Below are 246,464 nucleotides of genomic sequence, written 5' to 3'. Positions count from 1 at the left end.
CCCCGTTTGTGGAGGAGCTGGAGGGGTGCACGCGTGTGCGTGCACGGTGTGCCTGACAGCTGCTCCGTGCCCCTTACAGCTTGGAGAGACCAATATTCAAGAGGCAGCTTTGGAAGATTCCAGAAGCGGACTACATCCTCAAACAGAGGAGGCGTGCCCCACCGGGCCTTTGCACATGCAGGCGCTGCAGCTTCGACTTTCCCTTCCTCTCCACATCCACACGGCGGCTCCCCACTTCACCCCACCCCACCATGCGACTCAAGTTTATGAATTTGAACGGGGCTTGCTTACCTCTCTTACCCTCACCGGCTCCATGGAGGGCCCGAGGATCCAAACCAAAGCCAGGCTGGTGGCCCCATCACGCCTGGAGAGGACCGAGGCTGCGCTATGAGGGCTAGCAAAGAAGCTTTCTGTATCTGCTCCCTTTGCCAAGCCGGAGCTGAGGGTTCTTACCCCACCAGGAAGAGAGTTGAGGCCGAGGCCATATGAGATGAGGTCAATAAAGCGAAAACAGACCTTTGTGTTACTAATTTATGCCAATTCAACGATTTTTAAAGCACACTGGGTCTTCAAGAACTTCAACACAAGCAATAAATGTTACAATGACGACATGTGAAAAAGAGAAAGAGAACAGAAATGAAAGATACAAGACAGTCTTGACAAACAACACTCAGCTTCCTGGATACAGCCAGACCTGAACTCTACTCAATTCAATCTTGGACTTTCATGTCAACCATAAAAACTTGGATGATTAGTTGAGCACCAGTGGCTCACACCTGTCATCCTAGCTACTCAGGAGGCTGAGATCTGAGGATCATGGTTCAAAGCCAGCCTGGGCAGGAAAATCCATGAGACTCTTATCTCCAATAAACCACTAGAAAACTAGAAATGGTGCTGTAGCTCAAGTGGTAGAGCACTCGCCTTGAGCTGAAGAGCTGAGAGATAGCGCACGAGCCCAGAGTTCAAGCCCCACGACTGACCAAAAAAAAAAAAAAAAGACTGGGAGATTTTTGTTGTTGTTGTTGTTGTTGGTCATGGGGCTAGAACTCTGGGCTTGGGTGCTGTCCGTGGAGGATTGTGGGGTGTGAGACAACTGGAGGCGGGAATTAGAAACAGAGGCAGGGGAAGCAGTGTTTTCTTAGTGCTGCTCAGGGTTGAGGGGACACTGAAGAATGGGGATGGTTGATAACCCAGTCAGGAGAGTTCTAGAGGGTGTGTTGGAAGAATTTGTGGCAAGAAGGATCAGAAGAGTGACTCACTGGAAAGTATGCATTGGTAGTGGGACAAGAAAGTCAACCTGAGGGTGTCCTGGTGCCCAAGAAAAACATACTTGTTACATGTTGAAATAGAAGAAAACCTTATATAAATGGACACATCAGAAGTCCATGATGTCAGCAAGCATTCAACTTTACAGAAGAGTTTCCTGGCAGCTAAGGCAATAAGGGAAATGCGTTTGTTAAAATGATTTCCAGCTGCGGGTGTGGCTCAAGTGGTAGAATGCTCGCTGAGCAAGGACAAGACCCTGGGTTCAATCCTCAATGCTAAAAAAGAAAAAGGTTGGCCAGGCACCGGTGGCTCACACCTGTCATCCTAGCCACTGAGGAGGCTGAGATCTGAGGATCTTGGTTCAAAATCAGCCTGGGCTAGAAAAGGTTTTGAGCCTTTCCTGATCTCTAGTTAACCAGCAAAGAGCCAGAGCCCTGCTAGGCAAGAGCTCAACCACTGAGCTACCATCTCAGCTCAAAGACCCCTGACGGGTGTGGGCACAGCAGCTGTTGTGCCAGCTGGCTTCGGTCTTGGGCATCCCGGGCTCTTCACCATGATTTAGGTGCTGGTGGTGGAATAGGCCCAGTGGAGACCAAGGCTCAGGATCCAGCTCCATTCCCAGCGCACCAGCGCCCCCTGGTGGAAAGCTCCCTTCATAGCACACCATCACCACCTGGTAGACAATCTGTCAACTACACTCTAGGTGTCTTAAAGGGCCCCTCCCTGGCACCTTGCACCCCCAACTACTGCATGGGCGTGTCTCCTGTCTGGCGGCATGACCATCCTGCCTTTGGCAAACAAAGCTTCTTTCAGACAACAGAGGTGGTGCACCTCTAAATTCTCATGAGGTGGTCCCAGCTATCAAGTGAGCCAGAAGTAAGAAGCCTTTGGTCTGCATAGCTGATATTCTCCAACTTATTCCTACCTCAGCCCCGGGAGGGGCTAGCAAAAGCCAGGTGAGAATCACAGCCACATGGGAACAAGAGGAAGTGACCCTGTCATTCCTGTGAGGGAAGGGCTATGTAAAGGCTTGAATCAGGAGCTTCATATTCACTCAGCTCCCTTGCATGACTGGTGCTCTGCCGCTTGAAGCATGCCTCCAGTCTGGAATTTTGCTGGTTAACTGCAAAAAGAGCCTCATAGACTTTCCTGGCTGGCTGGATTTGAGCTGCAATTCTTAGATCTCAGTATCCTGAGTAGCTAAGATTACAAGCTAGTATGCTCAGGAATAGGCCACACCCCTTCTTCCTATATGAAGAGATACAGGTCCCACCAATAAAATCCCCATACTTATTTTATGAGGGAAGTGACTGACTTTAGAAATATTCCCATGCTCTCCTTAATTAACTGGAGGCAATGTTTTTTTCCCTCTACGATTTTTTTTGGGGGGTACAGGTTCTAGGTCTTGAATTCAGGACCTGGTTACTATCCCTGAGCTATTGTACTAAAGGCTGGTGCTCTACCACTTGAACCAAAACTCCACTTCCAGCTTTTTTTGTCAGTCATGGGACTTGAACTCAGGGCCTGGGCACAATCCCTGAGCTTTTCTCCGCTCAAGACTAGCACTCTGCCACTTTGAGCCACTGTGCCACTTCTGGTTTTCCAGTGTTTAATTGAGATAAAAGTCTTAGGGACTTTTATCCTAGGCTGGCTTTCAACTTTGATCCTCAGATCTTAGCCTCCTGAGTAGCTGGGATGACAGGCACCAGTGTGTGGCTTCTCCAATCTTTTGTTTCTTGGCAATTCTTGTTTTTCTTTCTCTACCCACGATATAAACAGAGAGGGCCGAGATTCAATGGCCCTGACCTGCATTCATATCATACTCCCCACAAAAGGACATATGTCAGCGGGGCACTAGTGGCTCACCGCTGTAATCCTAGCTACTCAGGAGGCTGAGATCTGAGGATCGTGGTTCATTGCCAGCCCAGACTAGAAAGTCCAGGAGACCCTTATCTTGAATTAACTTTGAGAAAACCAGAAGTGGCGCTGTGGTTCAATGTGGTAGAGGGCTAATATTGAGCTGATGAACTCAGGGACCGAGCCCAGGCACAGAGTTCAAGCCCCACCCCCCACCACTGCCCACACACAAACTTGTAATAGGAGGATGGGGGGCTGGGGACACCTGGGAGCAGCCCAGGTGAGGACAGGAGAGGACCCTAGAAGTGCCTGGGTGGGGGAGATGGAGAGGGACAGGAAGGCAGGCCCCTTGCTCAATACAAAGCCAGGAAACTTGCTGTTTCTATTAGGGCATTTCTCAAATTGCTGGGGAGAGAGTAGAGAGGGAGGTGCAGGATATTAAAATATGGGGTGCTCAGTGCATCCACAAAAACTGACCCCGTTCCCCAACCCCTTGTACTTGGGTGAAAAAGAAACCCATTCTGAAATGGCAGCGCTGCCCACATTTATTTGGGGGTGATGGGACATCTGGGACACATCTGGGCCAGCATAGTCACCCCAGCTCCTCCTTTCCCCTCCAGCATCCTGGATTGTACAATGCCATACCTTATCACCCTCCACAGACTGCATTGTAAAGCAGGAAAGGTATTAACTGAAATTACACGGGGAAATTTAAGACTGTGGTTGGTGACAAATCTGAACAGGAAATGGGGCCGGGAAAGCAAATAGAGGAATTGTTTTCTCCTCTAGTGTAAGCTGGCAGAAAGAAGGTGTCACCTTGAGAATGCAACAAGTCGGGTGAGGAATTCCCCTGTCATCCCAGCTACTCAGGAGGCTGAGATCTGAGGATCACAGTTCAAAACCAGCCTGGGGCAGGAAAATCGGTGAGACTCTTTTTTTTTTTTTTTTTTTTGGGTCCAGTCGTGGGGCCTTGAACTCTGGGCCTGGGCGCTGTCCCTGAGCTCTTCAGCTCAAGGCTAGCGCTCTACCACTAGAGTCACAGCGCCACTTCCGGCTTCTTTTTTGCTTATGCGGTGCTGAGGAATCGAACCCAGGGCCTCATGCATGCAAGGCAAGCGCTCAACCGCTGAGCCACCCTCCCAGCCTCTCGGTGAGACTCTTATCTCCAATGAACCTTCAAAAATCAATCTGGAAGTAGAACTGTGCCTCAAGTGTTAGAGCACTAACCTTGAGCAAGAAAAAAACCAAAACCAAAACTGCAGGGACAGCCCCTAAGTCCTGACACACACACAAGCCTCAGGACGGGCACACACATGCACACACACACACACACACACACACACAAAAGCAGAAGGAAAACCAAGACACTCTTACCTCTTACATAAGGTAAGGGAAGTGGTCAGCAGAGTCCAATGCTACCCAGTTGCTCAAGGTCATGGAGCAGCTAGTATGGGGCAGGATAGAAACTGAAGACCAAGTAACTGTATGATTCATGACACTGAGGTAAAGAGGCACTTGGGAACTCAGTGAGACCCCTGCATCACACGACACACAGTTGTAATGTTAGAGATAGGGTAAAGGTCTGAAACAAAGTAACACCATCTACTATTATTTATTTTTTTTGGTCAGGTCATGGGGCCTGAACTCTGGGCTTGGGCGCTGTCCCTCAGCTCTTCAGCTCAAGGCTAGTGCTCTACCACTTGAGCCACAGTGCCACTTCCGGCTTTTTTCTTTTTGCTTATGTGGTGCTGAAGAATCGAACCAAGGGCCTCATGCATGCAAGGCAAGCGCTCTACCACTGAGCCACCTTCCCAGACCCACCATCTATTACTATTATTACTATTATTTATCATCTGCCATGGGGCTTGAACTTTGGGCCTGGGTGCTGTCCCTCAGCTCTTCAGCTCAAGGCGAGTGCTCTACTACTTGAACCACAGCATCACTTCTGGTTTCCTAGTGGTTTATTGGAGATAGCAGTCTCACGGACTTTCCTGCATGGGCTGGCTTTGAACCACAATCCTCAGATCTCAGCCTCCTGATTAGTTAGGATTACAGGCATGAGCCACCAGCACCTGGCAATCCATTATTATTATTTTTTTAATATTTTATTTTATTTTATTTGAGAACATACTGTACAGAGGGGTTACAATTACATGGGCAGGATAATGCGTACATTTCTTACCAAGCATTGCAGCCTCCTCCTTTGTTTACCCTTCACCTCCCTCCATTATTATTATTATCACTATCATTATTTTGTTGGTTGTAGATCTTGAACTCAGGGTCTGGGCACTGTCCTTGAGCTCTTTTGCTCAAGGCTCTACCACTTTGAGCAACAGCGCCACTTCTGCTTTTCTGGTGGTTGATTGGAGATTAGAGTCTGATGGACTTTCCTGCGCCTCGCTGGCCTTGAATTGTGGTCCTCAAACCTCAGCCTCCTAAAATTAGGATTATAGGCATGAGCTACCAGCACCCAGCAGCCTTTTTTATTATTTTTAATTTTTTTTGGTGGGTTTTGGGGCTTGAAATCAGCTTTCATGCTCAAGGCTGGTGTTTGCCCACTTGAGCCACAGCTCCACTTCCAACTTTCTGATAATTCATTGGAGATAAGATTATCACAGGGGCTGGGAAGGTGGCTCAGTGGTAGAATGCTTGCCTTGCATGCATGAGGCCCTGGGTTCCATTCCTCAGCACCACATAAGCAGAAAAAAAACAGAAGTGGCCTGTGGCTCAAGTGGTAGAGCGCTAGCTTTGAGCTGAAGAGCTGAGGGACAGGACCTAGGCCAAGAGTTCAGGCTCCACGACCAAAAAAAAAAAAGCATTATAGACTTTCCTGCCTGGGCTGGCTTTAAACCACTTGCCATCCTAAGATCTCAGCCTCCTGAGTAGCAGGAGCTGCCAGTACCTAGTTTCTGTTTTTTTGTTTTTGTCGGTCGTGGGGCTTGAACTCTGGGCCTGGGCGCTGTCCTTCAGCTCTTCAGCTCAAGGCTAGCGCTCTACCACTTGAACCACAGTGCCACTTCTTTTTCTGCATATGTGGTGCTGAGGAATTGAACCCAGGGCCTCATGCATGCAAGGCAAGTGCTCTACCACTGAGCCACCTTCCAAGCTCATTATTCTTTTTTTTTTTTTTAATGGACCCATACTATAAAGAAAAATAATTTACTGCCAGGCGCTGGTGGCTCATGCCTCTAATCCTAGCTTCTCAGGAGTCTGAGATTTGAGAATTGCAGTTCATAGTCAGCTCGGGCAGGAAAAGTCATGAGACTCTCATCTCCAATAAACCACCAGAAAACCAGAAGCAGCGCTGTGGCTCAAGTAGTAGAGCGCTCACCTTGAGCTGAAGAGCCCAGGGACAGTGCCCAGGGTTAGAGTTCAAGCCCCTTGACTGACAAACAAAAAAAACTACTTGATTGTTATTGTAGAGGTGATGTACTGCAGTATTATAATTACACAAGTTAGGTAACAAGTACTTTTCCTTTCCCACAATGTCTTTTTTTTTTTTTTTTTGGCTGGTCCTGGGTCTTGAACTCAGGGCCTGGGTACTGTCTCTGTGCTTTTTTGCTCAAGGCTAGTGTTCTACCACTTGGGCCACAGCACGACTTCTGGCATTTTCAGAGTAGTTTATTGGAAATAAGAGTCTCACAAGCCGGGTCCCAGTGGCTCATGCCAGAAATCCTAGCTACTCAGGAGGCTGAGATCTGAGGATCGTGGTTCAAAGCCAGCTCAGACAGGTGAGACTCTTATCTCCAATAAACCACTAGAAAACCGGAAATGGTGCTTTGGCTCAAGTGGTAGAGCGCTCACCTTGAGCTAAAGAGCTAAGGGACAGCGCCCAAGCTTTGAGTTCAAGCCCCAGGACACACACACACACACACACACACACACACACACACACACACACACACACACACACACACACAAAAGCAGAAGGAAAACCAAGACACTCTTACCTCTTACACAAGGTAAGGGAAGCAGTCAGCAGAGTCCAATGCTACCCAGTTGCTCAAGGTCATGGAGCAGCTAGTATGGGGCAGGATAGAAACTGAAGACCAAGTAACTGTATGATACATGACACAGAGGTAAAGAGCCATTTGGGAACTCAGTGAGACCTCCACATTACATGACCCACAGTTATAATGTGAGCGATAGGGTAAAGGTCTAAAAGTACAAAAAAAAATAGTATATTTTATTGTTGTTGTTATTATCATTATTTTGTTAGCTGTGGGGCTTGAACTCTGGGCCTGGGCACTGTCCCTCAGCTCTTCAGCTCAAGGCTGAGTTCTACCACTTGAGCCACAGTGCCACTTCTGTTTTTTTTTTTTTTCCTGGTGGTTCATTGGAGGTAAGAGTCTCATAGAGGGGCTGGGAAGGTGGCTCAGTGGTAGAGTGCTTGCCTTGCATGCTTGAGGCCCTGGGTTCGATTCCTCAGTGCCACATAAGCAAAAAGAAAAAAGCCGTAAGTGGCGCTGTGTCTCAAGTGGTAGAGCGCTAGCCTTGAGCTGAAGAGCTGAGGGACAGTGCCCAGGCCCAGAGTTCAGGCCCCATGACCGGACCCTCCCCCCCCCCAAAAAAAAGAGTCTCATAGACTTTCCTGCCCTGGCTGGCCTTGAATGGTGATCCTCAGGTCTTAGCCTCCACAGTAGCTGGGATTATAGGCATAAGCCACCAGCCTACACGCCTTCTCTGGGCTTTTGTGCTCAGGACTGGTGCCTACCCACAGCTCCCCTTCTGCCCCACGACCGACCAAAAAAAAAAAAGCAGCTGAGGGACAGTGCCCAGGCCCTGAATTCAAGTCCCAGGACTGGCAAAAAAGAAAAATAAATAAAAAGAAAAACAGGAGGGCAGCAGCAAGCAGCAGCCAGGCACTCTGCCCTGGAATTCCCCAGGAAGCCCTGGGAATGGGGATCCTACGTGGGTCAAATGCCCCAGTTAAGTCCCAAAGGGTGAACTTTGTCCCCAGCCCTCCCACAGTGTGTTCCCAGAGATAAGGGCCTCCCTCCTGGCCCTTATGGAACACCTGGGATCTAGGAACCTTCTGTTATCACCTCCATGTTGCCAGTGGGGAAACTGAGGCACACAAAGGCTGTGGTGTACTGGCATTCACATACCAGAAAGCCATTAGAATCAAGGCAGCAGGCTGGCCCCGGCTTTCACTAAGTGATTTCCCCTGTGCCCCCACTTGATCTTACCCAGCTGGCACCGGGCGGGGGGGTGGGGGGGAGGGTCCCAACACCCATCTGCTATGGCACTGCAAGGGTTAAATGCCCTCAGCCTCTGGCCTAGTTGTTCAAAATGGGAGTCTTTTGTTAGTTCAGTTCCTGGGGAAAAGGAGGAAGTGAGCTAAAGCCCTGGGGCTCCCTGTTCCTGAGTGTGTGTGTGTGTGTGTCCATATTCCAAAGCCCTGGGGCTCCCTGCTCCTGGTGTGTGTGTGTGTGTGTGTGTGTGTGTGTGTTCCTGGGGAAAAGGAGGAAGTGAGCTAAAGCCCTGGGGCTCCCTGTTCCTGAGTGTGTGTGTGTGTCCATATTCCAAAGCCCTGGGGCTCCCTGCTCCTGGTGTGTGTGTGTGTGTGTGTGTGTGTGTGTGTGTGTGTGTGTGTGTGTGTGTGTGTGTGTGTGTGTGTGTGTGTGTGTGTGTGTGTGTGTGTGTGTGTGTGTGTGTGTGTGTGTGTGTGTTCAGAAGACACAAAGCAGGGCCCAAATTCTGGCTGGGGTTCTGGAAAACTCATGCCAAAGTACTTCAGGGCATGGTCAGGCCACCCTCCACCCTTTCCTACCTAGACTGTGCCTCAACCCAGCCCTGCCCAGGAGGAAGCTGAACTTGGGGACCCCTGTGCCAAGCCCAGGAAGTTCCCTTAGGATGTGAAGCAAGCTCTGCCCTGCCCCCAGTGCCCCAGCAGATAAAAGGCAGCCAGGCCCTGGGCACACACACACTCCTACAAAACCCGCTGTGCTCTACTAGCCATGCCCAGCTCCTACATGCTGTTGGCCTGTGCCCTCCTTGCCCTCCTGGGCCTGGGAAGCAGCTGTGGCCCCATTGTCCCCCGAGGGGAGTGGGGGGCCCTGGTGTCCAAGTGTGTCGATCCCCTGCAACTGCCTGCCCGCCTTGTGGTGATCTCCCACACCGCCGGCAGCACCTGCGCCAGCCCAGCCCTGTGCGAGCAACAGGTCCAGAACGTCCAGAGCTACCACATGCGGACCAAAGACTGGTGTGATGTGTCCTACAAGTGAGTGAGTGAGGCCTGCAGGAACGGGGTGCTCAAGGCGCGTCCTGAGGTTTGATGGTGCTAGGCAGGTGCTCTGCCACCCATTCTACACTCCACCCCTGCCCTTCGGGGTTCTAGACTTGCCCTGCTGCACCCCACGCAGCTTGCTCAACTTGGGGAGGAGATCTTGGCTTCTTCTCCAGGGCCCTCTTAAGCTCCATAAAGAGATCCTTTCTAAAGGCTGGGCTTTTTGGGGACCAGCACACGGTGCTGAGTCCTGGGGCCAGTGTCAGGCCTTGGAGGTGGCTCTGTGGGGGACACAGGGCCCTGGTCCTGAAGGATGGGGGAAAGAGGTGAGCAGGGTTGGAGGGGACAGGGCCTCAGGGGGTGCAGGGAGAACCTTTTTTTGCTAGGGAGGGGAGGCTCCAACTTTCTTCTCAGCATAACAGGTGGGGTTCCAGGAAAGAGGGAACATTTGAACTTGGGCCAAGGTAAGTTTGGGAATGGCCTGGAGAACTTACTGGAAATGCAGGTTACCAGGCCCCACCCTAGATTGCCTCAGTATAGCCAACTCAGAAAAACCTAGAAGCTACAGGGCTTTCCCTAGCCCTTCCAGCTCCAGAGTTGACCGTTCATTCATCCGATCTAGGCCCCAGGCTCCAGGCTCGGACACTCCCATCCTCCATGGAGACCGAGGAACCTGGTACCCCAGGCCAGGTGCAGTAGGGCACACCTGTAATCCCAGCGCTCAAAAGGCAGAGGCAGGTGGATACCAAGTTCACCACCAAGTCAGGCTGTGTCATGAGACCCTATCCCCAACCACAAGAAAAAGTCAATGAATTGCTTTATGGAAAAGTGGATTCCCCTTCTCGGCTTCGGGGTGTGAGGCCGGCAGCTGCAGTGCCCTGCTGGCTTGGGTGCTGGGGCGTGGGGGGTGCTGGGAAATGGGGGGGAGCCTCCCCCCCCCAGCCCTCAGGCGCTCACCGGCCGGGCCTCCCGCCCAGCTTCCTGATCGGAGAAGATGGCCTGGTGTACGAGGGCCGCGGCTGGCGCACCAAGGGCGCCCACTCTGGTCCTGCCTGGAACTCCCTCGCCATCGGCATCACCTTCATGGGCAACTACATGGGTGCGTGGCGCGGGGGAGGGGGGGCAGGGGTCTTGTGAGTGGCGCCTGGTGCAAGGGGGGTAAGTTGGAGTTCCCAGCCCCACCTCCCCCTGGGCTAGTGGGGGGCTAGAGAAGGTCCTGGTGAGCCCTGCGGGCAGACTCTGAGGCCTGGGGGGAGACCAGTGCCCAGCGCGGGACCAGGGTGCTTGCCGAGGGCACCCCTGGGTCCCACACAGTGGCCGTCTCCCCGCCAGCCAGCCCTATGGGAGCCGGCACTGTTCTCACCGTTGGGAGGGGGGAGGGAGGCGGGGCAGAGGGAGGGGGGCAGAGGAGGAGGGAGGCGGGGCAGAGGGAGGGGGCAGAGGAGGAGGGAGGCGGGGCAGAGGGAGGGGGGCAGAGGAGGAGGGAGGCGGGGCAGAGGGAGGGGGGCAGAGGAGGAGGGAGGCGGGCAGAGGGAGGGGGTAAAGGGGGAAGGAGGTGGGGCAAAAAAGAGGGGGGGGGGAGGGCTGGGAAGGTGGCTCAGTGGTAGAGCGCTTGCCTTGCATGCCTGAGGCCCTGGGTTCCATTCCTCAGCACCACATAAGCAAACAGAAAAAAGCCGGAAGTGGCGCTGTGGCTCAAGTGGTAGAGAGCGGGATGGAGGGGAGGGGGAGGCGGGACGGAGGAAAGGGGGGAGACAGCATGGAGGGGAGAGGGAGGCAGCGTGGAGGGCGGAGGGCGGGGTCCGATCAGACCCCCCCACCCTGTGTGCCCCACAGAGCGCGCGCCCCCACCGCGCTCCATCCGGGCACTGCGGAGCCTGCTGGACTGCGCTGTGGCCAGCGGCTACCTGACCTCCAACTACCAGCTCAAAGGCCACCGGGACGTGCAGCAGACGCAGTCCCCGGGCGATCAGCTCTACAACATCCTCCAGAGCCTGCCGCACTACCACAAGTGAGGGCACCGGAGCCCCGCCGCCCCTTCCCCAATAAACATGCAGCTCGGGAGTGATGAGCAGGTCCCGTCCATGCGTACCGCCCCCTCTCCCGGGCCCTCCCCCCACCCTGATCGCAGACCCTGAGACCCCAGCCCGGATTGCAACATAGCTCAGACCCCCAAGGCCTCAGGTCACAAGCCGGGGATCCACACCAAGCAGGTCTGGATGACAGCAGCCCCACGGGGAGCATGCAGGACCCCCACCCAGCAAACCCCACTCACTCCCCAGGAACCAACCACAAACCAGGGGGCTCAGGCCCCATTAACCACCCCAAGGGGTCCCAGGACCAACGTTTATTTACAAAATGCACAAGCCCCGCCCCCCAGCAGGCGGGTGGGGCTTGGGGGGACGGGGCGCAGCCCCACCCCGCCCGTCAGGACCGCGTGTCCAGCCGGTTCATGTACTCCTGCAGGGCCTTCAGGCGCGCGTCTATCTCAGCCATGTCCACGGCCTGGTGGTCCGAGCTGTACTCTGTGGGCGCAGGCGTGGGGGTGTGAAGCGGACCCCTCATGGTCAGCCCTATGGTCACACCCATGGGTGTGACTGGGAGGGCCCGGCCGGGGTCCCATGCTCACCTTTGATGGGGACCCAGCCCCCCGAGTTGGCCAGGCGTTTCTGATGACCGCTGCGCTCCCGGGGGCTGGGCTTCTGGTGTGGAGGAGAGGGAGAGTCAGGGAGGCACCTGCCCCACACGAGAACCCCAAACCCAGGGCCCAAGTAGCATACATATTAAGTTACATGTGGGGTATCACGGGGGCGGGCAGGGGAACGAGGCCCCGGGTCACACAGGCCTGGAAGGAGGGGCTGGCCTTTCCAATTGAGGAAGACCCACAAACAGCCTCCCCCACCCCCACCCTCCACCCAAGAGCCCCAGTGACATTCCCGGGAGGCACGGAGGTCACTCACAACGTCCTGCCCACTCCAGGGTGTGGGGCTGGCTGGCTTCCTTCGGGCTCGAGAGTGGATGCTGGGAAGATGGAGAATCGAGGCACGTGGAGGGGGTGGAGGGCGGGGCCCGGCCCCTGGCCACTCCCACCTGGCCCCTGTTCAGAGGATCCCGCCCCCAAGCTGGGCAAGAAGACCAATCAATGCAGAAGCCCTGCCCCCTCCAGGAGGGTGGCCCCGCCCTGGGCAGCCAGGGTTACCCTCTGGTGAGGGACTCGGAGAAGTCCTCCAGCTCGCTGGCGGAGCTGGCCGAGGAATAGCGGCTGCGGAAGCTGTCCACTGCGGGGAGAGGAGACCGGGGTGAGCCGGTGGGCCTGGGCCGCCGCCCAGGCCCGCGCCCCCCGTCGGGCCCGTGGTTACCCGAGGAGCTGCGGTGCCGGGAGCGGTTGGCGGCGTCCCCTCGGCCCCTCTCGGTAGCAGGGGGCCGCGTCGGCCGAGACCACGAGACCGAGGGTCCGTCTCCGCTTCCTCCACTGCCTCGGCGGTTCCGCTGCTGCTGCTGCTGCTGCCTGGGAAGCGGGGAGGAGAGGGCCCGGCTGGGCACGGGGCACGGGGGGGGGGGGGGCCGGCAGGGGCGCGGACAGCGGCCGCGGCCACTCACTTCATCCGGATCTCCCTCTGCTTCTTCTCCTTGGCTTTCACGAAGGCCGTGGGGTCGAAGCGTGGCGCGCGACTACCTAGGGCAGAACGGGCTGTGCGGAGGCGGGGGTCACGCGCAGGGCCCCCCGGGCCGGGCAGGACCGCACGGGCACCGACCTGTGGGAGAGGGCGAGGAGCGGGCGGGCCGGCCTCGGCCGCGGGCCCCGCGGCTGCTCTCTCGGGATGAGGAACGGGTGACCCCGCGACCCCGAGACGTGGAGCGCTCCCGGGACAGCGAGGCCCGCTCTTCGCGGGACGCGGGCGGCACCACCGGCGGAGTGCGTCTCCTGAGAGCAAAGGACCTTGGTCACTTTCCCGCCCGCCCGAGCCCACGCCTCAGGGACGCCTTTTTGTCCTTGAACCCCAATCATTCCCGCTGGGTTCCGGTGACCCCAACGGTGAGGAAACATCACCTGATCACCTGGCTCCCGGAGACTCAAGAAAACCTCAGACCCCGCCCACAATTAGTAGCCCAATTCCCATGCCTCAGCAGTTCATCAGGCCCCGCCCACCCCGAGCCCGCCCACCCAAGAAGCCTACCGCAGCCCCCTCCGGTCCCCGCCCATCTCATCTCCCTGTCCCCGCCCACCCCGAGCCCGCCCACCCAAGAAGCCTACCGCAGCCCCCTCCGGTCCCCGCCCATCTCATCTCCCTGTCCCCGCCCACCCCGAGCCCGCCCACCCAAGAAGCCTACCGCAGCCCCCTCCGGTCCCGCCCATCTCATCTCCCTGTCTCCGCCCACACCAAGCCCGCCCACCCACAGAGCCTACCACAGCCCGCCCTCCTCCAGTCCCCGCCCATCTCATCTCCCTGTCTCCGCCCACGCCAAGCCCGCCCACCCACGGAGCCTACCACAGCCCGCCCTCCTCCAGTCCCCGCCCATCTAATCTCCCTGTCTCCGCCCACCCTGAGCCCACCCTTACCCCCTCTTGTACGAGGCCAGCTCCGCGTGGAGCGTCTTTAGCCGGGCTCTCAGGCTCCGCTCCGATGCCTTCACCTCCTCGAGCTGTGAGGATGGAGGAGGAGATCAGGGGCTCCGTTCCAGGCCCAAGTCCACGCCCCTCGCAAGGTGGAGCCCAGGGATGAGAATCCAAGCTAGGGCCCCATCCGCCCATCAGCCCGCCCGCCCCTCACCTCCTTGGCCAGGCGGTGGCAGTCCTGGCTGCGGCGGGTCGAGGTCTGGTGCACGAAGCCCCGCTCCTGCCGTAGCTCCAGCTCCAGGCCCCGCACCACCCCGCGTAGCGCCTCGGCCTCTTGGCGCGCGGCCCGGGCCGCCAGCGCCTCCTCCCGGGAGCGGCCCAGCTGGGCCTCCAGCTCTCGCTTCTCTGCGGCCAGGCGTGACACCCTAGGAGGAGGGAGGAGGGAGGAGGGAGGAGGGAGGAGAGAGGAGGGAGGAGGGAGGGCTGGAATGGTGCCGCATCCCCATTCCCTGCCAGGAGTGGGCAAGGCTCCTGTCTCCTCCCGACCAGGGGGGAACAAGGTCTCCCCACACCTGGTAGAGGGCGATCAAGGTCTTACCATCCCTTCTGTGGGAGGAGGGGTGCGACACATCCCCACCCCACCCCACCCACCAGGTGGAGGAGAGCCCGCCTCACACACAAACCCTACCCCTTTGCAGAGGGGAGGGGAGAAACACAGCTGTGCTCAGCCTGGATCAAACAGATCTCATCAACCTCGGCAGCAGCGCTGGGGTCCATCCTCCCCCCGCCCTCAGCCAGGTCTGTCTTCCACTCACTATTGGACTCTATTAAATTCAAGTCTGACCAATTCACTATCATGTTCCAAACACTTAATTAGCTGCTTAATTAGCTGTTTTGTTTTTTGAGCCAGGGTCTCAATGTAGATAGATCCTCCTGCCTCCAGCCCACGAGTACTGGGATTGCAGTGTGCACCAACACACCCAGCTGCGCCAGCTCTATTTATGATAGCAAAAAAAGTTTAAGAAAACCATCATCAGAACCCAAGGAAGCCAGGCACTTGTGGCTCAGGCCTGTCATCCTATCTACTCAGGAAGCTGAGATATGAGTATCAAGGTTCAAAGCCAGCCTAGACAGGAAAGTCTATGAGACTCCAATAAACTATTCCCCAAAAAACTGGAAGTAGAACTGTGGCTCCAGTAGTAGAGTGCTAGCCTTGAGCACAAAAACTGAAGGACAATGCCCTGGCTCTGAGTTTAAGCTCTAAGACTTTCACTTAAAAAAAAAGACATGGGGCTGGGAAGGTGGCTCAGTGGTAGGGCACTTACACTTGCCTTGCATGCCTGAGGCCCTGGGTTTGATTCCTCAGCACCACATAAGCAAAAAGAAAAAAGAAAAAAGCCGGAAGTGGCGCTGTGGCTCAAGTGGTAGAGCACTAGCCTTGAGCTGAAGAGCTGAGGGACAGCACCCTGGCCCAGAGTTCAGGTCCCACGACCGGACCCCCCCCCCCAAAAAAAAGACAAGAATGGAGGATTAATCAGTGATGTCAAACAATGATTACAAACACTAAAAAAATTAAAAAGGATCTAATTAGATGAATATGTAATAATATAAAATCAATCATGCAAATATCAATGTAATGCATATTTATTTAAAGAACACACAAAAGTCCACCAAGCCCAGCACTGGTGATTCACCCCTGTAATACTAGCTACTGAGGAGGCTGAGATCTAAGGATCACAGTTCAAAGCCAGCCAGGGCAGGAAAGTCCGTGAGACTCTTATCTCCAATAAACCACTCAAAAACCGGAAGTGGCATTGTGACTCACGCAGTAGAGCACTCACCTTGAGCTGAAGAGCGCAGGGACAGTGCCCAAGCCCAGAGTTCAAGCCCCACGACTGACAAAAAAAAAAAAAAAAGTCCACCAAGATGGGTAAAATCTACAAAAAGTGTGACAGAATATTACTGAGTCATTAAATAAAACCCAAATAAACAGAGATACTCTCTTTATAGTCTGGAATACTCACTATTTATAAAGATGCCATCTGTTCTCAAGCTGTTCTATTAAAAAATTATTACAACCTAGCTGGGCAGCAGTGACTCACACCTACAATGCTAGCTAGCTACTCAGGAGGCTGAGATCTGAGGACTATGGTTCAAAGCCAGCCAGAACAAGAAAGTCCAAGAAACTCATCTCTAATTAACCACCAAAAAGCCAGAAATGGAGCTCTATATATAGCTCAAGTGGTAGAGCATCAGCCTTGCGTGCAATACCTAAGGGACAATACCCAGGCCCTGAGTTCAAGCCCCAAGTCTAGCACATTCACACACAAAAAAGGCAGGCCCAGAACCAGAGAGCTAAGGAGGGGCAGCCAGAGTAGGTGCACGTGGAGTCTCCGCAGTGCATGATGGGACATGCCCCTCCCAGACTCACTGCTCCCGCAGGTGCCAGATCTCCGTCTCCCTCGTCTCCCTCGAGTCCCTCGTGTCCCGGGTGTTCTGGCCATCCAGCCCTCGAAGGCGGCTCAGCTCCTCCTTCAGTGAGCGGATGATGCCCTGGAGAACCACAGGGTCTGGCTTGCCCTGGTACGGGAGGGGCAGCGGGTAGTGAATCCTGAGGAGGGGGATTAAAATCGTGGCATCTCAGAGACTAAGAATCTACCCCAGGAAAATAGCAGGGTGCAGAGAATACCAGTGAGCAGGACAACACAGGCCCCAACTCCCATTCTAATGCTGTCCTGGTGGACATCCTTGCCCGCCCCTTACTCCATCTGTGCTTCACCCCAAAAGTCTCTAATGTATGCAGCCTGAGGGCACTGGGACAGGGATCCCAGGTGTAGTAGCAAGCAATGTCCTTGTCACCTGCTGGAGTAGACTGGCATTGTGTCCCCTGTAGAAAACACCAGAGCTCTGTGAGAGAATGGGCTTGGCTTGCCCTGACACCCCTTGGCTGGGAGGAGGGGTGTAATATTTAAATACCCCACCGAAGTTCTGGGTTCTTTTTTTTTTTTTTTTTTGGGTCCGGTCATGGGGCCTGAACTCTGGGCCTGGGCGCTGTCCCTCAGCTCTTCAGCTCAAGGCTAGCACTCTACTACTTGAGCTACAGCACTACTTCCACTTTTTTCTTTTTGCTTATGTGGTGCTGAGGAATCGAACCCAGGGCCTCAGGCATGCAAGGCAAGCGCTCTACCACTGAGCTACCTTCCCAGCCCCCTCTTAGTTCTTTTCAGGCATACTCAACCACCTACAATTCACTCAGGCCAGGGAACTTCCCACCTGATAACCCAGGAGCTACTTATTAGCAGATACTCCAGCCACTCCCTGCTGCCTGCCAGATCCTTTTCCCAGCATCCTTTTCACTTGAACTCTTCTAGCCAAATACTGTGGGAACATTTTTTTTTTTTTTTTGGTCAGTCGTGGGCCTGAACTCTGGGCATGGGCACTGTCCCTCAGCTCTTCAGCTTAAGGCTAGCGCTCTACCACTTGAGCCACAGCACCACTTTTGGCTTTTTCTGTTTATGTGGTGCTGAGGAATTGAACCCAGGGCCTCATGCATGCATGGTAAGCACTATACCACTGAGCCACCATCCCAGCCCCCAAACATTTTGGTTTCCCTGATAAAAATCAGCAGATTCAGCCAGGTACTGATGGCTCATGCCTTTCATCCTAGCTACTTGGGAGGCTGAGATCTCAGGATCTCTGTTCAAAGCCAGCTCTGGTAGGCAAGTGCTGTGAGACTATTAGCTCCAATGAACCACCAGAAAAACTGTAAGTGGTGCTATGGCTCAAGTGGTAGAGCACTAGGCTTAAGCAAAAGAGCTCAGGGAAAATGCCCAGGCCCTGAATTCAAGTCCCAAGACTGACCAAAAAAAAAAAAAATCAGATTCATTCAATTAGCAAACACAGCTTGAGCCTCTTCTGGCTGCGTTGCTACAGGTGCAATAGCTGGATGTCCAATAGAAGACAAATACAGGCTCACAAAATCAACATGTTAGGAGTGATATAGGAAATTAAAAGCAAAAAGAAGAGTCTGAATCCCTAAGGGAAATGTTGAAGAACTGCCAGCTCATCTAGATGTGGTCAAGTATATTTGTTTAAATTAACTGGTAATGCTTATTTTACTACTTGTACTCCCACAGCAAGGACTCCAAAGGCATGGCTGGTGGCCCCTGCCCACCTGTCAAACTCCACGGAGTAGATGAGGATGAGGTAGCGCTTGGAGTTGAGCTGGGCTGATCTGGGGGCCAGCGTGCTGGGGCGGCCCCCCAGCTTGCGACTCCGAAGGGTCTCCAGGTCTGTGTAGGTCAGCAGGTCCAGGGTGACCGACTCGCTGCTCTGTTGAGGATAGGGAGGAATGAACTGTCCCCATCCAATCTCTGGGGGGTGGAGGGTCCCCAAGACCCTCTCCGGAGTCCATAAGGCCCAAAATGATTCTAACACAGACACAGATATGTGCCCTTTTCATTGGGGGTGGGGATGGGGGAAAGGTGATAGCAAACCTGCAGGTGACAATGCTGCCCCCTGGTGGGAACCAAGCCAGCTGCACCCAAGAGGGTGCAGTTAACTACAATGTTCAATATTACAGTTCTCCTTTTACTTCCCTCACATGGGTGTAAAGCAGTATTTTCCTATATATTTTTCAACCAAAGCATATCACAACAGACCGAACACAAGAAAAGTACATGCAAGCTGGGTGCCAGGGGCTCACACCTGTTATCCTAGCTACTCAGGAAGCTGAGATCTGAAGATCACAGTTCAAAGCTAGCTTGGGCAGGAAAGGCTGTGAGACTCTTTATCTCCAATGAGCCACTGGAAAACTGGAATTGGCACTGTGGCTCAAGTGTAGAGCACTCGCCTTCAGCTGAAGAGCTGAGGGAGAGCACTCAGGCCCAGAGTTCAAGCCCCATGACCGACCAAAAAAAAAAAAATTACATGCAAATCCAATGGCGTTCTATTTTTTTTTTTTTTTTGTCGGTCGTGGGGCTTGAACTCTGGGCCTGGGCGCTGTCCCTCAGCTCTTCAGCTCAAGGCGAGTGCTCTACCACTTGAGCCACAGCGCCACTTCTGGTTTTCTGGTGGTTTATTGGAGATAGGAGTCTCATGGTCTTTCTTGCCAGGGCTGGCTTTGAACCACGATCCTCAGATCTCAGCCTCCTGAGTAGCTAGGATTACAGGCGTGAGCCACCAGCGCCTGGCTGGCGTTCTATTTTAAAGCAAAGACTTTTGTATTCTTCTTTAGTACTGAGGCTTGAACTCAAGGGTCTATACTTAGTCAACTGGTATTCTATCATTTGAGCACACTTTCAGCCTGGCATTTTGATGAGGATTTTGAAGAAAGAGTCTCAACAGCTTTTCTGTCCAGGCTGGCCTTACACTGTGATCCTCTGATCTCAGCCTCATGAGAAGTTAGGATTATAGGGGTAAGCCACTGGCATTCAGCTAAACCAGAAAATAAAAAGACTTGGAAGGGCTGAGGCATCAGATTCCAACCTGAGCAGCCAACAAAAATGTAAAATGAGCCAGAGACTGGCAGCTCACGTCTATCATCCTAGCTACCTGGAAGACTGAGATTTGAGTACTGAGGTTCAAAGCCAGCAGGAAAGTCTATGAAACTCTTATCTACAATTAAACCACCAGAAAACTGCAAGTGGAGTTGTAGCTCAAAGTGGTAGAGCACTAGCCTTGAGCAAAAAAGAGCTCAGGGACAAGCCCAGGCCCTGAGGTCAAGTCCCACGACCCACAACAACTCAAATGTGAAATGATGATACATCTCCAAGTTTTGGTTTTGGAAAATATATTATGCATTAAAATGTTAGCCAGGCACAAGTAAGTGCCCCATGCCTGTAATCTAGCTACTTAGGAGGCTGAGATCTGAGGATCACGGTTTGAAGCCAGCCCAGGCAGAAAAGTCCATGAGATTCTTATCTTCAATAAAAACTACTCAGAAGAAGCTGGAAGTGGCACTGTGATTTAAATGGTAGAGCACTAGCCTTGAGCAAAAAAGAAGCTTCAGGACAGGGCCCAGGCCCAGGTTTCAAGCCCCAGGATGGGCAAAAAATCAAAAAATAAAAATGTTTAGGGCTGGGAAGGTGGCTCAGGGTAGAGCGCTTGCCTTGCATGCATGAGGCCCTAGGTTCGATCCCTCAGCACCACATAAGCAAAAAGAAAAAAGCCGGAAGTGGTGCTGTGGCTCAAGTGGTAGAGCGCTAGCCTTGAGCTGAAGAGCTGAGGGACAGCGCCCAGGCCCAGAGTTCAGGTCCCATGACCGGACCCAAAAAAAAAAAAAGTTTAGATTTACATTTTCTCTCTCTCTCTCTTTTTGCCGGTCATGGGGCCTGAACTCTGGGCCTGGGCACTATCCCTCAGCCCTTCAGCTCAAGGCTAGTGCTCTACCACTTGAGCTGCAACGCCACTTCCGGCTTTTTCTTATTTGGTGCTAAGGAATCAAACCCAGGGCTTCATGCTTGCAAGGCAAGCACTCTACCACTGAGCCACCTTCCTAGCCTCGCCCTTCCCCCCTCCCCCATTTTTTTGTCAGTTATGGGGCTTGCACAGTGGGCCTGGGCACTGTCCCTGAGTTCTTCAGCTCAGGGTGAGTGTTCTACCAATTAAGCCACAGCACCACTTCCAGTCTCTGAGTGGTTTATTAGAGATAAAAGTTTCATGGACTTCTCTGCCTGGGCTAGCTTTGAACTGGGATCCTTAGAGCTCAGACTCCTGAGTAGCTAGGATTTCAGGTATGAGCCACTGGCACCTGGCTTTTTTTTTTGTGCCAGTCTTGGGGCTTGAACTCAGGTCCTGGGCACAGTCCCTGAGCTCCTTTTGCTTAAGACTAACTCTCTACTACTTGAGCTAAAGTGCCACTTCCAGCTTTTTGGGGATAGTTTATTGGAGATAAGAGTCTCATGGACTTTTCTGCCCAGGCTGGCTTTGAAGGTGGTCTTCAGATCTCAGCCTCCAGAGTAGCTAGGGTTACAGGTGTGAGCCACCAGAGCCTGGCTCTGAATATTCTATATAAGAGTAATCATCATCCAACTCATAATAAACCATTTGTATTTGAGAAAGATGAGAAAGCCTGGTCTCTTCATGAAACAGAAGACATCTCCCCCAGGAGTCTGGTCAAGAGAGCCCTCCCCTAGCATCACCAAGCACTCTGGGGACCAGCATCCTCCCTCTCCCTCCCCCAGCTCCTTACGTGGGTGAGAGCCGACTCCATCATGTTACAGAAGATACTGAACTGCTTGAAGTTCCCTGTCTTGTGAGTCAGGTCTTCAATGACTAGGTGGGAAGAAAAGTCTCTCTAAGCCAGGCACCCGCAGTTCACACCTGTCATCCTAGCTACTCAGGAGGCTGAGATCTGAGGATCATGGTTCAAAGCCAGCCCGGGCAGGAAAGTCTGTGAAACTCTTATTTCCGATTAACCACCAGAAAACTGGAAGTGGTCCTCTGGCTCAAGTAGTAGCGCGCTTGCCTTGAGCCGAAGAGCTCAGGGACTGGGCTCAGGCCCCCAATTCAAGCCCCACAACCGACAAAAAGAAAAAGAAAAAAAAATCTCTCTTGAAGTCTGACCATTTGCCCCGGCTAAGGGCCAAGCATCCAAGGTCTTCCTCATTCCCCACCTTTGGTTCTTGTGGCCTGAGGAAATAGGGCCTCCACCCCTCCCCACCTTGGAAAGGCGAGAGGAGGGACTATCATCTGTCTCATTGGTTGGCTTCATCTTCCGGGGAGCAGCTGATCCCAGTGGGGGGAGAGGTAAGCCCACCCCACAGTGCCATACTCACAGCTGGCATCGAACTCGCCCCGCCACTGGTCAGCCGTCATGCGGTCCTCCACCTCCAGCTCCAGTACCTGCCCAGAAACCACCATGCGCACTGCATGCTCCACACCACGGAAGACATAGTCCACCTGCAGGCCAGCTGGCTGGTCCATGGGCCCCGTCACTGGAGAAGGCAAGGGGGTGGAGGGACTGAGGACCCAGACTCTGGAGCTGACAGGCCCAGGATGCACCTCCTCATCCACCACATGTCATCCATCACTCATCAGCCAAGGCACTTTGGGAGAAGGACTTGAGGGCAAACTGGAAAGGGGGGACCATCAGTGCTGGGGCTCAGAGGGGACATCTGAGCAGAGCTGAAGGGGGTGAGTGAGGGAACTGGGTAGTCATCTGGATGGAGAAAGAACTCCAGATCCAAAAAGCTGGAAGTGGTGGCTCAAGTGGTAGAGCACTAGCCTTGAGCTGAAGAGCTGAGGGACAGTGCCCAGGCCCAGAGTTCGGGCCCCATGACCGGACCCAAAAAAAAAAAAAAAAGTTTTGGGGCTGGGAAGGTGGCTCAGTGGTAGAGCACTTGCCTTGCATGCCTGAGGCCCTGGGTTCGATTCCTCAGCACCACATAAGCAAAAAGAAAAAAGCCGGAAGTGGCACTGTGGCTCAAGTGGTAGAGTGCTAGCCTTGAGCTGAAGAGCTGAGGGATAGCGCCCAGGCCCAGAGTTCAGGCCCCACGACCGGACCCAAAAAAAAAAAAAAAAAAAAAAGAACTCCAGATCCAGCAACCGATGATACCCTGAGCTCATTTGCACTGAATTAAGCAGTGATTCCTCAGTCCTGTGAGTATAAACACCCAACCTTAATAGCAAGAGTTACAATTGTGAAGAAACCCATTACAAACGGCTGGGCTGGGGGAGGATCAGACCTCTGCCCTCCCCCCAGGATTGTAGATGGCGGTTCACAACAAGGTCCCTGGCTGCCTGGGTTTCCATCCTTACTTAACCTCTCCATGGGCCAGAGTTCCTAGCCATAATTGGGTGACAGCCTAGGGCTGGGAGAGTGCTGAGAGAAACCACATTATACCTTTAACATACTCAGTCTCCAGGATATGAATGGGGAATCTGAGGCTGCGCAAGAAAAGGAGGCTGCAACCTGGGCACTGGTGGCTTACACCTCTAACCCTAGCTACTCAGGAGGCTGAGATCTGAGGATCACAGTTCAAAGCCAGCCTGGGCAGGAAAGTCCATGAGACTCTTATCTCCAATAAACCACCAGAAAACTGGAAGTGGTACTGTGGCTCAAGAGGTAGAGCGCTCACCTTGAGCTGAAGAGCTGAGGAACAGTGCCCAGGCCCAGAGTTCAAGCCCCATGACCAACCAAAACCAAAACAAACCAACAACAACAACAACAAAAGGAGCCCGCAGCTTCATCAAAAATAGACCCTCCATAATTCACACTGCCAGCACTGTCCCATGGACAGCAAAGAGAAGCACCACAACTCAAGGTCTGTGATTTTTTTTAACCTGTCCAAAGTACTTCAGTATTTGAATATCTAACAAGGTTTTTGGACTCTTCCAAAATAAACAGACCTACAGGATTTTTGTTTTTGTTTTTGTCAGTCTTGGGGCCTAAACTCAGGGCCTAGGCGCTGTCCCTCAGCTATTCAGCTCAAGGCAAGGGAGGGCTTTACTGCTTGAGTCACAGAGCCACTTCCGGTTTTCTGGTGGTTAATTGGAGATACGAGTCTCATGGACTTTCCTGCTCAGGCTGGCTTTGAACTGTGATCCTCAGATCTCAGCCTCCTGAGTAGCTAGGATTACAGGCATGAGCCATTGGTGCCAGGCTTAGACCTACAAGCTTTTGCAAATAATATTAGGGGCTCCTAGGATACCAGTCCCTAAATCCATCCACAGATCCCCTTTGTCAGAGGTCCAAGGACCTTTGCTTGAGCCCACAGGTCCCAGGTACCTCTCTGTGTCTACATCAGAGCTCTTAACTTTGAGGGGTGAGTCTAAGGTGCTTTTTGAAAGGCTACATGAAATCTAGGGGCCCCTAACAATTATGCCTTCATGTTCTGGGAGTTCTGCGGTATCAATTGGTAATCCCAGATCTTGTTGCTAACATTTCAATGTGTCCTTCATTCTCTGACCGCTGGGCAGTCCAGGCCCCGCCCCTCACACTTCATGGGCCAATCAGCTACCCCACAATCCAGGTTACCAAAACATTACAGGTTACTAAGACATTGGAAAAGCCCTGCGGAGGTTAACTGAAGCAGGATCCCCACACACCCCAATCCCCAACTGGGCCCTCCCTTTCCTACCTTATCAAGGTAGGAAGGAGCCCCATTCTGAGGTGCCAAGTGTCCCTACAGCTCCCACATGGCCACCTCCACCTCCCCTTTGTGCTGTTTCCCAGAAACCAGCCCCTCTACCCACAAAGTCATCCCCTCTCCAACCTACTCTCCCACACTGTGGGGGACAGAGAATGTTGGTCATGTGTCATCTGTATGTGTGTGTGTGTGTGTGTGTGTGTGTGTGTGCATGTGTGTGTCTCTCTTTCTCTCTCTCTCTCTCACACACACACACACTACTGGTCAGGACTCTGCCACACACACATTTGCCCAGTTCTAATCCATGCATATCCCACTCCCCTTTTTTTTTTTTGTCAGTCGTGGGGCTTGAACTCTGGGCCTGGGTGCTGTCCCTTAGCTCTTCAGCTCAAGGCGAATGTTCTACTGCTTGAGCCACAGCGCCACTTCTGGTTTTCTGGTGGTTTATTGGAGATAAGAGTTTCACGGACTTTCATGCCCGGGCTGGCTTTGAACCATAATCCTCAGAGCTCAGCCTCCTGAGTAGCTAGGATTATAGGCATGAGCCACGGGCACCGGCTCTGCATATCCCACTTTTGATCATCCTCAAATTTCCAGTGTCTCCTCCAAATTGTATGCAAAGCCCCACCCCCTTGCAAACACACATTTCCCACCTCTCCTCCTGAGCCCCCTCCCCCATCCCAGCCCTGGCCCTCTACCTGCATCCTCCCTCCTCGCTCTGTGACTTGTGGCCCATCCTGGTAGCTGACTTCATTCCAGTTCCAGGGCTCTGCTGGGTCCTCTTCTTCACCTCAGCCTCCTAACTCCAAATCCCAGCCATGCCTTCAAGGCTCACTCTTGCCAGTCATTCAGTCTGATGACATCACTCCCAGCCAGCCAGCAGGCAAGCATCCTCTCTGGTCTATCCACTGACCCCAGTGATTCCCAACGCTACACACAGGCACTCAATCTCCATCTTTCATGAAGGAGGGCAGTTCTGCTGTGCTGGCTCTTCCCCTGCCCTCACTCAGGGCCACAGCTGAGAGGCCTCCATGTTGGGCTCTTCCAAGACCACACCACTGATTCCCACACCCCTATAGGCAAATCGCCATCCCAACCACCTCCTCCTGCTGGTCATTTGCCCCCCACCACATATTCCAGCCCAGCAACATCCCAGGGGCACTGTCACGCAGGATACCCTCCCACCCCACACACACAGGGCATGGCATGGGTGTCCCTCTGCACCCTCACTCTGAGCACCCCTACCCACAGCCCAGGCAGATCGGAGCACTACCCAGGGATGCTTCCATTGAGCCATACCATCAGCCCAGCTTTTTTTTTGCCGATCACCCAGAGATAAAGAGTGTCTCACAATTTTCTGCCCCCACTGGCTATAAACTTGAATCTTCAGATCTCAGCCTCCTGAGTATCTAGAATTAGAGGTGTGATCTGCCATTAACTGGGTTTGGGGTGGAAGCTGATCTGAATCCTCTGCTCTCGGCCTCTTGAGTATCTAGGATTACAGATCTAATTGGCTATCAGCTGGGTTTGGAGTGGACGCTGAGTGGGGAAACCACAAGTTTAAGATTGAATGTCAGGGGCTGGGAAGGTGGCTCAGTGGTAGAGCACTTGCCTTGCATGCATGAGGCCCTGGGTTCGATTCCTCAGCACCACATAAGCAAAAAGAAAAAAAGCTGTAAGTGGCGCTGTGGCTCAAGTGATAGAGCGCTAGCCTTGAGCTGAAGAGCTGAGGGGCAGCGCCCAGGCCCAGAGTTCAGGCCCTACGACTGGACCCCCCCCCAAAAAAAGACTGAATGTCAGTTGAACTCCCAATAAGAGAAGAGTGGGGTGGGCGGGAATGTGGCTTAGTGGTAGAGTGATTGCCTAGCATTCATGAAACCCTGGGTTCCTTTCCTCAATACCACATAACCGGAAGTGGCACTGTGGTTCAAGTGGTAGAGAGCTAGCCTTGAGCTGAAGAGCTGAGGGACAGGGACCATGTTCAGAGTTCAAGCCTCAGGTCCGGCAAAAAAAGGGAAAAAAAATAAAGAGAAAAGTGGGCCATTGGATACAGGAGTATGGAATTCAGGGCAGAGATCAGGGCAGAAAGAGACAAAGGTAAAGAGTGTGAAGCAGGCCGAACACTGGTGGCTCACACCTGTAATCCCTACCTATTCCGGAGGCTGAGATCTGTGGATGGAGGTTCAAAGCCAAGCCGGGCAGAAATGTCTATAAGACTCTTATCTCCAATTAACCACCAGAAAACCGGAAATGGAACTGTGGCTCTAAGTAGTAGAGTGCCAGCCTTGAGCCAAACAGCTCAGGGACAGTGCCCAAGCCCTGAGTTCAAACTCCATGACAGAAGAGAGAAAAAAAGTGACGTTTCAAATTGAATGATCTAGAAAGACAAACAATGAGGTCAACTCCATCAACGATGAAACTCCAAACTCAGGCACGGGTTTAAATTCACCAACAGCTCCTACAGAAGCAGGGCCAGGGACAGAACCAAGATCCAAACTAGAGCAATCTGAGGTCAGAACTCAACACATTTTCCCCCCTCTATCTCTCGGTGTAGCCCAGGCTGTCCTCAAACTCAGGATTCCCCAACCTTCATCTCCTGAGTGCTGGGATTACACACTTGCCACCACCATGCCAAGCCAGAACCCACCAAATGGTAGATGATGAAGAGTTAGCAGTTGGGAATGTGTGGCTCAAGTGGTGGAGCGCCCTGCCTAGCTAGTGCCAGGCCCTAAATCCAACCTCCACCCCCAAAACACACACACGTTAAACGCAGCTCTGGACTGATTACAAGAGGGGCTCTCGCTATTCTGCGATCTCCTGAATTACAACTTCACCCCCCCCCCCACCATTCAAGACCCTTCTTACAACTCCCCCCCCCATTACATACTCACCCTCGGCCCCCTGACCTCTCATTCGAGCTCCTATCCGTGTTACTGGGAACCCCTCTCCCTACGCCCACACTGCCGGGCCAGGTGCCCTCCATAGCCCACTCTTCACCTAGGAGCCCCCTGCCCGGAGCTCCACGGTCCCCGGCCGCCTCTCACCTTCTCCCGGGACTCCTCTCCTCGCGAGCGGTTCAACTGCCGAAGCTCCAGCCCCGCCCCAGGATCCGGCTTTCTCACTCTTGATTGGCCTTCGCTAACCAGCAACCACGTTTTCATTCGTTGGTAAAGATGCCAGTCACTATATCCCGCCCATCCCCTCCAAGAGAATCCGCCTCCCGAAGCTTTCCATTGGCCAATTTGGAAGAGGTGTTCCTGAGTAGGTTTTGGGAAATTCCCTGTCTTCCTTCTCGCTCTTTCTCTCCTCCAATCACAACTAGCTAATGCAACTGTCAGTCACAGAAAAGGTTAGTGTGGAATGTCCCAGAAGTATCTCTTGACCCCGCCCACCACCCCCTGCGGCAAGTAGACCACGCCCACGAGGGGCGGGGCTGGAGAGGGGAGTCCGGTGTGTGAATTCACCAAAAGCTGCGGGAACTTTTCTCCACCGAAAAGGCCGGCTGAGCTTTCTTTTTGCCTCCCGTGCATTTCAAGCTCGAACTAAAACCCTGTGCGGTCAGTCGTTGGTCATATGTAAAGTTTACACCTGCTCTCTAGCTTGGACCTCCCTTCCAAATTCAGGTTCCTGAATTCACTTTTCTCTAGCTGTTTTCCACCGGAATCTAATGGACAGCTCCATACTTTTTGTGCACAGCTGAACTTCTGGCTTCTCGCCTCCCCCAACCCCCTTGCGATCCATTTCATCACTTAAATAGAAACTTCATCCCAGCAGCTGTTCTCAGATCAAAAACTTCTGGAAATGATTTTGATTCCTTCCCTCCCTTCCTCCTTCCTTCCCTCCCTCTGACACCCAATCCATCAGCAAAGTCTGTCAGTTCTGCCTTCGGAATATATGCAGATTCTAAGCCCTCCTCCACTCTTCCGTGCTGTCACCTCTCATTCAAAGTATTTTTAAACCTTTCACTAAAAAGCTCTCTGGCAAGCCGGGGGCCTGGGTTCAGTTCCCAACCTGAAGGTGAGAATGGGGTGAAGAGTCTTGGGTGGAAATTAAGATATAGCCAACTTCTGCAAAGAGACACCTGCTATCTATCATGCATTCGCACCGCACTAATCGCATGGTGAGTTGAGCTGTCCACCAGCAGATGAATGGATACAGAAAATATACATCACTGGAATATTATTCAGTGATTTTATTTGATTTGATTTTTTTTTTTTTTGTCGGTCGTGGGGCTTGAACTCTGGGCCTGAGTGCTGTCCCTCAGCTCTTCAGCTCAAGGCGAGCGCTCTACCACTTGAGCTACAGCGCCACTTCCGGTTTTCTGGAGGTTTATTGGAGATAGGAGTCTCACGGTCTCTCCTGCCCGGGCTGGCTTTGAACCTCGATCCTCAGATCTCAGCCTCCTGAGTAGCTAGGATTACAGGCGTGAGCCACCAGCGCCCAGCTTGATTTGATTTTTTATATCCAGTGATTTTTAAAAATCAAAGAAGCCCTGCGCTGGTGGCTGACACCTGTAATCATAGCTACTCAGGAGGCTGAGATCTGACTGAGGATCATAGTTTGAACCAACCTGGAAAGTTTGTGAGTCTCTAACCTCCAATTAACCAGAAACAAAAATTTGAAGTGGAGCTGTGGGTCAAGTGGTAGAGCACCAGCCTTGAGTGCAAGAGCTAAGGGAGAGCACTCTGGCCCTGAGTTCAAGCCCCAGGCCTGGCACTATGACAAAACAAAACAAAAACGGAAAGAGAGCAACCTAGATTGGTTCTTTATGTTCTCAGAAAAAAACTCCACTTTAGTTTCTTTGGGACACAAAGCAACGAATGACCTAACCTCCCTTATACAAGGTGACTGTGTTTGCTAGGTAGAAAGGGTAGGTCAGGGTGAAAGTGCCCCTTTGGGGGTAGGAAGAATTTGGAACTTGAAGGTGCTCAGCAGAAAGCATTTGCTGATGGATTGGCTGTGAGTTTAAAAGGGGTGTCAGGGGCAACGGTATGGTTTCTGGCCTGAACAACTGAGAGAGTTTGGAATTTATCCCAGAGGCTGTAGGGAGTCCAGGAAGATGAGGCTGGGGTGGGGGTGGGGACTCGCTTAGTTGCCAGAACTACCAAGGTGGCAGCCAGCTCCGGGAACACAAGCCTGAGACAGAAAAGGGTGGATTTGGGGCCTGGCTCAGCTCCATCTCCCTCTGGCCTCCTGGGCAAATGAAACAGTCTGGGGACCTTAATTTTCCCACCCTACCAAGAGACTGTTAGGATTAAAAGAAATCCGCAGGCTCTCAGTGCTAAGACATTTTTGTTCCAAGTTTCTGTGATTAAAATGTCCTCAGGATCAGATGGACATGAAGTCAGCCTTCAGTCTCCTCCTCAAAGTCTACACTTACAGCTCTAGACAGGTACTGATGGCTTTGTTTGTTTTTGAAGGTACTGGAATTTGAACTCAGGACCTTTTCCTTGATAGGCAAACTCCTCTACTACTTGAACCAGGGACCCCAGCCCATTTGCATCTCTCCATCTCCTGAGCCCCTGCAGGATGTATAGACAAAGAAATCTCATCCCTGGAATCTTCTCTGGTTGTAGCTGTAACCTCCTCAGTCTGACTCTTCCCCTCCATCCACTACCCAGGTCTGATTAAAATCTCCTGGTAAAGTAGGTACCTATGGCTCACACCTGTAATCCCAGACTGAAATCTGAGGATTATAGTTCAAAGCCAGCCTGACAGGAAAATCCACGAGACTCCTATCTCCAATGAATCCCCAAGAAAGCCAGAGGTTGAGTTGTGGCTCAAGTGGTAGAGGAAAATAGCTAATCAAGAGCTAGAGACTCTGGGCTGGGAATGTAGCATAGTGATAGAGTGCTTGTCTAGCATGCATGAAGCCCTGGGTTCTATTCCTCAATACCACATAAACAGAAGAAGCCAGAAGTGGCACTGTGGCTCAAGTGGTAGAGTGCTAGTTTTGACCAAAAGAAGCTTAGGGACAGAGCCCAGGCCTTTAGTTCAAGCCCCAGGACTGGCAAAAAAAAAAAAAAAAGTGCTAGAAGCTCTCAGTTCAAGTCCCAGTACTGGCTGGTACACAAACACAAAAAATTCTAGAACTTTACCTCTAAACCTGACACTAGGACAGAGTGTGGTCACAATTAGTAATGGGCTGAGAGATCTGAGCTTGGGTTCATAGCATAAAGGAGTTATGGTGTTATGGCTCTTGATTCTGTTTTACAATCACTGAGTTGTGATGGAAATGTTTCTTTTTGTTTGTTTCTGGTCGGTTGTGGGGCTTAAACTCAGGGCCTGGGTGCTGTCCCTGAGCTCTGCTACTTTGATCCACAGCTCCACTGGCACTTTTCTTTTCTTTTTTTTTTTCGGGGGGGGGGGGTCCGGTCATAGGGCCTGAACTCTGGGCCTGGGCGCTGTCCCTCAGCTCTTCAGCTCAAGGCTAGCACTCTACCACTTGAGCCACAGCGCCACTAACGGCTTTTTTCTGTTTGCTTATGTGGTGCTGAGGAATCGAACCCAGGGCCTCAGGCATGCAAGGCAAGCGCTCTACCACTGAGCCACCTTCCCAGCCCCACACTGGCACTTTTCTGATGGTTGATTGGAGATAAGAATCTCATGGCCATTCCTGCCTGGGCTGGCTTTGAACCTTGATCCTCAGATCTCAGCCTCCTGAATAGCTAGGATTACAGGTATGAGCCTCCAGCGCCTGGCTGGAAATATATTTCTTACTGTGAGTCCAAAACGTGTGAAAAGCCCTGCCCCTATGCTGCTGCCTGTCCCGAGCCAAGGATGACATTAAGAGCGGCTCACATTTAGCTCTGTGCTGAGACTATGGCCCTCAGGGTCTTCACCACATCCACAGCCATTGTGCTACTCTGCCGTCCCTCCCGCCCTGTCCCCAGATCAGGAGAGACAGTTCCAAATCTGAGGTTACCAGACCGGAAGTGAGAGGAACAGGGCTGCTCTCCCCCCTGAAAGCTGCTCAGGTGACAACTCCCACAATGACCAGCTGGCCTTACCTCTCCTGATCCCTCCCCCACCTCTTGGGAGATGGGGTTCCACCCACCCTCAGAGACTCCTCACAGCTACCTCCTAGGCCCTCTGGGAAGTACCATTGGAACCTGCATTTTACAGGCTAGAAAACTGAGGTCTTTCATACCAGAGGAACAAAAGCATTTCCAAGAATTCACCAGGTGTTGGTGGCTCACCCCTGTAATTCTAGCTACTCAGGAGGGTGAGATCTGAGGATCAAGATTCAAAATCAGCCCAGGCAGGGAAGTTCATGAGACTTCCCCCCCACACTACATCCTGGGGCTTGAACTCAGGTCCTGGGCACTGTTCCTGAACCTCTTTGTGCTCAAGGCTAGTGCTCTACCACTTGAGCCATTGTACCACTTCCAGCTTTTTCTGAGTAGTTTATTGGAGATAAGAGTCTCATGGACATTCCTTCCTGGGCTTGCTTCAAACCTCCATCCTCAGATCTCAGCTTCCTGAGTACTTTGGATTACAGGTGTGAGTCACTAGCACCCAGCTTGTGAGACTCTTATCTCCAATTAATCACCAGAGAACTAGATGTGGAGCTGTGGCTCAAAGTGGTAGAGGGCTAGCCTTGAGCAAAAGAGCTCAGGGGCAGTGCCCAGGCCCAGTTCAAGCCCAACATCTGACAAAAGAAAGAAAAGAATTCATCATTTTATCACCCTTTTCCACACTCCCTCCTTTACAATGGCTAAGAATGGGTCTTCTACTGGACACCCTCACCAACTCATGTAGTTTCTGAGTCTTGAACTCAGAACCCTGTGTTCTTGCTTAAACTTCTTTTCTCAAGTCTGGCACTCTACCACTTGAGTCACACCTCCACTTGGTCCTGCTTTTTGGTGTTTCCTTGGAAGTAACATGCTTCTGGACTTCCCTGCTGGGAGCTGGCTTTGAACTGTGATCCTCAAATCTCAGCCTCCTGAGTAGCTAGGATGACAGGTATGAGCCACCAGAGCCCAGCAACAGGCCACACTTAAAAATTCCATAGCACTATGATCCTAGACACACTTTCCAAGCATCAGTTTCCTTTTCTGAAATATGGTGCTAATAATAGTTACCTACCCAAGGCCACGTATAAGACTTAAGTTAGAAGACATAGAGCGTTCTTAGAGCAGTGGCCACACCCCTCAGCAGAGAATTTCCCAGCAGTCCGTGCAATTGAACCATCTGTCCTCCTTGACTTGGTCATAGGGAAGTCCTTTGCTAGGAAGAAAAGAAAAAGCCAGGCTCTGGTGGCTTACACCTGTCATCTTAGCAACTCAGGAGGCTGAGATCTGAGGATTGTAGTTCAAAGCCAATGGGGGCAGGAAAGTCCATCAGACTCTCATCTCCAATTAATCACCAGCAAACTGGAAGTGGATCTGTGGCTGACAAAAGTCAGGGACAGCACCTAGGCCCTGAGTTCAATCCCCAGGACTGAGAAATAAAAGGAAGTAAGAAGCTGGGCGCCGGTGGCTCACGCCTGTACTCCTAGCTACTCAGGAGGCTGAGATCTGAGGATTGTGGTTCAAAGCCAGCCCAGGCAGGAAAGTCTATGAGACTCTTATCTCCAATAAACCACCAGAAAACTGGAAGTGGGGCTGTGACTCGAGCAGTAGAGTGCTTGCTTTGAGCTGAAGAGCCCAGGGATAGCGCCCAGGCCCAGAGTTCAAACCCCACGACCGACAAAAAAAAAAGAAAGAAAAAGAAAGGAAGGAAGGAAGGAAGGAATGAAGAAAGAAAGAAAGAAAGAAAGAAAGACAGAAAGAAAGAAAGTAAGAAAGAAAGAAAGGAAATTAGAATTTGACAGTAGATCTGCCTGTACTTAAAAAAAAAAACTCTGAATCACAATGGTCCCTTAAGAGAGATCAGTGTCCAAGAACACTGGTTCTCCAAATGAAGGAGTCTGATGCTCAGAGAGGGTGAGCAGGTGCCCAGGTCACACAGTAGGTAAGTGACAGAGCCAGGATTCCAACTCAGATTCTTCTATGTCCAGGTTCAGGTTACCCTGCACTCCAGTGAGCCCCTCCATCAGGGTTCTGATAAGCAGGAGGAAAAAGAGGGGCTGCCTCTGAGTCAGCTGATCCTGGTCTGTGGTGTCCCTGGTCCTTGGTCTCTATTCAGTCTAGCATGTCTGCTCCCCGAAAATCTCTGAGGTGGGGGGTTACAATGGGATGCACAGATGATGGGAAAGGGTGCAGCCCCCTCTGCCTTCCTCTGATTGGGGCCGTGCAATCCCCCAGGATTTGGTGCTTGGAAAGCTGACGTTGGGTTGCTATGGTGATGGGTTTGGGGCGGTTGCCATGGTAGCAGAACTAGCCTTGGTTTAAAAATATCTAGGAGGAGGTTTGTGTTTGTGTGTGAGTGTGAGTGCGTGACCGACCGGGCTGTTGTGTGCGTCCAAACGGGAAGATTGGGTGGATTTGGGGCTGCAGGCATGGGGAGGGGAGAAGTAAGCAGTACAGCACCCCAAGTGTGTTGTAACAATGAGTGTCATTGTGTGTGCTAGACTCTGGGCCCTGTATCTAGATGTGTGTGTGTGTGTGTGTGTGTGTGTGTGTGTGTGTGTGTGTGTGTGTGTGTTGATACCCAGTTTACATGCAAGCTATAATCCAGGCTGGTTTTCAGTGTCTACGTCTTACGTAATGAGGGCTGTTCATGTGTCTTGTTGGTCTTGTCTGTGCATGTCTAACTTTTCTGGGTGTGTGGGAACCACGTATGAAGTATTCACACCTGAGACATGCTTGGATGTTAGCTGTGGCTGGCTGGCTAGTAGATGGTTGGCTGTGTTGTACCACTGGCTGTTCATGACTGAATGTGTGTTAGCAGTGTGTGTGTGTGTGTGTGTGTGTGTGTCCATTCCATAGCACACCTGTGTGGACCAGTACTGAGACCGTACACTTGTGTATCCCAGTGTGCCTCTGTGTGTACTGTGTACCTGAGGGGGGAAACTTCACACCCAACTCCATGGTTGCTCAAATATGTACCTGTGTTTGTGTGTGTCTATGGAACTCAGAAGGCCTAAGGTATGGCTCTCAGCCTGACCTCCGCATCTCTCTGCATCCCTCCTGCCTCTTCCCTGTCTCCATGGCAACCAGCTCCTCGGCTCCCTCCAGGAAAATGGAGGGGGAGGATCCAGACTGCAGTGGACCACAAGCCCCTCCTTCCCTCCCCCTTGGCTCCAGGGACAATGAAAGGGGGAGGGGACAGATGGGCGGCCACCCCATCCACCCCAGGCCATCTGCTTCCCCCTTCGTCCTGAGGACCTTTGAGCATACCAAGTGGAGCAGATCTCAGTGTGTACAGACGCTCCCAACCTGCCACAATTCCCCCTTCCCAGACACCCCTTAGAACCTAATCTTGCTCTGGTCAAACTAGAAAGGAAAGAAATCCTTAGAGATCAGGGAATCTTGGGAGACAAAAATGCATGTACCAGAAGACATGACTATTACCAATGATCCATTCCAAGGAAGAGCCCCTGCCTCTTCCAGGGAGAGTTCTGAAATTAAGCTCATCCTCTACTGAAACTCCAGTTTTCCCTCTGTCTAGCTGTGTTCCTGGACAAGCTCCATTCCAGGTTCCCAAGCCTAAGTTTTGTTCTCTGAAAAATCAGAATTCCCTAAGGATCTCACGGCAATCCTAAACCAAGAGGGCCAACACCATCTTGTTTCCTGTAATGACCCAACATCTGGGCAAGAACCTGACACTTAGGCAGGATGACCAGGAGTACAGGTGATAGTACATCAACTTCTGAGCTCATGTTTTATTGAATTCATCCCTCTGAGTTCCTGTGGTAGCCTTGTAACTATTGTGTGTGTGTGTGTGTGTGTGTGTGTGTGAGAGAGAGAGAGAGAGATAGATAGATAGATAGAGAGAGAGAGAGAGAGAGAGAGAGAGAGAGAGAAAGAGAGAGAAAGAGAAAGAGAGAGAGTGTCAGAGTCAGAGTCAGAGTCCTGGGGCTTGAACTCAAGGATACTGTCCCTGAGCCTCTTTTGCTCAAGGCTAGCACTCTACTACTTGAGCCACAGCTCCACTTCTAGTTTCTTTAGTGGTTCATTGGAAATAAGAATCTCACAGACTTTTCTGCCTGCCTTGGCTTCAAACAGGAATGCTTAGATCTCAGCCTCCTGAGCAGCTAGGACTGTATTTCTTGATGGACTACCTGACCAGGATTTCCCTGCTTCTTCGGGGGGGGGGGAGCCGAGGAGCAGGGGTTAGAAGACAAGAAGAAGCAAAAGATGGAGTGATGTCAAGTCTCTCAGGCTCCTTTTCCTCGTTTATAAAATGAGGATAAGAAAAGTGCCTGGAAAAATTAACTTTCCCCCCCCGTGGCTAAACGCGATCACTTCTATGAAGCACTTACTTAGTACCAGCCCTGGCACCAAAGTAAAGTTCTCAAGAAAAGCTCCTTAAAGGTGAGGGGTGGGAAAGGAAGGGCGAGGGATGAACCTGTGGTCCTCAGGATGGATGCCGAGAGCTCGGGTCCCTTCTCCTCAACTCCGGGAGGGGCGTGGCCAACCCGGAGGGACGCGGCCCAGGTTTCAAAGATGGACCAATGGGAGCGCGGAGAGGGCGTGGCCTCGCCTGACATGGGCGGGGCCCCGGCGGGTGGGCGGGGCCAGGCCGCTGTGGGAGCCTCCGGGAAGAAGATGCTCGGGCCAGCCGCCACCGCCAGCCTTGTCGCCGCTGCCGCCCGTGCCCGCCGCTGCCCCCCGGGCCCCCACTAGCGGCCGCCTGCTCCTCCTCCTCCTCTTCCTCCTCTCATCTCCAGCCCCCCGCCCCGAGCAGGGCCTGGGCGGGGGGGAGGGGGGGCTCGGCCCTCCTCCCTGGGGACCAAAGAAAGGGGGGAGGTCCCGTCCCCTGACCACTCAGATCTTGAGAGAGACCCCACCTCTCTGTTCTCTGGGGTACGTGTGTGTGGGGGCTCCATCCGAGAACCCCCCTCTCACCCTCTCCCCACCCGGCTCGCGTCCGCTCTCTGGGCTCTGTCAGCACCCCCCCTTCCCACAGCCGGAGCCGGGCTCCCCCCCCATCGCGGGGTCCCCCTCCCCCTTCGCCGCCCCCTCCCCCTCCTCCCCTCCCCCTCCCCCCCCCACCATGAGGATGATGGCCGCCGGCGCGGTGCACGGCCTCTTCACGGCCTCCGCGGCCCCGCAGCCGCCGCCGCCCCCGCCGCCGCCGCCGCAGCCCCAGCCTCCCCAGCAGCCGTCGCCGCCGCCACAGCAGCCGCCGCCGCAGCCGCAGCCGCCGCAGCAGCAGCCGCCGCCCCAGGCCCCCCCCATGGAGCCCGAGGCCCCGGATTCCCGCAAGCGGCCCCTCGAGACGCCCCCCGAGGTGGTCTGTACCAAGCGCAGCAACACGGGAGGTGAGGGAGGCGCCCCGCGAGGGGAGAGGCTGGGGGGGGGGCTCGCCTTCCTCCACCCCCCCCACAGCCCTGGCAGGTGCAAGAGCTCTGGATGGGGGAGAGGAGGGGCGCCCCTCCCGAAGCCGGCGGGGGGAGCGGGGGAGCTGGGGAGGGGGTCGGGACCCTCTCCTCTCGCCGCCCGCCGCAGGCCCCGGGGCCTAGAGCTTTGTTTGAATCAGAGGGGCTGGGGGGGTGGTGGTAAGTGTCCTTGGTGGGGGGTGGGGGGATCCGAGGATGGGGACTCGGGTCCCTCCGGGCCCCTAGTGCCTGTGTCCTTGAGGGGTGTGTGACGTGACCCTTTCTCGGGGCTGGGGTGTTCCCCCAGCTTGCGTGTCCCGGCGGGGGGAGGGGAGGGAGTAGAGGCGGCCTGTGGACCCAGAGCTTCCCCTGTCCTCACTCCCGTCCCTGGGGATGTCCTGAGCAAAGGTTGTCCCCGGGGGACCCTGGGCTGGGCTGGGTGGGTGTGTTGGGTGACCGGGAGGAAAAGGTGGGCGTGTAAAGTCGGGTGGGTGACTAGGACAGGTGCGTGTGTGAGCATGTGTGTGTGTGTGTGTGTGTCCATAAGGACCCTGGGAGAGCTGGGTGTGTGACAGAGAGGCTGGATCTGACAGGATCCAGAGAGGACATGTGAGTTGTGTGTGGAAGAGTCAGGGCTAGGTGAGAGGAGTCGGGTTCTGTGTCTGAGATCTTCCGTGGGGGGACAAGGGAAGCTGTGTGCAGGCCACCCACCCCAGGGAGGCCGCTGTGGCGGTGGCACAGGAGTGAGGGGGGTGTGTGACACGCAAGGGGGTGTGTAGGGAGTGCTGACTAGGCTGGCCCTGTGTGCGTTGGGGACAGAGGTTCCCTGTGTGTGACACAGGCATGGAGGGGGAGGGCCTGGGGGGACCTGGAGAAAGCTGGTGACAAGAAAAGGGTGTGGGTGTGACTCCAGAGAGGCTGTGGCTGGGCGTGACACCTGGAGGTGGGCAACCGTGATGTCACAGGGGGGGGTGTGACGAGCCAGAGGCTGGGGATTGGGGATGAAATGCATCAGGGTAGATAACAGGGGTAGGTACCCTAAATGGCAGGGGCTTGCACGCATGACAACCCAGGGAGTGGAGCGTGTGGGTGTGTAACAAGCTATGAAGAGGCTGAGTGTGTGTGGCCAGAGATGGATGAGATGAGATGGGTGACAAGTGTGTGTGTGTACGTGTGTGTCTGTGTGATACCATGAGGTGTGCGTGTGACCTGGGGAACTGTGTACACCAAAAAAGCAAAACCAGGCTGCGGAGGGGGGGTGTTATAGGGGAGAGGTAGAGCTTCTCTGGGGGTCCTCAGAGCCCAGCCCCTGAGGAGGAGGGAGACCCTAGATCAGAAAAACTCCCCCCCCCAACCCCCATTAGGTCACCTTGGCCAAAAAGCTCCACTTCCTCTGGCCTTTTTCTCCCGATGGGAGAGGGGTGGCCTGAGGCCCAGTGCACCCTTTCTTTCTCTGATATGTTGGGGTGCAGGCCAGGTTCCTACCCCGTCTGTGGAGATAAACACAGCTCCCTCGCTTTTTCCCATCGCAGCCCCCTCAACCTCCAGTTAGGTGGGACAGAAATCAGGGACCCCTTCCCCCTTGGATGCCTGAGAAGGTGGCCAGTGGAAAGCAAAGGAAAGGGAAGTGGGGGGGAGGGGTGGGAGGGAGTTTCCTGTCCTTCTTCCTGCACCCCCTCCACCCCCCAGCACACACATGAAAATGTCCCAGCCGACTTCCTTCCCTCCTTCCTGTCCCACTGCCATTCCCAGTGCTGGAGAGAATGGGGACCCAGGAGGCGCCTGAGCTCAGCCTGCCTATCCTTCTCTCCTGCTGGGGCAGGAGTCTGGAAGGGAGGAGGGTCCCCCACCCTTGTCTTAAAGGCACTGAGGTGCTCCAAAGCTCCAAAGGGGCTCCAGGCAGCAGTAACAATGAGCTGCTGCTAATGACTGTCACCTCCGCCTACTTGGCACCTACTATGAGAAGTGGGGGGCATTTCTCATACAACCCTCCAATGGAGATGATGGGAGCTGCTTTTTGACAGATGAGGACAACCAAGGCTCAAGGGTAGGAAACTATTTACAAAGGTCACATAGCTTCTTTGGGAGGAGGGAGATCTCGTGCAGGATTTAGGGAGTCCTGGACCACCGGGACCACCTCCCCTCTGTGTTATCTATTGGCCTGTCTTCCACAGTGGCCAAACTAGCGCCTCTGGGAACCATCTTCCCTCAGACTTTCCCCTGTCCCCTCTCCAAGGTACCCTGGGGGAAACTGAGGCAAGGGGAACAATTCTCTATGGACAGACAGACTCAGGGGCAAGTTGGGGCAAGGACCTGGGCTTCGATCTTAAAAACTGAAAGCTCATTTTAATAATGAACCATCATGGCGGTGGGGTACTGAATCAACCACTCCCTCCCCTTCCTACCCCGGCCTTTTCTGACCTTCAGGAACTTAACAGTACTGCAATGACAATGTACTAATAGGCACCACGATGATTGTTGAATGCCTTTACACTCACTTTAACAATAATAATAAATTGCAATAATGGCTAACATTTTATGGTGCTGCGATGTGCAAAGTATTATGGGAACTTCTCCGCATGGCTCATTTAAATCCTTATATCAGTTCTGTTACATTGGCCATCTGATCAATGAAAAATCTGAGGCGCAGAGAGGTGAAGCAAGTTGTCCAAGGTCAGCCAGCTACCAACAGACAGAGCTGTGTGTGGTTCAGATCCAGGAGGCTGGCTCCGTTGTGTGGGCAGACACTCTAAGGAACCCTGTGTTGAGGCTCAGGGATAGAGCCTCACAGGAAGTAGTATGGGGCCAGACAGGAGCAGTTCTTCGCAGTTCTTCTTCTCAACCGCTGTCCTTTCTGCTTGTTTCTGGGACATGTGGGAGGAAATGGAAGTTGTTCAGGCTGATTTTCACATACCAGCCTTGTTGGCAGATACCTTTGGGCAGAAGAAAAGGGACACAGGGTAGAACGAGTGGGGTGAAAAGGTCAGAGGGCAACTCCAGGCAGGTGACATGAAAGGATCCCCTCCAAATCTGGTGATACAGTAATAGCAACCCCTGGAGAACAAATATTCTTTCTGGTGGTGGTGGTGGTGGTGGTGGTGGTGGTGGTGGTGGTGGTGGTGGTGGTGGTGGTGGTGGTGGTGGTGGTGGTGGTGGTGGTGGTGGTGTGTGTGTGTGTGTGTGTGTGTGTGTGTGTGTGTGATCAGTGATCCTGGGATTTGAACTCATGGCTTCAAGCTTATTAGTCAGATAGTGCTTGCCTCCCCTTGAGCCACGTGTCCAGCCTTCTGTTGCTTTCAATTATTTTTTCAGAGAGTGTCTCATGCATTTTGCTCAGAGTTGGCCTCAGCCTTGGATCCTCCTACCTATGTCTCCCAGTGAAGCTGGGATTATAGGCATGTATTATCTGGCTCAGCAAGATAATTATTGTGTTTTGTTTGCTAATCCTGGGGCTTGAACTTGAGGCCTGGGCACTGTCCCTGAGCTGCTTTTTTTTTTGTTGTTGTTGGTCATGGGGCTTGAACTCTGGGCCTGGGCGCTGTCCCTCAGTTCTTCAGCTCAAGGCTAGCGCTCTACCACTTGAGCCACAGTGCCACTTCCGGTTTTCTGAATGGTTTGTTGTAGATAAGAGTCTCACAGTTTTGAACCTTGATCTTAGATCTCAGCCTCCTGAATAGTTAGGATTACAGGTGTGAGCCACGGGCGTGCGGCGCAAGATAATTCTGAAGCTACGATTGTAATGCTTCTCATTATCCTGTCTATATTCTACCTCTGATGCCCCCACAAATACAGAAAAAGCACACTAAAAGGAGCCATATACAGGCACACACACATCTCACATCCCAAAGAGCCCATGCAGCCACTCTCAGTCCCTAACACAAGCACAGTGTCACCAAGGCACGAGCCCCAGAATGGAACCTTTCAAGGTTTGTAGCTCATCGTGATCAGATGCTTGGTGTAGAACCCTCGGGCTCTCTGAGCCTGTTTCCTGCCTGGAAAAAGGGGATGTGAAGATTTACCGCTGCGGGTGGCTGACCTGTTGGGGTGGATCTATGATGTGATGTGAGATCTTGGATGTGAGGCATAGAGCTCACAGTTGGGCGGGTGGTGAGTGCTTCATAAGAGCTATTGCCGCCATTCCTGCGAGTGCCACCAAGAATGTAGTAATACTCATTTTGTGCCAGCCAATCAGGATCCCTACCCCTGTCCCTTCCTCCGTGTCTGGATTGCACCTGAGGCATCCGAGGCCTGCAGGAGCCAGCTCCTCCTTCCACTACACCCTCAGCATCTCTGGTTTTCCCCCAGCCACCTCTCCCACACTCTTTCTGATGGCAATGCCAGCCTCGTGCCCAGCCCCCTTACCCCTCCACAGGACACACCATCCCACCAGCTCTGCTATTCCCAGCCCCCACCCCAGCTTCCATTCCCTGCACACATGCTATCATCCCCCAAACCACTAAAGGACCAGCCGCAGTGGTACACACGTATAATTCCAGCTACTCAAGAGGTGGAGATAGGAGTATCATCGCTTGAGGCTGGCAGGGCAAAAGTAAGAGACTCCATCCAGAAAACAAATTAAAAGCAAAAAGGCTGGGGGTGTGGCTGCCGTGATAGATCACTTGAATTCAATCCTGAGTATTGCTCTCTGGCTCTCAACAAAACACTGTTGCCAGGTGCCAGTGGTGCACAGCTGTAATCCCAGCTACTCAGGAGGCTGAGATCTGAGGATCATGGTTCAAAGCCAGCCCAGGCAGGAACGTCCATGAGACTCTTATCTCCAATTAACCACTCAGAAAACTAGAAGTGGCGCTGTGATTCACGTGGTAGAGCGCTAGCTTTGAGCTGAAGAGCTCTGGAGCAGCGCCCAGGCCGACAGTTCTAGCCCCATGACCGCCAAAACAAAAAAACAAAACCACTGTATCATGTGCAACCTCTGACTCTATTTTTTGGGGGGGGGAGGGGAGTAGTACCAAAATCAAAATTTGAACTCAGGGCCTTCAAGTACCTTGATATGCATTTTGCTGGTTATTTTGGAGATAGACTCCATGACTTTTCTACTCTGACTGGCCTTGAACCTCAGTCCTCCAGATCTCAGCCTCCTGAGTAGCTAGAATGACAGGTGTGAGCCACCCAGGGAGACTTGGCTGAAACTGTAACACCAAGGCCACGTGCACCACGTGCATGGAGTGTGTCCTTTCCTTTTTTGTTTGTGGTTTCATTGGGTGGAGAGAGCCATCTACACCCCAAGAAAGGAGCTCAGATGAGGCTGGGTGGGTAAGTTTGGGCATCTAGACTCTACTTCCATAGAAAGAGCTTTCTCACAAGCAGAGAATGTTCAAAGCTAGCTGCTTCAACTGACTCAAGAGTTTGTGATTTCTGGGATTCCAAGCTTAGCCGGGGCGGGGGGGGGGGGGGATGGGGGGGTGTCACATCTATGTCCTGGGAGCAAGGCTAGGAAATACAGGACTGGCTTTTTCCTGGGGCAAACAGGAAGGATGTGGAGTAGATTCTAGAAAGGACCAAAACCTGATTTTTAGTTGTTGTTGTTCTGGTGATACTGGGGATTTTGAGCTTAGAGCCTTGCATTTTCTAGGCAGGCACTTTACCACTTGAGTAATTTACCCAGTCATTTCTGATTTGGGTTATTTTTCATATACAGTCTCACATTTTTGCTACCCTGTAGCCTTCCATGTAGCTGGCATCACAGTGTAACCTGCCACACCTAGCTTCTTGATCCAGGTAACTTTTTCCCCTAAACTAGCCTCAAACCAAGATCCTCCCTGCCTCTGCCTCCCCAGTCTATGGGATTACAAATATAAACCACTTTGTCTGAGCTAAGAATTCTGTCTTTCTACAGCGCCTAGTCTGAAATAGGGATTACCAAGCACCTACAAGAAAGGTTGGGAGGCTGGGAAGGTGGCTCAGTGGTAGAGTGCTTGCCTAGCATGCATGAAGCCCTGGGTTCGATTCCTTAATACCACATAAACAGAAAAAGCTGGAAGTAGTGCTGTGGCTCAAGTAGAAGAGTGCTAGCCTTGAGCACAGAGAGGCTCAGGCCCAGGCCCTGAGTTCAAGCTCAGGGACCAGAAATAAAAAGAGGGGTTGAGGAGGTATGGCAACAAAACTTTTTTTCTTTTTCTTTTTTTTTTTTTGGGTCCAGTCGTGGGGCCTGAACTCTGGGCCTGGGCGCTGTCCCTCAGCTTTTCAGCTCAAGGCCAGCGCTCTACCACTTGAGCCACAGCGTCACTTCCGGCTTTTTTCTTTTTGCTTATGTGGTGCTGAGGAATCGAACCCAGGGCCTCATGCATGCAAGGCAAGCACCTTCCCAGTCCCCAAAACTTTTTTTCTTAATGTATTTTGACATGTTAATGTGTATTAGGGGAAAAAATTTAACCAAGTCTTTCAAACTTCAATAATACTGTTTTCAAACTTTCTCTTTATTTTTACTTATTATTATTTTTACTTATTATTATTATTATTGTTATTGGATTTGAACTTGGGGCCTTGGCACTGTCCTTTAGCTATTCAGCTCAAGGCAAGTGCTCTACCACTTTGAGCCACAGTGCCATTTCTGGTTTTCTGGTGGTTAATTGGAGATAAGAGTCTCAGAATTTTCCTGCCCATGCTGGCTTTGAACTGCGATCTTCAGATCTCAGCCTCCTGAGTTGCTAGGCATAATGCTAACTACTTAGGAGCTGAGATTTTGAGGATCTGTTTGATGGCAGCATAGGCCAATTTTTTTTTTTTTGACAGTTGTGGGGATTGATCTAAGTAAGCCTGGGTGCTGTCCCTCAGCTCTTCAGCTCAAGGCTAGTGCTCTACCACTTGAGCCACAGCACCACTTCCAGTTTTTTAAATGTGGTGCTGAGGAATCAAACCCAGGGCCACATGCATGCAAGGCAAGCACTCTACCACTGAGACACCTTCCCAGCCCCGCCCCCCCCAATTTTTTAAAAAACATCATGAGACCCCATTTGAACCAATAAAAAGCTAGGTATAGTGGTTCTTACCTTTCATCTCAGCAACAAAGTCTAAATAAGAGGATCAAGGTCTAGGGCAGCCCAGGTAAAAAGCAAAACTCAAGGCTGGGAAGGTGGCTCAATGGTAGAATGCTTGCCTTGTATGCATGAGGCCCTGGGTTTGATTCCTCAGTACCACATAAACAGAAAAAGCCAAAAGTGGCGCTGTGGCTCAAGTGGTATAGCTGAAGGGACAGCACTCAGGCTCAGAGTTCAGGCCCCAGGACCGGCAAAAAAAAAAAAAAAAAAGCAAGACTCATAGGTGAGGAAACTGAGGTTCACAGAGATTGGGGGCCCTAACCCCAAGTTATAGAACGGGTCAATGGCAAAACACCCACATCACTTATCTAGAGTTGTTTGGGTTAGTCCGTAGAGAAAAAAAAAATTCCCAGCTCCTGATTGAGGGCATATAGGAGAGAGGAGGCAGAGAATGGGGAGTGGTCGCCCCCTACCCCTATTTCAGAGATGACACCGAGTACTTCTACTCTCAAGGGTTCACCGGGAGTGAAGGTGAAAGTGGGGAGAGACAAAATGGTGTCCTCAGGATTCCTGAGAATTCCTTCCAGCCTTTCCCAGCCTCCCAGAGCCCGTGTGTCTGTGGGACAGGCTGAAGGGTGAAGGCAAAAGGGATGTAGGCCAATCCTGGAGGGATCCCAGTGTGAGAGGACCAATGGGAAGGCACATGGGTAACTACCTAATAGGCTTAAAGGATCCCATTAGGCCATTTTAAGAGGATTGCCCTTGGGTTGGGGGGGGAAACCCTTTATTTGGGACCCTTCCCCATGTGAGCCAGGCCACACCAACCCCTCTTCGCCATACTCCATCTTAAACTTACCAGGGAACCCTGAACCTCCTTATTTATTTGTTGATCTATTTTGTGCTGGTACTTGGGCTTGAACTCAACATTGTACTCTTACTTGGATTTTTTTCTTTCCTTTTTTCCTTGGGAAACCGGGACTTGAACTTGATATCTGATGTTCATCGCTTAATGGCTGGTGCTCTACCAACTGAGCCTCGCCTCCAGCTCAATCCGTTGGCTTTTTTTTTTTTGTAGGTCATGGGGCTTGAACTCTGGGCTTAGGCACTGTCCCTGAGCTCTTCAGCTCAAAGCAAGTGCTCTACTGCTTGAGCCACAGCGCCACTTCCAGTTTTCCAGTGGTTTATTGGAGAGTCTCACAGACTTCCTGCCCAGGCTGGCTTTGAACTGTGATCCTCAGATCTCAGTCTTCTGAGTACTAGGATTACAGGCATGAGCCACCAATGCCTGGCTATTGTTTTTGCTTTTGTTGTTGGTTGTGAGGCTTGAACTCAGGGCCTGGGCACTGAGCTCATTTAATCAAGGCTAGTGTTCTAACACTTTGAGCCACAGCGCCACTTCTGGTTTTGGGGTGGTTCATTGGAGATAAAAGTCTCATGGTCTTTCCTGCCCAGGCTGGCTTCAAACCATGATCCTCAGATCTCAGCCTCTTAAGTAGCTAGGATTACAGGTGTGAGCCACTGGCACCCAGCATCACTTAGCTTTTTTATTCAAGGTTGATGCTCTACCATTTGAACCAGTTCGGCTTCTAGCTTTATGGTGGTACATTAGAGAGATGAAAGTCTCTTAGATTTGTCTGCCTGGACTGGCTTCAAACCAGGATCTTCAGATCTCTACTTCCTGAGAAGCTAGGATGAAAGGCATAAACCTAGCTTTGTTTATTCATTTGGTACTGAGGTTTGAACCCAGGGCCTTCTATTATGCAAGGCAAGCACTCTGCCACTGAGCTATATCCATATTCCTGTTTTGTTTTTGTTTTTGTTTTGTATATTGTTCTATGACAGGGTCTTGCTATGTAACCTAGGCTTGAACTCCTTAGTCTCCTAAGTAGCTGGAATTACAGGTGTGCATCAGCTCACTGGAAAACCTTCATACTAAGATGGACGGGATTGTCAGTGAGCACCCTTTTTTTTTTTGGTCAGTCGTGGGGCTTGAACTCTGGGCCTGGGCACTGTCCCTCAGCTCTTCAGCTCAAAGCGAGCGCTCTACCACTTGAGCCACAGTGCCACTTGGGTTTTTCTCATGGACTTTCCTGCCCAGGCTGGCTTTGAATCGTGATCCTCAGATCTCAGCCTCCTGAGTAGCTAGGATTACAGGCCTGAGCCACTGGTACCCGGCTGAGCACCTTTTCTTGGAGCTGTTCTGTTTTGTTTTTCCTACATACTGGGAGTTGAACCCAGAGCCTGGAGCATGTGGGGCAAATACACTGCCATGGAGCCACAGCCACGGCCCCTAGAACAGCAATATTTTACTTGCTCTGTGCATTGGCTTTCATGTGAGACGATGAAAATAGTTCTCCTTTGCTTAATAGAAAAGGTTGAAGCTCATACTTGTAATCTTAGCTGCTTGGGACACTGAGGCAGGAGGATCTTAAGTTCAAGAGCAGCCTAGCCCAAAGTTAGATTCTGTCTCAAAAACAAAATAAAAGCCAGGCACTAGTGGTTTATACCTGCAATCTTAGCTACTCAGGAGTCTGAGGGTATGGGTGTGGAGCCAGAGATTTCTGTTTTGTTAAGTTTGTTTGTTTGTGGATGAGATTTTAATAGTGCCTCCCTCATAGAACCAGTATAAAAGTAATAAGAACTGGTGTTTGCAAAATCTGATGTGATGAGATGCTATAGATGATGAATAATGATGTGTGTTTAGCCTGATGTCGCCTATGGCTCATGCCTGTAATCCCAGCTACTCAGAAGACTGAGATCTAAGGGTCAAGATTCGAAGCCAGCTGAGGCAGAAAAGTCTTTTTTTTTTTTTTTTTTGTCGGTGGTGGGGCTTGAACTCTGGGCCTGGGCGCTGTCCCTCAGCCCTTCTGCTCAAGGCGAGCGCTCTACCACTTGAGCTACAGCGCCACTTCCGGTTTTCTGGTGGTTTATTGGAGATAAGAGGCTCACGATCTCTCCTGCCTGGGCTGGCTTTGAACCGAGATCCTTAGATCTCAGCCTCCTGAGTAGCTAGGATTACAGGCGTGAGCCACCAGCGCTCGGCTAGAGGCAGAAAAGTCTTATCTCCAATTCACCAGCAAAGCTGGAAGTGGGGCTGTGGATCAAGAAGTCCATGATGTGGGGATTTTTGTTTGTTTGTTTGTTTGTTGTGCCAGTCTTGGGGCTTGAACTCAAAGCCTGGTTCAGTGGCCTCTACCACTTGAGCCACAGCTCCACTTCCGGCTTTGTTAGTGATGAATTGGAGGTAAGTCTCATGGACTTTCCTGCCCTTCAAACCACAGTCCTTAGACATCAGCCTCTTGAATAGCCGGGATTACAGGCATGAGCCACCAGTGCCCACCCTTATGTTACATTATTTTATACGAGTTTCCCTGGCCCCTGCATCTGCCATTGTCTGTGCTCCCCTGTTCCCTTCCCTGCCTCTTGGTGTTTTGTTAGTTTGTACTTGCATCTGACATGGAATAGACTCTCTCTCACTCTCTAGAAAAACAGAGCTATGTAAGCTGAAGTTCTTTTGGTCTTATTTGCCTTATCTACTCACAAAATCAGGTAGCTTTTACTATTTCAGTCATGGCTGTTTCTCCAAATGCATAGAGGGGGCTCCTTGCTGTTTGTTGAATGAATGAATGAATGAATGAACGAATGAATGGAGGAAAATCATATTCTCTTGCTGATAGTGATTTTCATAGTCCTATCTGCCTACCCCTGCCACACCCTTCCCGGGAGCTGCCCGATCCTTACTGACTCCCCTCTGCCCTGCATGTCCTACAGAGGAAGGCGAATACTTCCTGAAGGTGCTCATCCCCAGCTACGCGGCCGGCTCCATCATCGGCAAGGGCGGCCAGACGATTGTGCAGCTGCAGAAGGAGACGGGAGCCACTATCAAATTGTCCAAGTCCAAAGATTTCTACCCTGGTGAGCGCCAGCCTGGGTCTCCGCCCCCGGCCTCCCCCTCTTCCTCCTGCCCTCACATCTGGACCCTGCCCGAGGAGGAAGGGGCTGCCTTTAGGAACACTGAGAATGGAGGGAGGGAACCTCCCCTCCCCCCTAAGGGACAGAGCTGCCCCCAGCCCAGGGGGCCTGTCCTGAGCAGATGGGGCTGGGGGCAGGGCCAGACAATGGGACTGATGCATATTCATAGCTCATTTGCATGAGGCTAGCAGATGTGTCCCTTCCCACACACCTGCCCCCTCAGGTCAGTTAGAGGAGCCAGGATGGAAGGGGAAGCAGGTGTCAGAGTGTCCCTCGGGGCCTGGGGAGGCCAGCCATCCACGTGACACATACCCCACGCTCTTTCCTTTGGATCTCTGTCACCTCATTTGCTCTGTGTCAGTCGAGGTGTCTCTCAGTCTGATTTTTTTTTTTTTTAAATTTTTGGTGATACCCAGGACCTCACACTTGAGAACAATCATACCCTCAAGCCTTTTTCTTAGTTTTTTTTTTCTTTTCTTTTCTTTTTTTGTAAGTTAGGGGCCTGAACTCTGGGCCTGGACGCTGTCCCTCAGCTCTTTTTTTTTTTTTTGGGTCCAGTTGTGGGGCCTGAACTCTGGGCCTGGGCGCTGTCCCTCAGCTCTTCAGCTCAAGGCTAGTGCTCTACCACTTAAGCCACAGCGCCACTTCTGGCTTTTTCTGCTTATGTGGTGCTGAAGAATCAAACCCATGGCCTTATGCATGTAAGGTAAGTGCTCTACCACTGAGCCACCTTCCCAGCCTCTTTTTTCTTTTCTTTTTCTTTCTTTCTTTCTTTTTCTTTTCTTTTTTTTTTTTTTTTGTCATTCATGAGTCTCGGCTCTGTCCCTGAGCTGTTTTGCTCCAGGCTAGTGCTCTACCAATTTGAGCCACAGCTCCACTTTCTAGGCTTTTCTGATTAGTTGGAGATAAGAATTTCACAGACTTTCTTGCCGTGGCTGGCTTTGATCCATGATCCTCAGATCTCAGCCTCCTGAGTAGCTAGGATTATAGGCGTGAGCCACTGGAGCCCGACTTGGGTCATTCTTGAGCCTCCCCCCCCCATTCCTTCTGTTTCTTCATTTCCCACCCTTTGTTTCTCCCTCCCCATCTCTGTCCCCTTCAGCTCACTTTCTGCTTCTGTTTAGATAACCTCCTCCCGTCTGTCCTGTCTGACCTCCTCTGTCAGTCCATCCTTACATGATCTCCCAGCCTCCTTCCGCATTTCCTTTCCTCCCCTGACTCTCACCTTGTTCTTCCTTTCAGAACTCTGTTCTGCCATCCACTTAGCCACTTCACAGTGGCTAGTAAGCTCCTTCTCTGAGGGCCAACCATCTGCCTTCTAGCTTCTTCCTGCAGTGCTCCCCGCGCCCCCTGCCCCCGGCCCCAGCTGTCCAGTCCCCCAGCTTCTTTTCTCAGCTTCTCATAGCTAGTTTTCCCACTCCCTGTAAACCCAGTCTCTTGTCTGCCTCTGCTCAAGCTCCATCTCTTCTTTAACTACACAGTTTTCAAGGCTGCTCTGCTCTAACCACGCCCCCCAGGCCTCTTTACACACCCTCCTCCCAGTGTCTTTCCCTCCTCCCCTGTCCCCCCACAAAACACCCAGAAATCCAGGAAAGGCCTGGTGAACTGCATCTTCCATCCTCAGATGATTCTAGTTCATCCTTAATCTCCCCTTGCAGTTTTTTTTAGGTCAAACATCAGAGATGGAGCTCAGGGTCAGGACACATTTCTCTCTCTCTCTCTCTCTCTCTCTCTCTCTCTCTCTCTCTCTCTCTCTCTCTCTCTCTCTGCCCCCCTCCCATCTCACTAAGCAGCTCTGGCAGAGTTTCCAGAAAAATCCAGTGACCCACTGGACACCTCCTCCCTCTCTCTTCCGCCCTGGCCCAGTTTCCCCGCACCCCTTAGTCTACACGAGGTGGACAAGTCCTCTGCCTGGGACGCTCATCTGAGGACACTTGGCTCCTGGTCTCCAGATCACATTCTGTGCCGTGAGATGTGTCATCCCCTTCCCAACCCAGTGGCCCGCCCCACAGGCCAGGCTGCTGAGGATGGGGCTGGCTGTCCTTATTTCTTCTAGAGATGAGTCGTGAGAGCCACCATCTCTCCCCAGCCTGAGACACAGGGCCCTGGAGAGGTGACCAACACCCCCCCAACACACACCCCACCCCACTCCCCATCAGAGAACTTCCAGATTCATTCAGCAGGGGCCAACTCCTAATTCAGAGATGCAGGAGCCAGCTCCCTGCCCCCTTGTTGTGGCCTTTGGAGGAGGTTCCTGGAAACACAGGACCCCAGGATACATTTCTCCCCATTCCTGCCTGGCCTCTTCCTCTTTCCCTCCCTCCCTCCCTCCCTCCCTCCCTCCCTCCCTCCCTCCCTTCCTTCCTTCCTTCCTTCCTTCCTTCCTGCCTCCCTCCTCTCTTTTTTTTCTTTCTTTCTGTTCAGTGGCACTTGGGGCCTCTTACTGGCTAGACAGGTATCCTCACACACACACACACCCCACCAGCCTCTTTTGTTTCTTTTACTCTTTTTCCAAATAGGATCTTGCATTTTTGCCCAGGGCCAGCCTTGCACCTTGATCCTCCCTCCTGCATAGCTGGAACGCCAGGTGCATGCCATCATGACTGGTTTGTTGGTTGAGATGGGGGTCTCACTCACTTTGCCACACTTAACCCTAAATTAGTGTCTTCCCCGGCTCCACCTCCTGAATAGCCTGGATTACAAGTGTCAATCACTGCACTTAGCTGGACGCTCTTTCACTCAGTCAACATGTTTTCGAAGTGTGTTGGGTGTTCTGAGCGTGGGCTACACATAGAGGAGGACCTAGTGACTGAGGTAGCCTTGCTTTGCTGTCTTCCATCTCACACCCTGGTCAGGGAGATGGAACCCATAACAATGCTGACCTGGAATGGCCAGGTTTCGAACAGCAAAGTACAAAGGATGGTGGCAATTCACCTCAGGGAGGTCAGGAATGGCTGCCACAGGCGGAAGCCCCAGCAGTAAGTGAAAAAGAGCTAGGGAAGGGGCAGAAAAAGGCTCTCCAGCAAGAAGTCCCACAGCCCAAGGTTGAGAAGTAGCCTGTTGTTGCCTCCCTATTGGCTGGGAATATAGGCATGCACCGCCATGCCTGGCAACTCACCTCATTCCCTTGCTAACTTTTCCTGGGCTTGATTGGGACCAAGGCAAAGTTAACAAAAGGCCCTGCATGAAAAATGAAGCTCTAGCCAGGCACCAGTGCCTCACATCTGTAATCTTAGCTACTCAAGAGGCTAAGATCTGAAGATTATGGTTCAAAGCCAGCCCAGGCAGGAAAGTCCATGAGGCTCTAACCTCCAGTTAAGCATCAAAAAGCTGAGAGTAGAGCTGTGCTTGAGTATTAAAGCTCAGAGACAGCACCGAGGCCCTGAGTTCAAGCCCCAGGACCAGCACAAAAAAATAAACTTCTGAAATTGAAAGTGCTGGAGGGGTGGGAGCTTGACTCAAAAAAAAAAAAAAGAAGAAGAAGAAGAAGAAGAAAAGAGATGAGACATGATAATAAACCCAGACATGGTGGGGCAGCGAAGGTGGCTCAGTAGAGTGCTTGTCTTGCATACATGAGGCCCTGAGTTCAATTCCTCAGCACCACTACTTCCAGAAAAAGCTGGAAGTAGTGCTGTGACTCTAGTGGTAGAGGGCTAGCCTTGAGCTGAAGAGCTCAGGGACAGCGCCCAGGCCCAGAGTTCAAGCCCCATGATGGACAAAAAAAAAAAAAAAAAAAAAATGCCAGACATGGTAATCCCCACCTGTAATCCAGCTATTGGGAGGCACAAATAGGAGACTGGCCCCAGGCAAAAATTTGAGATCCTATCTGAAATATAACTTAAAAAAAAATGCTGGGGTGCCAGTGGCTCACGCCTGTAATCCTAGCCACTCAGGAGGCTGAGATCTGAGGATCATGGTTCAAAGCCAGCCCGGGCATGAAAGGCAGTGAGACTCTTATCTCCAATAAAAACCACTAGAAAACCAGAAGTGGCACTGTGGCTCAAGCGGTAGAGTGCTTGCCTTGAGCTGAAGAGCTGAGGGACAGCGCCCAAGCCCCACAACCAAGAAACAAAAAAACAAAAACAAAAAACACTGGGTCCTGGTGGCTCATACCAGTAATCCTAGTTACTCAGGAGGCTGAGATCTGAGGATTGAGGTTCAAAGCCAGCCTGGAGAGAAAATTACCTGTGAAACTCTTATCTTCAATAAACCACTCAAAAAACCAGAAGTGGCACTGTGGCTCAAGTGGTAGAGGGCTAGCATTGAGCACAAAGAGGCTCAGAGACAGTGTCGAAGCCCCAAGTTCAAGCCCCATGACCAACCAAAAAAAAAAAAGTAGAGGAAAAAAAAATGCACAGACTCTGAAAGTCAGACAGATGGATTCAAAAATCGGATCATTCTCTGTTAATGAATGAACTGGGACAACACTGGGACCTTCTGGATCTTTAGTAAATTGAGGGACTAAGGTTCTCACCTCTTAGTTACCATGACTAGACACAGCACATAGAAAAGGCCCTGCTGAAGGGCTCTGTGTGGTGCCTGGTGCTTGACATTACATAACCACCAGCTGTTAATATGGGATATGTTCCCCTAGTTTAACTTCCCTTCCCAATGAAACACCCTCCCCTGTGACTGCCAGGTTAAGAACTACAAAGACTGGATTGTCCCAAGTCCCCACAGAGATGACGAACCTGGCCACTTCAGGCAGATCTCCTGGGGGGGGGGGGAGGTGACTCCCCCCCTCCCTCACCCTGCCTCATTCCACAGCCTGACCCACACCCTTTCCTATTTACACCCAGACAGAGGCAGCCTGCTGACTGACTCACCCTTGGCACTGACCTAGCCATTGTTCAGAGATGGGGAGGAGGTGTAAAAGTGAGGATCTTGTCCAAGCTGACATGGGGGCCCTCAACTCTACTTAGGTGGCGCCCAGACAGTCATCCCCACCCCCAGACACATGGCAGAGCTGGTGTGCCACGCTCACTGGATAATGATCCTGCCGTGACCCAGACACACCGCCATTAAGGTTGGCACGCATTCAGGATGTTTTACACACCCAGAGAGCATCCTTCTGGAGGTGGATGGTACACTTACACTGAACACACAGAACACACACGCAGGCTCACCCAGACACTCAACCTGCGCACTCAGGCCATCACAATACAGTCATCTTTGTCTTGTTGTGACACATTCACTGACACAACCTGCGTAGTCTCACAGCTATCATCTCTGCTTTGTACATCATTGAGTGTGGCTCCTCAGAGGGGTGTGACAACGCCCCTTGTTCACAAGTGTGCACACGCATACACACACACGGCATGCACACTGCCAGTGAACTGCATGTCCTTCTACAGCCTCTCTACTTCTTGAGTCTTTCATGCTCTCAAACTCACACCCTGCTCAGCCTTGCAAATAGTATACACAACAAAGTCACCAGGACACCAGTCCTCCCCACAAACCTCCCTGAAGGAAACATGAGTCTCATAGCTGTTACTTTTTGTCTTTTTCTCTTATGCAGGAAATACAAATTAAGGCAATCTAACTAGCTAGTCCTGCCAAGACACACACACACACACACACACACACACACACACACACACACACACACACACACACACACACACACACACACACACACACACACACACACACGGGTCAGATCTGTAGCTAAGACCCTGAAGGGTCTGGAGCAAAAGCAGCTCAAGCCCCCTCTCCTTTCTCAGTCTATCTCCATCCTCCAAGAGTTGCCTTTGACCTGTCCTGCTCTCCCCTGTCCACCCACACCCCTGCCCTCTCCCCACCTCTCAGCCCTTCTTCCATCTGGTGGGTCCAGGCAGGCACTCAGCCTCTCTCCCATCCCCCACTCCTTCCCCATCCTCTCCAAAAGCCCAGAGGCCAACGCTGCAGGCTTTGAGGAGTTACTATGGCAACCCAGCCTCATCCCTCATCCCCCTTGGGGGTGGGCTGAGGACCAGGCCAGCCAGACCGATAAGGGGGTTCCAGTTACTGTGGCAACCGTTACAGGCCTGAGCACTCAGCTTCTAGAAGAAGGGAGGGCCACGGTGAGTGAATGGTTGCCAAAGCAACTAGGGGGAGCCCGAAAGAACTAGGAAGAGGCAGCTGAGGCCGGTCGTCCCAATCATTACTGCTGTGGGCACCGCTAAGCACTTAAGCATCATTCTCTTGTGCCCTAGGGCTGTTTTAGAGGAGGGAGATAAAGTGCAGATTATAAAACAGGGATTCCATTCATTCCTTCCTTCCTTCCTTCCTTCATTCATTCTCTCAGTTCTCTCCCCATCACTGCCTGGGCACTCACAGCAGCTTGATCAAACCAACCATTCAGCCATGAAACAGCCAAGTCCACTCCTGCCTCAGTTTCCCCTTCTGCCAAATGGGGCTTATCTCTCAGGAATGTCCCCATTCCTGTCTGATGAGTGTACCCTCTCTCTCCCTTGCTCAACAGGAACCACAGAGCGGGTGTGCCTAGTACAGGGCACAGCAGAGGCCTTGAACGCTGTGCACAGCTTTATTGCCGAGAAAGTCCGAGAAATCCCTCAAGCAATGACCAAGCCTGAGGTGGTCAACATCCTTCAACCCCAAACCACGATGAATCCCGACAGAGCCAAGCAGGTCAGCTGGGCCAGAGAGTGGGTTGCTGTTAATGCTTGTGAGGTTCAGGAGGGGATCTCACCTCCCAAATGCCTGCATGGGGGTTCGGTGGGACGATGAGTCTATCACCTAATACCTGCCACTGATTATGATTTTATTGCTAATTATTATTAGGAAGTCAGGTGTTGGAGGCATGGTTCAGGTAGTAGACTATCAGACAGTGAGTCAAAGCAAGCACCAGATAGATAGCAAGCTTGAGTCCCAATCTTAGACACCCCCCCCCTCAAAAGAAAAGGCAGTCAGTCTGGAAAGAACTCAGTCCACCTGGAGTGGGTCCCATCCAGATAGTGAACATCCAGGCCCAGATCTTGATCCATCCAGGTTTCTTGAGATTCCCTAAGTTCCTCATCTCCCCTCCACCTCATCCCATTGTCTTTCTGAACAACCTGCTTCCCACTTCCTGTATGCAACCGGAAGTGGCTTCAGCGACAGCTCAGCCTCTCCAAGATTTATACGTGGTCTCCTCCATAATTACGGTCTCTTTGGGAGGGTAGAGATAGTATTTCATTAGAGAGAGAGGGGGCGGGCAATCCTACTCAGCCCTCTCTTAGTGAGGGAGGGATGGGGGAGGAGGGCAGCATCTCTTTGGTTGCCTTAGTTACCCGGGGAAGCGGTAGCATTAGGGGGTGTGGCAAGGAGCGAGCCAATCGCATCCCGGGCCTCCTCGGTTGCCATGACGACGGCGCGCACACGCTCGGGGCAGGTGGTCCCTAGGCAACGCCTCTATGTGTGATGTGGTCCTTTCCCCGGTCGTGGGAGGGGGAAGGAGTGCGCGGAAACGGCTGCGCTCGATGCTGAGCGCGCAGAGAGAGGGTCTCGGTAGGTGGACTCTGGCATTTTGGGGCCCAGAGATGAGAACCTCAGTTCGGCTAAGCTCGTGAGGGACACGGTGGGCGGACAGACCTGGAAGAACGTGGCCGGAGATGGATAGATCTCGCTCCCCCAAAAAGACAGAGGGGGGCTGTGGGGCCTGGAACATAGCCGCTGTCCTTGGTGCTGAAGCGGCCCGGCTCCTCCCTCCCTGCCAGGCCGGCCTCTCCCAAATTCCTGTCTCAGGAGCAGGGCACGGTTTACACACAGCTTACCGGAAAGCCAGGACGTTGCCTCTTCCCTCCACTTTGATGGTGGCCTCAAGGGACTCAGGGTTCATCCAGAGTGTGTGTATGTTGCAGGGAAATGGGGTCAGAGCCATCTGTGTCTGAGTCGCCTTCCACAGCCTGCCTCTAATCCACAGGAACTCCAGCACAGAACCAGGCTTTTAGCCTCTGCCTTATATTACTCGAGGACTCGAAAGAATCAGAGGAGATCACAGTTACAGGCTCAGGCTCTGGAACTGGATGTCGAATTACATCTAGCTTTGTTGTTAGTTCCTACCTGGGTGACCTTAAGCAAGTGACTTGATTTCTCCAGGCCTTTCATTTGTAAAGTCAGATTCAAAGCTGGGAGCTGGTGGCTCATGCCTGTAATCCTAGCTACTCAGGAGGCTGAGATCTGAGGATCACTGTTCAAAGCCAACCCTGGGGAAGGAAAAGTCTGAGACTCTTATCTCCAATGAACCACTCAGAAAACCAGAAGTGGTGCTGTGGCTCAAGTGGTAGAGCACTAGCCTTGAGTTGTAGAGATGAGGGACAGCGCTCAGGCCTGGAGTTCAAGCCCCACAACTGACAAAAAAAAAATAGTAGATGTTTAGTGGAGTTTGAAAAGCATTAGTGAGTACAGTGATATACTGGGCACTGTCCTCTGGCTTTTTCACTTAAGGTTGGCATTTATCACTTGAACCACAGTTCCAATTTATGGCTTTTCATTGGTTAATTGGAGATGAGTCTCTTGGTCTTTCCCATCCTGAGCTAGCTTGGAACTGTGATCCTCAGATCTCAGCCTCTTAAGTGGCTGGGATTACAGGCTTGTGCCACCAGTGCCCTGTATAATTCAATTATTGTGTGTGTGTGTGTGTGTGTGTGTGTGTGTGTGTGTGTGTGTGTGTGTGTGTGTGTGTTGGTACTGGGGCTTGAACTCAGGACCTGGGCACTATTCCTGAGCTTTTGGATTCAAACCTAGTGGTCTACCACTTGAGCGACAGCTCCATTTCTAGCAGACTTGCAGACTTTCCTGCCTTGGAACCGAGATCCTCAGATCTCAGCCTCCTGAGTAGCTGGGATTACAGGCGTGAGCCACCCGGTGCCCTGCATAGGTTGGTTGGTCTATCTATCTAGCTAGCTAGCTATCTTTTTTTTCTTTTCTTTTTTTTTTTTTTGCTGCAAGGTCAGAATTTTAAATTATTTGCCAATCAGGCTGCTTTTGTAGAGATTCAAATTTTTCTTTTTATTCTAAAAACATCTGTACTGTAGATCTATCTATCTATTTATCTATCTATCTATCTATCTATCTATCTATCTATCTATCTATCTATCTTCCCCCACAATCATTAAGGCCTATCCGTGGGCCTGGTCTTGGGTTCTGTACGGTCCCCCCTCCAAGAGCCTCCCCATCACCTCGGGCGCCAATCCCACCTCTCTCTGTCTCCCCCCCACACACACACATTGATGCCCTCCCCCCTCCCTCCACAGGCCAAGCTGATCGTCCCCAACAGCACAGCCGGGCTGATCATCGGCAAGGGCGGCGCCACGGTGAAGGCGGTGATGGAGCAGTCCGGCGCGTGGGTACAGCTGTCGCAGAAGCCGGAGGGCATCAACCTGCAGGAGCGCGTGGTGACGGTCAGCGGCGAGCCCGAGCAGGTGCACAAGGCCGTGAGCGCCATCGTGCAGAAGGTACAGGAAGACCCCCAGAGCAGCAGCTGCCTCAACATCAGCTACGCCAACGTGGCGGGGCCCGTGGCCAACTCCAACCCCACCGGCTCGCCCTACGCCAGCCCCGCCGACGTGCTGCCCGCCGCGGCCGCCGCCGCCGCCTCGGCCGCCGCGGCGTCGGGGCTGCTGGGCCCCGCGGGGCTGGCGGGCGTGGGCGCCTTCCCCGCCGCGCTGCCCGCCTTCTCGGGCACCGACCTGCTGGCCATCAGCACGGCGCTCAACACGCTGGCCAGCTACGGCTACAACACCAACTCGCTGGGGCTGGGGCTCAACTCGGCCGCCGCGTCGGGCGTGCTGGCCGCCGTGGCCGCGGGCGCCAACCCCGCCGCCGCCGCCGCCGCCAACCTGCTGGCGTCGTACGCGGGCGAGGCCGGGGCGGGGCCGGCCGCGGGCGCCGCCCCGCCGCCGCCGCCGCCGCCGCCGCCGCCGCCCGGCGCGCTCGGCTCCTTCGCGCTGGCCGCCGCCGCCAACGGCTACCTGGGCGGCGCGGGGCCCGGGGCCGCGGCGGGCGCGGGGGGCGGCCCGCTGGTGGCCGCGGCCGCCGCCGCCGCCGCCGCCGCCGGGGCGGCCGCCGGGGGCTTCCTGACGGCGGAGAAGCTGGCGGCCGAGAGCGCCAAGGAGCTGGTGGAGATCGCCGTCCCCGAGAACCTAGTGGGCGCCATCCTGGGCAAGGGGGGCAAGACGCTGGTGGAGTACCAGGAGCTGACGGGCGCCCGCATCCAGATCTCCAAGAAGGGCGAGTTCCTCCCCGGCACGCGGAACCGGAGGGTCACCATCACGGGCAGCCCCGCGGCCACACAAGCCGCTCAATACCTCATCAGCCAGCGGGTCACCTACGAGCAGGGGGTGCGCGCCTCCAACCCCCAGAAAGTGGGATGAGGCCTGGGGCGGAGGGGGCGCGCGCGCCTCCGCCCCATCCTCCCCCCTGCGCCTCCTCCTCCTGGACCTCCTCCCTCCTTCTCCTCCTCCTCCTCCTCTCGCTCTTCCTCCTCCTCCTCCTCTTCCTCCTCCGCTCCTTCAGCTTGGGGTGCTCCTGCTCGCTCTCCGGGGTGGGGGCTGGGGGAGGTCTGACTGCACCCCTCCCCCCTCCGGTAGTCCTAGGCAGGCTTGAGTTGGTGTTGGGGGAAGGGGCTCAGAAGCCCCCTCCCCAGCTCTGAATTGGCCCCCTCCTCCCTCCCTCCCTCCTTCCCTCCCTCCCTGTGCTTTGGCTGGGCCTTACCCTCCTACCCAGGGCCCAGGTCTGTGTGATATCTGTATATATGGCATTTTGCTCATTTTAATAGAAAACAAAGCGTTATTTTCTCTTTCTTTCCCTCTTTTTTTTCTCTCCTCCCCTCCCACTTACTCTTTTTTCTTATTTTTTTTTCTTCCTTTTGCTCTTCTCCACCTCCACCCCCAACCTCCAAAACGATTTTTCTTTTTTCTTTTTTTTCCTCCTCCCTGTATAAGTTTTAGTTTGTATTTGGGAGGAAGGGAGGGAACCTCTGGGTCACCAGGAATGAGGGGCCTCCCCGAAACACAACATTCCCACCCACCCCCTGCCTTTCTGCTTCCAGTTCCAAATTCCTGGGAAGGGACAAGCCCTCCAAGTAGCCCAGGAGTCTGAGCTGAAATGGGGGCCTTTGGAGCAGGGACCCCGAGTGCCCAGATTTCCTCAGCTCCTCTGCCTGCCCTCCTCCACTGGAGTAGCCCCGTCTGGGTGGAATGTTCACTCTTCTGTTGAATGGGGGCAGGGACACAGGCCCCTTGGGAATGAGGCCAGCTCTGGGATCAGGCCAGTCCTGCGAGCAGGACTCTTGTGACAGTGGCTAGAACAAGGAGCTATGGCATCTCTGTGGCTTTTGCTAGAGTAGTGAGAATGTGTGGGAGGGGTCTCTGTTGTGATGTCGCTGAACCAAGTAGTTTTCTTGGGGGGTGCTTAGGGCACTCCTTATGATGTCATAGGAGCTACTTCCCTGGAGGCCACTTCCTGGGAAAAAAAATGAGAGACTAGCACTTCCGGTGGGGTCTCGATGAGTACTTCCTTGAAAGTCACTGAAGTGAACCCAGGGGGTATGTACTTCCTGTGGAGTCTTGAGGTCACTTCCTGTGATGTCATGGGGGGAAAATGAAGCATGCACTTCCGGTATTGGACAGTGGTCAGTCCCTACCCTTCTCCGCCCACACTCCTCTTGAGTGGGTGTGGCCCTGGGACTTTTCCTAGGAAGCGAGTAAGTGGGATTTGGGTCTTATCTAAGGATGCTAAGTTAAAAACAAACCCCAAACTGTCAAGGTCATCTCCATGCAAACATGCCAAGACTGTGAACTGGCTCCGGCCGGCAGGGGTGGGAGCTGGAGCTGGTGGAAACCATTGTTACGGGCTGCCCTCCGTTCCCACCCCACCCGCCTGTGTATGTGCATGCCTGTGTCTGTGTGGCTTTGTGTCATTGCCTTTGAGGAGCCTGGTGTGTGTGGCTCTGTTAGGCCTGTGTGAGCCCGTCTCGAGTTAAGTGTGCCCTGGGAGGCTCTCTGGGGCTGGAATGTGGTCTGCTGGATTACAGTGGCTTGGCTTGGTGATGCCCAGTGAGCTGGCATACTTTGGTGGTATCTGATGGCTCCAAATGTTTTGGCATAGTCACCTTGAGGAACGAGAATATTCTGATGGAGTCTTGACAAGCCAGGTGGCCTTGAGGGTAGGTTCGGAAATGGCTCCCTTGGGAACCAAGGCTGTGGTCAGCACTAAGGACTGTGGGTCCACCAAGATGATGTCTGGGCCTACATCCCTGTAGACTAGGATAGCCGAGACCCACCTCCTCACCCTTCATCTCCCCCTTCCCCTGTGAGACCACCCGCCCTTTCTCCAACCCAAAGCAGGGTACTCAGTGCCCTGGTTGTGTCATCAGGATCTCTGGGGGAAGGGCGCCCATGCCCACCCTCTCTCCCAATTGTCTCCCTTCTAGGTCTTCCGGACCCTTTTCTCCATGGCTTGGGGAATATCTGGCCTCCTGTATCTCTTCTTTAAAAAAAAAAAAAAAAAAAAGGAGGGAAGAAAAGCGCCTAACCCTAAAGCTTGGGAGGCCCCAACTTCTAGCTGGAGAGCCACCCCCAAATCAAAATGTGAAAACCCCTAGAAAGCAATAGCCCTTGTACCTTGCACTGAATTATCCACTCGGGCCTGTTATCTGTAGGGTGAGGGGCAGGCCCCATTTCCATCACCCCCATCTCCCAACTCTTATTGCTGCTGCCCCCACCCCAATCTCCAGACTGAGCCTAGATGGAGATCTGAGTGCCAAAATAATTCTTGATATAACCTTGTACATATCTTACACAGCTGGGGGGGGGGCTGTTGGGGTAGGAGGTGGGGGTGTCTCGGTGGGCTATTGCTCCTTTCCACCTCTCCTGACACCTTACAGTGTTTCATAGCATCTCCCCTTGCATGTGGTATCACAGAATCCTGCTGGACTATCTCCCTCCAGCTTGCCTCAGGCCCCAGGAGCCAAGGAGAGGTCTGAGAGCTGGGAGGTGGGATTTAAGGAGCTCAATTGCATATCATTTGCATCCTCCGCTTGGCATCCTGCTTTCTCTAAGTCCATTCCTTGGATCCCAGTCTGTTGGGTCCAGAATTCCTGTCACACAGACACAGCTCTGGAGGCTGGGCCTCCTAGAAAGTGTTCCCGAGGAGGTCTGTGTGACAGTCTCCTCCTTATTCACATTTCTTGGGGACCTGTTACCCCACCAGCCAGGACTATCTGAAAGGTAGTTTGCTAGCTTAGTGAGCTAGCTCACTCACCACAAACCTTTCCCCATTTCTGCCCTGGGAAACTACTCTACCATCATCCCTACCATTCCTTCAAAGTCCTTTCTGCAATCTGACCTCAATCTTTTGTGCTGCAGTTTGTCCAGAGGGGACACAGCTGTGTCTCAAGGATGGGACAATTGAAAAAAAAAAAAATCAACCCATCGCCTCTCTCTTGCCCGCTCTCCTGCTAGCCAATCAGGTCTCAAAGGCTCTGAAAAGGCTTCTTCTACCTTGCCCTTCAGCACACCCAGTAGGTGTTTAATAAGTGTTTGCTGCATTAAATTGTTTCCCTCTTCCTTCTCATTTGCCCCTGTTTCTAGTCCCTTCCCTCTTTCTTTTGTTCTTCTCCTCCCCAGTCACCCCCCCCCTTTCTCTGCCCTGTCTCTTTGTCATTGTCTGTCTTCTTCCTCCCAACATCCAACTCTTCTCTCCCACATTTCCCTACTTAAAAAAAAAAGTGCCAAACTTCCTTGGAACTGAGCCGATCTAGGGGGATAGGACCTTAGATAGAGAGGAAGAAGGGGAGCGGTCTCACTTTGAGGGTGCCCCTAAGGTGCACTGAGAAAGTCTGTGAATACTGAGCTAAGTTGGGTCCCCCCCTTCCTCATCCCTCCGAGTTTTTCTTAGACTCTTTATAAGAAAAGAAAAAGAAAAATAGGAAAAAAAAAAAAGCCTCCTTTTCACAGATAACCCCTTACCTTTTTTTCGATCCCTCCCCTTCCACAAATTCCACCAGCCGGGGAAAGCCCCATTTGTCCCCTTTTCGGGCAAACCTATAGAAATTGGGGAGAGGGGAAGAGAAAAAGCTCAGCCCTTCTCCCGGTGGTACCAAGTGGGGTGGGAGAAGCTCAAAGCACTTATGAGAACAAGAGGGTTCAATGTGCCAAAATTCACCTCCCTTCATCCCCCGACTGAGGGGACTCTGAGCCAACCTGCCCAGCCATCTTCTGCCCTATCCCTGCCATCTCTACCTGGGCAAGGAGGCTTCACTGCAATAATTAGTTGGGCCGGTATCAGAGGGCAGTGATTTTTTTGCCTAAAGCCCTGGACGTGTAGGTGGGAATAAGGGTATCTCATTGGAGTTTCCCAAGAGTCGACTGACTTCTAGATGGTTGGGATCCTATACTTGGAACATTACTGTACCAGTTGTCTCTGGACCACCAACACCTACAACATATCCCCCCTCCCTTTTTTTTTTTAAATATCCGGCCAATACCTCCATCCCACCGTAACTTTGTTTCTCATTGGTCGCCGCCAACTGTTTTAGGAAATGAGGAAGGAATCCCTTGCATGGAATAACTGGTATTTAAAAAGCAAAAACAAAAATGAGGGTTGGAGGTCGTGAGAGACTTGAGGGTCTGCAAAAGTGTTAGCCAGAGTGGCGATGAGGATGGCGATGTGGGGCGCTTCCAGGTGCCGGTGCGGTGCGGTGCGGTGCGCACGTGGCGCGCGTCAGCCTAGCAGGCCTTCGCTGAGCGCGTGCTGCACAGACCCGCACCTCCCCGCACGCATGCGCGTGCGCGTCCTGCACTCCGGGTCCGGTCTGAATTGGATGTTACGATGGGGACAGGGTGGAGGGGGGGTGGGGAAGAACGGGATCGCCATACCCAAGTTGGGGTACGACGGGGCCTAAGGACCCCGGTCTGCGCGCTCGCTCGGCGGGAGTCTGCACGCTCAGGCCGGGCATCTGGTGGGCTCAGGCCCTGTGGGTGGCAAGAAGGGAAACAGAGACGGTCAGGTTGGTGGTGGCCAAGGATGCTGGTTTATTTTAACGCCTTCTCAGCCAGTCCAGGACATTTGTCTCCCAGATTTCACGTGGGGAGACTGCCTAACCACCCCTTCCCCTCACCTTCTTTACCAACCCTCCCCTCTCTCCCCTAAAACCCGCCAAACCACTCATCTTCTAAGTGACTCCATCACCACCACCGGCCACCGGAATCTGCGGCCTCATTGCTCCAGCCCGCCCCACTCGACCGTCAGACTCGCTCATCGAACTCTTTGATTAACCCTTTCTGTGTTCATCCCACGGAAAACTGTGTGTCCGGCAGGGGGAGGGGAGGAGGGAGGCGAGAGGCAGTTACTTACCTCTCCTCCATCTCCTCCCACCGCCCATGCCTCCCACCCGCACCCCCATCCCATTGCCCCTCACCCCCACCCCTCCACCCACACACCCGCCCCCCCCGCCCTGGGTGGGGAGGGGTAGAGATCCTCTAGAAATTACCATTGCTGTTTGGCTTTGGCCCTTTAAAAGGCGGGGCTGGGGGCGTGGCCTCCCGCCAGGGCCCGGCCCCGCCCCGCTCCGGCCCCGCCCCTCGGCTCCCCACGCCTTCATTGTAAATAGACACTTTTGTACTGGGTTTGAGCCAGGGGACGTGGGGAGTCTTTTTTGTTTTTTTTTTTCTCCCCCATTATGTTGGCATCTCAGGCCACTGGAGGCATGGCCCACGCAAGGTGTGTCCCCCTTTACCTGTCCCCAGCGCTGAGAATTTCAGACATCAGTATTACCCCTGGAGGGCTGCGTGTGGGGGGCCGGGGGGGGGGTGAGCGGGAGCTGGGCGCGGCGGGGCGCGGGAGCGGGGTCGCCCTCCCGGCTCAGCCGGGCTCGGGTCTGGGTCCTCCCTCCCTGTGTTGGGCCAGCGCGGTCAGAGGAGAGGCGAGCAGGAGTTGGGCTGTCTTTGGATGGCTCAGTCCTTCCCGAGACGCCCCGAAGCTAGCCTCTGCCTCCCCCCTGGGACTGCGGCCATGCCTCCAAGGCCTTCGTCATTCACCCCCCACACACACACCCCTCCTCTAACCGATTCCTTCCATCCTCCGAGACCGGCGCCGCCGCCCACCTCCCCCTGCCACCTCCGGAAGCTCTCGGCTGGGGCCACCGCCCTCTCCTCCTCTCCCCCTCCTCCCCGCCATCGCCATGCCTGGGCCACGCCCACCCCACCCACCCACCACCCCCAGTGTCCGTTGTGTGACCTAGTGCACCATGTATTAGCTTTCATGGACCCCGCCCCCACCACACCCCCTCCCCCCCCGCACCCCTTCTCCCTCGGTGACTTCACCTTTTTTTGCCGCTATAAACGCCATCTCAGCATCTGTGTCTAATGTTGTCTTTTTTGCTTGACATCACACACTCCTTCTTAACCCATCCCCCGTCCCTCTTCCCTCCTCCCTGCAACTCCACCTTCATCCTCAAATTCTCTCCCCCCCCCTCCTTTCCCTCAGGGCTCTGGTCATGTGGTCATGTAGGGGTGTGGGGAGGGGGGGGACATCGGAGGATGGTCCCAAATCGGAGAAGAGGGGCCCGATGGATTGTACTCTTGTGGGCCAGGTGAGCGTCCAGAGGTTCCCCCCCACCCCCAACCTGGGTCTCCGCGTCCAAGGTGACCAGCCCTGCACACAGAGCTGCAGTTCTCCGGACAACTCCACTGCGCACGCCCACACAAGTCCAAGCAGAATCGGGATAGGCTGGAGGCAGGTGAGATAGGGGTTTTAGAACCCAGTGCTGCCATGTTATCCCAAGCCTTTGCTCCTCTGAGCCTCAGTCTCTTCGTCTGTGAAATGGGATTTTTTACCAAAAATTCCTACATCACTGTGGTTTGTGCTTAAGATTCCATGCATCATACATCATTCACTATTTTTTTTTTCTGGTGGCACGAGGGTTTGAATTCAGGCCCTCACAGCTTGCTCAGTTGGTGCTTTACCATCTAAGTTACACCTCCAGCCTAGCTTTTTTTTGCAAGTTATTTGGGAGATGGAATCTCTTGGACTTTTCTGGCCAGGCTGGATTTGAACCTGAATCCTCCAGATCTCAGCCTTCTGAGTAGCTAGAATTATGGGTGTGAGCCGCCAGCACGCCACTCATCACTCACTTTTGGTTTTTGTTCAAAATGCTGCACACCTACTATACGTTAAGGCACTGTTCTAGGTGCTGGGGGATAAAACAATGAACAAAACACACTTCAATGTCTCTCCACAAAGGGGCAGGAAACATTCAGGCTGTGAAAGGTCATTTGGCACCCAACAGGATAGACATGTGCTTTTTTTTTTTTCCTCTCATCCCATTGTTTTGTCTCCCTGTATTGATCATTTTGTACAGCTCTCCAATAATGTTATAAATGCCTAGATAATCCTGGGCAGGAAAAAAAAAAGATGCCCCACCCCTGTGTGGAATCCCTTAAGTTCTTCCTTAGTAGCAGACCCTGGCACATGAAATGAAAATTGGCAATCATAAACCAGTGGGCAGATCTGGCAAACACACAACCTACTTATAAACCCTGAGGAGCATTTTGTGTGAATGTGTCTCGGGACTTCTTGAAAACGAGGGCTTGGAGAGCAACTCAAGAAATCCAGTATGGATCTTTGGTTGTGATTGACAGCAAGTCCTAAAGGATCCAGGAGATCAAATCCCCTGTCCCAAGGCAGGTCAGCCTCAGCCTTTTCCCAACCCCAGGCTGGCCCTGAAAGTGACATACCCACCTCCTGAATGGACTGGAGTTTGAAGCCTCTGAGTCAATGCTTAAGACGAATCCTCCTCTTGTGGAGGTGTTCACCAGGCTGCAGGGCAGGTGAGGAAGTTTGTGATGGCGACAAGAGGTGGATGGTGGCTGTGTGGAGGTGGGGCAAGGCTCTCTTTCATCCTCTCCCAGTCTCCACCTTGAGAAAACACATTATTCCAAAGCTGTACTTACCTTCTGAAATATTCCATAAGGATTCCACAGGTGGAGCACTCCATCAACACTGGAGAGAGAAAAAATGCTTAACACATGGCGGTAATTAAGAGATCCTTCCAAGTGAAAAATAATAGCTAATTCTAGAGTAGAGTGGAAGAGAAGAGGGGTATGAGAGGAAAAGGAGGGCCCGTGTTTAGATAAGGGGACAGAGATAAAGCCTGGTGCTGGTGGCTGACACCTGGAATCCTAGCTCCTGAGGAGGCTGAGATATGTGGATCAAAGCCAGCCTAGGCAGGAAAGTCTGGGAGATTCTTATCCGTAATTAAGCACACACACACACACACACACACACACACACACACACACACACACACACACACACACACACACACACACACACACACACACACACAAAACCAAAACCAGAAGTGCAGTTGTGGCTCAAATGGTAGAGTGCTCTCCTTGAGTACAAAAGCTCAGGGACAGGACCCAGGACCTGAGTTCAAGCCCCAGGTCTGGCATACCAAAAAATAAGAAGAGGAAGATCAACATGGCAATGACTTAGGAAATGTTCATTAATTCCACAAACATTTATTAAGCATTTACTATGTTCTGGGCCCCAGAGATCTATTGATAACCAGGGCAAGTCACCATTCTAATGTATTGCAGTCCATAAGCCTTGTATCCTCCACTCGGTGCATTTAGGGTCCTCAGGTCGACAAGGCTGTGAACCACGGGCACCTGTAGTCCTAGCCCGTGACTATATTACCAAACTGTGCAGAATCAGGAAAGATGGAGAATTTTTCTGCCCAGAAGCTGGCTACTTGAAAAGAATGGGGTGTGGATTGGAGGTACTTTCGACGTTGCTATGGAGCTTTGAGAAAGTCTCCTGAACTTGCTGGCCAAGGAAAGATGGAGTCAGGATGAAGGTGAGTAATGGGGGAATTCCTATGAATGGCGGGTCCCTTAAAGCCTCCAGACTCTCCTGATGGGAAGCAGAGGGGAGGGCACAGAGACAGACCAGTGCAGACCTTAGGAGAACTACAGAAGGCAGATAGAAGACACAAGACAGGATATTCGTAGAGGCAGACTACCCTAGATGTGGTGCTGACATGGAGGAAGGAGGGAAGAAGGGGTCCAAGTGACATTGTGGGGGTATAGGTACTTCCAGAGCTACGTCGTTGGTTAAGAGAGGCAGGAGAGAGATGGGCTTGGATGTGCACAACATAATCTCGGCAACTGGAAAAACAGGATCACTGTCCGAAGCTGGCCCAGGCCAAAGCAAAAGACCCAATCTAAAAATACAAACTAATAAATATCTAATTAAATAAAACCAAACATAACTAAAAGGGAAAGGACTGGGCCAAAAGCATTTCCCTAGCAAATGTGAAACCGCAAATTCAAATCCTAGTACCCTCAAAAAGAAACAAAACAGAGCCCCACATTTTCTAAAACTCCTGTGTAACCTGAGTACCTGTATTTTATCAGGCAATCCTAGAAGGAGAATAAAGAAAATACCAGAAGAACTAAGGCAGAGAATGGGAGCATCCGGCATCTGGAAGGTTAACTCTGGAATTAGGATGACTAGTTCACAGCCCCTAACTAACATCAGTTCTGGGTCTCTTAGTCTCCTGACTCTCTTGTTTCTTAAGGCACCTTCTCTTTTTTCCCCCCTGGAATCTGCCCCAACACAGCAAAAAGCCCTTAACTGGAGGTGTGGCTCAGTGGTAGAGAGTCTAACTAGCAATTGCAAAGCTCTAAGTTCAGGTCTTATGCAGAAAGAATGCTCCATTGGTGGGTGACCTTAGTAAATGGCCAGTCAGGGACTTAGTCCTCTTAGCTTTGTTGGTGGTGAGATCAATTGTGGGTATGAACCACAGTTCCCAGGTCTGAGTAGCTAGGATTACAGATTAGAAGCACCCCTGTGGAGTATGGGTGGGGGGGGGGCGGGAGGGGAAGCAGCTCCATGTCTGTGTTTCTTTCTCCCTCACTGTGTACCCATCATGGCTCAGCATCTATTTGGGACAGTATAAGCAGAAAATAACTTTTTCTTTTGCTGGTTCAGGGGCTTGAACTCAGGGCCTGGATGTTGCAGTGTCCCTGATCTTTCTGTGCTCAAGGCTAGCGCTCTATCAGTTGAGTCACAGCTCCATTGACAAGGCAGCTGTTTGCAGGGGCGGGGGGGGGGGGGAGCGGGGGGGGGGCGGGTGGTGAAGAGAATGCCTTTCTTTTTCCATTCACCCTGGTTTAGAAATTCAAGCTTCGCGCGAAGCGTTCTGATTGGTGAAGTCAAACTCCGACCGCACGGCCTTCTGGGAAATGTAGTTTTCTCCTCCCAGCCTCCGCGAGAAGAGACCACAATGAAGGGGTCCCAACTTTGTCTCCGTTTTGTTGCCTGCGCTCTTCTCCCTCCATTTCTGTGTCTACGCGCACATGTTTCTCATTTTCAGTCTGTCGTTTTTTTATTTTTTAAGCCTTTTTCATTCGGGTTGATTTTAGTTTTTTTCACCTCCTTTGCCTTCGCTGCCCTTTTTCGTGGTTCTTGGCTGTTCGACCAGTGCCTGTCTTTGTAAGTCTTTTACCTCGTCCTCGTCTAAGTTGCAGCTTCAGAATTGAGGGGCGTCTCTCTTCTGACCTTCACCCTATGCTCAGTTAAACCAAAGGTCCAGAGCTGTAAGGAGGAAGAGAGAAGTGGGGAGACTGCAAGCCCAGGTTCCACAGAGGCCAGGAAGACTATCAGGGTCTTTAGTTTCTCAGCTGCTTCCCCTGCAGGTGGGGGCGGAAAGAGCACTTGGTGTGCTGCAGCTGTGCAAGGATTGGGAAACCAGTGAGGGGCAAAGCAGGACCCATCATTGGTCAGCTATAAATGACCACTCAATCTGCTCTCTGCCACAGTGGCTTCCTCCAATGAACCCAGTGAGCCTGCAGGGGAAAGGAGCTACAACCTTCACAGGAAGTATACAGGCATTCAAAAACATTCCTGAAGCACCTACTATGTGCCAGGCACTGTTCTAGACATGAGATAGAAAACAACAACAACAACCAGAAAAAAACCACAATTCCCTGTGTTAGGGAGCTTACGTTCCACTGAAGGAAATAAATAATCAATAAAATAAACTGGGCACCAGTGGTGCATGCCTATAATCCCAGCTACTTGGGGAGCAGAAATAGGAAGACTGAGATCCAAGACCACCTCAACAAAAGCATGAGAGTCTGTCTGGAAAACAAACCAAAGCACAATGCCTGGCTCAAGTGGTAGAGAACATGGTTAGCAAGCACAATATCCTGAGCTCAATCCCTAGTACTGCCAAAAGAAAAAAGAAAAGAGGGCTGGGAAGGAGGCTCAGTGGTAGAGCGCTTGCCTTGCATCCATGAGGCCCTGGGTTCAATTCCTCAGCACCACATAAGCAGAAAAAGCCAGAAGTGGTGCTGTGGCTCAAGTGGTAGAGTGCTAGCCTTGAGCTGAAGAGCTGAGGGGACAGCTCCCAGGCCCAGAGTCCAGGACCCACAACTGACAAAAAAAAAAAAAAAAAAAAAAAGAAAAGAAAAAAGAAAGAAAGAAAAAATAAAAATTCACATAAAAATGATAACTTGGGGGACTGGAAAGGTGACTCAGTGGTAGAGCGCTTGCCTTGCATGCATGAGGCCCTGGATTTGATTCCTCAGCACCACATAAGCAAAAAGAAAAAAGCCAGAAGTGGCGCTGTGGCTCAAGTGGTAGAGTGCTAGCCTTGAGCTGGAGAGCTGAGGGATAGCGCCCAGGCCCAGAGTTCAGGCCCACGACCAGACCCCCCCCAAAAAAAAAGAGAGAACTTGCCTTGTGTTTGGTTTATGGACATGGTTAAAATTAAGTACAGGATAAAGATATATAGGATAGCCCGGCCCCAGTGGCTCACATCTGTAATTCTAGCTACTCAGGAGGTTGAGATCTGAGGATCACAGTTCAAAGCCAGCCCAGGTAGGAAAGACTGTGAAACTCTTATCTCCATTAAACTACCAGAAAACCAAAAGTGATGCTGTGGCTCAAAGTGGTAGCCTTGAGCAAAAAGAGCTCAGGGACAGCACCCAGGCATAACCAACAAAAATTGAAGAAAGAAAGGAGGGGGGAGAGGGAGAAGGGAGAGAAGAAGGAAGGAAGGAAGGAAGGAAGGAAGGAAGGAAGGAAGGAAGGAAGGAAGGAAGGAAGGAAGGAAGGAAGGAAGGTCAAGATAAATAAAAAGTAGGTATCTAGGTTGGGGATGTAGCCAGTTGTAAAACACTTACTTAACATGTGCAAAGGCCCTGGCTTCCATTCCCAGTATCACAACATATTTAAGAACCTGAATCAGGCACTGGTGGCTCATACCTATAAACTAGGCTACTTAGGAGGCTGAGATTTGAGAATTGCAGTTCAAAGCCAGCCTAGGCAGGAAAGTCCATGAGACCTTTATCTCCAATTAACCACTAGAAAATAGGAAGTAGTGCTGTGGCTTCAAAGGGTAGAGTACTAGCCTTCAGCAAAAGTGCTCAGGGACAGGGCTATGACTGTGGCTTAGTGGTTGAGTGCTTGCCTAGCATGCATAAAACCCTGGGTTCAATTTCTCAGTACCACATCAACAGAAAAAGCTGGAAGTGGCGCTGTGGCTCAAGTGGTAGAATGCTAGCCTTGAACAAAAAGAAGCTCAGGGATAGTGCCCAGGCCCCTAGTTCAAGCCCAAGAACAACAACAAAAATACCCTGGTTATAGTTAGAATCAGTCTTAAAGATAAGATTACTCTGGTTAAGACCAGGGCTAGGGTCTGGGAAGGTGGCTCAGTGGTAGAGCGCTTGCCTTGCATGCATGAGGCCCTGGGTTTGATTCCTCAGCACCACATAAGCAAAAAGAAAAAAGCCGGAAGTGGTGCTGTGGCTCAAGTGGTAGAGCTCTAGCCTTGAGCTGAAGAGCTGAGGGACAGAGTCCAGGCCCAGAGTTCAGACCCCACAATTGGACCAAAAAAAAAAAAAAGACCCGGGGTAAGCCGGGCACCAGTGGCTTACACCTGTAAACCTGTAATCCTACCTACTCAGGAGGCTGAGATATGAGGATAGTGGTTCAGCCTGGGCAGGAAAGTCTGTGAGACTCTTATCTCCAATAAACCACTAGAAAACCGGAAGTAGCGCTGTGGCTCAAGCAGTAGAGTGCTAGCCTTGAGCTGAAGAGCTGAGGGACAGCGCCCAGGCCCAGAGTTCAAGCCCCATGACTGACCCCCCCCCCAAAAAAAAAAAAAAAAAAACCAAGACTAAGACTGAGTTAAGGTAACAGCTTGGGTCAAGAGCAGGGTCTAGAATCAAGGTTTCAACTTGGGATATAAGTGGGTCATGATTAAGCTGGGCGCCCGTGGCTCATATCTATGGTCCTAGCCAATTAAGAGACTGATATCTGAGGATCACAGATTGAAGCCAGCCCAGGCAAGAAAGTCTGTGAGACTCTTATCTTCAGTTAGTCATAGAAAAAGCTGGAAGTGGCACTGTGGCTCAAGTGGTAGAGTTCTAGCCTTGAGCAAAATGGAGTCCACAGTTTGAGCTACAGGACCAGCCTAAACAGCAACAACAACAAAAAAAAGTTAGAGCTGGGAATGTAGCTTAGTGGTAGAGTACTTGCCTAGCATGCATAAAGCCCTGGGTTCAATTCCTCAGTACCACATACACAGAAAAAGCTGGAAGTGGTGCTGTGGCTCAAGTGGTAGAGTGCTAGCCTTGAGCAAAAGAAGCTCAGGGATAGTGCCCAGACCTAGAGTTCAAGCCCCAGTTGACAAAAAAAAAAAAAAAAAAAAAAAAAAAAAAAAAAAAAACACAGGTGAAGTTAAGACTCAGGTTGAAGTAAAATGAACCTTAAGCATCGGCCACTTCTTCATAGGGCATGAGTTGCATTATGATGTGATTTCATTTGGACTGATGTTGGTAGAAAATGCATAGCTGCACAAGGCTGGGGCATTTTAGTACTGGAGTCTTGTCAGCTTGTGAGTGGTGAATGGAGCTAGGGTAAGGTAATGTGAACTGCTGTAACAAGTAAGCCCAGACATCTCCATGGCAACAGCAGGTGAGTGGCTGCCACACATCAATACAGTGTGAATCCACAGCAGATACCCATACTTCGGTTGAACCATAGTTAACATGCTTCCCAAGGAAGGGGAAGGTGGAGGACACCCCTCCTCTCTGCCCAGGGTCCTCCTGACAGCCCAGAAGTGACACATATCCCCCGGTGAATCTTTTATGTGTGAACATTGAGTTCCCCAGGAATGTAGAAAGTGCCTTTGGGATGGGAAGAGTAGAATTCACAGCCCTGGAGACAATGGACAGAGATAAAGGTTGGCATTCTGAGATGAGCGGAGCTAGGGGGTTGAGAAGGGGCCACATCAGAGATCCAAAAAGATGGCAGAAAGACACTAAGAAAACAGGGGAAGCCGGCCGCTGGTGGCTCACGCCTGTAATCCTAGCTACTCAGGAGGCTGAGATCTAAGGATCTCGGTTCAAAGCCAGCCCAGGCAGGAGAGATCGTGAGACTCCTATCTCCAATAAACCACCAGAAAACCGGAAGTGGCACTGTAGCTCAAGTGGTAGAGTGCTCGCCTTGAGCTGAAGAGCTGAGGGACAGCGCCCAGGCCCAGAGTTCAAGCCCCCACGACAGACCAAAAAAAAAAAAAAGAAAACAGGGGAACTCAGACTAGGAAAAGTGGAAAGAGATCAGATGGAGGGTAGAACTCAAGAAAGGGGCCAAACCCAGAAGCCAAGGTGAGGAGGGCAGAGACCCAGAGTTAGAGGGGGCAATGGAGACTCAGACAGGAAGGAAGATGGAGATACAGAGAGGAGCCAAAAACCAAGAGGAACAGGACTGGGAATGTGGCTTAGTGATAGAGTACTTGCTTAGCATGCATGAACTCCTGGGTTCAAACCCTTGGTACCACAGAAATCAAATTCTGAACAAAATTAAGAAAAAAAGAAAACCCAAGAGGAAGACTGCAGGCGTGAGAGGTATAGCTCAGGGGAAGAACTTGCCTAGCATAAAAGCCCTTAGCTCAGCCCCTGTGTGTGGCTCACACCCGTAATCCAAGCTAGTCAGAAGGCTGAGATCTGAGGATGGAGATTGAAGGCTAACCTGAGCAGAAAAGTGTCAGAGACTCTTATCTCCAATTGACCACCAAAAAGCAGGAAGCAGTGCTATGACCCAAGTAGTAGAGCCAAGCCTTGAGTGACATGGATGAGAGCTTGACAACCTGAATTCAAACCCCACCATAATTGGCGCCTACTCCAAAAACGAGGAGGAGATAAAGGAAGAGGAAGAAAAGGAAGGAAACAAAGAAGAGGACTAGGCTGGGCTCTGGTGGCTCACGCCTGTCATCCTAGCTACTCACAAGGCTGAGAACTGAGGACCACAGTTCAAAGCCAGCCTTGGCAGGAAAGTCCAGAAGACTCTTATCTCCAATGAACCACCAGAAAAGCAGAAGTGGTGCTGTGGCTCAAGTGGTAGAATGCTTGCCTTGAGCTGAAGAGCTGAAGAATAGCGTCCAGACCCAGAGTTCAAGCCCCATGACCACCAACAACCAAAAAAAAAAAAAGAGGAGGAAGAAGAGGAAGAGAAGGAAAAGGAGGAAAGAAGAGCTAGAGGGGGAGGAAGAGGAGATGGCAGCTCTGGAATCCATGTCTCCCAGCACCCCAAAAATAAATAAATAAAATGCAATACTAAGGGTTACTTGAAAGGGACACAGACAGGCGGAGTGGGTGGAGAGACAGAGACATAGAGACAGAGAGAAACATCAAGGAGTGAAGAGACATACACTGAGAAAAGAAGGTAGAGACTCAGAGAGCAAAGAGAGAACCAGAAACAGGGAAACTCAGGAGACGTAGGAAACCCCTCCTGACCTTTCTGGGCCACCCTGGTCCTCTCTCCTTTCTTGGGGGTGGTGGTAAAGCGGCTCACCCTCGCCCTGGGTGCTTGTAAGTGATGTAGCTCATTTTTAAATTTTTAATAGATGGAATCTCATTTTTCTTCCTTTTTTTTCTTGTCTGTAGTGGGGCTTGAACTCAGGGCCTAGACATTGTCCCTGAGCTCTTTATCCTCAAGGCCAGTGCTCTACCAGTTTGAGCCACAACACCACTTCTGGTTTTCTGGTGGTTCATTTGAGATGAGTTTCCCGGACTATGGCTTTGAACTGAGATTCTCAGGATTATAGGCATGTACCACCAGAGTCTGGCTCATTTTTCTTTATCCCTTTAATTTTATTTTTGTTTTGTATCTTAAAGACAAAGGAGAGGAGACTCTACCCAGTTTCAAATACACACACATACACACAGAACTTAACCCTTTCTTGCTAAAGAGTGTGGAAACTGCTCAGGACTAAAGCAAATGTAGCTGTCAAGGGGACTATGCTGGGAATGGGGCTTAGTGGTACAGAGTGCCTGCCTAGCATGCATGAAGCCATGAGTCTATTCCTCAGTCCCACATACACAGAAAAAGTGCCAGAAGTGGTGCTGTGGCTTAAGTGGTAGAGTGCTTGCCTTGAGCTGAAGAGCTCAGGGATAGCGCCCAGACCATGAGTTCAAGCCCAAGGACTGGAACATACACATACCCTCACAAACAAAGGAGACTATGCCTCGAATAACCCCACATAACCCCAAAAAGCATTTTACTCTGCCTGGAAATGTTACAATAAGACAGAGAGCACTGCCAGGTGCCCGATAGTTGAACTACTTCAGAGTCTCAGGCAGGAAGATTCCCAAGTTCAAGGCCAGTCTGGGCACAGATATACAATCACTGTCTTCAAACCAAAATACAAACGAAACAACTAGAGGTGCAGCTTAAGTGACGGGAGCACTTGCTTTTCCTACCATGAGCTAGTCCTGGTGTTCAATCTCCAGAAGAAAAAATATGAAAACAAAAACATAAATCCCTCACTAATAAAAGGGTAGGGGGGTGTCCAAGGTAAGCAAAGATCTCTGGGTCACGTGGCCTATAAGTCTTTGGGGCAGCTTGCACCTGTTGAACCTCCTCGGTAAAGTCTACAGGACCCACACTCCTCCACAATTGAGTTCAGGATCTAGGGCAAGAGAGAGTGGAAGATGAGGACAGGGTTGATTTGCCCAGCTCCAGACCTGAAATTAACAGAATGGTGTAGCCTAGCATCTTCATGCCTGTGATTGGAGGACTTGTAAGGGCGCGGCCCAGCATCCTCATACCTGTGATTGGAGGCCTTGTGGGGGCGCGGCCTAACATCTTCACACCTGTGATTGGAGAACTCGTGGGGGCGTGGCCTAGCATCCTCGTGCCTGTGTTTGGAGGCCACATAGGGGCATAGCCATTCCATGGGGCGCGGCCTCGGTGCCCTGGTCTGCTGGAAAGGGTGAATAGTATTACCTAGGTCTGGAACCTGATTGGGGGCCTAGCTGATTGGGGGCTGTGGAGGATGTAAAAAAAAAGTGGTAATTTTGTAACAGAAGATGACCAATATGATCGACCTTCGGCAGTGAATTAAGTAGGTCACAAATCGCACACAGACACACATAAAAGATGAACTTCATACCTGGCACTTGTCCTCCCAATATCCTGCAATCTAGGAACTGTGGTTGCCTCTGTGTTACAGGCAAGGGAAGGAAGCACAGAGTAGCTATGGACTCTCCCCAAGTCCACGCAGCATGGGGGCCACAAGCTAGGGATTGAGCCACACAAACGCTTAATTCCAAGTCTTTGTTTTCATTTCATCAAAACTCACATACTCCCATGGCCTCCTTTGGGAGCAGTTACAGGGAAGGAAGTAACGTGTTTAAACACAGCAAGACTTGCAGCCTGGCGGGACCACCCTCTCCCCACACCTACGGGACTCCAACCCCAGCCCTGCCCAAAAGCGTATAATGTCAGGTGATAATCTGCCTGGACCCCCTTTTCTGGATGCCAAAGAAAGGACCAGAGATTCTGGTTGCTAGAAAGCTCCCAGGATGGGTTTTAGGGAATCATTGAAAATTAAAGACTGTGGTAGCTTGGCTTGAGTCCTGGCCTAAATTTAGATACAGACACTTCAAAATTGGCACCTTGATTTTGTCACTGGCTCCCTGTGTGGCCCTAGAAAAATCAAATGCCCACTTATATATTTGGATTATTTGTGGGTTGCGAAGACAGTTTTTCTGTATGTGTGTGTGTGCACACGCGCGTGCGAGTGCACGCCTTTCCTGGGATTTGAACTTAGGGCCTGGGTGCTGTCCCTGAGCATCTTTTACTAAAGGATAGCACTTACCACTTGAGCCACACCGCACTTCTGGCAATTTTGCTGGTTAATTGGCAGTAAGAGTCTCACAGATTTTCCTGCTTGGGCTGGCTTCAAATTGTGATCTTCAGATCTCAGCCTCCAGAGTAGCTAGAATGATAGAAGTGAGCCACCAGCACCTGGCTTAGTTGCTAGTGTTTTTTTTTTGTTTTTTTTTGTTTTTTTTTTTGCCAGTTCTGGGGCTTGAACTCAGGGCCTGGGCACTGTCCCTGAGCTGCTTTTGCTCAAGGCTAGCATTTTACCACTTGAGCCACAGCGCCACTTCCAGCTTTTTCTGTGTATGTGGTTCTGAGCCATCAAACCCAGGGCTTCATGCATGCTAGGCAAGCACTCTACCACTGAGCCACCTTCCCAAACGTAAGTGTTGGGTTTTGTTTTAAGCACTAAGCCTAGTACCAACTTGATTCTCTGTAGGTGCGAATTATTGTTCCATGGTTGACTCCCATTTACCAAGGGGTATAGACCAAACCTGCCCGTCAGAAATTTGTGCAGCAAGGGAAAGACCTGCAATGACACATTCTCCATTAAGGATAAAAGAATGTTCATCGCATTGCTCCTGGCTTAGAACACCGCCCCCCATCCCAGCCCCCCTCCCACAGCATGGGAACTTTGCCCATCATGACTCCTGGAAAATAAAATCCCAGATTCTGAACCGGCCATATCTCAAGGTCACCCTAATTACAAGGGTATTTCCTAGTACACCACTATAAAACAGCCACTGTCCAGTTCATCTCATCCTTCCACAAATACCCCAATACTTCTCTGAGACAGGATCTGGCTATGGAAGCTAGATTGCCCTTAAACTCCAGATGCCTCCTGCCTTGGCCTCTTGAGTGCTGAGATTACAGCATGTACCACAGCCCTGGCTTCTTTCTAGCACTTAACGCTGTTAATTTACTTCTGCTTGTATTTACAAGTTCCCTGGTGGCTCACGCTTGTCATCCTAACTACTTGGGAGGCTGAGATCTGAGGATTGAGGCCAACCCTAGCCAGGCAGGTAAACTGGTGAAACTTTCATCTCCCATTAGCCAGCAAAAGCCAGAAGTGGAGCGGTGGCTCCAGTGCTAGCTCCTGAATCAGGCTCTTACTTTGGTGTTCAAACCCCAGGACTGATACATACACAAAAGAAAGCAGTTCCTGACTTAAGGAACTATGCAGTTTGAACCTCTCCAGAGATATTTTCTTTGTTTCTCTTCCAGCCCCTTTCTTACTAAAATGTTTTTCAGCAGAAGAGCCAGGAGTTTTCTGTTTCCTTCCTTTTAACTGGAGGCATTTCTGGAATTATTACAATGTATCCTCAACTGGATCTTGGAGTCTCATAATGTTCTTGCCAGGATGTAATCACAAAGGGCCCCAGACACCTGTGCAAACGGCTGGGCTCCTTAAGGAAGCAACCACCTCCAGTAAGGACAGAAACTTCTGGCACCATTGCCCCTCCCCCCATGGGATACCCACTTCCCCCTTATACCCTGCACAAGAAAGAGAGGCCCAGTATACTAGGTTTGCTCAAAATCCAAGTCAAGGATCATCCAACCATTGCCAGTCACCGGTGGCTCACACCTATCATCCTAGGTAGTCAGGAGGCTGAGATCTGAGGATCATGATTTGAGGCCAGCCAGGGCAGACAAATCTGAGTGATTCTTTTCTCCAATTAATCAGGAAAAAAAAGCCAGACGTGGAGGTGGGGCTTAAGTGGTAGAATTCCAACTATGAATGAAAAAAATTCGATGGGAACAGGAGGCCCTGAGTTGGACCCTGAGTAAGGGAAGAAAAGGAAAACAATCCTTGAATTGGATCATTGTCCTGTTGTTATTGGGAAGGTAGAATGCACGGCTTCTTAGGAGATGGATATAGGCTGAAATGTTACAATTCCTGGAACTCTCAATCGGTTTAACTGAATAATATGAGTAGGATATATGAGCATTATATTTACATAATGCAAAGTATTTGCACATGAAAATACTTACCTAGATAGAGCTCGACATCTGGCTACACAGGGATGTGCGGGAAGCAAATGCAGCAGGTGTTCAATCAGTGCCTGGGTCAGCACGGCATGGATTTTCCTTGTAATTAATTTCGCAACTTCTCTAGGTTTGAAAAGTTGGGGGCAGGTGGAGAATGAAGTGTGTGTGTGGGGGGGGGGGAATCTATGGTTGAGTTTCAAGGAATAAATACATAAATACATAAATACTGAGATTTTTCAAATAATCTCAATACTCAAGAAGGCTGGACAGAAGGACAAAGGAGACAGGGAAAGATTGGGAGTATGGCTTAAGCACTTGTTCAATCTCCAAATTAAAAAATTGCAAACCAAATCGTGGTCCATCCCAGCTCACAGACTTTAAAATTGTTCACAAAAATCTGGGCATCAGTAGTGCATGCCTATAATCCTAGCTGCTCAGGAGGCTGAGATTTGAGGATCACAATTCAAAGCCAGCCCAGATAAGGAAAGTCCATGAGACTCTTATTTCCAATTAACCAGCAAAAATCTAGAAGTGGAGTTACGGTTCAGGTGATTGAGCACAAGGAATGAAAAAAAAAAACTTAAGGGACTGCACCTAGGCCCTGAGTTCAAACCCCAATAAATAAACTCAGTAGCATACATAAGGCCCTAGGTTCAATCTCCAGCACCACAGATGAACTAATGGGGCTAGAATCGAGGCTCAAGTGGTAAAGCACCTGTCTAGCAAGCATACGCTCCTGGGTTCAGATTCCAGTAATGTGAAACAGATAGACAAAAATTTGGGTATCTAATGCTCGGATTAGTGGTGCACACCTGTAATACCAGTCTTCATGAGGCTGAAACAGGAGGATCAAGAGTTTAAGGCAGCCTTAAACAAAGCAAGGTACTCAGAAACAAAAAAAAAAAAATAGAAAACTTGGGTGTCTGCTCTCATTGGGGTATCTGTGCCACTCCCAGATTCATGTAGGAACTCGGATGGGTGACTAAGCCATAAGGGCACCATATCCGTGGAATTAGGGTAATCATAAATGAAATCAAAAGAAGGGGGTTCGGCCAGCTTGCCCTTCTGCTTTCTCTTCTGTGGGGACAAAGCATCCAAGGCCCGACTGGGAGTCAGACAGTGGATCCTCAGCAGCCGCGCCGGCCAGCACCTTGACCTTGAACTTCTCAGTCTGAAGAACTGTAAAAATAAACTTTTGTTGTTTATAAGTGACCCAGTCTCTGGTATGTTGTTATAGCAACAGAAATAGATTGAAGCAGTGTTTGTGAATGATTTTGGAAAGCAGATTCACAGTGTTCCAACAAAAAAAATTAAAGAGATGAAAACACCCCCTTATCCCAAATGGTAGAAATAAATATGTTTGGTAGTTATACATTAAAAAAAAAAAAAAAGCCGGATGCCAGTGGCTCACGCCTGTCATCCTAGCTCCTCAGGAGGCTGAGATCTGAGGTTCATGGTTCAAAGCCAGCCTGGACAGGAAAGTCCATGAGACTCTTACCCCGAATGAACCACCAGAAAACCAGAAGTAGCACTGTGGCTCAAGTGGTAAAGTTTCATCCCTGAGCTCTTTTGTTTTAGGCTAGTCTCTGTCACTTGGAGCCATAGCTCCACTTCTGGTTTTCTGGTGATTCATTGGAGATAAAAGTCTCAATGCAGCCAGGCTCCGGTTGGCACGCCTGTCATCCTAGCTACTCAGGATCTGAGGATCTCGGTTCAAAGTCAGCCCAGGCAGAGCCGGGCGGCGGTGGCTCACGCCTGTCATCCTAGCTCCTCAGGAGGCTAAGATCTGAGGATCACGGTTCAAAGTCAGCCCAGGCAGGAAAGTCTGTGAACATCTTATCTCTAATAAACCACCAGAAAACCGGAAGTGGCACTGTAGCTCAGGTAGTAGAGCGTTCGCCTTGAGCTGAGGGACAGTGCTCAAGCCCAGAGTTCAAGCCCTACAACCGACCAAAAAAAAAAAAGTCTCAATGTACTTTCCTACCCCAGCTGGCTTTGACTGTAATCCTCAGATTTTAGCCTCTTGTAGGTCATGTACACAGGTGTCTGGGGCCCTTTATAATTATGACCTGACCTGGCAAGAACCTTGTGAGACTCAGAAGATCCAGTTGAGGATACACAGTAACAATTTCAGAAACAGAAACAAGTATGAGCCCCTGGTGCCTGGCTCAAGGATGTTCTACTACGGTTTTGTGTGTGTGTTGGTACTGGGGTTTTTGAACTCAGGGCCTCACACTTGAGTCTCCTTGGTTACTCAGTCTGGCTTTTTGTTGATGAAGTACTAACAGGGTTTTGGGGATTTTTCTGCCCTGGCTAACTTCAAACAATGATCCTCCAGGTCTCAGCCTCCCGAGTAGCTAGGATTACAGTCAATCGGGTACTGTGCCTGACTTAAATGTATTTTTTTTTTCCCTGCTGGTCCTGGGGCCTGAACTCAGGGCCTGGATGTTATACCTGAGCTTCCTTTGCTCAAAGGCTAGTGCTCTACCTCTTGAGCTACAGCCTCACTTCCAGTTTTTGGGTGTTTAATTGGAGATAAGAAACTCATTTCTGTCGGGGTTATCTTTGAACTACAATCCTCAGATTTCAGCCTCGCTCCAGCTCCTGGCTGCAATGAATTTTTGACTTTAAGATTTTGGATTTACAGTGCGCTTACAGGAGATGACCCCATAGTAAATGGAGAAATATTAGCCCACACTGCAGATACTGTGTGTGATCCTGCCTCAAACACCGTTCATGAAAGTCTTCCCTGATACTCAGGAGGCCTTAGGTAGGAGGACTGAGATCTGAGGCCAGTCTTGGGTAAAAAGTTAGGTCTAGGGCTGGGAAGGTGGCTCAGTGGTAGAGTGCTTGCCTTGCATGCCTGAGGCCCTGGGTTCAATTCCTCAGCACCACATATGCAAAAAGAGAAAAGCTTGGAAGTGGCGTTGTAGCTCAAGTGGTAGAGTGCTAGCTTTGAGCTAAAGAGCTGAGGGACAGCGCCCAGGTCTAGAGTTCAGGCCCCACGACCGGACCCCTCCCCCCCCAAAAAAAGTTAGGTCTAACTGGGCTCTGGTAGCTGACAGCTGTAATCCTAACCACTCAGAAGGCTGAGATCTGAGGATGGAAATTCAAGACCAGCCTGGGTAGATAAGCCCGAGGAGACTGATCTCCAATGAACCATCAAAAAGCTGCAAGTGGAACTATCGTTCCAGTGGTAGAGCCCCACCCTTTTGTGAAAAAGGGACAGTGCCTTGCCCCTGAGCTCAAGGCACAGACAGACACACAAACACAGACAGACACAGACACAGACACACACACGATGTCTTCATTGGCCCTAAGGGGGTCTCTTTTCCCCTGATCTTTATTTTTCCCCCATCAAGCGTCTCTGAACACCCCCAAGTGCTGTTTTCTGGGCTGAAACAGAAAAAACATCCCATAAGTAAACACCCAGCGCCCCCAGGCCCCCAGGCCGGCGGGTGGGCGTGGCCTGGGCAGGGGCGGGGGCGGCCCCCAGGAGTAAACAGTAGGGCTGGTCAGTTTCTTGTCCATTTCACCTCCGGCTCTCCAGCGCTTTCCCCGGTGGCTGCAGGGAGGAAGAGGGCTTACCTGAAGAGGTGTGTCTTTCTCCCCGAAGACTGGAGCGGGAGGAAGGCCAGCCCCAGCCAAATAACAAGACTCCTAGAACAAAACAATTAATTAAGGGTGAGGTGGGGGTGTGTGGAGAGGCAAATAATGGAAAAAGAAAGAAGACAGACTGGCCACAGAATCTGGGCGTCTGCCAATCACAGGTGCAATTGTTTAGGGGGGAGGGGGGATTGCCATGAACCTTGAAGGCCTTGTCTATCCTTGCGTCTCAGACAGTGACCAGCACTGAGCCACTGGGGCCAGGCTCTGCTGTACACTGCATGCGTCCCTTCCTCCTCCAACTGAAGGCCACCTTGGCTTCCTATTGAGCTCTTGGCCCAGAGAGGTCCTCCCTTCCATCATGGTCTACTATAACAGAAAGCAGCCTCTGCTTCTTGTAGACCTCCACTCTGTGGGCCTCTATTCCTGCAGTCTCTTATCTTCTTGAGAAGGTCCACTGATGGAAGGCTGTGGGAAACTGAGGCACCCTGGAAGTGGATAACCCCTACCTTTCCCACTGGCCTTTACCTTCCCAGTGCCTTCTAAGCTTGTCTGCTTTCTTTTGAGCCAGTGGAGTCCCAGGGTCAGTGGGAGGGTATCTGAGACACCATCTGGAAACTTCCCTGAAGCCTCCAGGCCAACCATATGGATTTGTCAGCCCTTCTCCCTACCTCTCTAACCTTCCCTTTCATTTGTCTGCATGATGGGACTTTTCTAATGGCTTATTTCCCACCCCCTTACCCCCAGTGTTCCTTCTGGAACACAGGACCTTTGCACATGCTAGGTGACTACTTAGCCTACATGGTCTTAATGATCATGGTTCATGAGAATGTCCCAGGGACTAGGCTCTACGTTGGGGGGCTTTGTCACCACAAGCACAGTCCCTGAGGCTGGGGTACATATTGATGTCATCTTCAAGTAACAGATGAGGAGACTGAGGCTGGGAGAGGTTAAGTCCCCAGGTCACAGCTACTTGTCCAAGCAGGTAGTTAGGTCAGGTTTGAACTCCAGTCTGGGTGGATTTGTAGCCCACTCACTGCCAAGGTCCTCTGCCCCTTGTAACAATTCCCTGGAGGGCTGTGGGGGGGTTCCATTCCAACTCTGCCATGGCTGTGTGACCCTGAGGACATTCCTAACCTCTCTGAGCTGCCTGTATTTCTCAAGTGGATAGAAGTGACCATTGGGTACAGATGATGTTTATCAAGTGCTGGGAACCACAGTACTTGTACCAGTCGGGCTCTTTGGTCTGGGATTGATGCTGTTTAACTCAGTGGTTGATTTAAAAAACAAACAAACAAACAAACAAACTTGGGCTGGGAAGGTGGCTCAGTGGTAGAGCACTTGCCTTGCATGCCTGAGGCCCTGGGTTCGATTCCTCAGCACCACATAAGCAAAAAGAAAAAACAGGAAGTGGTGCTGTGGCTCAAGTGGTAGAGTGCTAGCCTTGAGCTGAAGAGCTGAGGGACAGTGCCTAGGCCCAGAGTTCAGGCCCCACGACCAGACCCAAAAAAAACAAAAACAAAAAACTTAAGGAGCTGAGTGCTAGTGGCTCACGCCTGTCATCCTCACTACTTAAGAGACTAAGATCTGAGGCTCACAGTTCAAAGCCAGCCCTTGGCAGAAAAATCTACGAAATGCTGTATCGCCAATGAACCACCAGAAAACTGGAAGGCGCTCAGGGACAGAGCCTAGGCCTTGAGTTCAAGCCCTACAATGGACCAAAAACAAAACAAAACAAACAAAAATACAAGGGCTGCATCTCACACACACACACACACACACACACACACACTTTTTTAAGAACCTCTTTTTTTTTTTTTTTCCGTCATGGGTCTTGAACTCTGGGCCTGGGCGCTGTCCCTCAGCTTCTCAGCTCAAGGCGAGTGCTCTACTACTTGAGCCACTGCCCCACTCCTGGTTTTCTGTGTGGTTTACTGGAGATAAAGAATCTCACAGACTTTCCTGTCCAGGCTGGCTTTGAACCGCAATCCTCAGATCTCAGCCTCCTGAGTAGCTAAGATTACAGGCATGAGCCATCGACCTTAGGAAAGTTTAAGGAGGACTTGCTTTGGTCCTACAGAATCCATTTCTACCACTTGCCAGCTGTGTGCCACTGGGCAGGTCTCTGTTTCTGAAGCTGCTGCTCATCTCTAAAATGGGAACAGATCTGTTTCCCCGTGTTACATTGTGGTGAGGAATCGATCCGATCCAGCAGGTAACTGGCTCAGGAGTGTAGACAGAGCAGTCCCTGCGGTCGTGGAGAAAGGGAGAGTAAGGAAAACATGAGGGGCAGAATTACCGGCTTGGGTCTAAGTTGAGCAGAGGGGAAACTGAGGCGTAGAGAGTAGAGGGCCGGAAGGCCCTCCTCCCACCTCCTCTCTGTGGGAGATTAGAATCACATGGGGTTTCTGGTCTGGGAGTGGGCACTTTAAATCCTAAGCTCCACCTTTTACTTAGAAGGGTCTTTGGAGTATAAAAGGGATGCAGCTCCCCTCTGCTCCACAGAAACACCTGCTGCTCCTGCGCTCCAGCCCCTGTCTCTTCCTCCCACCAGGCCCATCGCCAGCCTCTTCATGGATCTTCCGGCCTTCGACATGTGGAAAGATTACCTCAACCTCAGCCAGGTTGTCCTGGAACTGGTTCAACATCATCGGAGCTCCAAGCTGGAGGTCCAGGAGGAGGAGGCCGAGGAGTCAAGACCCCAAGTCCAGCTGCGGCCCAAGCAAGATCAGGGGCCAGGGGCCGGTGCAGAGTTGCCCACTCTGTGTAACTTTTGCAAACACAACGGAGAATCGCGCCATGTCTACACTTCCCACCAGCTGAAGACCCGGGAGGGCACCGTGGTGTGCCCCATCCTGAGGCACTACGTGTGTCCCCTGTGCGGGGCCACCGGGGGCCAGGCGCACACGCTCAAGTACTGTCCCCTCAACGGCAATGAGCAGTCACTCTATCGGCGAAGTGGACGCAACTCAGCTGGCCGCAAAGTCAAACGCTGAGGGTTGGGGGGGGGACGGGGAGTTGCCTACCACCACCCCTTCATTCCCCCCACACCCCGATCTTCCTTGTTCTAAGTTCCAAACCCCTCTCTTCTGCCATCTGTCACCTTACCCTGGATCTCCAGCCCCCCGCCCCCATCTTGACTGGGTACTGGAATGCTGGAGGCTGCAGGCAGCCAGGCCAGTCTGTCCATTACCCTGTGGATCATGTACCCCCCCCCCGCCCGGGGATTCCCTCTGGCCTCATGCTTCATGGATCTTCAGCCTTTTGGGGGACCCCACTGCTGGTGACACTTCATACTACTCCTGAGCGTCCATGGCTTGGGGAGTGGCGGCGATCATTGATTCCTCAGCCAGATGGGACCCCTTCCCCCCCCAGGAATTTGGACACGATGATGACCCTCATCCCTTGCGTCTTTGAACTTGCGAGATGACAGCCTGGCTTGAAGTCTTCCGCCGTCTTCACGATCACCTGTGGACCTTCATTTCTCCCCTGCCCCTGGCACGTGGCCATCTGTCAGGAACTGGGAAGGAGGACAGAAGGGACCTTGGAGAAGGGTGGCATGGCTTCGCAGAGCACCTCTGGGTGAGCTGACCTCCCTCCTCGCCCCGTTCCCTCCTTGTTAGTTGTTCTGTACATTTTCATTGCCATTTCACTCCTCTCCAAAATCCAAGCCACCCAGGGATCCTTCTCCCAGGGGGTGAGGGGCGCTACGTCTCTGCATCGCGACCAGCTCTTCAATCGTAGTAGCTTGTACTTAAACCAGCCAAGTTTCAACTCGCAAGGTGCACTCGGTGCAGCTGCCTAGGTTTTATGTGAGGGGCAAAGAAGAGCCTCAAGTCTTGATTTTTGTTTTGTTTGGTGCTCAGGGCTGAGCCGGCCAAAAATAAAAAGCCTTTTGAGTTGTCCTTCGAGCCCTGTCTGTTTGTCTGTCCTTACCTGGTCCAGCCCTTGGAAGCTGGCTGAGGATACAGGGATTGCCATAAGAGCTCCTAAGTCCTAGGAAGTGGGAGGCCAGGCAGGATGAGGTCTGTGTTACCTGTGGACTGGATCTGATGTTCATTGGTCTTGTCCTGTCTGGGGTTCTATTCTGAGAGACAGGTTCCTCCATTATTTATTTATTTTGTTGGTCTTGAGGCTTGAATTCATGGCCTGGGCGCTGTCCCTTAGTTTTGTGCTCCAGGCTAACACTCTACCACTTTGAGCCATAGCTCTACTTCTTTTTTTTTTTTTCTGTTGGTCCTGGGGCTTGAACTCTGGGCCTGGGCACTGTCCCTCAGCTCTTCAGCTCAAGGCGAGCGCTCTACCACTTGAGCTATAGCGCCACTTCCAGTTTTCTGGTGGTTTATTGGAGATAAGAGTTTCACGGACTTTCCTGCCCGGGCTGGCTTTGAACCGTGATCCTCAGATCTCAGCCTCCTGAGTAGCTCGGATTACCGGAGGCAGGAGCCACAAGTTCTAGGCTGCTCTTTTGTTTGAGACAAGATCTCTACGATCTCTACGTATGGGGCTGGGAAGGTGGCTCAGAGGTAGAGTGCTTATCTCGCATGCATGAGGCCCTAGCTTGGATTCCTCAGCACCACATATACAGAAAAAGCCGGAAGAGGGCACAATGGCTCAAGTGGTAGAGCGCTAGCCTTGAGCTGAAGAGCTGAGGGACAGCGCCCAGACCCAGAGTTCAAGCTCCAGGGGAAAAAAAGATCTACCTATGTAGTCATGCTGGCTGGAACGCTGTTTGTAGCTCAGGCTAGCCTCAAGCAGTCAATCTCCTGCCTTAGCCTCCCAAGTGCTGAGACTAGAGGTGTGAACTTCCACATCAGCTTCAGACCTCTTATCTAGGGATGGAGGTCTAACTCAGGAGGTATAATTCATGCTTGTCCAGCTAGCACGAGGCCCTGGGCTCAATCTGTAATACTGAAAGAGGTAAAACACCTCTTTTAGCCGGGTGCTGGTGGCTCATGACTATAATCCTAGCTACCAACATGACTGAGAGCTGAGAATTGCAGTTTGAAGCCAGCTGGAGTGGGAAAAATCTATTATACTCTTATCTCTAATTAACCACCAAAAAGCCTGAAATGGAGAGGGGGAAAAAAAAGCTCAAGGACAGCACAAAGGCCCTGAGTTTAAACCCCAGAACTACCTCTTCCCCCCCACCAAAAAAAAACCCTCTTTTTGTTTTGTTTTGTTTTTGCTGGTTGTGGGGCCTGAACTCTGGGCCTGGGCGCTGTCCCTCAGCTCTTCAGCTCAAGGCTAGCGCTCTACCACTTGAGCCATTGTGCCCACTTCCGGCTTTTTCTGCTTATGTGGTGCTCAGGAATCGAACCCAGGGCCTCATGCATGCAAGGCAAGCGCTCTACCACCAAGTCACCTTCCCAGCCCCCCCCACCTCTTTTTTTTTTTTTTTAATCTATACCTGCTCCCTAAGCAGTCTTTTCTGGTTGTGCAGAATTATATGTCATCTGTGCATTGAAAGCTTCTAAACTGAAAACAAAACAAAACAAAATACTCCTTTTTTTGTGTGTGCCAGTTCTGGGGCTTGAACTCAGGGCCTGGGCACTATTGAGCTCCTTTTGCTCAAGGCTAGCACTCTACCACTTGAACCACAGCACCACTTCTGGCTTTTTCTTTTGCTTTTTTTGGGGGGGTCCAGTTGTTGCTTTTTATTTTCCTGCTTATGTGGTGCTGAGGAATCAAACCAGGGCCTCATGCATGCAAGGCAAGTGCTCTACCACTGAGCCACCTTCCCAGCCCACACTTCTGGCTTTTTCTGCTTATGTGGCAGGTATTGAAGAATCAAACCCAGGGCTTCATACATGCTAGGCAAGCACTCTACCATTGAGTCACATTCCCAGCCTGCCTAAACTTTTTTTTTTTTCAGTCATGGGGCCTAAATTCTGGGCCTGGGCACTGTACCTTAGCTCTTCAGCTCAAGGCTAGCACTTGAGCCATAGCGCACCACTTCCTGCTTTTTTCTCCTTATGTGATGCTGAGGATTGGAACCCAGGGCCTCATGCATGCAAGACAAGCACTCTACCACTGAGCCCCCCCCCAAAAAAAAAACTTTTGTCTAAAATCATAGTTAGGAGGCTGAGATCTGAAGATCACAGTTCAAAGGCAGCTTGAGCTGTGAGACTGTTACCTCCAACTAAACTGTAAAAAGCTGGAAATGAAGGTGTGGCTTAAGTGGTAAAGCAGTAGCCTCCAGCAAAGCAGCCAATTAGAGCTCAAGGCCATGAGTTTTAGGGTCCTATTGCATATTCTCATTCTCTCTCTCTCTGTCCTGAAATCCCAACTCAAATATTTGTGCTTGCTTAATAGGAACGTAAGTTTGGGTAAATTTGAACTGACCCTTCTGTAGCCCAGAAGATCTGTCAGCTCTATCCTTTTTTTCCCTTTTTTTTTTTTTTTTTGGTCAGTTGTAGGGCTTGAACTCTGGACCTGGACGCTCTCCCTCAGCTCTTCAGCTCAAGGCGAGCACTCTACCACTTGAGCCACAGCTCCACTTCTGGTTTTCTGAGTGGTTCATGGGAGATCAGAGTCTCATGGACTTTCCTGCCCGGGCTGGCTTTGAACCACAATCCTCAGATCTCAGCCTCCTAAGTAGCTAGGATTACAGGCCTGAGCCACCAGAGGCCCTACTCAGCTCTATCCTTTACATTAATCAGGACAATGGCTCGAAATCATCCCCCATCCTTCCCTTCCTCTCACATCTCATATTCTGAGGCAAGACCCTGATGGTAGACACCACTTTCTAGCCTAAACTATTAGACAGTTCTTCACTGAGCAATCATTTTCTACCCACACTCCCCCCCACCAAGTCAGTTCTGTCAAGTAATGCCCCTCCCCCCCGAATTCCATTTAAGCCAGAATCAGAGGACATCCTTCTCCACTCAGGGCTCATGCAGAATGGTGGGGCTGCGCAGTCTCACTCCCAGTGCTCCAGGCCAAAGTGCCCTCACCGTCTCCTGAATTCCTGTCCCCTGAATTCAGTAGGGACTGCGCATGCGCCGACCTCCTTCAATTCAGACACTATCTTCTCAGAGAGGCTTCTACTAGTCACCTTATTTTATTTTTTTTGGGGGGGGGGTCCGGTCATGGGGCCTGAACTCTGGGCCTGGGTGCTGTCCCTCAGCTCTTCAGCTCAAGGCTAGCACTCTACCACTTGAGCCACAGCACCACTTCTGGCTTTTTTCTTTTTGCTTATGTGGTGCTGAGGAATCAAACCCAGGGCCTCATGCATACAAGACAAGCACTCTACCACTGAGCCACCTTCCCAGCCCCAAAGATAAAGGAATTGGGGGCGCAGATAACTCAGAGTTCGATTGTCAGCAACAGGAGGGGGGGATAAAACAGAACCCTCTCTCTAATATGACATACACACACACATAAGTTTTTTTGTTTTTGTTTTTGTCAGTCATGGGGTTTGAATTCTGGGCCTGGGCGCTGTCCCTCAGCTCTTCAGTTCAAGGCTAGCACTCTACCACTTGAGCCACAGCGCCACAACCGGTTTTCTGGTGGTTTATCGAAAGTAAGAGTCTCATGGACTTTCCTGCTCTGGCTGGCTTTGAATTGCGATTCTCAGATCTAAGCCTCCTGAGTAAATAGGATGAGAGGCGTGAGTCACCGGCACCCGTTGATAGGGAGTTTTTATCTTTCACATTGATTGCACCTGGCTGTTCGCGGAGGGAAGCGCCGGCAAACGAATACCCACCCTTCTGGAAGGATGCTTGCCAACACATTTTGGAGCAGACTCCACCGTGCTGCCAGCCATCTCACCTATCTGGTGTTCGAGATTCATGCCTGCTACATGTTTTCACTTAAAACTGGGCTGGAGCCGAGCGTCGGTGGCTCACGCCTGTCATCCTAGCTACTCAGGAGACTGAGATCTGAGGATCGCAGTTCAAAGCCAGATCGGGCAGGAAAGTCCGTGAGACTCATCTCCAATAAACCACTAGAAAACCGGAAGTGGTGCTGTGGCTCAAGCGGTAGCGTGCTCGCCTTGAGCTGAAGAGCCCAGGGACAGTGCCCAGGCCCAGAGTTCAAGCCCCAAAACTGGGCTGGAGCCCGGATCACAGTCCCTACTCCATCGCGGAGTCCTGATGTAAAGGTGTGGCGAGAGGCCTCCAAGTGATGGGGAGGTTGGAGGTTGCTATGGTTACTGCATCTGCCTGGGGCGGAGTATCCCCAAGTCGCCCCGCCTCAGCCGGAGGAGATAGTTCCCAATCGCCCCAGTGCAGGGGCGAGTATGGGAGGCGGCGGCCAAGTTTTCCTTTGCCCCCCCCCCTCCCCAGGCGCCCACGCCGTTGTCATGGAGACACTGCTTTTCCCTCCCCACCACCATCGAGTTTCTCTCCCTTTTCCCTCAGCCGGAAAGCTTTTGCGTGGAGGGCAGCGTGGGCACGCCGCTCGGTCCCAGCGCGCTCTCCAGCATCTCTCCGGCATCTGTGCCAGCGCCGGGATGCAGCCCTGGGTACCACTTTCCGCGGGCGAGCGCGGGTGCGCATGCGCAAAGCTCCGGCCGCGCGCGCAAGCACCGTTGCGGCGTCGGGTTGCTGGGCGGGTGTTGGGGGAGCAGAGGGGGAGTGGGAAGGGAGAGAAACGGGAGCCGCGCTACGTTTGCGGCTGCGCGGCCGCGGCCTGCAGGGGGAAACCCGAGGAGGGCAGTTCCGCGCCTGCGCCCTGGTTACAAACTGGGCTGGAAACCCGGGCTGGAAGGGCGTCGAGAGCGGGGCTGGCGCCGCCTGCGCATGCGCCTTGGCTCTTGGGCGGCGGGGGGGAGAGGGGGCGGGGCCCCGGGAGGGGAGGGGAGGGCAGGGGAGACGGCGGGAGGGGTGGGGGGGGAGGGAAGAGGCCGCAGAAGCCCGAGCCCTGACCCACCGGCAGGCGGGGGCTGCGGCGGCGCCGGTGAGTGACCCGTCCCGGTTCCCACCCTCCGAGACCCTCCCTCCTCCCGGAGTCCCAGAGAGAGGCTCCGCCGGCCTCCCCGGCTCCCGCGCCCTCTCCCCGCCCCCCCCCCCCCGTTATCTCCGGAGCGCCCCGGAATGCCTGGCCATCCCAGCGCCCCCATGTTCCCCGCAGACCCGACTCCCTAGCATTTCTCGGCCCCTGCCGTGGCTCAGTCACTGGGAGCCCCCGTGTCTCCCCCCTCTCGGGGCTCCTCACGTCGATCGCACGGCGCCCCACCGTCCCCGACCCCGGGCGCCCCTCGCCTCGGGCTGCCTCCCCCCTTCGTGCGGCATGCTCTCCCCTGGTGTCCACGTTTCCTCGGCTCCCGGGACACCCCCCCCATCCTCCCTCCCTCGCCGGCCCCCTCCCCGCGTCCTCGTTCTCCTCTAACTCTGCAGACACCCCCTGTCTTTCCACTTTTCCTTCTTTCCCTCCACATTCTCCCTCACCCCCGTTTCCCTCCGCTTGGAGAGGCCCGTGCGGCTATTTGGCGCCACTGAATCCCTTCCCTGGGGACCCGGGGGGGCGTCCCCCCCGAACCCCACCTCCGCCAGGGCCCCGGGGGACCCAGAACCACGTCCCCCCGACAGTGTCCGGGTGGACCCCCCGAATCCCGGCCACGCCGTGCCGGAGGGGGGACCCCGAACTCCGCCCCTGCTAGTACCTGGGGTGGACCTCATCCCCGTCCCTGCCCGTGCCCTGCTGGATCTCCTGGATCCCCATCCCACCCGCACACGATGGGGGGGGGTCCCGGGACTACCCCATACCCTACCCCTGCCCCGCCCCCACCAGCCCCCGGGGGGACCGGGAGCCCCGCCCGCCCGCCAGCGCCGTTCGCCCTGCCCTCTGCCCGCAGCGCCGGCGCCCCCCATGCGCCAGGCGGCCGGTGGGCGGCGTCGGGGGGCGCCATGGCCTCGGCGGCGGCGGCGGCGGTGACGGCGGCCGCGGACGCGGAGGAGACCACCCGGCTGCGCAAGCCCCGCTTCTCCTTCGAGGAGAACCAGATCCTGATCCGCGAGGTGCGCGCCCACTACCCGCAGCTGTACGGCGCGCAGAGCCGTCGGGTGAGCGTGGCCGAGCGGCGGCGCGTGTGGGACGGCATCGCCGCCAAGATCAACGGCATCACCAGCTGGAAGCGCACGGGCCAGGAGGTGCAGAAGCGCTGGAACGACTTCAAGCGCCGCACCAAGGAGAAGCTGGCCCGCGTGCCGCACTCCACGCAGGGCGCGGGGGGCCCCGCCGCCGCCGCCGCCGAGGACGCCTTCTCCGCCGAGGAGGAGACCATCTTCGCCATCCTGGGGCCCGGGGTGACCGGGGCCGGGGCTGACGACCTCCCTGCCCCCGCCGCTCCCACCCCACGCTGTGTGTTGGAGGACCGAAGGGAGGATCGCAGGGCAGGTGCGTTCCTTTCACACCTCACCTCAGCCCTGGTCCCTCAAAGGTGCAGGGATCGAGTCTGTGCAAACCCAGGAGATGGGCCGGGTTACCCCATTGTATGCTTACAGATCCGTAATCCTAGCTACTGTGGAGGCTGAGATCTGAGGATCGCTGGGTGGAGGCCAGCCCAGCAGGAAAGTCCTGAGACTCTTATCTCGAATTAATCACAGAAAAACCGAAAAGAAGGGGTTGGGGATTTAGCTCAGTGCTGAGTTCCCTCCTCAGCTGTTGGTGTGTGTGTGTGTGTGTGTGTGTGTGTGTGTGAGACAGAGAGAGAGAGAGAGAGAGAGAGAGAGAGAGAGAGAGAGAGAGAGCGTGTGCGCATGAGTTCTGTAAGTGTGATAGAGCACTAGCCTTGAGCAGAAAGGAGGTCAGGGACACCACCCAGGCCCTGAGTTCAAGTCTCATAACCAACTACTGTCGAGGGCTCAGTCATGGAGTTCAAGTATAAGTTTGTGCACACACAGTCAGGGAAATGCAAAACTTGTCTAAGGTCCCACAATTAGCGATTCTCACATTTATGGAGGCCTACCTGGATGGAGGCCATACCTGGGACCCTGAACATAGGCAGTGAAGGCCAAGCTGTGGGTGGCTTACATCTGTAATCCTAGCTATTCAGGAGGCTGAGCTCTGAGATCCTGGTTCAAAGCCAGACCAGGCAAGAAAGTAAGACTCAGCTACCCAAAAGCCAAAAGGGGGAGCTATGGCTCCTGTGGTACAGCATCAGCCTTAGGCAGAAAAAAGCCAGGGGAAAGGGGTTTTTACCCTGTGCAGTGAATTCAAGCCCCGCCCCCTCCCCCCATACACACAATTAGCAACTGTCAGGCCCAGAGAGGCCTAGCTAGGAACGCAGTAGCTGGGACCCTGGGCTTAGGCAGGGTTGTATTCAATGTTGTATAGGGTGTGATGGTGGGCAGCTGCCCCATACTAGTCACAATGTTGCCCCTCCATGCTGTCATTTCACAGTGAGTTATGTCAGTCAAGTCACTTTCAGCATCTAGCATCTATTTGTAAAAAGGGAGATAAAAATAGCCCTCCCCTCCGGGGGTTGTTGTGAGTTCATGTGGGCAAATGGCTTGATACAGCATGTCCTGACAGGGTGGTGGTTTGTGGAAGTGCTCACCAGCGCTGGGAGGTATATTCCATTTCAGTGTCTCAGGAATCAGATTCAGACAGAACTAAAAAGTTTGTCAAGGTCATATTTTAAGCTGAGGAAATGTGGAGAGCTGGCTTCACTAGAGATTCCTTTCTGCTTAGCCTTGATTCTGGATTACTCTGTGTGTGTGTGTGTGTGTGTGAGAGAGAGAGAGAGAGAGAGAGAGAGAGAGAGAGAGAGAGAGAGGGAGGGAGGGAGGGAGGGAAGGAGAGGGAGAGAGGGAGGGAGAGACTGAGACTGTCCTAGGATTTGAACTCGGGGGCTGGGTGCTGTCCCTGAGCTTTTGTGCTTAAGGCTAGTTAGTGCTCTACCACTTGAGCCACAACTCCACTTCTGGCTTTTTAGGTGGCTAACCGGCCATAAGAGTCTCTCAGATTTTTTTTTCTTTTGTTGGTCGTGGGGCCTCAACTCTGGGGCCTGTTGTGCTGTCCCTCAGCTCTTCAGCTCAAGGCTAGCGCTCTACCACTTGAGCCACAGTGCCACTTCCAACTTTTTCTGCTTATGTGGTGCTGAGGAATCGAACCCAGGGCCTCATGCATGCAAGGCAAGCACTTTACCACTAAGCCACCTTCCCAGCCCTCTCTCAGACTTTTCTGCCCAGTTGGCTTGAGACTCAGAACCTCAGCCTCCTGAGTAGCTAGGATTATAGGCTTGAGCCACTACACTTGGCAAAGCTAGTTTTATTTTTTGCTCAAGAACAGGACTTACACTTGCTGTCTGATACTTGGTTTTGTTCATTGACTGGCACTCTACCACCTGAACCACACCACCAACACAAGTATAGCTTTAAAAGGGCTGTGGTCCAATAAAGAAGAGAAAAACACAAAAGGGATAAAAGGTATTGTGAGGGCAAGTATAGTGGTATATACTTGGGATCCTAACCACCCAGAAGGCAAAGAGGAGAAGATCTATAATTTGAGGCTGATTTATGACTATAAGACCTTACCTCCAGCCGGGCGCTGGTGGCTCAAGCCTGTAATCCTAGCTACTCAGGAAGCTGAGATCTGAGGATCGCGGTTCAAAGCCAGCCCGGGCAGGAGAGACCATGAGACTCCTATCTCCAATAAGCCACCAGAAAACCGGAAGTGGAGCTGTAGCTCAAGTGGTAGGGTGCTCGCCTTGAGCTGAAGAGCTGAGGGACAGCGCCCAGGCCCAGAGTTCAAGCCCCACGACCGACCAAAAAAAAAAAAAAAAAAAAGACCTTGCCTCCAAACAAAACTTTATAGACCATGATGATTATTTGCTTTGTGGAAGTTAAAATGTGTTTGTAACTTTTAACTATCACTATCCCACAATACTGTGAAATTTATGTAATCACTTATTCTAAATAAAAAATGATTTAAAAGTTAAAAATTAAACAGGTGCTGGTGGCTCACACCTGTAATTCTAGCTACTCAGGAGGCTGAAATCTGAGGATCACACTTCAAGGCCAGCCCGGGCAGAAAAATTCCCAAGACACTCTTATCTCCAATTAACCACTCCAAAACTGAAAGTAGAACTGTTGCTCAAAGTGGTAGTGTTAGCCCTGAGCAAAAGAGCTCAAGGACAGTGCTCAAGCCCTGAGTTCAAGCCCCACAAACCCAAATAAGTAAGCCATTGTGGTTGGGTGCAGGTGGCTCAGGCCTGTAATCCTGGCTACTCAGGAGACTGAGACCTGAAGATTGTGGTTCAAAGCCAGCCGGGGCAGGAAAGTCTTATCTCCAATGGACCACCAGAAAACCAGAAGTGGCGCTGTGGGCTCAAATTGGTAGAGTGCTAGCCTTGAGCACAAAAGCTTAGGCCCTGAGTTCAAGCCCCACATCTGACATTGTGTATTCACACAACATAGTCCATCTTTCTCTCCCTCTCTCTCTCCCACTCTCTTTCAATCCAGATACACCAGCTCACAGCAAGAGGGACTCCAACAGCCCAGAGCCCTGGGCCCGACCCTCCTGCCCTGCCCAGGAAGGGGGCTGTGCCAGGTCCAAGGAGCGTGAGTCCCCACCCCCTCCGGCCCTACAGACCGTCCAGCTGCCCCGCCTGGCCTTGTCTCCACCGCCCTCCGCCCCTCCGCCCCCACCCCCATCTGTGGCCCAGGTGGCACCCTCCTCCCCCAGCCCCCCACCCCCTCCTGCTCGGCCCCCTCCCACGCCCTCAGCCCCAGAGCCCTCCCTGGACTTCCTGCGCGCTCAGCAGGAGACTGCCAACGCCATCCGGGAGCTCGCTGGCACCCTTCGGCAGGGACTGGCCAAACTGAGCGAGGCCCTCAGCGCCCTGCTCCCCCTTCTTCCGGGAACCCCTGTTGACCCACTGCCGGCACCCCCACCCCCACCTCCCAAGCCTCTTCCACCCCCACCCGCCCCCAAAGTAGAGGTCACCCCAGAGCCTGTGTCCCTGGTGGCCACCGTTGTGGAGGGGCCTGCGGTGGCGTCCAGGGGGGTGATCATCGCCCCTCGGGGTGAGGAAGGGGCCCCTCGGCCACCCCCAGCTCCACTCCCACCCCGTGACTCACCCCCACACAAGAGGAGAAAAGGTTTCCCCACGCGCAAAAGGCGGGGCCGATGGAAATCTCCGTGAAAACGCGTCTGCGCTTCTGCCTGCACCCCACCCCCCAGCTTGGCGCAGTCGAGAGGGGGGGGCATCCCAGCTGCACCCCCCGACCCCCTGCTCCGAGGGAGTGAGCGCCCCACTCCCTGTGCTAGTTAGTGCCTGATTCTCTGGGGAGGCCCCTTGACCGGGGGGCCCCCCAGCCCCTTTCTCTCTGGTACAGTGCTGGCTGCTTCCCTTCTCCCTGACTTCAAAGCCATCAATTTTATGTTATTTATGATAGCGCCCATTGCGGGGTGAGGAGGGGACCCCATCGGGTCTGCACACCTCCCTTTCCCTAATAATTCCTGTTCTTGACTTGAAGAGAATTGACCCGTGGGGACCTCCCCACCTCCCCAGCCTAGACTTCGGGGAAGTGGGAGCTGCTAGTTGAAATCAGGTTGTGAAAGACAGGCGATGTTAGCCTTGTGGGGCAGGGCAGGGTTCCGACTGGGGAGGTACGGGTTCCATTCTCTGCCTTCAGTTGCTGCCTCTGACCTTCGAAGCTCAGCCCTCTCCTCAGTGGTGACAAGATAATCAATAAACTTATTTTTCATACAATGAACTTGAGACTCAGGCCTGGGAATCCAGCCCTGACAGCTGCCACGCCCGTTCCCAGGACAGGCCACGCCCCCTGGGGTGAAGGCTGCTGATTGGTCGGTTTTCAAACCTTTTGTTTTCCTTATCCATCAATGTTAGCCTGGCTAGGTGACACTTGCTTATGATCCCAGAATTTAGGATGCTCAGGCAGGAGAGTGGAGAGTTCAAGGCAGGCCTGGGTTCTTGACTAGGCTTGACTTACATAGCGAAAACAAACAGCAGCTCTTCATCCTTTAGATACCACCAAAGTGTTAACTGCCTCCAGGAGAATGTTCTGGATCTCCCTGATAATTTCCATCTGCTGTCCTGTGGTTCTATTGCATGGTGTCTCATCATGTGTCCCCCCAGAACTTGGGGAAGGCAGGAACTGACTCTAGCTCTACAACTCTAGCAAGACCAGGCAGTAAAGCAGATAGCAACAGACCAGATGCTGTGTGCTAGCCACCTCTGAGCCTCCGAAGTCCATTATTCTCATCTGCATACTGAAAATAGCTTGGTGCTGATGGCTCACGAATGTAATTGTAGCTACTCACAAGGCTGAGATCTGGAGGATTGAGGTTCAAAGCCAGCCCAGAGCAGGGCACTGATGGCTTATGCCTGTAATCCTAGCTACTCAGGAGACTGAGATCTGAGGATCCAGTTTCAAAGCCAGCCTGGGCAGGAAACTCCTTGAGACACTTTTCTCCAATAAACAGCTAGAAAACTGGAAGTGGTGCTGTGGCTCAAGCGGTAGAGTGCTAACCTTGAGCTGAAGAGCTGAGGGACAGCGCCCAGGCCCAGAGTTCAAGCCCCACGACCGACCAAAAAAAAAAAAATCCCAGGCAGGAAAGTCCAATTAAAGAGCAAAAAGCAGGAAGTGGAGCTGTGGTTCGAGTGGTAAAGTAGCGGCCTACAGGAAAAAAGTTAGGGGATAGCTTTCAAGCCCCAAGTTTAAACCCCAGTAAGGACACAAAATGTTTAATAATTTTTGGTCTTTATAATTGGGTTGCTTTATCTTTCAAACACTTGTTCCTCAACAAATGCCTCCTTAAGAAAGATTTTATGGCTGGGCACCAGTGGGTCACATTGTAATCCTAGCTACTCAGGAGGCTGAGATCTGAGGATCACGGTTCAAAGCCAGCCTGGCCAGGAAAGTCCATAAGACAGTTACCTCTAATTAACCACCAGAAAAAAAAAAAAACCGGAAGTGGTGCTGTCGTTCAAGTGGTAGAGATCTAGTCTCAACAAAAGGTTTTAGGTACACATGTTTTATTTAATGTCGGCCTCCATCAACGGAACTTTGGTACAGCAAAGTCTCTGCTGGATTCCTAGCACTGCCTAGCAAGAAGGGCTGATTATTTTAAGTAATGCATCGTTTAAATTTTCAACTCAGGGCTGGGAATGTGGCTTAGTGGTTGAGGGCTTGCCTAGCATGCCTGAAGCCCTGGGTTCCATTCCTCAGTACCACATACACAGAAAAAGCTGGAAGTGGCGCTGTGGCCCAAGTGGTAGAGTGCTAGCCTTAAGCAAAAACCGCTCAGGGACAGTGTCCAGGCCCAGAGTTCAAGCCTGAGAACTAGAAAAAATTCCATGAAGCTGGGCGCCAGTGGCTCATGGCTGTAATCCAGCTATTCAGGAGACTGAGATGGGTTGCAGTTCAAAGCCAGCCCAGGCAGGAAAGTCTGTGAGACTCATCTCCAATAAACTACTCAAAAAAGCTGGAAGTGACTGTGAGGGTCAAGTGGTAGAGTGTTCCCCTTGAGCTAAGGATTAGCTCAGGGACAGTGTCCAGGCCCAGAGTTCAATCCCCAGGACTGGCAAATGGGAGGTAAAGAAGCGTGTTGAACCCAGGCTTATTAAGCAAACGCTGGACCTAGCTACACCTCAGCCTATGGTACTTCTACAGCAACACGTGCTATTACATGCAGATTTGAATATTTGAATTTCAATCCAGAAACACCTAACAAGCTGAAGTCCCAGCAACAAGAACAACATTGTAAATGCATGCTGGTACTTGGGATTGAACTAAATGCTTCACATAATACCTTAACTTTCTTTCCTTTTTTTTTTTTCCTTTTTGTCATGGGACTTGAATGCTGGGCCTGGGCACTGTCTCTCAGCTCTTCAGCTCAAGGTTAGCGCTCTACCACTTGAGTCATGGCACCACTTCTGGTTTTTTCTGTTTATGTGGTGCTGAGGAATCGAACCCAGGGCCTCATGCATGTGAGGCAAGCGCTCTACCACTGAGCCACCTTCCCAGCCCTCCTTAGCCTTTTCTCTCATAGCCAGTACTCTCCTACTTGAGCCACATCTCCAGTTCCAGACTTAAAAGTTTAGAGACTTGGCTGAGCACAGTGGCTTGTTCCTGTGATCCTAGCTACTCTGAAGGACTGAGTTCAAAGCTAGACTGGGCAAAACACTAGTAAGATGTCATTGTTAATTTAGGAGCTGTGTCTTGAGCCTGTCATTCCAGCTTACCCAGGGGAGGTATTAGGAGAGGATTGAGAAGATTTCAAGCTAGCTGGGCAAAAATATATAAGATTTCTGAATAATAAAAGCAAAAGGGGATGGGGATGTAGTTTAAGTGTTAGAGGGCCTGCTTAACATGTGTAGACCGTGATTTCAAACCCTGAAAAAAAAAGTCTGGAGACCTGGCCAAACCCATAGCTGGTGATAGGTCAGACAGTTTGACATCAAGCTTGAATCTTGCCAGAATTTTTTTTTCCCAGTCCTGGAGCTTGAACTCAAGGTCTAAGCACTGTCCCTGAGCCTTTTTGTGCTCAAGGATAGCACTCTACCACTTGAGCCACAGTACCATTTCCAATTTTTGAGTGGTTCATTGGAGATAAGAGTCTCACGAAGGACTTTTCTGTCTAGGCTGACTTTGAACTACAATCCTCAGATTTCAGCCTCCTGTGTAGCTGGGAGCTACCAGCACCTGGCTTAGCTTTTTTTTTTTTTTTTTTTTTTTTGTGGGTTGTAGGGCTTGAATTCAGCCTGGGCACTGTCCCTGAGCTTCTTTGTCCTCAAGGCTAGCACTCTATCACTTGAGCCACAGGGCTGGTTCCAGTTTTCAAGCACTCTATCACTTGAGCCACAGGGCTGGTTCCAGTTTTCAAGTGGTTTATGGGAGATAAGAGTCTCACAAGGACTTTTCTGCCTGGGCTAGCCTTGATCCAAGATCCTCTGATCTCAGCTTCCTATGTAGCTAGGATTATAGGTGTGAGCCACTGGTGCCCAGCTTCAGAATTTTTAGTACTGATATTTGCTACAGTGTAAGAAGGAACTTTTCAGAGATAGAGCAATGGAGTGCCCCTCTCTCTCTCTCTCTCTCTCTCTCTCTCTCTCTCTCTCTCTCTCTCTCTCTCTCTCTCTCTCTCTCTCTCTCTCTCTCTCTCTCTCTCTCTCTCTCTTTCCTCCTGTATTAGGCTTTCAATTCTGGCTTGAACTAAGGGCCTGGGCTCTGTCCTTTTAACTTTTTCACCCTAGGTTAGTGTTCTACCCACTGAGCCATAGCTCTATGTCTGGCTTTTTGGTGGTTAATTGGAAATAAATCCACGGACTTTGCTGTCCAGGATCCTCAGATCTCAGCCTCCTGAGTAGCTAGGATAACAGGTATGCCTGTGTGTGGTTTCGTTTTTATTTTTAAAGTAGCTGGGACTGGTGATACACATACACATTTGTAATCCCAGCATTCTGAAGGTTATAAGAGGATCGAGAGTTTAAGCCAGCCTAAACTCTATAAGAAGATCCTGTCTCAAGACATACCAAAGGGGGAAAAAAAAAGACAGGGTGTGTGGTTCAGTGGTAGAGAAGTCTTGTACATGCAGGTTGGGTCTGGATTCCATTCCCAACATCCCCTAAAATTGTTCGAGATTGAAAACATAATATTCCCCAGGATGGGGCAAAAATAGGCAACCACACACACACACACACACACACACACACACACACACACACACACACACACACACACTCTCTCTCTCTCTCTCTCTCTCTCTCTCTCTCTCTCTCTCTCTCTACAGGCTTGAGACAAGTTTGGATAGCAGAAAATCGGGGCTGAGGTGGTTGGTGGGAAAAGGTGTGTATGTGTGTAGACAGCCTAAGAATAAAACGAGGATTGGATACAAAACACCCCGAATATGTTTTGAGAGCGCAACAGTAACACAGGCCCAGTTGCAGCAGGAAGGGGCTGATGAGGTTTGGACCCTGGAAACCCGCATCGCCCTACCCTAAACCTAACTCGAACCCTTCCTGACTCCCGGCAGAAGAAAACTGAGGGTCTCCCCCGCACCGCCCCCCCCCCCCGCACCCCCTTAGCCTGGCTGGGCCCACCAGGTGGTAAGCATTCAAGGTTAGGCAAAGGCGATGTGGCTCTTGTGCTCCCCGCATCTCTTGGCCTTAACATCAAGATTGGGGCGCAATAGATGGGAAGGGTCCATCAAACACGGGGTTCCGATCACACAGACAGAACCCCAGAATGGGGGGGGGGCGCGGAGGCGGCGGGAAGCGGGAAGGCCTTCCCTAACCTTCCACACAGCGGAAGTGCGTCAATTCGTCCGCCCCGCAGAGCATTCTGGGAGTTGTAGTGAAATGCGAGAGGGAGCGAAGAGCAGACCGTGTAACCCTTTGAGCACCGCAGCGCGCCGGCCTAGTTGAGGGAGTTGAGAGGGAGCTCAGTCACTCCCCTCCTTTGACAGATGAGGAAACTGAGGCAGGGGGCTTCGTGCGATAATCCTCAGTTTTCTTTCTCCGGAGATGGCCGACCCCAGAAACCGGTAGGTAGGATTCTGAGGAGAGACAAAGTGCCAAGTTATCCCTGTCCCGTTACTGGGGGCATGCGGGTTACCAGGCCAGCCGCAGTTGCTCGCTTCCCCGTCCCCAGGTCTGAAGCCATCCAATCAGGACCTTTCCGCTCCGCCCCAAGAGATACCGCCTTCCTAATTGGTTCCCCTTCGATGGGCGGGGAAACTGAGGCTCAGAGAGGGCCTGGCTGTGGCCTAAAAGCTGCACCACCAATCGGAGCGGAAACCGTGCCACTGACAGCCTGCCCAATTCCTGTGCATTTGTGAGTCGGCGGTAGCTCCGATCTTTCGCATCCCGTGCCGGCCGCGAGCCCCCACCTCCCCTGCTGCCCGCCGTCCCCTTTAAGAACAGGCCCCGGCGGGACTACATTTCCCAGAAGGCTTTGCCCGCGCGTTATGTAACTTTCCCTGCGAAGCGGCCTCTGGGGCAGAAAGAGGTGGAGGCGACGGCAGCGGCGGCGACGGCGGCGGCGGCAGCAGCAGCGGCGGCAGGAGCGGCGGGAGCCCGGGGCGGCGGCGGCGGCCGTGCCTCATCCTACGGCCGGAGCTGTGCGCCTCGGGGATCGGGCGGTGCTACCGACGTGTTGCCGGTGCATTTGCTTTTCCTCCCCCAGAGGCGGGAGTGAGTAAAAAGGAAAAAAAAAAAAAAGCAGCTCAGGGGGCGGGGAAGGGGGGCCGGGCCTGGGCCCGCCGGCGAGGCCGATCCCGACGCCGGCCTGCGGCTCGCGCAGCCCCGGGGACGCGAGCGGGCGGCGGGGGCCCGGCGGGGCGCGCGCGGGGGCCATGGCGTCGGTGCAGGCGTCCCGCCGCCAGTGGTGCTACCTGTGCGACCTGCCCAAGATGCCGTGGGCCATGGTGTGGGACTTCAGCGAGGCCGTGTGCCGCGGGTGCGTGAATTTCGAGGGCGCCGATCGCATCGAGCTGCTCATCGACGCCGCTCGCCAGCTCAAGCGCAGCCACGTGCTCCCCGAGGGCCGATCGCCCGGGCCCCCGGCCCTCAAGCACCCGACGGGCAAGGACCTGGCGGCGAGCGGCGCGCCAGGGCCCCAGCTGCCTCCCCCGCAGGCCCAGGCCCAGCCCTCGGGGACCAGCGGGGGCGTCTCGGGCCCGGACCGCTATGACAGGGCCACCTCGTCGGGCCGCCTCCCGCTGCCCTCCCCGGCCCTGGAGTACACCCTGGGGTCCCGCCTGGCCAATGGGCTGGGCCGCGAGGAGGCCGTGGCCGAAGGGGCGCGCAGGGCCTTGCTGGGCTCCATGCCCAGCCTGATGCCCCCCGGCTTGCTGGCAGCTGCGGTGTCGGGCCTGGGAGGCCGGGCCCTGACGCTGGCACCCGGCTTGAGCCCTGCTCGGCCACTTTTCGGCTCCGATTTCGAGAAGGAGAAGCAGCAGAGGAATGCGGACTGTCTGGCGGAACTGAACGAGGCCATGCGTGGCCGGGCGGAGGAGTGGCACGGGCGCCCCAAGGCCGTGCGGGAGCAGCTGCTGGCGCTGTCCGCCTGCGCCCCCTTCAACGTCCGCTTCAAGAAGGATCACGGGCTGGTGGGGCGCGTGTTCGCCTTCGATGCCGCCGCCCGCCCTCCGGGCTACGAGTTCGAGCTGAAGCTTTTCACCGAGTATCCCTGTGGCTCGGGCAACGTGTACGCGGGGGTCCTGGCCGTGGCTCGCCAGATGTTTCACGACGCTTTGCGGGAACCGGGCAAGGCCCTGGCCTCCTCCGGCTTCAAGTACCTCGAATACGAACGCCGCCACGGCTCGGGCGAATGGCGCCAGTTGGGCGAGCTGCTCACCGACGGGGTCCGCAGCTTCCGCGAGCCCGCGCCCGCCGAGGCCCTGCCCCAGCAGTACCCAGAGCCCACCCAGGCCGCCCTGTGCGGACCCCCACCCCGAGCCCCGTCCCGGAACCTGGCGCCCACCCCGCGCCGGCGCAAGGCCTCCCCTGAACCCGAGGGCGAGGGCGCCGGCAAGATGACCTCGGAGGAGCAGCAGCAACGGCACTGGGTGGCCCCCGGCGGCCCCTACTCGGCCGAGACCCCCGGGGTGCCCTCCCCCATCGCCGCCCTGAAGAATGTAGCCGAGGCCCTGGGCCACTCGCCCAAGGACCCCGGTGGGGGCGGAGGCCCCGGGCGCGCCGGAGGTGCCAGCCCCGCCGCCTCCTCCACGGCCCAGCCGCCCGCACCCCAGCATCGCCTGGTGGCGCGCATCGGGGAGGCGGAGGTCAGCCCCACCGCGGGGGCCGAGGCCGGCGGCGGGGGCGGGAGCGGCACGGGGGCTCCACCCGGAGCCCCCCTGTGCTGCACCCTGTGCCGCGAGCGCCTGGAAGACACCCACTTCGTCCAGTGCCCCTCGGTGCCCGGACACAAGTTCTGCTTCCCGTGCTCGCGAGAGTTCATCAAGGCCCAGGGCCCCGCCGGGGAGGTGTACTGCCCCAGCGGGGACAAGTGCCCCCTGGTGGGCTCCTCGGTGCCCTGGGCCTTCATGCAGGGCGAGATCGCCACCATCCTGGCCGGAGACATCAAGGTCAAGAAAGAACGGGACCCCTAGGGCCCCGCACCTGCCCCCCCCCGCCCCGTGGTGTCCCCCCCAACCCCGCCACAGCTGCGGATAAATTATTCCCCACACCCAGTGCCACCCCCCCCGTGTACATACCCCCCCTCCACCCACACGGGTCCACCCCCCCTGAAGTAGATGCATCGTGGGGTGGGATGGGGGGGGAAGAAAGCTTGGGGTTCCCCGGGCCCCTCCAGTGCAGTGTCCCCTGTCCCCTCCTTGGCTTGGCTTTTCTTTGCTGCTGCTTGTAGTTGGGGGAAGAAGGCGCCCCGCTCCCCCTCGAGAAGGGGGCCTCCCGAAAACGCGCTCTTTATAAACGAAGCAAAAGCGTTCCACCGCCCTCTCCCCTCTCTCCTGCCTCCTCTTCCTTCAATAAACGGAAAGATGTTTCCTCCTCCCCGCCGCGCCTGGCTCCTCCGTTGTGTGCGGCGCTGCGCCCTCTGCGGGCCGGGGCCGCGGCCTGCAGGTCCCCGGCCGCGCGCGCTGCCCGCTCGGCGTCGGCAGGTGGCGCCCTTCGCCCAGGCCAGGGGTCCAGCGGGTCGGAAGTTGTCCTTGTGGGCGGGTTTTCCAGGTGACAGGACTGAGGCCGGGAGAGGAGGTGGGGGGGGGAACCCACAGAGAGGTTGCCCCCTATCTGAGGGAACCCCTGAATCATCTTCCCATGATGTGTGGCACCCACGAGGGGGAAGGAGAAGAGGCAGCACAAGATTTCCTAAGGAAAATGGGGCAGTTAAGAGAGTTGAGGCTAGACTACTAGAGGGACTGCCGAGTGCATTTACCTCCCTAGATGAACTAACGGGGTGTCTGCTCTAGGTGGTGTCAGCACCCAGCCACTTCCCCACAGACACTGGGGGAACCTGGGCTGGCCTCCTAACCTTGGAGCTGGCGGCCACCCTGGAACCTGGTGTGTGAGGAGCCGGATGAAAGGCACCCAGCCCCCGCGGCTGCCTCTGATGTGCAAGGCCGGGTCCCACACCTGTCCCCGCGACTGATCATTAACCAGGACTTCCTGCTTGCTGACATCACAGGGGCGTGGCCAGGGCAGGCTTTGGCAGAGCAAGAGTTAAAGGGAGGAAGGTAGCCCCAGAAGCCCAGCCCCCACCCCTGAGACCTCCTGACTTTGCCTAGAGGAGGGGGTGGGTGGGGGGGGAATGCTGAGCCAAAGGTCCTCTGTCTCAGCACAGCGTTCAGAGAGCTTTGGGACCCAAGGGTGGCCCCAGACCAGATGTTCAGTCACCCGGAATCTGGAGAGCCTTGCTGGGTGCGGTGCCACACGCCTATAATCCGACCACTCGGAGGCTTGCGATCTGAGGATGGAGGTTCCAAGTCAGTCTGATCAGAAAAGTCCCTGAGGCCCTTGATCTCCAATTAGCCAGCAAAAAGCTGGAAGTGGAGCTGCATCTCAAGTGGTAGAGTACCAGCCTTGGGCAGGGGCAGCGCCTGGGCTGAGTCCAAGCCCCAGGACCAACATAACACACGTATCTGGACTCCCCTAACTTCCTGCCCTAGGCATCGCCCACACACCACCCACCTGCAGCCCCACAGTTTTAAGGACCCAGGCTTCACCCCCACATCTCTGGAGGGAGGACCCTCAGCAAGGAAGGGTCCCATCCCCCCTCATCCATCACCTCTCAGACGCTTTGCCACCCCTGGCACTGCCAGCCTGGGCTGTGGGGCAGGGCTGGGAAAAACCACCCCTGATTAAATATTGCAGGTGATAAGCGTGGGCAAGAGATGCTGGCCGCAGCTCCAACCTGGGCCAGTCCTACTCCTTTCCTCACCCAGCTCTGCAGCGCCAAGTGCTGGTTTATCTTCCCCCTCCCCCAAATCCTCACAGCTGGCGGCGGCCTCCACACACCTGGTCAGGCCACCGTGGGGGGTACAAGAGCTGCAGAGGACACCTGGTCCTTTAAGAGCAGCTGGTTGGGGGGGGGTGGCGGGAGGACAGGGGAGTCACCCCCCAGCCTGGCCAGTGTGTATTCTAGATAGAGCCGGGTTAATCATTAACCCAGCAGAGGCCTGACCTGTGTGGGTGTGGGGGGCTGGGCTAGTCCCCCTTCCCCCAGTGTGGGGTGGGGACAGGTGGAGGGGTTCAGATTGACTTGGGGGTCAGTAAGTAGGTAACAAGGTCTCCAAGAGAGGAAGGAGACTGAAGGCTGTCCCAGCTGTGACAGATGCTTAGAAGAGGGAGAAATGTGTGTAGAGGTTGGGATTTCCAAGGATCGCAGGGATGGGATGGGGAGACGGCTGGGGGTGGGGAGCACTTGGCTAGCTTGTGAGTCTCTGGGTTCTATGCCCAGCGCCAAAAATGGACTCAAATCAAAAGTAGCAGATAGGAGACTGATGTCTAGGTCAAGGCACAGGCCAGGACTACAAAACTTAAGGCATCCTTCCGTGGAAAGCTTTCTGAGAGGAACAGAAAGGCAAGGCCAGGAGCAGAGGCTGGCTCATTCTTCTTTAATCTTAGAAGTCTCAGCTCAGCCACCACCTCCAGGAAGCCCTCCCTGATTCCCCCCTCCACTGGCTTGTGTAAGAAGCCTCTGCTGGACCCCCATTTTCCTGGGTTTCTCTCCCCCCTCCTTTTTTGCTCCCTGGCCCCAGTCCTACCCATTCTCCATCCTTCCTGGCTGAGAGTCTCCTGAAGACAGGGCCGGGAATCTTGGTCACCATTGGGTCCCAGGCTTTCCCCCAGCTCAAGACTGCTGGGCTAAGGGATGCGGAGATTCATGAGCGCATTTTCTCCCTCAGCAAATATTTATTTGGCACCTGTCAGTGTGCCAAGTCGTGGGACAGGTGCTATGGGTAGAGCAGAGAATCAGATTCAAATTTGGCTGTTGTGTCCCACATCCTCACAGCTGATGGGTAAAGGCAGGCCACAGACAGACCCTGGAAAGCGTCCCACAAAGAGAAAAGGGAAGAGAAAAGGACAGAGATGGCTATTTTGTGGTTTTGTTGTTCATGCTTGTACTGGAGCTTGAACTCCGGGCCGAGGCTCTGTCCCTTAGGCTTTTATCATTTGAGGCTGGCACGCTACTACTTGAGCCACAGCTCTACTTCGGATTTTTTTGCTGGTTGGTTGGAGATAAGAGTCTCATGGACTTTCCTGCCAGGGCTAGTTTCGAACCATGATGCTCAGAGCTCTCCCTCCCGAGTAGCTAGCATGACAGGAATGAGCCCACCAGCGCCCGGCTGCAGGTGGCTAATTCGAGAGTATGGCATGGGAAGGCTCCCTGGGGAGTCACACTGACGTGTGGCTATGAGGGACATGGCACTGGTGGGTAGCACTCTCTCCGTGGCCCTGAGGTAGAAACCTGTTCATTGCACACCTGGCCAAGGGGGACAATAAACTACCACACAAGGAAAAGTTGCAGGAGATGATGTCAGAAGCATCATGGAGGAACATCAGGGTGCTGTGGGGCTCAGCACTGGGAGAACTTTGGGGCTTGTAATCTTGGAAGGCTGAGCTCTGAGGATCTTGGATCGAAGCCAGCCCAGAGCAGGAAAGCCCCTCAGATGTGAATCTCCAATGAACCACCAAAAAGCTGGAAGTGGAGCTGTGGCTCAATTGGTGGAGGATCAGGCGTGAGAGTAAAAGCTCAGGGACAGTGCCCAGGTCCAGAGTTCAAGCCCCAGTATCAGGGCACACATGAACACACACAACTATGAATAGATAGTAGGGGGGGGCAGTCCTATGACTTGAACTCAGGACCTTGCCTCTTTCACTCAGGGCTAGCGCTCTATCTCTTTGAGCCACTTTCGATTATCTGGTGGTTCCTTGGAGAGTAGAGTCTTACAGACTTTCCTGCCCAGGCTGGCTTTGAACCACAATTCTCAGATCTCAGCCTCCTGAGTAGGTAGGATGACAGACGGGAGCCGCTGGCTCCTGACGATGGATAATTTTTCAATGGGAACAGGTGGGAGTTGTCAAACAGCGGCTGAAGAGAAAGAGCAGAGTGCGGCGGGCGAAAAGAAATGGCGAAGAACCCCGGGGGGACCCACATTCTCCCTCCCGTATCTTGTGATCCGGGGGTCCTCTTACTCCCGGTGTCCCATAACTATGCGAAGGAGACTCACGATGACAGAGAAAAAGTGACACGTGGAGATGCCCAGGCCCCTAGGGAGAGGCCAGGTAAGGATGGGGGACAGGCCCCAGCCCTGGGAGCTCCCAGGTTTTCTCCACCTGGAAAAAGCTTCCTTAGGCACTAGACCGCCCCCCCCTCCCCAGCCCTCCTGCCCCCCCCCCATGGTATTCCCACTCACACCTCGGGCAGAGGAAGCTGGCAGGCCTCACAGGAACCTTTGTGTGCGGGGGGAGTGGAGGCGGCCTGGAGAGGAGTGGCGGGCAGGCGGGCAGCAGGCAGAGGCTACACAAAGGCCCCAGTGTCTGCCCCTCTACTCCTGGACAGATATAAATAATACGTGCATATACCTTTATATATATACACGAGTGGATTGGGGCAAAAGGCTGGGGGCCTTCCATTCCCCTGAGATCCTGGCATGGTAGAATCTGCCTGGGGTGGGGGTGGGAGGCTGTCCGGGGTCCCAGGTCTCCAACACCCCCAGAGATGAAGAGAAAGAGAAGTTCACAAAGTAAGGTGGGGGGGGGGAGGGGAATTGTAGGCAGGAGCTGGTGGCTCACGCCTGTCATCCCAGCTACTCAAGAGGCTGAGATCTAAGGATCACGGTTCAAAGCCAGCTGGGGCGGGAAAGTGTGAGACTCTTTATCTCCAGTAAACCACCAGAAAACTGGAAGTGGAGCTGTGGCTCAAGTGGTAGAAGGCTTGCCTTGAGCCAAAGAGCTCAGGGAGGGACTGGGAAGGTTGGCTCAGTGGTAGAGTGCTAGCCTCGCATGCATGAAGCCCTGGGTTTGATTCCTCAGCACCACATACACAGAAAAAGCCAGAAGTGGCCCTGTGGCTCAAATGGTAGAGTGCTAACCTTGAGCAAAAGCAGCTCAGGGACAGCGCCCAGGCCCTGAGTTCAAGCCCCAGGACTGGCAAAACAAAAAAGAATCGAGCCTGGCTTGGGAGAGCCCAGGGCTTTGCTGATTGTAGCGAGAGGGACAATGACAAAATGAAAACAAGGCTTAGTGCCTAGGAGGACAGAACCACAGACAAACCGGGGTGAGGGGAAGGGACAGAAGGCACGCAGGGGTCAGGAGCCACCAGAGTGAGATGGATACAAACAGACATTAGCCACGGGGCTGAGGCCAAGGCTGGGCGCTTGGGGACAGGGCGGTCAGCGCACACAGGAGCCCTTGGGGACACTAGGCACGGGCTGCGGTCCAGCCCGGCCCGGGGCAGGCCGAGGGGCAGAGAACAGAGGGGAGGGAGGTGCCCTCCGGTTCCGGATCTCGGTGTTTACCTGGGGCAGGCATGGCAAACAGGCGCCAGGCCTGGCCTATGGCAGCCGGGGTTGGGAAGGGCTGGGTCTCCATGCTGGCACCAGCAGACCCGGCCCGCCCACCTGTGGCCGGGATGGTGAGTAACCCACAGCGTGACACCTGGGTGGATGGTGACACACACAGGGACAGACACGGTGACACACGCTGACAGATATAGGCAGACCCACAATGTCTGGGCTGAGGGACAGACACACAGAAGACAATGACGGACAGACACATCCCCAGCGACCCGCACGTGAACCCCATGGCAGGCCCTGATGGCCAAAAGTACCTCTTTTTTTTTTTTTTTCTTTGTCAGTCATGGGGCTTGAACTCTGGGCCTGGGCGCTGTGCCTCAGCTCTTCAGCTCAAGGCTAGCGTTCTACCACTTGAGCCACAGCGCCACTTCCGGTTTTCTGGTGGTTCATTGGAGATAAGAGGCTCACAGACTTTCCTGCTGGGGCTGGCTTTGAACCTCGATCCTCAGATCTCAGCCTCCCAAGGAGCTAGGATGACGGGCGTGAGCCACCGGTGCCCACCAAGTACAAGTGCCCTCAATCTTGTGCTGAATGTGTCATGCAGCAGCCCTAGCTGTGGTACTTAGACACGTGTGATCCAGATAGAACAGCTGTGGCAGGAAGTGTAGGGCTTCAAGAACATGAGCCAGGGCTGGGAAGCTGGCTCAGCGGTAGAGCGCTTGCCTTGCATGCATGAGGCCCTGGGTTCCATTCCTCAGCACCACATAAGCAAAAAGAAAAAAAGCCGAAAGTGGCGCTGTGGCTCAAGTGGTAGAGCGCTAGCCTTGAGCTGAAGAGCTGAGGGACAGCGCCCAGGCCCAGAGTTCAGGCCCCACAACTGGACCCCCCAAAAACAAAAAAACAAATGTCTGGGTGACACTTAGCACCCATTCCTCATCTGTAGGACCTGGGCCAAGTCATGTCACCTCTCGTGTGTGGGCCTCAGTTATTTATTTTTGTCGGTTGTGGGGTTTGAACTCAGGGCTCAAGGCTATCGCTCCACCACTTCAAGCCATAGCACCACTTCTGGTTTCCTGGTGGTTCATTGGATAGCTTTTTTTTTTTTTTTTTTTGTCGGTCATGGGGCTTGAACTCTGGGCCTGGGCGCTGTCCCTCAGCTCTTCAAGGCTAGCGCTCTACCACCTGAGCCACAGCGCCACTTCTTCCTGGTGGTTCATTGGAGATAAGAATCTCCTGGACTTTCCTGTCTGAGCTGGCTTTGAACCCCGATCCTCAGATCTCAGCCTCCTGAGTAGCTAGGATGACAGGCGTGAGCCACTGGCACCGTTCATGCCTCACAGTAAACTTTTTAAACATTTTAATAGAAATATATATATATGTTTTAGCTTTGTACTTGCCAGTCAAACTCCTTACCACTTGAGCCATTCCCCTAGCCCTTGTTTTCATGTCTGTATGTGTATGCTTGGTTTTTATTTATTTAATTTATTTATTTACTTTTGGGGGGAGGGTCCAGTTGTGGGGTCTGAACTCTGGGCCTGGGTGCTGTCCCTCAGCTCTTCAGCTCAAGGCTAGCGCTCTACCACTTGAGCCACAGCGCCACTCCCGGCTTTTTTCTTTTTGCTTATGTGGTGCTGAGGAATCGAACCCAGGGCCTCAGGCATGTGAGGCAAACTACTACTGAGCCACCTTCCTAGCCCCTTTATTTATTTATTTTTGTCAGTTGTAGAGCTTGATCTCTGGTCCCTCAGCTCTTCAGCTCAAGGCTAGTCTCTGGTTTTCTGGTGGTTCATTGGAGATAAGAATCTCATGGGGAAAAAAAAAAAAAGAATTTCATGGACTTTATTGCCTGGGCTGGCTTTGAACTGAGATCCTCAGATCTCAGCCTCTGAGTAGCTGACAGGTGTGAACCACCGGCACCTAACTATGCTTGGATTTTCCCCCCAATCCTGGGGCTTGAATTCAGGGTCTGGACACTGTCCCTGAGCTTCTTTTGCTCAAGGGTAGCACTCTTACAACTTGAACCACAGTGCCACTTCTGGCTTTTTGTGTGTGTGTATGTGTGTATGTGGTACTGAGGAATCGAACCCAGGGCTTCATGCATGCTAGGCAAGCATTCTATTACTAAGCCACATTCCCAGCCCTATGCTTGGATTCTTAAGACAGGGTCTGGCTGGCCTTCAGCTTTTGATCGCTGGGATTATAGGTGTGCACTACCACAGTTGGTAGTTTAATCTTTTATGCTGCCATTGTCACTGTTTGCCATGCAGTCAGTCCTGTGGTTATAGCTGGGACCCACCCCCGCCTCAGTTTCCCCACCTACCATCCCCTTCTCTGGATGATGTCACCTCAGGCCCACAGCCTGAGCCTCCCTGTGTCCCCACAGCTGCCCCTCCAACCCAGATCCCTGGCGTCCTCATGTCTGTCCATGCGTCCCACGTCTGACCGTGGTACTTTTCCACACTGGACACCAGCCGGCTGTCCCTGGGGTGGGGTCACACCTGCCCACGCCAGGCGACTTGGTGGCCACCAGACACCCTCACGGATGGCCACACCCTCCCCTAAGGACCTTCCAACCACACCCCGCCCCTCCGGCCACCTGAGGTCCCCACTGGGGCGGCCTGAGGCCCCGAGCCTGGGGACAGGAAGCCCCAGGCCTGGCCGCCCTGAAAGCCTCTTTCAGCCAGGGCCTCCTCCTGCCACCACCGGCTCCTCCTGCGGAATAATATTTGGGCTGTTGGCCGGGGGGCGGGGGCCAGATCCGGAGGCCGCCTGGGAGAAGCCAGAAACCGCAGGGCTTCCTGCCTCCGGCCTCCAACTCGGGGAGAGACCCCCAGGCCCAGGGAGGGGGCGGGTGCCGGGGAGACTGAGCGCCTTTCTCTCCAACCAGTTGTTTTTTCCAGGAACTAGGAGGAATTCCCCGGCCTGCCTGGGACAGCCAGCATGGCTGGGGGGGGGGGGGGGGAGCGGCGGCAGGGGTGACACGCAGCACCAGCCTGGCCTTCTTGGCGGGCACTAGGACAGAAATAAAGGGCCTGGTCAGGGAGGTAGCAGGTACAGGGGGAAACACAGGGAAGCTAAAAGAGGGAAGGAAGCCAGAGGAGAGAACAGAGATAAAAGCATAGAGGACCAGCGACAGAGTGACACAGAAGTGACAAGGAGAGGGCTGGGCATGGTGGTACCTGCCTGTAATCCCAGCACTAGGATGGCAGAAGTCTGTGGCCTTGAAATTGACCAGAAGGCTAGCTGACTGAATGAGTGGTTTTTCCTCCTTGAGGCTGGTACGCTAACCACCTGAGCCATGTCTCCATGTCTGGCTTCTTCTTTTCAGTCACGGGGATTGAACTCTGGGCCTGGGCACTATTCCTGAGCTCTTCAGCTCAAGGCGAGCGCTCTCCCACTTGAGCCACAGCGCCACTTCCGGTTTTCTGGTGATTTATTGGAAATCAGAGTCTCACAGACTTTCCTGCCCAGGCTGGCTTTGAACCTCGATCCTCAGATCTCAGCCTCCTGAGTAGCTAGGATGACAGGCATGAGCCACTGGTGCCCGGCTCCAGGTCTGGCTTTTTTTGCCGGGTTCATTGGTGCAAAGAATCTCTTAGATTTGTCTGCCCAGGCTGGCTTCGAACAGTGATCCTCAGATCACAGCCTCCTGAGTAGTGAGCTCCAGAGGTACACATGACACAGTGACAGGCTGGCCCGTACACACACACACACACACACACACACACACACACACACACACACACACCCTGTTCAGTCCTCCAGTCTGCCTCCTTGGCTGAGCCCTAAGCATTGAGCCTCATAACTAGGTGTGTGCCTGGGGGTGGGGTGGGGGAGGGAGATGGCCTTGGTCACTGTCTGGCCACCTCCCCCCCCCCTTGCTGCCCTGGCCCCACCACTGCGGGGGCTGCTATCTAACTATGAACAAACTGTCCTGGGGTCAGGGACAGCAAAGAGCCAAAGGTCAGGTCCCTGCCTCCCCCGGCCCTTCCCCCCCAGAGGCAGCCCAGCCCCTGAGAACAGGAAGGAGCAGGGACAGGAGAACCCAAATCCCAGATTTCAAGGAAAAGAGACATAGGGTGATGGGTGGCAATGGTACCTTTAATTGTCTAACACATCCAGTCTCCCCCTCCCCAGAATGTACTAGACTTCCATAGGAACACCCAACCCCCCCTGACCAGCCTGACTGGCTTGCCCTGCATCAGGGACAGAGTGACACAGAAGTGACATCATGAAGAGACAGGGAAAGGGGTGGGCATGGTGGTACCTGCCTGTAATCCCAACACTAGGAAGGCAGAAGTCTGTGGTCTGGAAATTGACCAAAAGGCTAGTTGACTGACTGAGTGCACCACGATGGGGGGTGGACAGCAGAGAAAAACAAGGGGTCTCCATTCCCCCACCAAAGAGACAGACCACATGAGCAACCCAGAGCTGTGGTAAATGGCAGTATAATGTTCCCACATCATGACTCTCCGAGAGCCCAGGGGGGCAAAGAGATGCAGGAGGGGGGCTGAATGAACATCGACTGGGCCAAGAAGTCTCCCCCAAGAAAGAACTGACCGCAGTACCCACTGGGTCTTGATGTCATAGAAATGGTGTCACCGTTAGTCAAAGGGTCAATCTGCTGGTGGCTCACACCTGGAATCCCAGCTACTCAGGTTGAGATCTGAGGCTCGAGATTCAAAGCCAACCTGGGCAGAAAAGTTTGTGACACTCTTATCTCCAATGAGCCAGCAAAAAGCTGGAAATGGAGCTATGGCTCAAGTGGTAGAGCGCTATCCTTGAGAAAAAAAAAAAGTTCGCCGGGCGCTGGTGGCTCACGCCTGTAATCCTAGCTACTCAGGAGGCTGAGATCTGAGGATCACGGTTCAAATCTAGCCTGGGCAGGAGAGACCGTGAGACTCCTATCTCAAATAAACCACCAGAAAACCGGAAGTGGCGCTGTAGCTCAAGTGGTAGAGCGCTCGCCTTGAACTGAAGAGCTGAGGGACAGCGCCCAGGCCCAGAGTTCAAGCCCCACAACCGACCAAAAAAAAAAAAAAAGTTCAAGGACAGCACCCAGGTCCTGAGTTCAAGCCCCAGGACCAGCACAAAACAACACAAAACCCAACAACTGGAGAAAAAAAAAAAAAGCATAAAACAAAAAAAGGGTTCATTACAGGCCCCAAAGGGACAACCAAGATGGCAGCCCAGGCAGTAGCTACAGTTACTAATGGATCAACCACAAATATCGATCAACACAGCCATCTTCGCAGTACCCCAAGTGCCCACTGAGAAGTCCCTAGTGTCTGACAGGTTGCCGCACAGATGTTACCCAACAGACGAGGTACCAGGACCCCAAGACTGTGAGCCACAGCCCAACCCCACAGCCCCCCCTCCGCTCCCCACCACGCTAAGAGGCGTTCAGCAGGGATCGGGGGTACAGGCCCTGATAATATACTCCAGCCTCCCCACTCTCTGCCCCGTAGCCCCCAAACCCCATGTCCAGTTTGGGGGGTGCAGAGGTCTGTTCGGACATCAGGTTGTTGATGGAGAAGGGGTGGTTGAAGTTGTATGCTGTGTCTAGCTTCAGTTCCCCTGGAATCTCCAAGCCAGTGAAATAGGGGGTGGAGGATGGGGGTGAGCCACAGTCCAGGGAGGCCCCCACTTCCTCCCGACGCTGAGCTTCGGGCTCGGAGGGTGGGGGCTGCGGTGGCGAGGTAACGGTGATGGCGGAGGTGGTGGTGGTGATGGAGGTGGTGGTAGACAAGGCGGCTGGTCCAGTACCGTTCCTGGTCATAGATGACCCCCCGCTGCTCCCCTTCTTTGCCTTCTCCTCCAGCTTGAAGCGTTTCTGGCGCCGCAGGTAGCAACCGTTCTCAAACATGTTTCCAGAGCTGGGGTGCAGGGCCCAGTAGGAGCCCTTGCCCGGCTTGTCCGGGGATCGCGCCACCTTGACGAAGCAGTCGTTGAAGGACAGCGAGTGGCGGATGGAGTTCTGCCAGCGCTGCTGGTTCTCCCTGTAGTACGGGAACAGGTCCATGATCCACTGGTAGATTTGGCTCAGGGTCAGCATCTTGCCTGGCGCTTGCTGGATTGCCATCGTGATGAGGGAGATGTAGGAATAGGGCGGCTTGGCGTGGGCCAGCGGCCGCCTGTAACTCTTGGCCATCTCTTTCCCTGGCCCCAGCCCGGGCCCTGGGGCCCCGTACCCCGAATTCCCTGTGCCACCGCCACTGGCGCCCAGGCCTGGGAAGGTGGGCCCAAGGGGCGCGGCAGGGGCCGGGGGTCCCAGGGGTCCTGAGGACAGTGGGGATGGGGGGAGCCCCCCCGAAGGGTAGGGGGAGCTGAGAGGGCTCAAGGTCATGTAGGAATTGAGGGGGGCCATGGTGGCCACTGGGGTTACTGGAGAATAAACCTGCAAGACAGAGAGAGATGGGCAAGGGTTAGAGCGTGTCTAGTGTGTTTTGGGAAGATCATGCCCAGTGTCTTTCTATCCATCTATCCATTTCCTATCCAACGCTCCTCCTCAGCCACTATCTCTAACTGGTTGTGTATGCGCGGGCATGCATGCTGGTCCTGAGGCTTGAATCAAGACATGGGTGCTGTCCCTGACCTTTTTCACTTATGGCTGGTGCTCTACCACTTGAGCCACAGAAACAACCACTTCTGGTTGTTTTTGTTTTTCTGATAAATCAGAGTCTCACGGACATTCCTGCCTAGGCTGGCTTAGAACTATAGTCCTGACTGCCTTCTAAGTAGCTAGGATTATAGGCGTAAACCCCAATGCTTAGCTTATTTATTTGCATTAGTTATTTTTCTGGTAGTGCTCTGAGCTGGCATTGGACTGTGATCCTCCAACTTGCATCTCTGGTGTAGCTGAGATGGTATGTGTGACTATGCTTAGCTCTTCCACACTAAAAATTTGTAATAGAAATAGCTATTTGAATAAAAACATGCTAGTTAGACTAACAAACAATTGTTATATTAAACTGAATTGCCAGGTGCTGATGGCTCACACCTATGTTCCTAGCAACTCAGGAGGTGAGATCTGAGGATTGTGGTTCAAAGCCAGCCCAGGCAGAAAAATGCCCTGAGACTCCTATCTCCAATGAACCATTCAAAAACCAGAAGTGGCGCCATGGCTCAAGTGATAAAGTGCTGGCCTTGAGCACAAAGAAGCTCAAGGACAGTGCCCAGGCCCTGAGTTCAAGTCCCACAACCAAAAAACAATTGAATTAATAAGAACTTGGTTTAAAAAACAGATGCATTAGGGCTGGGAAGGTGGCTCAGTGGTAGAATGCTTGCCTCGCATGCATGAGGCCCTGGGTTCAAATCCTCAGCACTACATAAACAGAAAAAGCTAGAAGTGGCATTGTGGGTCAAGTGGAAGAGTGCTAATCTTGAGCAAATAAAACAGCTCAGGGACAGTGCCCAGACCCTGAGTTCAAGCCTGAGGACCAGCAAAAACAACTTAAAAAAAAAAGATGCATTTTTAAATTCACTTATGAATGTAATAAATATGAACATGAACATATAACCTGAACTCATAGAAAATGGGGTCTTCAATAATTTCAAATAGTATAAACAGATCCTAAGACACACAAAAAAAAAGCAAGCAAGAAAATAAAACAGATTTTGAGACAGGGTCCCAATACGTAGCTCAGGTTGGCCTTGAACTCATAATTCTGCACTTCATGGGCTCAAGAATCAATCTTTTGGGGCTGGGAAGGTGGCTTAGTGATAGAGTGTTTGCCTAGCATGCATGAAGCCTGGGTTCAATTTCTCAGTACCACATACACAGAAAAAGCTAGAAATGTGGCTCAAGTGGTAGAAGCTCAGGGACAGTACCCAGGCCCTGAGTTCAAGTCCCAGAACTGGCAAAAATAAAAAAAATCAATCTTTTTACTTAAACAACCAAAATTGGTCAGCTGGGAAACTTGCTTAACGAATGAATTAGTAGTTCTCAGCTTTAGTGAGTAATTAGTAACATCTCTAATAACCTAATATGGATTTTTCTCCTAGGCTATAATATTGTTTTTTGTTTGTTTGTTTGAGACAGAGCCTCACTATGTTATCCAGGCTGGCTTGAACACTGCTCCATTGATTTTTCTGCCTCACCCTCCTAAGTTGTAGGGACCCAAGGCACAAGCTATTGTGCCCAACTTAAAGTTACTATTTTGGGTTAGAGGTATGATTCAAGCAGTACGGTACCTGCCTAGCCAGCAAAAGAATCTAAGTTCTAGCCAGGCGCCGGTGGCTCACGCCTGTAATCCTAGCTACTCAGGAGGCTGAGATCTGAGGATCAAGGTTCAAAGCCAGCCTGGGCAGGAAAGTCCGTGAGACTCTTATCTCCAATAAACCATTTGAAAACACGAAGTGGCGCTGTGGCTCAAGCGGTAGAGCACTCGCTTTGAGCTGAAGAGCACAGGGTCAGAGTTCAAGCCCCACCACAGACCAAAAAAAAAAAAAAAAAAAAAAAAAGGACCTAAGTTCAAACTAGCACCAAAAAGAAAAAAAAATACTGTTTTATAAGTTTAAAAAATGTGATCACAAATCACATTTCAGGCTACTATGAACAAAATGTAAGCTACTATGTATCAAATGTAAGCTGCCACTGTAAGCTATAATATCATTTATACATCAGTATAAATGAAAAAAGAAAAAACTGAATGCAAACCACTAGATCATTGTAAATACCAAACCATTTTCACAAATGTTCCCACAGAAGTGCTGGGAATGGTGACTCATGCCTACAATTCCAGCTACTTAGGAGGTGGAGATCAGGAAAATCTCCTACTTCAGGCAAAAATAACAAATAAAATGAAATAAAGCCCCGAGTTCAAATTCCATTGCTGCCAAAAGGAAAAGAAAAGAGTTCACAAGGGGAACAGGGGCATCTTAGCTCAGTAACATACGGAGATTGCAATGGCTTTTAAAATCACCCTCTTTGCAATTTTCTTCTTTTTGGTCGATCATGGGACTTGAACTGGGGGCCTGAGCGCTGTTCCTCAACTCTTCAGCTCAAGGCTAGCACTCTACCACTTGAGCCACAGCGCCACTTCTGATTTTCTGGTGGTTTATTAGAAATAAGAGCCTCTTGGGCTGGGCTCCGGTGGCTCACGCCTGTAATCCTAGCTACTCAGGAGGCTGAGATCTGAGGATCTCGGTTCAAAGCTATGCATCCATTAACATGGATTTACAGACTTCCAACTCTGTGCCAGGTGCAGCTCCAAACACTTCACAGCTGGAAACACTACAGTATGGGGGAGGGGCTATTTTTACATCTTTCATGTGTGTGGGTGTGTTGGTCCCAGGGCTCAAGGTCTCACACTCTCTTTTGGCTTTTTCAACTCAAGGCTGGTGCTCTCCCACTTGAGACATGCCTCCAGTCCAGTTTTGTACTGGTTAATTGGACACAGAGTTTTACAAGCTTTTCTGCCCTGGTTGGCTTCAAACAGAGATCCTCAGGTCTCAGGCTCTTAGGTAGTTGGGATTATAGGTGTGACCATAGGTGCCGGCTCCCACAGTGTCACTTGAAAGCTGGGAAAGCTGAAACCCAGAAACATGGTGTGTGTATATAGCAAGTTACACAGCAAGAAAGGGGGTGAACTGGGATTCTGAATCCAGGCAGTGTGGCTCCAGACTTGGCTAGAAAAGCAGTGATCTGAACCTACAGAAATTCTAGTCCTGCTAGGCACTGGTGGCTCACACCTGTCATCCTAGCTACTCAGGAGGCTGAGATCTGAGGATCACGGTTCAAAGCCAGCCTGGGCAGCAAAGTCCGTGAGACTCATATCCAATTAACTACCAGAAAACTGGAAGTGGCGCTGTGGTTTAAGTGGTAGAGCCCTAGCCTTGAGCTGAAGAGCTGAGGGACAGTGCTCAGGCCCAGAGTTCAAACCCCATGACTGATTTAAAAAAAAAGAAGAAATGCTAATCCTCGAGTTGCCTAAGAGACTGACTGCAAAAAGCAAGGAAAATGTTGGTGGCTCACACCTGTCATCCTAGCTACTCAGGAGGCTGAGATCAGAGGATCATGATTCAAAGCCAGCCCAGGCAGGAAAGTCGATGAGACTCATCTCTGGAATGAACCAGCCAAAAGCGGAAGTGGAGCTGTGGCTCAAGGAGTAGAGTGCCAGCCTTGAGCAAAAAGAAAAAAAGGGTGAGTCCATGCCCTAGGATGGGCACACCAAGGGGAGGGGGGAAGAATCAAGAACAGGTGGCAGCAAACTCCAGGTGTGAGTTGTAGGACAGAGGGAGAACTAGCCCCGCTCTGCTGCTCCACCCTGGGCATCTGTCTTTCCTCTTTGAACTTCCGTCAGCCATCTGTCCATCTCCCTCTTATCCCAGTACCCTTGTGCTCTTTTCCCCACCCCAGATCTGTTTCCTTCTCCCTTAATAGTCCTCTCCCAACTTTCCCTCCTCTCCCTTCCCTGTCCTGTAGAGCATCTTTTTGTCGGTTTTGGGGGCTTGAACTCTGGGCCTGGGCGCTGTCCCTGAGTTCTTCAGCTCAAGGCTAGTGCTCTACTACTTGAGCCACAGCACCACTTTCAGCTTTTTCTGCTTATGTGGTGCTGAGGAATTGAACCCAGGGCCTCAGGCATGCAAGGCAAGCGCTCTACCACTGAGCCACCTTCCCAGCCCCTCTCTGCAGCTATTGATCTCCCTTCTTCTAACTTCTTACCTCCCCAGAGCCTCACCATGAACTTGGAACCACAATCCTCCCTTTACACACTCTCCTCTGCTTGGCTGCTTCAGCCCCTCTCAGAGAGAATAAGGGAAGAAAAGACGGGGAATGTGATAGATTCTGGGTAGAGAGAGAGAGAGCCACATCCTGGACTCCACCCCACCCCTTGTCCGACTCAGGTAGATTCTCAGGGACCCCAAAGCCTTTTTTTTTTTCTAGCTCCCCACCCACCCGGAAGTCCTCCTTGAAGTCTGACCTCAAGCATTCCAGCTGCTCTAATCCACCCTAGGCTTTCCCACGCCCCATGGCTGGGATGAACCCCTGGTGTCTGGGTTCTGAACCGGATCTCCCACCAAGGGGTGGAGCTGAGCCTATGTGTGTGGCGTGGGGGAAGCCCTTGGGGGGACCAGCACCCTAACCCAGCAGCCAGGATTTTCTCTCCTCTTTCATTTCCTTATTGTCTCTGCAGAAGGGTGTGTCAGAGCATGCAGGGAGGCACTGGGAAATCAGAGCCCATTTTCCCATCTCAGACCCAAGGAGGGGTAGGGGGGACCCCTAGCACTCTGCAGGCCTCCTCTAGCTTTCTTATCGCAAAAACAGGGGAGCAAGGGGACCAGCTGACCTGTAAGAACCTGGGGCTTTGGAGGGACATGCCCAAGGTCCCTGTACCAGACTTCAGGGTGTCAGCCTCACCCCAGCATGGGTGTATGGTAGGGGAGAGGTGAATTCTCTCTGAATCTCTGAGATGCAGGCATGGGGAAGGCGCAGGCTCCCCTGGGAGACCTTCAGAAACCCCAAAACCATCTCCAGCCCTTCCCCCGCCTCGGTCCACTCTTCCAAAGTATGTCCCTTAAAATCTGATTGGAGATGACCTGCAACTTCTGACACAACAGAGTATAATAAAATGTCTCCAAAACCAGGCACCAGTGGCTCACACTTGTAATCTCAGCTGCTCAGGAGGCTGAGATCTGAAGATCATGGTTCAAAACCTAGCTAGGACAAGAAAGTCTGTCAGACTCTTATCTCCAGTTAATCAGCAAAAAGCCAAATGTGGAGCTATGGTTCACGTGGTAGAGTGCCAGCCTTGAGTGGAAAAAACCTAAATGACAGCACCCAGGCCCTGGGCTCAATTCCTTAGTACTTCTCTCTCTCTCTCTCTCTCTCTCTCTCTCTCTCTCTCTCTCTCTCTCTCTCTCTCTCACACACACACACACACACACACACACACACACACTTGTCCCCTAAACTCAGATCCATTCAGACTGTATCCCTCACACCCACAATTTACTTCTTAAGATGTATTTCAGAAACACTAGTTTATAGCTGGGCACTGGTGGCTCATGCCTGTAATTCCAGCTACTGAGGAGGCTAAGATCTGAGGACTGCAGTTCAAAGCCAGCCCAGGCAGAAAAATCTATGAGACTCGTTATCTCCAATGAAGCATCAAAAAACTCAGAAGCAGAGCTGTGGCGTAAGTAGTTGAGCACTAGCCTTGAGTAAAAGAAGCTCAGGACAGTGCCCAGGCCCTAATTTCAAGCAAGCTCCAGATAAACACTGATTTGTTAGTTGGTCCCCTTAAATCCTGAGCCCAGACTTTGAGCTCACCAAGGGTCCAGTTAAGATCTCTGGGGAGGGTGGTCTCCATCTCCCCCCAAGATCTCTCACAACCCATTCCTCTTCCAGAAACCCACCTCCAACAGTCTCTCTAAGCTCTACACTCCTAACTCCTTCCCCAGCAGCCAGGCCCCACCCCATATGCACCTCACACCTCCCCAGACTCCGGAATGGCCCCTCCCGGGCACTTTGCCAACATCCCTAGTCCTAGTGCATGCCTGTAATCCCAGCACTGAAGCGGTAGTGGTAGAGGATCACAAGTTGGAGGCCAGGTAAGGGTAGACTGTGAGACTTCTCAAAAATAAAATAAAAACAAAACAAAGCAAACAAGCCCCAAACCAACAAAAAACCCAAGACCCCAGTTCTCAAACATCAGATCAAATCTCTCTGCAGCCATTCCTGGCCATCCCACCCGCCCCCCCTTTGGAGCCCACAATCTTTCTTCCAGATTAGGAACACAAGTGTCGCTATCAACACGTCCAACCATTTCCCCAGCACCACAGTCCTGATCCTACAGCAGGCAAGCAAAGAACAATCGATCGTGCACCAAGGGAAGAAGTTAGCTCTAAGGAGGCACTTTTCTATCTGCCAGGGCGAGGGAATTAGGGGAGGATGTGTCCCCAAACCTCCCTGCTCTCCAACACAGGGCGCTCCAACAAAGGCTGGCTCTTGTTGGATGGGGTAGGGGGGCGGTGAGTGGGAAGAGGAGGTGTACCCCCTGAAATTAATCCTCTAGCCTTAGACTTGAGGGGAGTCCCTGCTAAGAATCACAGCAGGGGTGTGTGAGGGGGGTGAAGTCTGACTTCTCTCCCAGATGCTGACCAAACTCCTCTGTTCTTGCTTTAGGTTTAGGTCCCCAGTGCCATCTGGGTTGCTGGTCTAGGCAAATCTGTTGATTTTAGCCTCCCCTAAGCAAACTTCATGCTAAGAACCTCCATCTCTTACCCTTGACCACCACTAACCCCTAACTTCTGACCCGATCTTAGATTTCCACCTGATTCCCTTAACCCCATCTCCTTTTCTGACTTCCACACCGGGCGAAGGGGACGACCCCTAACCTTACACATTGTCATGCGGCCCTGACCTCCCACCGAGACTTCCCTGCTTGGAGATGATCCCCTCCCCCTTCTAGAAGTCCCTCTCCACTTCGAACCCCCTAGCCTTAAATCCTCCAAGCTCGGTCCCTTACCCCACCCCACACCCCAGCTCGGATCCCTCTTCTGATGAGGTTGTTCATTAAAAAAAAGCAAAAACAAAAACAAAAAACACTATTTGATTGTTTTTGAATCTCTGGGATTCCAGGGACCCAGCACCGCCCGGCGCTCACCTTTACGGTGTGACCGACCCTTGCCTACATTTTCCTCCCCCCTGGAGGCCGTCGCCGGGGACCAGCTTTGCCCGGCCCGCGCTCCCCAGCCCGGCCGCCCCACCCCATGCCCGAACCCCCCCCGATCCCCCCCACTCGGCGTCCCGGTCTCCCACCCCGCGGCCCCCCGCTGCCCGCCCCGCCATCCCCGAGGACACACACCTCGCCCGCCTCGGGGTAGTAGTTCCACTCAGCCAGATCGTGAGCCTCCATCTTCACCACCGAGCCCAGCATCCCCCGGGCCTGCGCCCCCCACCACCCCGGCCGCGGTGACACCCCCCCCCCACGGCCCGGCTCTCGAGGCCGGGGTACGCTGGGACTTCCGACCGTCGGGCCCCGTCGGGAGGGGAGTCCGTCCTGCGTGTGTGTCCGTCCGTGCGCGCAGCGCGTCCCTCCGGACTCCCGCCGTCCCTCCCCGGCTCCGCGGGAGGCGGCCGCGCTTTATAGCCGGGGCACCCCCGCCCTCGCCGCCCCGGGGCTCCCCGCCCGCCTCCCCGGGGGCGGCGCGCTCGGAGCGGGGCGCCCCCTGCGGGATCGCGGGGACACGCGCCGCGGCCGCCCGGAGCACCGGGTTGACCGAGGAGGGGGTTACGGGGTGCATGGGGTGGGGTCGGGGGGCGGTACGGATGCTGGGAACCTCGGGGGCAGAACTGGGGGAGGGTCTGTTCCGTGGGAGGGTGCATCACCTGCCGCTCAGAGCCCATCCTGAACCCCGCAGAGAGGGGGTTCAGAGTGACTCCGGGGGTGCCTGTGTGGGAGACGCCTGAATCTACCGTTTCCCCCTCGCCCCCAGCATCGGACGGACCTGCAGACTGAGACTTCCGACGGCTGAGAATAATCTCAGCCTGTGTAACAGAGTCAGGATTAAAAGATGGAGGGGCTCGAGGGCTGCAGCGAAGATCCCCGTAGGGCAACAAATCACCTTCACGACTCGGGAGCTACGTGCCTTACACTCTCCACTCAAATAAAGCCAGCCAGCCGTCTAGGGACTCCAGAAGGCTGCCCTCCCCGCCGCACGGCCGGGGAACTACATTTCCCAGAAGGCTCTGCTGTCACTTCCGCTCGGCGCCTCCGCCCGGAGACCACATTTCCCAGAAGGCACAGCGCGCGAGGTCCGGAAATGGAGGCCCCTTCAGCCGAGGCCTCCCCCTCCACACGCAGTAGGGGCGGGCCGCCGTCGGGACTCCATTTCCCGACGGTCCTGAGACTGTGGCGCGTGCGCAGCGTCACGGCGGCAGGCGGAAGATGGCGGCGGCGGCGGCGGCGGCGCCTGCGAAGCGGCGCTGCTGAGGGGGCGCGAGGGGGACGGAGGCCGGAGCCGCGGTGAGCGTGAGGCGGCGTGGAGACGCGGGGCGCGGGCCCCGGGGGAGGCCTGCTGCGGGGAGTGAGGGCGGGGGTGGGTTTGGGGGGACCTCCCCCCACCCCGTTCGTTCCCCTGTTGGGACCCATCCTTGGGCTCCACAGTGCCCTGGCGCAAAGTTCCATCGCGGCCTCGCTGCTGCGTCCGCGCCGCAGGCCTCGCCTGCCCCCCGTTCTGCGTCTTTGCTCTGCTTACATTGAACGCAGCAGCACCAGCCTCGCGGCCCCCCCCACTCCCCCAAACTCGCCACGCGCCTTCTCGCCCCCGGGTATTTGCATTGGCTGGCATCTTAGCCCGCCACGTCCTGGTTACCCCCCATTCTGCCCTGTGAGCTCCCTATTTAGGGCTCAGCACCAACGTCACTTCCTCTGCTCAGCCCTCCTTTCCCGCCCTCCCTCGCCAGACCCTCCCCCCCCCCCCCCCCCCCGGCTCCGCGTTCTCATAGGTCCCTGCGCCTTTCCTTCTTAGCACACGTGGTCTTAATTTGTTATGAGACCTTTATTTTGGGTGCTGTGAGGCTTGTGTCCGTTTTCAGGAACTCAAGGCAGGCAGGGACCGGGTGTGTCAGTGGGTGTTGCGTCCCTAGCTCACCACCCCATTACAGACACACACAGGAGGACCTCCCTTCTCCCCTAGTCGTTACCAGTTGAATGAATGAAAAATCCTCCTAGAGCCATTCTTTGGGAGACTGACAGGGAGCGTTTGTCCCTGACGTCCTTCCTAATACCGATTTCACATATTCCAAGTGTTCTTCATTAGGAGGAATAGCTGAAAAAAATTACAACATATTCAGGGAATCAAATGCTTTGCACTTTTTTTTAAATGGAAGAACAGATCATGAGGAAAGTATCTATTGGTATGTTGAACTTTGATGTACTGTAAATGACAAGTGTGAACGAGTGTTGATTGTATAGGAGGCAGTTGATCCTCTGTTCCTTTGTCGGTTTAACCAATCTCAGATTGAAAATTTTCATGAAAAGCTGCACGTGGAAGTGCAACTCAAATGGTAGAGGAAAACACCAAAGGATAGCACAAATCTGAGTTCAAGCCCCAGTTGGGGACACACTTCAAGCTCCAGGCTCCTGCCTCGAACCCTAGCTACTCAGGAGGCTGGGATCTGAGGATCTAGGTTTAAAGCCAGATCTGGCAGGAAACTACTTATGACTCTTGATCTCTCATTAGCCACCTGGAAAACCAGAAGTGGAGCTGTATCTCAAAGTGATAGAGTACTAGCCTTAAGTTTAAAAAAAGAAAGCACACACAGGCTTAGAGTTCAATCCCCAAGGCCAACACACACACACACATACACACGCACACGCACATACACACGCGCACACACACGCACGCACGCACACACATACACACGCACACACACATACACACGCACACACACACACATATACACACGCACACACACACGTTTGCTGTGTGTTCTTCCTCATCTAGAGAGACAGGAGGCATGGAGCCTGCTAGGTTTGGTCATTGCTTAGTGGTGTTTGTGCTCAGCCTCCTATGTGTAAAGTACTAGTGATAAGGCACAGTTCTGTCTCTGACCTGGGACTTCACTGTCACCACCGCATATCCTGGGCACCCAAACCTAAGCCAGACATGGGTGCATGGCATTGTCGAAAGGACAGGAAGGAAGGCTGACCCCTTCATGGGTGAAAGTCCACAAGTGAAGATTGACTTGGCTCCTTTTCCAGGGAGTGTGTGACAGCAGCCATGGCGAGCACCAGCGGGGACAGTGTCACTCGCCGGAGCGTGGCATCCCAGTTTTTCACCCAGGAGGAAGGGCCAGGCATTGATGGCATGACCACCTCAGAGAGGGTAAGTGTGGTAGACAGCTGGAATTCAAGAGGTGCAGCTCCTGCCTGCCTGTGGACGACACCCCAAGCTGTCAGTGATCTAGAATAACTTCAGGCGTCCACTGGGGCTGCTGAGGCTGGCTCCATCACCTGGCCCTCCCTCCCATCCTTCCAGGTGGTGGATCTCCTGAACCAGGCAGCGCTGATCACCAATGACTCAAAGATCACAGTGCTCAAACAGGTGAGCCCACCTGGGCAAAAAAGGGAGGGATGGGGAATGCTGCTAGCAACACTGTTGCCGACACTTGGCATCTGTGCCTGAGGCAGAATTCAGTGCCTTGTGGGCATACTCATGTAGTCCTTCCCTCCTTCCCAGAGGGCTGTGGGGAAACTGTCTAGGGAAATCTTTTTTTTCTTTCTTTCTTTCTTTTTTTTTGTCGGTTGTGGGGCTTGAACTCTGGGCTTAGGTGCTGTGCTTGTGCTCTTCAGCTCAAGGCAAGCACTCTACCGCTTGAGCCACAGCGCCACTTCCGGTTTTCTAGTGGTTTTTATTGGAAATAAGAGTCTCACGGACTTTCCTACCCTGGCTGGCTTTGAACTGCCATCCTCAGATCTCAGCCTCCTGAGTAGCTAGGATTAACAGGCGTGAGCCATCGGCGCCCGGCTTCTTTTGATGTTTTTAATTGTGAAACTACTGTACAGAGGGGTTACAATCACACGAGCAAGGTAATGAGAAACATTTCTTATCAAGGATTGTTGCCTCCTCCTTTGTTTTTCTCCTACCATCCCTTCCCCCTCCACCCCAGTCTAGGGAAATCACAGATCCTGACAGGTCTTGGGGTATGGGAAATTGTGTCACTGTTACAGGTACCTTTTTTTTTTTTTTTTTTGGGTCTGGTCGTGGGCCTGAACTCTGGGCCTGGGCACTGTCCCTCAGCTCTTCACCTCAAGGCTAGAGCTCTACTACTTGAGCCACAGCGCCACTTCCGGCTTTTTTTTTTCTGTTTATGTGGTGCTGAGGAATCGAACCCAGGGCCTCATGCATGCAAGGCAAGCACCACCCACCCACTGAGCCACCTTCCCAGCCCCAGTACCTTTTTTTTGTTGATTGTGGGGCTTGAACCCCGGGCCTGGGTGCTGTCCCTCAGCTCTTCAGCTCAAGGCGCTCTACCATTTGAGCCACAGCTCCACTTCTGGTTTGTTTGGTGGTTAATTGGAACTAAGAGTCTCACAGAGTTTCCTGCTGGGGTTGGCTTTGAACCCCGATCCTTAGATCTCAGCCTCCTAAGTAGCTAGGATTACAGGCGTGAACCACCAGTGCCTGCCTAGGTACGTTCTTTTGGGGGACATGAACTGGGCCTAGGCACTCTCTCTGAGCTTTTTTGCTCAAGGCTAGCGCTCTACCACTTGAGCTACAGCTTCACTTCCAGACTTTTTGTTAGCTGATTGTAGATAAGTGTCTCATGAACTTTCCTGCCTGGGCTTGATTTGAACCTCCATCTTCATATCTCAGCCTCCTGAGCAGCTGGGATTACAGGCGGGAGCCACCAGTAAGCTTCTGTAAGCTGTCTTGTGAAAGATGCAGTGTGAAGTGGGGAGATCTGATGGGCAGGGCTGCCACACCCAAGAAGGAGCTCTGAGGCTACCCATCTTCAGCCTGTGTCCCACCAGGATTTCACTTTGGTGGTTCCCTCTGTAGCCTCTTCCGCCATGCCCCCCCCCTCCCTCCCCCCCAGGCCTTTGGCTTGATGTTTAAGGTTAGAGTAGCCAGCTGAACCTCAGGGAGGGCAAGTCAGTTGCTCAGAAAAAGCTGTAGTCCTGGGTAGAGCGAAGTAGTGTCTAGAGATTCTGTGGAGCCCCAAGCTATTTCCCCTGCGTGTCCTCTGCTTTGATCAGGTCCTGATTTTGTGCATGTCCTCCTCTTCCCATCCCCACTCCTTCCAGGTCCAGGAGCTGATCATTAACAAAGACCCCACGCTGCTGGACAACTTCCTGGATGTGAGTGACGGCGGGGTGAGAGTGAGGTGTTGGGTAAAGGTAGGTCCTGGTGTGTAACCCCTCTCGGACCCCTCTGCAGGAGATCATCGCGTTCCAAGCAGACAAGTCGATTGAAGTGCGAAAATTTGTCATTGGCTTCATCGAGGAGGCATGGTAAGGGGCAGTGCCGGGAGCACTGGCACCCCTGGACATAGTATTCTCTGAGACTCTCCCATGTACCCTGACTCCCCAGTGAGGACCTAACATGATGGAGACCCTAGACAGCTGAGGTTTCCTCAGGTCCCCTACACTTCCAATGTGCTCCTCAGTAGGCACGGCCCACCCTACTTCTAGAATGCATACAGAAGGAGCTGTTTCCAGTCACTTCCTCTGCCACTGTGCTGGTGTAGGCACCCGTCTGTTCTGCTGTCAGGGCTGTATTGGCCTTATCTACCTCTTGTTGTCTGGATCAGCTCTTTTTTTTTTTTTTTTTTGGTCGGTTGTGGGGCTTGAACTCTGGGCCTGGATGCTGTCCCTCAGCTCTTCAGCTCAAGGCGAACACTCCACCACTTGAGCCATAGAACCATTTCCAGATTTCTGGTGGTTTATTGGAGATAAGAGCCAGCCTGGGCTGGCTTTGAACCTTGATCCTCAGATCTCAGCCTCCTGAGTAGTTAGGATTATAGGCATGAGCCACTGGCATCGGCCTTTTTTTTTGTATTTCCTCTGGGTCATGGGCCCTGATTGCTCTACCCCTTTCTGCCCCACCCCAGCAAGCGAGACATCGAGTTGCTGCTAAAACTGATTGCCAACCTCAACATGCTCCTGCGAGATGAGAACGTGAACGTGGTGAAGAAGGCCATCCTCACCATGACGCAGCTCTACAAGGTGGCCCTGAAGGTGAGGGCCTCCCGGCTGCCCAGCCTCCCTGCAGACACACCTGGCATCTAAGCCAGGGTCACAGCCTGTTCTTGTGGGCAGGATGGGCACAGACAAGGCATAAAGTGTTGCCTGCTGTTTAGCACATTCAGTGAACGGTCCCCCCCCCCCCCCCCCCCCGTGCCTTCTCTGTGCCCAGCTATGGCAGGTGGTGCTAGGTCATGAGCCGGGTGAGTGTGGGCCATGGCCTCGCTATGAGGAGGCCTCGCTATCTTGGGGTGCTGGCCAGTGTGGGGGAAATAAGGAAGCCATATCACCACCTGAGCGATTGGTTTCGTGCCTTTGCCCTGAGATCTGACATTTGGGTGCTGTGTTGTCATGGTCTGGAGCCCATTGTTCACCACCCAGCACTGAGAGCTGGGGGCAGTTGGAACTCAGCATCTGTTAACCACATAGCTGTCCTCGGGTCTCCAGATGGCAGCAGAGGCCCCGTGAGTGATGCATTGTCTTCCTCCCACCCCTCTGGCAGTGGATGGTGAAGTCCCGGGTGATCAACGATCTCCAGGAGGCCTGCTGGGACATGGTGTCGGCCATGGCTGGGGACATCATTCTGCTCTTAGATTCTGACAACGATGGCATCCGCACCCATGCCATCAAGTTTGTGGAGGGCCTTATTGTCACCCTGTCGCCTCGCGTGGCCGACTCAGAGGTACCCCGACGCCAGGAGCAAGACATCAGCCTGGAACGCATCCCTCGAGACCACCCCTACATCCAGTACAGTGAGTGCCGGCCATGGTCCTGTGATAAGGGCCCTGCACCCCTCCCTTCCTCCTCTCCCCACCCTGCCCCCTACCTTCCCTGGTTAGTAAGTTTTAGTGACAATTGCTAAGATCTGATGCCAGGGCCAAGTCCCAGCTTCACCACTTTATGACCTTCACAGTTTCCTCTGAACTTGGCTTTCCTTTGGTACAAAGGTTGACAAGAGCAGTCTCGTTGGCCTGGGCTGGCAGAAGGGCCCGGTGGAGGGCGCTGATGGCTTTTTTCATTGCAAATCGTCAAATTATTATGTACATATTTTGTGTTGAGAAGTCTAGAGTGGCACAAGAAATCGAACTCCCCTGTCCCCCGGTCTTTTCCCAGAGGGAAAACAGTGCTTCTAGACTGTCAGCAAATGTTCTCTGGGTTTTTCCAGCCACTCATAAATGCCTGATTACTAGGACCTCACCTTTTTTCAGTCCCTAAGGTTGTTTCGCCAAAGGTCTGAGGGAAAGGGCCCCCGAGGGCTCATGGTTCTCTTTCCCTCCTGCATTAGATGTGCTATGGGAAGAGGGCAAAGCAGCCCTGGAGCAGCTCCTCAAGTTCATGGTGCACCCGGCCATCTCCTCTATCAACCTGACTACAGCTCTGGGCTCCCTCGCCAATATCGCCCGCCAGAGACCCATGTTCATGTCTGAAGTGATCCAGGCCTATGAGACTCTGCACGGTGGGTTGAGCCTTTGCCACTTTGCCCCTGTCATGAGGAAGGGTGTGCCCGGTGGTGCGCCCTAGGTGCTGACCAGTCAGTTGAGCTGCCATGGGCACAGGAAAGGGTTCTCTATCACATGGGAAGCTTTGGTGTGGCCCAAACCTGCTTGGAAGTTGGCTTGACTATTGAAGCATATGTCGTTCCTGTGAAACCCTTTCACATGCTCTAGCCTCTTCCCTGCCTTCATTCCAGAGCAGGCTGCTAATAATACTTTGTCCTCTTTTGCATATGCTGTCCACTAGGAAGTATGTCTGGGATCAGGTGCTCTCCAACTCTTGACTTAACGTCCACCATGCTGGATTCATTCTCTGGCTCTTTCCTTGGGGGCATCAAAGATGGCTCCCACAAAGCTGCAACCCTCTATTCCATCGACTTAGCAACCCTAGGAGAAAGAGTGTCCCTTTCCCTATGATTCCAGCCAAAGTCTGAGAGCTAATGCTCATTGTCTCTGATTGGCCGAGCAGTGAGCATGAGCCTGGCTCTGAGCCAATCAACAGTGGCCAGTGGAACGCTGTGTTCTCACTGGCCCCTGGTCTCACGCATCCTTGGACAGAGGATGGGGACAGGGTGGTTTCCTCAAAGGGGAATGGGAGTGGTGTTGACCGGGGAACAGGCAGTGAACCCTGGGCAGGCAAAATTACAGGGATCCTCTTTGGCTCTGGAACAAGGGCGACTGGTTCACCAAGGTGACTGCCAGGCCCAGGGAAATCTTTGGGGTAACAGACCAGCATGAGTTGTGGCGGTGACCGAGTGGGAAGTTGGTGGAGAAGGTGGTGGGTATAGGCTGCTCTCTCCAGGAGAAACATTTGGAATTCAGACTGGAGATGGAGGGGCCTGTGAATTTGCATTTAGTAAAATGGGGGTTGAGTTTGTCTCCATTTCAGGGACTAATGCTATGGAGGCCTCTCAAGAGTTTGAAACCTCAGCCTTAGAAAAGTCACACTCTCCTGAGGGCCCAGCAGCTTCCCTAGGATATAGCTGCAAGATTACTGCCCAAGTTGGGCACAAGGGACCCTCAGAGATCTGTCCACAACACAGAGCTCCTGCTTCTTTCCTCACAGCCAACCTGCCCCCAACACTGGCCAAATCTCAGGTGAGCAGCGTGCGCAAGAACCTGAAGCTGCACTTACTGAGTGTGCTCAAGCACCCGGCCTCCTTGGAATTCCAGGCCCAGATCACCACTCTGCTGGTGGACCTGGGCACACCCCAGGCGGAGATCGCCCGCAACATGCCGAGTGGCAAGGACGCCCGCAAGCGGCCCCGGGATGATGCCGATTCCACACTCAAGAAGATGAAGCTGGGTGAGCTGAGGCTGGTGTGTTTACTTAAGAGTACACTGTGGAGCTGGGTGCTGGTGGCTCACCCTTGTAATCCTAGCTACTCAGGAGGCTGAAATCTTAAGGTCATAGTTCAAAGCCAGCCTGACCAGGAAAGTCCATGAGACTATTTACCTCCAATTAATCACCAGAAATCCAGAAGTAGCGCTGTGGGTCAAAGTGGTAGAGTGCTCACCTTGAGCTTAAGAGCTCAGAGACAGCGCCCGGGCACAGAGTTCAAGCCCCACAACTGACAACAATGACAAAAAGAGTACACTGGGACTGGGAAGGTGGCTCAGTGGTAGAGCGTTTGCCTTGCATGCTTAAGGCCCTGGGTTCGATTCCTCAGCATCACATAAGCAAAAAGAAAAAAGCCAGAAGTGGCGCTGTAGCTCAAGTGGTAGAGCGCTAGCCTTGAGCTGAAGAGCTGAGGGATAGTGCCCAGGCCCAGAGTTCAGGCCCCACGACCGACCCCAAAACTGGAACCCCCCCCCAAAAAAATAAATAAAAGTACACTGCAGGACTAGATAGTTACATAGATAATTGCCTGATTCTATTGTAACTATATTGGATACAAAAAGGTTTTCCTTTTTTTTTTTGTCGGTCGTGGGGCTTGAACTGTGGGCCTGGGCGCTGTCCCTCAGCTCTTCAGCTCACGGCGAGTGCTGTACCACTTGAGCTACAGCGCCACTTCCGGTTTTCTGGTGGTTTATTGGAGATAGATATTGGTTTATTGGGCTGGCTTTGAACCGCGATCCTCAGATCTCAGCCTCCTGAGTAGCTAGGATTACAGGCGTGAGCCACCAGCGCCCGGCAGGTTTTCCTTTTTTTTGTATTTATTATTTGTCATTTTGCCTTCTTTTATCCTAAGGAACCCTGGGTTCGTATTTTCAATATACTAATCTGTTACCATTGCTGTTATGTTGTTCATATTGCTCAATATTTAGCCAGTTGGCTTCTATCTCCTTGTAATATGTCTGATGTCTGGTTTTTTTTTTTTTTTTTGCTAGCTCTGGGGCTTGAACTCAGAGCCTGGGCACTGTCGCTTAGCTTCTTTTGCTCAAGGCTAGTTCTCTACCATATGAGCCACATTGCCTCTTCTGGCTTTTTCTGTTTATGTGGTAATGAGGAATCAAACCCTGGATATCATGCATGCAAGACAAGCACTGTACCACTGAGTCACATTCCCAGTCCTCCCTGTGGACCCCCCCCACCCCCTGCTTTTTTTTGGGGGGGGGTCCGGTCGTGGGGCCTGAACTCTGGGCCTGGGTGCTGTCCCTCAGCTCTTCAGCTCAAGGCTAGCGCTCTACCACTTGAGCCACAAGCCACTTCCGGCTTCTTTCTTTTTTCTGCTTATGTGGTGCTGAGGAATCGAACCCAGGGCCTCATGCATGCAAGGCAAGCGCTCTACCACCACTACCCCCCCTCCCCTGCTTTTAACATGCCTTACTTTCTAGCATAAAATGTTCTAGATGCAGTTGTATTTTTCTTCTTATATCTCTAGAGAATTCATTCCTTAGAATTGAACTCAAGACCTTGTATGTGTTGGCAAACACTTTCCCCTGAGCTACATTCCCCACCTAGCCCTTTTTTTGTTTTTTGTTTTTTGTTTTTTTGGGTCCGGTTGTGGGGCCTGAACTCTGGGCCTGGGCGCTGTCCCTCAGCTCTTCAGCTCAAGGCTAGCGCTTTAGCACTTGAGCCACAGCGCCACTTCTGGCTTTTTTTTTCTGCTTATGTGGTGCTGAGGAATCGAATCCAGGGTCTCATGCATGCAAGGCAAGCGCTCTACCACTGAGCCACCTTCCCAGCCTCCCCCCCCCCTTTTTTTTTTTTTTTTGAGACAGTTGGCTTAGAACTCAATTGTAGGGCTAGGAATATGACTTAGTGGTACTGAGTTCAAATCCCCAGTACAGGCAAAAATAAAACAACTCATTGTATAGTGCAAACTGTTTTCAAACTTGAGATCCTCCTGCCTCTATTTCCCCCCCCCCCCCCCCCCCCCCCCCCGTCGGTTGTAGGGCTTAAACTCTGGCCTGGGTGCTGTTCTGAGCTCTTCAGCTCAAGGTGAGCACTCTACCACTTGAGCCACAGTGCCACTTCTGGCTTTTTCTGTTTATGTGGTGCTAAGAAATCAAACCCAGGGCCTCATGCATGCGAGGCAGGCATTCTGTCACTGAGCCACCTTCCCAGGCTCTGCCTCTGTTTCTTTTTTTTGGGGGGGGGGGTTCCAATCGTGGGGCCTGAACTCTGGGCCTGGGCGCTGTCCCTCAGCTCTTCAGCTCAAGGCTAGCGCTCTACCACTTGAGCCACAGCACCACTTCCGGCTTTTATTTTTCTGTTTATGTGGTGCTGAGGAATCGAACCCAGGGCCTCATGCATGCAAAGCAAGTGCTCTACCACTGAGCCACCTTCCCTGAGCCCCTGCCTCTGTTTCTTAAATGCTGGAATTACAGAGGTGCACCACGAGGAGTGGCTGATGGCTGGCTCAGCCACACCTCCTGAAGGGGAGGATAACGAAGTGGAGATGTGGCTCAAGTGGTAGAGTGTCAGCCATGAGAGTACTAGCTGAGTGAGAGCTGGAGGCCCTGAGTTCAAGCCCCTACCAACACAAGAAAAAGGTGGGAGTAGAATAGTCAGAAATAAAAATCCCAGGGCTGGGAAGGTGGCTCAGTCGTAGAGTGCTTGCCTTGCATGCCTGAGGCCCTGGGTTCGATTCCTCAGCACCACATAAACAAAAAGAAGCTGGAAGTGGCGCTGTGACTCAAGTGGTAGAGCGCTAGCCTTGAGCTGAAGAGCTGAGGGACAGTGCTCAAGCCCAGAGTTCAGTCTCTACAACTGGACCAAAAAAATAAATAAATAAAAATCCCAGTATTAGGTGGGGAAGGTGGCTTAGTGGTAGAGTGCTTGCCTAGCATGGGTGAAGCCCTGGTTGGATTCCTTAGTACCACATACACAGAAAACACTTGAAGTGGCACTGTGGCTCAAGTGGTAGAATGCTAGTCTTGAGCCAAAGAAGCTCAGGGACAGTGCCCAAGTCACAAGTTCAAGCCCCAGGACTGGAGAAAAAATAAATAAAATCTCAGTATAGGAATAGCCTTAAGAATGATACTGTTGCCAGGAGCTGGTGGCTCACGCCTTCAATCCTAGCTACTCAGGAGGCTGAGATCTGAGGATTCCAGTTCAAAGTCATTCTGGGTAGGAAAGTCTGTGAGACTCTTATCTCCAACAAACCACTAGAAAACCAGAAGTGGTGCTGTGGCTCAAGCGGTAGAGCGCTTGCCTTGAGCTGAAGAGTGCAGGGACAGTGGTCAGGCCCAGGGTTCAAGCTCCATGACCAACCAAAAAAAAGAATGATAGTATTAGCAATTCCTTCTGGGGCTTCATGGGATCAGCTCATGAGGTGTGGCCTCTTTGCCCCCAGAGCCAGGAGAAGGCTGTAGCCACAATCTGGAACCACTGGCAAGTCCCTGTTGGCTAAGACAGGCTGAAAGCAGGGACTGCCTAAGCAATCCTGCCTGGGAATGGGGCCTGTTGCCCTCTCTAACTACCATCTTCATCCCAACCCAGAGCCCAACCTAGGGGAAGATGATGAGGACAAGGACTTGGAGCCTGGCCCGTCAGGGACCTCAAAGGCCTCAGCCCAGATCTCAGGCCAGTCAGACACAGACATTACAGCAGAATTTCTGCAGCCTCTGCTGACGCCCGATAATGTGGCTAATCTGGTGAGGATGGTGGGCTGTCCCTCCTGGGAGGAGGAAGGGTCTCATCCTTTGCCCTCTCTCCACCTTGCCCTGGCTCCCTCCAACTGATGACCTCATTCTGGGGTACTCTCCTCCCCATTGCTGGACCTCTTCTTATTCTTAAGTCCTGGAGGTCACTTGTCAGCACCAGCCAATGGATTCTTTGTGTGGTCCAGTCCCCATCTGAACCCACCCATTCACGCCCTCTCTTTGCCTTAAATGGGACTCTGCAGACAGGTTTGGAATTGGGGCTCTGATTCCCAGGAGGCTGAGCACCACAAAAACCCCAGTCACTGTCACTCCCCCCGAGCTGGCCTGGGCCTGGACCAGTGCCTAGAGAGCTGCGGTGAAGGTGCTGCTCTCCTCCCTGCCTGTCAGGTCCTCATCAGCATGGTGTACCTGCCCGAGACCATGCCTGCCTCCTTCCAAGCCATCTACACCCCTGTGGAGTCCGCCGGCACCGAGGCCCAGATCAAGCACTTGGCTCGCCTCATGGCCACGCAGATGACAGCTGCAGGGCTGGGTCCAGGTGGGTGTCACGTGGGGCTCCTTACTGGAAGAGAGTGCCTGCACAAGTTCGTGGACGTGAAGTCACATGCTTTCTGGACCTGTCAGGCAGCACAGGTCCTGCAGAGTGCTCAATGTTTTTAGGCCCCAGGCCTCCCCACTGACCTGGTCTGAACCAGAAATGTCACCCACCTAAATAGCGGTTCCTCCCTGCTCTCAGCAGTGTTTTTGATGGCTGTGTGCAGCAAAGTGCACAGCTCTAATGCATACTTTAGTGAGCACATACAAAGTGAACACGGGGTGGAACTGCCACCCAGAGCAACACAGAAGCTGTTTTCACCACTCTGGAAAGTTCCCCCGATTCGTTCCTGTGACCACTCAGGGAACCTCATATCCAGACACAACTCCCATACAGATTTCTGCCAACATAAATTAGTGTAGCTTCTTTTGTTCATGTAAGATCTCACCACAGAGCCCAGATTGGTCCTGAGCTCTCAATCCTGCCTTGGCCTTCTGAGTGCAGGTGTGGCTGCCCCTGCACCCAGCATGCCTCTCCTTGAACTTGCTGTGCACGGATCTGTGTCTGGCTGCTTTTACACACTGTTTTTTTTGTGTGTGATATCTACTAGCAGCTTTTCATTGTCACCAGTGTCCCCTTCCACTAGTACACCACTCTCTGCCATCATGAGCGGAGCCGCTGTGAACAGAGGCGTTCATGTCCTTGTTAGAGCCAGGTGAAGGCTCAGGCCTTGGCATGTGGCTGTCCTGGCTGCTAAGACATGCAAGTGGCATAAGGTGCCTAGTTTAACCCTTCTGGCTAGGTGGGGGCAGGGTTGGGCTCATTCTGCACATCTGAGGCCCAGCACGAAGCTGGCCTGCACCAGGGCCAGGAGTGGGGGGTGAGGGCTGACTCCCTGGGTGCCCACGGCTGCCTCTCAGGTGTGGAGCAGACCAAGCAATGCAAGGAAGAGCCCAAGGAGGAGAAGGTAGTGAAGCCAGAGAGCGTCCTGATCAAGAGGCGCCTGTCGGCTCAGGGCCAGGCCATCTCGGTGGTGGGCTCTCTGAGCTCCATGTCCACACTGGAGGAGGAGGCACCCCAGGCCAAGAGGCGGCCGGAGCCCATCATCCCTGTCACACAGCCCCGGTGAGTCTCCCTCTAGGTGGGCCTCATCCTGCAATGCAGGCTCTCTAACGTCAGTGCCCCAGCCACTGTCTTAGTGACAGAAACACAACGGCCTCTTCATCGTCGTCCATCCCCTGACTGTGCTGGGTTGAGGCTTGGAATTTGGAGGCTGTGGAAGGGGCACAATATCTCCGTGGCCCCCCCCTCCCCAGGCTGGGCTGCAGAAGGGACACAAAGTCACCGCCCCATCTCCCACACAGGCTGGCAGGTGCTGGTGGGCGCAAGAAGATATTTCGTCTGAGCGATGTGCTGAAGCCCCTGACAGACGCCCAGGTGGAGGCCATGAAGCTGGGTGCTGTGAAGCGGATTCTGCGGGCCGAGAAGGCAGTGGCCTGTAGTGGAGCAGCCCAGGTGCTCTTTCCCAGCCTGTCCCCGCAGTCCCTCTCCCAGGGGCCAAGAACCCCCAAGTCACCTTCCTGACTGCAGCCCCAGCCTGCCACTCAACACTACCCCTCCACTGGAGGCAGAGGTAGCAGCTGTGTCTGAGGGCAAGTTGGAAAGGCCCAGCCACACACATGGTCATCACCCCAGGCCTGGGCCTGGAAGCTTTGGGCTGGGGGCGGGGGGGTCTCCATCCTAGATTTTTGGCTCTTTTTTGTTGTGGAGGTAAGTCATGGGGCTTGAACACTGGGTTTGACTGCTGTTCCTGTGTTCTTTAGCTCAAGGTGAGCACTCTACCATTTGAACCACAGGGCCACTTCTGGTTTTCTAGTGGATAATTGGAGATAAGAGTCCCACAGACTTTGCTGCCCGGGCTGGCTTTGAACTGTGATCCTCAGATCTCACCCTCCTGAGTAGCTAGGAATACAGATGTGAGCCACTGGCACCCGGCCTTTTTTGCTGTTTTTGTATTTGTGCCAGTCATGGGACTTGAACTTAGGGCCTGGGTACTGTCTGAGCTTTTTTTTTTTTTTTTTGCTCAAGGCTAGTGCTCTACCACTTGAGCCACAGCACCACTTGCAGCTTTTTTGGGGGTGCGGTACTTAATTGCAGATAAGAATCTCAAAGACTGTTGGGCGCCTGTGGCTCACTCCTGTAATCCTAGCTACTCAGAAGGCTGAGATCTGAGGATCCAGTTCAAACAGTCCGGCAGGAAAGTCTGTGAGACTTTTTTTTTGGGGGGGGGGATCCAGTCGTGGGGCTTGGACTCTGGGCCTGGACGCTGTCCTTCAGCTCAAGGCTAGCGCTCTACCACTTGAGCCACAGTGCCACTTCTGGCTTTTTTCTTTTTGCTTATGTGGTGCTGAAGAATCGAATCCAGGGCCTCATGCATGCAAGGCAAGCACTCTACCACTGAGGCAACTTCCCAGCCCCTCTCTGTGAGACTCTTATCTCCAATAAACCACTAGATTACTGGAAGTGGTGCTGTGGCCCAAGTGGTAGAGCGCTCGCCTTGAGCTGAAAAGCGCAGGGACAGTGCCCAGGCCCAAAGTTCAAGACAGGACCCATGACCGACCAAGAAAAAAGAATCTAAATGACTTTCCCGCCCAGGCTGGCTTCCAACTGCGATCCTCAAATCTCAGTCTGCTGAAGAGCTAGGATTACAGGCATGTGCCACTGACATATGATATCTTCATGGTTCTTAACTTTTTAGTGCTGAACTTGACACAAAACAGATTGCTTTTTACATTCTGGCCATACTGGGGTTTTGAACTCAGAGCTTTGTGCTCGTTAAACTGGAGCTCTACCACTTGAGCCATGATCCCGGCCCACAAAGCTGCTTTTCAGTCCTGATTGTGCCACTTGTTGCTGTCACCTCAGTCAGGCAACATTCCCTCCATTCATTGAGATTAGTTTCTAATTAGTGGTAAGTAAGTTAGCTGTTAAAAAGTACCTCCAGGGCTGGGAAGGTGGCTCAGTGGTAGAGTGCTTGTCTTGCATGCCTGAGGCTCTGGGTTTAATTCCTCAGCACCATATAAGCAAAAAAGGCCAGAAGTGGCACCGTGGCTCAAGTGGTAGAGCGTGGCTCAAGTGGTAGAGCGTTAGCCTTGAGCTGAAGAGCTGAGGGACAGCGCCCAGACCCAAAGAAGTACCTCCAGTCCAGGCCCTGGCAGCTCCTATCTGTCATCCTACCTCTTCAGGAATCTGTGATCTAAGGATAGAGGTTCCCAGCCTGGGCCAATAAATGCAAGAGACTTTTTAGTTAACCAGCAAGAAGGCAGAAATGGATGTGTGGCTCAGTAGAGCACTAGCCTTTGAACAAAGAAACTAAGCAGGGGGCTGGGAAGGTGGCTCAGTGGTAGAGCGCTTGCCTTGCATGCTCAAGGCCCTGGGTTCGATTCCTCAGCACCACATAAGCAAAAAGAAAAAAGCCGGAAGTGGTGCTGTGGCTCAAGTGGTAGAGCACTAGCCTTGAGCTGAAGAGCTGAGGGACAGTGCCCAGGCCCAGAGTTCAGGCCCCACGACCGGACCCAAAAAAAAAAAAAAAGAAACTAAGCAGGAATTCAAAGCCCTGAGTTCAAGCCCCAGTTATCAGCACCAAAAACAATGAAAAAAAATCCTACCAGCCCTCTAGTCAGCAATGTCCCCCCTGAGAGGTGTCTGCGATGAGGGGTACAACCAGGGCCCTTCCTGGAAATACTGTTGTTCCCTGGTGACTGTTGGCTTTGTTTCTTACCATTATCATCCACCACACCAGCTTCTGGACAGGGGGCGCTTAGCTGCCTTTCTCACTCTACCATGTCCATGCTGGGGTTTCCTGATGATTGCAGGGTACCCTGACTGCATCCTTCCTCCACCCTGCTGATTGACCCGCCTGTTCTCTGTCAGGTACGTGTCAAGATCCTGGCCAGCCTGGTGACGCAGTTTGACTCAGGCCTCAAGGCCGAGGTCCTGTCCTTCATCCTTGAGGATGTGCGGGCCCGCCTGGACCTGGCCTTTGCCTGGCTCTACCAGGAGTACAATGCCTACTTAGCCGCTGGTGCCTCGGGCACACTGGACAAGTACGAGGCCTGCCTACTGCGCCTGCTCTCTGGCCTGCAGGAGAGACCAGACCAGAAGGACGGGTGAGGGGCAGCCTGGGCCCATGGGTCCCACTTCCCGTGCCCGCTTCCCTATTCCCTGGTTACCAGTCCCTGCCCCATTCTTGGCTGTTGTAGAGCCTCTGCTCCCACTCTGTAGGCCAGCCCTGGTGACACTTGATCGTGTAAATCTTGCACGCTCTCTCCCCACCAGGAATCTTCATGCTTCTCCACTGCCCTTGGGGTGAGCCCTCTAGTGACCCAGCCTCTGTGTTCCTCCAAAACCTTAGCCACATTGGTCTTGTAACTGTCCCCTGAGCATGCCAAGCCCTAGGCCTTGCCGTCTGTTGCTGGTCTACCTGCACTTTACATGGCTGCCACCTCTCTACCAGTGCTCTTTCATGGCTCCTTATCTGACATCCCGCCTCTTCCCTCCGCCTGTCTCCCCACGTACTGCTGTAGCTAACAGGAGAGGTGAGAACCTCCCCTAGGAGACAAGTGTCAAGAGAGGAAGTGCCTGAGTCAGCCATGGCCCCAAGCCTGTGCCCTGGGGGGTGGGGGGGGTCCGCGAGGCCTCACCTGCAGCCGTGCCCCGTGCTCCTCTCCTAGGATCTTCACCAAGGTGGTGCTGGAGGCCCCGCTCATCACCGAGAGCGCCCTGGAGGTCATTCGCAAGTACTGTGAGGATGAGGTGAGGCTCTCCCAGGCCTGGTGGCCGAGGTGGCACATGGGTTCCAACGTTTTGGACTTGGTCTGCAGTGCGCTGAGCTCTGGCTCCTTCCTCCTCCAGAGCCGCACCTACCTGGGCATGTCCACGCTGCGGGACCTGATCTGCAAGCGCCCGTCCCGCCAGTTCCAGTACCTGCATGTCCTCCTGGACCTCAGCTCCCATGAGAAGGACAAGGTGAGCCGTGTCACGCCCCCCGTCCACCAAGCATTTCCAATGGCACAAAGCTCCCAAGAAACCAGGACACCTGGCAAGCTTGGCGCTTGCCACCCTGTGCACATGCGCGAAAGCGTGCACATGCGCAGAGGCCCTTTTCACTCTTACGCCACATTGGTGCACTTTAGCTCCATTCAAGGTCGAAAGGCCTGAGCAGGGCAGGAACAGCTGTGGAAGCCCTGGGTGAGGCCGGACCTTCAAGTCAGGGTGTGGGTGTGGGTGTGGGTGTGTCCTGTAGGAGGGAGCCCTCGTGTGATGTGGTTGACGGGCTGTTGACCCACTGTGCCCTCTCCAGACTCGACACCCACCCTTCCCATGAGCCTGTGGTTCTGGTTGGCTCCTGGCAGCTGGAGTCTGACTGACACTGATGTAGCTAGTGATAGGCAGTCTAGGCAGTGCCAATGTCCAAAGCCAGGGCCGCCTGGTAGGAGCATCCCTGGAGGAGCGAGTTAGCCTCCATGGATGGGAGCTGCAGGCCCTGAGTGGGTCCCGGTCCCCGCAGGCATGAGTGCTGTGGTGTGGAGCCCACCCCAGCCCCGCCTCTCCCTCTCCCTGCATCTTGCTGCTCTCCTCCAGGTGCGCTCCCAGGCCCTGCTGTTCATCAAGCGCATGTACGAGAAGGAGCAGCTGCGCGAGTACGTGGAGAAATTTGCCCTCAACTACCTGCAGCTTTTGGTTCATCCCAACCCCCCATCCGTGCTGTTTGGAGCTGACAAGGACACAGGTCGGTGCCTGCTAGGAAGGCACTAGACCTTAGAACATGGGCGGGGGGGAGGGGGGCGCGGACAGAGGACAAGGATGGCAGTGGGGTGGGTCCAGGTCCCACAGGATTACACAGGGGCGACCCTGTGTAATGGGACCCTTAAATGGAAGGGGACTCAGCCAGGGCTTGGGCCGGAAGATGGGGTGGTGATCCCTTAAGGGATAGACATGGAGTGGGGCAGCTCCCTGGCCTCTGTGGGGCTCAGTGGACTGAGGAGGCTGGAAGTGCTCCTGACTTCTCTGGTCACTCCCTGAGTGGGGACAGGCCTGCAGATGGGGTGTGGGGGTCAAGGGGACCAGTCTGAACGGCAGCCCTGTCCTGTCAGAGGTGGCTGCGCCCTGGACGGAGGAAACGGTGAAGCAGTGTCTGTACCTCTACCTGGCCCTCCTACCTCAGAACCACAAGCTGATCCACGAGCTGGCGGCCGTGTACACAGAGGCCATCGCTGACATCAAGCGCACGGTGCTGAGGGTCATCGAGCAGCCGGTGAGGGCCCAGGCCCGCTACACAGCCCGCCCCGTCCAGGCTGCCTGGCCCACTGGGCACAGGGCGGGCGCTGCAGTCTTTGCCCAAACCTGTGGTGGCTCAGCAGCTAAGAGCTGGAGTTGGGCAGGCCTGGGTTCATGTTCGGTCTCTTCCATGCCCACAGTGATCCTGCCCCATAGGTAAAAGTCGGGGTGGTGTGATCAAGTTCACACCAAGCACTAGTCAGAAGTCGGAACCCAGGACATCGCCATTTGGGCTACCATCACTGACGAGCTGGTTCCCACGTGGCTAATGCAGTCTGGCTGTTGAGGCAGAAAGCAAGACCCTCCTGTCCCCCCTCCCCCATCCGGTCGCACACACAGATGCAGTCCAGGACCCCACCATCCCCTGCCGTTCAGAATGGCTGGCCGTTCGCAGCTTGACTTGATACAGTTGAAGTAGTCCCATCTCTGCCCCCACTAGTTATTATTGATATTATAGAGATTTCCTAATAGAAATGGGTAGATGTGAGAGTGTGGCTCCGTGGTAGAGCAGTTACCTCTAAGTTGGAACCTCAGCACTGCAAAAAAGTCTTTGCTGGGCGTAGTGGTACATGCCTGTAACCCCAGCACTCCAGGGAGAATCAGGACTTCCTGGGCTATATGTACTAAAACCCTGTCTCTAAAGAATGAAAAGAGCAAATGGAGAAGAGTGGCCTGTGGATACTCTCCAGCTCTTCCAGCCTCCATGCCCAAAGGGGGCCAGTGGGCCTGCCCTATGCTAGCACAGTCCTCTGGATGAGGGATGCCTGGGTTTCTTGGGTGACCAGTCCAAGGGTTGCTGGGCCTCTGCTCCCTGCATTCTGCTCCTAAAGCTATGGCTTGGCTGGGCCAGGTGAGTGTGAGCAGTCAGTTAGATTGGAGGCGCAGACGGTGGGGTACGGGAGCAGGGCTGGCTGGGGAAGACAGGAAGAGGTCCACAGCCAGGAGGCCGCCATGTCCCCTCCCCCAGCTCACCCTGGCCTGCTCCTCCCCGTGTGTCTAGATCCGAGGGATGGGCATGAATTCGCCGGAGCTGCTGCTGCTGGTGGAGAACTGCCCCAAGGGAGCAGAGACGCTGGTCACACGCTGCCTGCACAGCCTCACTGATAAAGGTGCCCGGTGCCCTCCTCCCCAGCCCGCCCTCCCCCCGCGGCTGCCATGGCCCAATTTTGGGCTTCAGTCTCTCTGTCTAAGGGGAGATGATGCCTCCCCCGACCCAGGTACATCCCTTCAGTGATGCCTTCACCCCAACCTTGGCCTCTCGCTTGTCCCCCCACAGTGCCACCCTCCCCAGAGCTGGTGAAGCGGGTTCGAGACCTCTACCACAAGCGGCTGCCTGATGTCCGCTTCCTCATCCCTGTGCTCAATGGACTGGAGAAGGTAGGGAGCTGGAGGGGGTGGGGAGGCCAGGGAGAGGGACGGGGAGGGGGGGGCACATGGGGCCTTCTCTTGTCTGCATGAGGAACCTCAGGAGTAGAGAGGCCTCAAGTGGCAGCGCCTTCCTGACTTTAACCCCACTACTGCCTCCTCGCCCCCTCCCCCCCCCAAAAAAACCCTCAAGCCACAATACAGTGGCACATAGTACACTCTAGTACTAAACTTGGGGACCTAACTTACCCTGCTCCCACTCCAGGCCACCCAACTTTGCTCCCCGACATGCGAGCACCCAGTCCCCCACCCCATGCTCCCCCTCCGGCTGTCAGCAGGGCATAGCTCAGGGGTGCACTCAACCTGTCCTCTCTCCCCTTTTTCCTGTAGAAAGAGGTGATCCAGGCCCTGCCCAAGCTCATCAAGCTCAACCCCATCGTGGTGAAGGAGGTCTTCAACCGCCTGCTGGGCACTCAGCACGGTAGGTGGCCGTCCCGTCCCATCCTGTCCTGAGCCAGGCCCTCAGTTGGCTGCACGGGAGGGTGGGAGCTGAGGACATGTGTCCACCACCTGCTGGACCTGGTCTCCCCCCTCCCTGCCCCTTCTGCCACCTTGTGCACGGTCCATCAGCTGCCCTGTCTCTTTAATCCTGTTCTGCAGAGGTCCTAGGGGCAGAGCTAACCAGCTCTAACCAGATAGGAATGGGGTGTTTTCCCTGCTCTGTCCCGAGACACTGGAGGGCTCAGAGCCATGTCTTCACTTCGATCTCTGTACTGTCACACCCCCCCCCCCATCCCCACTTCAGGTGAAGGAAACTCGGCCTTGTCCCCGCTGAACCCCGGAGAGCTCCTGATTGCTCTGCACAACATTGACTCTGTGAAGTGTGACATGAAATCCATCATCAAAGGTGAGCCCCCCCACACCCAGCAGCCCCTCTGGCAGGGAGGGGGGCAGCGCCTTGGTCACCTGCATGGTCCCCCACATGGCCCCGCTGCATTCTGCCACCCCAAGCCTGCTCCCTCCCTGGAGGCTCACAGCCCTGCCCTTGTCCGCCCCCAGGTAAGGCCTGATGCACGTCTTCTTTTTTTTTTTTTGGTCCGGTCGTGGGGCCTGAACTCTGGGCCTGGGCGCTGTCCCTCAGCTCTTCAGCTCAAGGCTAGCGCTCTACCACTTGAGCCACAGTGCCACTTCCAGCTTTTTTCTTTTTGCTTATGTGGTGCTGAGGAATCGAACCCAGGGCCTCAGGCATGTAAGGCAAGTGCTCTACCACTGAGCCACCTTCCCAGCCCTGATACACGTCTTCTTAGCCTGGCCACGGGGTGGTCCTGGGGTATGAGGGTGCCCTCTTGCCTTCGCCCCATGGAACACAGGGAGCAGGTGAGACACGCAGGGCCTCTGGCTGGCATGAGGGGAGCTGTGAGTGGTGCCCAGAGGCACGGTGACCCTGCGTGGCACCTGGTGAGTATGTGGTAGACAGGAAATGGTCCAGAGGGGCTGAGTGAGTCACTCAGGGCCACACAGCAGGGTGAAGTAGGGTGCGCCTGAGCAAGGTGCCCTCTGTCCTGATACTGCCCCACGTCCCCTGTCCCGGCCTTGTGCCCCCCCCCCCCCACGCTTCCACTTGGAGAGGACTAGAGAAGGTGTATGGGATCCCAAGACCTCTAGGGGAAGAACAGAGCAGGGAAGGGTTTTGAAGGTCATGGTTCAGAAGCATGGTCTTAGATTCCACACCCCTCCACACACACCCCACTTTTTTGGTGGTAGAGTTTGAACCCCAAACCTCCCACCTGCTAGGCAGGCACACTACTACATGCGCCACACCACCCCTTTTGTTTGTATTTTCTCTTTGAAGGAGGGTACTTGGGCCTTTTTTTTTTTAATTGTCAACAATTTGAGGGGAATTCATACACTATGATCCCCCAAGGGAATTCCTGGACCTAGACTAGAATCCTAGCTGGCCTGGCCCAGTCTTATAGCATAATGTACAAAAAGCAAATGGGTGGGGAGTACTGAGCAAACCTGACCCCTGCTTGTCTTGTGCAAGGCCTGAACACAGCTGGGCTCCTACACCTGCAGCTAGCCGTCTTGGGCCGCACCCTCCAACCCTGCGCCCCCCCCCCCCCATCCTTCTGCTTGGTTCCAAGTGCTCTGGCCCACTCATAACTTTGTACCAGATGACAAGTCCTAGCCTGCCCTGGTCACCCTGCACATGGTCCTCTCCCCTCCAATGCTCTGCACCCTTCCATCCCCCCAGCTATCTTCCAGCAGTTAAGAAAGCTCGAAGCTGGGTGTGGTAGTATACACCTGTAATCCCAGACCAACCTGGGCTTCTTAAAAAATAAATAAAAACCAGGCACTGGGGGCTCATGCCTGTAATCCTAACTACTCAGGAAGCTGAGATTTGAGGATTATGGTTCAAAGCCAGCCCAGGCAGCAAAGTCCGTGTGACTCTTATCTCCGATTAACCACCAGAAAAGCTGTGTCTCAAGTGGCAGAGCACTCGCCTAGAGCTGAATAACTGAGGGACAGTGCCCAGGCCCAGAATTCAAGCCCCACAAACAACAATAACAAAAGCAAACAAAAAACCTAAACTAAAGTGGGGCTGGGAATGTGGCTCAGTGGTAGAGTGCTTGCCTAGCATGCATGATAGACCCTGGGTTCAATTTCTCAGTATCACATACACAGAAAAAGCTAGGAGTGGCACTGTGGCTCAAGTGGTAGAGCGCCAGCCTTGAGCAAAAGAGGCTCAGGGACAGTGCCCACGCCCTGAGTTCAAGCCCCACAACTGGCAAAAAAAAAAAAAAAAAGTTACTGAACATCTCCAGTCAGCCCTGTCCTGTCTTGGGTAGAGCTGGGATTCAGTGGGGACAGGGACAGCCCTTGTACCCTGGGCAGTTAGGATGGCAGGGCTGTGAGGACCAAGGGACCGTCTGGCCCAGCCTGGCTGCAGGATCCAAGATGGACACTGTGCCAAGAGTAGGGTTTATGAGGGAGATGGCCCGTGCTGCTCAGCCACCCCAGTGCTGAAGGAAGGGGCCCTTGAGCTTTATGAAACACCTGTGGGTGCTGCATGGAAAGAAGATGAGGCTGCCGGTGGAGGTGCTGGAAGGGGAAGGGATGGGGGAGCATGTAGGATCCGCAGCACTAGGCAGCTAGGTCTCGGGGCTCTGGGTGCTGCTTTGGGTCCTGGCGAGTCCTTACTCCCCCTTCAACAGCCTTCCCATCTGCCTCCTTGCAGCGCCTCCCTTTGTGGTCCCCTTTGTCCTTTCTAGGACCACCTTGTCCTCCCCTAGCTTCTTGTGGATTGGGGGGTCTCTCCTGGCTCAATAAAGACTTCCTGGTTGATGGACTCACATGGCCAGTGGTATTTGGGGGTGATGGGCTTCAGGGGGCAGCCCCTGTGGTCTCCCTGCTAGCACAGTAGTTGGGGATGTTGCCCCCAGCTCCTGGGAGCAGAGCCCAGGACCTGCCTTCATGGGTGCTTGTGGAGCCACCAGCTCTTTGCTTGGTCCGGGGCCTGTCTCCACTGTCCCCTTCATCCCTGTTACCATTGTGTCCCCTAAATCTGGCCCCTGGGCCTGCTGCCCGCGATCATGCACACCCCCAGAAGCCCTCCTCTGGAGGCCTCCACTTTCCCTTCCTGGCACACTGTAGTGCCCTGCTTCTCCCCAAGCTAAGATGGTGGCACCCTGGCACGAGGCACCCAGGAACTGGCCGTGGTGCCTCCACCGGGGCCGGGGCAGTGCCCACCCAAGGGCCTGCTGCTAGAGTGGGGGCGAGGTTCCCACATCCCGGGAGGGCCATGGGCGGAAAGGACAGCCCCCCCTCTCCGCCTCGCAGCCACCAACCTGTGCTTTGCGGAGCGGAACGTGTACACGTCGGAGGTGCTGGCTGTGGTAATGCAGCAGCTGATGGAGCAGAGCCCGCTGCCCATGCTGCTCATGAGGACCGTCATCCAGTCCCTCACCATGTACCCCCGCCTCGGGGGCTTCGTCATGAACATCCTGTCCCGCCTCATCATGAAGCAGGTAACCCGGCCTGGCCGCCCTGGTCTCCACCGGGGGCCGCTCTGGCCGACCTGCATCCCGCGGGGCTGGGGGGAGGGCAGGACGGGGCGGAGGCTGCCCGGGTGCAGGCCCCGCACTGCGGGACGCCGCCCACCGCGGGAAGACCCCGCCGTGGTCCAGGAGCCTAGAAGTGGGGGGGCTTTGGAAGTAGGGGCCCCCGCGCCTGAGGCCCCTGGGCTGGGTTCACATGCCCTCCATAGGTTTCCCCCCCCCTCCCGCTGCGGCCTGATGGAGACTGCCGGGGCCCGGCGTCGCCCTCTAGAGGCGGCGGTGAGGGCGGCAGGGGGCGGGGCGGGGCTGGCGCTCGGCCCGGGGCGGGGCTCCGCGGCGGGGGCGGGGCCGGGCTCCGCGGCGGGGGCGGGGCCGGGCTCCGCGGCGGCCCAGCAGCGCCCTCTGCCGCCCAGGTGTGGAAGTACCCGAAGGTGTGGGAGGGCTTCATCAAGTGCTGCCAGCGCACGAAGCCGCAGAGCTTCCAGGTCATCCTGCAGCTGCCGCCGCAGCAGCTGGGCGCCGTCTTCGACAAGTGCCCCGAGCTCCGCGAGCCGCTGCTGGCGCACGTGCGTTCCTTCACCCCGCACCAGGTACGGGGCGCAGGGGACGGCGGGGGAGGGGGGGTCCGCGGATCCGTGGACCGGGCGCCCCTGAGGGCACCTGCGAGGTCCGAGGTCAGCTCACAGCCCCTCCCTCTGCCCCCCGCCAGCAAGCACACATCCCCAACTCCATCATGACCATCTTGGAGGCCAGCGGCAAGCAGGAGCCCGACGCCAAGGAGCCTCAGGCCGGGCCCCTGGAGGAGGTGAGGTCCCAGGACCTCGCGGTGGGGTGGGGCGGGGTCCCGGAGGGGGTGAGGGCCCTGGGGTCCCTCCCGCTGTGCACCCCTCCCCCCGCCCTGATCCGCCCTTCCTTCTCAGGACGACCTGGAACCTCTGGCTCTGGCCCCGGCCCCGGCCCCCCGGCCCCCCCAGGACCTCATGGGCCTGCGGCTGGCTCAGGAGAAGGCCCTGAAGCGGCAGCTGGAGGAGGAGCAGAAACTGAAGCCCGCCGCGCCCGCCGCGGCCCCCGCCAGGCCCGGGCCTCCGCCCGCCTCGGAGGAGGCCGTGGACTTCCGGGAGGAGGGGCCCGAGGGCGAGACCCCGGCCATCTTCATCAGCATGGACGACGACTCGGGGCTGACCGAGGCTGCGCTCCTGGACTCCAGCCTCGACGGCTCCCTGCCCAAGGTGGGAAGGGGAAGGCGGGGCTCGGAGGGGCGGGGCCGGGAGCAGGCCCGTGGGGAGGGGCGGGGCCGGGAGCAAGACCTGAGGAGGGTGGTGCCGGGGAGGGACAGGGCCCGGGAGCAGGCCCATGGGGAGGGGTAGGGCCGGGGAGGGGCGGGGCCGGGAGCAGGACCATAGGGAGGGGCGGGGCCTGGAACAAGACCTGGGGAGGGTGGTGCCGGGGAGGGGCGGGGCGGGGGCAGGACCGTGGGGAGGGGCGGGGCGGGGGCAGGACCGTGGGGAGGGGCGGGGCGGGGGCAGGACCGTGGGGAGGGGCGGGGTGGGGGCAGGACCGTGGGGAGGGGCGGGGGCAGGACCGTGGGGAGGGGCGGGGCGGGGGCAGGACCGTGGGGAGGGGCGGGGGCAGGACCGTGGGGAGGGGCGGGGTGGGGGCAGGACCGTGGGGAGGGGCGGGGGCAGGACCGTGGGGAGGGGCGGGGGCAGGACCGTGGGGAGGGGCGGGGTGGGGGCAGGACCGTGGGGAGGGGCGGGGGCAGGACCGTGGGGAGGGGCGGGGGCAGGACCGTGGGGAGGGGCGGGGCCGGGAGCAGGGCCGTGGGGCGGGGCGGGGGCGGGGCAGTGCTGTGACCCCGCCCTTCCCCCCCCCCGGCCGCAGGAGGCAGCCCCCGGAGCGCCCGCCTCCAAGGAGGAGCCGCGGAGCCCGCCAAGCCTCGGCCCCGCGGGGGACGAAGCCGCCAAGACCCCCAGCCCGGCCGCGGAGGAGGCGGGGGAGCCGGAGACCCAGGGGAACAGCTGACGGGGCGGGAGGGGTGCCGGGGGGCCGGGCGGGGGCTTTGCCTTAAAACAAATAAAGGAGATGGCGCTCAGGGCGCGCTGCCCCGTCCTCTGTGCCGCGCCCCGCGCCGCTCGGCCCGGGGACCCCCGCGCGCCCGAGCCCCGCGCCCCGGTAACCGCCGGTCACCGCCGATCCTCGGCTCCGCTCGGCGAGCTTCCTCCCGGTCTGGAAGCATGGGGGACCCCTCGTCCCGGAGGGGCTCCCAGCCCCCTGGGCAGCAGCAAGGCAGCTGGGAGCAGGCCGAGGAATACGGCGAGGATGAGCAGGACCTGATGGGCGGCCCGGCGTACCAGGCCGGCATGCCCATGTACCAGGCCTACCCGGGGGAGGACGCAGGTATGGGCGGCCTGGACTACCCAGGCATGGACATGGGCTACGCCCCCGAGTACCAGCCCCTCGCCTACCAGGGAGCCGAGTTCGCCAGCGGCCTCCCCATGAGCCCGGGCCTCTACCAGCCCATGGAGTCTCCTTACCAGGAGCCGGGGGTCGGCCTCCTCACCCAGTACAACCTGTACCCCGACGACGACCAGGACCTCGAAGAAAGCCCGCAGCACGGGCCCTACCTGAGGGACGACCCGACGCTGGGGCCCTCGGAGCCGGCCTTCATGTCCTTCACCAGGGACGTGCCGGAGCCTGAGCCTCGCGAGCTGGCCGTGCAGAACGCCAAGGCCTACCTGCTGCAGACCAGCGCCAGCTGCGACCTCAGCCTGTGAGAGGGGAGGGGTCTGCGGGGAGGGGGGCACCTCCCCCCACCTCGCATCTTAGCCAGAGTCAGGGACGAGAGCCTCCAGCCACACAGCCCCTGACACCGCAGACCAGTCCGAACCAGAGAGGGTGGGTCTCTTATCCAAGATCACACAGCCACAGAGCAGCAGCAGGTAGTTTGGCTCCTGAAGACCTGTGCAGTTTTCTGTTTAACATATCATCTCACTATGTAGCCCAAGGCTGGCCTCAAACTCACAATCCTCTAGACTCAGTCTCCCAAGTGTTGTGATTACAGGTGTGCACCACCATGCCTGGCTAGACCCTGTACTTATACACTAAACTTCCCTGCTTGAAGAAGGTACTTGCCAGAAGCGCTGAGCTGCTATCAGGTACTCAGCTCAACATTCTTGGGGAGTGAATGGAGGGTTGCTGTTCAAAGCCAGGTCTGGCAGGAAAGTCTTAAGACTCATCTGTCTCCAATGAACCAGCAAAGAGGTAGAAATGGAGCTGTGGCTCAAGCAAAAAAAAAAAAAAAAACCCTCAAGGACAGACAGCACCCAGGCCCTGAGTTCAAGTCCCAGGATTGGCACACATACACACTAATAACAACAGCAATAATAATTAATAAGGCAACAGTAAGGACTAAGGGAAAAAAGGCAGGAGGAGGGGGTGCAGTATGGGGAGAACCTGTCCAGATAACTGGGTGGTATCCCCTACCCATTCCCCAAAATTGATTTCTAGTCACTCACTGCTCCTACCTCAGACCCCAGAACCCTGTCAGAATTGACTTGTTGGTGTTCTAGCAACACAACAAAACCTCACTACTGGGAGCTTCGCGGCCTCTTCTTGCAATTCCCTGGCCAGTGTTTCCTCTTCTTCCCCTTCCCAACTTCAGTGAGGGTCCTCCATGCTCAACACTGCTCACCATGCCGGTGGCTTGCACCTGTAACCCCAGCTTCTCAGGAGGCTGAGATCTGATAATTGTGGTTCAAAACCAGCCTGGGCAAGAAACTGTGAGACTCTTATTTCCAATAAACCACTCAGAAAACTGGAAGGGATGCTGTGGCTCAAGTGCTAGCCTTGAGCTGAAGAGCTGAGGGACAGCTCCCAGCCCCAGAGTTCAAGTCCCATGACTGACTATCCAAAAAAAAAAACAAAACCTCACAACCAGGCACTGGTGGCTCACACCTGTAATCCCAGCTGTGGAGGCTGAGGCCTTGAGGGTCACAGTTCAAAAGCCAGCTTGGGCCAAATACGCACAGGGGACTCCATCTCCAAAATAGCAAGCAAAAAAGCTGAGCTGAAGGTGTGGCTCAAGTGGTAAAAGTACCAGCAAGTTGAATAAAGACAAGGTCCTGAGTTCAAGCCCCAGAACTGGTACACGAAAGAATCGTTCACAAAGCACTTTGTACATGGCAGGTTTCTTGCATATGTATCCTGTGAAATTGCCCCAGTTTGGTCCCCAAGGTCCCATTTTTGTATGAGTGCTGAACTCAACTCTCTGAAACCTCAACTTTCCTCCTCAGGAAAGAAGGGATGTTTATGATTGCACGCGGCCCCGAGTGTCCAGCATAAGTGGATGGAAGCCACACTGACCCCACACACACACACATTCCTCCAACAAGCAGGCACACCTCCCTGAAGACCTCTGCACACTTCCAACCTTCCCTGTAAGCCAAGGAAGTTTTGCTCCTGCTTTTCCAATTTTTTTTCCCTTTTTCTTTTTCTTGCCATATCGCATTGGCTGTGACCTCCAGAATAGCTAAATAGAAGGGTGGTGGTTTCATTTTGGTTTTTGGTTAGTGCTGGGGTTTCGACTTGAGGTATAGGCACTGTCTCAGGTTTTTTTGCTCAAGGCTGGCACTCTACCACTTGAGCCACAGCACCACTTCTGACTTTTTTTCTTTTCGCTTATGTGGTGCTGAGGAATCGAACCCAGGGCCTCATGCATGCAAGGCAAGCACTCTACCACTGAGCCACATTTCCAATGTTATCCCTTCCCTTGAGCTCCCCTGGTTTTCCCTTCCCTCCCCACCCCAAGTTTATACCTACAGTTCATTATCAACATGGTGTCCAATGAGCACCACTGCTGCATTTGTTCACCTTTTGTCTGTGCCCCCCTCACCCTCCCAAAGACACACAAATGAACAAATAACACAAAAAGAACAAAAGCAGCAACAGAGAAAACATCTAAGCATTGCTCTTTTGTGTTCCCCTCCTAAGAGTATCCTCGTTTGGACTCACTGTGTGTCTAAATAGAAAGTATTAAAGGACATTCTGCTTGGTGCCCATGGCTCATGCCTGTAATCCTGACTACTCAGGAAGCTGAGATCTGAGGATCCTGGTTGGAGGCCATGAGACTCTTATCTCCAATGAACCAGCAAAAAGCTAGAGGTGAAGCAGTGAGTCAAGTGGTGGTACAGCACCAGCCTTGAGCAAAAAAAAAAAAAAAAAAAAGGCTAAGGGATAGCGCCCAGGCCCTCAGTTCAAGCCTCAATACTGGCACAAAAAGCAAATAAGGATGACCTGACTGGGGCTGGGAAGGTGGCTCAGTGGTAGAGTGCTTGCCTTGCATGCATGAGGCCCTGGGTTCGATTCCTCAGCACCACATAAGCAGAAAAAGCCAGAAGTAGCATTGTGGCTCAAGTGGTAGAGCGCTTGCCTTGAGCTGAAGAGCTGAGGGACAGTGCCCAGACCTAGAGTTCAAGCCCAGGACTGGCAAAAAAAAAAAAAAAAAAAAGGATGACCTGATTTGTGGCCAGCCTAGACTACACACTGACACCTGCGTGCCTCCCCCTGCCTGACACGTTCACGTGCTGCCCACTGTCCTCATCATTAGGGTGCCAACTACAGGGGCAGGGCGGTTGTCTGTCCCTCCCAGGGTCCCCAGGGCCAAGCGCCAGGCGGCAGCCTCACCTTCCCCTCCTCCGGGGAGGCAGGTACGAACACCTGGTGAACCTGCTGACCAAGATCCTCAACGAGCGACCGGAGGACCCGCTGTCCATCCTGGAATCTCTGAACCGCACCACGCAGTGGGAATGGTTCCACCCCAAACTGGACACGCTGCGGGACGACCCTGAACTGCAGCCCACCTACGAGATGGCGGAGAAGCAGAAGGCGCTGTTCCTGCGGACCAGCGCTGGCGGGGAGGGCGAGCAGGAGATGGAAGAAGAGGTGGTGAGTGGGCCAGGGGGCGGGGCCTGAGACGGGGCTGACGGGAGGGATTGGAGGGGTCTGGGGATGGGCGGGGCCTGAGGGCAGGCGGGGCTGGGGTTGTATGGGGCCTGGGACGGGCGGGTGGGGCTGGGCGTGGTCTTGGCGTGGGCCGTACTTTGTGGGCGTGGCCTGGTGATGGGCGGGGCCTGGTGATGTGCTGTACAGGTTGGACGGGACCTGTGGTAGGCGGTGTCCTTGGAGTGGGCGGGGTATGTATGGGCGGGGCCTGGTGATGGGCGGGGCCTGGTGATGTGCTGTCCGGGTTGGACGGGGCCTTGGTGGGCGGTGCCCTTGTGGGCGGGCCCTTGGAGCGGGCGGGGTCGGTGTGGGCGGGGCCTTGGGGATGGACGGGCTCTCAGCCCCCCTGAGTAGTTAGGCTGACACGTGTGAGCCACCTGCGCCAGGCTCGCTGCTAACTTTTGTCGTCGTTCTGTTCTTCGCCTCCCCAGTAGCTGGGATTCCAGGTATGAGTCACCTGGCCCGGCTGAAGTTCCTTAACTCGGTGCTTCACGGAGCTCGCGTTTCCTCTTTTGCAGGGTGAGACCCCGGTGCCCAACATCATGGAGACGGCCTTCTACTTCGAGCAAGCGGGCGTGGGGCTGAGCGCCGACGAGAGCTTCCGCATCTACCTGGCGCTGAAGCAGCTGGTGGAGCAGCAGCCCATCCACACCTGCCGCTTCTGGGGCAAGATCCTGGGGCTGAGCTGCAGCTACCTGGTGGCCGAGGTGGAGTTCCGGGAGGGCGAGGAGGAGGGCGAGGAGGAGGAGATGGAGGAGATGCTGGAGGGCGAGGCGCTGGAGGGGCACGAGGAGGAGGGCGAGGAGGACGAGGAGAAGGAGGTGGACACGGTCCCCAAGCCCCAGTGGAAGCCGCCGCCCACCGTCCCCAAGGAGGAGAGCCGCACTGGGGCCAACAAGTACCTGTACTTCGTGTGCAGCGAGCCGGGCCGCGCGTGGACGCGGCTCCCGCACGTGACGCCTGCGCAGATCGTGCAGGCCCGCAGGATCAAGAAGTTCTTCACCGGCCACCTGGACGCGCCCGTCACCAGCTTCCCGCCCTTCCCGGGCAACGAGGCCAACTACCTGCGCGCGCAGATCGCCCGCATCTCCGCCGCCACGCACATCAGCCCGCTCGGCTTCTACCAGTTTGGGGAGGAGGAGGGTGACGAGGAGGAGGAGGGTGGCGCCGGACGCGACTCCTTCGAGGAGAACCCCGACTTCGAGGGCATCCCCGTGCTCGAGCTCGTGGACTCCATGGCCAACTGGGTCCACCACACCCAGCACATCCTGCCGCAGGTGCTCGGGGCGGGCCCCGGGCCCCGCGGGGGGAGGGAGCCCCACCCACCCCACGCCATCCCGGCTCCCCACAGCAGGGCTGGGCACCCCAGTGAGTTATACACACCCATCCTCTCTGCCATCCGCCCATCAGTTCCATCTATCCATCCAGCCACCATCCACCCATTCATCTGATCCTCAGTCTACCCATCGGCCCATCGACCCATCCATCCTCCATCCTCCTTTCCATCATCCATCCATCTTTCTGGCAATCTATCTACCCATCCACCCATCCATCTATGCATCTACCCATCCATCCATCCTCCATCCATCATCCCTTCAACCTTTCTTCCTTCCTTTCCATCCATCTTTCTGTCATTCCCATCTATCCTAAACATCATCCATCTTTCTCACCACCCATTTATCCATTCACCCATCTACTCATCTGTCCCATTCATCCATCTTCTGTCCACCCATCCTTCCATTCATCCACTCATCCACATCATTCAGCCTCCCATCCATTCTTCTGCCCATCCATCCATCTACTCATCCATTCATCTTTCCACCCTTCCATCCATCCATCCGTCCATCTATACATCTATCCTTTCATCCATCCATTCATCCTTCCATTCATCCACTCATCCACATCATCCATCTTTCCATCTATCCATCCACCCATCCATTCTTCTGCCCATCCATCTTATACTGGCACTATTCATCCATTCATTTTTCCATCCATCCATCCTTGCATGCTGACATATACCTATAATCCCAGCTCCTGAGAGGCCGAAGCAAGAGGATTGTGTTTCAAGACAGAAAAAAAACAAAACACACTATTTGCCTCTTGAGGGTCTCCCTAAACCCAGCAGCCCAGTGGAAGAGGCGCCTGCTCGCCCCACTTCACAGAAGAGCAAAGGCAGGCAGTGCTGTCGCCCATGTGTCTGTCCCCCAGGCCTGCTGAGCCCGTTCCGCCCCCAGGGCCGCTGCACATGGGTGAATCCTTTGCAGAAGACAGACGAGGAGGAGGAGTTGGGGGAGGAGGAGGAGAAAGCGGATGAGGCCATGGAGGAGGTGGAGCAGGAGGTTGGGCCTCCACTGCTGACCCCACTCTCGGAAGATGCTGGTAAGCCTCCTCCGGGCACCAGCTCCCGTAGCTGGGGAAAGAGGTGGACACAGAGGGGTCATCTGTGAGGTCCACCCAACCCACCTCATTGGCTCTGCCACTTACAATGCAGACACCGGGATGCCCACTTCCTCAGGGGCTCCTGGAGTTCAGAGCCCAACTCACCCCCCCCATCCCCCAGGCCAGGTGAGCTTGAACTGGGGTTGGATGAATGGACAGGAAGTGACTGAGATGGAGGGAAGAGGAGAGAGAGGCTGGGAGTCTGAGGAACCTGAGGATGAACCCCAAGTTTTTTGTTGGTCGTGGGCCTGGGTGCCGTCCCTCAGCTCTTCAGCTCAAGGCAAGCGCTCTACCACTCGAGCCACAGAGCCACTTCCAGTTTTCTGGTGGTTTATTGGAGATAAGAGTCTCACGGACTTTCCTACCCGGGCTGGCTTTGTTTGAACCGTGATCCTCAGATCTCGGCCTCCTGAGTAGCTAGGATTTACAGGAGTGAGCCAACCACACCTGTTAGTGAATTGCAATTCTATGAGCAGAGCCTGGGCCCTGCCTTCAGCACCCTGTGCCCCACTGAGGGTCCCACTGGGAGGAAAATCCTGACCATCAAAGCCTGGCTCTGCTGGGGCCCTTGTCACCCGGCTTCATGCCCACCCCTTGCAGGTGACTGTCCCCATTTCCTGGGTGCAGTCACTGAGGCTCAGGTGAGGCACTTGAGGCCTCAGCAGGGGAAGGGTCCAGAGCCAGGGAATCAAGCCGGACAGGTGTCACAGTTCTGCACATGCTCTCTGATCCTCCTCCCTTCTCTCCTCCCCTGGGGACTGGGCAGGGCGCGGGGACCCCCTGGCCACACCGTCCCTCTCTGTTGGCCTCCTGCAGAGGTCATGCATATGTCACCGTGGACTACTCGCCTCTCCTGCAGCCTTTGCCCTCAGTACTCCGTGGCCGTGGTCCGCTCCAATCTCTGGCCGGGGGCCTATGCCTATGCTAGTGGCAAGTAAGTCTTGTCCTTGTCTCTCCCCACCCTCACCCCCCCCCGAAAAAAAAAGCCCCTGAGGATTTCCTAGGCAGCCCACCAAAGGGGCAGGGATTACAAAGAGCCCCTCAGGAGGCCCAAGGCAATGACCCTCTTACCCAAGGGTTCCACTGGGGCTAAAATAAGAATTCTCAAGTCTGAGCAGGGTACAGGGCCCAGTGACGCACTCCTGTAATCCCAGCACCCTAGAGGTACAAGCAGGAGGATTCAGGCTTTGACAGCAGCCTGGGCTATATTGCAAGGCTGTCATAAAACAACAGCAAATCCCAGACCAAAGCTGTGAGTTCCTTGGAGGGAACAGAGGGCCAGAGAGGGGAAGGGCCTGTCTCAAGGTCATACAGCACAGGTGTCAGGCCATCCTGTCTGCAGCTCCTCTGTGGGGAGTCTCCCTTGGTCTCTGAACAGTACTTCGTATTAGGACGGTCTTTCCCCCATGAGGCAAAAGTCTAGACCACGAGGATCCCACCAGTTGCTCCCAAAAGACTGATGAGCCGAAGCCACCTCTGCATTTGCCTCTCCCAGTAATGCAAACATTGTCATCTGGATGGTCGCCATGGGGAGCCCTTGGGCTCAGCCTAGACCCAGAGTCCTCCGGTGGCTGCATTACCAGCTCTGTCCACCAGATGGCAGGGTGACCACACTGCGCGTGAACCTTTTCTTTTTGTAAACCAATTATGGGAATCGGGACCTGTATTCCAGGTTCTGGAGTTTCATTTTAACCACAGTTTTGGGAATTATCATCCATCATCCATCATCATCATCATCATCATCATCATCATCATCATCATCATCATCATCATCATCATCATCATCATCATCATCATCATCGTTGTTGTTTGTGTTAGTAATAAGGCTTGAACTCTGAACCTGTATGCTGATCCTTGGATTTTGCATGTATGTGTATATATACCAGTCCTGGGTTTTGAACGCAAGGCCTGGGTGCTATTCCTGAGCTTTATTGCTCAAGGATGTTAGTGCTCTACCACTTGAACTACAGCTCTACTTCCACATTTTTTTTCCAGTCGTGAAGCTTGAACTCAGGACATGAGCACTGTCCTTGAGTCTCTCTGCTCAAGGCTAGTGCTCTACCACTTGAGCCACAGCACCACTAATGGCCTTTTCTGTTTATGTGTTGCTGAGGAATCGAACCCAGAGCTTCATGCATGCTAGACAAGCACAATTATCACTAAGCCACATTCCCAGCCCCCACTTCCAGCTTTTTAAATTGGAGAGTCTCACAGACTTTTCTTCCTAGGCTGGCTTTGAACTGTGATCCTCAGATCTCAGCCTCCTGAGTAACAAGGATGACAGGTATAAGCCATCACTGCTCAACTTTGTCCCTTAGATTTTTTTTTTTTTTGCTCAAGGTGGGTGCTGTACCACTTGAGCCACAGCCCGACTTCCAGCTTGTTGCTAGTTAACTAGAGATCAGGGTCTCAAAAACTTTCCTGCCTGGGCTGCCTTCAAACTATGATCTCAGCCTCCTGAGTAGCTAGGATGACAGGCATGAGCCACTGGAGCCTGGCAATGCACATCCCAATTTGAATGATAAATATTTATGAGAAATCCTTGACTTTTGCCAAGCTCGGTGGCACACACTAGAGATCCCAGAGCTGAGGTGGCAGAGGTAGGAAGATGAAGATTGGAGGCCAGCCTGGGCTATACTGGATCACCCTGCCTCAAGAGCAATTAAGAGAAAGGCAAAAAGTAGATTTATGTAGTTGAGTTGTTCCAGGCATGCTTGGGAGCTTTCCAATAACCAAATGAAGTATCAGTTTTATTTTTAGAATGGAAATTAACTAAAATGAAATGAAATGCACTCCACCTAACAACGGCAGAATACACATTCTGCTCAAACACTCATGGAGCACACTTGAGGAAGGGCTACAGACTGAATCATAAAGTGAGTCCCAGAAAACTCAGTGCTTGAGAGTGTGCACACTGCATCCTCTGAGCAGCCTAGATGAAGCTGGAAATTAACAGTGCTGGGAGCGGTGGCACAAGCCTGTCATCCTAAGAATGAGAGACTGACATTCAAAGCAAACCTGGGGCAAAAAACAAGGTCTTCATTTTAACCAATGGTTGAGGCCTCCCAGTAATTCTGGGAAACAGAAATAGGTAGATCAGAGTCCAAGCTAGCTGTGCAAAAATGCAAAAAAGGACACAAGTGGCAAAGCACCTGCTTCTCAAGCCTGAGGCCTTGAGTTCAATCCCTAGTATGAAAAGGAAGAAGGAGAGAGAGAGAGAGAGAGAGAGAGAGAGAGAGAGAGAGAGAGAGAGAGAGAGAGAGAGAGAGAGATTGGTTGGAGGCATGGCTCAATTGGTAGAGTACCAGCCAATGAGCAAAATCATCAGATACTGTAAGTGCTGGTCTGGGATGAGAGGGAAGGAGAAAGAGAGAGACAGACAGAGACAGAGAGACAGAGGAGAGAGAGAGAGACAGGCAGGCAGACAGACAGACAGACAGACAGGTACTGGTGGCTTATGCCTGTAATCTTGGCTACTCAAGAGGCTGAGTTCTAAGGATCATGGTTCAAATCCAGCCCGGGACAGGAAAGTCCATGAGACTCTTGTATCCAATAAATCACCAGAAAACCAGAAGCGGTGCTATGGATAAAAGTGGTAGAGTACTAGTCTTGAGCTGAAGAGCTGAGGGACCACGTCCAGGCCCAGAGTTCAAGCCCTATGACCAGAAAAAAAAAAAAAATCCAGAAGTGGCACTGTGGCTCAAGTGTTAGAGTGCTAGTCTTAAGCAAAAGAAGCTCAAGGACAGTGCCCAGGCCTAGAGTTCAAGCCACAGAACCAGCACAAAACAAAAAAGATAGGCATTCATGCGTAAGTGAGATATACCTGGAATCCCAGCTACATGGGAGGCCGAGGCAGAAGGGTCACAGATTGAGGCCAGCTGAGGCTACATAGTGAGACTCTATCTAAAAGAAAAAGGGGGGGGGGGAGTGGAGGGAGAGAGAAAGATCAATGAGAGAAGGAAATTGGAGAGATTCACAAATGTTGTGACAAACCACACACTCCATAAAGAATCACTGGGTTAAAGAAGTCCCTCGTAAAATGAGGACATGAAGTAGGATTCTGAATTCACCACGCCAGCCGCATGGCTTTCTGGGCACTGTTGCTGTGGGCTGGCCTGTGTGGCACAGGTTCTGGCTAAGTCTCGGTAGAATGGACAGTGAACAGAGACGCTGAGTGGGTACAGTTCCCCAAACTGCTGGTGGCTTGGTAGCCACGTTTGGCCCAGATTTCATCTCACCCTTAAAAGAAATATCTCGGTGTCTCGCTGCCCCTATAGGAAGTTTGAGAACCTGTACATCGGCTGGGGTCACAAGTACAGCCCTGAGAACTTCAACCCTGCCCTGCCAGCCCCCATCCAGCAGGAATACCCCAGCGGCCCCGAGATCATGGAGATGAGCGACCCCACGGTGGAGGAGGAGCAGGCGCTGAAGGCCGCTCAGGAGCAGGCCCTGGCGGCGGCTGAGGAGGAGGAGGAGGACGAGGAGGAGGAGGAGGATGAGGATGTGGAGGACTGAGGCTCTCCGGCCCCATTCTGCAGGCAGGCAGACAGCAATGGTCCCTTTACCCATACCCCAGTGCCCATGGTACTTTCCTTGTTCATTTGTGTTTTGCCCCTGGAGGGCAGGGATAGAAAAAGACAGGTCTGTTATTCTTAATAAAATGTCCCCTTGTGTCATGGAGGCTGGGGTCATTGCTTGGTTCACATTTGTTGACCCAGATGCAGGGCTGGTGGGCTCTGCCTGGGCCACAGGCAGGATTTTTTCATTCTTGTTGGTCGTGGGGCCTGAACTCTGGGCCTGGGCGCTGTCCCTCAGCTCTTCAGCTCAAGGCTAGCGCTCTACCACTTGAGCCACAGTGCCACTTCTGGCTTTTTCTGCTTATGTGGTGCTGAGGAATCGAACCCAGGGCCTCATGCATGGGAGGCAAGCGCTCTACCACTAAGCCACCTTCCCAGCCTCCATATATTTCATTTCTCCATTTAGCCATCAAACAAGGCCAGCCTCCAATTCACCATCTTCCTGCCTCTCAGTCTCCCCAGTGCTGGGATGACAGGTGTATACCACCATGCCCGGCCACTAAACAATTGTGAAAGCACTTCCTGTCTGCCTAGGCCTGGTCTGGGGGACACAGAAGGGATGAGGTATCTTCTCTACTTCTGCCTTCTCAGGACAGATTTAAACCCAGACAGGGGAATCCAAATTGCAAGATATGGGGGCTGGGAAGGTAGCTCAGTGGTAGAGTGCTTGCCTCGCATGCATGAGGCGATGAGTTCAATTCCTCAGCACCACATAAGCAGAAAAAGCCAGAAGTGACGCTGTGGCTCAAATGGTAGAGCGCTAGCCTTGAGCTGAAGAACTGAGGGACAGCGCCCAGGCCTAGAGTTCAAGCCTCACAACCGACAAAAAAAAAAAAAAAAAAAAAAAAAAGAGTGCCAAATTGCAAGATGTGGACAAAACTTTTTTTTTTATGTTTTCGGTTTGTTTGTTTGTTTTTTGAAACAGGGTCTTGCTGTGTAGTCCAGGCTGGCCTCAAAGATGAGTTCCTCCTGCCTCACCCTTCAGACTGCCAGGACTCCAGGTATACTCTATCATACTTGGGCTCAAAATTAATTATTAAAAGACCAAGAACAGAATAAGACTGCATGTGCAAAAGCCCAAGGCCCAAAGGATATGATGAGATGTAAGGGAATAACTTCTCAAACCTCAAAGAGGCAGGAAGTGATGGGTTAGTAGTGAGAGAGGAAATTAGGGTGAAAGCTAGGCAGGCAGTGGCACATACCCGTATGCCTAGCTACTCAGGAGGCTGAGATCTGAGAATTGTGGTTCAAAGCCAGCCAAGGTCGGAAAGCCCATGAGACTGACTATATCTCCAATTCACCAACAAAACTCTGGCCTGAAGGCATAGCTCAAGTGATAAGAGTACGAGGCCCTGAGACCAAATCCCAGTACCATGAGATAGAGAGAGAGAAAAAAGTTAACTTCTGTATAACATTTTAGAGCCAGGTGTGGTGACAGCAATCACATCTGTAATCCCAGCTACTTAGGAGGTGGATGTAGGAGAATCATGCATTCAAGGTCAGCTTGGACACATGTTGGCAAGACCTTCTCTCAAAGGAAAAGACAAAAGGCCTAGGGGAGAGGAGGGGAGGCATAGCACTGGTCCAGCATGGTGAATGCCTGTGTTCAAACCCTAGTAGCACCACCATCAAAAAAAAAAAAGTTGGAGCTCTGTGGTCATTTGGGAACTCAGTGGGGAGCAGTGGAGGTCAGGGGGTGCATTGTAGATAGTGTAAGAACAGAGTCATCACCTAGGACCAGTTGTGACATCATGGGAAAGCGGTGGGACCAGCCCTTCTCCAGAGGGTCCCTCCGTTGCTAGGCAAACGGTTCCCAGGGCAACGTTGTTAGGGACCCGAGCTTTCCTCTTGGCCACGCCTCCTCCTCGCAGGCCACGCCCTGTAGCCAACCACAAGTCTGTCACAGGCACGGAGGTCACACCCACCCATTAGCCACGCCCACACCCAGAACCGTTACCCGAGCGACCAACGGGGTTGGTCCCGCCTCTTCATTCAGGTGCCAATCGAAGAAGCGTCTCCAAGGTGACGACCCTACGTCTTCCGGCTCGGGGCCTGCGGCTTCCGGCTGGGGGCCCGGCTGCGGGCGGAGGTCCGACAGCGGCGGGGCCCGGGGGGCGCCCAAGATGGCGGCGGGCGGCGCGGAGGGCGGCTCGGGCCCCGGCGCCACCATGGGGGACTGCGCGGAGATCAAGTCGCAGTTCCGCACCCGGGAGGGCTTCTACAAGCTGCTCCCCGGCGACGGCGCCGCCCGCAGGCCGGGGCCCGCTTCCGCGCAGCCCCCGGCGCCGCCGCAGCCCCCGCAGCCCCCGCCCGGCCCGGCCTCCGCCTCGGGCCCCGGCGCCGCCGCCGGCCCCGCGTCTTCCCCGCCGCCCGCAGGCCCGGGGCCTGGGCCCGCGCTGCCCGCCGTGCGCCTCAGCCTGGTGCGCCTCGGGGAGCCCGACGGGCCCGGGGAGCCGCCCGCCACGCCCGCGGGGCTGGGCGCCGGCGGGGACCGCGTCTGCTTCAACTTGGGCCGCGAGCTCTATTTCTACCCGGGCTGCTGCCGCCGCGGGAGCCAGCGGGTGAGTGAGGCCCCGCATCGTGGGGGTCTGGGTAGCTGAGTTACGTGTGTGTGGGGGGTGGTTCCCCCCCAAATCTTGGGGTCTAGAGGAAACACCCTAGCTGTGATGAGCATCCTAGGGCGTAGTCTTGCAGGATTCCAGAAGGTGATGGGGGGGGGGTTCCTCTGCGTTGGGGCTGGGGTGGGAGTGTCTGCAGACGATCTGGGAGGCCAACGAGGAATCCTGGGGTGACACAGGCACTGAGGAGATGGAGGAGAACCTAGAATGGAGGTGTTTGTGTGTGTAGCCGGGGACGATGAAGCTCCTGAAGCCCAGGAGTTCAAGGAGATGCTGGAAATGATGGGGTCTTAGAGGAAACAGTGAATGCAGTCCTAGAGAAAACTGAGGTGTGGAGGTAATGAGGGTCTCTAGGCTGACAGGGTGATGGAGGTGATGGAGGCGCCCTACGCTGGGAAGTCTTCCCTCCAGGGGCATTTATCTCTGAAGGGACGTAGGTCCAGAGGGGTGGGATGCAGTGATGGAGACGCTGAGATGGAGACCGTGAGGGTTGGTGGGTCTCTTAATTGTGACTGAGGTCCTCAGGTTTGAAGGGATGCTGGGCCTCAGAGTCCGTCAGGCTTAGGTGATCCCGAGGTTAAGTCCCAGGAAAGTTGCTGAGGTTATGGACTCTGGGAGGCCTGGAAAAGAATGGAAGCTTGGGAACCCCATCGTGGTGCTGTGGGCAAGGGTATCCCTAAATCCTGGGGGAGAGGCCAGCTTTGGAGAGGCACACTGTAAATGGGGGGGGGGGGCAAGAGCTGTGCTTGTGGTCTAGGTTTTTCCCCAGCTTGTCTGTGATTTGAGTCCCCTTCCTGTCTGTGGTTGCCCCTCCCTCCCTCTCCATCTACCCACTTCCCTCTGGGATTGAACCCTACTTCCTGTTAGTGGTTTTCCCCAACCTCAACTCCCTTTTCCTTCCTCTCAGTGGTCTAAACCCATATACCTCTTCTCCCCCCCCCACAAGTCCATTGACCTCAACAAGCCCATCGACAAGCGGATCTACAAGGGCACCCAGCCTACCTGCCATGACTTCAACCAGTTCACTGCTGCCACGGAGACCATCTCCCTGCTGGTGGGCTTCTCGGCTGGCCAGGTGCAGTACCTGGACCTCATCAAGAAGGACACCAGCAAGCTCTTCAATGAGGAGGTGATTGCAGGCTTCCTCCCACACAGCTCTCTGGGAAGAGGGGTGCTAGCCGTGCTCCCCACACCCAGACTCTGCTGGTCTAACCCTGTGCTCACTGAACACTGTACTACTTAAGGTTTTGTCAGATGATGGTTTAGACATTGTTGTGGTGAGGCTGGCTCAGGCTTATCATCCTCAGGAGGCCGAGATCTGAGGATCACAGTTCAAAGCCAGCCCAGGCAGAAAAGCTTGTGAAAGTCTTATCTCCAGTTATCCATTAAAGTGCCCAAAGTGGAGATGTGGTTGAAAGGGTAGAGCGTTAGGGAATGAGAGGCCCTGTTTTCAAACTGTCAGAAGAGAGAAATCGTAGTGTCCATTTTTCAGGTTGGAAGACCTGAGTCTGGGAGCTGTTCAGGGCTCTTAATGCTCTTGCCATTCATGTTTAATGGTTTTCGGATTCCAGTTCCTGCTGCATCATGTGCTTTGGGAAGGTGATTGTTTCCTGGGCCTCCGTTTCCCCCTTCCACAAAATGGGACCGTTGTGAGATCATCCAGGGAGAGCGCTTGGTGTGGACCAGCTTGGTTCCCAGGGAGGTGCCAGCCCACGACCTGCTCCTGGGCAGGGACTGCTCTTGGGCCTGTCTTCTTGTCTCTGACCCAGAGGAAGTGTTCCTTAAGCGTTCTCAGTGAGCCAGTGGCTGAAGGGAGCGAGGGGACAGTGAATGGATTAAAAATTCATTAGCTTCTTCATTCACAAAATAGTGATTGATCCAGGCATGGTTCCAGGCACTTCTTGGCCAGCTGAGGGACAGAAGGGCCTGTCCTTGCCTCACGGTCAGGCAGGCTGTGGAGACAGACAGGGAGGCCCAGTGTCTCGACCAGCAAGTGCCCAGGGCTTGAGGAAACCACAGCATGAGAGGGCAGGAGGAATGAATGGCCGCCCAGTGATGTGACATAGGGTCAGGAGGTGACATTGGAATGAGGACCTGAGGAGGCAGAAGGCCCCTGGGGAGGGATGTTGGACTAGAGGGAGCAGCTAGGCAGGTTGCACTGAAGCAGGACACTCCACAGGCTGGGAGCAGCAATGCAGGAAAGGAAGAGAGGACAGTGGAGGTAGGTGAGTCCTGGCAAGGAGGTGCCTGTGGCGTCCACCTGGAGGGACACGGAATCCCGAGGAACAGACTCTGAGCCAGGTGGAAATGGTGCAGGACTGCCAGTTTTCTCAGCGCCCAGCGTGTGGGGTGTCACTCTGGACCCCTGGAAATGGTTGGCCCATCGCTGGCTGCCTAGAAGTTGAGCAAAGCTGGGTTGCAGTTGCAGAGTGGGGCAGGGCCGTGCTGGGGGCTGACTTGTGTTGAACAGCATCTCTGATGGTCTGGGTGACAGTCCTGGGCCAGATCACAGGCGTTGAGGACTGGCAGGTGGGCCAGGGCTCCGCCCCCCCCCCCACCTTATTTGTCCATGGACGCTGGGCGGGCCCACAGGAATTGTTGGGTTGGTTGTGAACTGTGAGAAAGGAGGAGCCAAGATGCCTGGAAGGTTTGGACCTGGCCGCTGGCAGATTGGGTGCCGTTCGCCTGTGCTCCTGGGAGCTTCTTCAAGGCTGTGCACCGCTCTGCACCTGCGCGGCACATGGGCCTGCCTCGCAGCCCATGTGGATGTGGTGTGAATACGCATCTCACGTTCAGCCTGATCTAGCGAAGATGGAGTCAGGGTTAGATAGGCGCAGGGCAGGCCTCCCGCAGGCTAGACTGTTCCTCTACCGAAGACGGCCACTGAGGCCCCCTGGAGCTCCCTGCGGCCACCTCCCAGGCTGCCCCTCTTCCTCTGCTTGGCGGGCTGGGGCTGGGGCTTAGGGTCTTGGGGGGTAGGGGGTGGGGGGGACAGGGAGCATCGCCTTTGCCCACGCCCTGCGTCTCCCCCTCAGCGCCTGATTGACAAGACCAAAGTGACCTATCTGAAGTGGCTGCCGGAGTCAGAGAACCTGTTCCTGGCTTCTCACGCCAGCGGCCACCTGTACCTGTACAACGTGAGCCACCCCTGCGCCTCGGCGCCGCCCCAGTACAGCCTGCTGAAGCAGGGCGAGGGCTTCGCCGTCTACGCGGCCAAGAGCAAGGCGCCCCGCAACCCGCTGGCCAAGTGGGCGGTGGGGGAGGGGCCCCTCAACGAGTTCGCCTTCTCCCCCGACGGCCGCCACCTGGCCTGTGTCAGCCAGGACGGCTGCCTGCGCGTCTTCCACTTCGACTCCATGCTGCTGCGGGGACTCATGAAGAGCTACTTTGGGGGCCTGCTGTGCGTGTGCTGGAGCCCCGACGGCCGCTACGTGGTGACGGGAGGCGAGGACGACCTGGTCACCGTGTGGTCCTTCACCGAGGGCCGCGTGGTGGCTCGGGGCCACGGTCACAAGTCGTGGGTCAACGCCGTGGCCTTTGACCCCTACACCACGCGGGCCGAGGAGCCGGCATCGGCCAGCAGGGACGGCGACAACGGAGACACGGGGGACCGGAGTGGCGAGGATGATGATGAGGATCCCGAGGCCGGGCCTGGCGGTGGTGGTGGCAGCGGGGCGCCCTTGTCCCCGCTGCCCAGGGCTGGCTCGGTCACCTACCGCTTCGGCTCGGCCGGCCAGGACACGCAGTTCTGCCTGTGGGACCTCACGGAAGACGTGCTGTCCCCGCACCCACCCCTGGCGCGGGCCCGCACCCTCCCGGGCACACCGGGTGCCACGCCGCCAGGCCCAGGCCCTCTGCCCCGCTCCCTGTCCCGCTCCAACAGCCTGCCGCACCCTGCGGGCGGCGGCGGAGGCAAGGCCGGGGCCCCAGGGGCGGCGGCGGCCACGGCGGAAGCCGGGGCACCGTTCAGCATCGGCCGCTTCGCCACCCTCACGCTGCAGGAGCGGCGGGAGCGCGGCGGCGCCGACAAGGAGCACAAGCGCTACCACAGCCTGGGCAACATCAGCCGCGGTGGCTCGGGTGGCGGTGGCGGCGACAAGCCCAGTGGCCCGGCCCCCCGCAGCCGCCTGGATCCTGCCAAGGTCCTGGGCACTGCGCTCTGCCCTCGCATCCACGAGGTGCCGCTGCTCGAGCCACTGGTGTGCAAGAAGATCGCCCAGGAGCGGCTCACGGTCCTGCTGTTCCTGGAGGACTGCATCATCACCGCCTGCCAGGAGGGCCTCATCTGCACCTGGGCCCGGCCCGGCAGGGCGGTGAGTCCCCGCCCCTCGCGCACGCGCCCTGGCCCGTGGGGCTGGCCGGCCCCACTCAGTACAGAGAGGGCAGGACAGCACCCCCCCCCCCCCCCCCCCGCACCCGTGGGCTCTGTTCTCAACACTTGTCACTCTCTTTATGCGGGGGGAGAAATCGGGGTTCTTAGGCTACCAGGGATGAAGTGGAGCCTGGTGCTGTGGCTCTTGGACTGTGAGGTCTGAATCCCCTGTGGAAAGCGAGGGTGGGAGGCTGCTGGGTCCAAGGCTATCCCTCAAGTCCTGTGCCTCAGCAGTCACCCCCTGACTGCTCACCTCTTAGGACAGGGCGCTTTTCAGGCGAGCCCCAGGGGCCCATGGAAGCCTTGGTTTGGGGAGCCCTGGGATCCTAGAACTCAGAACAGTCACAGAGCCTTGGAGGCAGGTGTGGTGGGGTTTGGGGAGTATGACTGAGACCTCCCTCTGTCTCCCTAGTTCACAGACCAGGAGGCCGAGGCCCAGGCAGGGGAAGGAAGTTGGCCCAGGTCACCCAGCGAGTCAGTGGTAGAGGTAGGACCGTCCCCAAGTTCTCTCCCATCCAGCGTCTCAGGACTGCCCCCGCCAAGGCAGGAGGGGGCCCCAGTGCCCCATCTTCTCTCCACCCTCCCCGTCCCCATCCTCGGCCCACGACCCCCCGAGGACAGTGAGGGAGCTGCCGTGTGCTAGGGCACTAGCTGAAGGGCAGGGCCGGGCCCAGCACAGCCTGCACGACTCTGGGCCCCCCCGCAGAAGCCAGTGGGGCCTAACCCTGCCCATATCTGCCTCTCATCCTCCCCAGGGGATCTCCTCCCAGCCAGGCAACTCCCCAAGTGGCACTGTGGTGTGAAGCTGTGGATGCCGGGGGTCCCCACCCCATACCCCCATCCTCCTAGCCGTGACCCTCCCCGCTGGCCTCACGGATCAACGTATTAACAAGACTAACCATGAGCGAAGGACTGCTCCAAGCCCCGGCCCTGCACACCCGTGGGGTCCCCCAGGCGGGCCCAGTGTGGGGAGAGTGGCCTGTGTGGCCTCTTCCTCGTCCCCACCCACTGCCAAGTGCAATGACCTCCCTGGTCTGAAATGTCAGTGTTGTCCCCAGCCCTGTCCCCAGCATGCGACAGGACCCTCGCTGGAGAGTCCTCGCCCACCGGAGCCCCAGCCCCGCAGCAGAGGGCTGCCCCCTCCCCATGCTGTTGTCTGTGCTTCTGAAGAGTGTTAAATCTGGGGGGTTCCCCCTCCCCCGGGCCCTCCTTGTCCCCCAGGACTCTTATTTATACTAAAGTTCCCTGTTTGCACAGCGGCTCTGCTCCCTTTGGGGGGAGGAAGTGTTGGTGCCTTGGGCTGCTGGCCTAGGACCAAAGGAAGCCTTGGCCCAGCCGCCTCCCCCAGCATGGGGGCCTCCCCCAGCATGGGGCCAGGCCAGGCCGAAAGGGGAAGGTGAGGCACAGGGCGCTGGGCACCAGTGGCAGTGAGCTGGGTCCTTTGAGAGATTCCCACCCCCCAGTGAGGATCCGCCCCCAGGGGCAGCCAGGACCCCCCTCTCAGGGCCCTCAGCAGGCCTTGTTTAGAAAGTTGTGTGAAGTTCCCCAGCTGTCCCAAGTCTGTGATCCCAGGGGCCCCTCCAGGCGGCTCCCAGGGGAGCCCTGGAGTCCCTCCGAGCCACCTCTGTGACAGGTCTTTGTCTCCTGGTGCCCCAGCCTGGGCCTGTGGAGTCTTCCCCCTGCCTTCCCTTCCCCTCCCCTCCACCACCCCTGCAGTGTTCCTTTCTAATCCCAGTCTGGGCAGGAATGTGCTGCCCGGCCTGTGGCCAAGGAGCTATTTTAGGGTCTCCTTTTTGTTGGGGAGGGCCTGGCTCAAGCACCGGCCTGTGGCCCAAACTTTGGCCAGCAGGTCACCCCTGGCCTTGGTTCCTGAACATGACCCCCTCCCAATCCCCAGCCCAGACCGGGTCCCAGCCCCCACCGCTCCCTTCCCACCTCCTGCCAAAGAAAAAGTGAGTGTAAAGTCAGGGGCCCTGGGTAAACGGAACTGCCCCAAAGTGGATGGGTGCTGAGTCACAGAGAAGCGGCCCTGGCCTCCGTCCCCTGCCCAGGCGCAGCCCCTTCCCCCAGTGGCCGGCCGTGGGTGGGTGGGTAGTCCCTAGGTCACCGCGCGGGCAGCCGAAAGCCTCTGCTCTCACACCTATGGCTCCCAGCACTGCATCTTCCTTTTTTGGGGGGCGAGGGGAACTGCTGGTGTGAGAGTTGAGATTCTCTGGGCTCTCTGGTACTAAAGAGTTCTGGGGAGCCCTGGAAGGAGGGAGTAGTTGGGGGGGGGACTGGCTTGTGAGGAGTTAAAGCTGAGAGGCAGGAGGGGGGCCGGACCAAGGGGTGGGGAGAAGAGGAGGAGGCCTCAGCCACTGAGAGAAGTGGCCAGAGAGGCCCCAGGAACAGCTAGGGACAGGCAGACATGTGGCCTGGGTTCCGGGACGTGGACGCGGGCTGCCAGGCCCTGTGACCGGAGGACCCCGAGCCCCGGCCGGGGAAGGGGCCATGGTGCAGCCTGGCCGACATGTCAGCCGAAGTGCGGCTGAAGCGGCTCCAACAGCTGGTGCTGGACCCCGGCTTCCTGGGGCTGGAGCCCCTGCTCGACCTTCTCCTGGGCGTCCACCAGGAGCTGGGCGCCTCAGAGCTGGCCCAGGACAAGTACGTGGTGGACTTCCTGCGGTGGGGTAAGTGTCCTTCCGCATGGGCTGCCTGGGCAGGGGCAGGGGCAGGACCCGGAAACTGGGGGGGGGCAGGATGGATGCCCACAGGTTTCCCTATGGGGGGGACCTGGGTGCTGGGGCAAAGTGGGAGCCTGTCATCAGTAATGGGACAAGAAGGTCAACAGGAGAGGCCAAGGGGACCATGACTCAGCCATGGCTGCCTAGGCTGGGCACAGCCTGCCCTTAATCTTCAGACTCTCCCCTCGCATGGGCTCTAAGCCCCCTACCCTAGCTTCCCAGGGTGTGCGGAAGCGGGAGGGGCAGCACGGGCAGCTGCCAGGGGCGTGGCTGGCAGGCAGGTGTGGGCGCCAGCCTCTCCAGAGCCTGACAGGTGTCCAGGGAGGGCCGGTGAGTCACTGAGGCCCTGGGAGGGGGGAAGCAGCCCGGCACACAGGCGCCACCCAGCACCCTCTGTGCCCTCCGCCGCTTGGGGTCTGGGTGTGTCCACCCTGCAGGGTCCTTGCCACTTCCCCTCCCCCAACATCAGCCGCTCCCTCCCAGTTCTCCAGCCCCAGCTGTCCTACAAAGCCCCTTGGCCCAGAGGTCTTTCCAGGCCTTTGGCACTGGCTGCCTCAAAGCCAGCCTCATGCCCGGCCTGCCCGCGCCCAGCCCCTGCCCACTCTAGTTTGTGACTCTGGCACCCTGGCGCTCTCTGCTTGTCCCTCAAGAGCCTCTTGGCTCTTGGCCTGTATGTCCCTGTCTGTCTTCATTGGGCACTGTGTCTGGTCCCCAACTTTCCCCGTTCCCTCTTGTCTCTTTTCTGATCCAGACCCCATCCTCTCCCATTTTAAAGATGGGAAAGTAGAGGCCACAGGCCAGGCTCACTGGGCCTCAGTGACTCTCCCAGGCCTCCCTCCCCCCCTTTTTGCAGATGGGCCTGGGCTGGCAGGGTAAACTGAGACCTGGGGTGGGAGCGTGGGTCTGCCTGTCCTGCCAGGAGCAGTCCTTTTGTGGCCTGGGCTGCATCCTGGGGCCCCTCCCCTGCTAGGCCTTGGGGCGGGGGAGGGGGCCCGGGCTCCTGCTGCCTTAAAAGGGCTGGGTGTCTTGGCTCTCTCCTCCCTCCCCCATCCTTGGCCCTGGGTAGTTCTTCGTTGGCCTCCCAGTCTCCCTGAACCCCTCTCCCCTCCAGAGCCCACTAGAACCCTCTTTTCCCGTTCATACCCATCCCTCCTCCATGCTGTCTCCCAGGTCCAGGCTTCTTCCACTCCGGGAGGCAAAGCCTCTCTCCCCTGCTCCCCCAGTGTCCAGCATCACCCCAGCTAGCAGTAGGACCTCAGACCTGAACTGTGATTGCCAGCTGCAAAACACCCTCCTGCCTCCCTCAGGAGACTGAGGCCACACCCTCTACAAACGCTCCGGGCGTGCATCCTTGGCTGGCCCCTGGGCTGGCCCTCTTCCCCGTCCCCCAGCCTGTGACACCATAGGACCACAGTGTGGTTCTGGGCCACAGCACAAAACACTGAGAGCTCTGCGGCTCTCGCTGGGGGCTGGGGCTCAGGGCCGTCTCCCTCTGTTCTTCAGCACCGCCCGCTCCGCAGGCATTTGTTATCCTTGCCATCCTGCGTCCTCCTAGCCCAGAGTGACCCTCAAAAGGGTTGCTCCGCCAGAGGGCGGGGTGCGATTCCCAGAACTTCACGTGCTGTGTATGTGGGAGAGCCCTTGGGGGCAGAGTCCCGGAGCCCAGGAAGTGTGTGGAGAAGGGGGGAGACAGGGGTGGGCTGTCCGCTGCCGGGTTCTCACTCGCCCTCCTCCCCGGCCACCCTCAGCGGAGCCCATTGCGGCGAGGCTTAAGGAGGTCCGGCTGCAGAGGGATGACTTTGAGATTCTGAAGGTGATCGGGCGCGGGGCGTTCAGCGAGGTGAGTCCCGGGGCGCCTGCAGCCCGGACTTGACTTGGGGTGGGCGGGGCGTGGGAGCCGGGCCGAGCCGTAGAAATTGATGAATGAGCGGGAACCTGGGATTGGGTGGGAACGGGGGCGGGGCTGAGGCCGGGGGCGGGGCCGGGCCCCAATGCGCGGCTGTTGTGGTTTCCCCTACGCCTCCGCTGTTGCCACCCTGCTTTGGCCTTTCAGGTAGCGGTGGTGAAGATGAGGCAGACGGGTCAGGTGTATGCCATGAAGATCATGAATAAATGGGACATGCTGAAGAGGGGCGAGGTGAGGGCCGGGGCCGGGCCGGCCTGGGGGGGCTGGGACGTGCGCCCCCTCCCGGCTCAGCCCCTCGGCTCTCCGGGTTGCCGGCGCAGGTGTCATGCTTCCGGGAAGAGCGGGATGTGTTGGTGAACGGGGACCGGCGCTGGATCACACAGCTGCACTTCGCCTTCCAGGACGAGAACTACCTGGTGAGGGTCACCGCGACCTGGAAGGGCCGGTCTCCCAGGCCCCAGCTGACCCCCACCGCTCTTTTCCTGCTCTTGCCTGGCCGAGGTAGCTCTCGGGGAGGCCTCTGCCGCAGGAGAACCTGGGATCTCTCCTCTGGGGTCTTTTATTTCCCGAATGTCGGGGATGGGGTGAGAGGGGAGTGACATCTTGGGAAAAGCGATCGTGGCGCCTGGGCAGGGCTGCTGACCCCAGGACCCCCCTCCCAGTACCTGGTCATGGAGTACTACGTGGGTGGGGACCTGCTAACGCTGCTGAGCAAGTTTGGGGAGCGGATCCCAGCCGAGATGGCGCGCTTCTACCTTGCGGAGATCGTCATGGCCATAGACTCGGTGCACCGGCTGGGCTATGTGCACAGGTGGGCGGCACCGACAGGCACAGGCGGCTGCGTGCGCTGCTGGGCGTGGCTGAGCGAAAGGGGCGTGGCCAGAGGGGCGGGACCTACCTGGGAGGTTGGTTAGAGGGATCCTATTGGCTGGGGCTCGTGCCTGGGCGAGATCTAGAGTAGCGGGACCCCTGGTCGGGGCGGGCTGAGCGGCTCTGCCCTTCGGGACCGGCCTCCTCTCCTCCCTCCTCTCTCCCCCCAGGGACATAAAACCCGACAACATCTTACTGGACCGCTGTGGCCACATTCGACTGGCTGACTTCGGCTCCTGTCTCAAGCTGCGGGCGGATGGAACGGTGAGCAGTGAGGGGGTGGGCGCCCAGGAGGCAGCCCTGCCCCCCCTTGAGGAGTCGGTGGAACCCGGGGAGGGGCTGAGCGTCCGGGTCCTGCGCATGCAGGTGAGGTCGCTGGTCGCCGTGGGCACTCCAGACTACCTGTCCCCCGAGATCCTGCAAGCCGTGGGAGGCGCGCCGGGGACTGGCAGCTATGGGCCTGAATGTGACTGGTGGGCACTGGGTGTGTTTGCCTATGAAATGTTCTATGGGCAGACGCCCTTCTATGCCGATTCCACGGCAGAGACCTATGGCAAGATCGTCCACTACAAGGTGAGCGCCTGTGTCCAAGCGTCCTCGGTGCTCCTGCACGGGATGGCCAGGCCCTCACCACCTCCTCCCTCCGTGCAGGAGCACCTGTCTCTGCCGCTGGCTGACACAGGCGTCCCCGAGGAGGCCCGAGACCTCATCCAGGGGCTGCTGTGCCCCGCTGAGGTCCGGCTAGGCCGGGGTGGAGCGGATGACTTCCGCAAGCATCCTTTCTTCCTTGGCCTGGATTGGGAGGGGCTTGGCGACAGCGTGCCGCCCTTCACACCGGACTTTGAGGGTGCCACAGACACGTGCAACTTCGATGTGGTGGAGGATGGGCTCACTGCCATGGTGAGCGGGGGAGGGGTACGTACCTACAGCCCCACCCACTCTGGGGGAGCCACTTTTCTCTTCTTGGATCATTCTTATTCTAGTGAGCCTGTTGAGGCCCCACTGGAGACCTGGACCTAGCATCCGGGTCCCCTGTTAAGGAGGCCTCACTGTGACAAAGGCTGGTGGGGCAGAGTATAGCACTGAAGGCTTTCCTGGGGAGGGGGCTGGCTAAGTTGAGAGAGCCCCTTCTCTCTCCCTTATGCTGTCCTGGGCTCACCTGTCCCTGCCCTGCCCTGCCACACCTACAGAAGAGAGAAATTACAGCCTAGCAGAGGCCATTTTTAGATAAACCTTGTGTTGGGCTAGGCTTGGGAGGGACATGAGACATGATGGGAAAGGGTGAGGGCCCGGCCCAGACCAACACTGGTCACACCTGTGCCTCTCTTATGAAGGAGACGCTGTCAGACATGCAGGAAGGCATGCCACTGGGTGTCCACCTGCCTTTTGTGGGCTACTCCTACTCGTGCATGGCCCTCAGGTAAGTGCACCCATAGGGCTGGAGGGAACAGAGGCTCTGGGAGGGCCACCAGGGTGCAGTTAGTTTGCATGATCAGTCTTAGGACCCAGAAGGCTTAGGATCCCATCAGTAGACTCGTTGTAAAACACGAGAGCCTTGTCTGAGCCTTCCAGTCACTGTCTATTTATAGTGTCATGGCATTCTGCATCTTAGATTTGAATTTTGTAATGAATTTGTGTGTGTGTGTGTGTGTGTGTATGTTGGTCCTGGAGCTTGAACTTGGGGACTTGGGTGCTGTCCTTGAGCTTTTTCTTTTTGCTCAAGGGTAGCACTCTGTCACTTTGAGCCACAACTCCACTTTCAGCTTTTTGAAGGGTCAGTGGAGATGAGAGTCTCACAGACTTTCCTGTCCAGGCTGGATTTGAATGGAGATCCTCACATCTTAGCCTCCTGATTAGCTAGGATTATGGTGTGAGCCACCTGTGCCCAGGCTGTAAGGAATTTTAACAGAACATAAACCTCATCCAGTCACTTGTGTAACAGTAAAGCCTTTTAAGATCATCTGCCTTACAAATATGACCATGCTTCTCCAAGTAAATTAGAAAACAGGCATCAAGGTTGGAGATGTGGTTCAAGGGTAGAACATCTGTCTAGATGCCCAGGGCACTTAGTTCAAGCCCCACTACCATCAAGAAAAAGAATGGGTTGAAGCAAAATAAGGACTCCTGGGCACCTCCAGCAGCGGCCCTGGCTCCTGGCTCACACAGGGCAGGCGCAGCTCCTGTCTTCCTGAGCTACTGCTGGTGCCAGCAGCCAGGTACCTCCTCCCTTCAGGCCAGGTCATCTCAGAACCGGTCCTGAGACAAAGTCTCCCAGGAGGGACTGATGGGTTGGCAGACCCCCAGTGAAGGCAGGTGGGAAGTGTGAGGGTGACTTGGTATCTAGAGGCTGCTCTCAAGAGTGATCCACATCTCGGGGGGGGGGGGGTCCTTAGAGCTGGGTGAGATCACCCTTGCTGGGTCTCCTGCCTATTCTGAGGCCCTAAAGAAAGAGGTTGTTGAGGAAATGGACATACCCAAGAACCAGGTATCTGAAGGATCCGAAAAGGCAACCTCCCCCGCCACCCCTGGGCCTGGGGTAATGGGAGGGACAAGGCCTCCTTTCTCTATATAGAGCTGGACTTGGCAATTGTTTTCCTTAACTTGGTGAAGCATGGGGACTTGCTTGGGGCACTGCTCCTGTGTCCAGGCTAGGGAGACCCCATTGGCAGCCACTCCTTCCCCTCTCCCAAGAGATAATGAGATCCCAGACTCCATACCCATGGAACTGGAGGAGGCCCAGCAGTTGCCTGAGCCACAGGTGCGAATGCCTAGCGAGGAGCCCACCCTGCCCCCTGCAGTGTCCCCACCCCAGGAAATGGTGAGTAGCAGATGGGAGCCGAGTGGTAAGGTTTCCCTGGGGATGCTAGTGGGCAGCACCAAGGCCCCCACCCCGGGCCCTGGCACAAGGCAGAGGGTCCCTGTGAGAAATCAGAAGAGGCCACTGTAGCACTGGTTTCTTAAAATCCACAGAACATTTCCTCCAAGGCCGGCCAGGGGGAGGAGGGGAGGCTGCAGACAGCAAGAAACAAACCATGCACCTTCTGCAGGAGCACGCCTGGTCCTGAGCACTTAGCCAGAGCTGGAGGAGTCTCGAGGGGGAAGGGCAGTGGTTGGGCTGAGTTTTAGGAATAGATCACGGGTTCCCATGAGCCCCACGGCCGGAACCCAGAGGGTGCACAACTCCAGTGCTACAGCCTGAGCTCTGTCTCCCCCACCCCCAGGCTGAAGCGGCCCTGTCTGTGGCTGCCCCTGCGGCTGTGGCCGAGTCCGAGAGCGAGGTGACACTGACACTGCGAGAGCTCCAGGAGGCCCTGGAGAAGGAGGTGCTCACGCGGCAGAGCCTGAGCCGCGAGCTGGAGGCCATCCGAACGGCCAACCAGAACTTCGCCAGGTTGGGTCAGGGCACGGGCCCGGCGCCTGCTGGCAGCCCCCAGCGGGTCGCCCGCGGGCCTCACCCTCCCGATCTTTTCCCCAGTCAATTGCAGGAGGCTGAGGCTCGGAACCGGGAGCTGGAGGCGCGCGTGCGGCAATTGCAGGAGCGGATGGAGCTGCTACAGGCCCAGGGAGCCACAGGCGAGTCCCGCCTTCCCCGAGGGCTTGGGGCGGAGGAGGGGGCGCAGGCTGAGTGTGGGCCCCCGGGGGAGGGGGCCCAGGCTGGGGCACACCGCGCCACCGCCCTGCCCGCCCTCCACGCGCCATACGCCTCTCTCTTCTCCTTCCAGCTGTCACGGGGGTCCCCAGTCCCCGGGCCACGGATCCACCTTCCCATGTAAGACCCCTGCCTTCCCTTGCCTGCTCCTCCCTTCCCTCTCCCCATCCTTCTTCTTTAAGATTCCAGAAGGCAGACGTCTTTCACGGTGCACCACCATGTTTGCCAGTTCTGCCCTGGTGCAGACCTCGCACTAAATCCCTCTGAGCGATCCCCCGAGATTCCCTCCCCGCCCTCCACCCCTTCTCTGCCTCTTGTCCACCGCTGCGGGCGGCCGGGCTGGGCTCCGATCGGGTCACCTGTCCCTTCTCTCTCCAGCTAGATGGCCCCCCGGCCGTGGCTCTGGGCCAGTGCCCGCTGGTGGGGCCGGGCCCCCTGCACCGCCGCCACCTGCTGTTCCCTGCCCGGGTACGTCCCACGCCCCCCCCCCATGCGCGCAGCCCACCCCGCGCCACCGCCGCTTAGCTGTGCTTCAATTCTGGCTCCGCCCACCACAGGGAGGGAGGAGGCTGGGGCAGCCAATCAGAACGGGGCTCTAGGTCGCAGCCAATGACGAGCTCCGGCAGGATCGCAAGCAGACCAAACGGAGCTGCTCGCGGTGGGAGGCGGGGCAGGTCCAGAGCAGAGCCATCTAAGGGGCCCGGGCCTGGCGAGTGCTGATCCCGCCCTTCTCCCCTCCCCCCCTCCCGCAGGTCCCTAGGCCTGGCCTACCGGAGGCGCGTGGCCTGCTCCTGCTCGCCGCTGCTGTGGCTTGTGCCGCCGCCCTGGGCCGCACTGGGTTGGTGGCCCGCACCAGCCTTCTCGCCCCCATCTGGCTTCCCCCGGGAGCCTCCTTCGCCCCCTGAACCCTAGAGCCCCAGACAAGCGCCCCCCCCCCCATTTGGGCCAATGCACAGCCCCGAAGCGTCCACACAGCAGCCCGTCTGGGTCTTGGCCCAGCTCCGATCCTGTGATCCGTGCCCGCCCCCTGGCGGCCGGGGAGGGAGGAGCCGTGGCCGTGGGAGGAGAACCGGGCTCCTGGGGCGGGGCTATGGCCAGGAATGCCTCAGCCGCTGCGGGGGGCGGGGGCGTCGCCCACTTCTTCGCTGATCCCTGACGTGGATGCGGCCCTACGAAGGCAGCAGGCCAGGGTTCGGCCATCCGATTTTCACCCTCCCCGCACCCACCCGCCAGCGGCTGGCAAAACTGGCGTTACGAATCCTTGTTCCCTGGGGCAAACGTTCGGCACGACCTCTGCCAGCCCTGCCGGGAGCCTTTGCTTTGACTAGCCCAGCTTTTTCGAGGATTCCGGCGTTCCTCCCCCTCCCCTTCCTTCTCACGTGCGCTGCTCTGGGAGCCGCAGTTGGCTCCGCCCGCCTCGGTGGCTGGGGTATCTGTTGACCTTGTCCTCCGACTGGCTGACAGGCTCCAGGACCCCAGCACCAAATCCACGTTTTGGAGGCACTGAGACTCGACATTCCTCGGTATTTATTATCTGTCCCCCACCTAGAACCCCACCCCCTGCCCGGCGAATAAAAGACCCCTCTTCCCTGCCCGAAGCTCGGGATTCTTTTGAGTTCGCTCTGAAAACGTGGGGGGGGGGGAGGAAGCTGCCCAGTGGGCCAATCAGGAGGCGAGTGAGTGCAGCCAATGGCTTGGCGAGAAGCTAGCTGGGCGGAAAGCGGTCGAATCAGACTGGGGAGGAGGGACGGTGAGGGGTGGGGCTTTGGAATCCAGCCAATAGGGGAGGGGGAGCGAGTCAGCAGGAGGCACCGCCCCCACCCAGCTGTAGCCCAGCTGTGCGGGCCCAGCCTGGAAAAAGGGGGCTGGGCCAGCAGCCCGCGCGGCCGTCCCCCTGCCTGCCACTGCGCCTGTGCGGGCCACGCGCATCCGCTCCCGGGACAGAGACCCAAGAAAAGTTGCTGCAAACTTTCTGGCTCATTTCCCCGCTCCTCCTCCCTGCTAGGCCCGCCCCCCTGCGGAGCCGGGAATTCCGAGGGGCGGAGCGCGCGCCGAGATGCGGAGTGGGGGGGCCTGCCGTGGACCCCGGAGGCGGAGGCCTGCAAGAGCTGTTTCGGGGCAGAGGCGGCTTCGCGCCCTCGGCCCTCCTGGGCGGCCCGTTACCTCCTCCGTTGTCCCGATGGGGAAACTGAGGCTCTGAGCCCGAAGCACACGCGGGAAGGGGGGGGTGGCTGGAGGGGGAAGCAGAAAGCGCGGCCAGAGCGGAGGGAAAACAAAGGGAGAATCCCGGACAGACGGGGCGGGGGACGGACACTCAACAGGGACCGAGACCCTAGTGGAGAGTTGGGTCTGGCACGGGGTGGGGGGCAGCGAAACGATCTGGAAGGGCGTGGGGGGGGCGGAGGAGGGGGACAGGCGGGGGAGGGGTCTGGGGAAAGCCCGAGGGAGGCGGAGAAGGAGGGAGGAACTTCCCAAAGTTGCAAAACATGGCTACCTTGCCTGCCGAGCCGAGTGCGGGGCCGGCGGCTGCAGCCGAGGAGGAGGAGGACGAGGACGAGGACGAGGCGCGCCAGCTCCTGCAGACTTTGCAAGCGGCCGAGGGTGAGGCGGCGGCGGCGGCAGCAGCCGGGGCCGGGGCGGGCGAAGCGACGGCGGGAACGGAGAACTCGGGGTCCCCAGGTATCCCCGGATCGTCCCCGCAGGAGGCCGCCGCCGCCGAGCCGTCCACGGGCCTCCGCTTCTCGCCCGAGCAGGTGGCGTGCGTGTGCGAGGCGCTGCTCCAGGCGGGCCACGCCGGCCGCCTGAGCCGCTTCCTGGGCGCTCTGCCCCCGGCCGAGCGCCTACGTGGCAGCGATCCGGTGGTGCGCGCGCGGGCCCTGGTGGCTTTCCAGCGGGGCGAGTACGCCGAGCTCTACCGGCTGCTCGAGAGCCGCCCGTTCCCCGCCGCGCACCACGCCTTCCTGCAGGACCTCTACCTGCGCGCGCGCTACCACGAGGCCGAGCGCGCCCGCGGCCGGGCGCTGGGCGCCGTGGACAAGTACCGGCTGCGGAAGAAGTTCCCGCTGCCCAAGACCATCTGGGACGGCGAGGAGACGGTGTACTGCTTCAAGGAGCGCTCGCGCGCCGCGCTCAAGGCCTGCTACCGCGGCAACCGCTACCCCACGCCCGACGAGAAGCGCCGCCTGGCCGCGCTCACCGGCCTCTCGCTCACGCAGGTCAGCAACTGGTTCAAGAACCGGCGGCAGCGCGATCGCACCGGGGCGGCCGGCGGCGCGCCCTGCAAAAGGTGAGCGGGGAGAGAGTCGTCCCCCCCCCGGGGGGCCCCCTCCCACCCCGCCGCGCCCTCCCCCCCAGAACCCCATCCATGGGGGGGGGGGGCTGAGGGGCGTCGGTCCTTCCCTCCGTGGGTAGAGGCTGGGTGGTTGTTTTTTTTAGGGGTGAAGGGGAGCCCCCATGTTCCCTGTCCGGTACTCTCTCCCACGCCCCCCCCCTCCTGCGCCCCTGCGGGTGCGGGTACCAACAGCGTGGTCGGTCGCCTGCCTTTGTTGTGAAACGTGAACCTTCCCCGGCTCCGGTTTCCCTGTAACCCAAGCCCTTCCCCTCCCACCCCGAGGCCCGGCCTCTCGCTCCCCTGCCCTGACGTCGCCCCCTTGGGGAGGAAAAGGACGCGGGGACCGAGCTGGCCAGCAACCTCTTGGCTCTCCGGGGGTCCCCAGGGGACCCGGGGGACTTGGGGCAGAGCCTGGGTGGCGCGGCCAGAGGCCAAAGCAACCTCAGGAGAGAAAGCAAGGCAGAGCCTCTCCTTCGCTGCCCTTTGCCCCGGTGTCCACCATCCGCCGGGCTTGCAAAGGCCCTGGGGTCCCCGGCCTGACATGGAAGCTTGGGGTAGTGGTCTGCCTCTGTTCCCTCCTCCCGCACCCCACTCCCCTCCTCCAGGACCACCAGTCACGAGCCTTTCTCCCCACAGCGAGTCTGATGGGAACCCCACCACCGAGGACGAATCCAGCCGCAGTCCTGAGAACCTGGACAGGGGCGGGGCCCCCGCAGCCGCCGAGGCCCCCACCCAGAACTCCATCTTCCTGACTGGGGCCAGCCCCCCCACTGCCGGTGCCCCCTCCTCCATCTTGGTGAACGGGGGCTTCCTGGCGGCCGCGGCGGGCAGCTCCCCGGCCGTGCTCCTCAACGGCAGCCCGGTCATCATCAACAGCCTGGCCCTGGGTGAAGCCTCAGGCCTGGGCCCCCTGCTGCTCACTGGGGGAGGGGCTCCCCCTCCCCCGCAGCCCAGTGCCCAGGGTGCCAGCCAGCCCAAGGCCGCCCTGGTCTTGGACCCTCAGACTGGAGAGGTTCGGCTGGAGGAACCCCAACCTGAAGCCCCCGAGACCAAAGGGGCTCAGGTGGCTGCTTCGGGACCAGCCGGAGAGGAGGCCCCCGGGTCCCTGCCCCAAGTGGTGCCCGGACCCCTCCCGGCTGCCACTTTCCCTCTGCCCCCAGGGCCGGTGCCCACCGTGGCTGCCCCCCAGGTAGTGCCGCTCTCCCCATCCCCCGGCTACCCTGCGAGCCTGGGCCCCACCTCTCAGCTGCTGAACCTGCCCCAGGTGGTGCCCACCTCCCAGGTGGTGACCCTGCCCCAGGCCGTGGGTCCGCTGCAGCTGCTGGCAGCCGGGCCGGGCAGCCCCGTGAAGGTGGCAGCCACAGCCGGCCCTGCCAACGTGCACCTCCTCAACTCCGGGGTGGGCGTCCCCGCCCTGCAGCTTCCCACTGCCACCGCCCCAGGTACCTCCTGCTGCCCTTGGTGGGGGGGAATTGGGGGAGGGAGTGGCTCACCCCCTCCTTCTCCCTGGGACCCCAAGGCTCTAGCCAGACTCCCCTGCACCTCCAGGGGATTTTTTTTTTTTTTGGCTGGGGGATCTGTAGTGGGCCTTGAAAACTCAGCGCCTGAGCCACAGCTCCACTTCCATTGGAGATAAGAGTCACCTGGTGGCTGGGAAGGTGGCTCAGTGGGAGAGCGCTTGCCTTGCATGCATGAGGCCCTGGGTTCGATTCCTCAGCACCTCATAAACAGAAAAAGCCAGAAGTGGCACTATTGCTCAAGTGGTAGAGCGCTCGCCTTGAGCTGAAGAGCTGAGGGACAGTGCCCAGGCCCAGAGTTCAAGCCCCATGACTGACAAAAACAAAAAGTCTCCTGGCTTTGCACGCCCAGGTTGGCTTTCAGCTGCAGTCCTCAGATCTCAGCTTCCTGAGTGGCTGGGACTACAGGCATGAGCCACTGGCACTGGGCTTCCAGGGACTTTATTGTTCTGGCTCTAACCAGCTCCTCTCCTCTTCCCCCCTACCCCCCAGGCAACTTCCTGCTGGCCAACCCTGTGTCCGGCAGCCCCATCGTCACCGGGGTGGCCGTGCAGCAGGGCAAGATCATCCTCACTGCCACCTTCCCCACCAGCATGCTGGTCTCCCAGGTCCTGCCCCTGAAGCCAGAGTCTGCCATCTCCGTCCCCGAGGGAGCCCTCCCGGTGGCCCCCAGCCCGGCCCTTCCAGAGCCCCATGCACTGGGCACGCTATCCCTGCAGGCCCCGCCGCCGCCGGGCACGGCCACCCCCGCCACCGCCACCACCACTGCCGGCCTGCCCTTCTCCCCAGACTCGGCCAGCCTCCTGCCTGGCTTCCCTGCACCCCCGCCGGAAGGGCTGATGGTGTCGCCCGCTGCCGTGCCCACCGTGCCTACCGTGCCTGTGTGGCCGGCGGGGCTGGAGCTGAGCACGGGCGCCGAGGGGCTGCTGGACGCGGACAAGGGGCTGGGCATGGGTGCCCACCCTGTGCTCCGGATGGCCGAGCCCGGTGCGCTGCTCCTGGGGGCCGCGGCAGGGGCTGAGGTGGAGGAGGGGATGGAGGCCGAGGCCAAGGTGCTGACCCAGCTGCAGTCCGTGCCTGTGGAGGAGCCGCTGGAGCTGTGACCTGCTGGCCACCGTGGCTGCTCCTGACAATGGTGCTCAAGACACGGGGACCCCCCCAGAGACGCCCCGTCTCCAAGCATGGAGGTGCAGGGTGGGGGGAACCCATTATGCTGGCCCCAGCTATATGGGGGAACCTCCTGAGTTGAGGCTCTGCCCCACCCCCCTCTACCTGGAACCAGCTGGGAATGAAAGACCCTGCCCGAGGCTGCCTCTCCAGGCCTCGGAGCCCGGGCCTCCCGGACTCCATTAATAATTCCACCGATTGCCGGCATTCTCAGAACTGCGTGGAACCTGCACACGGAAGACAGCTCCCGGCGGGAGAAGAGCTGGTCTGTGAGGTGGAAGGGGGGTTCACCCCACCCCTGCACCTGAACTCACATCCACATCCTCACCTCCAGCCCCAGACCAAAGATTTACTCTCATCCCGGGGCACCCCTGACCGTGTCTAGTTTGTATCCTAAAATCTTTATTTTTCTAGGTCCGTGTTATGCTTCCATCTCAATTAAAATAGTTAACAGACAATAGGACCGGCCAGGGTGTGGGTTATCTGCCTGCCCAGCGGCCCAACACAGAACTAGAGGACCCAAAAGAGAACAAGAAGACTGAGCCTGCCTTCCTGGGGCAGGGGAAGAGGCTAGAATTTAGGCCTCAACTTTAAAGAACAGGCCCTGGGACCTGAGGCCTTACAAGTTTGGGGGGGAACCACCTATAAAGAACATAAACAGGGGGCACATAAACAGGGATGTAATCATTTGATTCTGGGGGTGGCGGGTGGAACTCCTTAGTTCAGAACTCTATTCCATCTGTGCGAATGGCAGCCTGTCAAGCCTTGGGGCTCAGAATTAATACCTAACACTGGATGGGGAGGCGACCCACAGCAGCAGGGACCCGCCTAGCCCTGGCTCCTGCGGTAGGGGAAACAGGCCCGGTGTGGGGGGGGAGACCACTCACTGGTGGCCAGGCTTGGGTGGTGAGGTGGGCTCCGGGGGCACGCATGCGCGCTGGGCCAGCAGCTGGTAGAAGGGCTTGGGCATCTCCCAGTCCTCGTCGTCCTCACTGCTGGAGTTCTCCTGCTTCACCACGCGGTTGTGCTGCCGGCTGAACCTGCGTGCCTTGGTGCTGGGAAAGATGGGGTATCCTTACTCTCCCACCATCCCGGCCTCCCCACAGTCTCTGTCCCCAGAAGTGACCAGGCCAGGGTTTGCCAGAGCCAAATCTGGGAATTAGCCACAGGCCCTTTGCATATGCTTGAAGGCTTGGGTGGGGGGGCAGCTTGGAAATTGGGAGAAGACCAGAATTTCAGGGAAGAGAACACGCAACAGCAAAATAAGCCTGGGGTCTGAGAGACTCCATGCGGTGCACAGACAGAAGAAAGGAAGTCAGCAAGGGGAGCCTTCTTCCCATAAATTCTTCACCCAAGTCATTTCTGACCTGTCTTCCCATGATTCTGAGCATTGCCGGGGTTACCTAGGGTCAGGGCAACCTATCCCCTGCCCCCACCACACCAGGATTTCTCACCAGTATGGCCGACGCTCTTTCAGGGACATCATGCGCCACAGCTGGGCCAGCTCCTTGGTGGCGGCGGTGGACGCAGTTCCAGGGCAGGCTCTGAGACAAGGGGGGAAGGAGGTGACACAAAGCCCGTGGGGCAGCCCAGCTCCTGCAGAGGCCGAGACCCGGCCACACAAGGGACTCTGGCCTCCTGGCGCTTTCGTGTGGTCTGAGCTCTCAGATCCCAGCTAAGGTGCTGTCCGGTGAAGCCCTTTACACCCCTGAAGCGAAGGTCCAATGAGACCGCCTCAGTCCTCCCCAAAGGAGCACCCCATGTCCCAGGAGAGGGGAGAGGACCTGAAGCTACCACTCCTCAGATGTTTCTGTGGATGTTCCTAGAAGAAAACCACGTGTTCTCGGCTCCCCAGGCTCTGGCATCCAGTTCTGTGTGTGTGTGTGTGTGTGTGTGTGTGTGTGTGTGTGTGTGTGCACTCACCAGTCATGGGGCTTGAACTCAGGGCCAGGGCGCTGTCCCCGAGCTTTTTTGCTCAAAGCTAGCGCTCTACCACTTGAACCACACCTCCATGTCTGGCTTTTTTGATGGTGGAGATGAGAGTCTTATGGACTTCCTTACTCAGGCTGGCTTTGAGCTGGGATATTCCCATCTTAACCTCCCTGAGCAGCTAGAATGACAGCTGCGAGCCCCTCGGTGCTCAAGCTAGCTGGCACCCAACTTTCCAAAGTCAACCCCAAGAATGTGTCCTTGGAAGGTCAGAGCGGAGGCTGCCAGGGTGACAGATAGGATGGGGGTCTTGACCCCCTGGCCAGGCCCAGCCCTGTCCAGCATGCTGGAGAAGGAAGCAGTTGATTGAGGGACAAAGATCACCAGCAACATCGTTCTAGCTTGGGACAGACAGCGACAGCAGGCAGCCACCCCAGCCTCTTCCTTTGTGGCCATGTTAGCCAGTGTTCTTTTAGCTCAAGAATTCACACACACACACACACAGAAAGGCCCTGGGGGTGTGTAGGGGGGGCACAACTCTACAGGGCAGTGGGCTCTAGGAAGAGTCAAATAAGTCTCCCAGAAATGGGGCCATGTATTTGCGGGGGGGGGTGTCCCAAGGCCCCCACCCACCCACCGGATATACTGCTTCCGGTTCATCCTGCAGAACATGATGAAGCCGTTGACACACTTTTTCTTCGCCTGGGCTGGGCAGGGCGCTTTCTTGTTCTCTCTGGGTCTCCCGGGGACCCTGTGGGCCCGGTTCTTCTTGGCCGTCCTCCTGCCCCAGGGAGGGTTCAAGGCTTGCCTGGAAGGGGTCCAGGCGCAGTCATCCTCGTTACTGGAGGACTGCATGCCCTCCGGGTCGGCCTGCAAGTCCTGGGCAGGAGAGAGAGATAAGCAGGGGCTCGAGACACCTGCTCACCTTCCAAGGCTGGCCGCCCCTCTCACCTCTTCCTGCTCCCACATGGATTCCGTATCCGTGGCGGTGTCCTCAGAAGTAGATCCGGACGATGTCTCGCTGCTGTCACTCAGTGAGAGGTAGCATTGGTCTGGGGGGGTGCAGGGCCAGCTCTGGCTGGAGGAACCAGGAAGCTCCTGGGGGGCCCAGGATGGGCCATCCTGTGCCATGATGAGGGAGAAGGGGGTCGGGACTAGAGGGCCCCCCCTCTTCTCACTGACATTCCAGACATAACTCAGGTTAGACACACATCCTCTGCTGGGCACTGAGAGTTCATACCTCCTAATGAGATTTAGAGGATGGTGGTTCGAAGCCAGCCCAGGCAGAAAAGACCATGATAACCAGCCAAAACTCAGGCTGGAGGTAGCACTTAAGTGGTAAAACACCTGCCATGGGCAGACAAGCCAAGTGAGAGGCCCTGAGTTCAAGCCCCACTGGGTGCTGGTGGCTCACACCTGTAATCCTAGCTACTCAAGAGACTGAGATTTGAGGATTATGGTTCAAAGCCAGCCAGGGTAGGAACATCTGTGAGAGTCTGATCTCCAGTGAACCACCCCAAAAAGCTGAAAGTGGAACTGTGGCTCAAAAGATAGAGCACTAGCTTTCTTTGAGAAAGAGAGAGAGAAAAAAAAAAAAGGTCAGGGGGGCTGGGAAGGTGGCTCAGTGGTAAAGTGCTTGCCTTGCATTCATGAGGCCCTGGGTTCAATTCCTCAGCACCACATAAACAAAAGAAAAAAGCCAGAAGTGGTGCTGTGGCTCAAGTGGTAGAGCACTAACCATGAGCTGAAGAGCTGAGGGACAGCGCCCAGGCCCAGAGTTCAGGCCCCACGACCAGACCCCCCCCCCCAAAAAAAAAAAAGGTCAGGGACAGAGACAGGTTCCTAGGACTGGCACACACACACACACACACACACACACACACACACACACACACACACACACACACACACACACACACACACACACACACACACACACACAAGACATGAGCTGGGCGCCAATGGCTTGCTCCTGTAATCTTAGCCACTCAGGAGGCTGAGATCTAAGGATCATGGTTCAAAGCCAGCTTGGGCAGCAAAGTCCATGAGACTCTTTCTCCAGTTAATCACTTAAAAACTGGAATTGATGCTGTGGTTCAACTGTTAGAGCCTAGGCTCTAAGTTCAAGCCCCATGACCGAAGGGGAAAAAAAAAAAAAAAGAAACCTCTTTATTTCACAGGGTCTACGCCAGACCCTTGGCGAACCATAGAGAATGTGGAGGGAGGAAAAGGAGGAACAAGGGCAAATGGGCAGACGGACTGGCAGGTGGAAAGAGATATGCTGGAGCTTACCTTCCCTAGGGGAGCCTTGGGTGAGCAGGGAGAAGGCAGGGACTCCAGCTGCAAGAAAGCGTCTTCCAGGAGACCTGGGGAGAGCAAAGTGCTGCTAAAGCAAATGCTTTTCTCCCAACTGAGCCGGGCCTGCTGCCTAGTGAGCTGGAGTCAGTGTGTCTGGCTTTCTCCTTTGTGGTCCCCTACCCTGGGTTCAAGTCCTGCTCAAAGGCTTCCTAGGAGCCCCTTTTGTCCTGAGGAGGACATGGCCTCTTGCTTTGGGCTCATGGAGCTTCGGCCTCTCCAGTTAGCTTGTGACTGTCCCTGTGCTGGATGGTGGCTGCTAGGGGGAGGGGGCTGGGGTGAGGTCACTCATCTCTGGCGATCCAGCAGGCCCTACACGGGCTGTGCATTTGGGGGTGGGGGTGGAAGCCCCGGGTTTTCTGTGTGGAAGAGGAATCCATTCTGGAAGCTTACCCTCGGTCAGGTAGAAGGTGTCATCCTGCAGGATGGGCTCTGGCAGGACTTTGCTCGGGGAGCTGAAGAACAAAGGGCTGAGTGCTAAACTGTCGCTTGCATAGCCTGTCGCACCCCAGGTATTGCTCTGGGAAAGCTCCAAAACCAGTGGGGTCTCTGGAAAAAGAAACAAGAAATGGGGGGCTCAAAAGTGTGGTCAGGGGTTGTCCCCCTCCTTCTGCCTTTGAGGGGTTCTGCCAGGCACAGGAGGTAGAGGGGTGACTGTTTCTCATTTGGAGTTTGTGGGTAGAAGAAATTAATATCTGGGTGCTGGGTGGCTCTTATCTGTTATCCTACTTAGGAAACTGAGACCTGGAGGATTATGTCCAAGAGACTCTACCTCTAATTAAGCAAAATGCTCGACTAGAGGTGTGGCTCAAGAGGTAGCATGTCAGCCATGAGCAAAAAAGCTGAGTGAGAGAGGCCATGAGTTCAAGCCTGGCATGTGCACAAAATGATGATGATGATGATGATGATGATGATGATGATGCATCATGCCTAGCATTACATCAGAGATGGCAAAACCCCCCAAATCACTATCAGGTCTGTGCGCTGGTGACTCACATCTGAAATTGTAGCTACTCAGGAGGCCGAGATCTGAAGATGGTGGTTTAAATCCAGCCCAGGCAGGAAATTCTATGAGACTTATTGCCAACTAACCTCAGAAAACCAGAAGTGGTGCTGTGGCTCAAAGTGATAGAGTGCTCGCCTTGAGCAAAAGAGCTCAGAGACGGCGCCCAGGCCCTGTATTCAAGCCCCATGACTCCCACCCCCACCCCCCACCACACACACAAAATTACTATCATCTTGTGCCATATCTAACAGAATAATGGTAGTGATCTGTACATTTTGTGTTAAGAGAGATTCTGAGATACTATCTGGGATCAAGGGATTAAAAATTAGTAATGTCTGCCACAGCAACAAATGGCTGGAACAGCAGGCACGGCACGGCGCATTTGCCATGCCCATGCTTAGCAGCTCCTCAATCTCTTTCCAGCTTTCCTGCTGCCATGGGAATCCTGCCAGGAGGAGGGTACAAGGAAGTCCACCGCCTACACTGAGGACAGACAGTGTTTCAGTCACCCGAGGGGTCGTCCTTTGTCTCCCAGGCAGGAAGCCAAATGTTAGCACCTAGGATTTCCTTGTCCAGCTCCTCACTGGAGATCAGCATCTGCCTGCAAGAGGTGAAATCAAGAGTCAGACACAGAGCCTGGGCTGGGAATGACCCTGTGACCCCCTTTGTGTGTCTCATGTGGCACTTTGGGTGCTGGCCCCAAGGAGGTTCACAGTCCTTTGGCTCTGGCTCCCAAGATGCTTTGTGTCTTGTGGGAAGAAGCAGATGCTGGCAACAGAGGGGGGCTGCACTGGAGGGGGTTCAGGGAGGATGAGACTGGGGGGAGGGGGGGAAGGGAGATGAAGGAAAGAGGGAAGGAAGGAAGGAAGGAAGGAAGGAAGGAAGGAAGGAAGGCAGGCAGGCTTCAGTGAGCTCAGCTGTAGCATGAGAATTTTCCCCAGTAGACTAGGGTAGCAGGCTCTCTAGAAAGAAGGACAAAAGTCAGAAGAGAGGGACAAGACCAGAGGAGTTTGGGGCCAGGAGAATGAGGGAGTCATTTTGCCTTGTAAAGTGTGAAATCTGTGGGTGAGGCAGGAGAGGAGAGGACTGACACAGCAAGGGGGAACCACAGACTATCTCAAGTGTGATGTTGGGGCTCTACCCTGTGCACCCTGTGGAGGGGCATCAAGCTATGTCTGCCACAGTCACTGTGTATGTGTTAGAAGAATCACTCAGAGCTTGGCACTGGCGGCTCACACCTGTAATATTAGCTACTCAGGAGGCGGATATCTGAGGATCACAGTTCAAGGCCAGCCTGGGCAGGAAAGACCATGAAACTAATTTCCAATGAACCAACAGAAAACTAGAAGTGGCACTGTTGTTCAAAGTGGGAGAGCTCCAGTCTTGAGCAAAAGAGCTCAGGGACAGCACCCAGGCCCTGAGTTCAAGCCCCATGACTGACCAGAATAAAAGAAAAGTCACTCAGTCATATGGGGCCAGGCTACAGATGGGAGTCAGAAGGTGATTAGCCAAGCTTTCCCATGAGCTTTCAACATCCAACACAGAGCCAGGCCACGTGTGCTATTTGAAAGACACCCGCTGAGGACAGACACCTGCCTGACTTCATCTGCCCTCGGGGGCCTTACTTACCTGGGAGAGATGTGCACCTTGTTGAAGAGAAAGGCTGTTTCCACTGCTCGCTGGGCCTCTTCATCAGCCTTGGGCTCATGATCCTTGGCATTGTCAATAGCACATAAGTCTGGAGGTGTGGGGGAGGGAGATGGGGGGGGAGGAGCAAATTGCAATGACCGATCTTGTAGATCAGGCCAGAGTCCAAGGCTCCCAAACAGCAGGGACAGAGAAGGGTCAGGGTCTGCCATCTGCCCTCCTAATCCCCCATTGCAGCCCCAAACCACAGGCTATAAGGGCCTTGCAGTGAGGCCAGGGGTGCCCAAATCACCCCTCGGTTTCTTGACTTTGCCATCCCTATCAGAAGCATCCTGAAGGGGTACACAGCACTCTAGGATACCCCAAGAAGTCTGGGTCATTCTGCATTGTTCCCATATGGTGACAAGGTGATTCCTTCACTGGATAGTGAACTTGGACTCTAATGTAGCACAGGCATACTCAAGAAAAAAGCTGCCGCGCATGCATGTGGGCAGTGTGAGGCCAAGCCTGAATTCAAGTCCTCCCCACTCCCAGCTGGAATGGTGACAGATGTGAGAGACAGTCTGGCTGCTCAGAGAGGTCTGGAGGGGAGGTCCTGTCCTGTCTTCAGTTCTATAGCCTGAAGCTTCTAGAGAAAGGCCATCCTGATCTTCTTCTCCCTTACAGGTGCAAGACCCAGAGTGCTGGGAAGGGATGGGCAGTGGGTACCCCATGACCTATTGTACAGTTTGGGGCACTGTAGTGCCTGGTAAAGAACACTAAAAGACTTAGTTCAGGAGCCAGGTACCAGTGGCTCATGCTTGTCTTTTTATCTACTCAAGAGACTGAGATCTAAGGATCATGGTTTAAACCCAGACCAGGCTGAAAAGTCTGTGAAATTCTTATCTCCAATTAATCACTAAAAGCCGGATGAAGAGCTGTGGCTCAAGTGGTAGGGCAACAGCCTGGAGCACAAAAGCTCAGGGACAGCATGCCTCAGCCCTGAGTTTAACTCCTCAGACACACACACACACACACACACACACACACACACACACACACACACACACACACACTCGAACGCATGTGTGCACGCGCAGACTGAGTTGATGGTAAGGAAAGAGACTCACTTGTGAAGTCATAGGAGTCGATGTTCTCAGCCAGGTCCTGCACTACCAGCTGGAATATCCCTTCTTCACCACCATCCTGGAGCGAGGATAGTGCAGCCGGGAGGGGATCACAGAGGTCAAGGCATTTTGGAGGGGTGGTGGTTACCCCCAGATTTTCTTCTCTCGGGTCTGGAAATGTGGTCTCCTCTTCCTCAGGCTTATGCAGATCCAGAGAGCGGCGGAGCATCTGGGGTCCATCCTGCTCTTCTGTGAGTAGAGATGGGGTGTCAGAAGCTTGGGGGATGGAGATAGGAGGGAGGGGGGGTAGCCTGACTGTCCCCAGAATGAGGTTCTGATGGATATTCTCATGCCTCCGGGACATGCACACATCTTCCAGCATTGTCCACATACCACCAAGCAATGAAAATTATGATGCATGGTTGGCCTGGATAGGTTGATGGTCCATTCCAGATCAACATCACAACTCTCTGGTGTGAAGTGCACTGGCAGAAAGATTTCTTTTTTTTTTTTTTAAGAAAACACCCAGGTGAGCTGGGCGCTGGTGGGTCATGCTTGTCATCCTAGTCATCAGGAGACTGAGATCTGAGGATCTTGGTCCTAAGCCAACCCAGGCATGAAAAGTCAGTGAGACTGGAAGTGGAGCTCTGGCTCAAGTGGTAGAGCACCAATCTTGAGTACAGAAAGCTCAGTGGCTCACTCCTGTAATCCTAGCTACTCAAGAGGCTGAGATCTGAGGATCACAGTTCAAAGGCAGCCTGGGCAGAAGTGTTGCTGTGGCTCAAAGGGGTAGTGGGCTAACCTTGAGCAAAATACCTTAGGGACAGCACCCAGGCCCTGAGTTCAAACCCTAGGACCGGCACCAAAAAGAAAAAAAGAAAAAGAAACCCTAGCTCAGGAGCAATGACAGAGCCCTGTCCAAGACAATGCATAGGGGCAACATCCTTCCTTGAGTCTAAACAGTGATTCTCATGAGAGCACTGCTTGAGCCGGATCTATGCAGGCTCCTGTGTAGAAGACACCTTTGGCTGGATCTTGTCCTGAGGAGGAGGTGGGGGCTAGGGCTACTTCCGGCCTTTGGCATCTGGAAATTCTAGCTCTCCCCATCCCCTAGCAGAGTCCCTGCTCCTATTTGACCTCTGCTTCCCAATCAGCACCCAGTGACCACAGTACCTGATCCTCGGGTCGATTTGCACTTTTTCTTGCGAGGTTTGTGGCAGGCCTCCCAAAAATGAGAATTCTGAGAGCTTGGGGAGCTGGGCGGGGTGGAGAATCTCTGCTTGGTTTGGTCTGAAGATGAGTTCTGACCCAGCGCTGGTGGGAGGATGAAGGACACCGTGTCTGACTTTCTCTCCTGGTCCAGAACATTCTCCTGCCTTCCAGGTGTGGTGGGCTCCCAGGTGGGCTCTACAAATAGGGAAACTGAGGTGTCAGAGGAGGTGGTAGCGGAACACAGAATAAATGTGAGGTCCTGGGATAGGAATGTGGCTTAGTGGTAGAATGCTTGCCTAGCATGCATGAAGCCCTGGGTTCCATTCCTCAGTACTATAAACAGAAAAAGCCAGAAGTGGCACTGTGGCTCAAGTGGTAGAGTGCTAGCCTTGAACAAAAGAAGATCAGAGATAGCGCCGAGGCCCTGAGTTCAAGCCCCAGGATTGGAAAAAAAATATCTGGGGTTCCCTGAGGCAGTTCTGGGCCTTGGCCAAGAAAATAAAAGGACTATCACCTTCCGGGAACTTTATACACTCCCTGCCCTGAACCCCCAATACCTGTCCCTCTTCCCACCTTCCTCACCTCAGAGACCACCACTACCTTGGGATGACCCCAGGCCTCTTAAGACTTCCATATTTAAGCCGGGCGCTGGTGGCTCACGCCTGTAATCCTAGCTACTCAGGAGGCTGAGATCTGAGGATCGCGGTTCAAAGCCAACCCGGGCAGGAGAGACCGTGAGACTCCTATCTCAAATAAACCACCAGAAAACCGGAAGTGGCGCTGTAGCTCAAGTGGTAGAGCGCTCGCCTTGAGCTGAAGAGCTGAAGGACAGCGCCCAGGCCCCACGACCGACCAAAAAAAAAAAAAAAAAAAAAAAAAAGACTTCCATATTTAGCATCTCTCTCAAGTTAGCCACTAGGTCTACCATCCCAGTAGCCCTGCCAGATAGGACCTCATTGTCTATTTTTTATTTTTTTGTGCAGGTCCCAGGCTTGAACTCAGGGCCTGGGAACTTTTCCTGAGATTGTTTTGCTCAACATTGGCACCCTACCACTTGAACCGCAGCTCTACTTCTGGCTTTTTGGTGGTGGTTAATTGGAGATAAGAGTCTCACAGACTTTATTGTATGGGTATGGGCTAGCTTCGAACCTTGATGATCCTTAGATCTCAGTGTCCTGAGTAGCTAGGATGACAGGTGTGAACTGCCGGCTCCAAGCCTTTTTTTTCCCACATTGTTCCTAGAAGTATTTTCTCTGGTCTCTCTGATTCCAATTTCACCCACACAACCTGTCTTGTACACTGGACAGCGGGGAGCTTATTCTAAGGCAAAGCCTCTTCCATCTGACCCTGACATTCTCTGTAATTTTTTTTTCCTTTCAGGATTTCATCCCAGACCCTGCCAATCTCCCCCTCCACCGCCCCTCCCCCCACCCCGCCCCATACAGATGGGGCATCAATCCTGCTCTGCAGGTGACAGAACTGAAGCCCAAAGAAGCTAAGGTCACAAGGATGAGGCCCAGGAGCCATGCACATGTCATCTGGGTGTCCCTCTGCCCCTCCATCACAACCCCCACTGCTTGCTTGTCCCCAGACATTCCTCACATGTCTCCTCACACCCACCTGCCTGCTCCTGTCTGTGTTGCTTCATTCTGGAGGCCCCCTACAGCATTACCAGTGCCATCCCTTCCTCAGGCTATGGTGTGTGTCGGGGCGCCCTGGAGACGGGGGGGGGGGGATGCTCACATGTAGTATGGGGCAGCTGGTGGGAAATCCTTACCTGCAGCCCCTACTTCCCTGCTGCTGATGTGGCATCCGATCAGGGTCTGGACCACATTGATACTGCTCTGAAGGTAGCGGATGTAGTTCAGAACGTGCAAAAGGATCTCCTTCTAAAAACATACAGGACACAGAAAAGCTGTGCTCAGAACAGCAAGGACAGGATGGCCCCAGGCCCTTTGTTCATGCTCTATCCCTGATGGTGAGGCTTTCCTCTTCTCTTCACAGACTCCCTCATCTGCTTCCTTCTCTTCCTCCTCTAGCCTCCTGAATGCTTGCTTGCCTGCCCCTTCTCACCCAGCCTGGGTCAGCTGCCTGCCTGCTTTCTTTCTTTCTTTCTTTTTGTTGGTCCTGGGGCTTGAACTCCGGGCTAGTTGCTGTCCCTTAGCTCTTCAGCTCAAGGTAAGCGCTGTACCTCTTGAGCCACAGTGCCACTTCCGGTTTTCTAGTGGTTTATTGGAGATAAGAGTCTCATAGACTTTCCTGCCCAGGCTGGCTTTGAACCCAGATCCTCAGTTCTCAGCCTCCTGAATAGCTAGGATTATAGGCATGAGCCCCAGTGCCCAGCTTCAGCATTCTTTTTGTTGGTGGTACTAGGGTTTGAACTCAGGACATGGTGCTTGCTAGGCAGGTGCTCTATCACTTGAGCCATGTCCTGGTTCCCTTCCTCTGCACTTTATTCCCCTCTCCCTGCCCCCTTTTATTTTGTTTATTTTTTTTTTTTGGTCAGTTGTGGGGCCTGAACTCTGGGTCTGGGTGTTGTCCCTTAGCTCTTCAGCTCAATGCTAGCGCTCTACCACTTGAGCCACTGCACCACTTCTGCCCCCTTTTAAACATTTCTTTTGGGGGGCTGGGAATGTGGCTTAGTGGGAGAGTGCTTGCCTAGCATGTATGAAGCCCTGGGTTGGACTCCTCAGTGCCACATACACAGAAAAAGCTGGAAGTGGCATTGTGGCTCAAGTGGTAGAGTGTTAGCCTTGAACAAATGAAGCTCAGGTACAGTGCCCAGGCCCTGAGTTGAAGTCCCAAGATTGGCAAACAAACAAACACTTTTTTTTTCCTTTTCACACTTGTACAACCATAGAACTATTTCCACGGAGGCACTGCCACACTGTTTTATCATTATCTGCTGCCCTGTTGTTCTCTCCCATTGACCTTGAACTGTTTGACAGTCAGAATGGCCCTCACTAGTTGATTTCTGTGTCTCAAGCACATAGAATGGAGAGGAAGTTCAGCCAGGCGCTGTCACAGGAAAAGAGGCCCCCCAACCCTCCTGCCCCCACCCATCTCACAGCACCCAGCAGGGAGCCTCCTCTGGGTACCCAGCATCAGCCACCCAGCCACTGGCTCTCTCTGAGCTGAGGCTACTCACTAAGGCTCTAAGCATGTCAGGGTATACTAGACCTGCTTTCTTTGCCTTCATGGGACCTACGGGCTGGCTCACCCCTCATGCCTGCCTGTCATGCCAAGGTATTCAGGGGCCAGAAATCCAGAGGATCACAGTTTGAGGCCAAACTGGGCAAAAAGTGAGAGAGACACCTTCCTATCCCATCTTGGTCTAAGACCAGCCCCAGGTTAAAAAAAAAAAAGTGGAACTATCTGAAAAACAAAAACAAAAAACAAATAAAGCCTGGTCCCAGGGACTCTTGTTTGTAATCTCGGCTACTCATGCCACTGAGATCTGAATACTGTTGTTTGAAGCCAGCAGAGGCAGGAAAGTCTGTGAGACTCTTATCTCCAATTAATCACAGAAAAAGCCGGAAGTGGCGCTGTGCTGTGGCTCAAGTTGTAAAGTGCTCGCCTTGAGCAAAAGGAGCTCAGGGACAGTGGCCAGGCTCAGAGTTCAAGCCCCAGGAAGGGCAAAAAACAACGACAAAAAAAAAAACAACTAAAGCAAACTAAATAAATAACTGAAGTAAGAGACAAAAAGGCTGGAGGTGTAATTCAAGTGATAGAACACCCAACTATCAAGTGTAAGACCCTGTGTTCAAACCCTAATTCTTCCAAAACAAACAAAAACATGGTATCCTGAAGTGGGAGAGAATTCTGAGGGATGTGGTCATTTGGTCAGTTACAAATGCTACCTGTCCCCTGGCTAGACTGTCATTGTTTACGTCTTTATCATGTCTGGTCCACAGAACCTCTTACAACACCTATGCACCGCAAATATGCAAGATGTTGAGGATAGAGGAAGAACTCACTCTGATAGTCCACATCCGTACACGTTCTAAAGATATCCACATCAAAATCCACAGTTCTAGAAATAACAATTTGGGGCAACAAAGGGACCTCTGCAGATGTGAATGAAGGAAGGATCTGGGGATAGGGTGATTACTTATTGTCTTATAAAGATTATGAGGTGTGTGTGTGTGTGTGTGTGTGTGTGTATGTGCAAGCACACATGTGTGCAAAATGCCAGTCCAAGGTCTTGAACTCAGGGTCTAGGCACTGTTTCTGAGTTTTGCACAAGGCTAGCTCTCTACTACTTAAGCCACAGCTCCACTTCTACCTTTTTTATTTTATTTTTGCCAGTCATGGGGATCCAGCTCTGGGCCTGGGCGCTGTCCCTAAGCTCTACAGCTCAAGGCCAGCACTCTACCACTTGAGCCACAGTGCCACTTCCTGTTTTCTGGTGGTTCATTAGAGATAAGAGTCTCAAGGACTGGGCTGGAAGGTGGCTCAGTGGTAGAACGCTTGCCTTGCATGCCTGAGGCCCTGGGTTCGATTCCTCAGCACCACATAAGCAAAAAGAAAAAAGCCAGAAGTGGCACTGTGGCTCAAGTGGTAGAGTGCTAGACTTGAGCTGAAGAGCTGAGGGACAGCGCCCAGGCCCAGAGTTCAGGCCCCACAACTGGACCCAAAAAAAAAAAAGTCTCAAGGACTTTCCTGCCAAAGCTGGCTTTGAACCGCAGTCCTCAGATCTCAGGATCCAGAGTAGCTAAGATTACAGGCATGAGCCACCGGTGCCCAGCTTCTTTATATATTTATTACAAAGCCCATGGAGAGAGCTTACCATTGCTAACTCAGAGATGAAATCCACAGGTCCCCAAATGAGGGAGTGGTGGAGGAAAATGGCATTTATTCAGGGTATGCCAAGTGCTGGGCCCCATGTGGCCATCATGCTATTTTGGCGGCGGGGGGGGGGGGGGGGTAGTGGGAGTTATTTTTCCCTTCTTTGACAGCTGAGAACCTTGAGGCCTGTGGAGTCTGAGGAAGCTGCCCAGGGAGTGCAGCTGTGAAGCTGGAGGAGCACTTAAACTCATGGCTGCATGACTATAGCCCTGTCTTCTGTGTAAATGAAACCCACCAGGAGCACTTGCCTAGTATGGATGAGGATCTTGGTTCCATTTCTAGCACCACAAAACAAAAAGGAATCCTTGCCAGGCGCCAGTGGCTCATGCCTGTACTTCCACCCAGAAAGCTGATAATCTGAGGATTGTGGTTCAAAGCCAGCCCAGATAGGAATGTCTGTGAGTCTCTTATCTCCAATAAACCACCAGAAAACTGGAAATGGAGCAGTGGCTCAAATGGTAGAGCACTAAGCCTTGAGCAAAAAAGCTCAAGGACAGTGCCCAGGCTGTGAGTTCAAGCCCCATAACCTACAAAAAGAAAAAAAGGAAGGATTCCTCAGGCTTCAAATTATGGGGTCACAGACACCCAGAAATAATCCTTTAGAGCAGGATCATTCCCACCTCAATGTTGGTCACTGACAGGATCTGATAGGTCTCCCAGAATGAGACCCCACTTACTGCTGTGTGAACCCTGCTACCCTAGTCTGCCTCATCTCCTTTGCTCCCCAAACCTTAGTGTGCTTCTTGGTTCCACTCTTCTGAGAAATGGGGAGCAGCAGCGCCAGCTCTCGAAGTTTGCTGGTGTGGTTTTTCTTCTCATTCCTGTTGAGTGACAAGAGCCGTCTTGGGGTTAGAACAACTACAAATTAATTTAGCATGTGACTTTCTGAACATCCCATCTCAATGACCCCAGGTTGTGGCTTGGACAAAGCCCACTCTGGGAGCACCCAAGACTCTGTTTTGGGCATCAGTAGAAGTTAAGTCTCAAGCCGGGCGCTGGTGGCTCATGCCTGTAATCCTAGCTACTCAGGAGGCTGAGATCTGAGGATCGCGGTTCAAAGCCAGCCCAGGCAGGAGAGACCGTGAGACTCCTATCTCCAATAAACCACCAGAAAGCCGGAAGTGGCGCTGTAGCTCAAGTGGTAGAGCGCTCGCCTTGAGCTGAAGAGCTGAGGGACAGCGCCCAGGCCCAGAGTTCAAGCCCCACGACCGACAAAAAAAAAAAAGAAGTTAAGCCTCAGCTAGGTGCTGGTGACTCTTACCTGTAATACCAGCTACTCAGGAGGCTGAGGGTTCTGGGTTCAAAGCTATCCCAGACAGGAGAGACCGCGAGACTCCTATCTCCAATAAACCACCAGAAAACCAGAAGTGGTGCTGTAGCTCAAAGTGAAAGAGCACTAGCCTTGAGCAAAAGAAGTTTAGGGACAGTGCCCAGGTCCTAAGTTCAAACCTCACAACCGACAAAAAAAAAAGAGAAAAGAAAAAGAAGAAAGAAAATAAATCAAGCCTCACCATTCTCAAGGGCTCAATCCTTACTCAGTCCCCTGGTCCCTATTGACATCCTCACAGGCCTCTGAGCCTCCTGTCTGGCCTCCTCTATCCTTGCTCTTTACTAGAGGCTTCTGAAGCAAAAATCTGGCCATATCACTCTTTTGCTTAGAACACCTATTGTCATCCAATGTGGTGATTCACACCTGTAATCTCAGCTACTCCCAGCTACTCATGGCACAGAGATTGGGAGGGTCATAGCTTGAGGTCATCCCAGGCCAAGTTAATGAGACTCTCATCTCAATAAGTCTGGCATGACGGGGGCACTGGTGGCTCACTCCCACCTATCAGGTTAAGCTATGTGAAAGACTGAGACACAGAGGATCATGGTCTGAGGCCAGTCCAGGCAGACAAGTCCACAGAACTGCATCTCAGGTTGGGCATGGAGGAATGTGCTTGTCATTCCAGCTACCATGGGAAACCTGAAATAGGCTGGGCTGCAGCCCAGATGCAGGGTAGAAAGAGACACTGTATAAAAAATAACCAGGCTGGGAATGTGGTTTAGTGGTAGAGTACTTGCCTAGCATGCCTGAAGCCCTGGGTTTGATTCCTCAGTACCATATAAACAGAAAAGGCTGGAAATGGTGCTTTGGCTTAAGTGGTAGAGTGCTGGCATTGAACAAAAGCAGCACAGGGACAGTGCCCAGGCCCTGAGTTCAAGCCCCAGGATGAAAGAAAGAAAAGGAAGGAAAGAAAGAAAGAAAGAAAGAAAGAAAGGAAGGAAGGAAGGAAGGAAGGAAGGAAGGAAGGAAGGAAGGAAAACCAAGTTGGACACTCGTGGTTTACACCTGTGATCCTAGCTACTCAGAAGGTTGAGACCCAAGGATCCAGGTTCAAAGGCAGAAAAGCTTATGAGAGACTCTTATCTCCAATTAACTAGCAAATAATCAGATATGGAGCTGTGGCTCAAGTGGTAGAGTGTTAACCTTGAGCAAAAGAAGCTCAGGGCCCAGGCCCTAAGTTCAAGCCCCAGGACTGGCCAAAAAAAAAAAAAGTCTTAGAAAAGACCTAGCAACAAGTGAATCTTGTTGTTATTGTTTGTTATTATTTGTTGTGATACTAAGGCTTGAACCCAGGGCCTCCACTTCATACATGTGAGGCAACACTCTACTACTTGAGCTACACTTCAGCCTATTATGTTATTATTCAATCTGAGTGGCTAGAGATGGAAGGGACATGGGGAGCCATTACCTGTTACTGTGACCCAAGGAATCATTGCTAGGCTGTTCAGAGGAACTCAAGTATCTGCCAGAAACAAACATCTAGAAAGAGGAAAAATAAATTATTAGCGATCTCTAGGACTCCCAGAGCAAAGGTTCACATGATGGGTACCTTTCATTTCTTCTTGGGTGCTTCTTTTCAACTTAAGAGTCCTAACTCTCCATAACGATGGACTCAGAGGCCTCAATTAAAAACTTAAAGCTGGGAGCTGGTAGCTCACACCTGTCATCCTAGGTACTGAGAAGGCTGAGATCTGAGGATAGAGGTTCAAAGCCAGCCCAGGCAGGAAAGTCCACCAATTAACCAAGTCTGTTTAATCACTAGAAAAACAGAAGTGGAGCTGTGGCTCAAAGTCATAGAGCACAGTAGCCTTGAGTGGAAATCGTTCAGAGACAGTGCCCAGGTCTTGAGTTCAAGCCCCATGGATAACAACAACAAAAAATCCTAAATTCCCTGGGCACTGATGTCCTGGGGCTTTGGTGCTGTCCCTGAGCTTTTTCACTTAAGGCTGACACTCTAGCACTTGAGCCACAGCACCACTTCTGGTTTTTATGGTGGTTAGTTGGAGATAATAGTCTCACAGACTTTCCTGAGAGCACTGACTTCCGTGCTCAGCCTCCTCAGACCTCAGCCTCCTAAGTAGCTGACATGAATACGCCCAAGGTGCTTGGCCTGTGAGACTCTTATCTCCAATTAACCACCAAATAGCCAAAAGTGGAGCTGTGGCTTAAACAGTAGAGTACTAGCCTTGAGAGAAAAGAAGCTCAGGAGCTGGGCACCGGCGGCTAATGCCTGTAATATTAGTTACTCAGGAGGCTGAGATCTGAGGATCACGGTTCAAACCCAGCCCGGGCAGGAAAGTCAGTGAAACTCTTATCTCCAATAAACCACCAAAAACCCAGAAGTGGTGTTGTAGCTCATGTGGTAGAGTGCTAGCCTTGAGCTGAAGAGCTGAGGGACAGCGCCCAGGCCCAGAGTTCAGGCCCCAGGACTGGCATATACACACACACCAAAACTCAAATTGAGGTTTTAGGCTCCTAATCTTAGGCCCTATAGATTTGAAGCCTAACTCTAAGTCTCCAGTCCTGCCATTTCAGACCACTCACTTCCTTCCAGAAAACTCCAGAACCCCAGACTTCAAGACATTCCCTCTCCCCAATATGGGGGTATTCAGATTCCAACCGGGAAGCTTCTAGTCACACACATCCCACTTCCTCAGGTTCTCTAATCTACCTACCTCCACACACAAACTCCAAGAGACCCCAGATTCCCAAGGGCTCCTCTACACAGCGCCTTCCACAGGCCCGACTTTAGAGGGGACGCCCCAAAACTCAACCCACTCAAACGCCCGCTCCGTCTCCAGGCCTTGTGCCCCCCTCAGGACCCTACAACCAGGAGACAAGCAACAACCTTTACAAAGGGCCTCTCTGGGAGGGGGGACCCCAAATCTCTTGACTTGATAAAGCTCCAGGGAGTCCACTTCCCCCCTCTCCCATACCAGACACCCCAACATTCGCTCCTCGCCAGGTCCTCTCAGCCTCCGGCACCCACCTCAAATGGTGACCAAAATGGCGCCAGGCCTAAGTTATTGGTTTCACGACAGCCCCACACTGGGGAGCCAGAAACCCCACAGCGTGCCGGGCCGGTCCTGGGTGGGAAAAATATGCACAGAAGCCCCCGGACTCCCGCCGGCTGCGGCCTAAGTTCTGAGCCCCCCGCACAGCACGAGGAAAAGGCGCGAATTCCCACGCTGAGGAGAGAGAGGCACGCGCCCGGCCGCCCCCTCTCCAGTTCCCGCCAAAGCAGGGCGAGGTGCGACCCTCGAGAAGCCTCGAGAGGTCAGGAGAAGTGGCCCTGCGCAGGCGCGCTGCGCACACCCCCCAGTGGCCGGGTCCCACAGCCCGGGCCTCGTGTCTCCAAGACACTTGCTGGCGAGCTCCACGAGGCTGGCCAATCAGCGTTCGTCCAGCTACCCGCCTTTTCGGGAGGCCACGCCCCCTCCCGTGTTGCTGCCTGGGAGACCAGATGACTGTTCAGTTCTCCAGCTTCAGAAACCTTGGGGTCATTAAGAGGTGGCGTTGCCCTTTTGCCCCTGCCTGCCAACGACTCCTGACCCCAAGGTACCCCATTTCCACAGCTTTCTCCTTCGAATTGGTGCCTACTGGGTGCCAAGCAGAATGTTCCACGCTGGGAACTTTGCCAAGATGGAATTGAGACTTAGTCCTAGTTTTTCCTCATGAAGTTTGCACGTGCTTTTGAGATGCAAGTAAACGGTACATTTTAGAAAACCCATTCTTGGGGCTTGGAAGATGGCTCAGCGGTAGAGTATTTGCCTAGTATGCATGAAGCCCTGGGTTCGATTCTTCAGTACCACATACACAGAAAAAACTGGAAGTGGTGCTGTGGCTCAGCTAGCCTTGAGCAAAAGCAGCTCAGGGACAGAGCCCATGCCCAGGCCATGAGTTCAAGCCCCAAGCCCAGCAGTGGGGGAAAAAGAAAAAAAGGAAAGAAAAGAAAACTTTTTTTTTTTTTTTTTTTGTCGGTGTGAGCTTGAACTCTGAGCTTAGGCACTATCCCTGCCCTCTTCAGCTCAAGGTAAGCGCTCTACCACTTGAGCCACAGCAGACTTTTCTATGCGGGCTGGCTTTGGACTGTGATCCTCAGATCTCAGCCTCCTCAGTAGCTAGGATTATAGGTGTGACCTACTGACCCCTGGCCGAAAACTCATTCTTATAATGCAGGAGGAGAATGGACTGGAAAAAAGAAATACAACTTTAAAGCCAGGCACTGGTAGCTCAGGTCTGTAATCCTAGCTATTCAGGAGGTCCAGATCTGAGGATCCTAGTTTGAAGCCTGCCCAGGCAGGAAAGTTTATGAGTCTTTTTTTTTCTTTTGGCCACTTCTGGGGCTTGAACTCAGGGTCTGGACATTGTCTCTGATCCTCTTTGTGCTCAAGGCTAGCACTCTATTACTTGAGCCACTACTCTACTTCTGGCTTTTTCTAAGTAGTTTGTTGGAAGTAAGAGTCTCATGGGTTGGACACCGGTGGCTCACACCTGTAATCCTAACTACTCAGGAGGCTGAGGTCTGAAGATAAAAGTTTGAAACCAGCCAAGATAGGAAAGTCCATGAGAGTCTTATCTCCAATTATCCACTAAAAAAACTGAAGGTGGCACTAAGGCTCAAAGTGGTAGAGCACTAGTCTTGAGCAAAAGAGCTCAGGGACAGTAACTTGGTCCTGAGTTCAAGCCCCACAACCAACACAAAAAAATTAAATTAAAAAATTTAAAAAGTCTCATGGACTTTTCTGCCTGAGCTGGCTTCAAACTGTGATCCTCAGATCTCAGCCTCCTGAGTAGCTAGCATTACAAATGTAAGCCACCAGTGCTTGGCTCAGTCATATCTGTAATTAATTACCCAAAAGCTAGAAGTGGAGCTATGGTTCAAGTGGTATAGTGCTAGCCAAGAGCACAAAGAGGATCAGAGACAGCGCCCAGGCCCTGAGTTTGAGCCTCAGGACTGACACACAGACACACACACAAATACAGTTTTAAGTGAAGGTGATCTAGACGAGTAATAAAGAGTAGAATCGGGGCTGGGAAGGTGGCTCAGTGGTAGAGCGCTTGCCTTGTATGCTCGAGGCCCTGGGTTCGATTCCTCAGCCCCACATAAGCAAAAAAGAAAAAAGCTGGAAGTGGCGCTGTGGCTCAAGTGATAGAGTGCTAGCCTTGAGCTGAAGAGCTGAGGGACAGCACCCAGGCCCAGAGTTCAGGCCCCACGACCGGACCAAAATAAATAAATAAAATAAAGAGTAGAGTCCCTGATAGTCCAATGTATTTTGGTCCAAATCGTTTTCTTGTATTCGTATGAAGAAAAGGCTCAGTATTTTGCATTAACTTTGGTAAACTTGGGATCATATGTCTTGCTAAGGTTATCTGCAAGGTGTCTAACATAAAGTTATTCAATTGCTGTAGGTGATTGAACAAAGTATACAAAGATTCCTGCCCTATTTCTGCTTCTATTCTAACTATGCTGTAGACTGGCTCCTCCTAGTGTGCGAGTCTTTCTCTTTGCAAGTCTTCATTTTTTTCATTTGTACATTAGCAGGCGTTGCTAGGTAAAAGAATGGGGTGATTGGGAAAGCGTAAGTGCACTGTTAATTATTGTGTGAATCAACACGAATAATAATTTTAAACCAAAGAATGTGTTCTTTTTCTACTCTCCACCCCTTCCATCCTTTTTGCAATTCCTTTTCTTCTAAGGGTCCCAAGTCAAAAATGAGAGCGATTGGACTCCATCTCCCAGCAGGCCGCGCGGAAATGCGCGTGCGCAGCTAAATCCCCTCCGCCGGTGGAAATTCTTTTCTTCAACTAGCTCATTTGGCTTCCTAGCGGCAGCACTGCATTCTGGGAGGCGTAGTCCGTGGCCGCGCGAACTTCAATTCCCAGAGGGCTTTGGGGCGAGAACCCGGAAGGGGAGGCTGTAGACGAGCGAGTGGGGGAGCCCCGCGTAGTCGAGGCAGCCTCGCCGCGCGGGGATGGTGAGAGCCCCGGGCGGGTTCCGGGGGGCACCTGAGAGTGTGTACATCGGTTCAGGACCGGTAGGTGTGGAGAAAGAGAGCTGTGTTTGGGCGTGGGGAGATGGTTTGGGGGAAGGGAATGGGGGAGTCTGAGGGAGTGGAAGAATGGGGGGTCGGGGAGGGGTCTTGGGGTTAGGGAGGGGGTCATGCTTTGGAGGTTGCTTGTAAGGTTGCTCAGAGCTGGGGAAGGAGGCTCCTGAACTAGGCGTCCAGGCAGAGAACCTTCAGAGAGTGGAATTTCGAAAGGGGTCCAGCTTGGGGGCCTTGAACAGGCACAGGGGTGAGATCTAGGTAAGTGGATGCCATGCATGGGTCTGGTTTTCTGGGTTAGAGTTGGGGGAGGAAGGAAGTTGAGGGGATGGGAGGCAGAAATCAGTGAGTATCGGTTAGGCTCTGAGGTTGGGGGAGGTGACTTGGGAGCCCAGAGTTTGGATTGGATGGAGAGGACATCTCCTTCCCCCCCAATTAGATGGACAGCGGCAAAACTCTTGAGACCATATGACCTGAGGGACCCTTGAGACATTTTTACACCCCAGTGGCACCCGGAGCCGTGTGGTGGTTTATCTCTGTGGGCGGTGCATCGCTCATCCTTTATTCTGCCCGCCTTTGTGATCTAGGCTTGAGTCCTAGACACTCCGATCCATGTCCTGAGGGTAACCAGAAAAAGCCAATGGAAGGATTCTTAAAATCCTTCCCATGAATGGGGTGATAACTTCCAGGCTCGGGGTTGTTGGTGGAGAGTTGCCCATCTCCGGGGTGGGTTATAACTGCTAATAGATTTCCTGCTTTCAGTCCATCCAGAGAGGTATTTTCTCTCAACCAGCCAGGTTAAGAGCATATGCCAGGTTAAGAGCATGCAAGGGATCCCTACAATCTCTTATAGCTAGCACTTCATCATTTTTTGCAAATTATTTGGCTCTGTTTTTTTTTTCATAAAGTTGTTTGTTCCTATTAACTCCTTGGATTCTGATCCCTGTGAGATGAAGTAAGTAACTCCATCCTATTTTACAGAAAGGATGAAGAAGCACAGAGAAGTTCAGCAAGTTTCCCAAGGTCAACTAGCATTACATGTAGCTTTTGGGTACCAGGCAGAATCTGCATTTACCACTATAATCTAGTCCCTTCTACTGAAGTCCCATGTGGGTAGGTCAGAGACCAAAGCAGACTTCTGGTATATATTTAAATTCTGCCATGTACTTGCTGTGTGACCTTGGGTTAGTTTTTTTGTTTTGTCTGAGACTATTTTTTTCCATAGAGCCCAGGCTGAGCTGGAATTCTTTGTGTGTGTGTGTGGGGGGGGGGGTGTTGCCAGCCCTGGGGCTTGGACTCAGGGCCTGGGTACTGTCTCTGAGCTTCTTTTGTGCAAGGCTAGCATTCTACCACTTGAGTCACAGCACCACTTTAGCTTTTTCTGTTTATGTAATACTGAGAAATCAAACCCAGGGCTTCATGCATGCTAGGCAAGCACTCTACCTCTAAGCCACATTCCCAGCCTGACCTGGAACTCTTGATATTCCTGCTTCAGCCTCCTGAGTGCTGGGATAACAGGTGGTATATCACCATGGTGGTTGTTTGGTTTTTCTGGTTTATTTTTGTCAGTCATGGGGCTTGAACTCTGGGCCTGGGCGCTGCCCCTCAGCTCTTCAGCTCAAGGTGAGCACTCTACCACTTGAGCCACAGCGCCACTTCCGGTTTTCTGGTGGTTTATTGGAGATAGGAGTCTCATGGTCTTTCCTACCCGGGCTGGCTTTGAACCGCGATCCTCAGATCTCAGCCTTCTGAGTAGCTAGGATTACAGGTGTGAGTCACCAGTGCCCAGATTGGTTTTTCTGTTTTATGGGTTTTTTTTGGGACTCTCCTGGCTTGTTGAATGGGATCTGTGACCATAGGAAAGTTCAAGGTCCAGAGAGACAGTATCTGGAAAGTACTTAGGTGAAGTGCTCAGTGTGCCTGTGTTGATTTTTGAACTTGAATGGGAAGCGGGACCAGTAAAGGAAGTATACTCTTATATCTCCTTTCTTTCTTCTCCCAAGTGCCCACACGTCCTGGTCATTTTAGTTCCTACCCCGTCTTGCAGAGCTTCTCTTCTACTCCTGGAGACAGTGCTTAGAAACTCAATCTGTCCCCAGCCAAATATAAATAATTTAATTGCCTAGTCTGGCCCAATTCCAGGTGTTAGGGTAAAGGAGGAATATTTCTAACAACTGAGTTACAAATGTTATTTTTCTCCTGACTTTCCCCCATCTAACCTTTTTTTGTCACTGGGGTTAGCAACTTTGTATTTATTTGGAAGTTGGTTCCTTTCCTAAAAGCCTTCTGGGGTTCATAAATTCAGTGACTGATAATGAAGTGTCAGGCCAGCGTCAGGCCCTTGCTGTGTGTCCTTGGTCTAGCTGCATTCCCATTCTGTGTGTAAAATGTGACCATTTACTCATGAGGTTCTTCTGCAGAAATAGGGAGCCAAGGGCCATTTGGAATTTTTTTTTTTTTTTAGTGAATACTGGAGTTTGGTGTTAATCTCTGAGCTCTGTCCCTTTTTCACTCTTTGCTGGAACTCTCACATCATCCACACCTCTACTTCTGGCTTTTTGGTGGTTAATTGGATTTACCTATTCAGGCTGGGTTAGAGTTTTGATCCTCAGATCTCAGTCACCTGAGTAGCTAGGATTACAAGGTTTTTGCACCACTTCCGGTTTTCTAGTGGTTAATTGGAGATAAGAGTCTCAAGGTGATCCTCAGTTCTCAGCTTCCTCAGTAGCTGGATTACAGGCGTGAGCCACTGGCGCCTGGCTGCATAGCTAATCTTAAACTCACTATGTTGCTCAGGTAGACATTGAACTTGGAATCGTTCTGCTTCAACCTCTTGAGTAGCTGGAATTATAGGTATGACGTAAACTTTTTTTTTGGGGGGGGCCACTCAGGCCACTAACCTAGTCTTTTTTCTTCTAAGTGTTTCTCAGATACAGTTAGATACTAGCTTTGCCAGGACTGGCCTCTGACTAGGATTCTACCTCTACCTTTTGAGTGGCTGGAATTCTAGGTGCCTGGGAATGGAACTTGGGGTCTCAGGTGTGCTGGGCGAACGCTCTACTACTACTCCTGTCCCAATATCTCCACTTTACAATGGTGGCACAGAGGGTCCTACAGCATCCCTAAGAAAGCTGGGCTTGGCACGCCTTGCCTCAGTCCTGTCTGCTTTCAGCATCTGAAGGTTCCTGCCCTCAGGAGTTTTAGTCAGCTGGGATAACCTCACTGTGGGAGTGGCCAGCTGACCCTAAGGCCAAAGAGTCAGGGGCCTGGATTGTAAACAAAAGGCAGTAGATGGACAGGACTGCCAGCACTGGACCAGATGTGTCTTGTACAACAGTGGGGTCCTGCCACCAGTTCCTGAGTTACTGGCATTACATGCCATGGGCATCTTCCTTGGGCTGTACGTGACCTTGGATGGCATCTACTTATTTATTTATTGGGTGGTACTAGGATTGAACCCAGGGCCTAAAGAATGCTAGGCACATACTATCGTTTTGTTTTGTTTGGGTTTTTTTTGCCTAGGTTCAAGGCTTACATTCTTATCACTTGAGCCACAATTCCACTTCCATCTTTTCTTTTTTTTTTTTTCTTTGCCAGTCCTGGGGCTTGAACTCAGGGCCTAGATGCTGGTTCTGAGCTTCTTTTGCTCAAGACTAGCACTCTACCACTTGCACAGTGCCACTTCCCGGCTTTTTCTGTGTATGTAGTACTGAGGACTCGAACCCAGGGCTTCATGTATACTAGGCAAGCACTCTACCATGAAGCCACATTCCCAGCCATCTTCCAGCTTTTTATTTATTTTTATTTATTTATTTATTTTTGGGGCCTGAACTCTGGGCCTGGGCGCTGTCCCTCAGCTCTTCAGCTCAAGGCTAGCGCTCTACCACTTGAGCCACAGCGCCACTTCCGGCTTTTTTCTTTTTGCTTATGTGGTGCTGAGGAGTCGAACCCAGGGCCTCAGGCATGCAAGGCAAGCGCTCTACCACTGAGCCACCTTCCCAGCCCCGCAGCTTTTTATTTTTACTGGTTAACTGGACATAAGTGTCTTGACTTTGCTGCCCAGGCTGGTTTTCGGGTACATTCCTCAGCTCTCAACCTCCTGAGATGCTACAATTATAGGCATGAACACCAGCACCCAGCTGAGCCAATGCTTTTGCTTTAGTTACTTTTCAGGTAGGGTCTTAAGAGTTTTTGCCCCAAGTTAACCTCCAACAATTATCTTCCTATGGCCTTCCTCTCATAGCATGACAGACGTATGCCACCACCCTTGGCTTATTGGTTGAGATGGAGTCTCATGAACTTTTTGCCCAACTGGCTTGGAACTTCAGCCCTCCCCTTGTTAGGATTACAGATGTGCAACAATGGAAGAGTTTTTTTCAGCCAGGAATTGCTTCGGTCCAGGTTGTGTTAGGAAGGATCCAGCGTTTCACATCTGGAAGGGGCTGTGTTTTTAGATCAAAGATGCATTTGCAGAGGTGATTTCTAAGCCAAATCTGAAGGATGTCAGAGGTCAGAGGTCAGCCCCGGGGATAATTGGGAAGCATTTTAGGCAGCGTGTGGAATAGGGAGTGCAGAGGCCTGAGGATCAAACAAGACAGTCCATGCAGAGGGCTCAGAATGCTTAATGAGTGCATGCTTAATGAATGCATGTTTAATGAGTGCATATTTAATGAGCACAGCTGTCCTCATCTTTGTCAGGGTGCCGTTTGTATTGTAGTTTAGACCTGGCGCCCTGGAGATAGCCAGACTCACTTGAAGTCTTGCTACAGAGTTGTAAACAATGGCTCTTCCTTTGGGTTTGTTTTGCTTCTTCATGTTGTTTTGAGACAGCCTGGCCCGGAACTCACTGTGCAATCCAGACTGGCCTCAAACTCTTCAGCCTTGGCCTCCCGAGTGCTGGGATTGCAGGCATGCACCACCACATGTGATCTCCTTAGCTGTTCTGTGCCTCGATTTCCTAGTCTTTGGCAGGACATTAAAAATATCGAAAAGAAGCCTGGTGCTGGTGGCTCACACCTATAATCCTATTTACTCAGAAGGCTGATATCTGAAGATCATAGTTCAAAGCCAGCCCGGGCAGGAAAATCTGAGAGACTTATCTCCAATTATCTCACCAGAAAACCAGAAGTGGTGCTGAGGCTCAAAGTGGTAGAGTGCTAGCCTTGAACAAAAGCTCAAGGACAGTGCCTAGGCCTGAGTTCAAGCCCTATGACCAATCAAAACAAAACAAAACCATGAGAAGAGCCAGGTGCCGGTGACTTCTACTTGTAATCCTAGCTACTCAATAGGCTTAGATCTGGAGGATCCCAGTTCAAGGCCATCCCTGGCTAAAATGTTCTTGAGACTCCATCTCTGAAAAGCCAGCAAAAAGCCAGGCTGAAGGTGTAGTTCAAATGGTAGAGCCTTTACCTAACAAGCAGACTGAGTTCAAACCCCAGTACAGCCTAAAACTCAAAAGTAGTGAGAAGGGAGGTGAATTGGTGAGTTACTGTTCATCTAAAGTGCTGAGAGTCAAGCCAGGCTCTGTGCTCTGGGGATTATGCAGTGTGGTTAATATATTCACATTGGTGATGATTTATTTGGATGTCTTCCCTGCTTGCCATGAGCTATTTCAGGCAAGCTCAATGTCACCTATGTGTCCCTGGTGCAAGCCAGGGCTAGCACCAAGGAGAGCCTCAGTGAATGAAAGTCACAGACAAAGTTTTGCAAATGCCGATGTTCACTAGGGATGGAAAAGGGTGGATTGTCCATTCTTGTTGGGAACGTTCGGTTGATCATTTCATTTTCTTTCCTCAGCAGTCCTGTGAGAAATAGGTTATAGTTTCCCTTTAAGATTGTGGATTTGCCAAAGTCTCTGATGTCATTTTATAAGCTTGATGGTGTTCTGTGGAGGGAAGGTCATTTTCTGCTTTATGTATTTTGAGGCTATAGTATGAAGACCAAGTGTATTCAGAACTTTTATGGACAATGTGTCAATTTGTCCCTAATATCTTTAGCTTTGGCCAGTTTGTGTGTGTGCTCATTCCCGTGTGAGTGCTGATTTTTGGGCTTGAAAACTCAAGGGCCTAGGCACTGTCCCTGAGCTTTTTTTTCCCCTCGAGGCTAACGTTCTACCTCTTGAACCACACCTCTACTGCTGGCCTTTCTGGTGCTTAATTGGAGATAAGTCTCAAGGAGTTTTCTGCCCAAGCTGGCTTCAAACCATTATCCTCAGGTCTCAGCTTCCTGAGTAGCTAGGATTACAGGCATGAGCCACCAGTCCCTGGCTTTTTCTGTTTTTGGAGATCTTCTTACTTTGTAACCCATGTTGGCCTTGAACTCATGATCCTCCTGTTTTCTTCTCTTGAGTGCTGTGTCACCACCAGCTTGAGTGTTTTTGTTGGTGATGTTATGTTTTGCTTGGCCAATTCTTTTTCCATCTTGGTTTTTGGCCTTTGAAAAAAATAGGTGTAGATCTGGGTGCCGGTGGCACCCAGTAATCCTAACTACTCAGGAGGCTGAGATCTGAGGATCGAAGTTCAAAGCCAGCCCTGCCAGGAAAGGCTGTGAGACTCCTGTCTCCAATAAACCACCAGAAAACCGGAAGAGGCGCTGTGGCTCGAGTGGTTGAGCCTTGCGTTTAAGAACTGAGAGGACAGTGCCCAGGCAGCGTTCAACAAACAACAAAAATAGGTGTAAAGCCATGCTGGGTTCTTGTGAGGGGCAGTTAAACAAATCCTGCCTCAGACCTTGCCTTGTTTCTCCAGAATTCAGAGGAGAAGCAGATGGGTCTGCTGACAGCCATGCAGAGTCGCTGGGCTGGGAAGAGGGAACAAACCCTGAGCTCTTCCCTCTGGGCACGTAGCTGGTTTATAAGAAGGAAAGACTGTCTTTGTACAATTTACAACGGTACAAAACAAGAATGGTATTAGGAATGGAGCTCTGTGGAAATCAGGGGGTTGAGGGCGGGGAGACAGCTTGATGATTCTTAGAAATATACTAAGGGGACCAGTGTGAGTCCCAAGGGCGGACCCACCTGGGCTACCTGCTTCCAAGTAGAGGAGACGGCTGGACCTGGGACCCCAGAGAAATAAAACAGTGACTCTGGAACCCGGCTCCCGCTCACACCAGCTCTATCTAACTTTGGGCGGGTCAGGGCCTGTCCTGCCTCGGTTCCCTCACTCTTGCAGTGGAGATGATCAGCCAGGTCTGGGTATTCTAAATCCTGCGTATACCTGGTCACACGTCCCCCAGGCGCCACACTCTGCCGGGTTGCGACTGGACAGGCGGGGTAAACTGCTCTTTTTCTGGAAGGTACTGGGCGGGGAGTCGTGGCAGGTTCTAAGCAGGGCAGTGACAGGGCTAAGTTTGTGCTTTGGGCTGTGGTGTGCAGAGATCGCTGGTATCAGGCAAGGCTGTGGGGGGTGGGCGGGGAGAGCGGGAAACACCTGGCCCTGCACGCTGCCTTTGGGTTGCTTGGACCCACCGGGCGTAGAAAGAATCTGGCCTAGAAAGGGTACAAGCTGTATGTGCAATTTTAAGTTAACCAGGTAATTACTTAAAAAAAAAAAAAAAAAGAAAAGGTTGCTGAGTTATTTCCCATTGTTTTCCTGTATGGAGTGGGGCGCAGCGCTGGAAAGACTGGGGCGCAGACGGGTCCTTGAATGCCAGGCTGAACTCAGTGCGGCGGGGAGGTGAAGTGATTCTAAGCACCTGGTGAAGAACCTCGCTTTCCCACGTTAGCCAAACCTGGGCAGTCTGGATTTCTGGGCTCGCTTCCTTCCGCCCGCGCTGGATTCCCGCGGCCGCCTGGCGCTTTAAATCTGCGCTGTCAATCAGGGCTCCTTTCTAGAGGGAACGTCGGGTACTTCAGCCTCCCCAGTTGACTGCCCTGACCTCTGCCTGCTCCCGGGTGTTCGGTTTCTGTGGACGTGGGGAATTGGCCCACGCTCCCTTCCATAGGGCTGTCTCCACCCCTCCCATCCCCTCTCGCCTACTCCTCCCAATTTCGAAGTTAGGCCCCGTCGCCAAGTCCTTCCTTATATGGACACGGCTCCGAACGGCGGCCGCTCATTGGCCGAGGGCCGCACACGCGCGCGCCTGTCAACAAAGGGGCGGAGTGGAGTGAGTGGAGGGAAAGCGGGGAGGGGGCGGGCCGCTTTCCTGGCGCGCGCATGCGTGTGCTTGCCCCAGCCTGGGGGAGGCGCTGTGGGTGAGCGCAAGCTGCGGGGCAGGCACCTCTAGATTTCTAGGGTCACCTGAAGGGGTCCTTTGAGGGGGGGCACTGACCTTTGCACTAAGTGATATTTGGAGGCTTGGTGAAGTTGTGGGGGCGTAAGGGGTGCTCTTCTGGGGTTCCCTTGCGTTTGAGGGACGCTCTGGGTTTGGGTCCTTTTGCAGTGAGTGATGATCGGCTATGTTTTAGGAGCCTCAGCTTTGGGTGCTTGATGGGTACAGGATGCAGCGCCAGGATTTCAGAGCTCCCACCTGTCTGACCCAGGAGTGGAAGACAATAGGAAATAGGCAGCTGCAGGTGCCTGCGTGTGTGCGCGCGCGCGCGCGCGTGTGTGTGTGTGTGTGTGTGTGTGTGTGTCCGTGTGTGTCCGTCCTGGGGCTTGAACACAGGCCTGGACGTTGTCTCTGAACTTTCCTTTACTCTTAGCTAGCGTTCAACCACTCGAGCTACAGCTCCAATTCTGGCTGGTCTTGTTGTTGTTATTGTTTTGTTTTGTTTTGTTTTTGTTATTGAATTGGAGACTTAGGTGTCAACAGACTTTCCTGCTGGCTTCTAGCCCTGATTCTCTCATCTCAGTTTCCTGAGTAGCTAGAATGACAGTCATGAGCCCCCAGCACCACCAGCGCAGGGTTCACCACTCCTTTTTTTTTTTTTTTTTTTTGGTCCGGTGGTGGGGCCTGAACTCTGGGCCTGGGCACTGTCCCTCAACTCTTCAGCTCAAGGCTAGTGCTCTACCACTTGAGCCACAGCACCACTTCCGGCTTTTTTCTTTTTTGCTTATGTGGTGCTAAGGAATCGAACCCAGGGCCTCAGGCATGCAAGGCAAGCGCTCTACCACTGAGCCATCTTCCCAGCCCCCATTGTTTTTATTTGTTTGTTTGCTTTTTGTTTTTTGCCAGTCCTGGGGCTTGAACTCAGGGCCTGAGAACTGACCCTGAGCTGCTTTTGCTCAAGGCTAGTGCACTACCACTTGAGCCACAGTGCCATGTCTGGCTTTTTCTGTGTATGTGGTACTAAGGGATCAAACCCAGGATTTTATGCATGCTAGGCAAGCACTCTACCACTAAACCACATTCCCAGCCCTCCATTGGTTTTTAAATACTGATTAACCTGATTGATCTGGAAACAGGAGTTATCTGCTTCCCTGAGGATTGGACATCAGCCTTGATTAGAACTGGGCCCAGTACACTCATGAGTATGCCATTATAACATCTGTGAGGTGTCTTTAGGGACTCTTTGGGCTTCGAGAAATAGTCATTTGGTTTGGAATCTGCCCTGAATTGTAGGAAGTTTTGTGTGTTTGAATGTTGTCTTATAGATGATGGAGGTCTATAGGATTAAAAGGCATAAGGGAAACAGTGCTGGTGGCTCACACCTATAATCCCAGGTACTCGGGAGGCTGAGAACTGATTACATAGTTCAAAGCCAGCCAGAAAAATTAACCACCAAAAAGCAGGGTTGGGGGCATGGCTCAAGTGGTAGTTTCTCCCTGCACCCCCCTCCCCCTCAAAAAAAAAAGCCTAAGCAAGAGTGTGAGTTCAAGCTCCAATAGTGTCACCAAAGAAATGTATAAAGAGTGCTTGGAGTTAGTATAGAATGTTAGGAGTTCTTGGAGATTGGACCATTTTGTGCTGGGGGTTAGTTTTAGGTTTGGTGTTTTAAGTGATTTGGAATGGTTTAGATATTTGGGGAAGAGTATTGAGATTCTAGATAGAAATTTAGGGGAAAATAAGGACCCTGGCCAGGCTCAGTGACTCACAACTGTAATCCCAGCCACTTTGGAGGCAGAGCTAGGGCTGGGCAAAATGTTAACTGCATCCTTACCTCAAAGAACAAGCTGGGCATGGAGGTGCCTCCCCTTAACCTTCTCACCTGTGTGGGAAGCATAGGTAGGAGGATCCTGCTCTGAGTAATATCCCAGGGGAAAAAATCCAGACCTTATGTGGAAAAACAAAAAGCAAAAAGAGCTGGGGAAGAGGCTGAAGTGGTAGGGTGCTTGCTAAGCAAGGCCCCGAGTTCAAACTCCAGTATCACCAAAACACAAAACGGGACTGCTATCGATAGCTGGGAGTGTTCAGAGTTCTCAGATACTGAATGGCGTCTACACACCTTAGAGTGAATATTGCAGTCTGTACTGCAAGAGTAGGCAGATGGTCTTTTTTTTTTTTTTTTTTAAGACAAGGTCTCTCTGTGTACCCCTTGTTCCTGTTTAGCTTCAAACTCCCAAATTCAGGGCCTGGGCACTGTCCCTGAGCCTCTTTGTGCTCAAGGCTACCACTTAAGCCACAGTGCCATTTCCAGTTTTTGAGTGGTTTATTGGAGATAAGTCTCAGGGGGACTTTTCTGCCTGGGCTGGCTTTGAACCATGATCCTCAAATCTCAGCCTCCTGAGTTGCTAGGATTATAGGCATGAGCCACCAGTACCCAGCCTTGCTTTCTGAGTGCCTGGATTATAGGCATGTACCTCTATGTGCAGCTGGAGAATTGTTTTCTGTTTTGGGGTGTCTAGAAGGAGATGGGTCAGAGAACAATAAATAGGAGTCATAACTTAGTTCCTAGAAAGCAGGAAGTGGGCTGGGAAGGTGGCTTAGTGGTAGAGCACTTGCCTTGCATGCTTGAGGCCCTGGGTTTGATTCCTCAGCACCACATAAGAAAAAAGCCGGAAGTGGCGCTGTGGCTAAAGTGGTAGAGCGCTAGCCTTGAGCTGAAGAGCTGAGGGACAGCGCCCAGGCCCAGAGTTCAGGCCCCACGACCGGACCCAAAAAAAAAAAAAGAAAAAGAAAGCAGGAAGTATAGTGAAAGTTGATCAATCATATCAGTGTCATGACCCAGTTTATCTCCACGTTTGTCATGCACATAAACTCCTCATTGCAAATTAAAATGGTCATTATTAAGAGAGTCCAGAAAGCAAGTGTCCAGATACCAAATTTAATAAGCGACTTTTGTTCTGGACAGTCTCTGCCCTTAGCTAAGCTCCTTTCCACTCTTGAGTCTTGGTGTCCTTTGTGCCAACTTGAGGAAGGAGCTGGGCTGGAACAGGCCCTCTTTCCCAGTGCTCTGTGGTTGGGCTGCCAGGAAGTACCTGAACAGCCTTTGCATAGGTTTGTGGTTTTCCAAGTGATGGTACATGGCTTTAAGAGTGTTCAGTGGCTCGCATCTGTAATCTTAGCTACTTAGGAGGCCAAGATCCGAGGATTGCAGTTCAAAGGCAGCTAGGGCAAAAAAGTCCACAAGACTCTTTATCTCCAGTTAACCACCAGAAGATTCAGGAAGTGATGTTGTAACTCAAAGTGCTAGCTTTGAGCAAAAGAGCCCTAATGCAGTAGTCATTGCTGCTTAGGAGGCAGTGATCAGGAAATGAAGCCTGAGGCCAGCCTAGGCATAAAAGTTCTAGAAGCTCCCACCTTTACCAGTGGCTGTGTAAGGTGACACATGGCTGTCATCCCTGCAACAAAGAAAAGCCCAAATGTGAGGATCACAGTTGAGGCTGGCCCAGGTATAAAGCAAAACTCTCTCAAAATGACATAGATGAACTGGCAGGTCCCAGGCTGGACCTCAACTCTGGATCTTCTTGCCTCAGCTTCCTACATGCAGGGATTACAGGTGTTCACTGCCAGGCCTGGTCGAACAGCCAGCTTCTTAAAGACCTGTCTGGCTCTGGCGTTGGGTTTTTTTTCTCCCCCCTACTTAGTGGGCCTTGCTCCTCCCTCCGGGGGCTCAAGTAGCCAGACTTGTGGGCAGGGCTGGGAATTCCTGTCTTTTCAGAAGCCGGCTACTGGGTGAGCAAAGAGGAAAAAATAATCTGAAGAGCTTGTCCGTACACTGGACTTTCATTTAAGTTTGAAGGTCAGATTGTAGGAAACCTCTGACTGTGAGCCCATGGTTGGCCAGTGTTGAGGGACATGCTCTGTTCAAAGACCATCCACTTGGCATTGCTTATTTACCTTAGATGTAAGGTGGCAATAGAGTTTTCTATGTATCTCTCTCTCTCTCTCTCTATCTTTCTATCTTGTGCAGGTGTTGAAGCTTGAAGTCAGGGTCGTGATCTCTCCTTTGGCTTTTTCCATCAAGGCTGGCACTCTGCCACATAAGCCACAGTTCCACTTTTGGCTTTTTGCTTATTAGTTGGAGGTAAGAGTCTCTTGGATTTGTGTGTCCAGGCTGGCTTTGAACCTTGATCCTCAGCTGTCAACCCCCCTGAGTAGCAAGGATTATAGGTGTGAGCCTTGGGTACCCAGGCAGAGTTCTTTTTCTTTCTTTCCCTTTTATTTTTCATGTTGTGCTGAGGACTGAACCCAGGACCTTGCTAGCTGAATACCCTTCTACCACTTTAACTATGCCCCTAATCTTCTGTTTTTGAGATAGGGTCTTACTAGCTTCATGCAGACTGGCCTCAGACTTTAGATCCACCTGCCTCTGCCTCCTAAGTGTGGTTATAGGAGTACACTACTACACCAGGCTGAAATGGGCTTTTTTTGTGTGTCAGTTGTGGGGCTTGAACTCAGGGCCTAGGTGCTGTCCCTAAGCTCTTCTGCTCAAGGCTCTACCACTTTGAGCCATAGCTCCACTTCCCATTTTCTGGTGGTTCATTGGAGATAAGAGTCTCAGGGGGACTTTCTTGCCTGGGCTGGCTTCCAACCACATTCCTCAGATCTCAGCCTCCTGAGTAGCTAGGATGACAGGCATAAGCCACCAGTGCCTGGCTCAAATCAGAGTTCTTGAAGCTCTAATTTGGTCTAGGTGTCCCCTTTGCTGGTCCAGGGAGGTAAGACTATTCTCTCTGCTCCTCATCTATTTCTTTCTTGTCTGCAGGTCCCATTTCCATCCTGGTCCAGAGGTGCCGTGACCCCCCTGCCTGTTAGCCATCTTCCCCCAGAATGGACCGCAGTGGCCTCTTGCCCTTCCAGCTCTGGTGTCCCCGGCCATTTGGCACCTACTCTCAGAACCAGCCACGGCCACCTTCCGGGGGCCTCAAGCCAGCTACCTGCCCAGAGCCTGGCAGCGTCCCCGAGCCCGACCATGGGCCTGCCCACTCAGAGAACACCCCGCCCGCCTTGGCCTCGGAGGCTCCCGCTTCCCAGCATGCTCCGCTCCTCTCCGCAGCTGCAGCTGGTGACGAGGGTCGGGTCCTGCTGGACACGTGGTACGTCATCAAGCCTGGCAACACGAAGGAGAAAGTGGCTTTCTTTGTGGCCCATCAGTGTGGAGGAGGCAGCCGGGCCAGCTCCATGAAGGTCAAAGGGCACTGGGGCAGCGACAGCTCCAAGGCCAAGCGGAGGAGGCGCTGTCTTGAACCCACCAAGGCTCCTCCAGATCCAGGGGGCCAGGAGGGCTCCCCAGCTGCCGAGGGGGGCCCAGGCTCAGCTGGGGACGATGTGGACCTGCTCTCGGTGGCCGAGATGGTGGCCTTGGTGGAACAGAGGGCTGCCCTGGCCCTGCAGACGTACCCACGGCCCACTGCCCCGGCCCCCGTGGTTTTTGTGTCAGCCGAGCAGGGGGGGCCCCCCAAGGGGTTGGGGTCCGAGCGGCGGTCCGGTGGTGGTGGTGGCAGCGGTGACTGTAGCCGTGTGGCTGAGGCGGTGGCTCACTTTGAAGCCCAGAGGGACAGTCCTCCCACCAAGGGCCTCCGCAAGGAGGAGCGGCCCGGGCCGGGGCCTGGGGAAGTGCGGATTGCCTTCCGGATCTCCAATGGCCGTGAGTCCCGGGCAGCCGATGGCAGCTTGACCAGCGCGGGCGGGGGCCGGCCTGGTTGTACCTATCCTGGTAGCCCAGGCCCTGGGGCACGAGCCAAGGACAAGATCACCTGTGACTTGTACCAGCTCATCAGCCCCTCTAGGGACGCCCTGCCCAGCAACGTGGAGTTCCTGCTGGCCAGGGCGGACGAAGCTAGCGAGGGGGAGACCTCAGCTCCTTCCAGGCCAGACGACACCCCCCCGACACCCCCTCCTCCACCAGCCCGGGACTGCGGCGCATCGGGCTTCCATGTGGACGTGGTGGTGACAGGCGTGGTGGACGAGTGCATCTTCTTTGGCAAGGATGGCACGAAGAACGTGAAGGAAGAGACGGTGTGCCTGACGGTCAGCCCCGAGGAGCCACCGCCACCGGGCCAGCTCTTCTTCCTCCAGTCGCGGGGGCCCGATGGGCCCCCCGAGCCACCTCCAACAGACACCTCGAATGCGGTGACAGGCCCCGACGACACGGAGGGGCCCGCGGACACATCCCTGTGCCGCCTGTACCGTCATGTGTCCCACGATTTCCTAGAGATCCGCTTCAAGATCCAGCGCCTGCTGGAGCCCCGGCAGTACATGCTGCTGCTGCCCGAGCACGTCCTGGTCAAGATCTTCAGCTTCCTGCCCACCCGGGCCCTGGCCGCCCTCAAATGTACCTGCCACCATTTCAAGGGCATCATCGAGGCGTTCGGCGTGCGCGCCACGGACTCCCTGTGGAGCCGGGACCCGCTCTACCGCGACGACCCCTGCAAGCAATGCCGCAAGAGGTACGAGAAGGGCGACGTGTCGCTCTGCCGCTGGCACCCCAAGCCCTACCACCACGACCTGCCTTACGGACGTTCCTACTGGATGTGCTGCCGCCGAGCTGACCGCGAGACACCCGGCTGCCGCCTGGGCCTGCACGACAATAACTGGGTCCTGCCCTGCCACGGGCCCGGCGCCGGCCGGGTGGGGCGGGAGGAGGGGAGGTGAAGCTGGGGGGGGCGGGGGTGCCCGCCATACCCACCTCTTCCCCCTCTGGCCAAGAAGCTGGGGAGATGGGGCTGAGCCACCAGCCAACACCCCCAAAGTCCAGGCAATTGTTGATTCCTCCATACACACACACCCCACCAGCACAGAACTGAAATCAGGTTTGGGGGTGAACCGAGAAAAACCTTGTGGGGTTTTCTACTCTTCAGAGCAACGGACTCTGACATAGGGCGGGTTTGTTTTTTTAAAAAAAAAATCAGCATCTCAAAACTATGGAGCCGCCCCCCCCCCATGCTATGCCCCAGGGAACCCCACCTACCCACCCACCAGCCGGGAACAGATGGCAGCTAATTTTGGTACCACCCCAGGCTTCCCCAGGGCTGGCCCTGCTCCTTCCCAGGCCTCCCTCATCTTTTTTCTGAGGCTGTGTCCTCCCCAGAGAGCTGGCCCCTCTGAGCACCCCGCCACCCCACAGCTAGGGGGGGCCACCAGATCATAAGTTGAATTTGGTACTTTTTCATGGCCATTTCTAGATGGTTTTCTCCATTAACAGAAAAAAAATTTTTTTTAATCCATTTTTTCCCTTATCTTCTAATTTACTCGTCTCTCCTTCCCCTATAGGGGGGAAAGGAATAAAACCCCAGAATCTAGAAATTTGTTTCTGTGGTTTTAAGCTGTTGCTCTCTGCTTTGTCCCCTCCCCTCCCCCCATAATGCTGTGAAACCTTCCCCTGGCTTCTACATGCGCGCGCAGGTGTGGTGGGGGGGGGGGGGGGGGCAGAGCACCAGGACTGTGGGTCTGAATTTCTAGGTGATTTTTCCCTCTCCCACTCCAGGTACTTCTTGAGGTGTTGGGGATCTTTGACCCCAGCCCCATTTCTTTAGAAATCTTTCAGTCAACTGGGATCTAGGTCTTCAGGCCATTTGGTCTGGGGTATTGTTTTGTTCCTTCTGTTAATTTTTTTTTTTTTTTAATTTTCCTTTTGGTTTTGGTTTCTCATTGTTCTGGAAGCTTCTAGCACGTGGCATCTGACCGATTTTGAATTGGTCCTTTCTATAAAGTCAATATTTATAAGGCTGGGTCCAGACTGGTCTTTATGTTGTTAAAGGGTTTGGGGGGAAGAGAGCTGTGGGCCCGAGTGCCAGGCAGTAGAAAAGATGGGGTGGGGTGGGGTACAAGTCCCTATATTTGGGTTATTTGTGATATTTGTGACTATTTGGATTGGATCTTTTTTTTTTTTTTTTTTTTGTCAGTAGTGGTCTTGAACTCTGGACCTGGGCACTGTCCCTCAATTCTTCAGCTCAAGGCTAGCACTCTACTACTTGAGCTACAGCACCACTTCTGGTTTTCTGGTGGTTTATTGGAGAGAAGAGTCTCACAGGGTTTCCTGCCTGGGCTGTTTTGGAACTGAGATCCTCAGATCTCAGCCTCCTGAAGAGCTAGGATTACCAGCATGAGCTACCAGCATCTCGGCTTGGTTTGGATCTTAAAATCACAAAATAGTACTAACTTCAAGATTTTTGATTAATTATTCATTTATTTATTTATTTATATATGCCAGTCCTGGGGCTTGAATTCAGAGTCTAGGTGCTGTCCCTGAGCTTCTTTTGCTCAAGGCTAGCACTCTACCACTTGAGTCATAGCATCACTTCTGGCTTTTTCTGTTTATGTGGTACTGAGGAATCGAACCCAGGGCTTCATGCTTCACCCAGGCAAACACTCTACTACTAAGCCACCTTCCCAGCTCTATAAGATTTTTATTTCTTTATTAAAAAAAAAATCTGGGCTGGCTTCAAATTGCAATCCTCAGATCTCAGCCTCCTGAGTAGCTAGGATTACAGGCATGAGCCATTGGTACTCAGCTATTATTGCTCTTTAAAGAGTCATGGATAAAACTCAGTAGCCTAGCTGGGCACTAGTGGCTCAAGCCTGTAATCTAGGTATTCAGGGGGCTGAGATCTGAGGATCACAGTTCAAAGCCAGCCTGGGCAGGAAGGTCTCTATGAGGCTCTTATCTCCAATTAACCACCAGGAAACTAGAAGTAGCACTGTGGCTCAAAGTGGTAGAAAGCTAGCCTTGAGCAAAAAGAGCTCAAGGACAGAACCCATGCCCTGATTTCAAGGCCCAGGACTGACAAAACAAAACAACAAAAAGCCTCAGTGGCCAGGTTAAACAGTAAATTTAACACAACTGATGAAAAGTTTATTGAATTAAAGGTGGTGAGAAAAATAAGAGTACAGACACACATATACACACACAGACACAAACCCTGAGAAGACATGAAAGGTTATGGAGATAGAGTAAGATCTGATGTACATTCCAGGATGGGGGAAGGGGAAGAATTAGGCAAGATTAATAATGCTTAAAGACATGGCAGAGGGCTGGGAAGTTGGCTCAGTGGTAGAGCGTTTGCCTTGCATGCCTGAGGCCCTGGGTTCGATTCCTCAGCACCACATAAGCAAAAAGAAAAAAGCCCAAAGTGGTGCTGTGGCTCAAGTGGTAGAGCGCTAGCCTTGAGGTGAAGAGCTGAGGGACAGCGCCCAGGCCCAGAGTTCAGGCCCCATGACCGGACCCAAAAAAAAAAAACATGGCAGAGTTGCTGCTGGGAGCCATGGCTCAAATGGTAGAACACCTGCCAAGTAAATATGAGGCCCTGAGTTCAAAACCCCAATACTAGAAGAAAAAAAAAAAAAGCAGTCCTTCTATACACCATGCTATGAAAGCCCAGTGATGTGGTTTTTGGGAATTGGTTTCTCTTTTTCATTTTCTGAAGCTTAAAAAACAGTAATTCAAGCCGGGCACTGGTGGCTCTTGTTTATAATCCTAGCTACTCTGGAGGCTGAGATTTGAGGATCAAAGTTTGAAGCCAGCCCTGGCAGAAAGGTCTGTGATACTCTTCTCCCATTAAGCAGCAAAAAGCTAAATAAAATGCTACCACCTAGCTGCACCCCCAGCCTGCCTTCCTCTCTTCTGGGGTGTTTTAGACAGCCGAGCACAAACCAACCTGTGGCCTTTAAGATACCGTGTCCCAAACTCATGATCAAGATTCTCTCATGTATTCAGCCCCTCCCCGAAGTCCTGCTTCAGTAGGTCTGCAGTTGGGACTTAGGAGTCCAAGCGTGGTTGTGCAAGCCTTAATCCCAGCTCCTTGAGAGACAAGAGGCAGGATGGTCAGATCCACGCAAACCTAGCAGCCAGACCCTGTCTTAAAAAGAAAATTAAAAGAATCTGTGATACAGCACTTGCAGAGTTCCACTCCCACTTCCTCACAAAAAAAAAAAAGGATGGTTTGATGAAGGAAGAAATGGAGCTTCATCTGATGTATTCTGACTAAACTTGCTGAGCATGGAGCTTCCTCAAAGTATCTTCTCAGGTACCCTTGTTCTGTGATTGTGCTTCCCAGTTCAAAGGGTTCCCTATTGAAGTGCATTGGGAACCACTACAGTTCTCTTGCCTGACTGGAAATTTGCCTTGTGTCACCAGGATGCATTTAACGTCTCGCACTAGAACTTTGATCTTTGATCCCTCATTCAAGCAGTGGCATACTGGATCAGAGAAAACCTGTCTTCTAGAAGCTGGCCTTTCATTTCTGTTCCTGATTCTGCAGTAGCAAAACTGTCATTGTGTAGATCGGGCAGAGAGGAAAGCATAAGCCGAAAAGAATTCATTTGGTTGGGTTGGTTGCTAGCCCAACCACAAGAAGCCAAACCAGCCCTTGCTGGCTAAAAGCTCGGCATCTGGTCCATGGAAACCTCCAGTATAGCTGTGGACCCAAGAGCAGGGGCCAAACTCGTAGTCTTCGTCTCACCACCCGCTTCAACATCCATTCTGTGGTCCCTTCTGTGTCCTTGAAGTGGCCTTGACCCAAGTAGGAGCTGACGGGATAGGTGAGGACGAAGCCACTCCTGAGGTAGATCTGGACTTGTCCCCTGAGGGGTGCTTCTGGAGGAAGGTCTCCTCTGGTACTGTCCCCTCCAGCCTAGAGCCCCAGATACTCAGCCAGGAACACAGCCAGGATGCGGCTGAGATTGTGCACCGTGGGTGGATGGAGATTGGCCTCGGTGTCTGCAGGAGTATGCCAGACAGTAGGAAAGGGCGTGGCGATGAGGTGGACCACCGGGACCCCTGGAGGGAAGAGAGATGACGGTCAGGCCTGTCCCAGTCCACTGCTCACCCAGAGACAACCCCATTTTACAGATGGACAGATCAAGACCTGGAAGTTAAGCAGCTTGCCTCTAGTCCTGGTCCTGGAAAGTGGTCAGGGCCAGGAAGTATGGCTTCCTTGTTTTGTTGGATTTCTTTTTTTCTTGTATCAGTAGTGGGACTTGAACTCAAGGCCTAGATGCTGTCCCTGAGCTTTTTGTGCCCAAGGCTAGCACTCTACCACTTGAGCCAAAGCCCCACTTGCGACTTTTTGGTGGTTCACTGTAGATAAGTCTTGTGGACTTTATTGCCTGGGCTGGCTTTGAACCATGATCCTCAGCTCTGAACCTCCTGAGCAGCTAGGATAGCAGGCCTGAGCCCTGGGTGTGGTTTGCTGGGCCCTGTACTGGGCACATACCTCTGCGGAGGAAGGGGATGTGGTCATCTTCCACAGAGCCAGGGGGCTCCCCAGGTTGGAAATACATCACCTCTTGGGGGTGAGACTGCAGGAGGTTCAGCCGGTGCAGGCGTTTCTCTGAAGGTGTTGCAGTCAGAGAACAAGGATCAGTCCTCAGCATTGGAGGGAGCCAAGGCTCCCAGAGACAATGCACTGCTCACGCCAACGCAAACCAGTTGTACATATTTTTATGCCAATACTAGGGCTTCAAATCAGTCCCGTGCTCTCACATGGCTTGGCTTGCCTGCTCGGAGCAGGTGCTGGACTACTTAACCATGCCTGCAACCCAGCTTTTTTGCTATTTAATTGGCGATGAAGTTCTTGAAGACTTTTCTACCTGGGACTGGCTTTCAAGCCTCAAGCCTCTGATCTCAAGCTCTTCAATAGCTAGGATTACAAGCATGAGCCACTGGTGACCTTAAATTGATCACCACCTCTGGAGTAGTTGGGATTACAGGTGTGAGCCACCACACCCAGCCCATTTGTTTTTGAGACCAGTTTCTCCTTCTGTCACCCAAACTTGGTCTAGAATTCACTATGTAGCCTAGACTGGCCTTGAGCTTATAATCCTGCTTTGGCCTCTGGAGTGCTGAGATTACAGGAGTGCACCGCCACACCTGGCTCATAAAGTACCTTTATTAGTGTCGGCATCATGATCATTTTACAGTGAAATGAGCAACTTGCTTGAAATCCCCCTGCTGCTAAGAGGCAGACCCAGGATTTGAAACCAGGACTGGCTCTTGCCAGAGCCCCGTTCTATAATCCCTACCCTACACATCTCATCCATGGGATGTTTGTGATTCTGCCCTGGTTCCTTAGAGACCAGGGCGGTAAGGAAGTTTGGGTGCTGAGGGCGGGGGGCTCCCCACTTACCAATGCTCCTTAGTCGCTGGAACCAGCGGATGGTTCGGGGGAAGTGGCTGTAGAAGGTGGGGTTTGGGGCTCCCAGGAGATCAAGAAGCACAAAGAGCTCCTGGGAGGAGAGAGAGGGGAAGGGGGGGCCAGGACTGGAAGGAGCCGTGGGATCCTGGTAACTCGGCCTTAACCTTCTCCCTCCCTTCCCAGAGGCCAGTGTGGGTCCCCCAGTCTTACGATAGCTTGGATCCTCGTGGGGCCAGGGCTGTGGGGTATGGACTCCATGAGCTGGGCCAGGTGCCGGGAGCCATAAAGGGAATCTCTGGGTCCCCACTCTTTCAGCGCCTCTTCCCCGTCCAAGAAGAGGAGCTGCAGGGTTACTGGCACTGCCTGGAGGACAGAGGGCAGAGGCTGGCTCAGTGTGGCTCTCAGTCTCCAGGCCTGCCCACCTGCACAGCCAGGTCGGGCAAGTCAGGTGTCCTTGCTCATACACTGTGACCTGTAGAGTATACAGCCAGGTATTTTTTTTTGGAGGGGGGGAGGGAAGAGGGGGGCTGTCCTGGGGCTTGAACTCAGGGCCTGGGCACTGTCCCTGAGCTTCTTTTGCTCAAGGCTAGCACTCTACCACTTGAGCTACAGCAACACTACTGGCTTATGCTGTGTATGTGGTACTAAAGAATCAAACCCAGGGCTTCATGCATGCTAGATAAGCACTCTACCACTAAGCCACATTCCCAGCCTCCATGAGACTCTTATCTCCAATGAACCACCAGAAAACCAGAAGTGGCACCGTGGCTCAAAAGTAGTAGAGTAATAGCCTTGAGCAAAAGAATCTCAGAGACAGCACCCAGGGCCCTGAGTTCTAGCTCCATGACTGACAAAAATAAAAATGTAAATAACTGAAGTAGTCCACGTGCTGTGTAAAGAGCAAGTGCAAGTGCCCTGGGGTAGGTTTGAGAGACTTGGGGATATGGGTGTGGCTGGGACAGAGTCAGGGATGGGAGCACACCTAATATGTAACAGAACATAATATGTAACATAAGGACATTATTTTAGGCCTAGGATGCTGTAGCGGGGTATGGTAAGGATTGGGGAAAGGCAGGACAGGATCTGACATTCAGGGGTTAGAAAGACTTCCGTGGCTCAACGTAATAAAATGTGTCAGAAGATGAGAAACACAACAAAGGCAGAGGAGAGCAGGGACTTGGCTCAGGGTGGAGATGATCTCTCGCTCTCCCCCCACCCTGGCCTCACCTGCTGCTTGGCCTTGCTCAGCATCAGATCTAGGGCCTGGGCCAGCTCCAGTAGCAGGGCACAGGGCACAGCGGAATCTGTGGCCCCCACAAAGGTGGCAGACCCGGGAGGGAAGAGCTTCGAGTCGTAATGGCAGGCCAGGGTGAGGTGACGGGCAGCTCCTGGGTCCAGGGTGGCCACCACGTTTCCAAAGTCCAATGGCCCCAGGGGTGTCGAGGCCGTGAAGGGATCCAGCTCCACATGCCAACCTGCTGTCAGGGCCCGCAGCGTGGCCTCCAGGAACTAGTGGGGAGAGAGAGATGGGAGGGTGGACAGGGACTGGGGAAGTGGGGGGGAAGGGTCACGTGACCTGAGTCATATGGAAAAGTCAGGTTGACCTGAAAGTCCTACTTTGGCATACATTACTGCTTTGACATGGATTCCTCCTGAGCTCCAGCTGTTGGGGTGACCCCACCTCTTAATGTCAACAAGACATCACAGCTTACTCTTAGCCCCGTATGTGTGTGTGTGTGTGTGTGTGTCGCTCGCTCGCTCACTCACGTGTGCATGAGTAAACATGCATGCACACATGTGCCCCAGTACTGGGGCTTGAACTCAGGACCTGGGCACTGTCCCTTAGCTTTTTCACTCAAAGTTGGCACTCTACCATTTGTCACACTTCCACTTCTGACTTTTTACTGGTTCACTGGAGATAAAGAGTCTCACCAGGCTGAGAATGTGGCTGAGTGGTAGAGTGTTTGCCTTGCATGCATAAAGCCTTGGGTTCAATTCCTCAGTACCACATAAATGGAAAAAGCCAGAGGTAGCGCTGTGGCTCAAGTGGTAGAATGCTAGCCGTGAGTAAAAGAAGCTCAGGGACAGTGCCCAGGCTCTGAGTTCAAGCCCCCAGACTGCAAAAAAAAAAAAAAAAAAAAAAAAAATCTCAGCAGCTTTCCTGCCCAGGCTGGTTTCAAACTGTAATCCTCAGATCTCAGTCTCCTGAATAGCTAGAATGACAGGCAGGAACCACCAATGTTCAGGTTTAAAGAGCTTTTACTTGTGCTACAGGATGATCTAGGGACCCTGTGGGTGGGTAAAGCTCAAGAGCCAATCCCATGATCCAGACTGAGGCCTGAGGAGGTTAACCATTTTTTTTTTCATTTGCATAATGAAGATCATATTGGTTCTCACCTCAAGGGGCCGCTGGTGACTTGTGCTTAACTCAGTAAGCTTTTGAGGGAAGGTAATGCAGCGTTTGGGAGTCGGGGGGTGTCTATACCATCATGGATCCCTAGGGTCATCACAGAATTCTCTGCCTCTTAGCTGTTGGATCGCACCCTGGAGGGTCAGGGATTGGATGTTGGACCCTTTTACCTTCCTCACTTGGAGATTGCCTGGGCTACCCGGGGTGCGTACAATCAGCAGAGGGCGCAGGAACGTCCCCCAGAGTCGCTGTGGGTCCAGCTGCCCCACCACCATCCGCAGCTTGGCTTCCGGGAGGCTTCCAATCAGCGGGGCCTGGGGGTGGGAAGTGGAGATGAAGATGAAGATGAGAAGGATGAGAGCAGTCCCGCATTCAGGCTAAACCCCAAGGCCCTGCAGCCCAGAGAAGCTGGCGACCTCCTCTAGGCATAAGCGATGCTTAGCATAAATCAGGAAAAAGTCCCATCGGGTTGGTCCAGCCCACTTCAGTCCTGAAGGAAAAATAAATCTAAGGAGAGAGAGGAGAGAGAGAGAGAGAGAGAGAGAGAGATTTTCTTCCAAATACTCGAGGCATAGGTAGAACCCCGCTATCCCAATCTTGCTATATTCCAGACTCTTCCTCTTAAGGGGGAGGAGCAGGAAAATGACGATTACAAAATTAAGATTTTTTTTTTTAAAGCTCCCAAAGCCTTAGTCTGTGGATAAGGGGCATGCATTCCATGGACGGAAAAAGGAGATGGCACCTGCGGCTAAGGCCATCCGATACAGCCACGTCAACCCGAGACTTCGGGGGACGGGGCAGGAGGGAACCGGGGTTCCCTTCACCTCCCCCCGTCCTCCCCCCCCCCCCCCCGCCCAACCTCACCCGGTGCTCCCGGCCCCGCGCCAGCTCCTCGTTCCATCGGCGCCAGCCGCTCCAGAGAATGAGCAACGCGGTGCCCACCGCCAGCGCCAGCAGCAGCAGGGGCAAGGGCTGCACGCGGGGGAGCAGGCGGCGCTTGCGGGGTGAAGGTGGCTCCATGAGACCCCGGTCCCCAAGCCGGAGCCGGGGCCGCCCGCGGCCCCCCGAACGCATGACAGCGTGGCCCGCAAGCCGGTGGGAGACCGCGGAGCTAGTTCAGGCCCAGCCAAGGTCCACCCCTCAAGCAGCGAAACCAATGGGAGCGCGCATCCTGAGGACACGCCTACCGACCTCCCCGGGGATGTTGGGGTTGGTCACCGCTCCCCCTTCCCCCGAGGGTTGCACAACCCAAAAGGGAGCGCCGGGGCGAGGGTCCGCCTCCGCGGAGCGGGAAAGCCAATGGTTAGCTTCTAGTCGTGGAAAACATTGGATCTCCCGCGCTCAGAACCATGCCCCTCCCGGATGTGGGCTCGGGATTGGTCGAAAAGATCAATTGACAAACCCACGGACCATCCAGGAACCGAAAGGGGCGGTACCAATCGCTGAAGCAAAGAGAGGATTGGCTTCGTCGAGACCGCGCCTCCTAGGACAAGGCCGGCGGGCATTTGGAAATGAGTACTTCCCGCTTTCGACTTACATCATTCTACCGCAACCTAAATAAAACCGCCTTTCTTTTCCTCTCTACGCTCGTGAACATCTTCCCGGTAGGGCCCAGAATGAGCCGTTTGACTCAAAAGCTTTTAACAACCGCCCCCATCACTGCACAGCTGGCTGGGCGTCGCTATGGAAACAGGCCACGCCCCCACCCACTGGTTGGATTTGCGCGTGCGCTCACGGAAGTACGCCACCGGAAGCGGAAGTCACGCCTTCCTCCTCTCTGGTCTGAGGCTGAGGCAACGCGGAGACGCCAGTGACTAGCGGGAGCCGCCGCCACCATGTGAGTCCGGGACTGGGCCTAGGCGGTGGGAGTGAGGTTGAGGGTGCAAATTTAGCCGGTTAAGGATGGAAGGATCTGAGCTGTGGCGGCGGGTGGAAATCCTAGGCCTCAAGTGGAGTTCTTTTCTCCTGATGAGAACGGGCCTGGGCCTTTGACTGATGACCGATCATGAGTTCGACACCCGGGACTGTTGTATCCCGTCACGGGCTTGCGGCTCTCTCAGATACTCCGTTTTGTTGAGAGAAGAACTAAGGGAAAACTTTTGTGAATAATGAATCTGGGGAGAGACGTATGGACCAGTAGAAACAATGATTTAAGCCAGGGGCTCGTGCTCACAATCTTAGCTGCTCTGGAGGCTGAGATCTGAGATTCGCGATTCAAACCCAACCTGGGGAGGAGAAAGCAAGCGTCATTTTAAGCTCTGGAAAGAATATTTGTATATTTGACAGGCAGATGGTAGGGTTTGCTGTTGGATTTGATGTCGGATGTGAGAGGAAGAGAAGAGTCTATGGAACCTCAAGTAGTGTTGTTGTTCACAACTAGATTGGTGGGGTTATCATTGATGGAGCTGGGGAGCACTTTGGCTGGAGTCATATTCACTCCCTCTCCCTGTCTAAGCCCCTCTCACCTGTGAGTTGCCTACTTGCCTATTCAGGAGCCTCCTCAACAAGCCCAAGAGTGAGATGACCCCGGAGGAGCTGCAGAAGCGGGAGGAGGAGGAGTTTAACACAGGTCCACTCTCAGTGCTTACTCAGTCAGTCAAGAACAACACCCAGGTACTCATCAACTGCCGGAACAACAAGAAGCTCCTAGGCCGGGTGAAAGCCTTTGACAGGTAAGCAGCTGTGTGTGTGTGGGGGGAGTGGGGAGGATATGGGGGGAGGGGGTTGGCTTGTCCCCAGCCTGAGGAAGCTGAAGGAACAGATTTTTCAGGAACCATAAGTGTGGCTGTCCTGCCAGCTTTGGGGTGTGCCAGAGGTGGGTTTGGTGTCTCTGAAGTCCAGCCTGCCCAGGGTCGATCCCAGCTTTGCCTCTCAGCAGCAGTCAGCTGCCTTCTGGGCACACCTTCTCCTGCAACAGCAGAGGCTGTAGTCTCAGGCAGGAGCCGGGTAGGGAGGGCCCCTGGCCCTCGGTTGACGCCCCGCCCCCTCCAGGCACTGCAACATGGTCCTGGAGAATGTAAAGGAGATGTGGACTGAGGTCCCCAAGAGCGGCAAGGGCAAGAAGAAGTCCAAGCCGGTCAACAAGGACCGCTACATCTCCAAGATGTTCCTGCGCGGGGACTCAGTCATCGTGGTCCTGCGGAACCCGCTCATCGCGGGCAAGTAGGGGCAGCCTCGCCCCCCCTGCGCAAAGATCTGCCTTTTGTGAAGGGAATAAAGTCCTTTTTTTTTTTTTTTTTTCTTACTGTTGCACGTCTGTTCCTGGGGCCTGATGAGTAGGGTGGATGGGGGCAACTGTTGAATGCTGGTTGGCTGGTGAGCAAGTGGAAAGGTATAGGTCTGCCCTATCCGGGCCTCTGCTTCCTGGCTGTGGAGTGGACCCATTGGATACGAAATTTGTCTTGCCCCCAAATCCTTGTCTTTTTGCTATTTGGGCCTTCAGCCTGTGTGCCCAACCCTGTGTGTGGCACTGTAGACTAACCCATGTTCTAGAGATTTCCCCCAAAACCTTCCCCCTGAGACAGAAGGAGAGACAGGTTCTTTTTGTGTGTGTGCGCACACATGCTCGTTCTGGGACTTAAACTTGGGGCTTGGCCATCATGGTACCTGTTACATCCAGAAGTGTAAAGAAGTGCAAAGAAATTGGAGTGGATGTGGTGGTGCATACTTGTAATCCCAGCACTCCAGAGGTAGAGAAAGGGGGATAATGAAATCAAAACGAGCCTGGTCTACATAGCCAGATTCTCAGAGGAAAACAGCAGTTGGGGGAAAGCAGAATAATGAGATTTGAAGTAAGGGCCTCAAGTTTGCTGGGCAGGTGCTCTACCTCAGCCACACCCTCAATTCTATAAGAGCAGTTGGAGTTTTCCAAAGGGACAGCTAAGAATCATCCCAGCTGAGATAAGCAAGCCTTTATTAAAAAAAAAAAAAAGGCAGATGCCTTGGGTCAGGCTTGTAATCCTAACTACTTAGGAGGCTGAGATCTGAGAATCTCGGTTAGAAGTCAGCCTGGGCAGGAAAGTCCATGAGATTCTTAAACCTTCACTGAACTACAAAAAAATTTTTTTTAAACCAGAAGTGGAGCTATGGCTCAACTGGTAGAGTGCTAGCCTTGCACAAAATCACCCAGGCCCAGAGTTCAAACTCTAGAATTGGCACCGCCCCCCCCCCCAAAAAAAAAAAGAAGGCAAGAAACAACCCTGTTCTAAGTTTTGGTCCATTGTGGAGCTTGAACTCAGGGCCTGGATACTGTCCCTGAGCTCTTTTGCTCAAGGCTAGCCTCTACCACTTTGAGCCACAGCACCACTTCGAGTTTTCTGGTGGCTAATTGGAGATGAGAAGAGTCTCTGTAACAGACTCTCCTGCCTGGGCCAGCTTTGAACTGTGATCCTCAGATCTCAGCTTCCTAAGTAGCTAGGATGGCAAAGCGTGAATGCAGGTGCCCGGCTGGCTTTATCATTTCTGTCCTGCCTTTCTAAGGAGCAGCTCTCAAAAGAATGGAATGTACACACACACACACACTTACAATTTTAATGTATGTATGTCTTAACTAGGTCAATATCTGGATTACATGTAATATTCTCATTTGGGGTTCTCACACAGGGGACAATAGTACTGGGTCCATGTTTTCTTGTGCAACCACTGCAGACCCCCAACCCAGCCACACAGCCCACTTTAGCCCACTGTGGCCTGGCCCACCCCAGAAAGCAAACAACAGCTTCCTAAAACTTCATCTCCCAGGGCTTTACCTAAGTCCCCCTCACCCTACCAGAACCTGAATTGGGGGAGATTGTATAAAAACGCTCCAAGTTGTGGGGCACATCTGTTCACAGAGCTGGGGTCCCCAGGGAAAACAAGAGTACCCAGGCATTAACTGAGCAATTTAGGAGTCCTCATACATATGGCTAATTTTAGCCTTGATGAGGTTGTGGGCTTCATAAATGTTCCCAGTACCCTAGGGCCGCCATGTCAAGAGCGTGGGGCCTGTGTTCTCTCCCCAGCTCCCAGGCCTGCCTTGCGAGGCGTTCGTCAGTATCAACACACCTCTGCATCCTCAGCCTCTCCTGTCCGTGTCCTCCAGCGCTAGACCCCTTAGGTATCCCACAGGCATTGCCTGCCTGACAGGCCCAGAGACCCAGACTGTACCCCTTCTTAGTCCCAATCTCCCTGCCTTTCCTCTCCCCTGCTCAAACCCAGGGCTCTTCCTTCATCTCCCTTTTCCTTTTCCTCGTGAGATCCATTCACAATTCCTCCCCACCTCCGGAGCCCACCGCTTCCCCACGTCTCCATTCATCCAGCCACCATCACCTCCAGCCTACAGTGCCCCCTTCTCCTGATTCCCACCCCTCCCCTGACATCTGCTCCCGTACAGGGGCCACGAGGACTGAAAACGTGAGCCCTGAGAGGCCCTGCTAAAGGTGCAGTGTGCGGGGAATGAAATCCCACACTCTCCCCAACAGTGGCTCTGCCTTACCCCACCTTTTCTTAGCGCCCAGGCCTGTCCTGCCCCGGGATCGTTCCACATGCTGTTCTCGGAATCACACTTCTCTCTCCTTCCCCTCCATCAGGCCGGCTGCGAGCACCCCAGGCCCCTTCTAAATTCTCTCCATCAGCCATCACTGCGTGATTACTGCTCATCAGTTTCCCTCGCTCCTCTCTGACGTCCAGAAAAGCTGGGACCTCATCTTCCGTTTTCTTCTCCCCCACTTCCCCAGCGTCCACCCCCCCTCCCCCACAAGCCAGGGCTGGCTGGCACACAGCAGGCACTCAGTGAAATGAGTGCTCACGGCAAACAGGATTTCCAGTTACCTAGCAGTAACTTTCTGAGATCCTACTGGCTTCGTTGTCATGTCCTGGCAGGGCCCCCGAGGACAAGATGCGGCCGACGGGGATCTCTCCGGGGCCCCCGCTGCGGGGCACGGCCTGGGAGGGGCGCCTGGGGGGCGGCGGCAGCGGCTGGCGGGACTCCTGGCTGAGCCTGCGGTGCAGGCGGCGGTGGTACCAGCCCCGCCGCATCTCGGACTGCACCTGCAAGGGCCGGGGGCTGAGCGGCGGCGCCGTGCCCCGCGCGGCCGCCAGGGGGCGCGGGCGGGCCTCTTCCTACCTCCTTGTTGATGAAGCAGTAGAGGATGCTGACCAGGAAGCCCTGCGGGGGAGGGGGGGGGCAGGGGTCAGATCAGAACTGGGGAACTGGGGGCTGGGAAGGTGGCTCAGTGGTAGAGCGCTTGCCTTGCATGCCTGAGGCCCAGGGTTCGATTCACCAGCACCACAGTGGCGCTGTGGTTCACATGGTAGAGCACTAGCCTTGAGCTGAAGAGCTGAGGGACAGCACCCAAGCCCAGAGTTCAGGCCCCACGACTGGACCCCCCAAAAAAAACTGGGGGACAGCATAGAGCCGCCCCTTTCCTGACTGCTAACCCTGCCTACACTTCCGCTGTCATCACCATAGTCATATACTGAGGACCCCTGTCCACTGGTTTCCAGCTCGACCCAGCCAGTCAGGGGGTGGTAGGGAGCAGGGCACCAGGGACTAAAAACAGGGGGCCTAGGTTGCAGAAAGCCTGGATGCAAGAAATCTTATTGCCCCCTTAATACCCTTTGGGCAGGCTGCTTAACTTAACCCTGTGTCTCAGTTTCATCTGGATTGTTATCTATTCTCTGATGTTAGCAGTGTGGGGATTGAACACATGACCTCCTGCATGCTAGACAGCTGCCCCACCACTTCAGCCACATCCCTAGCCTCAGATATTCTTTGTTTTGCAATGCTAGTGGTCAAACCCAAGGACTTGTGTGTACCCTAGGCAAATAATCATGGATTCACACACCAGCTCTCTGTAGTTTGGAAAATGCAATTGTACAGGTAGCAGCTGAAGTAGAAGCTGGCCAAGTCTCTCTCTCTCTCTCTCTCTCTCTCTCTCTCTCTCTCTCTCTCTCTCTCTCTCTCTCTCTCTCTCTCTCTCTCTCTCTGTATTGAGGATTGAGTTCAGAGACTCTAGTTTGCAAGCAAGCTGTACTACTTAGCCACACTCTCAGCTCTCTTTTTCTTAGTCACATATCTCAATATTATATACCATAAGTTAACAATTGCATGCATTTTCTATAGCTAGATTTAAATAAAGTGGAGCCAGAGCAGGGTGGGGCATTCCAATAATCCTAGCACCAAGGAGTCTGAAGCAGGATGGGCATAAGTTTGGGGATGGGGGTAGCCTAGGCTAGCTATATGCTGAGATTCTGTCAGAAAGAAAAAGAAAGGAAAGACGGAAAGAAAGGAAGGAAGAGAATGAGCAGAGAGCACACACTTGCTACTCAGGAGGATAAGATCTGGAGGATCCTAGTTAAAAGCCAGTCCCTAAGAGTCCATCCCCAAAGAAACTAACAAAATACCAGGGTGGAGGCAATGCATAAGCAGTATAGCTCCAGCCCAGCAAGCAAGCTGGTGAACTTGAGTTGGAAACCCATTACTTATTTCCCACAATCCTCTTCAAATCTAACATAGCCACCTCCTTCTTCTTGTAGAAAAGTTTGGCCCCCAATCTCCCTCCCTTCTCTATCCTCATCCTTCTTCTCCCTGCTTCTGACTTCTGTCTCCTAAACGTCAGGCATCCTGGCCTTCCTCCATCACATCAGCTTCCAGGTCAGGGATTCTGCATTGCTCTCTTCCTGAAAAGTGACCAGGAAGTGCCTGAACTTGCATTTGGATCCTGGTTCGAAGCCCTCGCTCCTCACTAAGAGTCAGTACCTCCGAGGATGCCCTGCGGCTACGCCTCCTCTCCACCCCCTGCCCATGGCGTGGGCCTGGCGGTGGCCCGGTGCCCCTCCGGGGAGGCGGCCCCCCCCACCCCCGGCCTGAGCACCTGGAAAGAGCTTAGGAAGATCTCAAAGCCAAGCTTGGCCAAGCGCAGGGCGCCGCGCGCCTGTTCCTCGGTCACCGGAGCAAACACCACCTCGTGGACTCCCAGAAGGGGCACCAGCGTCAGCGTGGAGCGAGCCAGCCTGGGGACGGAGGGCGGCGGTGGTCCCCAGGCCCCCCCCCGCCCCGCCCCGGCCCTCACCGACCCTCTCCCTGACCCCTGACCCCTGACCCCTCTCACCGCAGGCGGTAGTCTGGGCAGCGCATCTGTCGTGTCCTCAGTTTGGACACAAGGATGCCAAGAATTCGGAGAAAGATGAGGAAGTTGATCTGCGAGGGGAGAGAGGCTGAGCCAGGCGCCATCCCCGTTCTGGGGGTGCGTGGGGGGCAGGAGGTGGCCCCTGCTCCCCAGAACCTGAAACCCCTGAGCACAGCCTAGAGGAAGCGGGACCGACCGTACCAAGATGGTTATTAGGATCGGGGTGCGAATGATCCACCAAATGGCCTTGACGTCATTACGCTCCCAGCACCTGGGGGGGACAGGGTAGAGCTGAGACAGAAAACCCCCCTCAAGACACGGGGTCCGGGCAGTGCTCGCAGGGCTCCGCCCACTTCCGGCCCGCCCGCCCCCTCTAGGCCCCGCCCCACCCGGGAATTTGCTCAGGCCCCGCCCACACACCGCCCAAGACCCTCCTGTCGTCCCGCCCCTCCGCTAAGCCACGCCCTCCAGCCAAGCCACGCCCCCCGAGCCTGCCACTCACTGCGTATTCTCGTACAGGTGCCTGACGATCACCCAGGGAATGACGAAAAACGCGGGGGCCCCTGTGCAGACCCCGACCCCCGCCCCCCACCCCGCCGCAGCCATCAGCACACACGCACAGGCCCCTGGCCAGGCCCAGGTCCCACGGAATCCCTCTGCCGGGTGGGGGAGAGACCCACCCCCTGGATAAACCCGCGGGCAGTCCCACGGGTGCTGGGCCGGACAGGGAGGCAGTTGGGGCTCACCCCAGCCCAGGAGCAGGTAGCAGCGGAAGTGCCCCTCCTCCGAGCCGCCCACCCGCACCAGGAGGCGGTGCAGGTACACGCCCTCCACCAGCAGCCATGTGTAGTTGGCGCCCACGCAGTACTGGGTTATGATCTGTGCCGTGCGGCAGGCACCCAGGGCCTGGGAAGCAGACAGAGAGGGGCAGGGGGGGTTAGGGTGGCCGCCAAGGACCCAGCCTTTCTCCCACCTGGTCCCTCAGAGCCTGTCATCCTAATTACTTAGGAGGCTGAGATCTGAAGCATCACGAGTTCGAAGTCAGCCCAGGCAGGAAAGTTTATGAGATTCATATTCCACCAACTCTCCCCACCCCCCACTATCACCAATTTCTTCCACCTTGGCCTCTCACCTGAGGTAAGTGGACTCTCGCATTGGCAGAAAAGTCTAATGATGGGTGAGATAGTGAGGGAGAGGTAATGGAAAATCCCAATTAAGGTGGAGAGTTCAGTGATGGCAAGGCTGATTGTCCCTCTCCAAATGTGGAGAGGAACCATGAATCATGTAGACAACAAGAACAGATGGAGAAGCAGGGCGCTGGTGGCTCACGCCTGTAATCCTAGCTACTCAGGAGGCTGAGATATGAGGATGGAGGTTCAAAACCAGCCCAGGCAGGAACGTCCGCAAGACTCTTATCTCCAGCGAACCACCAGAAAACCTGGAGTGGCGCTGTGGCTCAAGTGATAAAGAGTGCTGAAGAGCTCAGGCACAGTGCCCAGGCCCAGAGTTCAAGCCCAAAAATAAATAAATAAATAAATAAATAAATAAATAAATATATATATATATATATATATATATATATATATAAATGGAGGGAAAGATGGATGGGAACTTAGAGATCCCACCAGAAGAAGCTGTTGGGATGGAAATGGTGAGTACCTGCTTCCACAGTGTAGGGGTCTGGTCCCCGGGGTAGGGGCCAGGTGCAGACAGGAGTCGATCACGAGTGAGGATGGCTGCGGCCCGAAGCATGAAGGACATAAACAGGTTCATGTGGATGTAATTACGAGTGCACCGCAGCCGCCTAAGGGATTTGACAGGGCAACTTGTGACCTCTCAAGGGCTGTCCCCAGCCAAATAAAGTCCCTGCCAACCGTTCCCATCAGCCATCAGTGAGTGGAGGCCAGGGGACCCTGGCCACCTCATGGGAGTCCCACCTGAAGAAACTCAAGATGAATAGAGCTAGCAGCAGCGTGACAAGGGACAGCGAGTAGCCCACAGTGTACACGACCTGCAGCCGCTCCAAAATCAGTCTTTGGTCCTGGCAGGAGAGGCAAAAGAAACGAGGCAACAAGGTTTAGCTTTTCCACCCCAGAGACAGACGTTGCCTGCTTCCCTCTTCTAATTTTCCTTTCCTCTGTATTCCTGCCCTGGGTGCTTATTTTTTCTTGAGACACTACTACCCTTGTTTAAGTGGGGCTGACTCCCACACTTCAGCTCAAGGGTGGGGCATGTTACCAGTCAATTGGAACATTCTAACACACACACACACACACACACACACACACACACACACACACACATACACACACAGAGTCAGTTCTGGAGCAAGATGCTGGAGTTACTGAAAAGGAAGCTCAGTCATCTTAAAAGTTGTTGCTTGATTGATACGATGTGAACCAAAAACACTACTGGGGGCCAACTTCTCCACTGCACAGAAAAGATGCGACCAGCACAGACAAAAACAGGCATCTGGTTTGAGATTCCCCCACCATGTCTTTTGAGTCCCTGGATCGTGCTATACCTGAAGCTGTTGCCATATACTGGGTTTTCTTTGATCTCCTTGAAGAAAGTCTGAGTGGGTTTTTTTTTGCTTGTTTGTTTTTTGGGTCCAGTTGTGGGGCCTGAACTCTGGGCCTGGGCGCTGTCCCTCAGCTTTTCAGCTCAAGGCTAGCGCTCTACCATTTGAGCCACAGCGCCACTTCTGGCTTTTTTCTTTTTGCTTATGTGGTGCTGAGGAATCAAACCCAGGGCCTTATGCATGCAAGGCAAGCACTCTACCACTGAGCCAACTTCCTAGCCCCTGAGTGGGGTTTTTATTACTTGCAACCCAGAGTCCTAAACCTCATGAGGGCCTTTCAGGTATGGCCCGAGGCTGGGAGGGTGGGGGGTATCTGGGTACTTCCCCCCAGATATCCTCACCTGGGCCCCTCCCCTCTTCTTACCTGAAAAGCCCCATTCTTCTCTGGATTCTCACACTGAGTATGGTCTCTCCAAGGTTCCCATTGGCCATTACTGCCACAGTGACGGAGAACAAAGCCAGCAGCCACTGAGGGAGAACCAGGGAAAGGATCAGAGAAAGAGAATGTGAACCCGGGCACTGAGAGTCTAAGTGGTGGTGATGATGATTAAGCCTTAACTTAATACTCGTGCAAGCTGATGTAGACAGCAGTAGCATGAACCCCATTTTATAGATAGGGAAATTGAGTCACAAAAAAGTTAAATAAGCTGTCCCAGGATACATTGCTATGTTAGACCAAGAAGATGCCTACAGATGGACAGATTCAGAGAGAGAGAGAGAGAGAGAGAGAGCCAAGCATCATGGTACACCTGTGTAATCCAACACTCAGGAAACTGAGGCAAGAATATCAAGTTCTAGGCTAGTCTAACCTACATAGTAAGACTCTTATCTTTAAAAAAAAAAGTAAATCTAGAAACTGGATGTTGGTGGCTCACATCTGTAATCCTGGCTACTCAGGAGGCTGAGATCTGAGGATCATGATCCAACCCAGCCCAGGCACGCAAAGCCTCCAAATAACCAGCAAAAGCCAGAAATGGAGCTCCAGCTCAAGTGGTAGAGCACCAGCATCAAGTGAAAAAAATAACAAGCATGCAAAGCCCTGAGTTTAAGCCCTGAGTTTTAAAATAGAGGGAGAGAGAAGGAAGGAAAAGGGAGAGCAACATAGGAATATCAACGTAGCTTAGAGAAATGGGTGACAGGACAGAGAGAAGGAGGAAGGGTTGGGGGGGGCATGATGTCTGGGTGTATAGGGGTCCAGGGAATGCCTCACCATGGCGGTGCCAGGGCAGGTACCAGGGGCAGGACGCTCGGGCAGTGACGTTGGGTGCAGCATAGTCCCAGCAGACATACATATCGAAGGACCCATTACAAGCGAGGCCTGAGGGGTAGACAGGGACGGCAGATGCTGCAGAGCAACCCACCGAGCCATGGGCCCAGTGCTTCCCCCACCTAAGATAAGCTCCCTGCTGTGGCTCTGCTCACCCGCAGCAACAGATCAGATTCTTACTGGGCCACAAGCCCCGCCCACCATCCCTCGAGGCTCCACCCATCCTCCAAGCTCCCCCCACTAGGAAAGTCCCATTTAGAAATCCCTCCATTCTACAAAAGCCCCGCCCCACTCCAGGGCAGGCCCCGCCCAAGACTCCTCCTATTCCAAGGCGCCCAAGGTTCTATTATTTAAGCCCCGCCCACCCAGACCAAGCCCCGCCCACCAACTTGTGGGCCCCGCCCAATGGCCCTCCCATTCAAGTTTCTCAGGGCTCTCCTAAGCTTTAAGGCCCACCCATCGATGCCAAGCCCCGCCCATTTTCTTTTAGACTCCGCCCATCGATCTCAAGCCCCTCCTAACCCCCCTGGATGGTGCAGATCCCGTCTAGGACTCTTCCCATATCAAGCTTCTTCCCAGGGCTCTCCTAAGATCTAGGTCGCGCCCACCGAAGCTCACCCCTCTCGGACTCAGCTTCTCCCTCCCGACCCGAGTCCCCCTGCCACACCTGCAGGTGGCTCCGAGGCTTCTAGGGTCTCCTGGCACTCCCGGCGGTACCTCTCCCAGCGCTGGTACAGCTCCCCCGCCGTCTGCCCCTCCGAGCCTGTCTAGGAGGAGACAGCAGGGAGGACCCGCCCCCTCCCAGACCGACCTTCCCCCCACATTCTCAAGCAGATTGGTTGAGCCAGGCCAAGGAGCATCCTTAGAGGGGTTTTCCGGGTCCTGGATGGCCTAGGGGTGGGAAGTGCTTAGAAAGTTGCCAAGAGATTTGCTATGGGACGTGCGTGGCAAACCTTCAGGGCAATTGAAGAGGGGAGTGGCTGGGCCTTATTAGGATTTGGGGTGGTGGATGGAAATCGGGTGCTGGTGGCACACGCCTGGAAATCCTAGCTACTCTGGAAGCTCAGAGCTGGGGATCGCGGTTCGAAGCCAGCCCAGATAGACAAATCCGAGAGGCTCTTATCTCCAGTAAACCACGACAAAGCTAAAGGACAGTGCCCAGTGCTTGAATTCAATCCCCAGGACCGGCATCAAGAAAAACAAAAAGACCTGGGTTTGAGCAAGAGGCAACAACAGTCTTCCTCTTTGGGGGAGGAAGACTTAAAAACGGTCTCCAGCCCTTCCTCCAAGCTTTGAACTCCACGAGTCTCCGGGGTCCTCACCTCCGCCCTCCGCAGTGGGAGTCCCCACAGAGAAAGCAGCAACAGCAGCCAGCGCAGGGGCCGGGAATTTGGCATCATGAAGGCGGCCAAGGGTCCGGTCACACAGAAGCCGTCGGACTGGAGGGTCCCGAGACAGAATGAGGACCTCTGCCCTCCCGGACTCCAGCCCCAGAGCCCACCTGCCGCACACAGGTGGACCCGCCCGCTGCACCCCCTCTGAGGCGCGCGGTGGGCGTGGCCTCTGGCGGTGGGCGCGGCCTGCGCTGGTGGGCGGCGCGGAGGGCGTGGCCTCGCTCCTTGCGCGGTGCTCGGCCTTCCCCAGCTGTTGCTGGGGTGGCAATGGTGGAAGGGAGGGGTGTTTGCAGAGGGGGCTGTTGCCCAAGAGCCTTGCAGGGCAAGAAGCCTTAGTGTCTCCCAACGGTCTAGACCTAGAAACTTCTGGGCACCTGGGGACCACTTTGGGAGCCTGGAGGGGAGCTGGACCCGCACCCTCCCCAACCCAGGTGGCTGTTGGATGCTCGACTTAAGTCTGCAGATGCCCGAAAATCCTTCCAATCATCCGGCCCCAGTGCCTATTCCCAAATGCCCCGGGGTGGGGGGGAGGGGGGAGGCAAAGCAGAGGGGGCCATCGCAGAACCCCAGAAAGACAGGCAGGGAGTCAAAGACACACGAGACGGACTTACAGAGACTTCGAGACCAGACACAGCAAGGGACCAGAGACCAACCCAAAATGGAAAAATAAGGATGTGGGCTAGGAGAGGAAGAAGGTAGAGACGTGAGAGACAGAAAGGGAGAAGAGAGCTGGATGTCCGTCTACAAAGAAAGCCATCTAGAAGCTAGAGACTGAGAGATATAAAGACAGAGACATCAAGAGACAAACCCGATCAGAGGGGCAGAAAGAGACAAAGGCACTAGCTGAGAGACAGAGACAGAGCGCCAGGGCTAGAGAGAGAAAGAGGCCCAGAGCAGAGACTTCAAGGGGAGTTGGGGGCAAGAGAAATGGGGTGCAACGGGGGGGGGACGGGGAAAGGTTGCCCTCACCTGTCCCAGTCCTTTTCTCCGGCCGCCCAGGTCACCGTGGCCTCCCGTGTCTCGCCTGAGCTCTGGATGGAAGAGGTGACACGCGCTGGCAGCCTGGGGTGGTTGGAGGGGGCGGGGCGAGGGCGGAACTGAGGACGGGAGAGGGGAGCTCTGGGAGGGGGGAGCTCTGGGGTGGAGGGGGACCGAGAGGGCGGTGGAGTCCTTGTGAATCATCCATCCGATGGACCTCCTCCGATTTCTCCTTCTCCCACTCCCAGTGCCCAGGTCCCATCCAGCCACTGTCACATTCACACACCGTATCACACCCGGCTCTCCAATCTCACACCCGGATCCTTGCTCTCATTCACCATTTACAACTGCAACCACGCCCAGACAGTCTGTCACCTACTTACAGGTGGCACACACACACACACACACACACACACACACACACACACACACACATCTGGGCTGTGCACGCTTCACACACATAGGAACACAACCCCACCTTTCCAGTCATAAGGCCACATGCATTCACACTCACTGAATGGTGTGTGAGCCAGGGCCTCGTGTAGCACAGGAGGGCAGAAGCTGTCTTCTTCCACATCCATGTTTTCAGCAGGGTCCAGAGCAGAGGAACAGGGGTGATGGTGATAGAAAGAAATGCACACAGGTGTGCAAGGCTCCCCTAAAATTTCCGAGGTCCCTATTATCAAGATCACATGAGGTCTCTTCCAGGCTCTTCTTTTGTGGAGGGAGGAGAGGCAAGAGGGGGACAGACATCTGAAACATCTGTCCAGGGTCAGGGGAGAGCTGCTTATGGGGTCCTCCCCGCCCCAGAGCCTTCATCCTCCATCTACATGATGAGTGCACCCTCCCCTGGGACCCAGAAGAAAAAAAAATGGGACAGAGACTACACCCACTCTGCCCATTTTGCAGAAGGGAAACTGAGGCCCAGAGCCCTAGGAGGGGCAGGGAATATAACAAGGGATGTGATGTTTGCATTAGAGGCTGGAAGGAGACAAGTCTGAAGGGGTGGGGGTGAGAGGATGGGGGGGGGTCCTTGTAGCCTGGCCCCTGGGGGCCTCCCTGCCCTCTGCTCCACATTCCTGGCGCCCTGTGGATCCTGGGAAAGGAGAAGGAAAGGGAGTTTAAGATGGCCCGGCACCTCAAGGAGAGGCTGGGGTTGAGAGGGAGTCTCCTGGGTTCCAAGAAGGCCCAAAGGTCACCCCACTGGGGAACGGGGAGGGAGGATACTGGAAAGGGAGAGGAAGGACTGAGGTGGTGTGAGAGATAGAAAAAGAAACCAAAGCCCAGAAAGATCTAGAAAGAGAGAGACAGAGAAGGACAGGAAGAGAAGGGGGGGGCTCCCCAGACTGGCCTCTGCCCAGCTTAGCTGTCCTGAATCTATAAAATTCCACAGGATCTGGGACAGACAGCAGTATCCTGGGGGCAGCCAACAGATTCTGCAGTTTAAGACATGTAGAAACAGCCAGGCTTGGTGGATCATGCCTGTAATCCCAGCTACTCAGGAGGCTGAAACCTGAGGATCTTGGTTCAAAGCCAGACTGGACCAGGAAAAGTCAGTGATATTCATCTCCAATGAAACATACAAAACAATACAAAACACAAAGGTTGGGAATGTGGTTTAGTGGTAGAGTGCTTGCTTAGCATTCATGAAGCCCTGGGTTCAATTCCTCAGTACCACATACACAGAAAAAGTCACAAGTGGTGCTGTGGCTCAAGTGGTAGAGCGCTAGCCCTGCACAGAGAGGCTCAGCAGCAGAGCCCCAGGCCCTGGCAAACCCCAGGACTGGCAAAAAAAAAAAAAAGCCAAAAGTAGAGCTGTGGCTCAAATGGGTAGAGCACTAAATTTGAAGGGACAGCACCCAGGCCCTGAGTTCAAGCATCAGTACTGGTATACACATGCGCGTGTGCACACGCGCGCACACACACACACACTTTTCTAGAAATTGGAGTCAGAGAAGTAGTCCAGTGCTTTCCTGACGACCCCATCTCCTCAGCCCATCCCTACCCCAGGGACACAGCTCCCCAAGCTGTCAACCCTATGCATGGTCTTCTGTTTTTCCTGTCTCTAAATTTAGCATTTGCCTCTCCCAGCCCCAGCTTCTCCCTTGTCTTTCTTTCCAGACTTATTTCCATCATCTCTGTCTCTCTTTCATCCTACCTTCTGCATCTCTCGTTGGTATTAATCTGCCCTTTCTCTTAAATTCTAATAACCCCACATTCTGTCTTTCTGATCTGCCAGGACTTTCCTCCTCTCCTGTCTCATTTTGCCTTTCTGACCTCTGTCTGTTTCTCTTTCCATTTTCCTTGGTTATTGCTTTTCTGGTTCTTGTCTCTCACCTACACTCCCTCCTCCCCCCCACCCTCCCACCACCCCCACCACCCCCGCCCCCAGCACTGACCAGACAATGCCCCTGCCCAGGATGTGGTGATAGGGAAGAATCTGGAAAGTCTCTGTCTCTTCCCGCACCCCCCCCCCACTCCAACCCCCATGAGGCTGCTTGGCCAAGCAAAACCAGTGGGGAGCAGGCGGGGACCTGGGGTGCTGGCAGATGGTGCAGGAGAAATGAGGCAGAGAGAGATGGGAAGGAGGATTTCCTGTAGGGACTGAGGCAGAGATGGCCCTGTGGGATTCTGGACTGAAGAGAGACGAGGTCTGGAAGGCAGAGACACAGGGAGGAAGCCATAGAGAGACAGTCTCACATTTCTGCCCAGGCTGGCTTCGAACTGGGATCCTCAGATCTCATCCTCCTGAGTCGCTATCCACCAACCCGGAGGACCAGAGAGGGGTAGAGAAATGGACATCTCTGTCGCCATCCCCTGCCCCACAGAATGTGAAGACACAGAACTAGAAAGAGACTAATGCCAGAGATAGAAGCCTGGAGAGACTGACAAACAAACAAATAAAAAATGGTGATTGAGGGCTGGGAAGGAGGCTTGGTGGTAGAGTGCTTGCCTAGCAGGCATGAAGCCCTGGGTTCGATTCCTCAGTACCACATACACAGAAAAAGCCAGAAGTGGCGCTGTGGCTCAGGTGGTACAGTGCTAGCCTTGAGCAAAAGAAGCTCAGGGACAGTGTCCAGGCCCTGAGTTCAAACCCCAGGACTGGAAAAAAAAAAATGATGATTGGTCAGATTGGTCAGACAGGCTCCTGTGTGTCATCCTAGCTGCTCAGGAGGATGAGATCTGAGGATGGAGGTTCAAAGCCAACCCAAGCAGACAAGAAAATGTCCTTGAGACTCTGATTTCCAATTTACCAGTAAAAACACTGGATGTGGAGGTGTGGCTCAAGTGGTAGAGCACCAGCCTTGAGTGGAAAAGTTAAGAGCTTGAGGTGCAGAATTCAAGTCCTAATATAAACATAAACACAAACCAAAAATATATGGCTATTGAAAAGATAAAGAACCATGAAACCCAGAGAAAGGGTGGGGGGAGAGAAGGGGGAGGGAAGAGAGAGAGTGAAAAAGAGAGAGAGAGAGAGAGCCTGGAAAGACAGAATTCAAAATTAGGGATCCAGAGAGAGTGTGAGAGATAAAGAAAGAGACAAGAGACAGGACACCTTAAGTTCCAGAAGAAAAGTGAGGCTGACCTGATGAAATGGCTCAGAGACAGAGACAGAGGCAGAGAGACAGAAACAGGACTTGGAGCCCAGGGACATGGGAAAGGAGTCAACTCTCAAAGACACAGAGTTAAGGCCCTCTGTGTCTTACGGGCCTGGAGGAGGGTGCTTGTCTCCATAGCAACCACCCCATCTCCCCAGATCCTCAGGGCAAACATTGTCCTGACCAGAAGGCAGCAGAGCTGTGTTGACACATCTCAGGCTGGCTGGGGTAGGGGCTCCAAGGACTCAGACGCCAGGATGAAGGGGGTGGGGTGGGAGGGAGGGGATGTGGAAGAGCAGAGGTCTCTCTCTGCTGGGCTCTACAGTCAGCTTCAACCTCCACATTTCTGGCAAGCATCTCCCCATTCCCAGCCACTGTGTCAAACCCAGAGAGGTCCCTTCTGCCCAGTCCCCCATGCTGGAGTATTATTGAGAAGTACTTTTCTAAGAATAAAAGCCTTCAGGCTGGGGCTGGCTGGGAGAGTACTCAGGGTTCCCAAGAAGGTGTGTGACCCTGAGTTCCATCCCCAGTAGCCCCCCAAAAAATAAAAGATTTTTTTTGTCGGTCATGGGGCTTGAACTCTGGGCCAGGGCGCTGTCCCTCAGCTCTTCAGCTCAAGGCAAGTGCTCTACCACTGAGCCACCTTCCCAATCAACTTGTCTTTTCTTTTTTGGTACTGGGAGTGGAACCCAGGACATTGCACTTCCTAGACAAGTGCTTAGCCACTGAGTTACATCCCAGCACAAAAGAAAAGATTACTTTTTTAGGGAGGACCAATCCTGGGGCTTGAACTCAGGGCCTTGGCACTGTCCCTGAATTTTTGTTGTTGTTGTTGTTCAAGGCTGGTGCTCTACCACTGGAACCACAGCTATACTTCTAGCTTTTCTGGTTGTTAATTGGAGATAAGATTCCCATAGGGGCTGGGAAGATGGCTCAGTGGTAGAGTGCTTGCCTTGCATGCCTGAGGCCCTGGGTTCGATTCCTCAGCACCACATAAGCAAAAAGAAAAAAGCCAGAAGTGGCGCTGTGGCTCAAGTGGTAGAGCGCTAGCCTTGAGCTGAAGAGCTGAGGGACAGCGCCCAGGCCCAAAGTTCAAGCCCCATGACCGCACCCCTCCTCCCCCCCCCCCAAAAAAAAAGATTCCCATGAAGTTTCTTGCCCAGGATGGCTCAGGCTGGTCTTGAACTTAAGATACTCTGAGTACCTAGGATTGTAGACAGGAGCCATTGTGTCCAGCTCTAGTAATTTTCTCTACTTGAATTGCCTCCCTCCAAGTTTTTTTTTTTTTTTTTGTCAGTCCTGGGATTTGAAGTCAGGGCCTGTGTACTATCCCTAAGCTTCTTTTGCTCAAAGCTAGCATTCTACCACTTGAGCCACAGCACCACTTCAGGCTTTTTCTGTGTATGTGATACTGAGGAATCGAACCCAGGGCTTCATGCATGCATGCAAGGCAAGCACTCTACCACGGAGCCATATTGCCAGCTTCCAAGTTTTTTGTTTTGTTTTGTTTTTGTTTCAGTTGTGGGGCCTGAACTCTAGGCTTGGGCGATATACCTCGGCTCTCCAGCTCAAGGCTAACACTCTACCACTTGAGCCACAGTGTCACTTCCGGATTTTTCTGTGCATGCAGTGCTGAAGAATAGAACCCAGGGCTTCATGCATGCAAGGCAAGCACTCTACCACTGAGCCACCTTCCCAGCCCCCCTCCAAGTGTTAATCCAGTTTTTTTTTGTTTGTTTGTTTTGTTTTTTTGGTCATGAGGCTTGAACTCTGGGCCTGGACACTGTCCCTTAGTTCTTCAGCTTGAGCCACAGCACCACCTCTGGTTTTCTGGTGGTTTGTTGGGGATAAGAGTCTCATGGACTTTCCTGCCCAGGCTGGCTTTGAACCATGATCCTCAGATCTCAGCCTCCTAAGTAGCTAGGATGACAGGCATGAGCCACTGGCGCCCAGGTTTATCCAGTCTTTTCAAAGCTGTTTCCAAGTTTAT

The 246,464-nt window shown here is 54.1% G+C and overlaps 18 protein-coding genes across 31 annotated transcripts; 12 read left to right on the top strand and 6 right to left on the bottom strand.

Annotated features, from left to right (window-relative positions):
• Positions 1-9,026: 9,026 nt before the first annotated feature.
• On the top strand, positions 9,027-11,411 carry LOC138811924 (peptidoglycan recognition protein 1-like). Its single transcript, XM_069999895.1, has 3 exons — positions 9,027-9,346; positions 10,330-10,451; positions 11,189-11,411. The coding sequence occupies exons 1-3, from the start codon at positions 9,084-9,086 to the stop codon at positions 11,365-11,367; spliced, it is 564 nt and encodes a 187-aa protein (XP_069855996.1). The 5' UTR covers positions 9,027-9,083; the 3' UTR covers positions 11,368-11,411.
• Positions 11,412-11,668: 257 nt separating this feature from the next.
• Positions 11,669-27,091, bottom strand: LOC138811897 (centrosomal protein CCDC61-like). 4 transcript variants are annotated; one of them, XM_069999866.1, is made up of 14 exons: positions 27,046-27,091; positions 21,689-21,847; positions 21,103-21,185; positions 18,085-18,242; positions 16,342-16,521; positions 14,125-14,335; positions 13,914-13,996; positions 13,108-13,277; positions 12,953-13,028; positions 12,712-12,860; positions 12,552-12,630; positions 12,313-12,373; positions 11,982-12,054; positions 11,669-11,877 (listed from the first exon to the last, which is right to left on the bottom strand). In XM_069999866.1, the coding sequence occupies exons 2-14, from the start codon at positions 21,834-21,836 to the stop codon at positions 11,780-11,782; spliced, it is 1,569 nt and encodes a 522-aa protein (XP_069855967.1). In that variant the 5' UTR covers positions 21,837-21,847; positions 27,046-27,091; the 3' UTR covers positions 11,669-11,779. The 4 variants fall into 4 exon arrangements, with proteins under 4 accessions (XP_069855967.1, XP_069855974.1, XP_069855960.1 ...); XM_069999873.1 differs by having other exon boundaries at positions 26,999-27,051; XM_069999859.1 differs by lacking the exon at positions 27,046-27,091 and adding an exon at positions 26,893-26,982.
• A 9,021-nt stretch (positions 27,092-36,112) lies between these two features.
• On the top strand, positions 36,113-61,875 carry LOC138814131 (RNA-binding protein Nova-2). Of its 2 annotated transcripts, XM_070003053.1 has the most exons (5): positions 36,113-36,371; positions 47,198-47,341; positions 53,862-54,028; positions 56,635-57,402; positions 57,469-61,875. In XM_070003053.1, the coding sequence occupies exons 1-5, from the start codon at positions 36,113-36,115 to the stop codon at positions 57,751-57,753; spliced, it is 1,623 nt and encodes a 540-aa protein (XP_069859154.1). In that variant the 3' UTR covers positions 57,754-61,875. The 2 variants fall into 2 exon arrangements, with proteins under 2 accessions (XP_069859154.1, XP_069859146.1); XM_070003045.1 differs by having other exon boundaries at positions 56,635-61,875.
• Positions 61,876-83,733: 21,858 nt separating this feature from the next.
• Positions 83,734-84,156, top strand: LOC138811887 (nanos homolog 2-like). The gene has a single exon (XM_069999849.1). The coding sequence runs from the start codon at positions 83,734-83,736 to the stop codon at positions 84,154-84,156; it is 423 nt and encodes a 140-aa protein (XP_069855950.1).
• Positions 84,157-89,978: 5,822 nt separating this feature from the next.
• On the top strand, positions 89,979-95,822 carry LOC138814124 (myb-related transcription factor, partner of profilin-like). The gene is made up of 3 exons (XM_070003033.1): positions 89,979-90,061; positions 90,960-91,501; positions 94,570-95,822. The coding sequence occupies exons 2-3, from the start codon at positions 91,012-91,014 to the stop codon at positions 95,250-95,252; spliced, it is 1,173 nt and encodes a 390-aa protein (XP_069859134.1). The 5' UTR covers positions 89,979-90,061; positions 90,960-91,011; the 3' UTR covers positions 95,253-95,822.
• A 5,008-nt stretch (positions 95,823-100,830) lies between these two features.
• LOC138814118 (interferon regulatory factor 2-binding protein 1) lies at positions 100,831-103,589 on the top strand. The gene has a single exon (XM_070003019.1). It carries the CDS (start codon positions 101,429-101,431, stop codon positions 103,184-103,186), a length of 1,758 nt encoding a protein of 585 aa, XP_069859120.1. The 5' UTR covers positions 100,831-101,428; the 3' UTR covers positions 103,187-103,589.
• Positions 103,590-113,945: 10,356 nt separating this feature from the next.
• Positions 113,946-122,475, bottom strand: LOC138811884 (hepatocyte nuclear factor 3-gamma-like). The gene is made up of 2 exons (XM_069999835.1): positions 122,365-122,475; positions 113,946-114,950 (listed from the first exon to the last, which is right to left on the bottom strand). Exons 1-2 carry the CDS (start codon positions 122,434-122,436, stop codon positions 113,946-113,948), a joined length of 1,077 nt encoding a protein of 358 aa, XP_069855936.1. The 5' UTR covers positions 122,437-122,475.
• A 944-nt stretch (positions 122,476-123,419) lies between these two features.
• LOC138814104 (symplekin) lies at positions 123,420-149,178 on the top strand. 2 transcript variants are annotated; one of them, XM_070002973.1, is made up of 27 exons: positions 123,420-123,525; positions 125,266-125,389; positions 125,543-125,608; positions 127,312-127,365; positions 127,445-127,518; positions 128,118-128,244; positions 128,753-129,002; positions 129,536-129,706; positions 130,810-131,049; positions 134,632-134,786; positions 135,183-135,333; positions 136,251-136,455; positions 136,695-136,845; positions 139,264-139,499; positions 140,064-140,145; positions 140,245-140,358; positions 140,974-141,121; positions 141,486-141,646; positions 142,670-142,778; positions 142,946-143,046; positions 143,425-143,515; positions 143,840-143,941; positions 146,875-147,062; positions 147,506-147,682; positions 147,802-147,897; positions 148,013-148,321; positions 148,974-149,178. In XM_070002973.1, exons 2-27 carry the CDS (start codon positions 125,285-125,287, stop codon positions 149,112-149,114), a joined length of 3,804 nt encoding a protein of 1,267 aa, XP_069859074.1. In that variant the 5' UTR covers positions 123,420-123,525; positions 125,266-125,284; the 3' UTR covers positions 149,115-149,178. The 2 variants fall into 2 exon arrangements, with proteins under 2 accessions (XP_069859074.1, XP_069859082.1); XM_070002981.1 differs by lacking the exons at positions 123,420-123,525; positions 125,266-125,389; positions 125,543-125,608; ... (3 more) ...; positions 128,753-129,002; positions 129,536-129,706 and adding an exon at positions 129,831-130,434 and having other exon boundaries at positions 148,974-149,177.
• An 84-nt stretch (positions 149,179-149,262) lies between these two features.
• On the top strand, positions 149,263-160,188 carry LOC138814112 (radial spoke head protein 6 homolog A-like). Of its 2 annotated transcripts, none has more exons than XM_070003004.1 (6): positions 149,263-149,862; positions 152,798-153,035; positions 153,611-154,369; positions 155,327-155,471; positions 156,348-156,465; positions 159,880-160,188. In XM_070003004.1, exons 1-6 carry the CDS (start codon positions 149,327-149,329, stop codon positions 159,992-159,994), a joined length of 1,911 nt encoding a protein of 636 aa, XP_069859105.1. In that variant the 5' UTR covers positions 149,263-149,326; the 3' UTR covers positions 159,995-160,188. The 2 variants fall into 2 exon arrangements, with proteins under 2 accessions (XP_069859105.1, XP_069859095.1); XM_070002994.1 differs by having other exon boundaries at positions 159,809-160,188.
• A 1,964-nt stretch (positions 160,189-162,152) lies between these two features.
• On the top strand, positions 162,153-168,354 carry LOC138814095 (dystrophia myotonica WD repeat-containing protein). Of its 2 annotated transcripts, XM_070002952.1 has the most exons (5): positions 162,153-162,669; positions 163,673-163,855; positions 165,762-167,039; positions 167,511-167,585; positions 167,854-168,354. In XM_070002952.1, exons 1-5 carry the CDS (start codon positions 162,232-162,234, stop codon positions 167,899-167,901), a joined length of 2,022 nt encoding a protein of 673 aa, XP_069859053.1. In that variant the 5' UTR covers positions 162,153-162,231; the 3' UTR covers positions 167,902-168,354. The 2 variants fall into 2 exon arrangements, with proteins under 2 accessions (XP_069859053.1, XP_069859061.1); XM_070002960.1 differs by lacking the exon at positions 167,511-167,585.
• A 1,068-nt stretch (positions 168,355-169,422) lies between these two features.
• LOC138814077 (myotonin-protein kinase) lies at positions 169,423-177,844 on the top strand. 5 transcript variants are annotated; one of them, XM_070002917.1, is made up of 15 exons: positions 169,423-169,767; positions 171,570-171,661; positions 171,875-171,958; positions 172,048-172,143; positions 172,390-172,538; positions 172,768-172,861; positions 172,964-173,170; positions 173,249-173,497; positions 173,932-174,017; positions 175,289-175,415; positions 175,819-175,988; positions 176,073-176,170; positions 176,320-176,366; positions 176,629-176,714; positions 176,999-177,844. In XM_070002917.1, the coding sequence occupies exons 1-15, from the start codon at positions 169,608-169,610 to the stop codon at positions 177,156-177,158; spliced, it is 1,905 nt and encodes a 634-aa protein (XP_069859018.1). In that variant the 5' UTR covers positions 169,423-169,607; the 3' UTR covers positions 177,159-177,844. The 5 variants fall into 5 exon arrangements, with proteins under 5 accessions (XP_069859018.1, XP_069859027.1, XP_069859004.1 ...); XM_070002926.1 differs by having other exon boundaries at positions 176,625-176,714; XM_070002903.1 differs by having other exon boundaries at positions 173,249-173,512.
• Positions 177,845-178,685: 841 nt separating this feature from the next.
• LOC138814067 (homeobox protein SIX5-like) lies at positions 178,686-182,674 on the top strand. The gene is made up of 3 exons (XM_070002879.1): positions 178,686-179,532; positions 180,214-181,019; positions 181,587-182,674. The coding sequence occupies exons 1-3, from the start codon at positions 178,733-178,735 to the stop codon at positions 182,195-182,197; spliced, it is 2,217 nt and encodes a 738-aa protein (XP_069858980.1). The 5' UTR covers positions 178,686-178,732; the 3' UTR covers positions 182,198-182,674.
• Positions 182,675-182,795: 121 nt separating this feature from the next.
• Positions 182,796-189,410, bottom strand: LOC138811521 (meiosis initiator protein-like). Its single transcript, XM_069999237.1, has 8 exons — positions 189,181-189,410; positions 188,061-188,152; positions 186,939-187,094; positions 186,483-186,556; positions 185,142-185,312; positions 184,828-185,069; positions 183,716-183,805; positions 182,796-183,316 (listed from the first exon to the last, which is right to left on the bottom strand). The coding sequence occupies exons 1-8, from the start codon at positions 189,408-189,410 to the stop codon at positions 183,145-183,147; spliced, it is 1,227 nt and encodes a 408-aa protein (XP_069855338.1). The 3' UTR covers positions 182,796-183,144.
• A 951-nt stretch (positions 189,411-190,361) lies between these two features.
• LOC138814072 (meiosis initiator protein-like) lies at positions 190,362-200,809 on the bottom strand. The gene is made up of 6 exons (XM_070002889.1): positions 200,684-200,809; positions 199,103-199,173; positions 197,095-197,185; positions 193,294-193,405; positions 191,478-191,711; positions 190,362-190,545 (listed from the first exon to the last, which is right to left on the bottom strand). The coding sequence occupies exons 2-6, from the start codon at positions 199,171-199,173 to the stop codon at positions 190,505-190,507; spliced, it is 549 nt and encodes a 182-aa protein (XP_069858990.1). The 5' UTR covers positions 200,684-200,809; the 3' UTR covers positions 190,362-190,504.
• A 2,800-nt stretch (positions 200,810-203,609) lies between these two features.
• On the top strand, positions 203,610-219,730 carry LOC138814053 (F-box only protein 46). Of its 3 annotated transcripts, none has more exons than XM_070002846.1 (2): positions 203,610-203,732; positions 216,769-219,730. In XM_070002846.1, the coding sequence occupies exon 2, from the start codon at positions 216,834-216,836 to the stop codon at positions 218,655-218,657; it is 1,824 nt and encodes a 607-aa protein (XP_069858947.1). In that variant the 5' UTR covers positions 203,610-203,732; positions 216,769-216,833; the 3' UTR covers positions 218,658-219,730. The 3 variants fall into 3 exon arrangements, with proteins under 3 accessions (XP_069858947.1, XP_069858966.1, XP_069858957.1); XM_070002865.1 differs by lacking the exon at positions 203,610-203,732 and adding an exon at positions 203,882-204,002; XM_070002856.1 differs by lacking the exon at positions 203,610-203,732 and adding an exon at positions 216,002-216,087.
• A 1,105-nt stretch (positions 219,731-220,835) lies between these two features.
• On the bottom strand, positions 220,836-227,643 carry LOC138814049 (glutaminyl-peptide cyclotransferase-like protein). Its single transcript, XM_070002832.1, has 7 exons — positions 227,412-227,643; positions 226,718-226,861; positions 225,365-225,646; positions 224,348-224,500; positions 224,129-224,228; positions 223,217-223,333; positions 220,836-222,780 (listed from the first exon to the last, which is right to left on the bottom strand). Exons 1-7 carry the CDS (start codon positions 227,619-227,621, stop codon positions 222,635-222,637), a joined length of 1,152 nt encoding a protein of 383 aa, XP_069858933.1. The 5' UTR covers positions 227,622-227,643; the 3' UTR covers positions 220,836-222,634.
• Positions 227,644-228,295: 652 nt separating this feature from the next.
• On the top strand, positions 228,296-229,788 carry LOC138811878 (small nuclear ribonucleoprotein Sm D2). The gene is made up of 3 exons (XM_069999821.1): positions 228,296-228,384; positions 229,040-229,219; positions 229,539-229,788. Coding segments are annotated over exons 1-3 (357 nt in total). The 5' UTR covers positions 228,296-228,382; the 3' UTR covers positions 229,714-229,788.
• A 2,567-nt stretch (positions 229,789-232,355) lies between these two features.
• On the bottom strand, positions 232,356-241,456 carry LOC138811514 (gastric inhibitory polypeptide receptor-like). Its single transcript, XM_069999224.1, has 15 exons — positions 241,354-241,456; positions 240,005-240,153; positions 239,826-239,942; positions 239,171-239,270; positions 238,447-238,554; positions 237,601-237,704; positions 236,593-236,696; positions 236,315-236,459; positions 235,402-235,561; positions 235,158-235,218; positions 234,857-234,926; positions 234,638-234,726; positions 234,401-234,539; positions 232,651-232,692; positions 232,356-232,574 (listed from the first exon to the last, which is right to left on the bottom strand). Exons 1-15 carry the CDS (start codon positions 241,454-241,456, stop codon positions 232,356-232,358), a joined length of 1,710 nt encoding a protein of 569 aa, XP_069855325.1.
• Between the last annotated feature and the right edge of the window lie 5,008 nt (positions 241,457-246,464).

The sequence above is a fragment of the Dipodomys merriami genome, unplaced genomic scaffold, assembly GCF_024711535.1.
Source record: "Dipodomys merriami isolate MVZ:Mamm:240054 unplaced genomic scaffold, mDipMer1.0.p SCAF_106, whole genome shotgun sequence".
Taxonomy (NCBI): Eukaryota; Metazoa; Chordata; class Mammalia; order Rodentia; family Heteromyidae; genus Dipodomys; species Dipodomys merriami.
The sequence above is the reverse complement of the archived record's forward strand: the minus strand, read 5'-3'. Positions and strand labels throughout refer to the sequence as shown.

Excerpts from the sequence above, each read along its gene's own strand:
- LOC138811924 (XM_069999895.1), top strand. The coding sequence starts at position 9,084 with ATGCCCAGCTCCTACATGCTGTTGGCCTGTGCCCTCCTTGCCCTCCTG. Across the intron at positions 9,347-10,329 it reads TGGTGTGATGTGTCCTACAA|CTTCCTGATCGGAGAAGATG; the intron begins GTGAGTGAGTGA and ends CCTCCCGCCCAG. Across the intron at positions 10,452-11,188 it reads CTTCATGGGCAACTACATGG|AGCGCGCGCCCCCACCGCGC; the intron begins GTGCGTGGCGCG and ends TGTGCCCCACAG.
- LOC138811897 (XM_069999859.1), bottom strand. The coding sequence starts at position 26,914 with ATGAGAGGTCAGGGGGCCGAGG. Across the intron at positions 16,522-18,084 it reads TACTCCGTGGAGTTTGACAG|GATTCACTACCCGCTGCCCC; the intron begins GTGGGCAGGGGC and ends CCCCCTCCTCAG. Across the intron at positions 12,055-12,312 it reads CCTGGAGTGGGCAGGACGTT|AAGCCCAGCCCCCGGGAGCG; the intron begins GTGAGTGACCTC and ends CCTCCACACCAG.
- LOC138814131 (XM_070003045.1), top strand. The coding sequence starts at position 36,113 with ATGGCCGCCGGCGCGGTGCACGGCCTCTTCACGGCCTCCGCGGCCCCG. Across the intron at positions 36,372-47,197 it reads CAAGCGCAGCAACACGGGAG|AGGAAGGCGAATACTTCCTG; the intron begins GTGAGGGAGGCG and ends CATGTCCTACAG. Across the intron at positions 54,029-56,634 it reads ATCCCGACAGAGCCAAGCAG|GCCAAGCTGATCGTCCCCAA; the intron begins GTCAGCTGGGCC and ends CTCCCTCCACAG.
- LOC138811887 (XM_069999849.1), top strand. The coding sequence starts at position 83,734 with ATGGATCTTCCGGCCTTCGACATGTGGAAAGATTACCTCAACCTCAGC.
- LOC138814124 (XM_070003033.1), top strand. The coding sequence starts at position 91,012 with ATGGCCTCGGCGGCGGCGGCGGCGGTGACGGCGGCCGCGGACGCGGAG. Across the intron at positions 91,502-94,569 it reads AAGGGAGGATCGCAGGGCAG|ATACACCAGCTCACAGCAAG; the intron begins GTGCGTTCCTTT and ends CTTTCAATCCAG.
- LOC138814118 (XM_070003019.1), top strand. The coding sequence starts at position 101,429 with ATGGCGTCGGTGCAGGCGTCCCGCCGCCAGTGGTGCTACCTGTGCGAC.
- LOC138811884 (XM_069999835.1), bottom strand. The coding sequence starts at position 122,436 with ATGCTGGGCTCGGTGGTGAAGATGGAGGCTCACGATCTGGCTGAGTGG. Across the intron at positions 114,951-122,364 it reads ACTACCCCGAGGCGGGCGAG|GTTTATTCTCCAGTAACCCC; the intron begins GTGTGTGTCCTC and ends TCTGTCTTGCAG.
- LOC138814104 (XM_070002973.1), top strand. The coding sequence starts at position 125,285 with ATGGCGAGCACCAGCGGGGACAGTGTCACTCGCCGGAGCGTGGCATCC. Across the intron at positions 127,366-127,444 it reads TGCTGGACAACTTCCTGGAT|GAGATCATCGCGTTCCAAGC; the intron begins GTGAGTGACGGC and ends ACCCCTCTGCAG. Across the intron at positions 139,500-140,063 it reads AGACCAGACCAGAAGGACGG|GATCTTCACCAAGGTGGTGC; the intron begins GTGAGGGGCAGC and ends CTCCTCTCCTAG.
- LOC138814112 (XM_070002994.1), top strand. The coding sequence starts at position 149,327 with ATGGGGGACCCCTCGTCCCGGAGGGGCTCCCAGCCCCCTGGGCAGCAG. Across the intron at positions 155,472-156,347 it reads CCCACTCTCGGAAGATGCTG|AGGTCATGCATATGTCACCG; the intron begins GTAAGCCTCCTC and ends GGCCTCCTGCAG. Across the intron at positions 156,466-159,808 it reads TATGCCTATGCTAGTGGCAA|GAAGTTTGAGAACCTGTACA; the intron begins GTAAGTCTTGTC and ends CTGCCCCTATAG.
- LOC138814095 (XM_070002952.1), top strand. The coding sequence starts at position 162,232 with ATGGCGGCGGGCGGCGCGGAGGGCGGCTCGGGCCCCGGCGCCACCATG. Across the intron at positions 162,670-163,672 it reads GCCGCCGCGGGAGCCAGCGG|TCCATTGACCTCAACAAGCC; the intron begins GTGAGTGAGGCC and ends CCCCCCCACAAG. Across the intron at positions 167,040-167,510 it reads GGGCCCGGCCCGGCAGGGCG|TTCACAGACCAGGAGGCCGA; the intron begins GTGAGTCCCCGC and ends CTGTCTCCCTAG.
- LOC138814077 (XM_070002903.1), top strand. The coding sequence starts at position 169,608 with ATGTCAGCCGAAGTGCGGCTGAAGCGGCTCCAACAGCTGGTGCTGGAC. Across the intron at positions 172,144-172,389 it reads TCCAGGACGAGAACTACCTG|TACCTGGTCATGGAGTACTA; the intron begins GTGAGGGTCACC and ends CCCCCCTCCCAG. Across the intron at positions 172,539-172,767 it reads CGGCTGGGCTATGTGCACAG|GGACATAAAACCCGACAACA; the intron begins GTGGGCGGCACC and ends CTCTCCCCCCAG.
- LOC138814067 (XM_070002879.1), top strand. The coding sequence starts at position 178,733 with ATGGCTACCTTGCCTGCCGAGCCGAGTGCGGGGCCGGCGGCTGCAGCC. Across the intron at positions 179,533-180,213 it reads GGCGGCGCGCCCTGCAAAAG|CGAGTCTGATGGGAACCCCA; the intron begins GTGAGCGGGGAG and ends TTCTCCCCACAG. Across the intron at positions 181,020-181,586 it reads TCCCACTGCCACCGCCCCAG|GCAACTTCCTGCTGGCCAAC; the intron begins GTACCTCCTGCT and ends CCTACCCCCCAG.
- LOC138811521 (XM_069999237.1), bottom strand. The coding sequence starts at position 189,410 with ATGGCAGACCCTGACCCTTCTCTGTCCCTGCTGTTTGGGAGCCTTGGA. Across the intron at positions 183,806-184,827 it reads AACCGGAAGCAGTATATCCG|AGCCTGCCCTGGAACTGCGT; the intron begins GTGGGTGGGTGG and ends CCCTTGTCTCAG. Across the intron at positions 183,317-183,715 it reads AAAGAGCGTCGGCCATACTG|CACCAAGGCACGCAGGTTCA; the intron begins GTGAGAAATCCT and ends CATCTTTCCCAG.
- LOC138814072 (XM_070002889.1), bottom strand. The coding sequence starts at position 199,173 with ATGTTTGTTTCTGGCAGATACTTGAGTTCCTCTGAACAGCCTAGCAAT. Across the intron at positions 197,186-199,102 it reads TCCTTGGGTCACAGTAACAG|GAATGAGAAGAAAAACCACA; the intron begins GTAATGGCTCCC and ends GTCACTCAACAG. Across the intron at positions 191,712-193,293 it reads CAGGGAAGTAGGGGCTGCAG|AGCCCACCTGGGAGCCCACC; the intron begins GTAAGGATTTCC and ends CCCTATTTGTAG.
- LOC138814053 (XM_070002846.1), top strand. The coding sequence starts at position 216,834 with ATGGACCGCAGTGGCCTCTTGCCCTTCCAGCTCTGGTGTCCCCGGCCA.
- LOC138814049 (XM_070002832.1), bottom strand. The coding sequence starts at position 227,621 with ATGCGTTCGGGGGGCCGCGGGCGGCCCCGGCTCCGGCTTGGGGACCGG. Across the intron at positions 224,501-225,364 it reads TGAGCAAGGCCAAGCAGCAG|GCAGTGCCAGTAACCCTGCA; the intron begins GTGAGGCCAGGG and ends TCTGTCCTCCAG. Across the intron at positions 222,781-223,216 it reads CATCCCCTTCCTCCGCAGAG|GGGTCCCGGTGGTCCACCTC; the intron begins GTATGTGCCCAG and ends TCTTCCCTCCAG.
- LOC138811878 (XM_069999821.1), top strand. Across the intron at positions 229,220-229,538 it reads CGGGTGAAAGCCTTTGACAG|GCACTGCAACATGGTCCTGG; the intron begins GTAAGCAGCTGT and ends CGCCCCCTCCAG.
- LOC138811514 (XM_069999224.1), bottom strand. The coding sequence starts at position 241,456 with ATGGATGTGGAAGAAGACAGCTTCTGCCCTCCTGTGCTACACGAGGCC. Across the intron at positions 234,540-234,637 it reads TGCCCAGACTACCGCCTGCG|GCTGGCTCGCTCCACGCTGA; the intron begins GTGAGAGGGGTC and ends CTCCGTCCCCAG. Across the intron at positions 232,693-234,400 it reads TCTTCCTAAGCTCTTTCCAG|GGCTTCCTGGTCAGCATCCT; the intron begins GTGCTCAGGCCG and ends CCTCCCCCGCAG.